At 47.3% G+C, this 286,872-nt stretch overlaps 5 protein-coding genes across 11 annotated transcripts; 2 read left to right on the top strand and 3 right to left on the bottom strand.

Moving 5' to 3' along the window:
• The first annotated feature begins 41,073 nt into the window (after positions 1–41,073).
• On the top strand, positions 41,074–98,508 carry CDCP1 (CUB domain containing protein 1). 2 transcript variants are annotated; one of them, XM_087430847.1, is made up of 9 exons: positions 41,074–41,243; positions 70,721–70,927; positions 76,402–76,764; positions 77,688–78,056; positions 87,160–87,381; positions 88,431–88,811; positions 90,224–90,589; positions 92,703–92,790; positions 95,169–98,508. In XM_087430847.1, exons 1-9 carry the CDS (start codon positions 41,162–41,164, stop codon positions 95,599–95,601), a joined length of 2,511 nt encoding a protein of 836 aa, XP_087286973.1. In that variant the 5' UTR covers positions 41,074–41,161; the 3' UTR covers positions 95,602–98,508. The 2 variants fall into 2 exon arrangements, with proteins under 2 accessions (XP_087286973.1, XP_087286972.1); XM_087430846.1 differs by having other exon boundaries at positions 41,075–41,243; positions 70,718–70,927.
• Positions 98,509–142,449: 43,941 nt separating this feature from the next.
• On the bottom strand, positions 142,450–156,953 carry CLEC3B (C-type lectin domain family 3 member B). 2 transcript variants are annotated; one of them, XM_004419595.3, is made up of 3 exons: positions 152,039–156,953; positions 147,332–147,430; positions 142,450–142,861 (listed from the first exon to the last, which is right to left on the bottom strand). In XM_004419595.3, exons 1-3 carry the CDS (start codon positions 152,376–152,378, stop codon positions 142,461–142,463), a joined length of 840 nt encoding a protein of 279 aa, XP_004419652.2. In that variant the 5' UTR covers positions 152,379–156,953; the 3' UTR covers positions 142,450–142,460. The 2 variants fall into 2 exon arrangements, with proteins under 2 accessions (XP_004419652.2, XP_087286971.1); XM_087430845.1 differs by having other exon boundaries at positions 149,441–152,086.
• Positions 156,954–163,074: 6,121 nt separating this feature from the next.
• Positions 163,075–197,675, bottom strand: EXOSC7 (exosome component 7). Of its 2 annotated transcripts, XM_004419594.3 has the most exons (8): positions 197,571–197,675; positions 187,808–187,909; positions 187,410–187,504; positions 179,512–179,677; positions 172,181–172,251; positions 168,162–168,285; positions 166,955–167,110; positions 163,075–163,317 (listed from the first exon to the last, which is right to left on the bottom strand). In XM_004419594.3, exons 1-8 carry the CDS (start codon positions 197,625–197,627, stop codon positions 163,213–163,215), a joined length of 876 nt encoding a protein of 291 aa, XP_004419651.1. In that variant the 5' UTR covers positions 197,628–197,675; the 3' UTR covers positions 163,075–163,212. The 2 variants fall into 2 exon arrangements, with proteins under 2 accessions (XP_004419651.1, XP_087286970.1); XM_087430844.1 differs by lacking the exon at positions 187,410–187,504.
• Positions 197,676–197,797: 122 nt separating this feature from the next.
• On the top strand, positions 197,798–256,420 carry ZDHHC3 (zDHHC palmitoyltransferase 3). 4 transcript variants are annotated; one of them, XM_014791234.2, is made up of 8 exons: positions 197,798–197,945; positions 213,745–214,074; positions 229,406–229,530; positions 236,562–236,658; positions 237,343–237,424; positions 237,532–237,627; positions 241,960–242,090; positions 253,687–256,420. In XM_014791234.2, exons 2-8 carry the CDS (start codon positions 213,769–213,771, stop codon positions 253,945–253,947), a joined length of 1,098 nt encoding a protein of 365 aa, XP_014646720.1. In that variant the 5' UTR covers positions 197,798–197,945; positions 213,745–213,768; the 3' UTR covers positions 253,948–256,420. The 4 variants fall into 4 exon arrangements, with proteins under 4 accessions (XP_014646720.1, XP_014646735.1, XP_014646728.1 ...); XM_014791249.2 differs by lacking the exon at positions 253,687–256,420 and adding an exon at positions 244,590–246,291; XM_014791242.2 differs by lacking the exon at positions 237,532–237,627.
• Positions 256,421–261,566: 5,146 nt separating this feature from the next.
• Positions 261,567–278,012, bottom strand: TGM4 (transglutaminase 4). The gene is given in 6 exon segments (XM_087431670.1): positions 261,567–261,716; positions 271,000–271,107; positions 272,957–273,045; positions 273,048–273,071; positions 275,254–275,386; positions 277,983–278,012. Coding segments are annotated over 6 exon segments (534 nt in total).
• Between the last annotated feature and the right edge of the window lie 8,860 nt (positions 278,013–286,872).

The raw sequence follows: 286,872 nt of genomic DNA, 5'->3' as shown, positions 1-286,872 counted from the left end.
AGTCATTGCAAATCATTTGAGGAAAGAAATAGTTTGCTGCCTTTCCTGGACTTTTCATTAAATTAAATTGATAGAATCCTCACTAGCCTAAGACTTCAAAATGATGCCATCCTTCCTTATTACAGCCAGATGTGAAGGCCCAAGCACCAGCAGCTTGACCACTGGCTATCAGGTTCAAACTGCTACTTCTAGGAGTCCCACCGGGGTGTCCTCTTGAGCCTGCTAACATGCTGCAATTTCTATCCCGCCTCTCCCCGACTTCCCGCTCCAGCTCCCACTCCTCCTGGCCAGGATCATTGCCCACAGGGCCACTGCCACTGCTCAATATCAAACACCAAGGTGCAGACCGAGGGTCTACCATCAGTGGTTCTGGGGCAGAGGCAAGGAGACCATCCTCCCCACAGCCAGCATCCCACTGTGCTCCCTGGACCCTAAGACAGTTGTGCTTGGATCCAAGGCCTCAAAAAATCTCACTTGAGCAGTTTCAGTCTCTAATCCCTTTCTCGTCATGGTTCAAAGCACAGGTGCCATAGCATCCCTCCTGTAGTCTTTTCATCTCCTCCAGCCCATCCCTCAAATATAACTCATCCCTCCTCTCCTCTTACAGATCAAAAGCTCCCATGTATCCAAAAAGATGCTGGGTGGGAGTAGAGTGTCTTTTGCACATTGAGGTCCTGCACAGCCCACCAAAGCTGCTCTCTTAACTGGAGTCATCTCAACAATGGCCTCATCTCCACAGTACGCATCGGACCTTTGAGGAGCCAGAAATGAAGAAAAGGACTATTTAAATTGCATTTCAGTGAAATGAGGGTGAGGAAATAGAGACACAAAACCTGCTGGCAATAAAACTCTTTCAGCTACGGGAATCCTTCCTGGTGAATGTTGTGGGAGCATCATTGCAAGTTTCATTCTAGCCTTGAGCAGACACCAGTGCCATTATGGGAATACATAACAACAGAGTGATTTGCAAACTACTTTGGTTTAAAAATGCATTTAAATTATGCCAAGCAGACGGAGATGACTTTGCACCATAGACTGGAAATCGGCCAAGAGCTGGTTACCCGAGTCAAGGTCTACGGGATCAGTTGGATGCATTAGTGGAAAGGTACTGAGGTCTGCAAGGACAACTTTTGTTCTACTGAATGTTTTTATAACCAGACAGAAGAGAATCTCAGCTGAAATCTGCAGCTGTTTCCCCACTTGGAGTGTCTAGAAAAGACATTAAAGGTGAGGAAACTCTTTCTTGAGACCTTATGAAAATTAAAGACATGGTGAATAAATGAAAAGCAAAGATATAGCTGTAAAGAGACAAGGAAAGACATGTTCAGTGTTCGAGAAAGTCAATGGAAAAGGCATAGGAATGGACATGTAGAAGCAGAAACAACTGTGATCACAGACTGCAAATGAGATCTCATCAGAGACTCTCCCACGGTGAGAAGCAGCATATTCAACACAGCTTATACTCATGGCCACTCAGATAATACTTTCCCCAGCTCCCACCTGCCCGGAGGTTTTTCAGGAAATAACCAAAATGTCCTCACTAAGAGCAGTACCTCACCCCCAGCAGAGAGCCCTGTCTGACCCACCATCTCTTTCTTTCCTCCCTGGCCAGGGAAATGATGCCCTTCTTTGACCTGCCCTCCTTTTCCTGTGTATTTCACTCCTCAAAGATGAATTAATTCAGTCTCACTGGAGCAGACGCATGGCTGCTTACCCAATCACTCCTCCAACAAAACCCAGTTTTACCCTGGTCTCCACCTGCCTCCGTGGCAGTTATATGATTTGTGGAGTTGAGCCCATCCTCATCCCCAGGGGTGCCCTAATTAGTCTAACCCGATGTTGGTGGTACCACGACTCTCGCCTGTGATTGGTTTAGGGAGGAACCCATGAAACAATTCTGGCCAATGAGAAATGAGTGAAAGTTTATGAGGAGCTTCTGGGAACTATTTCTTTACTGATAAAAAGACACACACAGGAAGAGATGCTGCTCCCTCTTATCACAGACGTTGTTGGGTCTGCTGATGATGCTGGATCTGTGGTGACCATCCTGGGACTAAAGATAGCTGAGGATGGAAAGAAACTGGGTCTTTGGTAATGTCATTGAGCTGCCAAATTATCGACGCTGGGGACATCCAAGCTTGGGTATTTTAATTGTTTAATCCATTTGCAGTTGGTATTTCTGTTGCTTGTATTTGAAAGTATACTAACTGACATAACCACTTAACTTTCTTCCTCCTCCATTCTTCTAACTCATGTCCAGTCGCCTTGGGGAAAGAGGGTTAGGGATGCTCTATCTCTATCTTTTTCCTTTTTCATTCCTTTTGTGCACCCAAAGATGGCTCTAATAATTGCTGATAGGTTTAGGAAACAGCTCAACCTTGTACCTGTATCATAGAAATGGAGACCCTTAAGTTTTAAAGTGAAATGAGAAATCAAGTTCCAAAGCATTGGTTCTAATTTCAGAAGTCACAGATATCTTTGAAAATCTGATAAGAACAAAGACGTAGCACCTTAGAAAAATGCACGTGCACACACAAAGTGCCCATGTGCTAAAGCTTTCAAGGAGGCTCAGAAAGCATTATTGAGAATCTCCACAGCTGAAAGCATATTCATGGTGCTGTGTGCCCAGCCTATTCTAGATTATTCTATTCAAGAAATGTGATGGAAAAAATTTCCTACACTAGAATTCAAGGGAAGGCTTTAAAACAGAGCAGTGGGTCGGGAGCAGGATGGGGACATATTGTTCTCAGGAAAGAAGAAGTCATAAAGAGATGGGAGTGTATTCTCCAAAGGTTTGTGGAATGGATGGAGGCAGGGAGAACTTTGGAAGACAACCAAGTGGAAAAGGGAAGATGATCCGGAGCCACTCAGACGGCAGATGGTCACAGTGTGTGATGAGCTCCTCTGCATAACCCCTCAAATCTTCGTTGACATTTCCAAACTCATGAGACATTGAAAAAGGTTGGGTTTCCTACAGAAAAGAATGATGGGGCTAAGGTTTACATCTGGGTTTGATGTGAGGCAACACACACAGACCTGGACTGTGGAGACAGAGAATAGTATAAAGAAAAAAGTTTAAAAAAAAAAAAATGATTCAGGGGCCAACCCGGTGGCGCAAGCAGTTAGGTGCGCGCACTCCACTGCAGTGGCCTGGGGTTCCCAGGTTCGGATCCTGGGCACACACCGACGCACTGCTTGTCTAAGCCATGCTGTGGCGGCGTCCCATATAAAGTAGAGGAAGATGGGCATGGATGTTAGCTCAGGGCCAATCTTCCTCAGCCAAAAAAAAAAAAAAGGGAGAAGGATTAGCATCAGATGTTAGCTCAGGGCTGATCTCCCTCACCAAAAAAAAAAAAAAAAAAAAAAGATTTGTATTGGAATTTGCAGAAACTATGAGGAAAGCTCTGAATTACCTAATCCACTACACAGAATGTTTAAGTCGAATGTACCAAACATCCAAGGGGCAGGAAGGCCCAAAGTGACGTTCAGATCACACACACAGCCCTGAGTTATAAGCAACGTGCCCAGGATGGTACAGTTAGTAAGTGAAGAGCTGGGATCCCAAGCTCATTCTGACTCAGATCCGCTAAGGTAAAGAAAAACATTTTCAATGTTATTTTTCTTAACTACTGGTATTGCCACAATATTGTCTTCTGTTTTTATTTTAACTGTGCAGTAATCCAGCTACTTACATTATTCTTTCACTCACATTAACCAAGAATCCATCATATGGGTAAGGTATTCAAGGTTGGGTTTTAGCTAATATATACAAGCAAGATCTAGAAGAATATACCTGGAAGAAGATCCTCACGGTGCTGCATCAATGGGGTCAGAATATAAACTGAATAAGGAAGAGTTTGTTGATATGAGCACACTCTCCCATGACACAGGATTTAGCACCCGGAGACGGTTTTAGAGGCTTGTCCTGACACGCTGCTGAGATGACTCTGGGAAGCTTGGAAAAAGCAACGCCCACATTAAATGAAGTTGAAATACCAAAACTGCCATGGAAGACTCTAGAGAAATGGATCAAAAGACTAGAAAGTGGGCAGCTAGAATGGGTCTAATCTATAAGACTGAAAGACTCCCTATCTGACTATTTTCCTTGGGAAGGCTTGGTGGTCACTTCATTTACCAAGGCAGTAAGGAATGCTCTGGTAAGGGGCACCAGATTTGTTGAGAAGCTCAGTGTTGGCTGTCTGCTGTAAGCAGATGATAAATATAAGAGTTACTATCACAGAACTGGGCTCCCTGGTAACAACGGGGCTGATGGGATCTAGGAATAGCAGAGTTGAGGTGACAGCACTCAGCCATCGGAATCAAGGTGGGAGTAATTACCAGAAGGGATGACAAATCTGAAATGGCAACCAGGGGGCCTGACCTGCACAAATCTATGGAAATGGATAATAAGATGATGTTCCTAGTGCAAGATAGATAGGCAGCTATCAAAGGGTATTGCTTTATGTATATAATCAGAAATGATCAAGGATGAGCAGAGGGGCAAGGTCAGCCACCTGAATAAACAATCACAATCCCTTGCTCTGTTTCCAGACTTGAGCCAGTTCTCAGACTCAGAACCCATCAACTGAAGGAGATGTCAGGTTCCCATGGGGAAGAATCCTGCAAAATCATGCCAACTGAATACAGTAGTGATTCCCCCAGTCCTTCCCCAAAGAAACCCATGGAAATTACTCAGGTAATTGCACAATGAGGAAAGAGAAATGCCCAGATCTCTTGGCAGCGAAGAGCCATCGTGGTCCCCCTATTAGATTGGGGCATGTAGGAGTCAGATAATAAATGAAGCCCTAGCCCAGGTTCATTTCACAGTGGGTCCGCTGGGTCCATGGACCTATCCAGTGGTCATTTCTCCACCTCCCAATTGTTTAATTGCAAGAGACTTAGTTGGTAGTTGGCAGAATCTTTTCATTGGTTCCTTGACCAGCAGAGTAAGAGCTATGTTGTAGCAAAGACTAAGTGGAAGCTTCTGAAACCATATCCACTCCTACTAAGACAGGAAATCACATATGATATCACACTTCAAGGGGATGAAGAGATTAGGCCATCCTCAAAAACCTGAAAGGTGGTTGTTCCCAATATATCCCCATTTAATTCAACAGCGTGGCCCCTGTAAAAATCGGACTGGCCGTGGCAGATAACAATAGACTACTACAAACTTAACTAAACAGTAGCCCCATTGCAGCCGCTGTGCCAGATATGGTATCTCTATCTAAGCAGATTAACACAGCCTCCGGTAAGTGGTGTGTGCCTATTGATCTCGCAAATGCTTTCTGTTCCATACAGATCAGTTTACATTCACAGGGGAACAACAGTATACACCCATGGTCTTGCCCTAGGGCTATGTTAATTCACCTCTCTGTCACAATAGAATCTAAAGAGACCTAAACCATCTAGATATTCCTCAGAATATCTCACTAATCTACCATAGAGATGACATTATGTTAATTGGACTAGATGTACCAGAGGTGGCAAGTACCTCAGATGCACAATCACTTCAAAGAATGGGTCATAAATACTACAAAGACTTGGGGCTGCAATGGCTCTGGGACACAGGGGGACATTCCATTCAAAGTAAAAGACAAATTTTTGTCTGTTGGATCTTCTACCTCTACCAAAGAAGCACAATGCTGCCTATGCCTCTTTGGGTTTTGGAGGTAGCATTTTGAGGAAAAACCTTTGATCCAATTTTGGGGTGACACTAAAAATTGATGGTTATGAGTGGGGCCCAGAACAAGAAAGGGCCATGCAGTAGATCCTGGCTATGATACTTGCAGCCTTGCTGCATGGGTCGTATGACCCAGAAGATCCCATTCTACTAGGAATATCTGTGGTAGAAAAAGATGCTCTGTGGCGCCTCTGACAAGCCTCAAAAGGAAAGGCACAGGCAGACCCATAGGGTTCTGGATCAAGATCATACAACTGCAGGAAAGAACTATATGCCACTCAAAAAGAAGCACCTAGCGTACTACTGCACCTTGGTAGGGACTGACCATATGACATGGGACATCAAATGACTCTGTGGCAGGACTGCCCATCATGAGCTGGGTAACGTCAGACCCATCAATTCACAAAGTGGGCAGGCCTAGCAGCAATCCGTCATAAGGTGGAAGTGGCACATCTAGGACGAGGCAGGAACAGGGCCAGAGGGCACAAAGAAGCTGCATGACCAGGCAGTGTGGACCCTCAAGCCACCCACCACTGTTGCACTGATGTCTCTCCCTCAGCTCACCCCTGTGGCCCCATGAGAGGTCCCTGTGACCAGCTGCAGAAGAGGAAAAGGCCTGAGCTTGGTTCCTGTGTGGGTTAGCTCAGTGTGTGGGTACCACACGAAAGGGACTGCTGTTGCACTGCAGCCCCACACAGAGGTGAAAGACAGCAGGAAAGGAGCTCTTCCTGATGGGCGGGGCTTTGGGCAAAGTGCAGCTGGTCAGCCACTTTGTGTGGAAAGAGAGTGGCCTGAGATAATATACACAGATGCATGAGCAGTGAAGAAAGGTTTAGGTGATCAAGGGCCTGGGAGGAGCAAGATTGGAAGATCAGGGACAAGGAGTTCCCAGGAAGAGGCTTATGATGGCCCTAGAGGTGTAGGCAAAAATTGTGAGGATTTCTGTGCTGCATGTTAATGCCCATCAGACTATCCGCTGCAGAAGAGGCACTAAATAATTTAGTGAACAGGGTGATTTGGCCAGTAGATGTCAGTCAGTCTCTGTCCCCGACCACCTAGTGTTCACACAGTTGGCTCCTGACAGAGCAGCCCTGTGGCAGAGATGGAGTCTGTGCATGGGCCAACAGCATGAGCTTCCACTTACCAAGGCTCATCCAGCTCTTGTACCTCTGAGGATCCTCCCTGCCAGCAACCGAGACCAACTCTGAGACCCCAATATGGTATTATCCTTCGAGGAGAGCAAGTAGCCGCTTGGTGGGAAGTTAATTACCCGAGACAGGGTGGTGATCCCTCTTGTCCAGGACTGGCACATACCCCAGGTATGCGTTTTCCTTGCCACCTGAAAGGCCTCAGCAAGCACCACAGCTACACACAGCCCTTGAAAAGGTGCACTACAGGGAGCCCAGAAAGGTTCCAACACGGTTCAAGGGATTCTTCTCAGGGGTGTAGGAGAGAGGAGATAAAAGGAAGTTGAGATCTCAGAAGATCTTGATACCGACCCAAGACTCTCTTGTAAGATGTGAACTTTGGCACAGGGTTTAGATGATTCGTTTGACCCTTCCTGGGTCTCACACCAAGACCACAGCAACCAAGCACGTGGAAGATGGTGCATATTATCAGCTCTTGTGAGGCAAGGCAGATGTTTGCCTGGCTTCTCTGAAAATGTCAAGCCCAAACATTTCATGGACATTAATTACCCCAGTGTCTGTGCCAATGCTCTGTTTCAACTCACTAGAGAAGATCTGGTCTTTGTGCAGCAAGCAATTAAGAAAGAAGGAATTTTTGGATAGATTTCAATGAGATGTAAAATAAAAATAGTGCTCAATGCACACTTACGTATACATATGTATGATGTTTGTAGTAAAAGTATAAAAACATACCTGGGAAGGATTGACACTAGCTTTGGGGTCGCGGTTACCTCTGGGCAGGAAGGGAGAGAAGGTATCTGTATCAGTTACTTCATCTTTCCAAAATGAAATACCATCTGGAGCAAATGTTAACTTGTACGAAATCTGAGTAGTTGGTACATAATTTTCTGTATGTTTGAAATGTTTTATAAATTAAAATGTCTTTTTAAAAATATATCTAAATTTGTGGATGGAAGTCACTAGAATAAAGGAGTCTTTCCCAGTGGATGGGTATAGCAAGACCCTCACTGAGGCTGTCTTTCTATATACGACCGATGGTGGGGGCTTGACCACAGCACTAGAGTGGGCTTTCTTTAATGCAATCCGACCGCGTTAATACCCCACTTAAAATCCCTCCATGGCTCCCAGTTGTCCTCAGGATAAGCTGATATGCTTTTGGCCTGGAGAACCCAGCCCTCGATGATGGCCCCTTGACCTTAGTAATGTCACCTCTCACCACTCTCCCACATGCATTGCCTGCTTCCCAGAGGCTGAAAACTCCCTGGAAGTCCCTGAGCACGCTTGCTCTCGCCTCTGAGACTCACCCTGCTGCTTCCACCATCCGGTCTCACACCCACTACCCAAATCTCTCTCGTCATCCTTCAGCTCAGATGTCACCTCCCCCAGGAACCCTTCCCAGATAGAGCTTTTTGGTTGCTTGTGTGAGCACTCAGCATGCATTCACCCGCCCTCCAGAGACAGCCCCCAACATCCACTGGAGAACCACGCACCCCCGGTTCTGGCGCGCCTGCTGGAGCAAGGCTGAGCCCAGCCCCTCTCTAGGGCCACAGTGTGGGTGTGGGTACGAGCGCTGCACTCCGCTGACCGCCGAGATGGCCTCAGGGACTGCAGACGGGGAGACTCGGGCAGCTCGGGCTGAGTCAGAAACTGCTGTCGGACTGGTAGCCGAGAGACGAGGGAGGCTGGGCCGCCTTCTCGTGATCCCAGGAGAGGGCTCACGTGAGAATGGAGCAAACGTGAAGGGGAGGAAAATACAAACACGGGTCCCGGTGGTGACCAAGGCTGAGGCAAGTGCACCTGACGGGGCCGCCCCTGGGTCCTCGTGTATCTAAGCCAGTCGTTCCCTGCACTCATGCCCACACCCACCTGCCTCCACACCAGTTTACTTGGGGTTCTGTCACTTGTAATCAAAAAGGGTTAGCCAGGTATGCCTGCCCTGCCTGCCTCCCCACAGGCTATGCTTCCCAGGGCTCTTTGTGTGGTTCTCTGGAACCAGCACCGAATTTCTGTTTTCTTAAATCAAATTAAATGTGACTCCAAGTCCCTTTACCTGGAGGACGTGCCCTATCGGTCATTTCCACACCTCCTGGGGATTCCACCAAAATTCCAGGGTGTGTGCAGTGCTGGGAAAATGGGGGAGGGCCCGTCTTGGTCCCTGGTGGACACCGACGTTACTTTGGCTCCTTCTGCTGCCCGAGGCTGCTGTCAAGTGCTTCTCGCCACCCCTGGCCTGGCACCGCAGCTCCCCGTGACCAGGGATGCCCATCATAGCAGTGTCTTCATGGGGAACCCTGCCTGGGAACCCTCGCTGTGCTCAAGCCCTACTTAATGCCCAGCCTCCAGTCACCCTGCTCCCCTCACCCAACTAGGGCTGCTCCCCATCCTCCTCGAGCTTGCACAGGCCCCTGTCCTTCAGGATGCCACCGCGCTCATTCCTTGTTGGAGAGGAAGGCCTGAGGGAGGCCCCTCGCCACCCGGGCCCCTGAAACAGAAAGAGGCTGCTAACAGCGTGTGTGTGCGTGTGTGTGTGTGTGTGTGTGTGTGTGTGTGTGACAGAGGCAGTTGGTTGTTGGGTTTTTGGTTTGGGGGTTTTTTGAGGTGAAATTCACATAACATAAAATTAACCATTTAAAAATGAACAGCTCAGTGGCATGTAGTACATTCACAATTTGTGCAACCACCACCTCCATCTAGTTCCAAAGCATTTCCATCAGCCCAAAAGAAAACCCCAGCACCCAGTAAGCATTCACTCCCCATTCCCGGATCCTCCGGCCCCTGGCAACCACCAATCTGCTTTCTGTCTCTATGGATTTGCCTATTCTGGATATTTCATATAAATGGAATCATATGATATGTGACCTTTTACATCTGGCTTCTTTCACTTGGCATCATGTTTTCGAGGTTCAACCATGTTGTAGACTGTAGCAGTACTTCATTCCTTTTTATGGCTGAGTAATAGTTCATTGTATGGATTGTACCACTTTGCTCTCCATTCATCCATTGATGGACACAGATGGGGTTTTTGTTTGGCCACAAAATGTTTATACAATTGTGTGTGTGTGTGTGTGTGTGTGTGTGTGTGTGTGTGTGTGTGTGTGAGGAAGATCAGCCCTGAGCTAACATCCAATGCCAATCCTCCTCTTTTTTTTTTTGGTTGAGGAAGATTGTCCCTGAGCTAACATCCATGCCCACCTTCTTCTACTTTATATGGGACACCGCCACAGCTTAGCTCGACAAGCAGTGCATCGATGTGTTCCCGGCATCCAAACCTGCGAACCCCGGGCCGCTGAAGCAGAGCACGCGCGTTTAACTGCTTGTGCCGCCGGGCCAGCCCAAAAATGTTTATACAATTTTTTTAACAAGTCACTAGCACTTGCATGTCCCATGATTTCATCTAGATGTCCAGCTCCTCTTGAAAAATCAGATCTTGCAACCTGGGGCCCAGCCGATACCCGGGAGGCGGGTGCTGAGCAGTGCTCTCCCAGCCCCTCTCTGCCAGTTCCCTGCTTCCTGGCTGTCATTCATAGCTCCCTGCCTGAATCCTACAGGCACTTACAACCCTGGCCTGACCCTTAGAGCACAAACCCAGGCCTTTGGGGAGAAGGCCAAGGGGAAAGGGCCTTTTCTTTCTTCTCTGCTTGCAAGGGCAAGACATAATTAACATCTCCATGGAAGATCTCCCAGCCTGGAAGCCACCAAAGCAGCCTGCAGCTGGGGACCATGGTCAAGTCGCTAGCTTCTCTTCCCCAAGACAGGGGCTCTGTGAGGGCAGGGACTGTCCTGGCTAAGCCTGGCCGGGGGTCAGCAGTGCACTCATCTGTTCTGCCAACTGTGTCTTGTCCCCACATCAGCTCATGCCCAGGCTGTGGCCGTATACCAGCTTCCACAAACAGACTCCCGCCACTCTCAGCGTGTCGTGATTTCCGCAGATCTTGCTCAGGTTGGAGGAATGAAATAGAAAGGTCACTTCACAGGGTGGGGGGCCTTGCAAACTCCAGTCCTCCCTTCCTTCATGCTCCCCATCTCTCCTCACGGCTTCTCACACCAGCCTCGCTCCCTGCACCAGGCTTGGCATCACATTTTCCCAGCAAAGGTGCATTGTTGTGTATGCTAGTGGCTGGGAAAGTAAGAATATGTTACTATTATTAAGACAAAACCTTGTTGAGTGCAGTCATTTGAGAGGAAAGAGGGGCTAGAACAATGTGGATGTCAGAGTTTTGCAGCTCAGGTCATTGTTCCAGCTGCAATCCCTCATTTTGAAGTGGGTTCATTAACCGAGGTCCCAGGAAAACCAGGCCAGCCCCAGTGGAGGGTTGGAGCCTCCCTGGGGGCTCTCTCTCCTCTTGCAAGACCCCGACAAGCCCCTTCACACTCCCCTCTCTTCCCTCCCCTAATGGTGAGGACTGCACTTAGCAGCCCCGCAGGCATTGGGCATTAGCTAATTAACGCCTTCACCAGCTAGAGATTTTACACTCAGCAGTAATTACACACTGGGAGTTATTTCCGCAGAGGCCCACTCAGGGCAGCTCACTTTTTAAATAAGGACAGGAAATTGTCTGCCCCCTGAGGGTGGACCAGTGGCTGGAAAAATGCCAACATTGTGGAATTCGGGGTCCTTTAATTCTACCGTGTTCTGAAATGGTATCTTTTGAAGAGTGCTTGTGAGTCTATGACTTAATTTCCCAAAATGAACCTAGCAGAGCCCAAAATAGCTCTTTATCCCCCCTCCAGAATGGAGTCCCAAGATCCTGATCTTCATTTTCCTGGAAGGCGGAGGGGAGCTAATCCCAGCGAGAGCCCTGTCCCTGGCACCCGGGACACTCACACTCGTGTCTCTGAACCCTTGGGACGACTCTACGGGAGAAAGAATTTTCCCTGTTACTGGGAGGACTTGAAGCCCCCAAGATAGCCAGTGACTTGCCCACAGTCTTTCAGCCACTATGGGCCAGAATTTGCCCTGTCCCTCTGCCTCCCCGACCCAGCTGTCCAGGGCTTGGTTTTGTCAGCAGTACCCTCTGGCCACCTTTGGTTTGGGCGTGAAAATCTACTTGTGGTTTCATCACTTGTGTCCCCCATTTGGAATCCTTGGGTTTGGGGTTGTTTTTTCTTTCAGCAGATGAATCCCCATTTGGGGTCCCTCTGGAAGATGGACCAAATGAACGTTCTCAGAACTGAGCCTCTGCCTCCCCAGCCCCAGCTGCTCAGACTGGCACTCCATTTAAAAGGTCAAGTCCCTGTCCCTAGGGCTGGTGAGAACACTGGCTCTGGGACTTCGTAATGAAGGGCAGGAGTGGGGGTGCCACATAGACGCTCCTGGCTCCAAGGCAGGTGGGGTCACTCTGGCCCGGCACCCACTGGTTACCCCATTCTGGGGGCCGCCCTGAGCCAGCAGCCCGGGGCTGGGCATGTGGAGAGAAGCCCAGACAGGGCTTCTGTTCCCACCAGGCTTTCATCAGCATGTCCAGCCCTCACACTGCCAGGGGAGGAGAACCTGATGCCAGCACACAGGAGGGAAGACACTGGGACCAGGGTCCCCCTGCCCTCCACCCTAACCTCATGCACCCGTTCCACAGATGCAGTGGCTCCAGTAACCCATCCCATGTCGCCCAGCTGAGGCTAAAGAAGAGGAGCCTGAAGCCCTTGGGAAAACAGGAGGAAGGAAGCCTGATTCTCAGCCTCAGATAGACATCCTCCAAGGCAGATCCAAAAACAAGAACTTGGTGGCCTAAGTCTCTGGGGTGGCAGATATCCTGATGGCCCCAAATCCAGCCCCTAGTACAGAGCTACACGTCATAGGTCATCAATAAATGGCTGGTGGTGGAATGTTGGGATAAAAGAGACCATGAACCCTTGTCACAGGCTGGGACGCCTGTTCCCACAGGCTTCATATGAGGCTTCATGGTCCATCTTTTTCTTTCCAGATTCCCCAGCCCCCAGGGGCAGCCCTCCACCCTAAGAGAAACTGAGACAAGGATGAGTCAGGACATTCCTTCCCTGCCGACTCACCCTGCCTGCTTGGGATCAGAATCAGCCAACACCCATTCCCAACACACTGGTTACACCATCCAGGCGCCACCCACGCGCCGATACCCACCCAGCTCTGCCTTTAAGGGTGACACTTGACTTGCTGCTCCTTGGAGGCCCACACCCCCTCTGTGGCTTTATCCTCTACTTTAACCCTCCCATAGAAGCACAGAACAGATTATCCCGGCCCCTGGGAAGCACCTCCAGTTCTCAGGAGTCAGGTAAGTGACTGCTGGTTTTTTACTCTGCATACTTCTGAAAGGACTGGAGGCTGCTATTTACAATAAGAAACAAAGAGACAATCTACTATGAAGGCAAGGAATGAAACAATAATAACATTGTAATGAAATCCATGTGTGTTTGCTTGGCAGGGGCCAGGAATTTCTTGTATCAGAAATCCGGATCTAGAAATAGCACTGCAACTTATACAAAATCTTGCTCTGAGCCTCCTAGCAGGCAAGGGGAAAAGTGACTTATGCTGCTCTCATTATCAAATCATAGAAGTATACCACATCTTCTCAGGAACTCAAACTCCTAGTAAATTTTTTCTAACACAGAGAGAGGCTTTAAAAAAAAAATAAGTATTGAGGGGGAAAAAAGGAAAGCAAACTTACTCCTAGTTTTGACAACTTGACTACTAAAATCTAATTAATTATCGCCTGCAGAAAGCATTGAATGAGCATGGACTGAAGCATTCGTGGAAAGTTTTACAAAACATGCAAGTTACTTTCCCTGTGCAGTTTTAAAATCAACTGTGGAGCCTGCAAAAATGCAAATTGCTGACCTCAAACCTAGACCTATAGACTTGGAATTTCTGGAGGGAGGGACCCAAGAATCTGCATTTCCCTTGTATTCCTCCATGGAATTCTTGGGCACTCTAAAATTGGTGAACTGATTTAGAACTTCCTTACACTTGGAAACTGCATGCCAAGTTGGACCCGAGGAAAGTAGCTCCCCTCCTCCCACTACTGTGGCTGTGAGCAGCAGATGGGGAGCAGCTGTACAGCACTGTGGTAGCTTTAAAACATGTCCCTAAATTCTCTGATACTTCTCACTTTAAAAGGTACTTCCCCTTCCTTTAAGTGTGGGTGTACTTTGTGACTTGCTCCTAACAAACAAGATGTGACAGAAGTGATAGTGTGTGATGCCCGAGATTGGGACATGAGAGGTATTATAACTTTCTCTTTGTTTTCTCTCTTGGGCTGCTTGCCCTGGGGGAAGCCGGCTGCCATATCCAGGGTACACCCAGGCAGCCCTATGGAAAGCCTAATGGTAAGGAGCTGAGGCCTCTAGTCACCAGCAGTGTGAGTGAGCCTGCTTGCTATTGGATTCTCCTGCCCCAGTCGAACCTTCAGATGACTTCAGCCCTGGCCAATGGCTTGAGCGCAACCTCACGAGAGACCCTGAGCCAGAACCACCCCAGCTAAGCTGCTCCCAGGTTCCTGACCCACAGAAACTGTGAGATAATAAATGTTTGTTATGTTAAGCCACTAAGTTTTGGGGTGATTTTTTTCTTTTTTCTTTGTTCTTTTTTTGCTGGGAAAGATTTGCCCTGAGCTAACATCTGTTGCCAATCTTCCTCTCTTTTTTTTTTTCCTCCCCAAAACCCCAGTACCTAGTTGTATATTCTAGTTGTAAGTCCTTCTAGTTCTTCTATGTGAGCCACTGCCACAGCGTAGCTACTGACAGATGAGTGGTGTGGTCCGTGACTGGGAACTGAACCCAGGTCACTGAAGCAGAGCATGCTGAAGTTAACCACTAGGCCATCAGGGCTGGCTCTGTGACACTGTAGTCACAGATTCAAATCCCAGCTCTACTTAGCAGCTCTGTGCCCTTGGACAAGGTACCTAACCCCCTGAGCATCAGTCCCCTCTGGCTGCCTCCAAACAGCAGAGGGGAGCCACTGCTTGATCCTCACATCCCGGAAAGATCACCAACTTGGAGTCAGATCCAGTGACTAGGATGCCCTGAGAACAGGGGGCCTGCTCAGTAGATAGCCAGGTCTCTTGAGGGAAGAAACTAGATCACATTTCCTTTCAAACATCTTCCGTCTTACGCTTCAGACAAAGGCTTTCAAACTTAAAAGTCAAGATTTTGTCAACGTTATTCTCTGCAGGACAATGGGTCCTGGTTCCAGTAGCCTGGGCTTGAGGAAGGCTCTTAGGGTACAAGTGAGGAAATTCAAGTTCATGTAGGTCTCCTCCAGTCCTGTTACCAGCTCTGGGCTTGCTTCTCCTGGCTTTGCTCCTTAGGGCTGACCCCCGCGACTCCTGCCCTTACAGAGAGCTGAAGGGCCTGGGAGCTCTACATCCCTACCCCTCTCCAGCAGCCTGTGGCCGATAACTGATGCATGTGGGGGACAAACACCAGCTCCTCTGCCTCCAGGCGAGACACGCCCAGAGCTCCCCCCGGGATCAGGCCGAGGCTGCCACCTCACCTGAAACCTCCCCCTTGGGGGGTTTCTTCCCCTTCTCTCTGCCGCTTTCCCACTCTCCTGTAGGTTCTCCTGGGAACACTCCCTTAATAAATTGCTGGCACCCAAATCCTTGGTCCAGGTTCTGCGAGAATCTGACCTGAGACTGCGGGAACACACTGATTAGTACCCCCAAGAGCCAGGCCACGAGTTACCATTATTGGACATGTGCTTATGGGTTGGGCTGTGCCCTCTCCATTTACAGCCAGATGTCAACAGGCTTCTTTTGGGTGCCAAGTTACATCTGGAGAAACTGAGCATTCTGAAGGTTAAGAGACGGGCCCAAGCCCCATGACAAAGGCAAGTGCTGGGACTCGGTCTCAGATCTCTTCCTTCAAAGGCACACTCCTCCTCGATCTAAGGAGGTGTTTCAACTTTTTTTTAACCCAGAAACACAGACCTACTTATCTGGTTGCCACTAGGACCACATACCTTCCAAAGAAGAGGCAGCCCTTGAAACTCAGCCATTAATGGCAGTGCCAGGATTCCAACCCAGCGTGGTTAGTTCCACCCTGGGCACAGCGCTAGAGAAAATACTGCTGCCTGTTCCCTTGCAATCAAGCCTGGTGTTAAAATGTAGCTGGTGGTGATGGTGGACTCTCCAACACTGTGCCCCAAAGGCCCCGGCAGGGTGGAGAAGTGCACTTTCAGATGAACCCACCAGTTCCAGCTTCAGACTCCCTAGGGAGATGGTCTCCAGTGGAGGCAGGGCCCCAAGTGGCACTGGAAATGTCTCGGGCGGGGGGTGAGCTGGGCCTCCTCGCTTTCACTGGGTTTCCCCAGGCGATCCTGGTCTGCCCCCGTTCTCATCTCCCTGAGCTTTCACTTTGTGCTCCAGCTACCCTGAACACACAGAGCTGCTTCATCCCTCTTGGCCTTCGCTTGGGCTGTTCCATTTGCCTGCGGTGCCCTCTCCATGCTTCACTCGATCATAAGATGTTTATTATGTGGCTGGCAGTGTGGTATAGTGGCTAAGGGCTTGGGATCAGGCTTGAAATCCTGTGGCCTGGGCTCTGTTCCAGGCTCTGCTGCTGAACAAATGTGTGAATGTGGGCAAGTTACTCAACATGTATACAGCTCTCGTCATAGAGTTCTATAGGCCAGCACTGATCTGGAGTAGATGCGGTGTAGACAGGGCACTTGAGACACAGAGTAGGCTCTTATTGTTTAATTTTAATTGATATGGATTGACTTACTTGTCCCCTCACCTGAACTGGTAGGATGTGCTTTGCTAGACAAAGAGACAACATAGTCAGGGCTGGCCCAGTGGCATAGTGGTTAAGTTTGCACACTCTGCTTCAGTGGCCCGGGGTTCATGGGTTTGGATCCTGGGCACGGACCTACACACCCCTTATCAAGCCATGCTGTGGCAGCATCCCATATACAATAAATAGAGGAAGATTGGCACAGATGTTAGCTCAGGGACCATCTTCCTCAAGATAAAAAAAAAAAAAAAGAGGAAGATTGGCAACAGATGTTCGCTCAGGGCCAATCTTCCTCACCAAAAAAAGAAGAAAAAAGAGACAATTTAGTGTTGGAGTTAACAACTCAGACCACTTCCAGCTGAGAACCTCTTCCCAGGGAGTGTTGGGTTCAAATCCCAGCTCCTCCCTTTCCAGCTGAGTGACTTTGGGCAAGTCTCTGATTTGCTTCCCAGAGGTGTTGGAAGGATGGGTAAGTGCTTTGGACAGCATAAAGGAAGTGTCATACAAACGGGAGATGTTAGTGCCAAACAGGGGCTTCCTGGAGATGAAAAAGAGGCAAATGTATAGCTTTCTATGGTGAAATGTCATCACATGCAGGCCAGAAGTGGTGCTGCATTTAGAAGCTGGGGACCTGCAAGTCCCAGAGGCCCCAGCTGTGACACATAAAGCTGATTTGGGGCTCAGCCAGAGCTCCATCAGTCCTAAAGGAAAGGAACCCCATAGAAGCTGGGCATTGAGAGTGAGGAGTTCTTGATAACATCAAGCTTCCATTCAGGAAGAACTGTGCATGGAACTATGCCGGGCACTCACACGTTTTATGGTGGCTCGTTTACACCGATGACAACTCTGCAAAGCAGATGTCATTATACCCGATTTGTAGATGAGGAAACTGAAGCTCATAGGCGTGGCGACCTGCCCAGGGATACGCAGTTCATTAACGGCAGTGCCAGAATGCCAACCTGGGGTGACTGGTTCCAAGGTGACAAATAACTGTCACTTATTCTATGTTACAAATCTTCCTCTCCTGTATTATGTTATTTGACCTTAATATCAACCTCTGAGGTAACAAATGAATCCCTGGCCCAGGTCCAGCTCACAGTGGCTCCATGTAGTCCAACCATGGAGCCGACCAGTGGTCATTCCTTCAGTCCCCAAATGTATAATGCGTATGGGTACACTTGGGAATAAAATCCTCATCGGATCTTTGGCCTGTGGGGTGGGAGCTACCGTGGTGGACATGGACAAATGGAAGCCCTTGAAACTGCCCCGCCCATATCACAGCCCTAGGGGAATGGCAGAGCCTAGGGCCACTCTTAACAACCTAAAAGATGCAAGGATGGTAGTCCCCTATAAAAGCCAGAAGGGTCCTGGAAGAGGACAGTGAACTACCTCAAACTTAACCAAGTAGTAGCCCCAATGGCTGTTGCCAAATGCCGTATCTTTGCCAGAGCAGATTAACAAAGCCTCATGTACACGGTATACAGCCATTAATCAGGCAAATGCATTTTTTCCCCCACCCATCCCCCAAACCTGATCCGAAAAGGGGATCAGAAACAATCTTCTTTCACTTGGGATGGACAACAGCATACATGGATGAGCCTGCCTAAGGGTTGTGTTAATTCTCCTGCCCTCTATTATAATATAGTCCAAAGGGACCTACGTCACCTGGATATCCCTCAGAACACCCTTGGTCCACTGCGTTGAGGAGATCACGTAATCAGAACAGAGGATCGAGAAGTTGCAAGTGTGTTAGAGACATTAATAAGACATATGCACTCCAGAGGGTGGGAGATAAATCCTATGAGAGCTCAGGCACCCACCAGACTGGACAATTGTTTAGGGGTCCAGTGGTGTGGGAGCATGCCAGAACATCCCCTCCGATGTAAAGAGCACATTAGAGAATTAATGGAGCAGGTGACCTGAGAGGATGGGGTGCCATCCTCTGAGAGTCTCTATGTACCCTGGCACCCTAAATCAATGGGCGCACCCTAAATCAATGGGCATCATATGGTGCTGTGTCCCCATTAGAGATGATACACAGTCTGGAAACCAAAGGAGGAGAGCCAGAGTGGCCCCACTTACTGTCACTTCTGGGAACCCAGTAGGAGAATTTCATATTCCATCCCCACACTGTAGGTTTAGAAATCCTGGTTTCCAGGAAAGGAAACACTTCTACCAGTGACACAGCAAGGCTTCCATTAAACCCCAAGCTGCAGCTGCTGCCCTGTCACTTTGGGGTCCTTGTGCCAAGAGACCAACAGGAAGGGAGAGGAGTCGCCCTCTCAGCTTAGGTAATGCACCCTGGTCATCAGGAAAGAGTCAAATTGCTGAAACACAATGGGGGCAGGAAAGAATATATTTGGCACCCAAGTGGTCCATAAGGGCGTCTCTTGGTTCTCCCCAATTTTGACAAGAAAAAAACAAGTACACAGACCAAGAAAGGCATAGTGATGAGGGGCACAGATCTTTGAGGGATGAGGGTCTTAGTCGCCCCACCATCAAGCCACCTAGACCAGTGGAGGTGCTAGCTCAGGGTGAGGGGACGTGAGAATGGGTAGTAGAGAAGAGGATGGTGGCTATCAATCACAGCCCCAAGACCAGCTGCAGGGAGGAGGGAGCTGAATGCCATCCCTCTAACCTTCCCCCTGTAAGATTCCCCGGGAGAAGAGGCCCAACAGAATCTGGAGGAGCTGCTCCCAGAACTTATCACATGAAACTAGGAAATTCAAGCAGTGCAAGAGGTGCTGTGTGCACGGCCCAGATATATCCTCCCTGCTCCAGGACTGAAGACTCATTCCCCCACATCCCGATGGCTCACAGCCGAGTTCCCCCCAGAGACTTGCCCTCAGCTGCAGACCCCATGCCCAAGGTCAAGCTCTGTCCACAAGGGCAACCTGCAGACAATGACTGGTCACTGTGGCCCCACATCCTCACTCCCATTTAGGTCAACTCAGAAGACTATGGAAGAACCCAGAGCCCTCCATAAGATGGACTGAGGCCTTTGTCACAACTGAATCATGTTCCAACTCTCCCTCTGGGGAGAGCCTCTCTCTTCACTCTCCTAGAGATCTTGATCCCAAGAGCTCTCTCCAGCAATCTTGGATTTTGCAGACAAATCTATGCCAAATCTATGCCAAATCTGTTTCCTAGGGATTGACTTGAGACAAGAACCCCCATCCAAACAGTCTCCACTGAAGGCTTTGGAATATGAATCTCACCCTAAACTCAAGACAGCAAGAAGTAAGATTTTATTTTTCTATAAATTAACCCAACTTCCACAGAAGTCCCATTCTGCTGAGGTGCTGGACTTTTGCCCTGCTGTAAAGTCCAAGTTCGGGGGCTCACACTGGACAGAGGCCCCTTGAGGACCCTCCAGACATTCTGTCCTTGACACACCCACCCACAGCTCTGCCCCAGCCACAGGAATCCTTTCGAGCCTCCAGAAGAAGCCCCATGCTCCTCGACTCCCTCCCTGCCCAAACTCTTTTTCTCTGCCCCAAATCTTTCTAGTCAAAAGTTGTGAACAGGAGTGGGACAAATATGGCCCATGGAATTAGCTAGCATTCTAAATTTTTAAATTAATTATCAACATTTACAAATTAAGAAATCCCACATAAAAATCCATATTTTTCTGCTTCTCTGGAAAGATCAGACAATCTATCCTTTAATTCCCCCTTGCAGAAGCAAGAAGAAACAGCCCCCTTCGGCTAGACCAGCTGGCTGTGGTCATTCCTGCAGTCCAGCTGGCCTCCAGCCTGCCTCGCTAAGCCACCTCGCCTGCCTGGTGCCGGGGCAACTGCTTTTGCTGCCCTCGGCTCCCTTAAGGGCTCGGTGTGGCAGCTTTGGGAATACAAGTCTGCTTGTCTCTTCTCTTCTGAGGCCATGGTGGGGAAGGGGCTGGTGGTGGTGAGAGAGAAAGCACCTCGAGCTGGGTCATGAAGGCCGGAGAGCAGTTGGGAAGCAGAAAGAAGAGGAGAGGGTATTCCAGACCAGGAGAACCATCTGAGCAAAGGCCAGGAGGTAGGACCGGACCGTCCCCGCTGTGAGACAGTGAGGGCACCTGTCTGATGGAACCGTGGGATTGAGTTTACGGAGCAGTGGGGGAAAGCATGGTAGGTAAATTGGGGGCAGAGTACAGATAGCAAACTTGACCCACCCACATCCCAAGCTGTGGGCAGCCAGAGACAAAAAGTTAATTGCTTCTCTTAGAGTTTTGTGTTTCTGAATGACGTAAATGGGAAAGAAGTGTGTTCACACCAAACTATCCTCTGGACCCAGGTCTGCACCAGTCCAAAATGCAATTCAACTCAACCTATGATTTTGGCTAATATTTGTTCATGGCTCTGTGCTATGCATAGGGAGGAGAGGGTACAATGAAGGCCAACGGTGGGGGTTGGAAAACACACGTGCAAGTTCTCTGACATTCCTCACATCAAACTGTGGAATCCAATTCCCCTTCCCTTGCATATGGGTGAACTTTGACCTTTAGCAACTCAATTCTAATCGAGAAAATACAATGGGAATGACACTGTTTGACTCCTGAGGCTACATCATAAAAGGCCATACAGCTTCCTCTTGTCTGGGGATCTCTCTCACTCTCTCTCTCTCTCTATCCTGGCTACCCTCCTCTGAGGAGGCTCAGGCCATGTAGAGGGAGGCCATGGGTGTTCCGGCCAACGGCGTCAGCTGAGGTCCTAGCCAACAACCAGTATCAACCACGCACCGTGTGAGTGAGCAACGTTTCAGACGATTCCTGCCCCAGCCTTCTGGCTGTCCCAGTTGTCACCATAAAGACAAGCAAAATAAAGATGGTGGTTGTTTTAGCCTCTAAGTGTCAGGATGGTTTGTGATAGAGTAATTGGTAACCAGACAGAAATACACAGACCCAGTCGTTGGAGGACCGACTAACCCACCTCTTGACAACACACAGCGGAGCACAGTATCTGGCAAATCCTAACACTCCTTAGCTGTCAGATGTTTATTCTGCTTGTTTTCAGATGGAATAAGTCAGTTCTGAACTGGGTTTCAGGTACGGAGCTGTGGACACCCGGACCAATGAACGTGCAGTCCAGGCAGGGGCAGTGAAGGAAGGCCTCACAGAGGTGAAGGCATGTGGGCCACACCTTGGAGGATGAGGAAGAGAATTGCAGGACAAAGGGCAGCACACGTCACAGACACCTGGAGGTGGAAGGGGCCTCGGAGCCCTCCGGTCAATCCCAGCCTCCTGGGTTAAGGATTGGCGGCGCAGCCCCCAGAACCCACGTCCTATCCTGGGTGTTCCCCCTCTTCAGGCTGCCTGGTGCTGCCCTCGGCCTGGGCACCTACAACCACAGTTCTCCTCAGCCCTGCAGGGACGAGGGACTTGCCGTGTGTCCACTGGAACTGGTCTGTTGACTGATTCCCGCTGAACTGTGTGCTCTGCACTCCTTATCTCTGTATTCCCACCTCGACCCCTGCAGGGCCCAGCAATTTCTTCTCACCTACTCACTGCTTAGTCAGCCCTGGAGTTAATTACTCAGACTTCATCAGGCCCTCATTGACGAGCACTGCCTTCCTGTTCCACTGCCAACATCGGGCTGGTTCTCGACCAGCCTTCCCTGCTGAACTGTGGCTTGGGGAGTAGATGGTTAGAACCAACTTCCCAGATGAACAGCTACCTATTATGCTTTTTAAGTTATAAAAGCAAGATAAGTACGTTACAGGAAGTGTTAGAAAATCAAGAAAAAAAGTTTTCCCACGGTCCACCACCCCACCCTGAGCTCATTCTTTTCATCTTCTTTGTGTATTTTTTCCAAAACCGACAGCATTTTTCTAAACCTGTTATAGTCATACTTGACATTTAATTGTGAATCCTGAGTTTTCCACTGAATGTTGTAGTGCGTGCCTTTGTCATAATTTTCTGTCTTAATGAATACACAGTGGCATTGAGAGGCTGAACCACATTTTCTGTAACCATTACTCCGCTGTTTGCATTCAGGTGGCTTCCAGTTTTTCCCTGCAGTAAACTTCTTCCTTCCAGGAGCTGTTTTGGAAAGCAAAATTACCTCCTCAGGACAGATTCCTGGAAGAGAGAGAACTGGGTGGGAAGGTGTAGGCATCCTTATGACTCTGGATACACACCCCTTGTCCAAGATCACAGTGACTTTTTTTACTTTGAACTGTGATTGTTGTGGTTGATGCTGTTACTGTTATGAAAATATTAGAGGATAGATGTAGAAAATCTGGAAAAGTTGAAAGAAGAGAATAAAAATCACCCATATTTCACTCACCTAAAGAGAATCATTATCAGTAACATGTTGGTGTATTTCTTTCCTGTATTTATTTTTCTTTATGTAAGTTTTAGGGTTTTTTGCTTGTTTCAGTGCCTGTGTGAATTAACATAATTGTGATGATACTCTGAATAAATTGGAGATCACAATTTTCCTAGAGCATTACAGCTAAGCATTTTCCACTCTATTGCAAATCTTCGTAAATACCGAGTTTAAGAAATGCATAATTTCTCATTGGGTAGATGTATCCTCATTTACTTGCCCATTATCCTATTCGGCGACACTTAAACTGATACCAAATTTTTGCTTTTAAAAACATTTGCCATGAATAAATTTGCAAGTTATGACTTAAAAAGCAATTTGTAAGTTGGGTAAATAGAAAAATGACGGAAATTCATAATAGAGGAGTTGACTAATTGGTCTGGATTGTGGAAAAGATTAATTTAAAACCTCTTTCCTAGACTCGTGAATAGAATTTAAATAACCAAGGATTTTTTCTTTTGGTCTTGGTTCATTTTTTGACAATCAAAACAAACCCAGCGGAAAGAATACTGACTGGGAGTCAGGACACCCAGTTCTCTGATGGCTTTGCTTCTTGCTGGGTGACCTTGGGCAAGTCGCACGGCCCCTCAGGACCTGATAAAATGAGCAAACTAGAGGCTGCTGGCCCTGGCCGCTGCTGCTCTCTGGCTGGTTCGCTTTCCTGAGCCCATACCTTTGTAAATTGAGCCTTCGTTAAGCGCTCCTCAGTCACCACATTTGAAATGCTATTTGCTTCCTGCCTCCCACCTCCAACGCACACAGCAGCCTGGGGACACAAGTTCTAGAGTCTCCGGGCTCTTGGCCGCTGGTGGCATGTGCGCTAGAGCAGAAAGTGCGTTTGATGCACAAGGCATTAAAAACGATTGATGTTGCTTCCTATGTACAGACATGGAAAGATAATCTTGTTACGCTGAAAATAAAAAAAAAAAAAACCTCCGAAGGGCAGAAGAAGGTGATAGTATGCTATCATTTGTGTAAAAGCGAAATCGAAAGCTAGATACACACATATAAAAAAACGAGCTCAGGTCTTGGAAAGCAGCAGAGGGCTACGCAGTCACCATTGGCCATCATAAAAACTGGGGGTTATTGTTCCCCAGACAACCACGTTATTTTAGACTCAGGCAAGAGTTTGCTCACTGGGGAGGTCACCTGGTAAGTGACACAGGAATGGATGGACGAAGTGAAGCCAGTTTCCCCAAATGCTTCCTCAGCCCCAGGCTGACCTGTGGCTGAGACCTCCACCCCCACCCCCTCACTCCCACCCCTGCTCAGCCCCATCAACAGGCCCAGAGGCAGAGCCCTCAGAAAAGGCAACTAAAAAGTGAGCTGGAAGGAGAGAGAGAGAGAGAGGAGAGGGATGGGGAGAGAAAGGGTGGGGATAGGGAGGGAAGGGAGTGAGGAGAGAGAAATATTGGCCATCTTCTGAACAACCAGAAAGATCTTGGCCAAGTTTTGATGATGTTTCATTTAGGATAAGCTTGTTAAATTTAGATTCCTTAAAGGCAGTCTGCCTCTCGGAATATCTTTCTGCCTCTCAGCAGGTCAGAAAGGCGAGGGACTGGTCCTGCATGGCATGGGACCTGAGGCCCAGGTTGGCCTGGCCTCCAGTCCCGGCCCTGTCCTTCCAGCACAGTAATAGGTGACCAGGCCCTGCCAGTGGCCAGCCTCGGGAGGGCTCGGCACCAGAGCCGCCTTCAGCTTACCCACTGAAATGAGCCCCTCCAACCTCTGACAAGGCTTTGGAGCAAAGCCACTGACAAAGCCCTGGGAGGGCAGAGACGAAGGAGCAGAGTCAATATTTTCCAGATGTCTTTTTCTTATCTGTCTGAACTAATCTTCTGTGACAGAGCAATTAAATTGGACAGAACCCGTGAGGAAAATTAATACGGAGCAGACATCCTGAATGATAGGGGAGGAGGTGGGAACTACGGGGAGAGCATGGATGGACAGATCCTGCCCAAGGCCACACTGATGACAGAAGCAGCCGGGACCCTGGAAGACAACCAGTCTCCTGGGGCCCCAACGCCACTGCTTTTGAATCTGCAGGATGCCATTTTGACAGGCTCCTCCAGCCAAGAGGCTGGGCTGGCCGGAGGAGAATCACTTGCTTGCTTTCTCTTCGCCTCCTTCCGGCTGGGTCAGCAACTCTGAGCAGCCCGCACAGGCCGACCTGACCACAGGCCGTGTGCTGCAGAAAATTGCTCTTCTGACCTCCTACCCACTGCATCTGCCACCATTAGGGACTGAGCTAGTCAGTGTCTCCAAGTCTTTTGTATTCCTGAGAAATGACTCAGGAAACAGACAGAGATTAAAATGTTGTCATTCTGACAATAGCTGATGCTTTAGAGTGCTCGCTCCGCGCCAGGACTGTGCTCAGTGCTCCACATGCAATAGCCCATCTGAGCCTCACAACAACCCTATCAGGTAGGTGCAATTATTTATCCTCAGTTTATAGGAGAGGAAACAGGCAGAGAGAAGTTAAGTGACCTGCCCAGGACCACACAGCAGGTTAGATTTGAAGCCAGGCAGTTTGGGAGTGTGTATCCTTAAGGACAGTAGTGCATCTCATTACTGATAAAGATGATGAGAGAACTCATCTTAGATCTGTGGCCAAGGAGCTCGTTAATACATCACTCGAGAATTAGACTGGCCTAGCCAATCAGTCATAGCTGCCGTGCCAGGAGTAGGTGGAGGTGGGCCCTGGCGCACATCTCACAGAGGAGCAGAGGACACCTGCACCTCAAAGAGAAAGGTCCCAGCCCCTGAGCAGAGCACGCTGCTGCACCTGAAGTGGGTGAGGGGCGAGAGAGTGGGACCTCACGCTCACCTGCAGCTCAGAATCGCCCCAGGAACTTTTAAATGCTTCCAATGCCTAGCCGCAACCCCCACCCCACAACTAACTCAGACTCTCAGGGGATGGGACTCAGGCACCCATATTTTTGAAACTCTCCAGGTGATTCTGACAGGCAGCCAAGGTGGAGAACCACTTCCTGCTGGGAATTTCTCCATGGGATGGTAAGACTGAGAGATCAACTGTTCCCCTTTCATGTCAATTTGATGTGGGATGTGGGGATGGAGAGAACAGCTGTAAGCCCCTGTCAGTCTCTTACACTTCATTGTGAATTAGTTTTGGTCATGATTCCTTCTGTGATGGCTAAGATCCAGGCACCAAGGAAGTGGGAGTGTTTATGACCAAGAAGGGAGGGGTGTATGTTCTTGATGAGGACTGGACCGCAGAGAAGGCCAGCTCTGGTGGCAGTCCAGGGGGCCCTGGGTGAGAACCCAGAAGGAGAACTCGGAGATGAGTAAACATCATGCACTTCCGAGCTTGCTCCAGAGTGGGCCCAAGCGGCCATCCCATTACTGAGCTTCTACAGCTCAGAGTCAGATGGTGTCCTAGAAAGCAGCCAGCACAGCCTCTGGTGACAGACACCTAGCATCTGCTGCAGACTTTTTTTTTTTTTTTCTTTTCCCCAAAGCCCCAGTAGATAGTTGTATGTCATAGCTGCACATCCTTCTAGTTGCTGTATGTGGGACGCAGCCTCAGCATGGCTGGAGAAGCGGTGCGTCGGTGCGCGCCCGGGATCCGAACCCTGGCCGCCAGTAGCGGAGTGCACGCACTTAACCGCTAAGCCACAGGGCCGGCCCTGCTGCAGACTTTCCATATCCTTGGGAGACGGCCCTCTCCACTCCTGATTACCTCTCTTGACAGGCAGCTCTTCCTTGCACCAAGCTAAAAGCCGCCTTCCTGCAACATCCACACTGTGCCCAGAGCTCTGCTCTGTAGAGCTGCAGAGATCCGCTGTTCAAGAGAACAGCCCTTCAAATGCCAAAATCCATCCACACACCCCCAGAACCTGCTCTTACCTAGACTAAATCTCCTCGTTCCCCCGAGGGCTGCCCAAGTGGCCTGTTCCAACCTCTCGTTACCATTTTTGGGTTCCTCCATGGATGGTCATTATGCCACCAGGTACCAGAGTGACAGCTGTGTGTCCACTGGCCCTGAATTCTGTCTCTACCCTGTAATTATTCACTCAAATCCTCACTACAACACTATAAAACAGACACTGTGAAGAGCATTTTATATATGAGCAAGCTAAAGCTCAGAGCTGTAAAGAAGCTTGTCCAAAGTCACACAGCATGTTGTTGGCAGAACTGGGATTCAGACGCAAAACTGCATGACACCAGGACTCATGCTCATCTCACCAAACCTCCCCTGTCAGTCCCTCCTGGGGGCTTCCCAGCACAGCAGACACTCTGAGCAGCCCAGCCTCCCTTGGCCTAGAGACTCTTCTAATCTTCTAATCAAACATGAGGTTGTCTTGATCGTTTCCCTAACGGCTTACCCGTCCCACCGAAGCTCGGGAGGCCCAGTCAGTACATAAAGGAATGTTTGTTAGGGTCATTGTGTAAAGCAGAGAAGGCTGGGGCATTCACAGGCTCTGTGAATTGGGCTTGTTACTAAACTGAAGAATACCGAAAACTGGGAGGAAGGCTGTCCACATAGGGAGACGTGGGGTTTGAGGACCTGGCAGGCTCAGTTTAATACCGTTTCCACTTTTCACTGGTTCTGAAGAAGATCTGTAGATGCACCATGAATACTGCATTTCCTCAAATCTCCAATACTATCCATATATCTGACACCATTACTGTAGGTACCTCTAAGAAAGAAAAAACATACTGTTTTCTTGCCTAGTCATCTGTAAGATGCATCACAATTTCAGAAATGTTAACATGTGAGGAAAAAAATGAGTGTCTCTGAATCAATGAAATATGGTAAAAGTCTTCAAGGTGAAAGGCATTTGGGAAACCTTTGAGTTAAACAGGCCTCCTTATCACAGGACTTGTCAGAGCTTATAATGTACTCACCTGCACTATGAAGCTCAAAGAAGGGGTAAGGAAAGAGCTGTTTCCTGCCTGCCTTGCTCCAAAGAACCCTTTCTACCAGAGCATCCCAGAGAAGGGGTGAGCTGAAGGGTTGACTCAGAAAAAACTGCTTTAACGAAAAGCAGAGCAAATGGGGACTGAGCCAAAAAGCTGGGAGTATTTAAATCTGAAGAGAAAAAATCAAATACATTTTGGAAGAAAGACCTCAGAAAGAAGACTTTTGGAGAGAACTGAGGTGAGGGCAAGAGAAGGAAGAAGAGATGGAGAGAAACACAGGAGGCTGACACTTAAAAAAAAATCCAAGCTCCGCCCCAAATGAGAGGGAGTATAACTCCATATTCCCTACGTGTGGGCTGGGCACAGTGCCTTCCTTCCAAAGAGCACTGTCTGCAAAAGGAGGGGGCAGGCAGAGACACTTGACAACACCACCTCAGCCGGGTGATCAAGATTAATACCAACAGTGATAAGTCCTATTGACAGTTTATACCCTTGATAAGATGTAGTGGACGTGTCATTTTACCTCTGTGGTCTTCCTCCCCAAAACCCATGACCCCAGTCTAATCATGAGAAAAACATCACACGAATTCCAATAGAGAGGCATCTTACTATACCCCTGACCAGCACTCCTCAAAACTGTCAAGGTCATCAAGTACAAGGAAAGTGAAACTGTCACAGCCAAGGAGCCTGAAGAGACATGACAACTAACTGTATTGTGGGATCCTGGATGGGATCCCAGAACAGAAAAAGGACACTGATACTAATCTTGATCACCTGGCTGAGGTAGTGTTGTCAGCCTGCCCCCACCTTTTCCAGACAGTGCTCTCTGGAAGGAAGTCACCGTGCCCAGCCCACCCTTAGGGAATGGTGAGTTATGCTCTCTCATTTGGGGTGAAGCTCGGATTTTTTTTTTAAGGTAAAAACTAAGGGAATCTGAATATAGATTTCAGTCAATAATAAGGTATTAATGTTGGTTCATTAATTGTAATAAATGTACCATTCCAATGTAATATGCTAATAGGGGAAAGTGGGGGGAGGGATGGGGAGGTACATGGGAATTCTCTGTACTATCTGCTCAAGTTTTCTAAAACTAAATCTAAAACTGCTCTAAAAAATAAAGTCTATTAATAAAAAGAAAGAAAGAAGAAAGGAAGGAATCCAAGGAGACAATTATTTGCCCTGTGAGAAAGAAAAGAAATGGTAGTGGTGCTTGAATATAACTGGACATCGCCCATTCTGACGTGGACCTTTTGTGGTTCAGGCAAGTCTTCTAGCTGAGTCGTCAGAAGTCCGTTGAGGAAAATGAACCAGAGGATTGTAATTAACATGACCATGTTCTCTGATCCAAAAATCCATTCAGGTGATCTGAAAATGGAAATGTTTTAAATCAGGACTCTTGTAGAAAATCTAAGATGGACAGTTGGCTGTATTTATTACTCAACTGGAAAAGAAACAAAAAGACCACTGACACAGCAACTTGGCTGAGAACAGCTGCAGAAATGTGATGAGAACGAGGAAAAGCAAATTAACATTTTAAGAAAGGAGATTGGTTTGGGTTTTCAAATATTTATTCCAACTAGATCTTGTTCCTGGTAAATGCTCAATAAATATCTATTGATTGACTGTTGGCTTCGTTCTTCCAATAAATATATTTTGAAATAGTTGTGAGCACTGAGTTAAATTCTGGGGGGAGGTCATCCAGATAAATAAAATGGGATTCTTGTCAGCCACATAACCAGAAACTCTGTATTTCATTGGATTCGTATTTTAAAAACTTTTAACGTCTCTGAAATTGGGGCACATCTCACAGTCCTTGACGACCAGTGGCAGTCCTGGCATGGTCATCATTGCTGTACACACTCACACTTGGCCATAACTGTTCACATTGCATCACTTCCAATTGAATTATATGCATGGTTAGTTCTACGCATATGGAGTTTAATTACCTTTTAAAATATCGTCAAAAAGATTACAATATAATTCAGTATGGAAATGAAAAGTTGACATGGGCACAGAAAGGCATGGAAATAGGGCAGGGGGGCATAAATTTAATAGTAGAGTAGGAAATATTTGTCATTAGAGAGATGACCACAATTTCATGTTTTCTTGCAAAGCTATAACCAAGTGTTTATGGGACTTAAGAAAGAAATTAGAATTAGATTAAGCTGTTTTGTCACTGAGAAGTGTACAAAAGGAGAGCAGACCATACACCAAGCAACACAAGGAGGGTAGAGGAAACTCTGAATCCACCCAGACAGATGAAGGTAACGTTAAAGTGACACAACAAAAGCTGGTGTGACCGATGCCCTGGCTGCAAAGGCTGCTGTGAGCATGCCAAACACCCATCTGTCAGAGGTGTCCCTCTGACTTTGACTGAACTTCTAGGAAATGTGATTCAGTTGAGGAAAGAATAAAACTATGAGTTTAGTGAAAAAGGAAAATGCTAACTCAACTTTGATATTCTTCAGGTTGGCTCAAAATTATTCTGATGATGTAGAAGTTCCAAGTGGTAAGAAAGCATTATGCCGGGGCCGGCCCGGTGGTGCAAGTGGTTAAGTGTGTGCTCCGCTGCGGCAGCCCGGGGTTCGATGGTTCCGATCCCGGGCGCGCACCAACACACCGCTTGGCAAGTCATGCTGTCACAGTGTCCCATATAAAGTGGAGGAAGATGGGCATGGATGTTAGCCCACGGCCAGTCTTCCTCAGCAAAAAAAAAGTGGAGGATTGGCAGATGTTAGCTCAGGGTGGATCTTCCTCAAAAAAAAAAAAAAAAGAAAGCGTTATGCTATAGATTAATTCACAGTGTTTTTTTCTTTCTTAGCTATACATAAAATAATGGTGTTTCTTACCATGGTAGGAAATCATGGTATCTTTGATTTGCCAAAATCTACTATGTGTAATGAGGCTGGAAAATGAACTCTCTTCATTTGGGAAAGACTTGGATAAGGTAAGTCCTGAGGAATCTAAAGGCCTTAGAACTGAGGTAGCACACTGGGTGTCAATAGATGCTAATGTCACAAAAAGGAGACAATTGGTGCCTCCTGACAGAAATCCACAACCCCACCCGTGAGGTGATCCTGCTGAAAAAATCAGAGGAATCAGATCAGGCCTCTGGATCCAACTATCAGTTTATAGGAACTGGAGGGCAAAGGAACATGTTGAATGGCGCCAGACTCAGACACGTTACAGGAAAAGTGACCTGGTTTCTTCAACAAATAAATTTTGAGAAAACAATAAGAGAGATGGGGAATCTATGGATTAAAATAGATTTAAAAGACATATTATGGACTTAGTGATTCACTTCCAAAGAACAGAGCAGGAAAAGGAGAAAATAGTACACTTATAGGGGAAGCCTAGAGACACCCTTAACCAAGTGATGGAAGCGAACACCCCCAGTGATGGCATGTGGATGTCACCCACCCCTGATAGGAGGCGATGAGAAGGGCGCTCCACCTCTGTGGCCTTCTTACCAAAACCCACATCCCCAGTCCAGTCATGAGACAGACATCAGCCAAACCCAGACCGGGGGACATTCCACAGGATGGAGCCCTGGCTAGTACTCAAGACTGTCAAGGTCATGAAAAACAAGGAAAGACTCAAAAACCGTCACAGATCAGAGAAGCCTAAGGAGACATGATGACTAAATGCAATGTGGTATGCAAGATGGAATCCTGGAACAGAAAGATGGCATCAGTGGAAAAACTGGTGAAATCCAAATAAAGTCCAGAGTTTACTTAATAGTAAAGTACCAGTGTTAATTTCTCCATTTTGACAAATATATCACGGTATGTAAGATGTTAAAATCAGAGGAACCTGGGTGAAGAGTACATGGGATTTCTCTGTACTATCTTTGCAACTTTCTGTAAATATAAAATTAGTCCAAAATAAACAGTTTGCTTTATAAAAAAAAGCATACCAAACAATTGCAATACATGACCCATGTTTTGATTTTGATTCAAACAACTAAACTATTAAAAATGGTATTGATGAGACAATTCTAACTTTGAACACTGATAGATATTTGCTGCTACTAAGGCACCATCATCCCTTTAGTTCTAGGTGTGATGATGGCATTGTTATTACCATATGATCCAGGAATTTCACTCTGGGTATAAACACAAAAGAATTGAAGCAGGAACTCGAACAGATATTTGTACACCCATGTTCACAGCAGTATTATTTATAATAGCTAAAATGTGTAAATAATTCAAATGTCTATTGATGGACGAATAGATAAACAAAATGTGGTATAACCATACAATGGAATATTATTCAGCCTTAAAAAGGAAGGAAATTCTGAGGCCTGCCCGGTGGTGTAGCGATTAAGTTCACATGCTCCGCTTCAGCTGCCCAGGGTTAGCAGATTTGGATCCCGAGCATGGACTGACGAATCGCTTGTCAAGCCATGCTGTGGCAGTGTCCCATATAAAGTAGAGGAAGATGGGCACAATGTTAGCCCAGGGCGAATCTTCCTCAGCAAAAAAAAGGAAATTCTGACACATGCTACAACATGGATGAACTGAAGACATTACACTAAGTGAAATAAGCCAGACACAAAAAAACAAATATTGTATGACTCCATTTATATGAGGTACCTAAAATAAGCAAGTTCACAGAGACAAAATGTACACTGGTGGTTGCTCAGGGGTGGGGGGAGGGAGAATGAGGAGTTGTTGTTTAGTAGCTACAGAGTTTCAGTTTGGGAAAATGAAAAGAGTTCTGGAGATGCATGGTGGTGATGGTTGCACAACAATGTGAAGGTACTTAATGTGATAGAACTGCGCACTTCAAAACGGTTAAAATGGTAAATTTTATGTTATGTATATTTTACCACAATAAAAAAAAAGACTCCCAATCTTCTGGAAATACATACTGAAATGTATTGTGGATGAAACGATATGATTTCTGAAATTTGTTTCAAATAATAGAGGAAGTGGGAAAAGCGGATTGTTGGGTGATTGGGCACGAGCTGAAAACTGTAGAAAATGAATGATGGGTACAGGTGAGTTCATAATCCTATTTTCTCTATTTCTGTGTATGTTTAAAGTTTTACGTAACACAAAAAACCAGTGACAAAGGAGATGAGGCCAGTTTGTTTCCCCACTGTCCCTGACTCAAGCAGTTCATGTGTAGGTCGGGCCAGCAAAACAAGCGTGCTCATCCCCATGTGGCCAGCGTCACAGCAGGTCAAAGAGAGACAGAGCCCACGTGTGCGTGTGCATGGAGCAGAGCAGAGCCGTCTTCCCAGAGGAGTTGCATTTGAGCTCCCTGAGGACATGGATTGGATTCTTAGCCCATTAAGTGACTGTGGGGTGGGAAGTCACTGCAAGCAAAGGCTGTGACCAATGGCTTCAGTGTTGCTTGGTTAACCCTGTCTTTGTCTGCCCCAGCTCCTAAACTAGGCAGGAGGGAAGTCTCAGAGACTCCGCCCACAATCCTTCTCCATCCCCTCCTCCTTCTGAAGCCACCTTCCCGTCACCAGACCTGGTGTGACCAAGGGGAGGGGCTTTGGCCTTTCTGGGGAGAAAAGTTGCAGCAGAGCAGTCGAGGCGGGAGCCACTCTGTGAAGGGCTGAGTGTCAGAGGCTGGTGGCCGTGTGGTGAGTGGAGGCGGGGGGCACGAGGATGCTGGCCAGCCCAACGCGCTGGCAGAACGGGACCAGGATTTTTTAGGAAGGAGAGCTCATGGGCTCCTGGATGGAACCCGGCTTCAGCTCTGAAGGTCACATGCTGTGTGACTTCACTGTGTCATGTCCCCTCTCTGCGACTCCAAACAACAGGAGGTAACAACGAGATGAGCTCTGTTGTCCCCCAGCTCAATGGTTATGTGACTCAACTCCCTCTCCAGGGGGAAGGAAATCCCTGAAAGCATTATACGGGCCGCTTTCCTCCCAAACGCCAAGTGAAAATGTAGAAAAGAAAGCAGCAGGGCTGGCAGGTACGGGCCTGGCGCGGGTATGGGTCACATCCGAGGCTGTGCTCTCTGGGGAAGGGCAGGGGCTGGCTGTCTCTGCCCTGCAGGCAAGTGACTCGCAGGGAGCCGGCCACACAGCATTAGAAGGGAGCAGAGGACAGCTCTGTCTCCAGCTCCACTTCTCCTCTCTTTTTGCCGCCTGACAATTTACCTTGACCTCCTAGGTGACACGATTTGGGAAGGCGACAGAGTGTGGATCCCTGGGTTTCAGGTAACTTTGAGGTGAGCACAGAAGGTGCTCGGCTGCCTGCTGGCAAGTTCCTGAGTCACGTAGAACCGAGCTCACTCAGCCCCTAGCCTTCCGTAGCGGCGCGACTACCCGCTCCTTGAGAATTTTCATTATTTTTCTTACTCATCCAGAACAGGAGTTGTACCACGTGGTTACCCCTCGGGCAAACTACTTGGCGAAGTAAGCCATTTCTGAGGAACACCTATCTTATCCACAGCAAACTCCTCTGTTTGAAGGCTCACAAAGGGGCCTCTGCCCAAACTGTGACTGGGTGGTTTTCTCCCTCAAACAGCAGTTGGCATTCGCAGTGACAGTAAAGGCTGTTTGTGCACTGAAAGAATCTCCACTTTGTTAACTTGGCGAATTGCCCGGAAAGCAAAATCTCAGAGAAGCTGCCTCATTCAGACAGATGTTCCTTCCACCCTCTGTGCAAGCCAGATGGAGTCCCAGGCCACCAGACACCAGCCAGTCCCACAAGGCCAGGGTCGCTGCCAAGCACCTGGAGTGGGCCACAATGGCTTCATTCTGGAAGCCAGAGGCCACATCTCTTTCTAAAAATGAACTGTGCATTCATCCTTTCAGGGTCCCAAGTTTCAAGGAGCCCCCCAGGCTCAGCTGGCTGTGTTAGCAGGGCCATCCATGCATTCAGGGACTACATGGATCCATTCACTCCCCAAGTATTTGTTGAGCACTGACTATGTGCCAAGCACCAATTTTGGCACCAGGAACATATAGATGAGTAAACCAGAGACAACTTCCTGCCTTGGGGAGCTGGTATTTTCATGATTGAATGAGATTGTGAAGAAGTTTGTCCCCAGATTTCTCTTTCTAGAACTCTCCCCTCCACCTCCACGGCTTCCACCCCCACCAAACGGACACCCACTCCCTTCATAGCAAAGGCAGTCTCAGCCAACTTTATTGTGTATCTGCTATGTGCCAAGCACCAGGCTAAATGCATTACATATATTAACTCACTGATCTTTACAACACGCTATAAAGGATGCCCTCTCAAACCCCAATTTATGGATGAGGAGACTGAAGCACATATAGGGTTGCCCAAGGTGGTAAGTTGCAGAGCCTGTATTTGAATCCAGGACATCTGACTGCAGAATCCGCATTGGCAGTCGCTGAGCCATTCCACCTCGCCCATTTAGGTCAAGTTTCTTTCTGCAGTGAATCACTTGGTCTGCTCTCCCTTAAACATTCTACAGCGCCAGAAAAATCTCCTATGCTTGCCTTAGGATGAGGTTCAGCTACAAGAGACTGGATCCCCAAATCACAGAAGCTTAAAAAAGAGAAGTTTATTCCTCTCTTGTGTAAAAATCCAGGTAGGTGTCCAGGGCTGGTGAGTCGCTCCATGATGCTGGCTCCGTATCTCTGGTTGCTCAGCTGGCTCAGGTGCACCTGGAGAGCACAGGTATGCTGAGGTGTGGGGTGTGCAAGTCTCCAACAAACACCATTATTATTTGAGGATCTCATCAATAAAAGGAACGGCTCCATTTGATCTTACTCTGTCCATCTGTTCACTCAGAAGGGACCCTCACCATCCTTGGCCATACGTTTTACAATTTGACTCAGTCTGGACTCCGGGTCGTCTAAGCCTGGTGCACGTCACTCTGGGAACTCCTTGCCTCTCCCTTGGGCTGTAGCTTGTGCTTCCTGTGTCCAGAGGCGGATACACCATGAAGCTAAGGAAGCTCCGCTGTCACTGTGCAGCCCCTTCCAAAGGCATGTGCTCACCTGGGTACATGTTTCTTGTACAATTTGCAAAGGCATGTATTTCAACTGCAAAAAAAGTTCTCCCCCCACCTCCCCTCCATCACTCTTCCCTTATGCAATGCAGCATTGAGTGGCTGTGGGCATTTTGGGATCTGGCTAAGGGGAAGCTGAATTGGAGATACATTTAATTGGGGTTTGGCGGTAGATATTTACATAATTCGCGGTCCCTTTCATGTACAGTTAAGTCATTACTTGCCTTCTTGTTGTGGTAGTGGCTTCCAGGAAGCCTTCTCTCATCCGCTGGGCTGACTCACCGGGTGAGGTGACCAAAAGGAGCAAGGCCAGAAGTGGTATCACATTATGAACTCGTTCTAGAGTGCCCAACCGGAAGTGTGTGGACAGTGGAGGAGGAGGAATCAAGTCTGATTATACAGAGCCAGAAGCTAGTCTGTAGAAAATTCTTCCAATTAGCAAAACTAAAATTTTAAGCAGAACATTCGGTTCTCTTCATGCCTTATCAAAAATGAAGCATTTTTGGGCCGGCCCCGTGGCTTAGCGGTTAAGTGCAGGCACTCCGCTACTGGCGGCCTGGGTTCGGATCCCGAGCGCGCAGTGACACACCGCTTCTCCGGCCATGCTGAGGCTGCGTCCCACATACAGCAACTAGAAGGATGTGCAGCTATCACATACAACTATCTACTGGGGCTTTGGGGGAAAATTAAATAAATTAAAAAAAAAGATTTTTTTTTAAATGAAGCATTTTTTTCTGTCAGAAATAAATGGATAACGCAGCATGTAAAATTATCAATGTACCATATTATTTTGTTCTTTGTATTTAATAGGAATCACACAAATAGAATTTGTAAGAATTCCTGTATTTGTAGGGCACGACACTACGGTGTTTCTATGAACAGCGAGTATTTCTGTGTGTGAATTCACAGTTTTATGCGTCCCAACAAATCAAGATTGCATCTCAGCGTATCTGATGCATCTTGTCATGATGAAGTCTGGCAGTTCCTGAAGAAATAGCACACACATCGATGAAGCAAAATGACCTGAAGAAATGATAAAGAGCTGCACCAGTGAGTTAATAGTAAAGATATCATGCTATTTTTCTGGATTTTGTGACATTTTTCAATTTTTTCAACTTTGTAATTTGTTGTGATTTCTTGCCCTATTCTGAATAAATAATCATTTTCATACCTGAATTTCCATCTGTAACTCTGTATTCTTTTTCTTAAGGTGATTAATTTCAGCCCCACAAACCTGTATCCACTCCTCTCTGTTTCACGCATTTCTTGTTTTAATGGAACACATCCTCCAGTATTTTCCTGAGAAAATGTGTGCAGGAATTTGTGGTTTTTTTGTTTTAGATCTTGGATGTCTAAAAGTACCCTTTTTCTACCTTATCACTTAAACGGTAGAATGGTTGGGTATAGAATTCTAAGTTGGAAGTAATTTTCCTTCAGAATTTTGAAGATATTGCTTCATTGTCTTCCAGCTTCTAGTGTTGCTATTGACAAATCCAAAGCCATTTTGATTTTTGTTCCTTTGCATGAGACCCATGTCTTGCCTCTGGATGCTAAAGAATCTTCTCTTTGTTCATAGGTTTCTGAAATTTCACATCATGTGCCTCAATGTAAGCCTATTTTATCCACCGTGCCGGACACTCCATGAGTCTTGAAATCTGGAAACTCATGTCATTTGGGCCTGGGGAATTTCCTGAATTATATCACTGATGATGTCTTTCTGTTTCATCTGCTATCTCTTCTAGGAAACCCATTATTCAGATATTGGATCTCCTGAACTGGACCCCAATTTTCTTAACTTTTCTCTCCTATTTTTCATCTCTTTGTGTTTTTGCTTTACTTTCTGGGAAGTATTCCAACCCTTCTATATATATACATATATATTTTATATCTAGAAACATTTTTTAAACTTCCAAGAACTCTTTTGTGGTTCCTTGAATATTCATTTTTTATAACATCCTTTTCCAGTTTCATAGATGTAATATTGTCTGCTATCTAAGGAAGTTAGTAATTGTTTTTTTTTTTTTTTGCTCTGTTTTGGTTTCTCCTGCTTATATTGTCTTTTTCCTCGAGGTTTCTTATTTCTGTCTAGTTAATTGGTTGATTTTGACTCTTCTCTGTTAGAAGCTTTCCTTAGATGTCTTGAAATCCTGATTGTCTGGTCATATTCAAAAGTGAGAGATTAAAAAGCTGAGTTGGGGGGGCTTACCAACTGGGAGACTCATGGTAGGGATCTGGTTAGCCTGTTGATGGGGGATAAATGTCTATATCTTTAGGTCTTTCCTCTTGGGCTGGTCAGATTCCCCAGAAGGAGATTCTTTCCAACTCCAGCACATATGGTAAAGCCTTCTCTGTTGCATTCCAAGAAGCAAGTTGGGGCAGGCAACTGAGGAGCTCAGCGTTCACAATGCCTATGTTCCCTTTATCTACTTATTTTTCAGGATGTTTCCAGGCACTTAACTGTGCCTGGCACTTCTCAGCCCAGATCCCTCGGTTTTAACCTCTCCAGAAAACAGCGCTTCAGACTTCTGCTGGAGTGAAGGAGGGGCAGTTCCCCAGCCAGGGGGAATGGAGGGAAGGTTCCAGGGATCTAACAATAGTATTTTTCAAACAGCTTTTTCCCAGGCTTCCTTGTTTTCACTTCTCCTTCACCCTCCTGTCTCAGAATATCTTGTGCTGCTAGTTCCTGAGGGTTATTTGTGTGTGTGTTGTTGTTGTTGTTGTTTTTTACAATTCCACAGTATAAATCATGCAATATCTCAATTTTCCCCACTCCTGGCTTAGGGTTCTGCTGTCTCCAGGCTCCTAAGGCAGTTACCACTTGTCCACCTGCTTTCCAGCTTCCAAGAGGATTTTGCTGTTGTCTTCTCTCTGTTCTCCCCATCTTAGTACGCTTATGCCTTTTTTTTAAATCTCTGTTTTGTAGCTTTTGTAGGGTTTCTGGAGGGGTAAAAATTAGATGGAACAGTGTGTTTTAAAACTCACCCTTCAATCTGTCATTTTTCTCTGGCAACAGACTATAGCTGCCTGGATTTTTTCCAGTTCAGAAATAACCTTTTAAAATTGACTCCTTCCATTCAGCCATGTTTGAAAGACGAAACACTTCCATACCTTGGCAATGCTTTGCTCACACTCGACTCCAAGAACCAAGACATTACCTCACGACATCTTGACTTCAACTGTGTAGCTGGGTTGTCATGCAAAGGATGCTGATATGCCTCCCTACTTTTTTCATTTCTTTCTCTTTGCTGCGTTGTCTGGGACCATCACCAATCCTTCACATTTGAGAAATTTTGACTCTCATGTCATTTACAGAAAGTTAGTTTCACAATCCCAGGGAGGCGAGTTAAGCAAACTTTGGAGAAATGAGACAGTAATAAAATAACTTGTTCCCTAGGCTTAAACCATCAAGCAGTATTTCTAATATTTTCTTTTTTTTTTTTTTTTAAAGATTTTATTTATTTTATTTTTTCCCCCCAAAGCCCCAGTGGATAGTTGTATGTCGTAGCTGCACATCCTTCTAGTTGCTGTATGCGGGACTCGGCCTCAGGATGAACGGAGAAGTGGTGCCTTGATGCGCACCCGGGATCCGAACCCGGGCCACCAGCATCGCAGCGCGCGCACTTAACCACCAAGCCACAGGGCCGGCCCAGTATTTCTAATATTTTCAATTCAACAAACTGCCACTCTATCATTATCATTATTATTATTATTATTATTATTATTATTATTATCATCATCATCATTATATGTGGGAAATAATCGTACTATGGATGCTAGGAAAAGATGCCGGCGTATATATGCCCTCTTAGAACTAAGAAAACAGATGAAATCTGCTTTCACTCTCCTGGTAAGCGTAAACATTTTTAAAGGACGTTTAGATTTTCTCAAGATTTCTTTCTCTTAATGAATTTGCCTTCAATTCTGTGGGGAGAACAAAGAACCTCTCTATTTTTCTCATTCTCTTCCTTTCCCCTAGGCCTCAGTTTCTCCATCTATCTGTCTGATGAGGGAAGTAGGCTAGAAAATAAACTCTGAGGTCCCCTACAGCTCATAGTCCAAGCTTTCCCACAGGTAGAGATGTGGGTGGGGTCATGACCCAGTATGGACATCTCTGTTTCCCTCACAGACTGTGGCCTCCCTCAGGGCAGAGTTTGCTTTATTCTCATCCTCGAAGACACACAGAAGAAAGGGGATGAACCCCCTAAGAGAGGATTCTCACCCCTGTTCATTCTGAGAGTAGGGGCAGCCTGGAGAGGCTCAGTGCTCCCAAGAATTAATCAGAAGTTGGGGCTGGACTGAAGACTGATGCCCTTGCATGTGCTCTGGTTCCTGTCCCAGTCCTCCTAGGTTGTTCTAGGTGACCCTGGCCCAGCCTCTGTCTGCGCACTGCACAGATAGCCCCAGGGGGCACGTGGAGTCATTTTGGCAGAACCCTGGTCTGCTGGCTGAGAGTCCCTGAACCGTCCACTGCCTCTCCTCGTGGCCCTGTGACCCTGGACTTGGTGTGTGGCCTACAGATGGAAGGAGAACCCACAGGACCCTGGAAGCCAGGGAAAGGCGGCACACCGCAGCTGGGAGGAGAGAAAGGAGCCTAGCGCCATTGTTTTTACAGCCCAACGATTGACGTGAATGCCTCCCGCCCATACGGCACATACTACTCCACTCACAATTCAAGAAGAGAGTCCTTGTGGACCTGTTTAGGTTTCTTCTCTTAGTCCTTTCCTGCCTTATGCATTCATTCACTCACTCATCCCTTCTTCAAAAATTTAACAAAGCAACTCCGTTTGTAGAAAACCCTTCCCGTGCTGCCAAATCCTCTCTCTCAATTACTAACTCGCCTGGCGACCTTGGGCAGGTTGCGCAACTCAGCAAGTCTGTTTACAGTCATCTGTAACGTGGAAGGATTGCTGTGAGCATTAGGACTACTGCAGGTGAAGCGCCCAGAGCAGGCTGCAGGCTCACAGTCCTGCAAAGAGTAGCTGCAGCGCCTGCTTTCAAGTCCAGTGAGCCTCCCGCCCAACTCAGGTAGCAGAGAGAGCGCAGACGAGGAAGCCAGGGCTTGGGTGATCCGCAAGTATGATTCCCGTGCAAAATGCGGCGCATAGGGGCCTCCTTTTCCTGGACGGGGAAAGGAAGGCGAATTGGCTTCCCCAGGGGCCTTCGAGCCTTTAGACAAGAAGACCGGATTACTCTCAGCCTGGAGAGGGAGGACAGGCCCAGGATGGTGTCAACAAGTCCCAGCACCCTGGCCGGGAGAGGCGGGTGCTGAAGCAGGAAGAGGAGGAGAGGGGAGGGGACAGGCCGGGCCAGCTCGTACTCCCGCGGCGCAGGGCGGAGCTCGGGCCGGTCCGCCCGCACACAGGTGAGCGAGCCGGGGAGGAGCGCAGCGCAGCCAGTGTCAGGCTTGGGCGCCCGTGGCCGCCGCTCCGTGCCACGGGCCACAGACGCTTTCCCCGCCGAGGCCGAGGCGCCCCGGAGCCATGGCCCGCCTGAACTGCGGGGTCACAATCGCACTGCTGGGGGTCCTGCTGCTGGGCGCCGCCTTCCTGCCGCTCGGAGTAGGTGAGTGCGGTGCTGCGGAAGCGGGTGGCGCCGAGTGGTCAAGATGGCCCGCGAGCCGGCGCCAGGCGGAGGGGTGGGGTAGGGACGCAGGGTGCGGAGGGTGCAGAGTTGGGGGACGGCGGCGGCGCAGTCGGGATGACGGATGGCGCGGGGTCCCCGGGACCGCCCGGCTCCCGGGCCCGCCGCGTTAGGCGCAGTGGCCTTACCCTCCAGGATTCCGAGCGACCTCGCCGTGGGCGCAGGCTGCGGCACGCGGGAGTGTCCCCGAGCCGGGAGCCCCGCGGTCGGGGGGAATGAGCGCGGCGCCCACCGACGAGGAGGAAACAGCGCGCCGCGCACTCGGGGGCTTTACTTGGATTCTTGGGGGCCCCCGGGTAGGGCGTGGAGAGGGAACTTTCCTCTCTGGCCCACCCTGTACCTCCTCGCCTGGACCAGGGAGAAGGTGCCGGAAAATAGCGGTTTGGCGCCCCGATATCCCATCCCTTTTCTCCTGTCCGCACGCTCCATTCTCGCTCTCCTGAAGTTCAGGGACATTAATTTGAAATTGAAAGCGCCAGGTAGGAGAAGGCCGCCGGGCATCTGCGCCGCGGAGCCTGTACATCCCCCCGCCCCTCGCATCTCTGTGCAGTGGACTTGGGCGGCAGAAGCGGGTTGGCAGAGGCGGACGTTCCGTAGATGTGTGTGAATTTCGAGTTGTTCCGGTTGGGGGAGGGACGGCCACATCCCAGCTGCTTGTGTCTGCAAGGAGGTGCCCTGCGGGCCCTGCAAGTAATAGAACAGAGAAATAACCTGGTTTCTTCAAATAAGAACTTGATTCGAGGCCTTTCCTGAAACTAGCACAGGTTTTGTGTTTTTTAAAGAGCTATCCAGGAAGAGATTTGGGTCTTTGATTACCCTTTGCTACACCTAAGGGGACCTGTATTTGGCAGGTAGAGAAATTAGGATAAATTAAATTAAGGAATAAAACTAAGCGGGTGAGGTGAACTCGGGCAATCCAACAACTGCCATCATTACAAATCCGAGACAGGAAAGCTTCCTGGTTCCTTTCTCCAACAGCATCAGGTGACTTCTTGCAGCACAGTAGGTGGAACATTGCAAGACCTCATTTAAAATATTGTGTGCTTGGGGGCTGGCCCAGTGTCATAGCAGTTAAGTTCACAGGTTCTGATCCCGGGCACAGACTTAACACACCACCTATCAAGCCATGCTGTGGTGGTGTCCCACATATAAAGTAGAGGAAGATGAGCATGGATGTTAGCCCAGGGCCAACCTTCCTCAGCAAAAAAAGAGGGGGATTGGCATGGAATGTTAGCTCAGGGCTAATCTTCCTCACAAAAAAAGAAAAAAATATATTGTGTGCATATTTATTGTAATTTAGGACTGAGTTTTCAAGATTCCCTTTGAAGGAAAAAATCAGTTTAAGAATAAAGAGTAATTTAGTTAATGAAAATGTGTCTAAATGTGTGTTTGAGAAAAATGTGTGCCCACCACACTTGGGAGCTATACTGGAACTCTGGGAATGTTTTCGATGTTTCCGGTTGTTTGTGATAATGGTTGAGAACTCTTCCAGTAAGAATATGGTGTAAATCAAGGCATTACGAATGACAACAATGACAGCCTGTACTGAACTGGCTTCTGTTACATGTCTGATTTCTCCCTGTGGCTTGGAGAGGCTGTCATTTTGGTCTCCAGTAGCTCCAGTGGAGTCCCTTCCTTCCAGGAAGTTCTTGACTGTCAGAGCTACGTCTCATGGTTCTGTGTATAAATAGGAGGAAGCCTAGGAATTCTCCTATTTCACGTTCTTAAATCCTTCCTATGGTCTCAGGAACTGGTCCTGTGAGGTCACATTGCCAGGCTGAACTGAGGGCTATGCCTTTGTGGTAGGAACTGTTGCCAAGTACATCTGCTTTGCCTAAAGTCGTGGGGTTGGTCTAACCAAAGGGGGCCTTTGAGAAGTTACTAGAGTCTGTCCTGAAAGGATAGAGAAAGCCAGAGAGAGCCCTGGCCCAGCGGATTTGTTTTATAATCCCTGAACTCTCTTAACAAAGACTCGGCGGAGTGGAAATGAAGTTGGTGTCCCTGCAGAGCTGAGAGTAAAGGAAAGCTCGCATCTTGGCGTGGTGTGTTCGTGTGAGTTCACAGTTCCACCAGCTCCCCACTTCCAGGGGTGAAGGACTGGTGAAACTGGAAGCAGAGACTTGCTAAAACCTCAACCTAGTGGCTTTCTAAGGACCACTCAGATACCAGAGTCTGGGTCAGTGACCCCATTCTTGCTGCCATTGTTCTTGCCAGAAATGTGAGCAGACGTCAAAGGACGCGTTCACTCACCCTGGGTGACTGTTACCTTCATCATTCTTCCGATTCAAATGAGGAGCTGCTGGCTGTTGTCTGGAATGTGTAACTGGCAGGGCTGATGATCCCTCTCCCTCCCCCACCCCCTCACAGATTTCTGACTTGGAGTCAGAGACGGCTGCTCTGCTGGTCATAGAGATGTGTTCGGGTGCCGGCTTGTCAGCCTCAGGATTCACCTCATATACTGCCGTACCATCTATGATGACTGTACAAACGCTCTTCTAGGAGTTCTCCCAGGCTTCAGTGTGGGGGAAGCAAGTTGAAAACAATAATTAAATTGTTTTAAGTAATATATAGTCGTAGAAAAATTGACAATAAATATAACCAAAATGGAAAACAGTCGCCTGTGAGCAAACCACCTTTGTCATTTTGCTGCGGAGTCTTCTCATTGTATGTGTGTGTTGTGTGTGTGTTGTGTGTGTGTGTTGTATGTGTGTATAAAGCCAAAAATGGGGCCATCCCGTTGTATGGCTTTAACCAGTCCCCTACTGTTGGACATTTAGATTGCTTTCAATTTTTCCTACTAAAAGTAGAACATGCTCAACAATAGGAGACTGCTTATATCAATTTTGGTAGGTATGTTCAATGGAAAGACATTAAAAATTATGTAGCACAGATTCTATAATGACATGAAATGATGTTATCTTTGTGTTCCCAAGGTTATAAAATAATATAAGCTGGACTATCCCATTTTGATACATCTGAGAATGTGTTCTTGTGGCTATATTGTTCTGCACATTCTTCACTTTTTGTCTGACTAAAATTCTGGAAGTAGAATTGGTGGGATGAAGAGTAGAGAAAAGGTTAGGGCTCTGGATACATACTTGCATGCTGCCCCGTGGAGCGCTTATCCTGATGTCCTGGTGTCCATTCTGGCCAGCAGCATGTGAATGCCTGTTTCTCACACTCCCCCAGGCCGTCATCATTGTTGTTCTACTAGCATCTATGGAAAAAGCATCTTCTTCCCTCTAGTCCAGTAATCAGGGTCTGAACAGTGTTGGAGGATATTCGAGAATTTTAGGAGCACCCCAGCTGGGTGGTATTAATAGTCCAGCAGTGCTTTTTTTGCCAAAAGAAAACAGAACTGAGTCTCTTGGCTTATAACACAAGCCTCACCTGAAATTTTGCCCAGCAGTGCTGACGTGGGTTCAAACAGAGAAGGGGGGCAGAGTTTGCTGGTCAGAAGGACCAGTGATTGAGGTCAAGGTGGCTGGGGGGGCAGTAGAGGATGACAAGATCCCTGATATGGGAGACCCATGGCTAAGGCTCTCCACCTGGATGACTAAGGAAAGTTCATACCCTTTAATTATCATTCTAAATTATAAAAATTATCCCACAATCAAATTATTTCAAACCACTTCCTACACCCTTGTAATTAGCCCATCACCTTCTCCTGGGCAGCTGGAAACATTGTAGACAACTGGGCAGGGAGAGCCAAGTTCCCTCCCTCACCTCTTTGTAGCTTTGGGTTTGTATTCAGTACATCAGTTTTTAAAATTACTCACTACTACTTGTAATAGCTAACATGTATTGAGAATCTGCTCCGTGCCAGCCACTCTTCTGAGTATTTTGCATGTAAGCATCTCCCACTTAGCATCAGTAATTCATTCCTAAAAACCAGACATTCTGCATGAAAACACTCACCAATGCCCTACGTCTCATTATCTCACGTGGGAAAAACTATAATATCTCATTGCACAACTACTCAAACCCCCAACAGCATAGAGAAACACAGGCAGATACCTATATATGATTAACAACCAATTCTGTGAAATGTAAAACACGTACGGCATCACTTTCAGATTGCCGTAACATTTCTATGGTTTTTCGCAAACAGCTGCTTTGTGAGTAGTAACTTACTGCACCCCCTTTGCTGACCCTCGGGGCTTCTGCACTAGATCCTGACATTCAGCCTACTGTATTTGCAATATAAGTCGAGACTTTCCATGTATCATTTTGTTTACAATGTTGTGTTGTGTTTGGAGATGTAAGTATATGTTTCCTAAATAGACATTGGCCAAAAATAACTATGATGGATGAAACATAAGTTTTGCAGTGTTTGAGTAATAAAAACTAAGCTGTTTCTCCTGAGAAAATGTCAGTCGAGGAGGTGTTCTTGAGTAGACCTGCTAGTCATTTAGCTCTCCATCCTCAAGCAAGTACTCCTTCTAAGCCCCTGTAGAGAGGGGCACAGAGAGGTGAAGTAACTTGCCCAGGGTCACCCAGGTGGTATGTAGTGATGCTGAGATGGCAGCACAGGTAGTCTGGGTTTGGAACCCAGCTCCTGTCCCCAGTTTGCCGTGCCCTCTGTGCACAGCGGGACTGAAGACAGCATTTGCCAGTAATCCTAGAGACAGCATCTGAACTGCAGACAGTTTGTATCATTTTGAAAAAATCAACCAACACTTACTGAGTGCTGTGTTCATGGTTGTTCTAGGAATGTATGTGTGTGTGTCATATTCGAACAATTTAAAAACTGTGCTTAGAAAAAGAATTACCTGTACATGATAACAAAAATTCAAATAGTACAAAATGGTGTGCAGGAAAAGTATATCCCCTTCTACCTCTGACCCCAGGCCTCCTCCCAGAGGCAGCCCTGGTTTCTTGTGCATTGTTCTTGAACTATTCTACACATGTACAGGTTTATAAATATGTGTACCTTCCTTCACACAAACAGGACCATAAATATATGGTATAGGAGGTGTCCTATATGCTCCTTGGTTTTCTTCACTTAACAATCCATCTTGGTGCTCACTCCATATCAGAACATATGGAGCTGGCACAATCTTTTTGACAGCTGCATAATAGTCCTTGTCATGGGCACACCATGCTATATTTAACCAGCCCCTTATTGATGGGTTGTCTACAGTCTTTTGTTACCGTAAACAGAGCCTCAGTGACCATCTTTGCAGTTGACTTTGTTGGGTAAATAGACAAGTTTATCTGTAGGTGAAATGCCTGGAGGAGGAATTACTGGGTCAAAAGAGTTTGTACAGAAAGAGTCAAAGAAGAAATAGAAGAAAGTGAGTAACAAAGAGGTGAGGCAACCTGCCCAAGGTCACAGCTAACAAGTGGTGGTGCTGTCTGTGAATCTGGGCAGTCTTGTTTCAGAGCACAAGCTCTTAACCACTCCACACCGTGGTTCACTACTTCCTTTATTCTTTCCTGTTGAAACTTACCATAAACTTTAGACAAACGAAATATGTTGAATTTCCTTTCAAATACTGACTTTTGGTTAAGTGATCAGAATGCCATGAGCACTATGTATAGAGAAGACTGACGACAGGCTGAAGTGGGCTCTGGTAGCCCCTCATGTTTACAGTGAGGAGTGATTAGTTCTGACTGACTTTTTACATTGACAGGTCTAATAGTTAAGGTGGAACACACTTTAAGCTGCTGTAGCACACGAAGCCAAATGTGTACAATGGCTCAAACACAATAGATGTTTATTTCTTGTTCACATAAGATCCCAAACAGGGTATCTTCCTCAAGCAATGATATGGGGACCCAGGCTCCTTTTACTTGATGGCTCCGTCATCTTCAATATGTGGCTTCTGTGTTCATCCACATCAAACCGATAGAAGAAAAAAGCACGAGGGGTCTCACAAGGAGGTCCGGGAACGGAAGTTCTTTCACATCACTCCTGCTGCCATTCAGCGGGCTAGAACTCAGTGGTGTGGCCCCATCCAACTGGAAGGGAGACTGAAATGTAGTCTAGGTGTGAGCCCAGGAAGAAGTTGGCATTGTCCAGTTGGCAAGGCAGTGGGCAGAGTGGTAAGATCACCAGACTTAAGAGTCAGGACACTGGGTCTAACTTCAAGTCTTGTCAGCAGTTAACTTTATGACTTGGGAAAAATTGCCTTGCCTCTCTGGGCCTCAGTTTTCTAATCTTTAGTGTAGGCTTTTGGACTATGCAGAGGAACCACCAGCCCTAATGTTTTATGAGGTGATTTAAATCAGAGCTGATTTGTGGACCTGCTGGAGACCCCGAGCTAGTGGAACAGCTCAGGCAGGTTCATATCCAACCCCCATGAGGTAGGTGGCTGGAACTATGCCTGGCTCACAGCAGACAATAAATATCTGTGAAATAAACAAATGTATAATTCAGGTCCGCCCCTCATGCCAAGTCTTTCCAGGAGACAGAATGAGCTTATAGAAGTGAGATGACTTCTTCAAATCTCACTGTTAGAGGGTGGCAAGGGGAAGAAGTTCTAAAGGCGAGGTCTTCTGGCTCCAAATCTGATACGAATCAGACAGAAGAGGAGGAGGAGGGAAGCGCAGTCCCATTGACTGCCTGTGTGGACTGGGAAAACTAGAAAGTAGAAAAAAGAAAATGTGGACTGACAGATGGACCACAGCTCTCTGTGTCCCTGCAGAGGGTGGAAGAGACCTCCCCGGTAGTCCAGGTTCTCTGCCTCGTCCCAGCGCCGGGGGTCTTCACTGCGTAGAACATGCCCATAAGTCTCTGCTGGTCCCTTTATTCATTTATTTTTTTCCCCAAAGCCCCAGTAGATAGTTGTATGTCATGGTTGCACATCCTTCTAGTTGCTGTATGTGGGACGCGGCCTCAGCATGGCCGGAGAAGCAGTGCATCGGTGCGCGGCCGGGATCCGAACCCAGGCGGCCAGCAGCGGAGCGCGCACACTTAACCGCTAAGCCACGGGGCCGGCCCTCTGCTGGTCCCTTTAAACATGTGTCCAGGAGAGAGTGGATGGGGGTGTGGGTGGGTTTGCAGGAATGCAGTCCACTCCTGGAAACTTCCAGGGGAATAAACAAAGAATGATGGAGAACTGCTTGTGATACAGTACAAGAAGCAGGATGCAAAGTAGTGTGTATGTACAGTGTGACTCTAGTCATGTTATCTTGCTGTCTTTCTGCCTATATCCCATGTGAGTTTAGGAAAAAAGACTGGAAGGAAGTAGTTACACCAAAAGTATCTGGCCTCACGGTGTGGTTCACTGAGTCCTCCTGCACGAAGGATGGTTTCTTAGTCGCAATGATGATCATGACAAGGACTTTGCATTGTCCTGCATGTTCTCCCTGTCTGAACCACATTGCTCCACGATACCCCAGTGCCATTGGTTTGGTTTGATTTTCTCTAAATAGTAATGCTGAATTTGTGATAAATTATAGTAGAAAATCAGAATTTGCTTTATAGACATTCACTTCACAACCTTATGAAATTAAAAGTTCTTTCTTCAATTACTATACTTGAAAAATAATCTGCACTTCTCAATTCTCTCCTGAGTGGAGCCCAAGCCGAGGGTGCCACTGGAAGCCTTGTTGGTCTGACGTTGCTGGAGGGGCTGTCTTCATGGACCAGCCGTCCATTCTGCCAGATGGAAACGCAGCTCGGGAATATGACTCCGAGGCCATTAAGTGCCTCACCTCAGGGCGTGAACATCTGTAAATAATAAATTTGGGGGCCGGCTCCGTGGCTTAGCGGTTGAGTGCGTGCGCTCTGATGCTGGCGGCCCGGGTTCGGATCCCGGGCGCGCCCCGAGGCACCACTTCTCCGTCCAACGCGAGGCCGAGTCCCACGTACAGCAACTAGAAGGATGTGAACCTACGACATACAACTATCTACTGGGGCTTTGGGGGGAAAAACATGAATAAATAAAATCTTTAAAAAAAAAAAAAAAAAAAAAAAAAATAATAATAAATTTGGAAATGTCTTGAAAAACAAATTAAAACTGTTCCATGAGCACAGATGGTGTAACTTTCTTTAAGTTTTTAATGAAGTACAAATACTCCCTACCCTCCATAGCAGAAGACCAAAGCACTCTGGGTGAAATGTGCCATTTCTGCAAAAATGTAGTAGGTGCTGATCTGCTGCCTTTGTCTAGGATAATAAAAGACAATGTCCAGAAATGAGTTTCATCAATTTTCCAAGTCCAAAAATTACATGGAGTTTCAGTCAGACTGTTGTTTTTGTTTTTGGGTCTGCCCACTTGGCCACGTGTATACAACGCTTAGAGACATGAGGAGGCTTCTGCAACACTTGACAATGTGTGGTCCAGCTGGGATCTGGGCTAGGATGGTGTATGTCCAGGCACGTGATGGATTCATTGAAACAGGTGCCTTATCTTCCATTACTGATCTGGTGGTGGGAACACCAGGCTATTTCAAACAAGGATGTTTAGCTAAAAACATCGTTTAACCTGAGAACAACTCACAGACATATGGTGAGAGATCCTGGGACATCATGCAGGATGCAGAGGTGGTGAGATGAAGCCCCTGAGTTTGAAGGGCTCAGGGTGTCTCTTGGACCCAGACAGACACTCTTGTGCAGAATCCACGCCAGCCGCAGAAGAGACGCCAAGAGCCAGCAGCACAGAGGGAGGAGTTATATGCTGCTGCTCCTGCTGGAAGTCTGCGCTACGCTGGAGGCCCCGGGCAGCCGGGGACACTCTCTCGGGAGGACTCAGCCTGTGGTGATGGGCTGTCCTCACCGCCGACCACCCTGCTGACAAGTCTTACTGGAGTTGGGCCTTGGAGCATCTCCGAGGCGTAGACCCAGCATCTCTCAGTCACTATTGGCTTCTGGGTTCTAGCTCACTGCCATGTTTCTCATTTCCTAGACTGCGCATCCCAAAGGGCTCAGATTCCTGACTGGAAACTGGTGGAGGGAGAAGGGGCAGAGAAATGGAAGGACTCGAGCCAGCTATCTCACTGGGCTCACAGTTACTTTCTAGTTTTTTGGAAGCAACCTCATTCAATGATGCTTTGGAGTTGGACAAAGCTTGGTTCACATCCTGACTCCACCACTTATTAACGAGGTGACTTGAGCAAGTTACTTAGCCTCACTAAGACTCCATGTCCTTAGTTCCAAAATGGGGGCAGCAGCACCTCGTGGTTGGGTGGAGGACTGAATGAAATAATGTCTGTAAATCGCTCAGCACAGTGTCTGGCCTAGAACAGATTCCTCAGTTAATGAGAATTGTTTTTACTTTGATTATTTGAGTTGGGCGCAAGAAGAATTGAGATTTTCAACAGCAGACAATCTGGACCAAATTGCCAGGCCGGAGTCTGTGTCACCGGTTGCTCTTTGGGGACATTTAGGTTGTTTTCAGCTTCCGCTGCTGCCCACTGTGCTTCAGTGACTGTCCCAGTGCAGTCGACTTCCGGTACTTGTGAGGACATCTGGGGGGCAGTTCCTAGAAGTGAAGCTGCTGGATTAAAACTGCAAGAAATTGTTCTCAATAACCTAGAATAAGTTTTTAAAAGTTGTTTGCAAGTGAGTGCCTGCACACACACACACACACACACATTTCCTGTTAACCAAGGGACTGACCAGACCGGTTTCATATAACTTAAATGTCATGCCCAACTACATGTGAGAAATGAACGAAAATGCCCCAAAGGGCTTCTGAGGATTACAGCTATCCTTGTGAGCAGGTGTCATAAACCGAGACTGGGCTGGAGTGTGCCAGGCCGTGAAACCAGAGCTGTATCTTCCGTGGAGCCTGCAGGGCCCCCGCCTTTAATCCCTGCTGAGAGATGGTTGAAGGATAGCTGAACTGGCCTGGAAATTGCTGACAATCTTATCAGGCACTTCAGCCTTGATCTGTCAGGAGCAAGTTCTCAACTTGTCAAAACATAGAAGGCATTTTTCAAATTGTAAACAGTGCCCGGATCATCTTGCAGAAGCACACCACAGCCCAATGCAGCCGAAACTTTGGAGTAACATCTTCCAGCCTCCCTGGTCTCTGCCTCTGTGGGGAATACAATCCTAGTTCCCAGCCAGGAACCTGGGATGCTGGAAAAGGTGTCCCCCACTGGCACCTTGAAACTCTAGATAAGCATCTTCTGTTCCTTGCCCTGGTAGCTAGAGACTGGAAACAACCCAAATGTCCATCATTAGAAGCCTGGTTAAATAAATTATGGTACATTCAAACAGTGGAATGCTATGCAGCCATTTAGAAGAATGGGATAGCTCTCTGTGTACTGATGTGGAGTGACCCCCAAGATATATTACGAGAAGAAAACACAAGGTTCAGAACAGGGAGTATGGCATGCCACCTTTTGACAAAATGAAATGAAATGAAATAAAATAGGGGTGGCAGATAGATATAGACTTACGTATTCATAGATCCGTAGAGTCCCTGTGGAAGGACACGAGGAACTGGTATCAGTGGTTGCCTCTGGCAACAGCACCAGATTCAAGGTAAGAGAAAGACTACGAGTCAAGTCTCTTTTTTTTTTTACTTTGTGCTTCATGTATTATTTATCTAAGGGTAAACATGCTTTTCAGCTTTATTGAGGAATAATGTTCATATCATAAAATTCACCAATCTCAATTGCACTCTTCCATGGGTCCTGTCAAATGCAGGAAATAACATTTCCATCACCCTGCAAAGTTCCTCCAGACCCATTTGCAGTCAAGCCCTGCCCCTTGGCCTCTGGCAACCATTGATTTGCCTTCTATCATCACAGTTTTGCCCTAAGAATAGTTTTAAATTTTAAAAAATATTCAAAGCCATGTATGAGTATAGCAATCAATAGTTTTGTTGTGTTAAAAAACAAATTTCTTGAATGTAAATCCTGTCTTCAAAAAGTCTACAGTTAGGGGCCAGCCCGGTGGCGCAAGAGGTTAAGTGCGCATGCTCCGCTGCGGTGTCCCAGGGTTCGCCGGTTCAGATCCCGGGCGCGCACCGATTCACCGCTTGGCAAGCCATGCTGTGGCAGCATCCCATATGAAGTGAAGGAAGATGGGCATGAATGTTAGCCCACGGCGAGTCTTCTGAGCAAAAAGAGGAGGATTGGCAGATGTTAGCTCAGGGCCGATCTTCCTCCCAAAAAAAAAAAAAAAGTCTACAGTTGCTTCCTGTAGGAGTTTGGCTGTGTAGAGGGGTAGAGTAGAAGAATTAAGTCACTAGGAATCGAGGAAGTAATGACCAAAGCTGCCTTCACTTGGAGCAACTTTTCTTGGAAAGAAACTTGCTATGCTTTTTGGGTTTTTTCCCCTTTTCTGTTTTTTTAGGGCCTAGCACTTTGATTTTTGCCTAGAATGTCTTGAAAAGGTCTAGCCCAGTCCTAGGTCATTTTGGTAACAAATTCCACAGATTTTGGAGGTTCCTGTTAGATGCTGGACATACAGAGGTAGAAAACCTTGGTCCTTTGCTCTCCAGGGGATCATTATCCAGAAGGGATTCAAACATGTAAACCAGGGGCTACAAATTGGTGGCCTAGGGTCCTTGGCCTAGTTCTGTTTGATGTGTCTTGAAAAAAGCTGGATTACAAAGTATTTAGCAGAACATGCACCCTCTGATTCAACAAAGCCCTCCCTCGCTCTGTTGGCTTTTCTCATTTACATTACCTGCCTGGACCCCTGAAAGCATTTCAGTTTAAGACACTTTCCAGCGTGATAAGTACAGCAAAAGATGTGTGTATAAGAACCACAATAAAGATTGTCGATGGTGAGTAGCTTCTGTAGGCAGGCAAAGAGAAGGAGAAGGACAAGGTGTTCTCCTGGTGTCTGTGTGACATCATGACGAAACCCAGGGATTGGCCCTGGAGCAGAAGCGTGGCTCTGTTACTCATTACCAATAATCCCACAGCGTTGTTTTGATATTTTAAAAGGGTTCTCCCACCATCTCTGAAAAGACAACTTGCCAACTGATCCACTATCTGGAAAAATGTAATTAGGAGTTAATCCTTCCATGTATGATTTATAACTGGAGACCAGCTTTAGGAGCAAAACAGAATGTAGTTGAATGAGGATTAAATGTCTCATTACTCTGGGATTTTAGAGTTTTGTTCCCATCCTCCTCTTCCTTCCTTGGCAATAGCACTTAACAGTAGGACCAACTCCTATAGTGAGGAAAGAATATGGTTCATGAAAAGGAAAGTGCTCTGAACCACAGTCTCTCTTCCTTTCGGGAGTAACCATCTGCTTTTTTCTTCCACCTGCCAATACGATATGCTTTGGAGCAAGGCTCCTCAAAACCCCATCTCAGCATTCTTGGCCCCTCAACTTGGTTTTTCACCTCCCTGAATTTTTGGCATAATTATCTTAAGATCCCTGCCTAGTCCCAACACTGGTACTGTCGGGGGGCCAATAATGGCCATCCTAGTTGATGTGACACCTTCCATAATGACCATCCTTGTTGATATAACTTCATCCATGGTGGCTGAACACCTATAATGTCCATTCTTATTGATTTAAGACCTTCCATGTCAATACCTTCCATAACAGCCATCCTCATGAACATAACACCTTCCTTGTTGATATAGTGACCATCCTTGTTGATATAGTACCTTCTATAATGGTCTTTCTCATTGACATGACACCTTCTGTAATGGTTGATCTTGTTGACATAACACCTTCAGTAATAATCATCCTTTCATGTATCGTATTTCATAATGATCCTCCTCATTGACATAACACCTCCTGGGGACTTTCCTCTGGGTAAGGAAAGCACGTGTCTGTCTGGCCCCAAAGATTTCCTGGAGTGTGTAGACTTCCTTTGCTGACCTGTTTCACCCCGGGCCACCTGGTTTGCCAGAGGAATCACTTTATTGACCTGGCCTGCAGTTGTTTGAGAGAGCTTCATTCAAAGACTTATTCTCCAAGTCAGGCTGTGTGCCTTGACACACCCTTTAAGATTGCTGGAAACAACAACAACAAAAGGTACTAATCCCAAGCCCTTAAAACAGAAGGTTTAAACAGGCGATGTATTCCCAGTTGGCTGCCCTGGTTTCTGGGATGATGATACACCCACACTCCCCAGTCATGTCTCCCTAAGTGATCAAGAGGTTGGGCCTTTGCAGTTAGGAAGCAGGTAGACCTAAGGCCCCCAAAAGACCAGTTTCAGCCCTCTCTCAGCTGCCCTTGGTGAGGGCTGACATCCCCTGGCTGCAGTGGGTAGATGCCGCAGTCTGTCCTTCCACTTACAGCAAGGATGGAGCAGGGGCTGAATCAGCTGGTAGTCATCCTCCAGACAGTGGTAAAGGCAGAGTGCAGACTGCTGCCAAAGTATCTGGAGTAAAGGTAATGGAGGCGGTGAAGAGGAGAATGAGAGGATGAGCAGATGCCCAGGACTTGTCTTTCATGAGGAGGAGTTGGGGTCAGGGCTCTGAGGGTCAAGATTACAGGCCAGGGGAGGGGCTCATAAGAGATGGAGAGTCTTGTTTGGGATGACTAGCTTCCTTCCTGTCCATGGAACATTTCTGTGGTCAAGGAGCCTCTGGACTAGGGCAAAGGGCAGAGTGGATATTCAGAGTGGGTGTTTGGAAAAGAAAACACCCGCACTTCTCTCTGTGTCAGTGGTGTTGAGGGGTACAAACTGAAACAAGTCTCTCTGACCACTGCCCCTCCCTAGCTGGGGTTGGGGTGAACACTGAAGTGACCTTGAGGGTGGACATCTTGGAGCAGCAGCAGTGCATGGGCTTTGGAGTCAGGCAGTCCTGGGTTTGAATCTCAGCCGTGTGTCTTCCCAGCTGTGAATTTGAACAGTTTACCCAAAGGAAATGTATAGAAAGTGCCTGGCACATGGCAGATGCTGAACAAACGGGGGCTGGTAAGTTATTGCCATCATTCCTAGATGCCACCTCCCACCAGCCCTCTGCCTTGGCCAGCCCCTACACAGCCTAACATTTCTGGACTCTTGGGGTTTTAAGGCCGGGCTTCCCGCTGAATCTCTCCTTGATTTCTGGTTTTCCTCTGAGGACCCTCCTCTTGTTTTTGCTCTGCCCTCTGGGTGAGATGACCAGCTATGAGCTCTCTTGGCCACAGCATCACCTTCTCTCTGACCCACTCATCCACCTCCGTCCCTGTCACCTTCCAGCATCTGGACACTAAAGCTTACAGTAAATACAATGTTTTTAGACATCCTCATTGATGTACACTTCCATAAAGGCTGTCCGCTTGACATAACAACTTCCGTATCGGTAACTCAGTTCAGAAGGGAAGGTTTGGTGTCCTAGGCAATGCTTTATACTTGTCAAAACCCCTTTCCTTGAGCAGCTCAGCAGGTCCTGCCTGATACCCCATCTGGTTACAAGTTCTGTATTAGTTTTCTATTGTTCATAACACATTGTCACAAACTCAGTGGCTTAAAACACCATCCATTAATTAGCTCACAGTTCCGTAGGTCAGAAATCCAGATATGATGTGAATGGGTTTTTGTTTTTTTTTTTAATTTTATTTATTTATTTATTTTCCCCCCAAAGCCCCAGTAGATAGCTGTATGTCATAGCTGCACATCCTTCTAGTTGCTGTATGTGGGACACAGTCCCAGCATGGCCGGAGAAGCGGTGTGTCAGTGCGCGCCGGGGATCCGAACCCGGGCCGCCAGCAGCGGAGCGCACGCACCCAACCGTTAAGCCACGGGGCCGGCCCATGGATGGGTTTTCTGCTCAGAGTCCCTGAAGGCTAAAATTAAGATGTTGGCTGGGCTGTGTTCTTATCTAGAGCTTGGGATCCTCTTCTAAACTCAGATGGTTATAGCAGAATTCAGTTCCTTGTGGCTGTTAAGTCTGAGGTCCCCCTTCCCTTGCTGGCTGAAGCCAAGGCTGCTCTCAGCAGTTAGAGGCCACTCATATTTCTTGCCATGTAACCCCTGCCATCTTCAAAACCAGCTACAGAGAATCTCCCTCTTGTCGAATCCCTTTCACACTTCAAATCTCTGTAGCCAGGAAAAGCCCAGTCTCTTTTAAGGGCTAAACTGACTAGGTCAGCCCCACCAGGATAAAGTTACCTGGGCCATACAACATAGCTAAATCACATGAGTGATATCCCATTTTATTCAGAGTCCCTCCCACCTCAAGGGGATGAGAATATACAAGGGTGTGGGTCATTGGGGGTCATCTTAGAATTCTGCACATCACAGGGTTCAGAGGCTCAGGGGCTTTGTCCCATCCTTGGGGATGGTAATGATGGTGCTCATCACTAGTTGAGGGCCTGCCATGTGCCCAGCCCCATTCTTTGTGCTTTACACATAAGGTCTCGTTCTAATACTTGTAGAAGCTCCATGCAGTTCGTGTTTTTAGCCAAATATTACAGATGAGAAATCTGTGGTTTAGCGAGGAAGGGTGGCTTGTCCAAAGGGGCCCAGCCAAGTGCAGGCCCAGCAAATGACTGAGTGACTTCGCTCATGAAGCAGGATGCTACTCACGTCTGGTTGAGTGATGGAGGTCAATACTCAAATGACCCCCAAAACTGGTCTCTGTCTTAATAGAACCTTCTCTCCTGCTCCCCCTCCCCCCGCTTCCTGAGTGGATTTTAAAAGCTCAGGCTGAACTAAATCAAAGGTGGATGTTTTAGTAATGAAACATTTCCCTGCCGCCCCCACCCCTGACTCTAGCATTATCCTTTGAGGGACGATGAATAATAAGGTAGAAATAGGCTGATATAACCTTCTGGAAAAGCCCATTTTAAACTAAACTTATTTTTAGTTTAACCAGCTCATGGCTTATGTTCAGACAAGAAAGTTTTCTTTTATATTGCTCCTAATTGCCAAAGAATGCAGTCCTGTCAGAACATTTCTCTCGGTAGCTATGCTCGCCTGTCCCCAAGCTGGTGTCCATTGTTCAGTCTGTAGCACAGAGACGGGAGACAGTAAAGGCCTTCGTGAGCTGGTGGGTGGCAGGCGGAGTGATGTCTTGACCACTTCACCTTTTGGAGAAATGCTCCCACTTATTTTTCATAACCTTTTGCCATCTTTTGAGTTTTCTAGTTATTGACATCATTTTTTGCTTAAAGAAAAATTTCTCCCCCTTCTTGCAAAGCAATTATTGTGTATATATATGAATTCGAGTCTGTGAAATTTTGTGCAATTTTTGGTTGTTATTCAAATCAACGATTAGCAATTAATTCTCAAGTTTAACAGTGAATCACATCTACTTTATGCTACGTGAAGTAAGCGAGACACAAAAGGACAAACACTGTATGATTCCTCTAGCATGAGGTCAAATTCATAGGGACACAAAGTAGACTGGGGGTTGCCAGGGGCTGGCGGTAGGGAGAATGGGAAGCTGTTTAATGGGTACAAAGTTTTAGTTTTGCAAGATGAAAAGAGCTCTGGAGGGCCGGTCCTGTGGCTTAGTGGTTAGGTGCGCGTGCTCCGCTGCTGGCGGCCCGGGTTTGGATCCCGGGCGCGCACCAACACACCGCTTCTCCGGCCATGCTGAGGCCGCGTCCCACATACAGCAACTAGAAGGATGTGCAGCTATGACATACAACTATCTACTGGGGCTTTGGGAGGAAAAAATAAATAAATAAATAAATATTAAAAAAAAAAAAAGAGCTCTGGAGATGGTTGGTGGCAATGGTTGCACAATGTGAATGTACTTAATGCTACTGAACTGTGAACTTAAAAATAAAGTTCAAATGTTGGGGCCGGCCCAGTGGTGTAGTGGTTAAGTTCACACACTCCACTTTGGTGGCCCAGAGTTCATGGGTTCAGATCCTGGGCGCAAGAAAAAAAAAAAATTAGTTCAAATGGTAAAGTTTATGTTATGTGTATTTTACTACAATGAAAAAAATGGGGGAAAAAGAGTTTGCAGAGCTTATTTGTGTGTAGTAGAAAGATGAATGCTCTTTTCCCTTTTCTTTTTCTTTCTTTTTTTTTTTTTGTGGTGAGGAAGATTAGACATGAGCTAACATCTGTTGCCAATCCTCCTCTTTTTGCTGAGGAAGATTGGCCTTGGGCTGACATCTGTGCCCATCTTCTTCTACTTTATATGTGGGATACCTGCCACAGCATGGCTTGATAATCGGCGTGTAGGTCTGCACCCAGGATCCAAACCTGCAGACCCTGGGCCGCCAAAGCAGAGCGCATGAACTTAACCCCTACGCCACCATGCCGACCCCTCCCTTTTCTTTTTTAATTATTTATTTTTTACCCCCACCCCCCGCAAACACACAAAAGTGAAGCACACGTTATGATTGTAAGGCTTGCTTTGTAAATGTGCACATGTATCGCATTCTAACCCTGTGCTTAGAGGAAGCCTTGACATGCTCCAGCCCCCTCCTTTCCTAAGGCCCACGGATGTGACCCTCCCACCCCCACCATAACTCCCTGCACTTGGGTTTCAGACCCCCAGTAAGGACCACTTAATCAGAAGCCAACAGGCCGGCCCCGTGGCTTAGTGGTTAAGTGCGCGCTCCACTGCTGGCGACCCAGGTTCAGATCCCGGGTGCGCACCAACGCACCGCTTCTCTGGCCATGCTGAGGCCGCGTCCCACATACAGCAACTAGAAGGATGTGCAACTATGACATACAACTATCTACTGGGGCTTTGGGGGAAAAAATAAATAAATAAATAAAATTATTAAAAAAAAAAATCGGAAGCCAACAGGCTTTTCTCCTCCATCGGCAAAGGTGGGCAAACAACAGTTTGTTGTAGTAAGAAGTGTGAGGCTCTGCAAGAACCCAGGGCCTTGAGGGCAGAGACTTTGAATCCTTTGTCCGATCAATGAGACCCCATGCCCAGCACTGTGCAAGCACAAAGGGGGACTCGGGAGGGGTTTGGTGCATGTCCAAGAGGATGGATGAGGGTTGAGCTTCTCATTAGAGAAAGTTTCAAATAGTTAGCAGTGGTTTTCTGAGTTTTAAAAACTGTTTTATTGACGCATACAATAAAGTACGCATATCTTAAGTGTACAGCTTGATAAATTTTATATATGCGTATACATATACACATACACATATAGACGTGTGTGTGTGTGTGTGTGTGTGTCATTCCAGCACCCTAGAAGTTTTCCTCTTACCCCTTCCCAGTTAATACCTGTTCCCCAGAGAGTCACTATTCTCACTTACCTGAGCATAGATTGGTTTTGTCTTCTTGAACATGATGCAAATGGAATCACACAACATGTAGTCTTCTGTGTGTGATTCTTATTTGATCATCTCCCTGCTAACTTTTTATCAGAAGAACTTGAACAATTTATTTAATCCCTGATGGCAAGGTGGGGCCGTTGGAACAAAGTACTCTAGGGCAGGAGCACTAGAAAATAGGAAATACAGGAAAACTAGGAAATACAGTAACTTCTAAACAGTTAGCAGCGGGGAACTACGGGCCCCCCGTTCTGTGTCCGTCCCTGAGCTACATGCGGATGGGTTTTTCATCTGCTCCTCTGGTTCTTCCCCATCTGTCCCTGTGATCCTTGGTGACTTTCATGGTCATCGTGACTCACACTTCAAGGCCTGACACAATGAATCTTTTGAACATTTCATAGAATGTTAATGTGATTTGAACTGGCCCTGCGGCATTTTAGCATATCCTCATGAATTATTTACCGTGGTCATAAACTGAGTTATATTTGCTGTTTAGTTCTGCAGTTTCCACATCTGAAGTCTGTTATTATGCAGCTTTCTCTACGTCTGTGGTTCCTCTTTGAGATCCTTCCCCCACCCAGTGCAGCTCGATTCAATCTGGAGTTAAAGTCCATGTCTTAGGTTGGCAAGAAGCCTTAAAATGGCCACAGTCCTAGAGAGATTTATGCACAGATGTGTCCATTTGCTCCAGACTGTGGCCCAGACAGGGCCCACAGCCCAGCTGTGGGTCTCTAACATACATCTCTAACATGGCGTGTGTCTTTGATCATGACAGGGAAAGATACCACAGAGGATCTGGGTGGTTCTGTGCAAACCCATCACCACTTTAGAAAAATAATTCAAAGCACAGGCCCTGCGGGCAGTGGATCACTAGCGTCCCCTTTGGAGGATCGTCTAGTTACTTTAGCAAATAAACAACTTACATTGTTGCATATAAATTTCTTTCCTAAGGAGTTTGGGAATTAAGAGTAGGGAGTGAATGGATGGACACACAGTCCCCTGTCTGATAAATTATTCCAGCAAGTTGGGTTGACGAGGAGTGCACACATGTTCTTTTTAACATTGCTCTTTGAACTTTATTTTACTGGCCTCTAGGATCATTCTAGGAGCTATAGAAATAGTAAACTATTTTAAGGGAACTGTGGATCTCTCACTGAGGGGGTGGGAACATGATGTCCTTTGAGCCCTGAAGTTCCCGGAAGTGACTCCAGAAGTCGGGCCCAGCCTCGGTCATCTTTGTATGCCATCCCTGGCCTGGACGGCAGCTCGTCATGACCTTGAGTGATGTGGCCAGAGATAGCTTTCATCAGAACTGCACCGTCAGGTTGTGTTTGGGCCTTCCACTTCCCCTGTGCATGCCCTGGTCCTACTCCCTGTGCCTTCCTCCCTGCCCTGACCTCCCCAGTGCAGTCCTGTGTCCCATCCTACCCTGGAGAACACTTGCTCACCCACAGGCTATTTATTTCTAACTGTGTTCGATGTCCAGTCCTTCCTAGGGTGTTAGCTGGTCATTGCAGCATTTAGTGGGCTGAAGATGTGGCCTTCTCCTCTGGGGAGCCTGTGAAGCTGTAATAGTGGGATGGCGGGTGAGTTCTTGTAGCCACCTCTGGCCCAGTATCTTCAGTCGGGAGGTGCACATGTTCCTTGGGGCTGAGGAATGGAATGGTCACCTGTCCTGTCACCCACCTCTTCCTCCAGACTTCCAACAATAGCCCGGAGCATTCCCCCCAGCATGGCCCGACCCCCACCCTTGCCCCAGCTTCTTTGTGGGGATGCCTTTGGCAGCCATCATTCCACATCCCTTTACTCCAGAGAAAGAGAATGAGAGATCTGCCCTGCTGCCTCACGGGCTGCTTTTCCCAAGCCAGCCAGGGGAGTAGGTGGGTGGAGTGGGGAGGGGCACCAGGTAGAGGTGGAGGGGGACCGTTAGTGTGTCTTATCAGGTCCTGCTGGATTTCCAAGCCAATGGACAAGTGCCTTGACAGCTTAGATATCAGAAGAACAGGTGGGAGTCTCTTTCCAGGAGGAAGCATTTCCTGTTAAGCCAAACCAGAGACCTGGGTTGAGATTCTCTCACCCCAACTAAGAGAAGGAAATCTGGCAGATGGAAATTTGGGGAATTCTCCTAAACCTAGGTCTGATTTCGCCCCTGAGTCTCACTGACGGTGGCCTTGAGAAGGGAGCCCCTCCGGCCGGAGTTCTGTAGGATGCTTTTCTGCCCAGCCCTGGCACCAGCCCTTTGCACCCAGTGCTTTGTTCCAAAGTCGTGGCTGCTTTTCTTTTGCCAGCAACTCGGCCACATGCCTCCTGTGCCCAGAACCCCCAGGCAAACCTCACGAAGCTGCAGAGCCAGCAGCGGCTAAGCATGCCAATTTCCCCTCATAAGGTCCTTGCACCGAGACGCTGCCAAAAAAATACACAAAAGAAGAAACATGCCCCAAACATTTTGAGTTCCAGGGAATTTTAAATCTTACATTTAAATTCAAACTACACTTTCAAATCATTTCAAAATAAAGAAAGATTTGTATTAATGCAGTGTGCCCGTTTAACTATTTTAAACAAGCATCTTTCCCTTTTGATACCCTGGAGAGCCAGCAGCTGGGAAATGCTTCATTCCAGCTTGATCGACTTTGTTGGTGAGAACAAACCATTCGCATCAGAGTTCCTGGCTGTGTGTGGAATTTCTTGGGCAGGGCCGGCTCTGCTGAGCGGTCATTATCATGACTGGGCTCCAGTGTCAGACTGCTCGGGCACAAAACCTGGCCCTGCCTCTTGCTAATCACATGTGCCTGGGCAAGTTACTTAACCTCTCTGAGCCCCCAGTTTCTTCATCTATAAAGTGGGGATTCATACTAGAACCTACTGTACGGGGTGGTTATGGGAATTTATAAACACTTATCAAATGCAAGCCTGGAGCCTACATGTATTAAGCACTCATTGACGTTCATGGTTGTTATCTTTTAGGCAGGCCTGGTGTCTAGATTCCCAAGGCTTTTCATCCAAGACAGACTGATTAGTTCCTGGAAGGGCAACTTGTGTTGTGGTTCTTTTTTATGTGAATGTGGGAAACTAACTATTTCCGGGTGGGCAGATGGGTGGTCTTCCTGCCGTTGGTGAGACTTGCACCTCAGTTTAGCAGTCTGTGAAGGGACCTGGCCACGTCAATGTCAAATGGATGTAGGGTGTCTAAACCAGTTGTCCCTCCGCTGCCTGCAGGCCTCGCTGCCCCAGGTCCACTGGGTTAGTAAGACTCCAGGTTTGGTGTATGACCGTCTGGCACCCCTCCCCACAGCAGGCCCCACGGAAATGGGTTATGTTGGTGGTGATGCCCAGCCCCTGGAGTCAGTCAACAACTCCAGCTGCTTCGTAAGAATGGCAGCACTTCCTCCCGTTCTGCTGGTTGACTTAACCAGCCTTGGCAGCTTCCATGATACAGCTCAGTGTGGTACCCTGGGGGAGTGGAGAGGGCAGGTGTGCTGCTGGGGTCAAACCAGGATGCCCCAGCTGCCTCCTGAGCTCAGCAAACTTGGGGAAGCGAGGTCACTTCTCTGAGCCTCCAAGGAGTGCTGGAGTCACATGAGTCAACACATGCAGACGGGCCTAATAGCCAGGGAGCAGGGCCAGGGCAGGGCAGGGAGGGCGTGGAAAATGTAAGGACGTGCTCACACTTGCATAGCTGAGAGTGGTGCCTCCTTAAAGCTGGCCCCTAAGTGCCTTCCCTGCCTCACCCTCATCCCGCCCAGCCAGCCAGGACTCTGGGCTTTAGACTGAGATCCAAGCTGCTGCTACAGTTATTCCCCTACCTAACACCCCTCAGTGGTGCCCCATCACCAGTGGTAGTAGTTGTAATATGCTGCCATTAATAGTATCAACCATAATAACAGCTATCGTGGATTGACTGCCTGGCACTGTTCTCAGCACTTTATATATATATATAATTATATATATACAGTATATATATAATTCGTTTGGTCCTTACAATTCCCATATTATCCCCATTTGTAGATAAGGAAAGTGAGACACAGAGAAGCTAGGGAATTTGCCCAAGGGGACACAGCTGGTAAGTGGTAGAGCCAGGAATAGATCCCAGGCAGTCAGATTCTAGAATCCAAGCTCTTAACCACTACACAAAGCTAGTAAGATGTGCTGGTCCCGCTGGGTGAAGCCCAAACTCCGTGGCCAACAACCAAGCCCCTTCCTGGCCTGGCCCCTGCCTCTGTCTCCAGCCTCCTCTACCCACATGTTCCTTGCCCTCTGGCTCAACCAAACTCCCTGGAGTGGCTCCAAGGAACTCATCTTCTTCACACCTTTGTGACTTTGCACCTGCTGTCCCCTCCACCTATCCTTCCTGACCCATTTCACTATCCCTGGCTGGCAAACTCCTATTCATTTTTCAAGGCCCATCTTAAGTCATGCCTCCTCTGTGAAGCCTCCCATGAGCACCCCCAGACAGTTAATAGCTGACCCTCAGTGTCTTCAGTGTACCTTGACCTACCTTGATGCCCTGAAATTGCTGACCATTTGGTGGTGTTTGGTCAGGCAGATAGACATTTTTGCCTATTCACATTCAGCTTTGTGAATTCAGCAATTACTTCCTGCAGGGAATAAAGGCAGGAGAAATCATGTAAATGGTGTGAGTGTCACCACAGGGAGGGGTGGGGAGCAGTGAGGTGGAAGGGTGAATTGCCATCCCTCTGCTGGTGTCACTTCCTCAGGCTCTGAGTAAGCATCCACAATTTAACAAAATGTATTTTGCAAACCTGGCCCCTAAAATCAAATCACTACTTTATCTGGTGCTCAACCCGATAAGCAGGGATCTGCGCCATGGATGAGCGAACACCAGCCGCAGCCCCGTGGACTTGTTAAGAGAGCAACATTGGCTTGCACTGTGGTATCTTCCTAAGAGAGGACAGGGCTATTTTGGCCAGAAGTGATTTTCTCCTTATGGGCTTGCTTTGGGATCTGACTCCCACGCAGGCCGTGATGACCAGCCACGCTGACTCAGGATTATACTGCTTGGTTCCTGCGTCCGTCTCCCTCGACATCCTGGGCACTCCTCTGGGGCACCATCCACCTTAACACGTATCTCCTGGTGCCCAGGCTGTGCCCAGTCCTGGGCTGGGAGCTGCTCAGTCCACTTTTGTTGGACAGAGAGAGTGAGTGAGAGCCGAGCCTCCCAGGAAACCACACCCAGATTTGAGGCAGCTGGTTCTGACTCATCTAAGAAATTTCAAATCACATTTGTCAGTCCTTTAAACTGTATTGACAAATCTGGGAGCAAATAACTTCCCTGCTGTTTATCTAGTGGCATCCCCTAATCCTTGCATTTGTTTCCCTTGCAAAGAAATAGGATGATGGGGAGAAGAAATAACAGCAATGTTTGTATAATATCCTGTGATACAGTGATTAATGAATGGTGAATAATGAATGGTGATTAAAACAATTGGAAATTCCTGCCGGAGAAGCTGCTGGTGAGGCAGAAACTAGCAAAGGTGTCCTAATAAGGAGAGGTTGGGAGGCAGGGGAGTGAAGAAGAGAGCTGTGAGTCATGGGCCCAAGTGTGGTGCCTGAGAGCTTTCCCGAACGCTCTGAGGCTGAGAGCCCACGCACGCCACGATGAGACCTCGACATCACGACAGAACCTGGAGCTTTGTCTGGGTTTCTGTGAACCTGGGTAATAGATCTTCTGAAATACTAGACCAGTGAAATACCAAGTTCCTGGAGAGATGAAAGAAAGAGATGTTGAAGAAGAAAACGCCCATCCATTTTATTTAAATTACAGGACATTTTTCAAGCACTGAGATGTGCCGGCCTGACTGGGGGTGGCAGTGGTGGGAGGCTGAGATTTATTCCAGTGTTGGAGTTTCCAGTTTCAAGGGATGATTAATGGTGGCGAGTGGGGAAGAGGGAAAATGTGCAAGCAAGATGTTGTTCTCAAGCTCCAAGCATTTGTGATAAAATGAATTGTAAGTTATTTCCCCCAAGCAGTGGGGTCTCTCTCCTGCTTTTATCACGGTGAAATAAGTGCCTCTAGAGTGTGGAATCAGTGGGAGGTGGGTCAGGGGAGTCCAGGTTTCAAGTGTGTACGTGTTGAATCGTTGTCTTCTCACTCCCGCTCTCCCCCTCCAGCTGATACATTTATCATTTAGGATGAGGCGGACAGTTGAAAATGACAGTCCTATGGTTGATGTGTCCTTACCTGTGACACTAGGAAACAGCCCATAATATCAGTGGTCTCCTCCTGCTGCAAAGGTGGGTAAGCCCTGGCTTTGCTGCACATGTGGCTAGCTTAGTGTGTCCTCTGGGCTATGAGCTGGAAGCCAGGTGGGGATTACACCACCCAAGTTCTCTGGTCTGGGGCACTGAAGGAGTGGTGCCAACTATGGCTGAGCAGGAGAACGTGCTGGGTTGCTCATCTCCAAGTCAGAGCAAAGAAACTCCGTAAGACGTTAAAAGTACAGCCGGAGTGAGTCATTCAACCCTTACAAGACTTCATCTTCTTTGTTTGCAAAATTAGTTTAGATGAAAATCTGGGTTATTTAGACTCAAAATAAAAAATATAAACAACAGAGGTAGCATTAGTGATTCAGGAAGGAAGAATTGGCATATTCAATTACTAGACTTGGGACTGTTGGCTTTCCATATGGAAAGAAAAATAAAAGTGAATCCCTACTTCCCACTATACAAAAAAAGTGTTTCCAATACAGAGTCCCAGGTCCCATGTTGGGCATTCTGGGACTTGGGGCTTCATCATTTTTAAAGCCCTCCACAGACCGTTTAGAAACCCCTGGTCTAGACCATTACCTCCCTGGGGGCAGGGACTCCGGCTGTTTTTGTCATTAAATCATTCGTACCAAGTATGGTCCCTGGAAAATATTATGAACCCAGAAAATGTTTGTTGAATGACCATATGATTTCAAAGATTCTAAAAGAAAAAAAATGAATTTCTAAAATAGATTATATATTTTTCTTTGGCTGTCATTAATAATAGAATAGATAGTCCTATACACAGAATTATTTGGGGTATTGACCTGGCTGAAAGCAGGAGAGAAGAACTGAGAGGAGAAATTTTAGTGAGAACAGCCTTGTTCTTCTCAAAATCTAATTTAAAGCTATTTGAAAATATTACACATTTTCAGAGAGAAACCAGGCCCACCTAAAAATATTATTATTAAGCTATATTTTAACTGTGGTTATGATTATTCTTTTTTTCATTTATTAAATGCCTACTTTGTATAGAAACACAATCTTTCTAGCACAAGTTTTTTCCTCTTTTTTGTTTATTAAGGGATAACACACATAATAAACGTCACCAATTTTAGGTGTACAGGGTGATGGATTGTGGCGTTTGTGTACAATGTGTGATCACCACATGGTCAAGACACAGATGGTTCTCTCAGCCTACAGTCTCCTCTGCCCTTTGTCCTCCATCCCCGCCCCCACCTCCAGCCTCTGGAGACCACTGATCTGCTTAGTGTCTAACACTTAATTATAATAATAATCATCATAATGGTAGAGTCAGGAATTTTAAAATGTTTTGGTCAACGGATGTAACAGCACACAAAGGAAAAATGAGACTGGGAAAGAAGTTGGTGGCCCAGCCAGCTGGGCTGCAGCCCTGAGCGTGGTGACAGCTGCATTTGACCGTGAATTAGCCTCATTGGAGCCCCAGGGTTGGAGGCCACAGGAGAGCGTGCTGAGCCCTCGGAGACCGGGTGCTCCAAGAACTTTTTACAAATAACGTGGTAAGACATCTTTATGATTACAGAAGAAGAACACAAGGGTTGACATATACAGCTCGGATATCAATTTGACAACTGGGTTTCTGAACATGGATCTGGATTCTTTTTTTTTTTTTTTAATTTTTATTTATTTATTTTTTTCCCCCAAAGCCCCAGTAGATAGTTGTATGTCATAGTTGCACAGCCTTCTAGTTGCTGTATGTGGGATGCGGCCTCAGCATGGCCAGAGAAGCGGTGCGTCGGTGCGCCCCCGGGATCCGAACCTGGGCCGCCAGCAGTGGAGCGCACGCACTTAACCGCTAAGCCACGGGGCAGGCCCTGGATTCATTTTTAACCTGATATCTTAAAGAACCCCTGGGCCTTCCAATCTATCTCAGAACAGTCTAAATGGCTATGCTGCTTGAAGATGAAGCATTCAAGTAAATAAACTTATGCTTCAGAGGATGTTTTCTCTCTCTGAGGCTATTAATTAAAAAGCTCAGAGTCCCCGGTTCCCACCAAGATATGTCAGCCCAAACTGAAATACAGGAATGTGGCATGTGTGTGAGAAACTAAACGCAGCAAAGAACGTGGAGTTTTTTTTTGTTGTGAGGAAGATCAGCCCTGAGCTAACATCTGCCAATCCTCCTCTTTTTGCTGAAGAAGACTGGCCCTGGGCTAACATCCACGCCCAGCTTCCTCTACTTTATTTGGAACACTGCCACAGCATGGCTTGCCAAGTGGTGCGTCGGTGTGCGCCTGGGATCCGAACCAGCGAACCCCGGGCCGCCGCAGCAGAGCACACGCACTTAACCACTTGCGCCACCTGGCCGGCCCCAAGAACATGGAGATTTTATATGGAGCTGTTGGGAGGCGTGTAACTTCTGCCTCTATACAGGCACCAGGCACTGTCTGGGTCCTGAGGCTCCTACTGAAAAAGACAGGCTAGTTCCTGCTGCCTTCCTGGAGGAAGGAGCTCGTGTTCTGATCACAGGAGACATGAACAAATTAACAAAAACAAATTAACGGTACTCTCAGTCAGAGAGGAGAGCAGGAATGGACGTGAAGTAGGTACAGGACAACAAGGGAGGGGGTGGGATGGGCACTGTTAGGTGGCTGGTCAGGGAAGGCCACTCGGAGGAAGTGACCCTGGAGCTGAGACCAGAATAACAAAAAGGAACTAGCTCTTGTTACAGAAAGAGCATTTTAAGAATCAGGACCAGCATGTGCAAAGGCCTTGAGATGGGAAAGAGGTTGCTGTGTTCAAGAAAGAAGGAAAAGGTGGCCAGAGCACAGTGACCAAGGTGGAGAGGGGTAGAAGCTGAGGTTGGAGCGTTATGAAGCTTTACTCCAAAAATGCAAACCTAAGCTCTCTTGAAGAAAAGTCATGGGGCCGCCCCGTGGCATAGCGGTTAAGTGCACGTGCTCTGCTGCTGGCGGCCTGGGTTCGGATCCCAGGCGTGCACAGGTGTGTGCGTGCTCTGCTGCTGGCGGCGCAGGTTCGGATCCCGGGCGTGCACAGATGCACTGCTCATCAGGCCGTGCTGTGGCGGCGTCCCATATAAAGCTGAGGAAGATGGGCACAGATGTTAGCCCAGGGCCAGTTTTCCTCAGCAAAAAAAGAGGAGGATTGACATGGATGTTAGCTCAGGGCTGATCTTCCTCACACACAGAAAATAAATAAAATAAAGTCAAGCAATCTGATTAAAAAAAGAAAAAAGAAAAATCATGAAGCCAGCTGTGTTGGTGCCCTGGTGCTCTGAGAGATGCGTCACTGCTGGGCAGTAGTTCGGAATGCTTACAGTTGCAAAATCTCTTCTTGCTTACTCAAGTACTGATCATAGACTCTGAACTGACAGGGAAGGTAGCGTTATTCTAGCCCAACCTCCTCATTTTACAAATGAAGGAACAGAGGCCCAAAGAGGGTAAAGTTCTTGCCTGATAAATGGGGGAAAATATTTGCAGTTCATTATCACAGGTTGAGGGATCAATTTCCACACTATATAAAGAGCTCCTGGGGGTCAGGGCTGGAGTGAACAAGGGGGAGAGAGGTACCAGAAGAGGTTGACAAAATCCAGACGTTTGATCACACACCGCTGGGGTGTGGGATACAGGCGCGCTTGTATACTGTGTGGGAGGGGAAGTGCTACAGCTCTTGTGCAGGCTCGCAGTCCTGGTAAAATTAAAGCTGGCTAAAAACTGGGAAGAACTCAAATACCACTCAACCGGTGAATAGATAAGTAAATCGCGGGCTCTCCAGACAATGGAATGCTACTCAGCAATAAAAAGGAACAAATACTGATCCCTGTGATACGTGGATAAATCTCACAAACATGAGAGCAAAGAAGCCAGGTACATTTATATGAAGGTCTAGATCAGGCAAAACTAATTGATAGTTTTCTGGGACCAGGAGTGGAGGTTGACTGCAAAGAGGCACCACGGGAAATTTTGGGGGTGATGCAAATTTTTGATATCTCAGTTGTGGTGGTGGTTGCGTATGTATACACATTTATCAAAATTCTTAAAATGAATAGGTCTTTTTTAATGTGTGTAAATTATATCTCAATAAAGTTGATTTTAAAAAGCAAATTTTAAAAAGGAGGGTGAAAAGCATAGCTGGAAAACAAAGCTTTTGGTTAAACTGCTGTTCATTGGCTAAACACTCACTGAGCACCTTCCACGCACAGGCGCCGTGGCAGGTACTGACCCTCTCTGTGCCAGAAGACGGTGGGACAGAGGCAGCAACTCCAGCCCTCTCTGTGAGCCCCTAGGCTCCCTCTGCGGGACCCACCTACAGATGTCCCATCATCCACTGCTCCCAGGCCATCAGCCACCCAGAGACCCACAATCAGGACCCAAGTCAGGGAAGGGGCAGTGGCTACTGAGGAGAAAAGCGGCTCTTCTTTTTAGTCCGGGAGGACTTAAAAATCAATAAAGCAAAGGGATTGGGAAGGAGTTGGGCTCATTGGTGATTCTGGGCACCATCCTGACACCTCTGTTTACTAACCAACACCATCTCCCTTGCTTGGTATTGTTTGTTCAGGCAATTTTGCTGAACCCCAGTCTGAGGTGTTAGCACTGTTTTGCTCTAACTTTCCAAGTTCGTTGCACAATATATTTATATCTAATTTCTGCAAGTTTCCCTAGTGTCCCCTACTGCGTATATGTACATACTGGGCGTATGAAGTGCCCAGGGCAGGAGACAGCAGCTCTTTGCGGGTAAACATGTCTCTCTACAGATAGATGGTTTCTGTGTGTGGACTTTCATCTGCAGTCATACTGAGAAAAGGTGTGACATTTTCTCTGATTGTTATTTAATACTGCACAGATGGGGTATCTGAAAATATACTGCTCAAGACATCTAGGATGTGGTATAGTGATTTTAATTTTTAGAAAAATTAATAAGCCAAACAAGAGATGCATGTCAGTGCCCAGCCCACAATGGCCCAGTTCTTTCCCACTGGTAAGGACAGCACCATCATTTTGCATCATCCCCCTTCTCAGACAAGGGGGGAAGGAACAAAGGTGTCAAAGAGGGCATCTTCCTGGACCAACTGAGGGGAGGACAGCAGGTTTGCAGACCTGAATCCTCCTGCTCACTTCATTTTTCTTCCTTCAGAAGCTTCTGAGATCGCTGTGCCACGTGGAAGCGGCATTACAGTTGTCATAAAGCCCGGGACCCCAACTCTGCCAGCAAAACCCTGTTACATCATCATTTCTAGAAAACCTATGACCATGTTGTCCATCAAATCTGGAGAAACAACAGTCTTTTCCTTTAGCTGCCAGAATCCAGAGAATCACTTTGTGGTAGAGATCCAGAAGAATGTTGGTAAGTATGCACTCGTGGACTGTTGGGCCTCCCAGCCTCTCTTTCCTGTACTAACAGCCTCTAATGCTAGAGAGGTAAGATCTGTTCTGAAACTGTGCGCTCTGCTTAGCTCTTATGTGGCCAGTCACGGTTCTAAGTGCTTTACATGGGTTAAATTGTTTAATCCTCAAAACAGCCCTATGAGAAGTTCACAACCAGAGTGACTTGCCTCGGGTGGCACAGCTAGTAAGTAGCAGCAGGACAGGAACCCAGGCACTCTGGCTCCAGAGTCTTTGCCTGTAACCACTATGCAACACTGCCTCTTAACGGAGCTGCGGTTCTTCAGGTCTGTGATGCTCAGTCTGATGTGCTGAAAACATCAGGCTGATGAGGAGCAAAACTCAAAGGAGCTGGAGGACAGAAGAATTGGAAGTTTGAGGAGATAAGTGGGAAGTGGGTCCACAAGGCACAGTGGAGAAAACAGCAGCTTTGGAGGCTGAGGGAGCTGGGTTTGGCTTCAAGCTCCAGGGCTACTGAACATGTGACCTGATCACGGGGCTTCATGTGAGTGACTGAACTGCTTTGTGACTTAGTTTTCTAGCCTGTACAATAAGAGTGATTGTACCAACCAATAGAGCTGTTATGTGGATGAAATAAAATAATGGATTGATAGTGTATGGCACATAAGAACTCAACAAACTATAGATATTGGGTATTACTATTATTCATAATTTGAGCTCAGGGTAGGAGAGTGATATAAGAAATAATAATCAGGCAGAAAGAATTAAATGTATAATTTCCCAATCACTTTAAGTTGGGCATGCCAACTAGGAACTAATAGATGTAGTAACAACATGGGGAGCACTATTTTGATCCAGTCGAAGCCATACTCAGAAAATTTCTTCACCTTTAACTGAAAATAAATGAATCGGGCAATAGCTCAAGAAGCAAGAAAAAGGATAAAATAAACCATAGGAAGAAGGAATTCAGAAAAATAAAAGGAGAAATTAAAGTATGTAAAAGCAATTTTTAAAACTATGTCTGATAACTAAAGCCAAGACCTGGTTCTCTATAAAGACCTATTAAACAGACAAACCTCTGACTAGTCTCCTGGAGAAAAGAAAGAGAAAATACAAATATACAGCATTGAAAGTATAAATGTGGATATAATGACATATACAATGGTGATTTCTAAAACTGTAAGAGACTATGTACAACATTATGATAATAAATGTGAAAATCTCAATGAAATAGATGATTTCCAGGGAAAACTTAATGGACTGGATTGACTCATAGAAAGATAGAAAACCTAACTAAATAAATCACCAAGGAGGAGATTGGAAAAAATGTCCAAGATGGAGGAGAGCAGGGTTTGGTTTAGTTAGAGACAGTTTCAAAGAGGATCCTATAAAACTTCAAGGAGAATATAATTTCTATGATATTTAAACCATTCTAGAGGAAGATTGGCAAACTTTTTCTGTAAAAGGCCAGATAGTAAATATCTTAGATGTAAGCCAGACGGTCCCTGTCACAACTGCTCAACTCTGCTGTTAGAACATAAAATCAGCCATAGACAACAGGTAAACAAATGGGCAATGATGTCCCACGTGTTAATTCACAATAGCAGGTGTTTGGCTGGATTTGGTCCATGAGCTGTGGTTTGCTGACTCCCATTCTAGAGCATAGAAAGAGGAAATTTCACAGTTCATTTTATAAGGCCCTTACAACCCTGTTGTCAAAATCTGCCAAAGCATAAAAAAGAAAACCATAGGCCAATCTCTTATGAATATACATGCAAAACAATCCTAAATAAAATATAAGTATATCAAATCCAAAAAATGCATTAAAAGACTAAAGAAACAAGAGGGAGGGTTTGCTGGAAGAATGTAAGGATAGTTCACCACTAGCAAATAGGGTAATGTAATGTTTGCATTATTAGGTTAGAGAGAAAAAGCTACATATGATCATCGTAATGGATGACTTTAAATGTTTTTAATAAAACACTCTTAGTAAACCAGAAATGGAGAAATATTTTCTCAATCCAGTAAAGTGTTTCTATCAAAAACTGATAGCAAATATCGTATTCAACAGTCAGACTTGGAAGCATTACTAATAAAACAGGGAACCACATAGGATTCCCATTATGCATGCATGCTCTTGGTCACCATTATTCAGAAGTTCTAATTAAATGTTAAGGGATAATCTTAATAAGTTCATCAACTGTATATGAAGCAAAATATAAAATTTTACTAAAGACAAAAGAGAAAATGTAAAGAAATGGAGAGATATACCATGTTAACTGATGAAAATCTCAGTATTTTAAAAGTGTCAATTCTCCCCCAAATTAATTTATCAGTTTAAGTTAATTACAATTAAAATCTCAATGAAGCTTTTGCAGAGCTGGGGAGAGTATGGATATACTTAAGAATCCAATAGAATGGTGTGTTGCTGTTAAAAAAATAAAGTAAATCTGTGTATCTGACATGGAAAGATGCCCCGGATAGTTTTGTTCCACTGAAAACAATACAGCTTATAGTAGGAGAATAGTTGGTATAGTTCAATCCCACTTTATTAAATATACACAAATGCACACACAATCATACAGAGCCCAAAGTCTGGAGGAATAAACCCTAACATGCTAACCTTATATTATTTCTATCGCAAGTGAGGGAGGGGAACAGGTAACATTCATTTTCTTCTTTCTGTTCTTCTATACTGTCATTTTTTTATAAGCATGCATTAGTTTTATAATCAATTAAGCCAATAAAGTACCATTTTGAAAAAAGAAAAAGGTAACCAATGACACATCTCACAAGACAAGGCTCTCAGTCCTAGGATGCCACACACAGTTTACTCTATAGTAAAAACCCATGGTTTTCAAAAAACAGTGTCATTTCTGAAGTGATTCACAACTCATATCATTTATGAAAATATTAACTTCTAAGATAATAAAGCTAGACACTGGAATCAAGTCCAGAGTTCTGCCTGCCCCTCAGTTTTTTTGTTGTTGTTGTTGTTGTTGTTGTTTTTTTTTTTAAGATTTTATTTATTTATTTTTCCCCCCAAAGCCCCAGTAGACAGTTGTATGTCACAGCTGCACATCCTTCCAGTTGCTGTATGTGGGACTCGGCCTCAGGATGGACGGAGAAGTGGTGCCTCGGTGCGCGCCTGGGATCCGAACCTGGGCCACCAGCATCAGAGCGTGTGCACTTAACCACCAAGCCACAGGGCCGGCCCTTGTTGTTGTTTTTTGATGAGGAAGATTAGGCCTGATCTAACATCTGTTGCCAATCCTCCTCTTTTTGCTGAGGAAGTCTGGCCCTGGGCTAACATCTGTGCCCATGTTCCTCTACTTTATATGTGGGACGCTGCCACAGCATGGCTTGATATGTAGTGCATAGGTCTGCGCCCGGGATCCGAAACTGCAAACCTCGGGCCACCAAAGCGGAGCTTGCAAACTTAATCACTACGCCACCGGGCCAGCCCCTGCCTGCCCCTCGTTTTTAAAACCTTTCCTGAATAGGCATTCTGAAAGTTTCCAGGTTTGACACCTCTGTCATCATCGCTTTTTGAATAGTCCCATGAAAGTCAATGGAAGTAGAAGTCTGTGCTGAGGAAAACAAGTTGTGAATCACTTCTGAAATGACTCTTCTCCATCCCCTGGCTAGGAATCATTTTAGCTATTTAACATCTTTGCACGGACAGGGAACGGCTGAAGACTTGGAGGCATGCCCATCATTGGACTCCTCTTACTATGTGTCCATCCTAAAACCAAAGCTCATAGCAACGAATTAAAAAGTGCTTGCACATTTGACTCTCCCCACGTCACATGGCTGGTAGCAGAGCCATGGCTAGGAGATGGGGCTTTTTGACTCCAGGTTCTTGGTATGGAATTAAATCAGAATCACTCAGGTACCCAGGCATGTGTATTTTTTGAGAGTTCTCTAGGTGAGTTTGGTGTGGAACCAGGGCTGAGAACCACTGCCTTAATAGAGTTAAGTGATCCCACAAGAGTGCAGGACCCAGCAGGAGCCACTCCACGTGGCCCTGGGCACACGGGAGGTGTGGGTGAAAAGCTATGAAAGCTATGTGGCTTGATATAAACAATGAAGTTTCCATGAGCTCCTAAAAATAGATACTATCTTTACTGACACACAGGATCTAATTTTAGCCACATTCATCACCTTGTTATCTAACCATTTTATCGGTTAGGCAGCGCAGCGCGTTGGCAAGAGTGCGGGTTGACCAAACACAGCCAGGGTTTTTGTCCTGGGATTGTGTGCACTGCAAGCACCACACTCGTCACCAAGACCCCAGGGCTGCTTTGCAAAAATTAGAGGTTTAGCGTGGATGACCCCAGAGGTCCTGGATAGTTCTGAAATTCTCCCATAATTCCACTTCGAGTTGGCAGTGCTTTCAAATACCCCACTGGAGCAGCAGTAAGGTTCGCAAATTATCATTAGCATGGCCAGAGCCCACAGACCTTTCGGATTCCTGGTGCTGGAGGCCACAAGAGCCTTACTGTTCGTTGCCTGCTTTCTCTTACTTCTTCCCGCTGCCTTCCTCTTATTTCCTCCTTGACAGCAACGATTCTCGCTTTGTTTTAAAAGGCTTAGGAAACAAAGTACATCAAAGGACGTCATTAGTTGTTTGCCTTAAAAAAAAAATTTAACTGCAGTGGTAATAAAGCGCCAGCATTAAAGTCACGAGGCAGGAAGACAACGGTGCCTCCGGGTCCCAGCCGTTAAGGGGGTTGTGCACTCAGAGTGTGCTCAGTATGTGGAGGAGTGTGTTGATGAGAAAACTAGTTTTGAAAGGTGGAGCTTGGCACTGTGCTCTAAGAGTTGTGAAACCGTAGCTTCCTCGGAATAGGGAAGTCGGATAGCCCAAGCACAGGCTCCACTGCAGAGGGCCACCCTTGGGCTTCCAGTGAGGCCTGGGCAGAGCCCACCACCTGGACACCAGTAACTTAATCTGGAAAACACAGTGGTCAGGAGGTGTCTTGGTCTGTTTCCCCGGAAGCAGAGACTGACACGGGGATGTTTGTTTGTCATTTGTCTTGGAAGTAACCTACGAAGAGGTGAGAAAAGCAGGATAGCGCAAGGGAAGAAGTAAGCAAAGCTATGGTTTTAGCTGAATTGTAGCCTCAGGCTGATGCTGGCATGTGAGTGGTGTCACCAGGTTGTGTCACTTGAAGGAAGGAGGGCAGGCTTTTTCATTCCTGCACTGGGCAGTGACAGCTGCAGGCTGCTGCTCCCCCTTGGGATGGGAGTGACGGGGCAGCGAAACCTCTCAGGCTTTTCTAGTCCAAGGCCGCTCCCCTAGCTGAGGCACTGCCCCAGAGAAGGATGAGCCATTGGCCACCAACACTCAGGCGACCAGGGGATGGGTGCACTGCCTGGTGGAGCCCCCAAAGAGTCTACTACAGGGCTGAGGAGGAGCTGTAGGTGGCCTGGTAGCGTTTGTGACTAAGATTGCTTTTGTGACTGTTTCAGACTGCATGTCAGGCCCGTGTCCTTTTGGGGAGGTTCGACTTCAACCCTCACCGTCGGGGCTGCCCGCTCTCAACAGGACTTTCATCTGGGACGTCACCGCTCACAAGAGCATTGGTCTAGAGCTGCAGTTCTCCAAGCCTCGCCTGAGGCAGATCGGGCCTGGGGAGAGCTGCCCAGACGGAGTCACGCACTCCATCAGCGGCCGCATCGATGCCACCGAGGTCAGGATTGGAACCTTCTGCAGCAATGGCACTGTGTCCCGGATCAAGATGCAAGAGGGAGTGAGAATGGCCTTACACCTGCCGTGGTTCCACCACAGAAACATCTCTGGCTTCAGCATCGCAAACCGGTCGTCTATAAAACGTGAGCACACCACTCCCTCCCTGCTATTGGATGAGGTTGAAACATACAAAATCACCGCTGTTCTAGGTCGGAAATGGGCAGATGTCGGCAATTTTGTATGATTCGACCTGAGTACCTTAAAGGAGGATCCCACTCTTCTGTAAGCGATGGGGGCCACTCACTCCTGTTGTGAACCCGCCCTTCTCTACTAAACACACCAGTGGTGACTCTCTTTCCTTCGTCCTCTGTGCATGTGAGGTTTGTTTTCAAGAAATGAAATGAGATTGATTCTATAGACCTACCTAAATTGCTGTTTCTGATTTCTTTGTCCTGTCTTCTATCTCTTCCACATTTTCTATCATTGTATCATTGGTGTGCTAGGGCCGGCTCACACCAGCTCATGAGAGCTGATTGTTCAGGAATGTTGTGAGCTGATGTTGAACAGAGCCATTAATAAAAATAAAGTTATATAAACTTAAAATTCAATAAACCAATTTAGAAACAAAGGTAATATACTCAAAATCTCATCATATCCAAATTATTTTACTGCATTTTACTATTATCCATGCTCTTGAAATTATTTATGTCGATTGTATCTGTAGGTGGAAGTACTGTATGATGGTGAGCTGCTGCCCAGCTCTTCCCAACTCCACATTCAGTCATCTCACGTTGGTAGCTTGAAGTCAGCCACGGTGGGAGTATTTACACCAATGAAGTGGGCAGACACTACAAGTAGGGCCTTTTGTTCTTCCCCACTGAGTTGGTTATTAAATGTTTACTTGCACACCACTGATGTCTCCTCATCATAGCATATCCAGACCCACTGCTCAGGACCTGAGACTCACCTTCACTTCTCCTCTAACCCCCTGCCCTTCAGCCATGGACCACCAGGATGGGGTCTAATTGCCTCCTATTCTTTCTTGTTTGGGTTCCACTCCCAATAGGGCTGTGCATCATCGAGTCTGTGTTTGAGGGCGAAGGCTCAGCAACCCTGATGTCTGCCAACTACCCGGATGGCTTCCCCGAGGACGAGCTCATGACATGGCAGTTTGTCATTCCCGCGCACCTGCGGGCGAGCGTCTCCTTCCTCAACTTCAACAACTCCAACTGTGAAAAGAAGGAGGAGCGGGTCGAGTACTACATCCCGGGCTCCACCACCAACCCCGAGGTGTTCAGTCTGAAGGACAAGCAGCCCGGGAACATGGCCGGGAACTTCAACCTCTCTCTGCAGGGCTGTGACCAAGATGCCCAAAACCCAGGGGTCCTCCGGCTGCAGTTTCAAGTTTTGGTCCAACACCCACAAAATGAAAGCAGTGAGTGAGCCCACCTTCCTTCCTCCTCCTCCTCCAGCACTTTCCTTCCTTCCTGGGTAGTCTGCTTAGGGTGAGGTTCCCTTCCTATTTCTCATCTGTGTCTTCTGGAACCCTTGGACTCTGCACTCTGAGAGTTTCAGGAAGTGCGTTGCTAGGCAGTGAGACAGACTCATTGGTGAACGCCTGGCATGTCGTTCTATTTCAGCACGATAAAAAGCAAACACAATCTTGCATTTAGGGTACTAAGTTGTTGTTAATGAAAGTGTTAGAAGGTTACCTTCTAGATCTCGTGTCTTGACCCTACCATGTGAATCGGGATGTCATCATCAATGATAATAACCAACACTGTTATTAGCTGAGTGCCCCATACCATGGGCACACACTCTGCGTGCAAAGCCCTGCCCTAAGTACACCACTTACATGGTGTCAGCTAATCCTTATTACAACCTTGTAAGGGAGGCGGGAATTATCTTCATTTCCTGATGAGAAACCAGAAGACTCAGAGAGGCTATGGAACTAGCCCAACATGACACAGCTTGTCAGGAGCAGAGCAAGCTCAGAACCCAGAGCTGGTGCTCTGGACCCTACTGAACCCCTGGTGGGTTGATGAGAGTTAGATTGCACATCATTCCACATACAGTTACTGAGATGCCATTGACCTAGAGAAGGGTCATCAGGGCCAGGAGTACGCTGAGGCGATGTGTCCAGGGCACAACATTTAAGGAGGCACCCACTCTGAGGTGGCAGTCTTACGGAGGCACTCACCCTCAGGTCGTGTAAGTACAAGATCAGCCCTTGAGGGCAAGCGCCTCCTTCAACATGCTCCCTGCGTGCCTCGCTTTCCTCAGCGAGGGGAGTGGTGTGGATCTTGAGATAAAAGGTCCAAGATGAGTTCAGAGTGGCTGTTCCTGGGAGTCATCTATGAGCTGGAGTCTGTGAGTTGTGACAAGTGATCTGGAACCAGAAATCTCTAATGTGTGCCGAGGATGGGTCCTGTCCAGAGGGCTGATTTTCGTCCTTGTTTTTATTATTTTTTACTTTCGGGAAGTAGGCAGAACTAGGCAGAAAAATTAAGTGGCAGTGAGAAATGATGTGCTGTTTATTTTTTTTATTTTTTTATTTTTTAAACTGTGGCTTATTTTTATGGAGTCCTTTATTTTATTTCATTTTTATTTGTGAGGAAGATCAGCCCTGAGCTAACACCCATGCCAATCCTCCTCTTTTTTTTGCTGAGGAAGACTGGCTCTGAGCTAACATCTATTGCCAATCCTCCTCCTTCTTTTCCCCAAAGCCCCAGTAGATAGCTGCATGTCATGGTTGCACAGCCTGCTAGTTGCTGTATGTGGGATGTAGCCTCAGCATGGCCGCAGAAGCGGTGCGTTGGTGCACACCCGGATCCGAACCCAGGCCTCCAGCAGCGGAGCACACGCACTTAACTGCTAAGCCACCGGGCTGGCCCCCTAAGTGCTGTTTATTTTTGAGGGCGTATAAACATCTGAGAAGTGACCGTGTGGGGTCCACTCGAGGGGTTGCCCAGCTGGAGCTCCCTCGGGAATGCCCTCTCGGTGCCCACGTGGAACCAGGCTCCTCAGGAAGCTGCAGCTCCACCCACAGTCCTTCTCATTCACAATAACCACGTAGAAGGCATAACTTTATACATATCTGTGTTTGCCTGTGTGTGTCCATTGACACATCATTATGATTCCACTGTCACAAGTTTATCATCAGAGTGTTGAAGACAGCCGTGAAAGGATTTGGAAATAGAGTAGGCTTGAGTTTGAGAAGACGGAGGGATTTATTTATCTTCTCAGTCATGGCAAAGTGCTGCTGATTAATTCTGCTTCCTGTAACATCAGCTGGGTTGATTTCTAAAACTAATCAAATTGTTCAACATGCTATAACCAGCATCAAGAAGGGTATGGCTTTAGTTCTGAGGTAAATAAAGAGTGATTAACTGCAGTTTAGAGATATTTAGCAATGTCAAGGCTGAACATAAAGTAGGGTTTGCATTTTTCTAGAGGAGTGAGTGGACTTGGCCAGCAAGAATATCTTTGGGGTAAAATTAGGCTAAACTGGACTCCCTGAGAGCTCCGATTTCTGGACAACTCCATCTCGATCCTTTGAACCCTGACATGGACCCTAAATTTCAAGGGATTACCCAAGGCAGCCAGTCCTGTGCACCCACACATTTGTCCGATCCAGTCTTAACTATCCTTCATTCGATAAATATGTGTGGGCAGCCTGTTTTGGTGGCAGCATAGCCCAGGGGTTCAGGGCACCTACTCTGGAGCTGGCCTGCGTGGATTTAACTGCTGGTTCCCCTACTTACTGTATGACCATGGGCAAGTCCCTTAACGTCTGTGTGACTCAGTTCCTCATCTTAAAATAGAGATGGTAGGACTGCCGCCGTAGGGGTGTGTGAAGATGAAATGAGGTAGTGCCTGGAAGGTGGTAAGCACTCTTTAAATGTTATCCTGCAGTGTTCTAGGTCAAGGAAGGGACACAGGGTTGAAAAGACATAGCAGTTGTCCTTAGAGATTAGATTATGGCCCAAAAGAGATAGGAGACTTGTAGGACGCAGGAGTTCACTTCTCAGGAGGATTTTCAATGGTGTGTGGTGGGGTTCGAGGCAGGGAGCGCACCTCAGGCTGGGAGGAAAACCAAGAGGAGACTCGTGGCCGAGCCTGGCCCTTCTCAAGCTACCCGGGAGGCCCCGGACAGTATGTGCCCCTCACCGCCACAGGAAGGGGTTCTAGGTGCTATTTCTGCTCTTTCTTAGCCTTGGAGATGAGAAAGAAGAAGCTGGAGGGTTGGGGGAGGCTTCAAGAGACTGAGTCCCCTGAGTGGGAACCTCTGTCCTTGCTTCTCCCAAGAATGCTGGTCCCCTCCTCCTGCTGTACCTCCCTGAGCCCAGGCCAGGGCCTCTTGCCCCTAACTTGACCTTCCTTTATCCCCAGCAGTAAGAAACACTGCTCAGACCAAAGCCACTACCCCGAGAGTGCACATATGAATGGTTTGCATTCATCACATGCCATGTTCTATTTATCCATCTGCATGCCTGTCTCACTAAACTCCTTCCAACCAGGAGCCTTGTCTTATTCCTCTATCTTCTTACACCCACCACAGTTTCTGGCACATTTCAGGCCCTCCATAAACCCTACTGCACTAATCTCAGGAGGCAGCCTCTTGTCCAAAGTGGCTCGAGAGCCAGATGCACCATCCAAAGGCATAGCCCATCAGAAGGGGCAAGGCAGCTAGGACGCAGTGGGGGCTCCCAGAGAGTGGCTGCTGCAGAAGTCAGATGAGGGGAAGCGCATCAGAAACAAGAGCAGAGGCAGAGCCAGGAGGCCTCCTCAAGCCACAGAGGGTGGCTGTCACAACAACCATGGAAAGCCAGAGCCTCAGCAAGGGCGGAGGCAGCCCTCAGAGGCACCCAGCCAGCCCAGACCCCTCATCATCCACAGCAGGATCTGACCGTAGTGGGTCCAGGCTGCAAAAAAACAATTTCTGAATGTGGGCAGCAGGCAGATGTTGCCTTGAACCTAATTGTCTGCCCAAAAAAACCCTTCTATCAACCCTCTCTCTACTTTGGTGGAAAATAGCATATAAGCTCAAACTAGACCCAGAGGACTCCTGCAGGGAATATCTTTTCATGGCTTGACCACAAGCATCCTGTGTCTTAAGATGAGTAATGTACGAGTTGCCCAGGGCCTGAGGAATGGCTGATCTGGCCGGCTGTGACCGTATGTGTGAGCACTGGTGGCTTATGCTGCCTAAAATGTGATGTTTGAGAGCTCGATTCATGTTCATCTCTACCGAACAAATCTTGTTTTTAAGTGCTCCAGAATGCACTCTCTTCTTTTTGGATAGTACAATACTACCACGTCATAAATTATTATGGGTGTTATTACCACTTCATTACCTGGAGATATAAAAAATAATTTTGGTCCTCTTGGAGTTTCATCTAATAGTCATAGCAGAGAGAGGGCTTTTCTATTGTCCTGTGCAGCCTGTTTCTCTTTCTATAATGTTGTTTCTAAAAGGTTCAAGTGGCCCTGCTGATAATGATCAGGTGAGTTAATAGTAGTCTACCTATCGACATTATTCCCTTTAGCAGGAGCAGACTGCTAGCCTGCTGCTTTATGCAGCCTCCTCCACCTTTGGAAGAGCATCGGAAATAAGAGCAGAGGCAGAGCCAGGAGGCCTCCTCAAGCCACAGAGGGTGGCTGACACAGCAACCGTGGAAAGCCAGAGCCTCGGCCAGGGTGGAGGCAGCCCTCAGAGGCACCCAGCCAGCCCAGGTGTTTACTTGTGCTGAAAATACCAAACGGCCTAGTGTATCTTCAAAACCCGTGGGTTTCTGGGTTATCATGACTCAGATAAGGTAGACGGAGTTTCCAGCGCTGCGCACCAGGTGCTTCTGTTGGCTGCTCCAGGTCACTGCTGGTTGCAGAAGCCGTCACACTGCTTCTTCCTCAGCTTTTACAACCTCCAGAAGCCACCAGAGCCCTTAACTAAATGCTGACTTTGTTTTTTGTTGTTGTTGTGTAACTCGTGATCTGTGAGTCTTAAATTTGTCCCGGTGGAATTGACATGTATTGTGGCCTCTGACTTCTTCCCGTGGAGCCCATTTTCATTTTAAAGTAAGAAATCTCTATCTATAAGTACCCCAAAAATGATTAGGGGCCTTTATGAAACTTCCATCAATAACCTAATCCCTTCAAAGGTTTCCAGGTCCGTAACTCTCAAATAGTAAGAGCTTTTCTTTTTTGTGGGAGGGGTCTTTTTAAACCTCAGGCCCAAACGTTTTTTACATGAAGGAAACATCTGAAGTGTTGTAGAAACAATACAGGACTCTTTTGCGGCAGGAAACTGGGTCCAAACCACAGATCTGCCCTCTGTTAGCTGAGTGACTGTAAGCAGTGAATTTGAACCTCCTCGTGGTCTCCTCTTTCACCTGTAAAGTGGCAACTACCACACCTGCCCCACCTCTCTGTAGTGAGGGTGGGATAAGGCAACTTGTCAAAGCACATAGAAGACACTGAGTAAAACTCTACCTTGTCTCTCTGTAGATTGACGAATTTTAATAGGGGACATTTACATTTAAAGCACCCCATCCGTGAGACGGGAAGCCTGCACATTTCCATCCTGCTTTGCCTGCAGAAGCCACCTAGGAAAACATTCCTTAGGTGGGGTCAAAACAGTGAAGATGAGTTTTAAAGGACAGTAAGAAATGGGCTGAATGGGGGGCTAGGAGATTGAAAACCTAACCATCTTCTAAATCAAATCATAGTTAAGTTAACAACATTAGGGGCCAGCCCCGTGGCTTAGCGGTTAAGTGCGCGCGCTCCGCTGCTGGCGGCCCGGGTTTGGATCCCGGGTGCGCACCGACACACCGCTTCTCCGGCCATGCTGAGGCCGCGTCCCACATACAGCAACTAGAAGGATGTGCAACTACGACTTACAACTATCTACTGGGGCTTTGGGGAAAAATAAATAAATAAATAAAATTATTAAAAAAAAAAAAAAAACAACGTTAGGATATATACTCCAGTGCTGGACATGACATCTCTCTGATTGAAGCACTATTAGCCATCATGGTAAAATTTACCTAGAAATAGACAATAAGAACTAAAGAAAGGAGTCAGCAGATAAAACAACTATTAGACATTTTCCTAATTATGCTTCTAATTTGGCACTGAGCTCCCTGGCAGCCAGTTCAAAGAGAGCAATTCCATTAATGAGATGGTTCTTGTTACCAGGAAGGAAGAAGCCTAGCAGACCCTCTTGGGAAACAGAGCTTTCCCAGCTGGCATTGAACTTACTCGCTGACGCTGCAGGCAGGGAGGCTGAGGGACCTGATGGACGCGTCGGCAACACCCTTGAACTGCAAAGGCAGCACCGCCTTGCGCAGGCTCCTTCCTAATTTGATGGCTTTCTATAAAAGCAGAATGAATGAAATTAAAAAGCAAATCAGTAAAAAGTGATCTCCAGGGATTCATAGTGTAGAGCCTTCTGGAAATGACTATAAAGTGAAAAGAGTCTTTTATAAAGTAATCTGGTAATCTATTCTAAATAATTGAAAAAATATTCCTATCTTTCACGTAACAATCAGCTCTGGGACTTTATCCTGAGGAAATAGATAAAAATTAAACATGCAAGTGTGCTTATTACAGTCTTTTATTTCTAATGGCGAAATCATAAAAATCACCTAAAAGATCAATAATTGGGCAGTTTTTCAAATTACATAAGAAATACATGAATATTTTCTTATTAAAAATTCAAACATTACAGACAAAGCTAAAATGTCCCCTCACCACCTGTAGTGTCCCCACTTCTAGGCCCCTCTTCTGAAGTAACCACAGTTTTGGATTTGTTGTACTTCTCTCCAAATCTTTTTTCTCCAGATCTTTTTTCTCCTCATTTACATACATAAGTATGTACATGTAGAAATAGCTATTTTGTTTTACATAGAGATTTTATAATCAAATGGTATCATAGTCTACATATTGTTTTACAGCTTGCTGTTTTGCTCAATACTATATTTTGGAGGCTCTTAGATCAGTATATTTAGATCTCCCTCATTCTTTTTAACTACTGCATAATATTCCATTCATGAATATTCCATAGTTTATTTAACTATTCCAGTACCAGGTGGTTTCTAGTTTTCCCCAGTAACATTGCTGTGGTGCAAACGTGGGCATATATCCCCATGTCACACTGCTGGGTTCACAGGGGTGTGGGTTTTTCATTTTTATACTATACACTCTGTTTTAATTTGATTTCCTCTGATTACAAGTGATGTTAAGAACTCTTCATATTTTGGATATTTGGACGTTTATATTTCTTCCATGAACTGCTCAATCATTCTATGTTGCAAATATTTTCTCCCAGTGTGTCCCTTGTCCTTTAATGTTATTTATTTATTTAATGTTATTTATATTAATGTTATTTATATAATTGTCAGAGTAGTGGTTTAGTGGTTAAGATTCAAGGTGCTCTCACCACCATGGCCTGGGTTTGTTTCCTGGTCAGGGAACCACACCACCTGTCTGTTGATTGTCACACTGTGGCGGCTGCATGTTGCTGTGATGCTGGAAGCTATGCCACCGGTATTTCAAATACCAGCAGGGTCACCCATGGTGGACAGGTTTCAGCGGAGCTTCCAGACTAAGACAGGCTAGGTGAAGGAACCAGATCACCCTCTTCCAAAAAATTGGCCGTGACAACCCTATGAATAACAGCACAGCGTTGTCTGATACAGCACTGGAAGGTGAGAGGATGATGCAAAAAGCCCAGGCAGGGTTCCGCTCTGCTGTACGGAGTTGCTGGGAATCAGAATCCACCCAACGGCACTAACAACAAATTATCACAGAGACATTTTCATCTTTTTTTTTTTCCTTGTATAATTTGTGTTTACTCCACATTTATAAGGCTATTCTCTTTGTTTTTATTGTGGTGACTGCTTTGAGGTATCAGTCTAAGTTTGTTCCTTTACTAATGGGAGAGACAGTTCTCCGGGCCCAGCCTATAGACTGGTTCATCTTTTTCTCACTTATTTGAAACATACCATTTATTAGAGACTAAATCATAACATCTGTGGTTCCATCCTGTCTATGAATCTTCTATCCCTGTGCTAACAACACACCATTGTTAATTACTATTCACAGTAGGAGAGTATTGAAATAAGGAATGGAAATCTCACTTGGTTGACTGTTACGCAGCCAGTAAGATTAATGAATATTGAAAAAGATTAGAGAATATGAACTCTATAGTAAAATAAGTAAAACTATATAAAATAATAAAGTAAAAGCTGAGTATAAAATTGTACATGCACTATACTTTTAAGCAGGTGAAAATATGCATGATGTTAAAGAACAAAAATTCAACCGAGTAAATTTGATGATCTAATTGTTTTTGTTTGTTTGTTTCTTTTTAAATGTTTTCTCTCTTTATTTCCAATATCAACTTTTTTTTTTTTTCCTTGAGGAAGATCAGCCCTGAGCTAACATCCATGCTAATCATCCTCTTTTTGCTGAGGAAGACCGGCTCTGAGCTAACATCTATTGCCAATCCTCCTCCTTTTTTTTTTACCCCCAAAGCCCCAGTAGATAGTTGTATGTCATAGTTGCACATCCTTCTAGTTGCTGTATGTGGGACGCCACCACAGCATGGCCGGAGAAGCGGTGCATCAGTGCGCGCCCAGGATCTGAACCCGGGCCGCCAGTATCAGACCGCGCGCCCTTAACCGCTAAGCCACAGGGCCGGCCCCTGTTTGTTTGTTTTTTGTGAGGAAGATCAGCCCTGAGCTGACATCTGATGCCAATCCTCCTTTTTTTTTTTTTTTTTTGCTGAAGAAGATTGGTCCTGGGCTAACATCTGTGCCCATCTTCCTCTACTTTATACGGCATGCTGCCACAGCATGGCTTGACAAGCGGTGCGTCGGTGCACGCCCGGGATCTGAACCTGTGAACCCCGGGCTGCCGAAGCGGAGTGCCCGCACTTAACTGCTGTGCCACCGGGCTGGCCCCTCTAATTTTTTTTTTAAGCAATTTCTGAGTGGGACAGCATCCCGTCTAGCAAGTAGAGAGATACTCAGAGGAGTTGTAAAAAATGGAAGGTTTTTATAGGCAGAAGGAGGGTGGGCAAGGATGTTATTAGCAAAAGAAAAGAAAGGATTGTTTCAGGCCAGGACATCTTCTTTGGGGGAGCACACCAGCAGGGGTTTTATGCAGATTAGCTCACTGGTGTTGGTCAGGAAATTTCAGATTGCTTGTGTAAAGATCACATTCCTCGGAAAGGTTAAAACTGCAATCAAGTCTTGGTTTGCTGTCATGGGGGCAGATCACTCCATTTTGGGCCTGTTATTTCTTTTTTAACAATACATATGAACAAAGACTAAAATGAATTTGAAGAAATGCGAGCAGTTAAATAAGGCTGGTAGAAATGCAGTCCCTTATTTTTCTTTTTAAATTTCTTTTACAGTTATTGTGACGTTGCCTTAGTAATAAAAAATCTTTCCAAGGTTTTGTGCTAATTTTTGCCATTTCACGGGCTTGCTACTGATCCATTCTTCACACCTGTCTTCTATCTGTGGTTCCAGATAAAACCTACCTGGTTGACTTGAGTAACGAGCGAGCCATGTCGGTCACCATTGAGCCGAGGCCCATCAAACTAAGCCAAAATTTTGTCCGCGGCTGTTTCGTGTGTCTGGGGCCTTGGTCCTGTAGCACCAACGTCACCCTGACATCTGGCTCCAAGCACAAGATCTCTTTCCTGTGTGATGATCTGACACGGCTGTGGATAAATGCCGAGAAAACCATAAGTACGCCCCTATAGTTAGTGCACTCCTCCCGGGCCGTGGGTAGCTCTCCCTCCCCTGCCCTGTCTCCTGAGTGGGGTCCACTGGGTAGGCTGTAAATAGTATGATCAGAAACGTCCTCCACAGTGCAGAGTGAGCAGGGGCAAGTGCAGGGTGAGCAAGGGTGAGCAAGAAGCAGACGCACTCCCTATGGGACCAGCAGCCTCAGCTGGAACGTGCGTCCTTCAGAAGTGCATTCCCCGTGTCCATGCTCATGTCTCCCTGCCCAGCCTTCTAGTCTGTCTTGTGAACTCATCTCCTCTGCGTAGCCTTCCCCAGCCTCCCCCGTCCACCTGCCCCTGCTTCCACACTCACCGCCTCCTTGTCTTCTCTTGCAGGAGACTTGAGAGTCTTGAGGTCAGGAACCATCCCTTTTTTTTTTTTTATCCCTGTGGCCTTAGCAGCGCTGGGCATGTGCTAGTCACATCATAAATGTTTGATGACTAGAGGGCAGCCAAACCAATAGTCACCTCCCGGCTGGTCCGCCAGGATCTCTGACGTGGATGCTCGTAGAGTCTCTACAGATGCAGCAGCTGAGGCCACAAGAGGCAAAGCAGCCTGCCCGTGGCCACCCCACTGGGAAGTGGCGGAGCTGGAATGAGAGTTGAGATCTCCCCAGCTCCAGTCCCTGCTCTAACCACTACACAGAATGGCCTCCCCACAGATGGGGACACTGGGCATCAGGTCTGGGAGGAAAAGTATGTGCCCTGCCCACATGGCACTTAGCATCTAAGACACAGATACACAGAGGAGAGAGCTTGAAGCAACAGGAAGCGAAAATTTCAACCCTAAAAACTCCCCAGAAGTTGGTCTGTCAGTTTGGTAGACAGTAAGAATGTGAGAGAGCAGGAGGGGAAGCTAGAAAAGGAGCGTCAAGGAGCCAGCAGTGGAGGACAGCGTGGGAGAGGAGAGACCAAGGGGAAAAGCAAGAAAGCCTTGGGCTGACTGGAGAGCTGGGGCGATGCACTTCCAGTCTCCTCCCCACCTGGGTACCATGAGCACCTCTTTTCCAGGCTGCATGGACCACCGGTACTGCCCCAGGAAGTCCTACTCACTCCAGGTGCCCGGGGACATCCTCCAACTGCCTGTGCAGCTGCACGACTTCTCCTGGAAGCTGCTGGTGCCCAAGGACAGCCTCAGCCTGGCGCTGGTGCCGGCCCAGAAGCTGCAGCAGCACACGCACGAGAGGGCCTGCAACACCAGCTTCAGCTACCTCGTGGCCAGCGCCGTCCCCGGCCAGGACCTTTACTTCGGCTCCTTCTGCCCTGGAGGCTCCATCAAGCAGATCCAGGTGAAGCAAAACATGTCGGTGACCATCCGCACCTTTGCCCCCAACTTCCAACAAGAGGTCTCCAGGCAGGGCCTGACCGTGTCCTTTATACCACATTTTAAAGGTAAGGGGGTCTTTCCCTCTCTCCCCACCTCCATGCCCCCTCGGCCTTTCTCGTTTGAGCATTCATCTTATTTTGGTTTTGTGATCGTCTTAAGTTGTCAATTTGAAGAGAAGGGACAGTTGAGTGGGCTGGTCCTCACACAAGAAGTTTGCAAGATGGTGAGTCCTGATCCTGACTTTACCATTAACCTAGTGTGGAAAATTCCAGGAGTTAGAAATAAGACTCTCTGACAGTGGGAGGTGATGGCTGGTAGGCAGCAGAACAAATAATCAGTTTCGAGTCTTTTTTGGAAGCAGGCAGGGCGTAAATGAGAACTAACCAAATATTCCTGAGTCCTGGGTTTTTAAGGTGGTAACATAAAAATCCTTATTCAGACAGGTTTATGATTCTGCTTTGACAACTCAGAATGCAGTGTGGAGAGCACAGAGGAAGGAATACCGGGAGGGGGGTGAATCAGGAGCACGAGGGTCCTGGCCTCCTGCCCGGTGGAGCAGACCCCTCCCAGCAGGCTGGTGTGTGATCGTCGGTCTTCTGAGGCAGCAAACGGAGTCTCAGTCAGTCACAACAGTGAACTCGATGTGGCTGGTTTTAGAAGTCCCGGTCACCACTACAAGTTGCTCAAATTTAGAGGCCATTTTAAAATTGACCAAGACTTTCTTTGAGGTTTACTTAGTACTTTTGTTCTCAGAGGCAGGAGTGGGAGGGAGGGAGAAAGATCTTGGGACGTAAGATGAAGGTCAGTCAGGCTGCCTGGCATCTCCAGGGCTACCAAAGAAACTCCTGCTGGGGAGTCTCTGAAAATAAGACACGCTGTCATCAGTGCGGAATGGTGGGGGTTTATCTGGCCTGAAGGTAAGTTATGGATTAGTCAACATGTTGGAGGCTCTTTCAGCTTTGCAATTCTAGAATTCTTCCCAGAACCTGAAGTTTTTTTAATTTCTGGAACAGAAATCAGTATAGACCAGTCCCACCACAGAGCAGGCCATTAGATGAACGCTAGCTATGGTGAGGGCACTTCTGAAAGGAAGCTGAGTTTGGCAAACTGGCTTGTTTTTGGTCTGTTTATTTGTTTTTTTTCCAAAAGGGCTGAGCACCTCATTTGACTGAGACTCGAATCCTGTGCTGACCAGTACAGTAGCCACTAGCCACATGTGGCAATTTAAATTAACAGTAAACAAAATTAAAAATTCAGTTCCTCAGTCACACCAAGCGCATTTCAAGTCTTCAGCAGACGCACGTGGCGGTGGCTCCTTTACTGGACAGCGCAGATACGGAACATCTCCATCGCTGCCGAAAGCTCTAGCGGACAGCGCTGGTCTAGACAGTTTAACAGCGCCTCCTCCACCACTCCCTTTTCTCTCTTTTGATTGAGTGAAACAACGTCTGTCTGGATTCTCTTCCCTTTCCTGCAGAGGAAAGTGTTTTCACGGTGACCCCGGATATGAAAAGCAAGGTCTACCTGAGGACCCCTAACTGGGACCGGGGCCTGCCGTCTCTCGCCTCGGTGTCCTGGAACATCAGCGTGCCCAGCGACCAGGAGGCCTGCCTGACCTTCTTAAAGGAGCGGACCGGCTTGGTCTGCCAGACGGGGCGCGCGTTCATGATCATCCAGGAGCAGAGGACCCGGGCCGAGGAGATCTTCAGCCTCGAGGAGGAGGTGCTCCCCAAGCCAAGCTTCCACCGTCACAGTTTCTGGGTCAACATCTCCAATTGCAGCCCTGTGAGCGGCAAGCAGCTGGACCTGCTCTTCAGGGTGTCACTTTCCCCAAGGACAACGGGTAAGGGTCTTCGATGCCTTTCAGAGATGGTGGGGGACAGCAAATTGGCAGCTGAGGGATAAGGAGCAAGCCAGGAGGCGAGTCATAAAACACAGATTTGAGTCCTGGCTGTCCATGTAGCAGTCAGCTATTGCATCATTAGTGCTGCATAAGAAACCACCCCAGAACTCAGTGGCTTAAAAACAGCCATTTATTATTGCTCACATGTTGGCTGGGCAATTCTGGTCTGAGCTGGGCTTATCAGGGTTCATTTACTCGTGCACCTGCAGGCTGCTACAGGTTGGCTGGAGGACTGTGCTGATCTTGGCAGGCACTCTTGCATATCTGGGGCCCAGCCAAGATCTGCTGGGATAACTGGGCTGCCTTGGCTTTCCTCCTCATGGTCTCTTATCCAGCCCAGACCTATTCTCATGGCAAAGGCAGAGAGATCCAAGATAGGCCCGAGGAAGCATGCAAGGTCTCTTGATGCTTACGTTAGGAACTCACACACCGTCCCTTCTACAGCATTCTTTTTGCCAGCCCAGATTCAGGGGGTAGACAATAGATTCCACCTCTTGATGGGAGGAGCTGCAGAGTCACATGGTAAAGGACATGGTTCAGGGAAGGGGGAGAATTAGGGCATTTTTGTAGTCAATGTTCCACCGTCATTTACTCTCTCTCTGACATAGAAGTCTCTTCCCTCCTCTCATCCTCCTCATCTGTAGAGAGTAGATGATAATAACGACCTCATATAAATATCACTGGGAATTCAGTGTTGATGATTAAAATGTGGAGACCTGGAAAGTGTGACACAGGTACACAGTGCTGGCATTTTTTAGTTAGTCCAATGAAACATTGGAATCCATGAAATGCCCTTGGTGGCGGGCCTCAGAGCCGAGATGAGGAGTTTGCCTTTATGCTCAAAGTTGCAGGATGCACTGAAGAGTTTCAGGCAAGGAAATACGTGTGTGGCCGGTAGTCTGTGGTGGGGCCGTGTTCGCCCTTTATTCCAAGATAGTCACAGAGCCTCACAGTGTCAGAACCAGAAGGGACCCTGGAGATTGTTTCTCCCGGCCCTTCCCTCGCTGGCGGTCAGTGAGATTGAGTATCTGCCCACAGCCACACAACTGGAGAGCAGCACGAGAACTGAAGGGAGCCAAAGCCCCAGTGAAAAGCTCTCCCGTGCTCTCAGGTCCGCTCCTGGCTTTTCTTCCTCTCTTACACTCATTTTCTGTCACTTATTTCTATTCCTCTTTTCTCTTAATCTCACCTTTCGTTTTCTTGTCGAACAAGCAAGAAATTCTACATCACTGTTCCGTGCAGGGCTCCTTCTCTGATTTTTCTTTTTCTTTTTTATTTCCTTTGTACAACTGCAGGAAAAGAACAGCACAGATGAAACCACCCTCTCCTTGACTCCTTCCCCTCTGACTTTTGACTCCCTGTTTCTCCTACACCCCTCCGCTCTCCTCTCCTCCACAACACGTTGTGGCGATGCGGGGAACACATGCGATATAGGCCAGGAGTAGCCTTGGAGTAGATCTGGTAGGTCCCCCGGTTCATTTTAGTTATCCATCGCTGCATAACAAACCACCCCAAGATTTAGTGGCTTAGACGATAACCATTTTGTTTGCTCCCAATTCTGGGGTCAGTGATTCGGACAGGGCCCAGCAGGGTGGCTTCTCTCTGCTCTAAGCTATCTGGGGCCTCAGCCAGACGCCTTGAACAGTGATAGGGCGGCTGGGATGGTTTACCTGGAGCCAGATGTCTGGAGCCTTCGTGCTCGCTTTCGGCTGGATTCCTTTGTTTGTTTTCCTCACGGAGTCTCCACATGGCTAGCTTGGGCCTCCTCACAGCCTGGTAGTCTCAGTATAGTCAGACTTCTTATATGGTGGCTGGCTTCCCCTCAGAGAGAAAGTGCAAGAAGCTGGCAGGCGTGTAAAAAGTTAAGCCCAGAACCAGCACAGCCCAGATTCAAGAGGAAGGGAAATAGGCTCCTCTGAAAGTGAGGAGCAGCACGGGTGTACGGGGGGGAAGGAAAGGATGGAGGCCCTCTGTGGAGACTGTCTACTCAAGTTCGTCATCGGCCTAACCCCTCTTGTCTCCTCATCTCTCTCCCTTGTGTCTCTGCTCACAGACCTGACTGTTATCATCATCGCGGTGGTGGTAGGTGGCGCCTTCCTGCTGTTTGCCCTCGGACTCATCATTTGCCTTGTGAAAAGGAAGTAGGTGGAATTTCTCAAACTGTCTTCAGCCGATCTGACACATCCTTAGGTCACAAAGACCAGGGCTACCATTAATTATTGACTTTTTTCTTGCTTCCCATTTTCTCCCCAAAGATCAGTTTTACATAATATTGCCAGATGTGAGTTATACTTGGAGGGGAAAAATCCCATACCTCACAGGAAAAAAAAAAATGAAAAAACAAATACATGTGTGATAGTATTTTAGCCCGTGGCTTTTATGCAGCTGCCTCAGCACAAGTCCCCTGTGAATCACTTACTGTCTGCTCATTAGACTGTGATCATTGCAGGGGTGATGATGATGGGAAAATGCTCACGTCAGCCCCGCCAGACCAGGCTTCTGAACCCGCTCCCTCTGTCACCCTGAGGAAAGAGAACACATGCTGCCCCAGCTTGTTCCCTCCTGTTTCTTAAACAAACTGTCTGTTTTATGCTTGTTTATTGGACTCCAGACAAGCACCAAAAAGCCAGCCCTGTGGGTAAGAGGAAGGAAGACCCAGTTAACTGCCTCCTTCCACCCCCTCAGGATGACAGCTTCTGTTTTATGAAAAGAGAGTGTTGACCTTTTTAAACAGAGTACACGCTGCCACTAGATTTTATCAATTCTGCTCATATTTCTGATTAAAGCCACAAGAGATGGGGCAAATCTGTTTTCTTTCGCATGATTTGACCTTCCAAAGAGCTAAAAAAAAATTTTTTTTATTAACTGGGTCCCTGAACAAACAACTGAAATTGCTAATCAACGAGGAGACTGTCTAGAAATGTCTCCACTGACAAGGAAGGACCTGCGCGTGGCAGATCCAGGGAGAGGCCTCATCTCCGTGAAACGGGATTGTACATATATTGCATGTGGGGAAAGGACTTCTTTTAACAAAACATCATTTCACTGTTTCTCTCTGGAAACTTTCTTGTCTGGGATACACAGTATGTTCCACCCAGACTGGAAAGCATGGCATTAACACTGAGCCCCAGCTTCCTCATCAGGAGGGAATTGAGTGAAGGGAGGGTCCAGCACTTGCCTCCATCCCTAAACTGCCCCAGTTCTGGCCTGAGAATCACCAGCCCCAGGCTTGCCATAGGGGAGGCCACTGGCTGCCAGGTTTGCATAAGGCCGATCCGTCCCCAAGTTGGTATAGGAGGGTGGATGGGTACTGCAGTGAGAATGAAGGAAGACAACACCATTGAACTTGTTCATTAAGCGTGTATTTGAAAGTCTCCTGGGCACTAGGAACCATGCAAGGTGCTGGGGATACAACAGTGAGCAAGACACAGTCTCTTCTCCCACTGCCCAGGGGAACAGAGGGACTAAAGAGGCAGGCACATAAAGAGACAGCTTCAGGACTGCATGAGAAGAGCTTTGGCGGGGACAAGCAAGGCAGTGTGGGAGCACAAAGGAGGGGCATCCATCACAGGGCTTCAAGCAGGAGCCTTTGGAACCCGTCATCCTGGCCAGAGACTCAATGTTACAAGCTAAATGAACTAGATTTATTTTTATCTCAGTAAAGTACAGGATGTCCACAATTAGTGAACCGCCAGCCTGTGCATTATATGGTCCATTATGTTAATTGAGCTAATGTCCTCCATTTGAATCACTGGTCAGCTGAAAAGTCAGCAACCCTGCTCTTGGCTCGTGGAGATGGAGAGTGAAGCTTTGTTTTCCATGACAGAGAGTGCTAATGCCTGTCTGCATCTAAGTACCAAAGAACGTTACAACCCAAACGTTAATGGTGTTATGGAGGAACTCTGCACCCGGCCTGCATTGTCTTCTTCTTAGCTGTTCCCCTGTTGGAGCTTACTGCTGAAGGGACTGGATCCCTCTGCTAATGCTGAGTTCTGCCGTCCCCAACTCCAGCTCAAAACTAAGAAACAGGCTTCCATCTGGAGTCTTGTATGTTATGTAGAATCTAGATGGTCAGAGCTTTGCCCCATGCAAATGAAGGATGAAGCCTTAGCTACAGGAAAGTTCTGAGAGAGTCGTAGAAGGTGGGCCTGGGCTGCCTGGGCCTGTTGTGGTTGGGCTGGGGCACCACCCCTGTCTAGTAGGAAAGGGGCTATCAGATGTCTCCACCATCAGGTACCGTGTGTCTATCGAGGCGAATTCAAGCGCAAATAGTGTTAAAAATTCCCTCCCTAAACCCCTCTCTACTCCCTGTTTCCATCTTGAAAACTGGAGACAGAAGCTGGTCTTTTCTACATGTTCACTGAGAACAGTAGTTTCAGTTTCAAATGCTAAGTCATTTGAAGGACTTGGGGGAGCTACGGTCAGAAACCTGAAGGATCTAAGTTCCAGTAGGAATATATGAGTGGTGCATATGTAAGATCTTTTTCTTCCTGACTTCTGTCTTTGTTCTTTCTCTCAGGAGGAAAAAGGAGATAAACAAGGGCCCGGCCATAGGTATCTACAATGGTAACGTCAATACCCAGATGCCAATGCAGCCAAAAAAGTTTCAGAAAAGACGAAAGGACAATGACTCCCACGTGTATGCAGTCATCGATGACACTATGGTATATGGGCATCTGCTGCAGGATTCTAATGGGTCCTTCCTCCAGCCAGAGGTGGACACCTACCGGCCCTTCCAGGGCCCCACGGGGGACTGCCCTCCCTCCCCGCCCCCCATATTCTCCAGGGCCCCGACTGCGAAGTTGACGGCAGATGAACCATCCCCTGACTTCCCTCCTGAGTCTGAGAGTGAACCGTACACCTTCTCCCACCCCAACAAAGGGAATGTAAGCAACGGGAACACGGACATTCCCTTGCTGGATGCCCACAAGCCAGCGGAGCTAGGGGAATAACTTGGACCCATCCCAAAGACTTTGCATAAAGCAGGGCACTGAGACACCCTTTAGGGTCCCCAACCAGAAATCCTAAAGAAGAGGAATTATATGGAAGGACTAACAGAAGGTTTTCCTGGATGCCACCAATTTCTGATTTCCAAGTGGACTCATTTCGATGATGAGACGTTGAAAATGATGAACTCTGATCTGGATACAATCATCACAGTTCATGTCCATCTAAACTCAGGTTGAGCTGTAAACCAGCCTGTAATGAGAGGGGAGAGTGTGAGTCACCCAGGACAGGGTTGCGATGAGCCCTGGATTTGGATTTGGATTTAGACCTCATCAGGTCGACAGTTCCAATCCCTAGGAGGCTGCCGAGGTCCCTGCTCTCACTGGGGTCCCCTGGATGAAAATGACAATGTGCCTTTTTATTATTATTATTTATTTGCGGTCTGTGTATTTAAGAAGTTGAATGTACAACCGTACAGCTCTGTTCACCTGACCTAGTGACAACTTATGCTAACTGTGTGGATGGCTGGGTTTTGACTTCTAGTGATGACGACTAGATAAACATGTGCTCATCCCCTGGGAAGTGGGAAGAATTTGCATTCTGTGCAGCCAGAAGAGTGTGTGTGTTTGAGCAGCGTTGATGCATTGACGCGTATCTGCTTTGATAAGAGACTTCTTCGTTCTCTTGCTCTGCGTGTGGTTACCCCACTACAGAAATTCATTGAGTCCCATTGTCCTTTAGTCTTGGAAATAAGAGAAATTTCCTTGAATTGCCATGTGTGGCTCTCGCAGCTGCAACAATACTTTGGCATTTAAACAGAAATTCAGAGAGTATTTTCAGCCTCTAAAAATGTTTGAAAATACACCAGAGTGGCCACCTGGATTCGTTTCCTATTACTACTGTAACAAATTACTGCAAACATGGTGGCTTAAAACCACACAAATTTCTTATCTTATGGTTCTGGAGATCAGAAGTGCAAATTGGGTTTCATTGAGCTAAAATCAAGGTGTCAGCAGAGCTATGCTCCTTCTGGAGGCTCGAGGGGAGAATCCGTTTCCTTGCCTTTTCCAGCTTTTAGAGGCTGCTCACATTCCTTGCTTCCCATGGCTGGTCATGCTGTGGCACTGTGACACTGAGCCTCCCGCTTCCCTCTTTCACTTATAAAACCCCCCTGGATAATCCAGGATAATCCCCCATCTCAAGATCCTCAATTTAATCACACTGAGAAGTCCCTTTTGCCATGTAAGGTAACATATCCACAGGCTCTGGGGATTAGGACGTGGACATCTTTGGGGGGCTGTTATTCTGCATACCACACCTTCCTGTCACTGCAGGAAAGACTACAAAATGATCCAGCCCACAGGTGTGTTTTGTTTAGCCTGCAGAATCTTTTTTAAGAATTGGTTACTAACATTTAAATTATAAATTTTTTACATAAAAATCCAGATCAGGAGATCTGGCCATGCTGGGGTTCACATTCTCACCTGACAACAACTGGCTGGAGTTGAGAAGCAACTCCACCTTTAGATGGGGCATCTGCTCACAGTCCCCACCACTCCCTGTCGCCTCCCACACTGAGGCCATGTCTGTTGCTATTGTTCAATGCCCCTGCACGGTTGCTTTTCTCATAATGAAATGGAAAGTTTGGGACCCATATCTCCTATCAAATGAGAAGATAGGCCCTGACGCTGGTGTGTGTTTCAGGAAAGCTTTTTTTTATACCCCGGCCTTATTCCTCATTTATCCTAATTACTCCTGTGGGCATTTGCCTTTGTGGCTCCTGTTCTCTCTGGGAGGAGAAGGATTGTGTTATGGCTTGTCAGCACAGGCCAAAGTTCAATATTTCTGTGGCAAAACCTCCTTTGAAAAATAAATGCACTTCATTGCCTTCAGTGAATTCACCTTGGAAACACACCACCTGGACTTGTTCACGTGCTACTTTGCTTCCATGAAAAGGAGTTGTGCAATCTCCTAAACGGTGTGTACTCAAGGCCTCTTGAACTCTTTCCAGAAGGAAGTTTGTTGTTGGTTTTTTGTTTGTTTTTTTTTAATTATGCCCTCGGTGCTGCCTGTGGCACCTTTACTTCTGCAAGGCTGGATCCTGCCCAGTTGCCCTTGGCCTCTTCACCTGAGATGCTGGCAAACTCCCTCCAAGAAGGGCCAGAGGAGGGCCGTGGCTTCCCTCCTCAGGTGAAATTGTATTGTTATTGAAAATCACCATTGGAGCCCTGGTCCTCCATTCTCTACCTTCCCCGACCTTCTGGCCTCTTCCGAGGTTCACTCAGTCCATGCTCTGCGTTCCGCCTGCAGCGTGGCTGGCCGTCTTTGGGCTGGCTGTCACCACACACGTCACTTTTACTTACAAGGGCCCCGCTGGCCATTTTCTTTTAACTGAGAGCTGAAAACTCCAGGCCAAATTGCTGTCTTCCTGAGACCTCAGGTGGATTTAATGTTTTCTGAAGATATGCTTCCTTGAAGGGGCCAGCCCAACGTACCTGTGGCTCTTTTCTTTAAAGCCTAGGCCCCACTTATGTAAAATATTTCAGGGTCACTGGAAACCAGTCAAACACGTTTGTTGAAGCCTGCTGTGTGCCAGCACAGTGCCCCTCCACAGTGGGTCTGCCGTTGCCCAGGCTGCCCTCATGCCCATCTGCTGTACCTGTGAGGAGGCCTGGCTCAGCCAGGACTGATCTCTAATGCTGGGGTCATTTTGCCTGGGAGGGGAGTGTCTCAAGGAAGAGTCAAGGGGGAAAAGCATAAGTCCGTGGGACATAACCTTGGTCAAGGTTAGAGGACTGGTTTGTGTGGATCTGCAATGCTTAACCGGAAATAATTTATTTGTTGTAGGTACTTTTTAGATAGCATTTGGTTCATTTCCTACACTTTTTTAAATAAATATACCCAAAAAATGAGCATCAGGTTGTTTAAATGCTTCAGCCGCTTGTCCCCTGGTTCAGCTGAGGTCCCAATTTCCCAGTTGTTTACTGTGGCAGGCTCGACGTGGGCTCAGCAGATGCCGTCTTCTCTCTGTGTTTATGGTACAGGAAGCCTGGCTTTGGGCTGCCAGTGGGCAACTCAGAGGCCAGAGGTTGTTCTGTTCTGTTCTTGTGGAGGGAACATGAGCCCCCTGAGTGACCACTCCCAATACCTGACCCCTGTAGAGGCCTGGGACCACCCTCACCACTGACTGCAGTGAGCTAGCTCTAAGCCCAGCATGGGGCACCAGGCACCAGAACAGAAGCAAAGGGAGGGTGTGGGAGAGGGAAGCTCAAGGTGGGCCCCCCACGATCCACCATGCACCTGGAGAGGAGACCCAAATGCATCGAGGAGACCAGATGTTGCTGCGTAACAAACCACCCCAAACCTCAGTGACTGAAAAACAACTGTTTATTTTGCTCACAAATCTAGTTTGAGTAGGGCTCAGCAGGAATGGCTTATCTCTGCTTCATGTGGCCTTTCTGGGGCAGCTCAGCTAGAATCTACTTTCAAGATACATGGTGGCTGGGTCCCAAGAGCACGTGCTTTCAGAGTCAGGGAATCAGAGCTGCCAGTCTCTCGAGACCTGGGCCTGGAACCTGGCTCGGTGTCACTTCCATTCTAGCCTATGGGTACATCAGTCACAGAGCCTGCCCGGATTAAGAGGAGGAAGCAGAGACCCCCATGTCTCAGTGGCAGAGAGGTCAAAGAATTTGCAGCCATCTTTAATATGCTAGATGGGGCTGGGGGGATCAGAGCCATGTGGCCATGCCCTTGGGCGGCACTGACCAACACCGTTTTCCTTGATCGCTGGGTCCACATCTGGGCCACATCCCACCTCTCTGACTGCCCCTGCTCCTGGATCCTGTTTGGGGAGGTTCAGTCTTCGGCCTTCTGGCCTTTTCTCCTTGCACACTGCCCCATGGGTTTCCAACCATGTCCTATATTCTATGATAATGCCCCAAATCCTAGCTGATACCCTCCTGGGCACCAGGCCCCCATTTCCAGCAGCCTGGTGGATTTATCTGCTCATATACCCCGTGTACCCCAAACATGATTACCCCAGAGGTATATTCATCCTCTCCTCATCCCCTTGCCCTAAATCTTCTCCCTCTTTAATGTGAGTTCATTTCCTGACTCCCCCCCTAACTAGCTGTGTGGCCTTGGGTTGGGTTCTTTTTCTCAAATGCCTACACAAGATTAAATCTCCTAAGGCCACTTCCATCTCTAAAATGCTTTGATTCCTCCAGTTACCCAGGCTTAGAATATTGGACCCAACTTTGGTTCATCCCTGTCACTCACCCTGATTGCTCTAGATTCTTCTCCTATCTGGCATCCCTTTTTCCATCACTCCTTTTTTATTGTGTGATACCCTTGCTCTGAAATCTGTGCCTCCAGATTTGTCCCTCAGAACGAAATCCTTGCTCTGCTGCTGGAGGTGTGACACCTCCAGTTTACCGCCTGGCCCTCCTTACCTCTCCAGACCTCTCTCCCTCCACTCAGCCCACGACCTCACAGCTCCATCCCAGCAGAGCTCAAAACCCTTGGGGGGCACCATGGGCACCCCTGCCCACATCTTGGCTCCATGCTGCCATTCCTGGACAACTCCTGGCCAAAAGCTGCCCTCCCTCCCTACCGATGAGAACATTACCAGGGTTTCAGAGTCTCCCACAGAGCCCACTTCCTCCAGGAAGCCCTCCAGCTCTACTGAGCTCTCTCTCTAAATGCCAATAGGCCTTATGATTCACAACACTCTGCCCTCAGGTTCAGCAGTGTCGTTCCTTAGAAGTTTGTGCTTGCATGTCTTTTGCCTAACAAGACGGTAGTTTTCTCAGAGGTAGGAGCCCATATTTTGTACTTGGTTCATCTGCCTCCCATTGCCCCACACAGCAGGCCCCCCAGGAATCTGTTACATGTAATTGTCAGAATAGAGACACTGTACTTCAGCAGTGACTTCAGGCAGGTGTCAGACTTGAGGCGCCAGAGGGAGGGAAGGAATTAGACGCCAGGCACAAACTCTGCGCTAGGAGCTTTGCAACCCATATCTCATGTCAGCCTCTGAGGATCCCAGCAGCGTTTCATCTCCAGTTTACTGGTGACAGAAAGAGGCCGACTAGGAAGATGGGCTCGCTTGTCCGAGGTCACAAACCTGCAAGATGCGGGGCGGCAACTACGTGGCCTTTCCACCATGCTCTGCTGCTCAGCTCAGCCTGGGAGGACCCTGTTCTCCTGGGATCCAGGATCAGGTGAGGGGCTGCCAGGGATGGCCCAGGGCTCCCACAGGATCCTTGTCTGCCCCGTCTTCCTTCCTTCCTCCAAGAGGCCACAAACTTTGGGGGAAAGGAGCCTCAGGGACACTGAGCCAGGACACAGGGCGTTCCCACTCCCACCTGTATCTACCCACATGCCCTCTCTGGACTTTGTGTTGGCAACTCCTCCCCCAGCACAAGGACCGGGATCTGGTGCTTGAGCCACAGAGCAAAGCACCTACACCCTCCAGGCCGCTGCCTAGCCGTCTCCCCCACTCTCCCCCTTGCCATCAGCCCACACTGAGGGACTCCCAAGGGAAGAGCAGGAGTTTTACACGTTTTACACCAGTGTGGGTTCCAGGATCGCTGTCAAAAAGAGCCATGTGGCCCCCTCAGCCAATGCTCCGCCGGGGCAAGCAAACAGTCCCCCACAGCAGGGCTCACTGGTCTGTGCTGGGGCCTCACAGGGCTGCTTTTTGGCTTTAAAGGTGCTTATGAGGAAATAAGAAGGCGTGGAACTCAGTCTCAGCCCCACCCATTCTCTCCTTGCCTCAGGCCTCTTAAGACCCTCTGGCCTACCCCAGGAGCTACAGGGCTGAGCCAGTGTGGCCTTTTCCCCAGCCTTTGATGAAGGTAATCGCAGGGAGCTGGACTGTGGACATTTGAGACCCAGACAACAAACAGGCCAAGAAAAGGTTTGCTGTAAGTAGTCTACAGGAGTTGGGAAGAGAGAAGACCCAAAACAGATGTAGGAAGAGCTCCCGCCCCAGCCTCCCACCCCAGGCCAGCAGCCCTGTGGCAGCAGCAGCAACAGCAGCACCAATTGCTCTGGTCTTTGCTCAGCCCTCGCACCAACTACTCTTGTCAGTGCTTTGACTCCCTGGTGCTCCTTCCCAAAACCCTGGAGGCAGCTCCAGGGCCATGCCCCCTGTGCAGTCCCACAGCCACCGCCCCCCCCACCCCCGCCCCGACCTCAGAAGGGCTCGCACTTAGTTTAACGCACCACTGTTACCAGTTTGCAATTATTAATAATCATTGAACAAGGGGCCTTGCATTTTTATTTTGCACTGGATCCCACAAGTTCTGTAGCCAGCCCTGCCTGGAGGTCAGGGCTATTAGGATCCCTCTACTTAGAGGACAAAGCAGGCTCTGAGAGGTTAAATCAAACTTGCCAGAGCCCCACAGCTAAGTGACAGAAGCCAGATTTGAGCCCTCGAGTGTCTTAAACTCCATCAACCTCTTTCTTCAAGGTCTGGCCTCGGCTTGCTAATCCAGACTTTCCTCTCCTGTGTACCCGATTTTTTAAACTCTACCAAAGGGCCCTTCTGCATTGCATAGTTATTAACTGGTTAAAACACATCATTATTAGGCTGACAATCTGAAAAGAGAACATTTATAAATAAATCACAGGATAGACTATAGAACTGTTCTGTTCTTTACAGTAGCCACAGGCCACATGTGGCTATTTAAATTTTAATATTAAATTAATTTTAGTTTAACTTGGTGCTAATTAATACATCAAAATATACTGAGGCTTCCCTTTCCAGGTTAAGTGTGCATGATGGTATACAGAAGAGATGCTAAGGTCCCAGGTGGGAGGACTAGAGAAAGGGATACAGAGTTTACACTTGACTTGAATGTGCATGTGGGGGGCTCTGTGTGAATATATTGCACACTAAAGTACCTTATTCCCTTTGAGTTGAGTTTCAATAAACTACAATTTTTCACGCCCTTCCCCCAAAAAAACTTAGTTGCACTAGCCACATGTTCAAGCGCTCAATAGCCACATGTGGCTAAGTTGCTATAGTACTGGACACCACTGATGTTTCATTTTCATCATCACAGAAAGTTCTATTGGACAGCATTAATACACTGAATATGCTTACTACGTGCCAAGAACTCTTCCAAACTGTTTACATGGACAGTTTTACCAAATCCTCATATTTAACTTTCAAGCCTTATTTGACACAGCATTGAACATCCCCTGTCACTCTCCTCCATTAAATATTTCCTTCTCTTGGCCATCATGCCTTCAAACTTGTTGGTTTTCCTCCTCCCCTCTGGCTTCTCCTTCTCAGCCTCTTTTGCTGGTTCCACCTTGTCTCCCAATCTCTAAACATCAGAGGGCCCCATAGTTCAGTCTTCAGATCCTTCTCTTTTCTCCTGCACTTACTTGGTGACCTCCTTCAGTCTCATGATGTTAAATACCATCCACAACCTAATGGCTCTCAAGCTGGACCTCTCCCCTGAATTCTGAATTATGTCTCCACCTCTACTCCACATCTCCACTTGGCGTCTAATGGGTGTCTCAAATTCAAAACACCCAAGACTGACCTGCTACTCTCCCTCAAAACCTGCTCCTCCCATTGAGGGTAAGGTGGAGGAAACAGGTTTGCTCCCACTCAGTTGATGGCAGCGCCATCCTTCCAGTTGCTCAGACCAAAACCTTTGGAGTCCTCCTCAGCTCTTTCTCACACACCCATATTCAGTCCACCAGTAGATCTTCGTAGCTCTTCCTTATATCCAGAATCCTCCATCTTCCCACCTCCACTGCTTCCGCTTGGTCCAAGCCACCATCATCTCACACCGAGCTGGTGCAGTCACCTCCTAATCGGTCTCTGTGCTTCCACCTTTGCCCTCTGCAGCCTCATCTCAAGCCAGCAACCACAGTGATTCTGTTCATCTATAAGGCAGATCTTGCAATTCCCCTGGTCAGAGCCCTCCCAACGCCCCATTTTATTCAGAGTAGAAGACAAAATCCTTCCTATGGCCCAGGAGGCCCTGCTAGACCTGGCCGTATCACCTCTCTAACAGCAGCTCCTACCAAATACTCCCTCTGTCATCCTACTCCACCCACGCCAACCCCTTGCTAATTCTTGAACATTCAGCCTCATAGCCTTTATGCGAGCTTCTCTCTCTACCTAGAAGGCTCTTCCACCAGAAATCCCCTGGGTCTCTCCCTTACTTCCTTCAGATCGTTACACAAGTGTCACCTCACTACCTCAGCGAAAGCCCATGTGGCTTCCCTAGCCACACTCTCTAAAATGTTAAGCCTTCCCCCAACCTCTATGCTTCATATCCACCTTCCTTGCTTTATTTTTACTCCTTAGTAATGATCATCATCTAACAAACTATAGGTTTTATTTATTTATCTTGCTTATTGTTGGCCTTCCAACTAAATTATATATAAGCTTCATGAGGCAGGGATTGTTGATGTGTTTTACTCCTCCCCATCCCAGTACCTGGAACAGTACCTGGCATATGGCTAGGTTCAAGTTCATGTAACAAAAACAAATAGTGGCTTAAACAAGATAGAGGCCTATTTTCTCACATACATGATGTTCAGGGGTAGGGCCTAGCCTCCCATCTTTCTTCTTCACCATCCTGGCTATGGCTTCTACCATCAAGTGTGCCTCATGGTCTCATTATGGCTGCTGGAACTTTAGCAATCACATACACATTCCAAGCAGGAAGAAGAGAGATGGAGCAAAAGGACACCTTCCTCTCAGGGGAGGCAGTCCCCATTAAAGAACTTTCTTGGGAGCTCCACTCAACAATTTTTGATTACACCTCGCCTCTATTTTCAAGGATGACTGGAAAATTAGCTGGGCACATTGGTGACTCTGACAATGTAAAGGTCTGTTATGGAGAGGAATGAGAGAATGGATACTGGTTAGGCAACTTGGCATCTTTGCTTCAGTCTTGGTTTCTTATGTATTTGTTGTAAATCTCTCAAAAACACATAGCCTTTGTTTCCAGCATAATGTGACAGTTGATTAGGTGGCTAGATTCTCTTCATTCAGACATTTATGCATCCAGCTAATTTCTTTTCTCAGTTTCTTGCCCTATCAATTTAAGAGCCTTTAAAGAGATTTTCTCCCCATCCTATCACTTTCCTTAGCTGATTAGAGACCACTCTGGAAGTCACTGAGTGTTTTAAATACTTTCATCCTGTTTTTATGTACCAGAGAAATGTCTCCATTAAGAAAATTGAGTATCATTTGGCATTTAAAATTTTTTTCAAAAGTGAAAATGAGCATGTTTTTGGCGGGCTTCAAATGAGGGCCATCGTATGATACAAATGTGCCCATTATAACACCGGGAAAAGATCCTGAGTCTAGCTGTTATATGGTGATGTTTTGTTTTGTTTTGTTTATGTAATGGGTGTTAACTAACCTCAAAGCACAATTTGTCCCTAAAGTCTATGGATGTGACAAAGAGCAGTGGTCACCAATGAGGCCAAGTGAACTCACTTGGACAATGAACAAGCTAGTTGGAACTGTTCATCCGTGTGGGAGCTTTCGTCTTCTTACAGAGTTAATCTTTATTTTCCCCATTTTTGAGCAGGGCCTGAGTCTGTTGCAACTCAAGGCCTCTTTAAGCCTTAGTTGAGGGTAATATTTGTCCTTCTGGCCTCAATGGAAAAGAACAGCTTCTAGATGTTTTCTGCCTGGCCCCGGTTGGTGTTCCATTCCACGGCCCGGAGTCTCTCAATGCGATTTCTCAAACCTGTGTCCAAACTGCCTGGAGTACTTATATCACACGCAAACTCCTGGGTCCCACACATAACTACCAAGTCAGGATCTCTGGGGCTGGAGTCCAGACATTCTCAACAAGCTTCTCAGTCTTCAGCCAATTAGCCAAGACTTGTATTCAGAAAGGGGCTTGTCTTAGTCCGTTCCGGCTGCTATAACAAAACACCACAAACTTGGTGGCTTATAAGCAACAGTAATGTATTTCCCATAGTTCTGGAGGCTGAGAAGTCCAAGATCAAGGCACCAGCAGATTTGGTGTCTGGTGAGAGCTCTCTTCTTCATAGATGGCCATATTCTCACTGTGTTCTCACATGGTAGAAGGGGCTAGAAAGCTCTGTCAGGCCTCTTTTATAAGGGCACTAATCCCATTCATGAGGGCTCCACTTTCACGACGTAATCACCTCTGAAAGGCCCCACCTCCTAATACCATCACATTGGGCATTAGGTTTTAACATATGAATTTGGGAAGGGAACAAACATTCATCTGTAGCAAAGATCTGGATGAGACTGGGGGAGACCCATCCAGGATCTCCTTCCCAGTCTGAAATTAACCAGGTACTGGTGGGTGGGGCTGCTGAGGCACAGAAAGGCTACAGATATAGATCCAGGGCCCCCCAGTGCCCATGCAGGGGCTCAATGTCACCAGCCAAAACTGCAAATACTGAATTAGGGAACACTCCTCAGAGAGCAGTGGATCAATTTCAAGTCAACCTGTCAGTTCCTCTGGCACTGGCCTAAAACAAAGCCCTGGGAAGCAGATAACCGCCAGTAGTTCAGACCTGGAACTATCACAGCCAAACTCCTGGGGCCAGTCCACACTGCATCAGACCCACCCCTGTGCAGGTGACTTGAAACTGGACTGCTGTCTCTGTGGGGGAGGAATCCTCTACTATTTGCCTGAATCCATTCACTTTTCCAAAATTTTACCACTTACAAATAACCCTGCAAGATCTTTGAAGTGCTCTTTCTATTCTTTTTTTTACTTTTCTCAACTTTAAAAAAGTTGTTTTACATTTTATTATGGAAATCTTCTAACGTGCACTAAAGTAGAGAGAAAAGTAAAATGAACACTAACACGTCCATCACCCAGATTCACCAGTTATCAGCATTTTGCCATTCTTGTTTCCTCTGAAGTTCTTTTACTCAAGACTAGCTGCCTGGACTCTCTGAAGTGGCAGGACCTTGAAGAACCTGCAGGTGGTTACCTCTACCTCCTCCAGACTCCTGCCACAGAGCTTAGTGGCCACAGCATCCCTGGGACCTCAGGAAAATAGAGAGAACACAAAGACCAACAGGCTTGCAGAATCCTGGGAACGTTTACTCACCTAGTGATGCTGGTGTAAGGGATGTCGGTGCTGTTTCTCCTCTACCCATCTCAGTTTCATCGGCTGGAACCCTGCAAATTAAACTGACAAAAGACAGATTCACAAGAGAAGAACAACAGAAGTTTGTTAAGGTGTGCACAACTCATACGCAGGGGAGAACTCAGTGATGAGTAACTCAAAAGGGTGGTTAGAACTTTGGCATAGGGGCCGGCCCCGTGGCTTAGCAGTTAAGTGCGTGCGCTCCACTACTGGCGGCCCGGGTTCAGATCCCGGGTGTGCACCGAGGCACTGCTTGTCAGGCCATGCTGAGGCAGCGTCCCACATACAGCAACTAGAAGGATGTGCAACTATAACATACAACTATCTACTGGGGCTTTGGGGAGAAAAGGGGGAAAAAAGGAGGAGGATTGGCAATAGATGTTAGCTCAGGGCCAGTCTTCCTCAGCAAAAAGAGGAGGATCGGCATGGATGTTAGCTCAGGGCTGATCTTCCTTACACACACACAAAAAAAACTTGGGCATATATAGCACCTTAAAAGAACACTAAATTTGTAGAGAGGTGACAAGACAAAGGAAAGGGACTTTGAGCTTCTAGAGGCAGCAAATTTGGAAAAGGTAAATATATGGGGGAAACTATCGAAGAGAAGTGTTGTTTTAGCAAGTGTGTTATGTAGCTTTCTCTGGTGCTGCCTTTGGGCTGAAAAGAGTCTAGAGTTGTCTCTGGTGAGTAAGAATCATCTTATCATTCCTGGTAGAGAGAGAGAGGACAGAGTTTTTCTTGTGTCTGCTTCTTCTCAATTGCCTTCAGCTCAAAATAATCCTTATGCCAGGGTAGCATATTTTGAGGTGGGATACTCTGAACCTCCCATTCTCCTATTTGAAACTTCAAGAAGTTTCATATAGTAAAAGTTGAGTTGGTAGCTGTGAAGAGAGATTTGGGTTAGAAATTGTGAGTTAGGGGCCGGCCCCGCTGCTTAGCGGTTGAGTGCGCAAGCTCTGCTACTGACGGCCCGGGTTCGGATCCCGGGCGCGCACCAATGCACCGCTTGTCCGGCCATGCTTAGGCTTCGTCCCACATGCAGCAACTAGAAGGATGTGCAACTATGACGTACAACTGTCTACTGGAGCTCTGGGGAGAAAAAAGGGAAAAAAAGGAGGAGGATTGGCAATAGATGTTAGCTCAGAGCCGGTCTTCCTCAGCAAAAAGAGGAAGATTAGCACGGATGTTAGCTCAGGGCTGATATTCCTCACACACAAAAAAAAGAAATTGCGAGTTAAGGGATCTGCAAAGGTGGAGAAAAGCATGGAAAAGAACAAATCTAAGTATTTGCCCCATGCTTTAGTGAATCAGTGTCTCAGACTCAGGAATAAGTCACTTCAGTTAAACAGTTGTGTTTCATTTAAGGAAGTGGTGGTGCAGGTAGGAGTAGGGTGTCCACCCAAGTTATGCCTCTATATTGTATGAGCAATCAGGCACTTAATGAGGGACATTTCCATAGAAGATGAAGGGAAAAAAGGTTATGGTTAGAACAAACTGCTGTGGGAGATCAAGATTTGGCCACCCTGAAATATATCTCTTTACCTTGATTGTTTTCTCTGAAGGACATTTGACCTCCCCCACTAACTGCCTAAAGAATTTGACATGGTGGCTCCTTCCTGGAACAGATCTTCTATCATGATGGCTATAAAGATAATGTAGGATAGAGGTTACAATAGCAAAGGCACCAAGCCTCTTTTATCAAAAACTCTGTCTCTCCCTGACCACATTATTTATAGATGACCCCGAAAAGAATTGTCCTCCTGCCCTCTGAAGTCCCAGGCCACTACCCACCCCCAACACGCTCCTCGCCTTTAGCTGCAATACTTAAGCAAGCAGCTTAGACAGAGGGGCGAGTTGCTCATTTCTGAGTTTCTCCCATGTATACATGTTATTAAACTTGGTATTATTTTCTCCTGCTAACCTGTCTTGTTAATTATTTGGCCAGCCAGAAGAACCTTAAGGAAAAGGGCAGAGGGAGATTCTCCCTCTTCCCCCGACAGTTTTGGCGTAGTCGCCAGGAGCCACACTGGCTGGCAAGTTGCCTTCTCTGGCTGGAAGACCTGCCTTCTCCCTGGACTACTGCAGATGATGAGATACGGGAACGCCTGATAAAAGCTGGCAAAAAGGTAAGACTTCTTACCATGTCAGCCTCCCAGAATCTCTATCTGCGGAGTCCGGCAGAAGGAAATGGTGAGAATTTTTTCTCTTTCTAAATTTAGATTGGCAGGAGAAAATATTTGGGAAACTAGTTTCTTGTGCTTTTAGTGACTCTTGGTTTAAATTTGGTAGAGTACTCTTGGTTTTGATCTTGATCCCTTTTCCTCCCAGAGTAATCTCTGTCTTGTTCTGTGTCCTGAGAAAACTTGGCTTTGTGACCAGTGAGAATATTCTCCTTGTTCTCCATCATACGGAAGGTGCATTTACCGGAGTGCCCCTTGGTGGCCAGTTGAGTAGACTGTGGTTCCGAACTGTCTCATTGTCCGGCTGTGCCAAGCTGTCAGGGTAGTTTGTCATAAAGGGCCCCGTCCATAAGGGCTTTTGTCATCTTAACCTTCGTTGCTTGTTAGTGCTGGAAAAATCTCATTTCAGTATCGCCTGCCCGGTGTCATAGATTAGCGGGTCTGTGACTGGAAGCGTCCCACACTATTGTGGGAGACCGGAGACACCATCCTGACCGCCTGTGCAATGAAGGTCTTTACTTTCTCTGAATATCTTTGGGAGTGAATTCTGTGGATCATGGGGGCTACATCATCTGCGCCCTCACCAGGGACGCCTCTTGCGTCCATGGTAGATTTATTCTAAGCGTGGAAAGTTACCTCCGGGTCTTTCCTTAAAAAGGCTTATTGTTTCGAGTCACTATTGGAATAAATATACAAATGAAGATCCTACTCGTCAATGGCCAGACGACGGATCCTTTGAATTGGAAAAACTTCTAAATTGGGGAATAAAAAAAATGTTTTGAGAGCTCTCACATAATTGCTTAATTGGTACCTAAGAATTAAGGCCAGAAAAAGGAAGGGAAAAATTTGACTAGCCTTAAGACCTTGACTCAGGTTACAAATGAATTGAGAACATGTAAAAGTGTAAGTGTTGATAAGATTATAAAGGTTGGAATGTTTGAGCTAATTTTATATAAAGAGGTTACATCAACTTTGCCTGAGTATGTTTTAAAATGTCTGACTGGGAATACTTCCCTTGTCCAAAATTAGAAGACCAAGACCTATTGATAAAAATCTTAATGATAACTATGTTTAAAGGTATAAGAAGTGATGAAAATTGCATAAAATTTTGTAGAAAAAAACTGATGTTATTTCTTTCTTTTTTTTTTTTTTTTTAAATTTGTTTGACTTTATTATCATATATTTAACAGTAATTTAATACATAGGTCTACCCATCCCTTATTTTATCTCTTCTTAATGGTCACTTGGGGGGCATGATGTTATTTCTATTACAGAACTGGTTAACAAAAATAGTAATTTAAATGATGGCTAATTTTATCTGAAGTCTTATGAAGTCTTGTAGGCAATCTAAATAATTATTGGGAATAAGTAACTAAATACTTGTGAAAAAGATAAATGTTGGATGAACTTTAAACAATAATTATGTGTTATGGTGGTTACAGCTTCCAAACTCTTTTTGGTGACTTAAACTTTAGAGTTTTGCTAAATTTTATGATAAAAATTCTCTGAGTATCATCATTTCCAAATAACATAAGATATTAGACATTGATTGCTAAATGTACGTTTGTCTACCTTTGGCTTTTCATTACAGGACAACTAAAAGCTGTTTTGCGTCTATTGGTAAGCATGTGTTTTATTAAAATATTGTACTGTAAAGTAACATATGTCTAGAAGTTATGAAGTATTTATAAATTTTCCAAGCCACAAGATACTAATGTAAAAGAAAGTTTATAATTGTTTAGTTTTTACTTACAAATTAAGGTTTCTAAAGGTTAAAATTTCTAATTCGTATATGCGATTGAAGTTACTAAAAAATTAAGAAAAATATGTCTGCGTACAAGGAAAGTAAGATGTATAAAGAAGGTACAAAGAATGGAAATGTTTTGTTTGGTCAATTAAGAAAGATAAATTTGTCCTCAAGTACTAGGAGGGAAAAGAAAGACATGGGACAAATTCTGAATGTAAAAAGAAAGTTATAGGTTTGTGAAAGAGGAATTCTGGAAAAAGAGTTTTATGCATGGTCAAGTTGGCTAAGATTAAAATGAATTTAATTAAGTAAATGAGTTTTAATAGCAAAAGTAAGCTGGTGCAAAATTAAAATTTAGTCTTCTGTCTCTTAAAAAGATAATTTTCTTAAACTTGATAAAGAGGTTACAAAAGATTTTTCTTTACCTTTGAGTAAGTCTACCTAAAAAAAAAAAACCTGTTAAAATAATTTCCTGTGTTCAAAAGACTGAAGTCTCTCTATTAAGGCTTTTTGGACTGTTAATGCTCTGTTTGCTTTGACTTTTTATATTTTTGACAAGCTCCCCATAATTCATATCTTAGATAAAGTCTTTTTTTTTACTTTTTTTCTTTGAGAATTTTCAAAGGGCCCTGAAACTTCTCAAAGAAATTTGCTCTGGGCCGGCCCTGTGGCTTGGTGGTTAAGTGCGCGCGCTGCGATGCTGGCAGCCCGGGTTCGGATCCCGGGTGCGCATTGAGGCACCACTTCTCTGTCCATCCTGGGGCCGAGTCCCACATACAGCAACTAGAAGGGTGTGCAGCTATGACATACAACTATCTACTGGGGCTTTGGGGGCAAAAAATAAAAATAAATAAAAAAAAAAAAAAAAAAAGAAATTTGCTCTCTTCCTATAAGGAGGAAGATACTCAACTTATTAGGCTTATTCAGTATGTTAAATTACATGGAAAGCATTGTCAGACAAGTGATGATAAGTCTGCTTAGGTGCTATTTTGTGGGTAAATGTTATTGACATAGGTGTTTTAAAATTGTATAACATTACTGAAATTCTGATCTGTCCTGGTTATTAGTCATAATTCTGGTTATTATTATTTTAAAGTGCTGGATGTCACAAAATTAACCAAATTTCCTTGTCAATTGCCATTTTGAGGTCTTGTTGTTTACAGACTTATTTCTTTGCTCTAATGCTTTTGCAAAATATGTTTCATCTTCAGAGAAGTTCATGGAAAGGACTTTAACACTTACTCTAGAATACAAGTTTCTGACAAACTTTCTGATCATAAAACTGAACTTGGTAAAAAAATTACAGAAATCCGATGGAGAAACTGATGACTTCATAAAGCCACTAACAAAAAGAGTGGGATCAAGAATGGATTACACAGGGCCGGCCCCGTGGCTTAGCGGTTAAGTGCGCGCGCTCTGATGCTGGCGGCCCGGGTTCGGATCCCGGGAGCGCCCCAAGGCACCACTTCTCCGTCCAACGCGAGGCCGAGTCCCACGTACAGCAACTAGAAGGATGTGAACCTATGACGTACAACTATCTACTGGGGCTTTGGGGGGAAAAACTGAATAAATAAAATCTTTAAAAAAAAAAAAAAAAAAAAAAAAAAGAATGGATTACACAGGACTGAATAAACTGATAAGGATGCTTATAATTTTTATGATTTTTCATTTGAAGTATTGCTGAGTTTTTAATGTTTTGTTTTTTCAGATTTAAGGAAAACTTTTTCTCTTTTCTCCTGAGCTAGCTATGATATATAGCAATTTGGTAAATGATACTTTTGTAAGTAAAATTAAAATATTTATTTTTTTGTCTCTACCTGATCAGTCCAGGATTTGGAAACTCTTAGTAAGTGAGTATTGTTGTTTTCATGGCAATATAGTTATTTGCATAAGTTCAATAAGAATCTGTTCTCCTTATAACAGAACACAATTGGAAACACTGGTTATATTACCAAGGCTGTGACTGGAACATCATATTTGCGATATAACCATACAGCTTTTGAGGAATGAAGATTGGACTTTATGGAATAAAGCCACGTGGAACTATTGGCCTGGTACCTTATGTTCCAAGCAGCACTTACCAGGACAATTAAAGAATGTCACTTATCTGGCAGGTACAAGGAACCTCGAAATATTTGGGGGGAACCTCGGAGGAGAGGAATTCACCCAAATCTGTAGGTATTGCAGGCAAAGTCTGATGACAAAATCCTTGGCTTGGCTTTCCTGGCCTCGAGAGGCCTTTGAAGTCCAATGTGAGATTCCTTATAAAAAGTTCCAGCAAAGCAGATTTAAAAGAGCCTATGTGATCAACTGCTATTCTTGCTGTACTTATGTAAATAATTGGGCCAACTCTATTGGAACTAGACTTATTTTGCAAACTAGTTAGTTTTAATTTGGCTATCTTAATAAAAATGAGGGTGATTTTAGAAAGAAAAATTATATTTCAGTAAAAACTATAGTATACATTTGCGGATATTAGATCCTAGTTTTGCTGTCTTTTGAGGTTTTTGTTTTATATCTGTTGACTGGACTGGATCCTGATTTCTTCTAGTCTCCTAAAATATCTGGCTACAGACGTCCAAACTAACGTTTTTGATTTTTTCCATCATTTTCATTTGAAATCACTGAAAACTAAACCTGCCCTTTTTCCTGAAGACTTACAAACTGAAGCTGATGGACTTGATATAAACTTAAGAGATGACCTAACGACACCATCAGAGACATTTTAAACTGCAAAAGATACTTTGACGCTGACATCTAAAAATCTTCTTAACTAGCTGTCCCCTATACTCAGAAACTGCTTTACAACTTTCTCCAACCCTTAACCTTGTTTTTCTTTTGTTTACATAGAAATGCTTCTTATTAAATACTTGATTGCTTGCTTCCACAGTATAGGCGTAACCTTGAGAGCCCACCTGCATCACCACCTTCCAAAAGGAACTTAATTGAACTGATCTATTATCAGGACTAAGAAATGTGTTCAGTGAGATGAAACAATCTACCAACTCAGCATCTGGACTATGAAACTTCTTTAAGTTTCAAAAGGACTGTGAAACTTTTAGTTTCAAAGGCGGGACTGTGGGAGATCAAGATTTGGCCACCCTGAAATATATCTCTTGACCTTGATTGTTTTCTCTGAAGGACATTTGACCTCCCCCACTAACTGCCTAAAGAATTTGACATGGTGGCTCCTTCCTGGAACAGATCTTCTATCATGATGGCTATAAAGATAATGTAGGATAGAGGTTACAATAGCAAAGGCACCAAGCCTCTTTTATCAAAAACTCTGTCTCTCCCTGACCACATTATCTATAGATGACCCCGAAAAGAACTGTCCTCCTGCCCTCTGAAGTCCCAGGCCACTACCCACCCCCAACACGCTCCTCGCCTTTAGCTGCAATACTTAAGCAAGCAGCTTAGACAGAGGGACGAGTTGCTCATTTCTGAGTTTCTCCCATGTATACATGTTATTAAACTTGGTATTATTTTCTCCTGCTAACCTGTCTTGTTAATTATTTGGCCAGCCAGAAGAACCTTAAGGAAAAGGGCAGAGGGAGATTCTCCCTCTTCCCCTGACACTACAAACAGTTTTTTGAGTCCAAAGGGTAGTTAGTTGAGAAGATTTCTAGGTGTTGGGCTCGAAGCATTTTTAGATGGTGGAGTAAGAACAGCAGTCCAACAAATTTCCTAGTTTGCAATTTGGGTGTCTGGTGATGACATATACATCAATGTCACAGTCGTGGATATTTCTCAGAGCAGAGCATGTAAGTGTTTAGTTTCAGTTTGCAGGACTCGCCTTCTTCTTCTTCTCTTTTTAGATAGTCCCAATAAGGATCTGGATAGTGAGGTTTTAGTGCTCTGTGCACCAAGTCGGGAGGGTAAGAGAAAAATTGGAAACGAGTTAGTTACTGACAAAATGCACAAATGGCAGGATCCAGTTTACAAAGAGGTAAAAGAGCTCAAAGACAGTGAGCACAGCTAGAATTCGACAACCCAGAAGGGGACCCATCGGTTTTTCATTGAAACATAGAATTTCTGTCTACAATCATCTCCGTTTCTATCAAAAATAATCAAAGTAAAACTATTTTGTTTGCAAAATAAGTCTAGTCTCATTAAATTTGGCCTGATTATTTACATACGTGCAGCAAGAATAGTAATTGACCATATAGGCTCCTTTAAATCAGCTTTGCTGGAACTTTTATAACGAACATAAGATGGACTATTAAAAGCTTCTCAAGGCAAGGAAGCCAAGCCAGGAACTTGCCATCAGACTTTACTTGTAATACCTATAGATTTGAGTGAATTCCTCTCCTCAAGGTTCCCAATATATTCTGAGGTTCCTGCGGCTGCCAGGAAGTGAATTCGTTACTCACCTGTAAACTGGGAACCCTGTAGCCAAGGTACTAAGACAGTATTCCAAAAGGTTTTGTAAGCATTGGCTTACAATGCTTACATAAAGTCAACATTACTTCCTTAAATCTGTCTAGTCATATCTGATTCTACTCAACATTCTTAAATACAACATTTCAGTCAAAGCCTTGGTAATATAACAAATGTATCCAATTATGTCCTGTTCTAAGGAGAACAGAGTTTTATTGAACTTATGCAAATAACTATATTACCATGAAAATAAGGATATTAAATAAGAGTTTCCAGATTTTTAAGGGATCAGATAGAGAGAAAAAGATAAATGTTTCATTTCTGTTTATAGAATCACAGACCAGATTGTTATAAGTGAATAGGAGCAGACTATGCCACCCCAAAATATTCCTCTTTGGCATAAGGATTATTTTAGGCTGATTATTTTTAAGAAACAGCAGACACAGAAGCAGCTCTGAAAACCAAGTAGAAGTTCCCCTTTTGTAAGAGCAATTTACATATATAAGGGAAATCTCCATTTGTAAGGGTGTCCCTCTCTCTACCAGGAAGAGGAGGATGACCAAATCTCTAGAAACACTTATCAATGAAGAAGACAACAACTTAAATCCTCATAACAACCATACCCTTATTTACTGTGCTTTTCCTGGTAACTTCCCATATCCAACTCTCCCCACCCCCCATCAACATCTTTCTTTTGTCTTTAGCTGGAGATGGTATTTAAGGTGGTAGCTTGGGCCATACGGGGGAGTTACTTAGATTTCCTGGGTATCGCCCATGTTACAGGAGATATACATGTTATTAAACTTCTGTTTGTTTTTCTCCTGTTAATCTGTCTTTTATTACAGGGGAGTCTCAGCCAAGAATCTAAAAGAGTAAAGGGAAAATTATTTTTCCCCACCGACATAAGGTATAGATAGTTTAAGAGAAAAGAGAAAAAGGTTTGCTTAAGTTTGGAAAACAAAACATTAAAGAACCAGTAATGTTTCAAATAAAAATTCATAAAAAATTATAATCATCCTCATCAGTTCATTCAATCTCATGTTATTATTTCTTGTTTTGCTTAATTTTCAATTAGCAGTTTCATGAAGCCATCAGCTTCTCCACTATAGTTTTGGGAGCTTTTACTCAGTCAGTGGTATGATTTTAAAGTTATCAGAAACCAGTACTCCAGAGTACTTGTAGGAGTCTTTTCTATGAATCTCTTTGAAGACGAAGTACTTTGGGATTGTAGCTGAGTGCAAAACTTTTCAGGAAAGCATCAGAGTAAAACAATAATTGTCTGTGAATGACAAAAGACTTAAAATGTCCATGGTTAAAGATCTGATGAGAGTTCATTAACATTCAATGGACAAGGAAATTTGGTTTTGGCCATTCTAATAGGTGTGCAGTAGTATCTCATTGTTGTTTTAATTTGCATTTCCCAGAGGATATATGATGTGGAGCATCTTTTCATATGATCATTTGCCATCTGTATATCTTCTTTGATGAGGTATCTGTTAAGTTCTTTGGCCCATCTTTGAATTGGGTTCGTTGGTTTCTTATTGAGGAGTTTTAGGGATAACAGTTCTGGAATAACAGTTCTTTATCAGATGTGTCTTTTGCAAATATTTTCTCCCAGTCTTTGGCATGTCTTCTCATTCCCTTGATATTGTCTTTCACAGAGCAGAAGTTTCTTACTTTAATGAAGGCCAGCTTATCAATTATTTCTTTTATGGATCATGCCTATGGTGTTGTATCTAAAAAGTCATCACCATATCCAGGGTCATCTAGGTTTTCTCTTATGTTATATTCTATGAGTTTAACAGTTTTTTTTCTTTCTTTCTTTCTTTTTTTTTTTTTTTGTGAGGAAGATCAGCCCTGAGCTAACGTCCAATGCTGATCCTCCTCTTTTTTGCCGAGGAACATTGGCCCTGAGCTAACATCTGTGCCCATCTTCCTCTACTTTATACGGGATGCCACCACAGCATGGCTTGACAAGCAGTGCATCGGTGCACGCCCAGGATCCGAACCCACGAGTCCTGGGCCGCCAAAGCGGAGCATGCGCACTTAACTACTTGCGCCACAGGGTCAGCCCCGAGTTTAACAGTTTTGCATTTTACACTTAGGTCTATGATCCATTTTGAGTTAATTTTTGTAAGGGATGTAAGGTCTATGTCTACATTGAGGGGTTTTTATCCTTATTATTCCTAGTAGTTTCATTTATATATATTTATTTAAAATGTTAATCCTTAGTAACTTTAATTTCCAGTGAAAACTAGGAAGCAGGCAGTTGTTAACTGTCATATATCAGCATTCTACAGTAGATTAGTAAATTTGTTAATACACCATTTCATAATTTCTAGAGGCATATGTTTCCTCATAGTACAATAATACAATTTTTCAATGTGGCAAAAAAGAACATGTTTACTAAGAGACCCAAATATCTTTAGTCTCTCTGCAAAAATTAAGAAGCCAAAAATAGATGAACTTAAAGTTATATTTAGCAATTAGTGTTGCAATATTTTATCTTTTTTGGAAATGATCTAGATATTCAATGAATATCCATCATTTAACTTAACTTGGCAGAAGTTTAAGGTTTCCAGTTACCAAAAAAATTTTGTAAATGATGTTTAAGCAGACATTATAAAACATAATTATTCATTGAAAAGTTCATTTGTAAATTTTTGTGTCAATTTAATTCATCAAATCAATTTAATTTACCTGTTCCTAACAATTCTGCTTGGATTGTTCATGAAAATTTCAAGAGACATCAAAAAGCTAACCATCATCTTAAGTTATTTTTCTTGTTGATAAATCAGACAAGTATCAAAAAGTCACAGAAGCAAAGAAGCTAAAAGTTAAACATACGGCTCCTTCTTTTTGTTTTTTACTGCCACGCTTGGCATACATCAAGGCATTTATTTTTATTGTACATTTTGTTCTTAGATTAAATTTATAATATTATAATTCTGAACATCTATTACAGGTAACATAAGCTTTTTGACTAGTAAACCCAGGTAGAATAAAATTGTATGGCTGCATTATATGTAATGTTGATAATTCTGAAGGCATACCTGTTTTTATTTAACCAACAATCTTAAACTAGTCTTATTTATCCAAGTGTATCCAGATCACATGAACTTGGAAAAAAAAGACATTTGGATCAATTCCTATTTTTTTAAGAATTTTAGAAATACTTAATTTATATAAGCACTTATTTTTTAAAAACCAGTTAAAACAGAACTCTTTTATGGGATTTTTATGAAGTAATTTTGGTAACATCATCTGGAAAGAAAACACCACTTTTACATAACATACATACCTAGACATAAACAAATAGAGATCTTATAGCTTTTATTTTTAAATTTTACCCATCAATCAGGCAAATATAGTAATACAAAACTCACAAGTGCATATAAGATAGATCTGAATTGTGTTTCCAGCAGATGGAGCAAATCAACGTGCAGTGAGGGCTGAAGCTTTTTACCAATATTTGTGGAGGCGACGTCAAGATTTCATTTGCCCTTAGTAAGTAATCGTATGGCGGCTGTAGACTAAATTCTGGGTGAATAACCCTTTAGAAAGGCCAAGTAGCAGCTTGTTTCCAAAAAGCCTCTTTTTTCCTTTTTTTTTTTTCCTCTTCAGTCTCAGGCTTCAGCCAAGAATTATCTCCTGAGTGCTTACATTTCAAAGACATCGTAAGATTTACATCTTAAAGGGACAGAGAAAAGACTGGGGTTTTTCCTGACAAGGAGTTTAGGGGCTTATTATCAGCAATCTAGGACAATTACTATGTAAGGTTTTTTTTTTTCTTTGCAGTGCGGGATCCAGGATACATTTGTAAAGGGCTTTGCATGGGAAGGCCTGGAGTTGATGGAGTCTGATTACAGAGTAAGGGACACTAAACCTGGGCTTGCTGTGTGTGTGTTTCCAGGGCCTTTGTTAAAGCTTTCTCCCAGCTATCAGTATTTACAGAAGTCTTACACCTGCCTGACTGCCTTTTGAAATTCTTAACTTTAGTTCTCAGTTTTATATAGCATCTTAAAAAAAGAACACTAAATTTGTAGAGCAGTGACAAGACAAAGGAAAGGGGCTCTGAGCTTCTAGGAAAGACAAATTGTGGAAAGTTAAATATATGGGCGGAATTGACGGAAAAGAGGGTTGTTATGTAGATTCCTCTGGTGAGGTCTCTGACCTGGTAAGAGGCTAGAACTGTCTCTGGTGATTAAGACTCCTCCTGCCCCTCCTGGTAGAGAGGAAGGAGAGTGGAGAGAAGTGAGATTTGTTGTGTCTACTGCTTCTTAATTGCCTTCAGCTCAAAATAATCCTTATGCCATAGTGGCATATTTTGAGGTGAGATAATCTGAACTCCTTCATAAGGCAGCATTCTGTGGAATAAATGAAATAAAAAAGACTCCTGAGAACCAGCTGGATTCTGTGTGGCTAACCAGGACCTAAAAACAAAATGGAGTCAAGCAGCCACGACGGGACCAGTATGTAGTCATAGTCTCTGTTCTCAGAAAAAACAGAATGCACTCTTAAGCTTTGACTCTGCCAAAGTTCCTGATTTTACAAAAGCCCCAGCAGCCACCTGGACCTAACCAATGAAACTGTGACCTGTGCCAACCAATCAGGACTAACCTGGCTCGCATCCCTCACTTGCATAAGTGGACCTGAGTGGGAACCTGGGCGGGAACTTTTTCTATAAAGGCAGCCCCCTTTCTTTGTTCTCCTGGAGAATAATTTTGGTTTGCTGCTGGAGGCCACCTCTCCCTGATTTGCAAACTGTATGAGCAATAAAGATTTCCTAACTAAATTCTTGTATTCCAGATACTTTCGTTGACAATTCAAACTATGTAACACTTCATCCCAGGCAACAGCATGTCCTGTGACAAAGGGTTACATACGTCAAACTCTCTTCCACAGTGCACAAACTGCGTAGTTGTCCCCCTCATCACCATAACAACCAACATCCCATAGTAAGCATCCAGTATCTGAAGAAATGGGAAAACAAGATAGCAAATGTGATCTTCACTCTAATTATGAAGCCTCGGATTCTAAGGGATCTTATATAGCAATCTCACCTTCCTCTTTTGGGGCCTTAGTACAACATCCACCCTTGAACATAGAAAAATCCCCAGACAGGTTCCGGTGCCCTTGACATCTTGCAACAAAGATACTACTCACAGCTATATGTGGCATGCCCAATAATCAGCAACAGAAGAGAAAGGGAATATGAAAATCATATAAGGCGCCCATCTTCAATAGAGGGAAGGTAAGGAACTCTAGCTCTAACTCTTGGGATCATACAAATGTTATGAATGATATAGAAAGTAACCTACGGTTTTATAGCCCTCTAGGACATTAATCAGATTTGTGTGCAACTTTTAAAAAAAATTATTTTGATGTGCCTTTCCCAGTTCCTCAAATGCTCTTAGCTTCACCAGCTTTGCCCCCTTATTGGTTCCCTCATTAATTAATGAGTTGAATAAAACCTGTGGCTCGTTTTCCTTCCATTTGGCGTGAAAGTCATGTTTATAACTTTTTTTACTTATGTTTTCACACAAGAATTGTCCACTGAGCCTGCTGTCACAGTAATGAATGCACCTTGTCTCAGCTGGCTCCCTCCAGACCCCATGTCCCACAGACAATGTCTTATTGGCTGAGTCCAGGTAACAGGGTCCACGCCTGGCTGTACCAGATGGGAGAGAGGAAGGATCCAACCCCTTCAGCATCCAGAGTGGAAGGCAGGCTCTGGGGAAATGCCCCCAAGTAGACCAAGTAGAATGCCATTGGGAAATGAGAATGGATATTAGGCAAACCAAATATGACAAATGTCACTACTCCTTCCTTAGGCCTGCTGTGACCTAGTGCAATCCTCTGATTCACGGATGAAGATGCTGGGGCTCACTTCCTAGTCCAGCTATGCCACAGTCACTTGTTTGCTGCTCCTTGAGAGGCTGCAGAGGACCACCTGGGGAGGGGGCTGGTCTTTGAGGTGTAGAAGAGGAAGACAATTCCTTTACCCTTTAGGTCCTTCTGGCTGGTCTAAGAATTAAATTGATATGAGACACAATAACAGGAGAAAATCAAACAAAGTTTAACAACACGGGTAATGGTTTGGGTCTTCAAAGGGGAGGAAGGCAATTTACATGGAGATGCAAATGCCAATGTTTGATAAGCAAGTGTTTGCTGTGCCATCTATAATGTGACCCAAGAGACAGAACTTTGATAAAAATGGGCTTACTAGTGCCTTCCTGTCTATCACTTCTAGTCTACATTATACTGTAGTTATCTTATGGTATTAGCTCCTTCCTGAAACAGGCCTTTCTATCTTAAATTCTTTTAGGCAGTTAGGGGGAAGGCCAAAGTTTCTTTCAGAGTCTTTTGTCCTTAAAAACAATCGATCCAGGGGCCAGCCCAGTGGCGCAGCAGTTAAGTTCGCGCGGCCCGGAGTTCACTGGTTCGGATCCTGGGCACGGACCTACTCACCGCTTATCAAGCCATGCTGAGGCGGCGTCCCACACAGAGCAACTAGAAGGATGTGCAACTATGACATACAACCTCCTACTGGGACTTTGGGGAGAAAAAAGGAAAAAAGGAGGAAGATTGGCAACAGCTGTTAGCTCAGGGCCAATTGTCCTCAAAAAAAATTATAAATTGAAAAAAAAAATAATCGAGCCAAAGAGACACATTTTGGGGTGGCCAATTCTGATCCCCTGGAAAGGGAAGCACTGCCACTGAGGCCCCTCATTGTGTTCCAGGAGCAAACCCACAGAGGATGCCACAGGCCCTTCACCCACCACGTGTCAAGGAGATGGTGCAGGTCTATCAATTTGTGCACAGGGGTATGTATATCAAACCCAGCCTATCTCACTTTTAGGAAACATTTGTCCTCAGACTGAAGAAAACCTCAGAATTGCTGAGAGGCAGCTGGGAAGTGCCAGCTGTGTGACCCAGGGAGGCAACTTAACCTCTCTGGGCCAAAATTTCCTCAACTGTAAAATGTGAATTCTAAATACCTACTTAACACGGTGATCGTGACGGTGGGGAGAGATGACGTATATGACAATGTCTGAATTTAGTAGCCACCCTTCGTGAAATCCACATTGAAGAGGAAAAACATCGCCACTAGGGTGCTTATTCTGGCTTGGTTTCATCTTCAGCAAGCTGGTTGTCTCCTCCTGTGAGTTGACAGTTGTCTAGCTAATGGTGTCAAATTCAAAGATGGTGTTCTCCCCGTCCTCTCCAAACTCATTTAGCTGTCAGCCCCAGCAAGCTGGCATATGATCTTACAGCACTTGTGCAGCCCTAGAAAGAGATGTTCCTGGGAGAAGCATCAGAGTGTGAGCCGCGTGGGCTTGACAGCCAGGAACAGGGAACTGCAGTCTCTCGTTTTGTAACTCTATTGCAGTGATCAGATCTTGGCTGCCCAAGTCTGAGGCAGCCCTGGGCATGTGGGCCTGTTTGACAAGGGCACCCAGCTCAGAGATGGACCCCCATGGAGACATGGGAGTGGGTGCAGCATTCCCAGCATTGTGGCTTGATGTAACCATAGCAACTGTCCAGTCTTTTCTCCCTGCTCCATCCCCATCCCCAAAGGACACCTTTCCTTGGTGACAAGGGGCAAGACAAACAGCACCACTCCTTTGAAGATGGTCAGAAACTCATTGCTTCTCCTCCAGTGCAGAGCCAAATCAGTGCCTCTAAGCATTTGAAAAGTTTAAAGAGAAGTTTGAAAAAAATGTTGTTAAATAGTAACTGTGAACAGTGTTTGCCTTCATGGAGGGAAACTGTGTGACTGGGAAACTTCTCACTGCGTACCCTTTTGTAACTTTTGAATTTGACTGCATACCCTTATGTAACTTTTGAATTTGAACCTTGAGAATGCATCTCTTATTTTTAAATAAAATGAAAACTTCTTTTTAAAACTTGTCAAAACTCAAGATTCTGTGGTTGTTGAATGTCTAAAAACAGTGTTCCAGTCTTGCCGGCTCTAGTGAGTCCAGTTTTTTTCACGGACTTTAAGCCTCCATTCTCCCCTCCCTACCCTCCCCATCCCCCAGTGCTGTGACCAGTTTGGCCAGATTTCACCCTGCTCTGGTCAGAGATCCCAGGTTACTCCCTAAGAGACTAATGTCTGGAAAAGACTGGAAGGGGTAGCAGCAGAAATGCTGCTCAGACTCTGCTGGAAGCCTCTTCCACACCACCTGTGGGGACTCTGAACTCCATCCCGACACCCACTCCTTGTCAAAAGTGGATACTCCCAGGGCAAGATGTCCTCAAGGGGCTGACAACCAGCCCTGGGAGAGGAGGTGTTGGGCTCCCTCAGTCTGGAAAGAGGAGTCCCGGCACCAGCTGGCGAAGTGATTTCAAGCCCCTTCATGCATTCCTCACTTTGTCCAGGATGTTCAGATCTGACCCCTCAAGGATCCAGGTTGGAGGGACCAGAATCTGCGCAGACCTTAAGCCCAGGGATTAGGGTTGTGAGCCGGTCTGGCTGCTCCTGGGAGTTCAGGGAGAGAAGCCCACCATGTGAGAAGGGCTACTCGGAAAATCATTCTGTGGCTGCTATGTAATTTGAGGGGAAAAAATATTGTAGACAAAATCCAAGTCCACAGCCCTGTACAAAATCCAAGTCCACAGTCCTGTGGGAGTGAGTAAAGGAGCCTCTCTGCCTCAGACTCGGATTAGGCGTGTACTTTGGACCCTGGGCTGGCTCACTGGGTCTCAGCAGGGGCCAATTCCATTCTTGATCCCTTTCTTCTCACAAGACACTAATTGCTTGGCTGCCTGCCACCCACGGCACTGCCTGAGCTGGTCTGTAGGCTGAGCAAGGGCAGGATCATTTGATATTCCTGGGTTAAGTCTCCTTCCCCTCCTTCCACCTCAGGACCACCTTCCAACCCCCCACCAAGGCTGCCACCACCACCCCATCCAGACCCCTGGTGGCTGCAGCCACTCAGGAGGCCAGCCTGCAGGCTGTCGTGGGTCTTTGATCTCGATGATTGTCAACTAATTATACTTCTCTTTTGATTGGCAAAGCACTTTCACAAGCATTTTGTTTTATCCCACAGGCAGCACTATGCCTGGCACTGAATAACTCAATAAATTCTGAATGCAATCGGTCCTTATAACCAATCTGTGAAGTACAGGGTGGACTAATCAGTACAGCAGGACTAATTATCTTCTTCCTCTTCTTTTTTTATTAATTTAAATGAGGAAATCCAAAGAATGTGTGATTTTGCCTAAAGCCTCGCAGCAAGAAAGTGGCCGACCCATGGGAGGACTCCAGCCTCCTGCTGCCCAGCCTGGGGCCCCTTCCATTACACCCCATGTCACCCCAGGGTGTGTTTATAAAGGTTTTTGGTGGCTGCTGATGTTTTAACTCAGTATTTCGGTGCTCCCGATGGCAGAGGCCCTCCAGAGCCTTAAGGCAGGCGTTCTCCTGGGCCTGTGGCCTGGGGATTCCTATGACTCAAGATCCAGCCTGTTTCCCTTCTTTTGCTTACACTTCTTTCTATGAGTAAAGTCACTAACGGGCCAAAAAGCTCAATATAAAGTTGCCAAAGGAGAATGAGTCAGTCTTTTTACTCTGAGAGCCCCCATTTCCAGGAAAGCCAAACATTCGTGAGCAATGGTCCTCTCCATTCCAGAAAGACACTGATATAGGTAATTCATATATCAAGACCCACAAAATGGAGGCTGCCCCAGTGGCCTGGGCCACATCACAAATCTAAACCTAAGCCAGCCTGCACTTAACGGGAAACACCTCACTGTCGAGGAAACCTAATACACACCAATCACAGTCCTCCAACTCAGCTTTAGCTAGCTCACCCTAGGCTAGAAAACAGGACTTACTAGCCTTATAAGGAAATCCCTGCCCTCCTATCCAATCTTCCCTGTTGCCGAGCTGCCTCTTGCCCAAAAATCCCTCGGGAAGAGTAACCACTTCCCGACGTGAAGGTGGAGAAAATGCCCCCAAGACCCGACCTTCCTTAGCCACTCACCACCACAGCTTTGGTGCAGTTGCTCCCCTCGAGCCTGCCTGCCCCTCCCCTTGGGGGTGTACTTTCGCTTTGCTAATAAATCCCCCTCTGTTAAAACTTCCGCTGTGTGTCCACTCTCAAATTCTTTTGTCTATGGACCAAGAACCTGGAACCTCACTACACCGATCCGATCCCACCGGTGCTGGTGACAGACATGCAAATGAACTCTGTCCAATAGAAAAGATAACATCAAAGGTTATGGTTTTATTGCCTTGTAGGACATTAACCAGTTTTGTATTAACTTTGCCATCTTATTCTACCATTATTTTTCCCACTGAGTATACATTTACTATATATCATGATTCTTCAGAAAAATAAATAATTCTTGTGGGCTGAGTGTTTTTCTAAAACAAGCTACCACCTTCAAGAGACAGAGAACAAAATGCATCTGAAGCACCCAGCAATTCTGCTCCGCATTGTCACTCACTCAGAGATCCGGGGTTGGCTCCCCACACTCTTGCAGGAAAAACAGAACAGAGGAAGACTCCACTGATATTCAGCTGCAGGAGACACAGAAGGAACTTCCTCATCCTGTCTAGCAGAGTGATCTGTTCCAAGGGAAAGGTTAGAAACAGGGCCGTGGTGGCCTTAAAGAGACTACCGAGAAGGGCTTGTGGAAGGGCTGCGGACGCTGAGGGAAGTAGGAAGCCCCCACATGGGGCATCCTCCGAAGGTATAAACAGTCTTGTCTCCTTATCTAGCAGCAAGAGCTGAGTTAGTTAAACTGGGGCTTGCTCTAGCTAAAGAATGGCGTACCCTCCAGCACGAGCGTGTAGGCCCCCTAAGTACGGGACTCAGCCTTAGTTCACCTCTGTATCCCTAGGAAAGTCAGAGAATGGGATGCTAAGGGAAGACCCATCTACACTGTAGACTCAGTCTGATGAGGACTGACTACAAAAAACATGACAGAACTTTCTGGGGTGATGAAAATGTTCTGTATTGTGATAGAGGTGGTGGGTTCTGTGGAGGTAAACATTTGTCAAAATCGATCAATTCTACACTTAAAACAACTACATTTTATTGCATTTAAATTACATCTCAATAAAATTGATTTAAGAAGAAAAAACACTAATCAGGATTTCCTGTATTTTTAAGATAGTTTGTGTAGGGGAGGAACTCTACCTTATAGTTCCTTCTAGCTGATTTAAGAATTAAACTGACATGAGACAGAATAACAAGAGAAAATTAAACAAAGTTTAACAACATGTATACATGGGAGAAACCCAGGAAAACTGAGTATCGCCAAAATAGCCAAAGCCACCATCTTAAATACCACCTTCGGCTAAAAACAAAGGAGGATGTTAGGGGTAGCAGTTTGGGACTTCGAAGGGAAGGAAGGCAATTTACATGGAGATGGAAATGCAAATGTTCGATAAACAAATGTTTGCTGCGCCATCTATAGATAATGTGACCCCAAGAGAGAACTTTGACAAGAATGGGCTTAGCAAGGATCCTCCCAGTCTATTACATCCAGAGTTATCTGTGGTGATGGCCTCTCCTGGGGACAGGCCTTCTATCTTAAATTCTTTTAGGCAGTTAGGGGGAAAGTCAAAGCTTCTTTTAGAGTCTTTTGTCCTTAAAAATAATCAAGCCAAAGAGACACATTTTGGGGTGGCCGATTCTGATCCCCCACATCTGTAACTCTGAGCAATGCCTGGTTTACAGAGGCCAAACTTCACTCTCCTACCATCTTCAGAGTTTCTATTTGAAATGCAAATACTTACTTATAAACACAAATACTTTGGGAGACCCAGTGGAGGCAGAAGCCTTTCCTCACATCTTTAAGAATAAAAAACTAAGATAGATTCATAATTTGGTATTAGCTGACCAATCGCTCTTCATTTCATCTGGTAAAAAGCAAAGAATTATGAAAAATTAGAATTAGACGGAATGTTAAAGATCATCTAGTCATCAACCCATTCATTTTACAGATGAGAAAGCTCAAGCCCCACTGAAGGAAGGATAATTGGGAAATGTGTTCTTCAGAGGTGATCCTTGAAGTCAGGGGTTAGATCTTTCCAGAAATCTTTCTCACTTCCTCTTGAATGGCAACCCAGTGATATTTCTGCAAACAGTCTCTTTGAGAAACACTAGCAACAGAGATACTTCCAATAATGAAGATAAAAATGCCTTATAGCTTTTAAAAAATGTCTAGTGTCAAATCACTCCAGTATATCCAGAATGAAGTTGTATTTTCAATTCTGTTTTCCTTAAATAACATGGATAACAAGCTCCTTTTGAGATAATAAAGCTTTTGTCTTCGGAGTTAAAAAAATAAAAAAATCAATCTAATTTATTTTCTCCAGGCCAAGCACATCGATTTTTAAGATGAAAATTTACACTTACTACAGAAGCTGCAAGCATAGAGACTTCTTGCACAAATAGATCAAGATGTTTCTATTTGTCTTCAGATCCTTGCCAAGGGTTGAGCAATAATTGAGCATGGCATCACGTCTGCTTCAGTCTGCAGGAAGAATTTTAGTGCGGGTAGCACTAAACTGTGTGGTATTTATTCTGCTAGATATCCAATTCAATTCAGTTTTTTCAATTCACTCTTATTGAATACCTACTATGTGCAAGACATTGTGCTGAGACTAAGTGCTGGTGGAGAAGTCACCATGTAAAATGCTATGAGGGAGAGTCCAGACACAGGGTGGGTGGGTAGGGGGAGGAGATTACAAACTTTAGGTGGTAGCATTCACTCATTCATCCCACAAGCATGGCATGCTTTCTTGAGCTGTTAAGACACCTCTAAACTACCAGGGGAATGAATGTGGGGCTGTGGCTGGAGGGGCAGTAATAAAATGTGATGAGGGCTCTTTGCCAATTTTTATTCAGTTTTCCCAATTCTGAGCTTTTGTTTCTAGCCCTGCTCCCAAGGCCACAGACTCTGTTGCAAGTTATTTACATTAGCAAACAAGCTACGATAATCTATAAACTAATTAAGACATATTGCAATAGTTTCTCAGCAACATTATTGAACTAATAACTTTCAATTTGGATACTGAAAAAGAACATCATGCACTCTATCATGGCCCTCAGGACCACTGAAGGCCGGAGCAACTAGAAGGTTAGATTCTGCACCCGTAAGAGACAGTCTCACCTCCATATTTTACCTGGATCCAAACCTCTGCAGAGAGAACTGTGGTTTCTTTAAGAACAGCAACCTAATCTTTTTCTCCCCGAAGGAGAGAGGAAAGCCATATTTGGGCCAGCCAGGAATAAAAAGAACCAAACAGGCTGAGGTGGGAGGGTGGCACTCTGGGGCGTTCTTGATCCATCTCATCATACCCAGGGTTTGGGGTGGAGACAGTGGGCACTTCTACAATACTTTAGTCCCATCTCAAGTTTCTGAAGTGATATTTTCCAGGTGCCCTTTCCCAGGTTTTTTGAGGCCCCAAAGAATCAGGAAGAGGGTTTTGAAGATAATGGCTGCGCTAGGGATGAGCTTCTGCAGAACAAACACTATCCTTGACCTCTCTCTGAACAGCCGCTCTAAGATGCTAAATGAGTGATGACGTGAGGAAAGGGGAAGGGAATCAATGAGCTTTTCTCCTAGGTTGATCAAATTCTTCCAGCAAATTCCTGTGAAAGGGCTCTTGCCACAAGGGGATCATTGAATGAAGGACTGCTGGTGCTCAGGAGACATCTCAACAAAATGACAACAACAAAAATCTCCACCCAAAGATCCTGGGTTACCTCAGTCCCTAATCCTTCCAGATCTTTCTAGTTTAAAAGGTAAAGCTCTCATCCTGGGTCTGTGAGGCAGGAGGCCGGAGGCCAGACTCATCCTGGCCCCTCCCTGCACCTCCTCTCCCAGGGGAGGATGAGGCACATCTTGAGGCATATTTTTAAACCAACTGTTCCTTGTCTCCCTCCTGCCTCCCACTTCCAAGGCAGGATTTTAAACTATGTTTAAAATGGACCCGGGTGAGGACAATTGGGGCAAAGACGCAGAGGCCTGAGGGGCCCAGAGGGTGAGAAAGACCCTCGAGCCTGGAGAAGGAGAGCCGAGAGAAAGTGAGGTCTGGGGAAGGTGGAGACCCCGCAGGCGAGGAGGCGGTGGGGGGGAGTGGGGGGGACGTACGACGACAGGGGACGGGGAGGGCACGGAGGGCGTGGCGTGGAATCTGGAGAATCGGGGGGTCGTGAGGGGCAGTTGGGGCGGTTAGTCCCGCGGCGGCGAGCCCCCACGCCCCCCTCGGGGCGCCGGCCCTGCCCCACACAGCCGACAACCGCGCAGCGCCCAGGACGGGGCGCGGAGGAGGAGGCCGGGAGCTGCCGGGCCGGCCCCCCGGGAGCCCTCCACATGGGCTCGGGGTAGAGGCGAGGAGCCCCGGGCCCTGCTCAGGGCGCAGAAGCCCTTTAACCCCAGGTTTGAGGCCAGCAGCGTGTGGTGAGGAAGCTGCTAGGACCCCACTCGAGGAGGCGGATGGAGAAGGAGCCGTTTATCCAGGTGAGTGCCGGGCCCGGTTCCCGTGTGCCCCGCTGAGGACAGAGTTGGCGTGCGCTCTCAGACCGCCCGCCTGGCGGTTTGGGCCCGCTTTTCCTTTGGGAGCCTGCATTTCCCCGTCTGGGCCCTAGTCCTCCCCCAGTTGAGGGCAGAGCTAAGAATGTTGGCGGTGAAATAGGACAGTGTGGCCTAGAGGCGAGCCCGCTGGGGCAGTCGTCAACGTGGGCAGCTGCCCGCTGCTCCAGCTGACGGGACCCAGGGAAGAGCTAGAAAACCTTTCTGTTCCCCTCGTGGAGTGCACAGTTCCCTCAGTCTCGTCCCTCCTAGAGGCACTAGTGTTCCTGCCCGGCACACTCTGTTTCCACTCCCAGTTCAAGTTGGCTGTTAACTTTGGCCTCTTAAGTCTCTGGAAGGAGACTCTCATTTGGTCTGTTGTTCTCCCAAAAGGCCCGTGCATTTCTAATTTGGTGACGGCTCCGAGAACCCAGATGGTCCCGGGGAGAGCACCGTGAGGGCTGCAGGGCGGGGCGCTGGCGCCCTGCCCTGCGGTCTTGCCCTCAGTGGCGTCCTTCTGGCACACAAAGGAAGGTCAGGGGAGCACTTGCCCATCTGGGGCTCGCGCTTCAGCCACGCTCGGAGGTGGACTGTGGACCCCATTCCCGGGGCCGGTGTCCCTCTCCCGTCCTTCCTGACCTCTCCCTCAACACTCCTCTGTCCAATCTTGCCAGTCCCCACACCTTTCTCTGGTGCTGTTCCCAGGGCCTCCCCAAACCTCTTTTCCTTTGGAGGAGGGATGTTTGTAGGCTGGGGTATGCTGCAAGGGCAGGGAATTCCCAGTTGGGATGAACTTGGTCTCCCCTCTTCTCTATCTCCTACGTTCCCATTTCCAGTTTTATTGTCCGTAAAATGATCAGATTTTCACTCTCCCTCACTTCATCTCCTCCTGTTCTCAGAACCTTTGGGCTTTCCCTCAACCTGCCAGTTCCTCCCATCCATGAGCCGGTGCTTCTTGTGTGCCAGCCATTGTGCACAGCTTGCTCTCATCCCTGACCTGATTAGGACTGATTAGAACCTGTGAAGGTTACATGTGTTTCCACTTTTATATGAATTGTTCAAGGTCACAGAGCAATAGAGGAAGAACTGGAACTCTAGTCAGGAGGTTCATCTACACCTCAGCTGTGTGTACTGGAACCTTTTTTCTGGCCAGTGTCTTGCCTTTAATTTCTTCTCTTTTTCTTTCATAGGATGGATCCAGCCCCTTGGAGATAGACTCAGGAGCTGAAGTCATAGAACGGGCCAGGACCTGACCCCCTGTGGACCACCTGTGGATGCCCTGTAGCCAGAGACCACCAAGAACAAAGTTGGATTTCTTGATTTGTTGCAATGAGAGAGACTATTCGATGAGGAGCCCTGGGGCGTCCCAGTATGAAGGTGTTACAACGGACATAAAAGAATTGGACTTGTGTTAAGTGATGTGGGGGAAGTTTCAAGGAAGTAGGGGTTTGTTCTGGATTGGGTGCTATCAGGAAGCAGGATCAATTCTATGATCAGAAATTTCAATTTTTATATAGAAAGTGAAACAAAAACAGCATAACTAAAGCTGTGGTTGGTAGAGACGGCCGTCACTTGTGTTAGCTGAGGGTGGGGGATGTTGGGTGATTTTTTGATTTGCACAGTGACCTTGTGTTTGTCTGTGCTCGGATATGATTACAGAATGGTCTTGTGTTGTCAGACCTTATCTGATGTTGGTCGTCTGTGAGATTGGCTCTGTTCGACAGGAGAACGTTGCAGCCTCGCTATGAGCACCTGGCCAGTGGGAGCCTAGAGCTAGGGACTACTTTTCTCTTTCTCACTGCAAAGGCAAAACCTGATCCTCAAGTTCCAGCCTTCTCTATATCCCAGTCTCATATCTTCCTGGTGGGATCATCACATTTGAAGAGGAAGAAGAGGAGGAATGGACAAGACTAAGGAGGGGGATTTGTTTAATGATGGGGTGAAATAGCATCTTAGCTTAGAGGAGTCATATCTCTGTCACCTGAATGGATTCAGGGTTCCATTCCTCTATCTGGATAGAATGGGATTCCAAAGCCGTGTTGGTGGTGGGGTGAGGAATTCGGATAACACTGGTATGCAGGTGTCATCTGAATTATTGGAGGAAGTTCCAGGTGGAGGGGTGGGGAAGGCAATAAGAAGTGGCCGTTCTTAGTACAGATAATCCTCATTTAGAAATACAATCCACTCTCTTGGGAAATGTATGTAGGGTGATCGTACATCCCAATTTTCTGGTACATCTCTGATTTTAAGTAATATAACTATTTAATTACCTTGGATATAGTTTTGCTACATATTATTTTATATAATTTTATTTTTTTAGTGAAGGATATCCATTACTTCTCTGGGCCTCTGAGAAGCAGACAGTACAATGGGATTAGAAGTACAAGAGATTTATTGGGGGAAACAGCTGTGAGGGATCAAGGGTTCAAGTGGGCAAGAGTAGGCAGGGAGAGCCCTCTGCAATTCAGGTCTGACCCCTGTGCAAGGAGAGAGGGGAAGAAGAACTGGGGAGGAAGAACCCTATACTGCAGTGAAGTTCTGAGAAAATCTTGGCCTGGCTGTTGAGGAGTCCCCACGCTCAACTTTCCCATTCCAGGAGTCCCCTCATTGGTGGGAGTGATTCAGCACTGATGCCCCTGCTGTGCTCAGTCGTTGCCCAGAGGCAGCCAGGGAAAGACTGGTCTCCCGTCTCTGGTGGTGGCAGCCGAGGCTGTCAGTCAACTCTGCTCCCTGCAGCAGATTCTGTTAGAGCCATCTGAGTGGCACCCTCCATGGCCATAGGTTTCTTTGGTCCCCAATACCACTTTTTTTGAGTCATTGGACCAGCTCAAGTCCTAGAAGCAGAGGCCAAGACGGGATTCGACATGCAAGAAGTTTTCCAAGGGAAATGCCTATGAAGGATAAAAGGGGGGAGAGGAGGAAAAAAACCTATACAAATGAGATTTAAGCTGTGTACTGCTGGCGAATAAGTAAATTCATAGAAGAGTTTTAAAAAGAAAAGCCTTTGTTAAATCATACGTCCTGAATTTTGGCTTGGGAAATATGGTTTCTTTGAGTCATAAGTGATGAAATTGGATTTGAAACATCAAACAACTAAGGTCTGCCTCAGCTACAGTTGAGGCTCCTTTCTGTGAGGGCTTCCCAGGTACCCTCTCTCTCACTGCTTCTCAACTTCTCAACAGGGGGTGATTTGCCCCCCATGGGACATCTGGGGCTGTCACAGCTGGAGCCGGGTACTGCTGGCATCTAGTGGGTAGAGGTCAGGGATACTGCTAAACATCCTACGATGCATGGAACAGCCTCCATAACAAAATTATCCAGCCCAAAATGTCAGTACTGCAGAGGGTGAGAAACTGCCCTACTGATCAGCTCCATCCTCTTGCAAGGAAGCCCGCAGCATGGGTGACTTAAATGGGCTTAGTGGGGAGACTCCCAGTGACTGGAACCTCCTAGATGGGGCAGCTCATCCCTGAACTAGCCCCAGAGCAACAGAGCTACATACAGCCATCTCCTCACAGTAGACCGTTCATAAAAATCAAGCATTCTGCAGAAGAGCAACCAGAGCCTCTTTCCTATTTAAATAGCAAGTTTTTGTTTAATGAATGCTCCAGACCCCCAAATAGATTTCCAAAGATGTAACTAAAACACAAAAAATCCCTTATATAAGTTACGGAAACTCTCACGTCAGAAAGTAAAATGCTTTAAAACTTGATCCCAAGCAATATGCTTTATATGCAGTAACATCTGAGAGAGATGTACCCACGCCACCCTGACATTCTGTCAGTTGTATTTAGAACGTAATTTGAAACTTTCCCAGCCCATCTTCCTTAAAATCTATGGAGTTTGGGGGACTGTCAATAGAAATTTTTCTCATAAACAGTGGCTGAAAAACATTGAGTTTCCTTTTTCTCCTCCCCATTGACCTCTAACTCTGGGTTTTGTGTCCCAGCCAACATGACAAGCAGTGCCAAGAGAGTTCTGCAGCACAGGGTTGTTAGAAGGAGCCCTACATTGAGATTCCTATCTCTGTGCACTGAGTCTTTACAAGGTAATATGTTAACACTGAGCATCGGAGGAATGGGTGACTTTGTCCTTGACTGCAGGGCGTGGACATAAAGTGACACCACAGTGGTAAGTATACTTATGCCCCATCCAGGCTCCACTCGCCTCCACTCTGTGTGTGCCCTGGTAGTCTGACCAAACTGCACTGCCTGGGCCTACTGCTCGCTGCCTTTGAGCTGGGTTCACCCAGTGGGGAGCACCTGCAGAGTCGGGAGGGTGGGCAGAGACAGGTGTTGGGATATTTGTCCCCATCCCCTCTGTGATCTGGGCTGCATTTCTGTCTGTGACTGGGTCCCTTCACAAAGAGATCTCTTCCCATGTGTACCTGCTCCACGGCTCTGGTAGCTCTATTTGCTCCCCTGCCCCTTCTGCCTTACAGGATACTCCCTGCCGTGGCAGGCCTCTGAATGCCCCGCTGTCCCTTGCCCATTTGCTGATAGTGCCTGTATCTCTGTAAATACAGGAGTCCTCACTTTGCACAGCAGTTTGGGACTGTAAAAATGATCGTGCAAGCTGAAACTGCGAAACAACCTTAATAATCAATGGGAAAAATTATGATTGTTCAGTGACCTTTCAAAATGCTTGTCAAGGCATTAAAACCCCCTTACTGTGAGTAAGAGAAAACGTAGCAAAAATTAATATTAAATACACTCATTTGAAACATCAGAAACACTGAGAATGAAAGTATTTCTTTGTAAAAGTCTTACCAAGAATAGTTTGAACAGTGCTTGCCTGCTCCTCCTTGTCAGATATCTTGATGCAGAGTGAGCATCTTTTCTATGCCTTGGCAAATTGTCATACTCCTTTCTAAGTTTGGATCAACTTTCAACATTTTATCCTTTTTACTTTCAATGTCACAAAATACCTACGAGAGTTCCTTTAATGCAAGTTTTTGCTGGCGTCACTGATGAAAGGACATCGTCCTTTTCATCATTTTCTTCACTTTCTCATTTATGTATTAAATTCACCTTCCCTAAGTTCCTCCAGCTGCATATCCAGAGTCTCAAATGGCAGCAGTGTTGACCTCCCACAGCCAGCTATTTCTTCTGTAGCTCCATCTATATTCTATTCAAATTTCACTTCCAACATTATCACTTGTCATTTCTTTGCTACATTTTCATCTTTATCGGGCAGTTCCCTTTTTCAATTATCCATTTGTGTAAAATGTCACGTGAGTTTATCACTGGGAGACAAGAAAGCAACACAACCACACACTTTGCTGTCTGTGCTTGAATTGCATAACAGATGTGCAGTGACTAGTCACCAACAGGCTTTGAAAGAGGTGACATGATTGGTCACTGATCATGCCGTGCATCTGTCATTTACATAGTGATTTGTGGACTGTAGAGCTAACAGTCCAATTATACTTCACAGTTGATGTACAAATATAACTGAAATTTTAACCATCTTGTTGGGGGACTGTTGGTGTTATATAACTAAAATAATTGAAATTATGGATAATTAAAGTTCATGCATATCAGAACTGTGCAAAATGAGGACAGCCTGTAGTCCTTCATTACAGTCTTCTGAACTCTCTGAGTTGGATTCTGCTTCATGCTGGGACCGTAACTGACACAGGGCACAACTAATTCTCCAGGGGGTTGGAAAAGAAAAAGCTTCGCAGAATTCAGCCGAGGTCTGCCAAGATACACGCTGTGGCTTTTGACTCAGGATCAGCAATCAGTGATTCTCCCATCCAAGTATAAGCAGGCAGGAAGGCACTTGGGGTTAACACCCTTCTAGGTCCAGGATCTTCAAGAGGATCCAAAACTAAGGCTGAGGCAGTCATGCTTAGGATCTAGGAATCTGCTGGAAAAAACCTAAGGTTTGACCCAGCCTCCAATTGAAAACAAGTTTCTCCTACTGAAAGACCCTCGGCAGCAAGTTTTGGGGAACCAAATGAATCAATCATCATTGCTTCCTTAAGATTTCTTGATTCTCCTGCCTCCTAGCTTCTAGTTCCCTCCCAAGTTCAGGCTTTGGGTCTACAATGACTTAATGGCACAAACTGCTAATTACCTACCATTTGCCCCTTCTTCCTTAAAGAAGTTTAATTTTATTTGGGGTATCAAGCTACCTACCTAAAGGGTTGTACTTCTCAGCCTTCCTTGCAGACAGGCATTTGACAAAGTGCTGGCCTATGAAATATAAGGAAAAGAGAAGCCTCCTCAAAGGAAGCTGACTGGACCTTTCTTGCCAGTCTCCCTTTTCTTTTACTTGACGCCTGGAATGTGGATAAAAATGGAGCTCCAGTAGCCATTATGGACCATGAGGTGACCTCAAAGATGGAAAGCCCACACTAGAATGGTAGAATGGGAAAATAAAAGGAACCTTGAATCCCCAAGACCATAGAGATGCCATAGTCAGCATTAGACTACCTGTCTTCAGACTTCTGTCTTGTCTAAGGCCCTGTTATTTTGGATTTTTCATTATATGCAACCAAATCTAATCCTGATAAACATACCTACTTCCTACTGAAATTAACTTATTATACCAAGTCCTTCAAGTCAAACCTCTACTTCCTGTCAAAATCAATATAAAACAGTAACCAAACTGATTGTAGCCAATCCTGATGAGCGTACATGGTACCACCACTCAATGCTTAGAATGGTAGGAAATTCAGACTGAGGCTGACCATGAGGGGAGAGATTCAGGGACTGATAGGTTTCCTCCAAAATCCTAACCTAGTAGGCAGCTAGCTTCACCTAAGCCAATGGTTCTTAACCACCATAGCTTGGAATCACCTGGAGAGCTTTAAACACTCCCAGTGCCTTGTCCTACTCCCCAGAGATTCTGATTTAACTGGTCTAGAGTGCAGCCTGGGTATTGAGTGTTTTAAAAGTACCTCAGGAGGGCCGGCCCCGTGGCTTGGTGGTTAAGTGCGCGCGCTCTGATGCTGGTGGCCCGGGGTTCAGATCCCGGTGCGCGCACCGAGGCACCACTCCTCCGTCTATCCTGAGGCCGAGTCCCACATACAGCAACTAGAAGGATGTGCAGCTATGACATACAACTATCTACTGGGGCTTTGGGGGGAAAAAATAAATAAAATCTTTAAAAATACCTCAGGTGATTCTAATGTCTGTCCGGGGTTGAGAACCACTGACCTAACCTTCAACTTGGCCTGGTCTGTATTAGTTCAGATCCAACTACGCTGCCAGACTATCTTCCCAAGAGAAACGTCTTAGCAGCAGGATGATAGGTCACAGCTGAGCTTGCTGTGGTTTTGTCCATGTAGCGTAGTCTTATTTCCACAGCTTTTCCATACAGTGCCATTGTCTCATGGTCTTCGTGATTGTGTGCCAAGCAGTGGGCTAGAGGCTTTGCATATATGTAGTTTTCACAACAGCGATGTGAGAGAGGCATTATGCCCTCTCCACAGATGGGAAACTGCCTCAGAGAGTAATCTTAAGCCTGGGTCACCATGGTCCCCAAGGGATGGTCTTCTGCTCTCACCTCCCAGTGCACATGCTCTCCTCACCCCCAGAAAGCTGAATTGGCTTGTGGAAGCAAGGTGGGTGAAAGCTTAACAGATGTGGATTCCAGGCCCTTCTCCGCTGCCTTCTCTCATGGCCTTGGAGACAGTAATTCAGAGGGGATTTGAAAAGACTGTGGTAAGAGATAAGCCAGCCATGGCTGACAGAAGAAGCTAAGAAATTTGCTCTGCCAGGCCTCATGCCCCAGCTCCTGGCAGAGTGCTTGGCACATGGTAGGCACTCAATACTTACTAGTTGGCTGTTTGGAGAAATGGTTTGCACAAAGCTTCTTTCTACTAAGAATGTGAAACTCTTGGCTCATTCTCCAGCAAGCTGCGTGACCTTCGCTGTTCTCTTAACCTCCCTGTGCTTCAGTGTTCTCATCTGAAGATTGCACTGGTCTTTGAGATGTCTCTCTCCTGGCTGTGCTCTTACACTGCATGAAACAGCAGTGCACTCTAGTGGAGGAAATGGTTGGTGGTTTTGTACGTTGTGCCATGATTTTTAGCTTAAAGAGTCATAAACCAGTTCATAAATGAGTCACCCATAAAAAGCAGGTGACATAGAAGCTAACATTAGGCTTCAGAATTAGCCCTAGAAAATCTGGGTGGAAAATGTGTTTTTACAGGATTCTCTACCAACAATCACAAATACACACCAATGCACATCACTGTCAGCTCCTCTTTACAAACCTTTCACAATCACATCATGAAACATCTGAAAACTTTCTTCAAGATCCAGGAAGAACTTGATGTATATAACAGATGGCAGGGCCGGCCCCGTGGCTTAGCGGTTAAGTGCGCGTGCTCCGCTGCTGGCGGCCCGGGTTCGGATCGCGGGCACGCACCGACGCACTGCTTCTCCGGCCATGCTGAGGCCGCGTCCCACATACAGCAACTAGAAGGATGTGCAACTATGACATACAACTATCTACTGGGGCTTTGGGGTAAAAATAAAATAAATAAAATTATATAACAGATGGCACGTGGGCATTGGAACTCAACAGATCTTTGCTGGAATTCCAGCGCCACCCATGGATGTTCTTGGAAAAATTATCCCCTCTATATCTCATTTTCCTCAACTATAAAATAGGTTTAGTAATACTGCTCTCTTAGGTTATTATGAATATTAAATGAGATAGTTTCTGGGTTGTTGCCAGGACATAGTAAGGGGCTTCTGGGTCAGTGCCCAGCACACATTAGGAGCATATACATTGCTCATTTTGTTTTTATTAATATCTCCATTTTCTCTTAGAGAAGCCAAAAATCAAAGGAAGAACAAGCCTGGAGGTTTAAGGCACCAGGACACACCAGTGGATTGATGTTTTTAGTTGGAGCAAATATGTGTATGTGTGCAGGAGGGAAGGTCACATTCCACAGGCCAACTCTGACCAAGGCTTGAACCAGCCTTCTCTGCTGTGCAACTAGCCATTGTGCAGTAAAGGCTATGGTTTAGGGAGGGTGGGAGAGACGTGGGGGGAGAAGGGGAACCAGGAAGGATGTTATTTGTAATGGTTCAAGCAGGAGACTTGGGCCAGTAGCAATGGAACTAGAGAGGCGGGGACAGATCGGAGACTTCTTCAGAAAGTAAAATAATGGAGTCCTGATGGTGCTTTGGATCTCAAGTGGGACAGACTGAGGTGCCCGTGATGCCTCACAGGTCTGGGGCTTCGGTGACTGGGTAGGTCTCCAAGGGACCTCCCATGGAGAAGGTGAACTCAGGAAGAGAAGCAGACTTGATTAGGAAGACGCTGAGTTCCCTTCTGAAACATGTTGACTTAGGTACCTAAGGACTTCTAAAAGGCAGTGTCCACCAGAATTTGTACCTGTTTGGGATTCAGGAGAGAGAAAGCAAGGGCCTGTGGTCACTGCAGAAAATGAAATGGCCAGTGCAAGGGATAAGCCTTGCTTGGGCAGAGGAAACAGCCACCAAACAGCTTTCTTTCCTGGAGAGGATTCTACAAAAGACGTTCCCGAGGACAGTTGGGCAGAATCTGGACTCGAGAGTCTTAAGAGATCATCTAGTCTAGATCTCATTTTGTAGATGAAGAAACTGGGGGCCGAGATGCCCCACGGGCCTTCTCCAGGATCCCACTGCAAGTGCCACCAGGACCAGCCCCCAGTCTCCCAGGGCAGCCCCTTCTCCACGCTGGGGGTCTCCATCTCTACTTCCTCCCTTGGCTGGGATGGGCTAGGCTGAGGAAGGCTGTAGGAATGGCCAAAAGTGAAAAGAGGATTAGGGACAGGAGCGGCAGCAGTGATGGGACAAGGAGGAGAGAGCAAGGCTCAGTAGGGCCCTGAGCACATGGCTCCAGCACATTAGTAAGGACCAACAAGCTAACAGGGAGGACCCTTCACAGAAACCACCTTGCCAGCTGGAGAGTCGCTCACCTTTCAAATACATTGTACTCGGAGAAAGGGTTTAGGCCAGCACTCTTCAAACCTATTTTGCTAGCATTCTCTTAACACATTTACTGTTAGTACCCAATTAATCAAAATATCACAGATATGTTACGAATTTTTATATACATGATTAAACAGGAATCTCTTAATCAGATGGATGGATTTTTCTTTAATTGGTTCATGTATCCTAGAATGAATAAGCAGGGTTCTGCATCAATATTCTGATTTTTCACTTTTAGAGTTGTAAATGTCGAGAAACCTTGATCAGATAAATAAGTTGGTGGGACTGAAAAGAATGTCATTTAATATTTGAGTTACTAAAGTACAGGTCAAAAGTGCTCTATCATTGGAAACGATTTTGCATGGTCTATGATCTGATGGCTGGATTAGGCTCTTCTCTGAGGTTGTTGAAGGCAAAGAATTGGAAACACTAACCTTGCAAAAGGAGTTTTTACCCAGTCTTGTGCTTCCTCAACACCTACACCAATATTTCAGATTGTCCCTTTGTTTGGCATCCCCCAAAGCTTTTTACACCCCAGGGCAACACACCATGGTAAAGAGGGAAAAGGGTGGTTGTGACAGAGGGCTCTGCCACCAATTCTAGTAGAGCAACACAGGAGCTGAAGATGTAGAAACCAATTCCTTATCATTGTTTATATACGCCTTGGAAAATTCTCCAAATTTTGTACCTCTGAGCCAGGGCTAGGACTAGTGAGGTGAGCAAGGCACTCACAAAATTTAAGGAAACTCAGTAATCATGATAAACACCCAAAAAACTCAGTAATCATGATAAATAACATTTTAACGTGATATTTTTAAAAATCAAAATCAATGCAAAAAAATCCATGATGAACAAAACGTCAAAATTTAAAATAAAATCAAGATCCCCGGACAGGTATAGCCCAGGTTGAAGTCCACAGGTCTCAGTGTCCCAAACGTAAGAGTATTCGTGGCTGATTAAAGATGGGTGACAATTCTCTTGCCCATACTGCCACCTGCTGCTGGAAGCAGGCAATGCTTGCTGCCTGCCCAAGGCGTGCCACGCAGTGCCTCTCCACCAGCACCCACACTCACGTACAGAGGCATGGCGCCCTCTTGCGGGCAGCCACCCACTTCTGGAACTTTGAATAACCCCTGGCCACCTACATACATCCTGCGAGAGAGCTGAGTGAGCCCAAGACTCAATGTTGCAAGACCTAGACTTGAGTCTCAGCTTTGCCTCTGGGCCATCATGAACAAACCGCATCACCCTACTGAGCCGCAGTTTCTGCACCTATGAAGGGACTCATTACCTCTTCCCGTAACTGAATTACATGAGATGCTTTCTGGGACAATGCCAAGCAGACTGTCTGTTTACAAAGTGTGCCCACAATTCACTGTAAGCTACCTCCCCCAGCCCACCCCACCGCCATGGATCAAATCAAACTATCTCAATTTATTACTGAAGGCAAGCTTGACACACTAAATGACAACCAGGAAGAAAAGGTGCTGCAGAAGTCCACACAGTGGAGAATGCCACGGCTGATGGGATAAGGAAGACTTCCCCTGGGAGATGTCGCTAGAGCCCAGCCTACGTGGTTGGATGGGCTGAGTCACACCAGGAGCTGGCCAGGAGCCTCTGGGAATCACTAGGCCACTTCTGATGTTTTATTTCAGGAAAGTTCCAGGACATGAAGCGAGCATCACAGTGGTGGTGGAAAGGCCAAGGTCCTTGGAATCAGCCCTGGGTTAAATCCTGGCTCTGCTGTGTGACCAAAGGAAGTCACTCAACTTCAAAGGAAGCCTCGACTTCCTCTTCTACAAGATGGGATAATAGCACATCTTGTCCTGGGTGGATCAGATTAATAAGACAACGTACTTAAAGTTCCTGCAATATGGGGGGCTCAATAAGTGGTAGCTGTTCTTGCTAGCAGGGAGCTTTCTGTGAGGAATGGGAAGGAAGGGGACACACCAGTCAGGGATTGTTGGAATTGTCATATTTGGCTCCTAGACCAGCCCCCAGAGTGTGCTGGGGAAAGATGAGGCGGCAAATCCCTCTGTGGGCAGCCTCTGTTCTCAGTCCCCAGCCCCACCCCCAGCAGGACTCAGCATGTCAGTGCATCACAAAATGGATCCACAACAAGCAGGGGTAGGGGGTGGGAGTGTCCCCCCTCCCCTGGAGTTGGGGAGGGGATACTGGATTCCAACACATGGAAGTGGAGTTTACAAAAGGAAGCCTGGAAATCTGAATAATGGCTGTAACAGATAACAATACCATATCAGAGTTAATTTCCCAACTTTGATAACAGTGCTGTGCTTAAGTAAGAAAATGTCCTTGCTTTCAGTAAACATACTGAAGTATTGAGGGGTCAGGGGGCATCATGTATGCAATTTACTGTCAAATCGTTCAGAAAAAATAAAAGGATGAAGCAAATATGGGAAAATGTTAATGTTCGGGAAATCTGGATGAAGGGTATACAGGAATTCTTGCAACTTTTCTAAGTAGGAAATCATATAAAAAGAAAAAAGGCAGCAGCAGTCCGGGCTTCTCTGTCTCCCCTTATTCTTTTCCTCCTCCCTCTCCTCAGGCCTCCTCTCCGTCCCCTGTTGAGAATCCATACGTGGTGTGAAAGGCGTGTGTCCAGCTCCCCTTCCTTCGCCAGCTCCCTTGTCACCTCCTTCCACACGCCCTCTCCCCGGGCTTTCCGCCAGGCTCCTGGAAATCTCCCGCCCCCGCGGACGCAGCACAGACCACAGCGACTCTCCGCCAAGCTGCACCGACTTTATTTGCAAAGAGAAGGGTACCTGCCGAGCGGGGATCCGGGGCTGGAAGGTCCCCACGGCCGCTTTTCCGGCCCCCCATGACCCCCGGCCCTCCTTCGGCCCCCGACCCTCTCGCCACTCCGACCCTCTCAGCCCTCCCCCACCCCCCACCATCCCGCTCCCTGTGCCCCGCCCGCCGACCCCGCGCCCCGCCGCCGGCTACACGATGGCGAACTGGCAGATGTAGGGCAGCTGGTCGCGGCAGCGCTTGTCGAACCACTTGCCGTTGGCCGCGCCGGACAGGGCGGCGCAGTTCTCGGCCTTGCCGCCGTCGGGCTGCGCGGTGATCTCGGTCTCCCAGTTCTTGTAGGCGATGTGGCCGCCGGTCATGTCCACCCAGGCGCCCTCGGCCGCCATGTCGTTGAGGCCCAGCCAGATCTCGGCCTCGGCGCCCACGGCCTGCCGCAGGTACTCGTACAGGGCGTCGTTCTCCGCGCCCGTCTGCGGGGTGCCCAGCGTGCCCCCGCGCGAGATGCAGTCCTCGCTCGCCTCGTGGAAGGTCTTCGTCTGGGTGAAGGCCAGAAAGCACTTCATGTGCACCTTGGTGCCCTTCAGGCAGACTGGGAGAGGGAGAAATGGCCGTCACCGCACGTCTCCGCGTTCCCGAGCCAAAGAGCCAACCGCCAGGGGCGGGCCCGTCATCCTCCATCCCATCCCCATCCAGCCCATCGGTCCTGGACGGCCCCCGGACCCAGGCAAAAGGGCCGCGCTGCGGTGGACACTGATGCAGAGCCCAGATCCCCGTTCAAGAGGTCGTGGCGCTCCCGCTGCTGGGAGTGAGGTCAGCCCTCAGCTGCAGACAGCCCCTAGCTCAAGGTCACACTCCTTTCCAGGAGGCCACGTCCAGTGCGGGAGGGATGTGGGAGTGTAAAGTCGGGTCATCTCTGCCCAAGGCAGGATAATTCTCAAGGGCCCTGTCAGCTTCGGTGCTCCGTGGGGTGGCAGAGGATGGCATTGTGTCTGCACTGCTCCCACTCCCCCCTCTCCCCCTCTGCTTCTTCCCCTCCCTTCACAGGTGGGGATCCAAGGGCTCTTCCTAATAAACCAACTCCATCTCAGAGTGGGCTTCCCAGGGAGCCCAGCCAGAGCCACCCGCTCCAGTCTTCCAGCCACACCCTCCATAAGAGTAAGCAGCTTGCAGAGCTGGGGACTTGTCCCGCCCCAGAGCCTAGACCACACTCCAGGTACCAGGACCCCACATCCCTGCCCAAGAGGCCCAAGGAAGCTCCCAGCACCTGCCGGGGTCCTCTTCCCTGGTCAGTGCTCCTGAGAGCTGGTTGGGGTGGGGGCTGGGAGGATGGAGCCAAGACTGCGAGACCCCTCAGACAGAAGAGATGGCACAGGCTGTGGGCCAGGGGCTGGCTCCTTCAGACACAGAGTCTTGAGGAGTCCAAGAATTCTAAATTTGAGTCTGGCCTTAAGGGTTGTGATGAAGGTGTATATTCGGTCATTAGGAGGCTAGAATGTGGTTTTGCTTAGTAGTTTGGTCTTGAGCTGGGTTTATAACTTACATATTTAGACAGATGGGGTGTGTGTCTCCGTTTGTCCTCTTGCAGCAGACCTTGCCGATGTTAGGGGTGAATCTGCACTTCACCCCCCATCCCGTCCACTCACTCACACACCTGCTCCTTCATTCCACTCCATTCTCTCAGAAAACATCTCCACATCCCCATGGGCATCCAACACTTGTGGAGCTCTAAACTTGGGGCCTGAAGCGTTACAGAGGTGTCTTGACTCTCAGACTCTGTCCCAAGCCAGCCGGCCCTACCTTGTGCCATCCTGCAGTTTATCCAAGCCAGCCTTCATTGCCCTTCCCAGCCTGGCCCCAGGGACGCTGTGATATGCTGTCTAGTCCCCCTTTGGGGATGAAGAACTTACTACCCCAGCTGCTGGGAGTGCTGCGGTAAGAGGCCCTTAGCTCTCAGTCCCCTTTGGGGATTGCCTCAATGGACGACAGCCACCACGCCCAAGGCGCGCCCCTCCCCAGAGCAGCCTGCACCCAGGGACTGGCCATGAGCCCTCCTGCCCCAACTCAGGACAGCTCTGAGGGGTCGTCCGTCGTCAGGACTCGCTCTGCAGTCGCCTGAGGCTCTCGTTGAGGCCACAGCGCAGCTCGGTTTCTCCCTCTGTCCACTCTTGCTTCCTCCTGTCCCTCCCCTTCCCCAGGTGCCGACCCTAAGGGTGCTCCCTAGTAGACCTCCTGCAGCCACACTCCACCTCAGGGCTGCTTCCCAGGAACCCTACCTGTAACACGCCCTCCAGCACACTGTTAGTCCTCAGGAAATGTTAGTCCTAGTACGTTATCATCGTTACTAACATTTTGTTGCTCCCATCTATTCATGATCTTGTTGATTCATGCTAGCCCTTCTCCATGTCTTTGCACCTGCTGTGCCCTCTTTATCCTCCTACACATGCTTTAAGGGGTTCAGTGAATACAGTGATCCCATGAATATATGGAGGCTCCCAGAGAGCAGGGCTCTGGCTGGGTCACTTCTGCCTCCTTTAGCCTGGCAGAGGCACTCTGGGTGGGGACCTCACATGTGTTTGCTGATTGGGAGAGGGAAGAGACAGATGGTGGGAGGGGAGAATTGCTCCCCTAACCTCTAAGTCTCTCCAATCTTTAGCTAGGTCAACAGAGCTCAGGAATGCTTTGGGTGGGGTTGCTGACAAGGTGATTTGCCGGTTGTGGTAGTAAAGGAGAGGACAAGGAGAGGAGGAAGGTCCCCAAGGAGGCCAGGAGACCGTGAACTCCCTGGGAATCAGCAGACATGGAGGGGGTGTTTGGACCTCCATATGCCATGGACTTGTGCAGGGAGGTCCCCACCACATCACCTCCCCTCAGGGGGCAAGTGGCATCTGGGTTACACGAACTTTGCACAAGCATAAAGCTGAGACGTGAGAGAGACCTTAGAACTTGCCCTGCAAATCTATCTCCATTCCTTTCACTTTATAGATGAGGAAACTGAGGCCCAGAGTGGCACTGTGCTCATTCAAAACATTCCCTCTGTGGCAGATGCTGTCGGTTGACTCAGTCAACACCCCTTCTCCCTGGTCTGCCTCCCCTGCAGAGGCTGGAAAAGCTTCATTCTCGCATTGAAGCTACAGGTGGTCATATGAAGAGTTCTGGTCAATAGGATGGAAGTGGGAGACTTTACTTTCCTTCTTGCCTTGAATGCACTAGTGATGCCTGGAGTTGAGGTCGCCGTCTTGGAACCATGAGGTGAAACTTTTGAACAAAAGCAGCTACCTCCTTCCATACTCACTTTTTGTTTAAGCCACTTTTAGGTTTTCTATTACTTGAAGCCAAAACGTCCTTGGTAGATGCTTCCTTTCTGGAGCCCCCTCCTCCCACTGCCATGTTAAGCAAATTGTCCAAAGTCACGTGTTTGTCCTCCCTTCAACAAAAATTTACTGAGTGTTGATATGTGACAGGCACTGTGCTGGGCAGCGTGGCAGGAGAGACAAGGGCAATCAAAAGCAAACATAGCCTCTGTGTTTCTGGGGCTCATAGCTTAGTGGGGGAGGCATACATAAACCGACAAATGAATCTGACATTACAAACTGCAGTAAGTGCAATCAAGCAGAGAATACCATTCTATAAGAGCCTGAGTGAGACGAGGGATTAGAGGCTCCAAGAAGGTGATGCTAGAAGCATTTATTAGGTGGATCTTGAGGAGAGCAATCCAGGCTGCCAGAACAGCATATGCAGAGGCCCTGTGGTGGGAGGGACAGAGCGTGGCACTTGAGAGGGACAGAAGGACGGCCAGTGTGAATGCTGAAAGAAAAGACCTCAGTCGGAAGGAGAATGTGAAAACTACCTAGTAGGAAGCATCTCGGAGGTTTCTGAGGAGGCAGGAGGGAGGGGGAGGGCCAAGGCCCAGGAGATGGATACACCTTGTTCAGAGAAGCAACAGGTGAGAGGGTGGTTGTGGGCACAGGGAGGTCTGTAGATTTCCTAAAAGGAGCCAAGGCGATTCCCAGATGATCACTTGAGAGGCAGCATAGCAGAGCTAAAAGCGAGGTCTGCCCCTCTCAGCTGTTGGTAAGACACTCAGCTTCCCGGTAGAAAATGGAGGTGGGTTATAGTAATAGGCCCACTGCACGGGTTTTCCGTGAAGGATGCATTCACGTACACAAAGCACTTAGAACAGTGGCAGGCACGTGGTAAGCTCCTGTTACCTCTTATTATCGGTCTATATTCTCTGTGTTCTCCAGGGCCAGGTCATGAAGGGGTAGGTGAGTCTGAGACGAGTGGAAAATGGAGACAATATGAAAGGAGCACGGTGGAGCGGGAGAGAATGGGTTGCCTAGGTGGGCTGGCCAGGCAGCACTGGGGCAGGGGGTGGTGACCTGACTGTGCCCCACCTCCACATTTATGTGACTTTGTGCCTCCTTGCTCGGCTGCTTGGTACAGGACCAGGAAGACCCAAGCCCGCCTTTCCTCACACCCAGCACACACCGGGCAGGCTGCTTCCGTAGATCCTAATCTGTACTAACCAGCATGGTGAACAGGGAACAAGGAACAGGACCTCTCTATGCCTCAGTTTCCCCATCCTTAAAACGGGGATGATAAATCCTGCCTCAGCATAATTAGGATTGAGAGTGACAGTGTCAACAAAGCTGCTGACACACAGGGAGTGAAGCTAACGTGCCCCCTAGGGCTGCAGGGGCTGACCGAGTGGAGAGTCCCCTGGAGCTCACCAGGGTGGGCCGCTGCCTCTGCCCACAGGGCACTCCAGGAGTCACGCTTCCAGTGGGCGGTAATGGGTTCTTGTGTGAAAGCTTTTTGTCCTTCTGGGACATTCCCATTTCCACACATGTCAGGGGATCTCCCCGAGAGGAAGCAGGCTGAGGAGGGGGGCTCCTGACCTGGTGCCTTGGCCTACGGGGCCCTGGCCTACAGGGCCTGGCTTAACAGAGCCAGCTGGGGCCCTGGTGCTGGCTGGAGGCTATAGGCACATTGCTGGCTGCCGGCCTGAGCCCTTCTCTCTGGTGTGCCCCTGCCCAGAGGGGCAGCCATCTGCACTCACCCGTCTGCAGGGCTTGCTGCTCCTTCAGCAGGGCCACCTCCTGGGCCAGGCTGTCCAGCTGGCTCTTGAGCTCCTCAAACATCTTGGGGGTCACGACATCTAGGATGAGTCAGAAGGAAGTAGAGACAATCACAAACACGTGAGGAAAGGACGGGGGTAGGGCAGGGACTGGGCGGGGTGGACTCTGCCTCTGTCAACCACCAGGAGACAAGGGGACAAGGGGAAATGACCCCCCTCGACCTTGCTATCTTGGCATGCCTTCTCTCTCTCTGTCCCTGCTGGTGGTAGTCTAAGTAATTGCTCGTGGTTTTCCTTCTGCTGGGAGGCCCCATCCTACACTTGCTCTTGCTAAACTGAGACCTATACTACATCTGTTTAGGAGTGTTGCTGGGGATCAGATGGGGTTAGGATTGGCAGGGGCTGGAGTGGGGGTGCAGGCAGCGCCTTCAGTGACCCCCAACCCCCCAACCTCCCTCCCAGCTCCAGAGGAGAACAGAGCACGGGAAGCAGGGCCATGGGCCCTTGAGACCTCCCAGGTTCACCTCCCCAGGCTGGAGCAACAGGACACGACCAGCAGGGCAGGCACTTCAGCCTGGGGCCGAGGGCGGCGGCACAGGGAAGCGTGTGCGTGGGCTCTGAGACTGCATGGAAGTGGGTGACCTGAAGCAAGTTGCTCAGCCCCTCTGAATTCAGTTTCCTCATCTGTAAGATGGGATAATAACACCACCTCGAGGACTCTGGAGAAGACTAGAGGCTAAGGGAAATAAAGCTTGTGACCAGTGCTGGGCTCATAATCAACCCTGTGACCTGCGCAATGTGTCTGTTCTATACCACCACTGCTTCACAGACAGGAAACTGAGGCCAGACTGAAGCAGCTCGCCTAAGATCGCAGAGCCAGCAGTTGGCAGGGCTGGCCCGAACCCAGGGCCACATGGCTCCAAGCTTGCTCTTCCCTAGCTCTGTAACAGCACACAGATTCCTAACATGAGCATCCTGAGCACAAAGGCCCTGATGGGAGCCGGTTGTGCAGTAGTCGGCAGCGGCAGGTAGAAACGTCCATGTGTGTAAGTTGAGAGCCTGTGCGTGGACCCGTCATTCTGAAATCCCAGAGGCTTCAGGAAATGCTGCGCTCAGCTTGAGTAGAGGGTGGAGAAGCACTTCCACAGTCCATTTGGCTGTACTGGCCTAAAGTCCTGTCATGACGGGTGAGGTCAGAGCCTTTGCAGGGGAATCACAGGAATCACAAACACAGGCAAGAAACATGCTTGTATGTACAGAAATCGGTGATGTAACTTATCAAATATGAGGAAAAAACACCAGATGAGCAAGACAAAAAAGGGAGGATTTGGGCTGATAAATAGCCTGACTGGGTTACATGTGCCTCACACTGGGCCTCTGCCTCAGCCAGATCACAGCCAGATCTGTACCCTGTCACATGATGCACCAGCACAGGGTGCCATGTAAGGTTATGCAAGCTGGGTACTGTACAAGGGCATTCAGCTGAGGAGACAAGTGGGGGCCCATTTCTAGCCCCTAAGCCTTGCCCTGGCTATGCTGTCTGACCAGACCAGAGAAAGGGTTGCCTTTCTATAATGTATCAGCTCGGAGGGGAAACCTTTTGTAATTTGCACCAAGGTGCCTCCAGGGACTGGCCAAGGAGCAAGGTGCTAACAGTGCTCCCCCCACAGGAAGGTGTGGGAGCAGGGGCATCTCTACAGCTCTGGGCAAGGAGTCAGGAGGCCCTTGTGCCGCCCTCTATCTCTGAGCCTCAGATTCCTGATGCAAGTTACTGAAATGGATGCCCTCCAGGTGCCCCAGTCCCTCTCTAAGGGCCTGTGACCCCCAAGGAGGCCATCCTGCCCACCTGAGCTCCTCCGCCAGATGTGGCCACGTGGCCCCTGGAGCTCCAGCTGCCCGTGCCCTCCCTGCATGCCTCACCTCTGCCTAACCCCACACTGCCGCTCAGGCCACACGCCACACCATGAGCAGATGAGCTCCCAGAAGCACCCTGGGCTCTCCCCCTCTCACCTCACCCTGGGGGCTGGGATGGGGCCTTAGTCACCCTTTCCTCCCTTTGGCAGTCTCACCAACTTGTTCTCCGCCACTCACCCCAGGCCCCAGCTGGTCTCCTGGGCACGAGTCCCTCCTCTGGACTCCCTTCCCCCTTTTGTGCACTGGCCCCTACAGCCAGATTCTTCCTGTGATCCTCAACCCTGGCTGTTCCCGGGAATCGCTGGAGACTTGTGGAAAAGGCAGATGCTGGGGCCCAACCCCTGATTCAGCATTTCTGGGACTGGGGCCCAGGTATCTGGGTTTTAGTGTGTTCCCCAGGTGACGCCGATGCCTGTGTGAGAATCACTGCCGCTCTCGCATCGATTTGCATCTTAAGAGCAGGGATGGTGATCCCCTGCTGTGGTGCTTGGCACACATATTGGCCCTTTGTGGAGAAAGAGTTCTGTAAGCATCTGTTGTGTGTGTGGCAATAGGTGGAAGGAAGAAAACCCAAGGTGAGTCGGACCACTGAAGTGGGTTTCAGTGAGAGGCCGAGCGGAACAGTACGCTCCGCTGTTGCTGGCGGCTGTTCTGTGGGTCTCTGGGATCCCGGACCTCCAGGGGCACCTCCATGGAGACCACTTGGGGCCAGGGGTCTAGTGACAGCTGGAGAGGACCAAGGCATCATGTGGTCTGATCTTCTCCTTTTTCACATGATCAAATACATGATTTACATGATGAAATAAATAAATACTATATCTTTGGTAATTGAGAAATTAGCAACTATTTTCCACATTCAAAAATTTATTATTTGCCTTTGGTACTGTGCATCCTTTACAAAGAATGTCCCTTGGTGGCAGTTTTAGCTAATGCTCGTGGGCACAACCATGCATGGTATTGAGTCTTCTCTCTCTCTCTCTCTTTTTTTTTTGTGAGGAAGATTAGCCCTGAGCTAACATCTGTTGCCAATCCTCCTCTTTTTGCTGAGGAAGACTGGCCCTGAGCTAACATCCATGCCCATCTTCCTCTACTTTACGTGGGACGCCTGCCAGAGCATGGCTTGATGAGCAGTGCATAGGTCCACACCCAGGATCCGAACCTGCGAACCCCGGGCCACCAAAGCGGAGCACGCGAACTTAACCACTGCATCACTGGCCCAGCCCCTGAGTCTTCTCTCTCTTTTTTTTTTTTTTGTGAGGAAGATCAGCCCTGAGCTAACATCCATTGCCAATCCTCCTCCTGTTTTTTCCCCAAAGCCCCGGTAGATAGTTGTATGTCATAGTTGCACATTCTTCTAGTTGCTGTATATGGGACGCGGCCTCAGCATGGCCGGAGAAGCGGTGCATTGGTACACGCCCGGGATCCGAACCTGGGCCACCAGCAGCGGAGCGCGCGCACCCAACCGCCAAGTCAGGGGGCTGGCCCTGAGTCTTCTCTTTTTAATAAACATTTTCTAGAAGGTAACATATGCATATAATTAAAAAAAAAGAAAAAACACAGTTCAAAAAGTTAAAATCTCCTTCCCAATTGAGACTGCCCCCAGCTCCCCAGTTTTTCTTCCCAGAGGTAATCACTGTTACTAACTCTTGTGGATCCTTCCAGAAAAATTCCATGCGTATACAAGTAAATACGTATTTTTATATAAATCTCTTTTTCAAAACATGTTGGCATACTATCCATTCTGTTTTAAACTTTTTTTTGTTTACCTTATAAACTGAACCTTGGAGATTATTTTCCATCAGGACCCAGATCTGCCCCATTCTTTGTGGCAGCCCTGTGGGTCTCCGTGGTCCTGATGTACCTTTCTGTACGTCACTAGTCCATGGCCAACGGGCAGCTGTGTGTTGACAGAGGAGGCTCGGAGAGGGGCCTGAGTGCGGCCCACGTCCCCTTGCCCTGCCTCTTCTGTGCTCTTGGCCCTGGCCGCCTGGTTCTTGGCCTAAATCTGCACTGTCGTCCCCTGGAGCTCTCTCTCCTGGCCTCTGAGCCCTGGGGGGTGACAGCCCGGGTCATTGCCATGGCGTTTCACTAATGTTGTCTCAACACAGCTCAGGGTGACTCACTGCAGGCAGGGCTCCTGCTTGCCGCAGCCAAGGCAACCCAAGGACACCCCAAACCCCAGAGGTGACAGAGGGAGAGAAAAGCTGCTTCCAGTGTCCAGTTTGGGTTTGAAAATTTTTATTTCCTCAAGGCTGTGATACACTATATAACCGAGAATTAACTTGTTCCGGTTTTTTTTTTCCTGTGCATCAAGTATATCCCATGCGCCAGGCACTTTACATGTTTTGTATGATTGAATCCTCATGACAAGCCTCTGAGCCAATGCCACTATCCCCATTTTACAGTTGAGAAACCCAAGGATTGGAGATTGCAAAGCAGAGCCCATCAGCACTCCCTGATGAAAGTCGAGCATCTCCAGACTGCCAAGCCAAAGGTTTGATTTCTTTAAAATATTGGGAGGTGGGAAGGGGAGGGGGGGGAGGAGTGGATGTCAGTTTAGATGATCTGGAAGGTTCTTTCTGATTCTGAAAGTCAGTGATCCTTATAGTTCTGACAACTGCCCCTGCTATTGGAGAACTCCCCCAGGCCCCAGGGGGCACTTTAAAGTTCTTTGGAGTCGTCAAGAAGGAAAGTGAAGGGAAAGGAGCCTGAGGACCAGTGAAGAGGGTGACCAGCTCCCTGGAAGATGGGGAGGGGCCCCGCCCCCTTCCTTACCTTTCTTGGCATTTGCAGCCTTCTTGACCTTGAGGCTTGGCTGCTCGGTGGTGACCTGCGTCAGGAGGGAGAAGAGGCAGAGGAGCAGGTAGGCCCCCCAAAGTGCCATGCTGCTGCACCGGCTGGGGCTGCGGCTGCTGCCTGCAGTGGGCCTGGATAGGAGAGCAGTGGCAGCTGCCGCCCAGGCTGCACGTCTTAAGGCAGCGGCCACAAGGACCTCTGTCCAGGAAACCCTCCCAGAGTTGGCTGCAAGCGTGCCAAAAAAAAAAAAAAAGCCTGCACAAGGAGGAAGGCCTGGGAGCCGCAGAGCCTCGCCTCCCGGGGAACGCCCACCCAGCATCCTGGCCCTGCCTTCTAAAACAGAGTCATTATTTTCTAGGATTCTGAAATATCCATCAGAGTCATCATAGCTCGCATCTGTTGAGCTGTCACCTTGGGCAGGTGCGGGGTCATGCCCTGCCCTGGCATTAGCTCATGGAGGCCTCACACCAGCAACATGGGGGAAGTACTGTCATTTCCCCATTTTACAGTTGAGGAAACTGAGGCTCAGTGAGGTTAAGGGACTTGCCCAACCTACCCAGCTCTTATGGGCAGTGCGGGTATTTGAACCCAAGCAGGGTGACTCCAGAACAGTTACACTACGATGCTTCTTTACAGAGTGATCTCAGGCTGACTGCCCATTTGTCTAGAATGTTTGTTATCATTATTTTGTGGTTCTGTCTCTAGGCACTAGATGCAGCTTTGGTTAAAAATACAAGGGAGTCCTCTCCTTTCTTCACCTTCCATTTCTCAACCATCCTATCCTGAAGCAGAGGTGACTATGGCGGGAGAGGGGGAGGCCATGGTGCCCCAGAGTGTGTCAGAGATGGAGCAGGGAGAAAAGAATGTCCCGGAGAGGGGCAGCCTGGTGTGGGTGTCAGGGCCCAGCAGGGTGAAGGGGGGCATCACCAGAGGGGCAGAGGCCCTACATGGAGTATTGAAGTCCAAGCAAGGAGAGGAGGGGATCTGCATGGGAAAGAGGGTGGTGGCAGACATGAGAGATTAGTTGCATACAGGGGCATCCATCGAATAAGCAAATCTATTAAAGACAATGGGAGCCAGGTTTCTCATTGTCAGACAAGGGAGGTACAAATACAGAGAGAGAGAAAACTAGAATGAATTCTATGATGTAGGACTAAAATTGGAGCCATCAGTGTGCAATTGTGGACTTCAACATATAAAGATGAATCCATAAATTTAGACGGGAATGTGCGCATCTGTTCCCCAGCTGTCACTGGGAGGGCCTGGGAGCAGCAACCCCTGCAAAGCTTCCAGCATTCCTAGCATCCACGCACGGGCTTCTAAATACAGTTTTCCACTAAAAGGAACCAGAGTACCTCAGGGAAATGATGATTTCAAGGCTGGGGCAGGGAAAGTCGAAAATGAGCCAGGAACAAGTTGTTTTGCCAGAAAGCAAGGAAGTGCTTAAAGAGTGACGGGGACATGCCAGCAGGACACAGAGCCAGCTTGAAGGAGCTTCCCAGGGACAGGGACAGTTTGAGCATGAAAATAGTGATGGGAACAATAAAACCACGAGTGCACGGAGATATAAATAAATGAGTGAATACACCGAAAGTCTGATGAGGAATGGGATATTTTCATAGTCTCAAGTTACTTGCCCACAAGACAGTTATTACTACAAGGAGAAAAAGAGTAATGTCAGAGTGGAGAAGCCAGGCAGACATCACCTCAGTCAAGTGACCAACAGCATCAACACTGGGACAATGGAAAGCCTGTAGCCCCTGAGCACCTGATGGGGTGCAGGGAGAACGCAGCATCACTTCCGTGAGATTCCTGCCAACGAAGCATCACACAAACCCAAACGAGAGGCTTTCCACAAGATGATGGCCCTGTAATCTTCCAAACTGCCCAGGTCGTGTCTGAAGAATGGTTTCAGACTGAAGGAGACTGAAGACACACGACAACAAATGCAACGTGTGATTCTGGACTGGCCCCTTCCGCTCTCAAGGACGCCATTGGAGCAACTGGAGAAACCTGAGGGGTCTGAGGAGCACGCGGCAGTGACATCTCCCGGTTAGCGTCCCGATTTGAATGGTGTGCTGTGAGTACACATGAGAGTGGCCTTGTCTGTAGGAAACACACACTGAACCACGCGGTCGTGATGGGGCATCAAGTCGACCACCTATTCACAAATGCTGCAGGGGATGAATGTGCTTTATGCTGTAGCTGCAAATTTTCTGTGAGCTTGAGATTGTTCAAAAAGAAAATGCAGTACCACGTAATTCAGGCTCTTCTTCCAGGGACCCCACCTTGCCGCATCTGATTTAGGGAGGGATCTGTCCGCAGCCTGCCTGGGCTGGCCAGGGGCACTGCGGTCACGCCAAGGGCGGGAGCCCGGGACAGGCAGTGAGCACTTGCATGGCCCTTTGATGACACTGGGCTCCATCTCTCACATTCTCAAGAGTGGGAGAGGGTTTTATATTGCAGCTGGGCCCTCAGTGAGTCAGCTGGGGCCAAAGATTACACAACCTAACAGGGGCCTTGCTTCCTGGAACTCTGGGTGGGTAGCACGTGGCAAGAGAAAATTACTATTCTTTTTTCTAACTCCTTTGCTTTCCTGGTTTTCTCACCTTGGCTCTTCGGCAATAGGGAAATGGAAGGAGTTTGTTTCCAAGTACGAGGCGGGCAGAGGCCCCACGTTTTCCAGGCTGGGCCTGATTGTTGAGGTCCTGCCCTAGATATGCTGGAGAGGAGGTCCCAGAAAAGCTCTGCTGCAGCAATTCAGAAAACTGAGAACCCCTGGGTGCTGCTCCGTGTCTCGTCACAGGAGCCATGCTGTCAGGACACCCAGGAACTGTTAGCACCCCACCAGTCCCTCATTCACCCCACAATGTGCCTGGGCCTGTGTGAGGCCCTGGGGGTTCAACGTGAGGGGCCCACTGTGCCATCCGGACTGCAGTGGGCTCTCACAGGGCTAACACAGAAGGGCGGGGCAAGGAAAGAAGGTGGCCCCAACCTGAGGAAGGGACACAGAGGGGTTGGTCAGGGGAGGGGAGAGGAGGGACGGTGGACAGTGCTCCAGGCAGAGGAAACAACACGTTCTAGATCCTGTGAGGAAGAAATCAAGCTGGAGGTGTAGAGGGGACCAGATCTCAAAGGGCTGTTCCAGCCTGTTAAAAGACTTTGGACACAAGCCTGGAGGCAGTGGAGGCCCACGAAGAACCAAGCTGGGGAGGGCAGTGATCAGACCACATACAGGAGGGAGAATTTTGGGTGCTGAGCGGGGGATGGGTAACAGAGATGTAACAGGGAGACATTAAGCATCTGTCCAACATTAGCCCCCAAGCAAGGTGGGGGCACACTTCACTGGGGGAAGGTGATTTTTACTACCTAACCTGGCAAGTGAACTCTCTGCACTTCAGGGAGAAGGCTTTCTCAGAGAGCTTTCCTTAAGCAGTGAGCAATGTCTTCGGTTTTTTCCCCCTGCAGGTTCTCACGAGCATGTGCGTGTGTGTGTATGCATGTGTGCACTACACAGAGCTCCTCTACAAGCACCTGGGAGTCACCTGCGCTTGTTAAAATGACTTATGTGAAATTACGGCAGGCAAGTGCCTTGGTTTGGGGCCTCTTCAGGTTTAGGCTTGGCATGTCTCCCAAGGAGAGTCTACCTAGCCGCAGAGATACACCAACAGCCAGCCCTGAGAGAAGACAAGTCCATCACACACTTCAAACTTGTACCCATCACCATGCGTGTAGCGCCCTCAGAATGAGGTTTTACAATAACTCTTGTCTTCTGAATAGCATGTTGCTCTGCATCATATTTGTGTGTGTTAAAAGCGCTATTTCATTAAATGTAAAGATTTAAAATATATCACCATTTTTTGTAACGCTGTTTTGGCATTCATCATTTTTTTGTTTCAGGGGGCCTCAAAAAATGCAAGTGGCCCACTGTCTCCCAACCTCTGAGTTACAGAGCAGTTGAAGAGGCTGTCTGGTATAACCACCCCTCGATAGGGGACGCCCCCTTCCACTGAGCCTGTCAAACGTCACCATGTTCTTGCTTAAACCCTTCCTGGGACGAGCAGCTCAGTGATCTGCAAAGCAGCTGGCTCCATCATTAGACACTCAGCTTGTTATCAAGTACCCCTGTGGTGAGGCAGGCAGGTCTCCGAAACATCACCCAGTGATCCCTGGCACCAGCCTCCGGAGCAATCGTGTAAGAGGCCAGCAAATATTTGAAACTGGCCATCGTGTCCTTCTTTGACTCTCTCTTCTCCATGTTCCTTTCCCCTTTTTCTCCCAACTGGCCTCTACGATATGGTTCCTGGACGTTTTTAACTTTCAGGAAAATCACCTTTGGACAGAAGTCTGCTTGTTACTGTCCTCGTTGTGGTGCAGCTCCCAGAACAAAACATGTTCTCAAGGGGCTTGCCCGTGGGCAGGAGCCTGTCTCCTGTGGTCAGACTGGACACTATTTAGAAAGCCATAGATACACGGGCTCTTTGCAGCAACCATGCCTCATTTGTTGCCAGTGTTGAGCTTATGGCCATTAGATACACAGATCCCCTTGTCCACCCCCAGCTCTCGCTGGCCAGGTGAGAACTGCCACCGTGGCCACCTGCAATGGACTCACCAACGGCCCTGGTGGAGTCTATGGATCTCATCCTTCCAGCAGGAAAGATCTGCTGGCACTGTCCACGAGGCCTCAACCAGTGGTAGGGCAGCAAGTGGCAGTGGTTTCAGCCAGGAGGACACTGGATTAATGTTCATGAGTGACCCACCCTCAAGGAAATGTCCCTTAACTAACACACCACCCTCAGGGCTCAGTCTTTTTTTTTTTGAGGTCGCATTGATTTATAACATTGTATAAATTTCAGGTGTACATCATATTTCACCTCTGTATAGGCTGCATGTGTTCCCCACCAAAAATCTAGTTGCCATCTATCACCATACACGTGCGCCCCTTTACCCCTATCACCCTTCCCCCATCCTCCCTCCCCTCTGGTAACCACCAATCTGTTCTCTGCATCTATGTGTGTGTTTATCTTCCACATGAGTGAAATAATATTGTATTTGTCTTTCTCATCTGACTTATTTCACTTAGCATAATACCCTCAAGGTCAATGAATGGATAAAGATGTGGTATACATATATACAAAGGCCCCATCTTTTCATACAAATTTCCCTGCACAAAGAATGATCTTGATAACAAAGCCCAGAGGCAGAAAAAATCAGAAGAGAGCTCTAAAAGGCACATTTCAGTTTTTCAGTCTTTTTTTTTACCTCCAAAGCTGTTGGAAGTATAAGTTATACAAAACAAGCTCTGGCCACCCCACCCAGGTCAGCCCAAACAACATGAAAACTTCTGGCCCAACATGGAGCCATCCACCACCTGCTATCCTCGCCCTGCACAGATGTTTCCTTTCAGCTCCACTGGCCCTGTGTCAACAGAAATGTGGCCCGCCTATGGAGGCAGAGAACTTTCCATGCTCTCTTCAAAGGTAAGAGCATCCACAGTGTGCCAAGGACGGCAGTCTCAGCTTTTAGTCAAAACCAAAGACAAATGGTCTGTAACCTTGGCCTCAGTGACCCTGATTAGGAAAGTCATTTGTTCCTTTTCAAACCTTGTTGGCCTGGTGCTCTGTCATTCATTCAACAAGTATTGCCTCTGCCCCTGTGTGCCAGGCCCTGGGGCACACAATACTGGGGAAGGCAATACACCACTCAGCCAAGTTCTTAGATCTCATGGGGCCCAAATTCCTTGCTGTTTTGTTCCTAAAGGTCAGCAGTGTCCTCGTGGAAAGAGAACAGGGAGAACTGGATTCCAACTCTGGTTCAGACACCTGATACTGTGTCCTGCGGGGCAGGTTATTCAAGACCCAGATTCTTTTTCTATAAAATGGGGCAATAATCTCTACCCTGCCTAAACAATGGGATTCTTCTTTTTCTTTTTTTGGTGAGGAAGTTCAGCCCTGAGCTAACATCTGATGCCAATCCTCCTCTTTTTGCTGAGGAAGACTCGCCCTGAGCTAACACCCATGCCCATACTTCCTCTACTTTATATGGGACGCCACCACAGCATGGCTTAATAAGCGGTACGTCGGTGCATGCCCGGGATCCAAACCGGCGAACCCCGGGCCGCTGCAGCAGAGCGCGCACACTTAACCGCTTGTGCCACCGGGCCGGCCCCAACAATGGGATTCTTGCAATAAGCACACAGAAATCCCAAGTGTGAGGCAGCTGGGCAATCTGCAAAGGTGTAGGAAGGAGGAGAACAGGTCTGAGAAGACACACGGCCCTCAGGGCTCACTGGCCTCTGTCCACTCCCTTTATTCCTTCCACTCCAGGGGCGAGACAGTAAATCACCTGATTTGTAAATCTGGGAAGAATAAACTGGGCATACTCAGCCCAGTTTTGTGCTTACCTTGTCTTTAGCTATAATAGCTCACACGAGAAAAAATAGAAAATCTGATTAACTCTATAGGATGCTCATGAGATTTCAATCTACTTTACATCAGAGAGAGGTAGATTTCTCTGGCCCCCATATAGCCTTAGAATTTGACAAATATAAACCCAGCTGTGCATTTAGGGATCATGAAGTTTCCAAATTATCACACTAGCCCTATACAAGCTCACCAGAAGTTTTGCTGTTTTTTCTTTTTCCCCTATAGAATCCCTCTATGTGCACCAAGTCTAATCCTTGGCCCATGTCCAGAATCTGCAAATGCCCCCCGGGAAGAAAATGGCTGGTGACAGACTTCTCACTTCTTCTTCTTCTTTTTTTTTTTTTTTTGGTGAGGAAGATTAGCCCTGAGCTAACATCTGTTGCCAGTCCGCCTCTTTTTGTTGAGGAAAACTGGCCCTGGGCCATGCCAATCTTCCTCTACTTTATATGGGACGCCACCACAGCATGGCTTGACAAGCGGTGCGTGGGTGCACGCCCGGGATCTGAACCCGCAAACCCCGGGCTGCCGCAGCAGAGCGCCCGCACTTAACCGTTACGCCACTGGACCAGCCCAGACTTCTCACTTCTGAAGATCTCTCCCTTCTCTGGAATTTTTCAAAGAACCAGCTTTTGGTTTCATCAGTTTTCTCTATTGATTTCCTGTTTTCAATTTCATTGATTATTTCTTTTCTTCTGCTTACTTTGGATTTAATTTGCTTCTTTTTCTAGTTTCCTGAGGTGGAAACTTAGATAATTGATTTTAGATCTTTCTTCTTTTCCAATATATGCATTCAATGCTGTAAATTTCCTTCTAAGCACTGCTTTTGCTACATCCCACAAATTTTGATAAGTTTTCATTTTAATTTAGTTCAAAATATTTTTAAATTTCGCTTGAGATTTCTTTGACCTATGTGTTATTTCGAGGTGTGTTGTTTCAAGTATTTCAAGATTTTCCAGCTATCTTTCTGTAACTGATTTCTAGTTTAATTGCATTGTGGTCTGAGAGCAGACCACTGTATGATTTCTATTCTTTTAAATTTGTTAAGGTGTGTTCTTTGGCCCAGAATGTGGTCTATCTTGGTGAATGTTCCATGTGAGCTTGAAAAGAATGTGTATTCAGCTGTTGAGGGATGAAACAGTCTATAGATGTCCATTATATCCAGTTGATTGATGGTGTTGTTGAGTCTAAGTATGTCTTTACTGATTTTCTGCCTGCTTGATCTGTCCATTTCTGATAGAGGGGTGTTAAAGTCTCCAACTGTGATAGTGGATTCTTGTATTTCTCCTTGCAGTTCTATCAGTTTTTACCTCCTGTATTTTGATGCTCTGATGTTAGGCACATACACATTATAACCGTTATGTCTTCCTGGAGAACTCACTCCTTTATTATTATGTAATGCTCCTCTTGATTCCTGATAACTTTCCTTGCTCTGAAGTCTGCTCTGTCTGAAATTAATATCACTATTCCAGCTTTCTTTTGATTAATCTTACCATGGCTTATCTTTCTCCCTCCATTTACTTTAATCTATATGTCTTATATTTAAAGTGAGTTTCTTATAGACAACATATAGGTGAGTCTTTTGATCCACTCTGACAATCTCTGTCTTTTAATTGGTGCATTTAGACCACTGATGTTCAAAGCAAATGTGATAGTTAATTTTATGTGTCAACTTGATTGGATCACAGGGTGCCCAGGTATTTGGCTAAACATTATTTCTGTGTCTGTGAGGGTGTTTCTAGACGAAATTAGCATTTGAATTGGTGGGCTCAGTAACGCAACTGCGCTCCCTAACATGGGTGGACATCATCCAATCTATCGAGGGCCTGACTAGAACAAAAAAGTGAAGGAAGAATTCGGTCCTTCCTGCCTGACGGCATAAGCTGGGACATCAGTCTACTCCTGTCCTCAGCACTCCTAGTTCTCAGATGTTCAGACCCAGGCTGGAATCTATACCATCAGCTCCCTGGTTCTCAGGCCTTTGGACGCTGACTGAATTACATCACCAGCCTTCCCAGGTCTCCAGCTTGCAGATAGCACAGAGTGGGACTTAGCCTCCATAATCATGTGAGCCAATTCCTTATGATAAATCTCTTCCTATCCTACTGGTTCTGTTTCTCTGGAGAACCCTAATACAGTGATTATTGATATAGCTGGATTAATATCTAGCATATTTGTTACTCTTCTATTTGTTGTCCTGTTCTTTGTTTCTATTTTTGTCTTCGACTCTATTTCTGCCTTTTGTGGTTTTAATTGAACATTTTGATTCCATTTTCTCTCCTTTCTTAGCATATCAATTATACTTCTTTTACTTTTTTTAGTGGTTGCCCTAGAGTTTACAGTATACATTTACAACTAATCCATGTCCACTTTCAAATAACTATATAACACTATACCACTTCACATACGGTGTGAATACCTTACGGTAATGAAATAATCCTAACTCCTCCCTCTCAGCCCTTGTATCATTGATGGCATTCATTTCGCTTACACATAAGCATATAGAAATACCTAAGCATACATAATCAAATACATTGTTGCTACCATTATTGTGAACAAACTGTTATGTTAGATCACTTAAGAATAAGAAAAATAAGTTTTTATTTTACCTTCACTTATTCCTTCTCCAATACTCTTCCTTTTCTTTATATAGATCCTTTCTTTATGTAGATTCTGACCTATATCATTTTCCTTCTCTCTAAAGAACTTTTAACATTTCTTGCGAGGCAGTTGAGTGGCAACAAACTCCCTCCATTTTTGTTTGTCCGAAAAAAGTCTTTATTTCTCCTTCACTTTTGAAGGATAATTTTGCAGGGTACAAAATTCTAGGTTTTGTGGGTTTTTTCTCCCAACACTTTAAATATTTCACTCCGCTCTCTTCTAGCTTGCATGGTTTCTGATGAGAAGCTGGATGCAATTCTTATCTTTGCTCCTCTATAGGTAAGGTAAAAAACTTTTTCCCTCTGGCTTCTTTTAGGACTTTTCCTTTACCCTTGATTTTCTGCAGTTTGATAATGCTATGCCCAAGTGTAGTTTTTTTGGCATTTATCCTACTTGGTGTTTTCTGAGCTTCCTAGGTCTGTGGAGAGACCTTGCTCATTTGGTGTTTTGTTTCATTTGTGATGTGTACTACCTATATGTAGTGGTGGCCTTCAAGAAAAGGTATGGGGTGGTAGAGATAGAAGCTAACATCTATTTTTCTCCTTCATTTTCACTCTAACTGCTTATCCAGCCAACCCAGTTGCATAGTTTTTGTACAAATGGCCTGGCAAAGCCTCATCTGTCTGTCTGTCTTATCTATCTCATGTCTTTAATTATCAAAACCAAAGCCTTCTAAACTTTATTCCAACTCTAGTTGCATCTTTGCACCCCCACCGTCAACGTCCCATCACGGGCAGTCAACCAGGAGCAGGAAAGAAGGAACAGGCTGACTGCTGTCTCATCAGGAACACTGTCACGGCACCTGTAGGGACAATCACTGGAAAAACATAAAAGGAAAAATGAAAACCCAGGCTATTTTCTCAACAGGGCAGCAGCTTCAAGTCCAAGTCTAGGGAGCTGCTTCTCTCCACAGGTGTGGACCTGGCCATGCTGGGAGGAGGTGCCCAAGCCAGGACCGCTGGAACCAGTCTGCAAGGGCTTCAGCTCACATTATGTTCTTTCCATTGGGTAATAAATTCCTAACTCTTTACCCTATTTGTCTAACTGAAATGCAGAGAGCAAATGCCACAGCTGAAACATTCTCCTTCACAAATCAGCTCCTTCCCCAGGGCTCTTTAAGATTGATTGGGGAGTTCCAGTTCCCCTGGAAAAAACAAAGACTCCTCAACCCATGAAGAGACTTAATTCCAACACACTGCACTGTGAGCAGAATACAGGCTTATAGGAAGAGACTTCCAGGGCCACTGAGAATGGCCTTCCCTTCTATCCCCAGAGTATAAAGGCAGGTTGAGTAATCAAATGACAACATCTCTACAACAGCCTTCTTAATGCTGATAAAACAAGGAAATCTTATGAAACACCAGGGAGTGATTATAAAACACAAACAATTTCAAAACAATTGCAAAACAAGGGTGATAAGAAAGGTTGGCTAAGGACCAAAGTGGCCGCTAAGCCCCTGACCCTAGGGAGCCCAGCCTGGATCTCCTGGAAGGCAGGAAGCAAGAACTGGGCTTCCCCAGGACTCAGCAAGGCTCACCAGCCAGGTAGAAGCCCTGGGGCAGAATGCCTCCTCCTTTCTCCTCACCCAGAAGCACGTGAATACACAAGGCGAAGTACCCTTTTCTTTTTGTGATTCTTATTGTGAAAGCGCTAGAGGGGAAAAAAACTTTCACAGAAAACATATCATAAGCATTTCCTTTAAACTATTTTTCCTTTTTAGGTAGGTCTTTATTATAGTGTGTCTGTTGTTGTTGTTTTGAACTCCTGCAGCAGGAGATAAATGAGCCTCCCTGCGGAGGCCCATGACCAGAGCCCTCTCCTGGAAGCAGAGCTCTGGACTTGGCTGCCATTCACTAGACAAGGGCCAGACTCTCCAAGTGGTCACCAAATGGTGTCTTGACTTACAGCTGAAGAACTCTAGCTATACCAAACCAGACTGGAAAGTAGACTTTAATTTTACATGTACAAATGTTGCCTTAAATTCATAACAGTTAAGAAAAATATATACAAACTTCGGCTAAAAAGGAAAAGTAAAAAACAAACACTCTGCAGTTGGGGTTGATGTGCAAATCATCCCAGGAATCCGACTTTCTGTCTCTTGGGCCCAAGGCTCTCTTCCTTGTGTAGAATGCTCTGCAGGGAGGTGTGCAGCACCTTGCCCACGCGCTTGCCAGTCTGCAGGGAAGAGAGCACACGCCCGCATGTGAGGCACACACACTCTCACCAGGAAAAGCTTCTCTTTCTGCCAGCTGGCCATTCCCAAACTACACATTCCATCTGCCTCAGAGGACTTTTATTTAACTAATCAAATCAATACAAACACAAACCCCAAGCTCCAATAGCATTATAGTTACATTCTGGAAAAACCTCCACACTAAAAACAAAAGAAAGAAAAAAGATGCCAACCTCCAGGCAGCAAGCAGGAAGCAGCAAAGGCTGCCTCGGCCATTCACTCGTGCTTAGCGCATTCCTGCTGCCATTTCAACAAGCAGCAAAATCGTCAACCAAATCTGAACTTGGTCATAGCCAAGTCCCACTGTACTGTAGTGAGAAGGCAGAGGAAGACTACCGAGAATCCAGAGTCTGTCTGATGAAGGAACAGACAGTGCTGAGGACGTGTTTTAACAAGCAGTTTCTAATTCACCTGCCACCAAATCTCTAAGCAGAACTGCTCAAATGGGATCAAAGTCAATACCTGGATAGGTCTTTGGTGTTACTGCCATACAGAGAGATGCTAAAGGCATGAAATGTTGCCATGTCAAGAGGTCAGACAACCCACAGATTTCCTAATTAGCCCCTACACAGCAGACACAAGGGGGCCCCTGAAAAAAACACTATTATACAAAAATCTTTCTTTATGAAACTGTTATTCTGTCTCTGGGCTCAAGAATCACTTTAAGAATACAATGAGGGGCCGGCTCGGTGTCACAGTGGTTAAGTTCACACGCTCTGCTTTGGCGGCCTGGGGTTCACAGGTTCGGATGCTGGGTGCGGACCTAGGCCCCGCTCATCAAGCCATGCTGTGGCAGGCGTCCAACATATAAAGTAGAGGAAGAGGGGCATGGATGTTAGCCCAGGGCCAATCTTCCTCAGCAAAAAGAGGAGGATTGGCAACAGATGTTAGCTTAGGGCTAATCTTCCTCACACACACACAAAAAAAATACAAAGAGCCAACTACAAGTCTCCATCTCAAAGTCTTCCATGTTCCTAGGGCAGTTTTAATTCAACCGTGCCACTGGTTCCATTCTCAACATCAGGGAGAAAGACACCCAGGCTCAAACCCCTGCCCCAATCCTCCGTTATAGGTATATTCTCCCCAGAGCTGTATGCCGTCTCCCCTGACCCGTAACTGTAACATGAATGAGACTCCAAGTACTACCGAAAACTCCTATGAAAGAAGATCTCGGTCTAAAGGCTGGGAAGTGATCAATTCTATGAAATCCAAAGTCAGGGTTAGGGTCTAAAGTTTTTTTTTTTAATCATAACGTTAGAGAAAGAAAAAATGTCAAAGTTAATCAAATGGCGGTTCTGATTATTCATAAAAAAGAAGGCGAGGAGAGAGGATAAGAGGTGACGAGACAGACAGGACACCAGGAGTTGAGAGGGCTGAACCTAGACTTGCAGGAAAGAGACTTCAGAGGTTGGGGCTGGCAGCTGCACAACAACCCCAAGGTTCTAAGCTTCACCATGAGAGGCATTTCCAGGTTGCTGCACCCCTGTGCAAGACAAACACTGAGACAGGGCCACAAGGCTATGGTCTCCTGAGCAGGGTCTGCAGACCTCATGCCCAAGCCCCAGGGGAGGATGAAGCTCTGCTCAGTGGACAGAGCTCTGGTTCTCCCATCCACCCACAGTAGCCAGACCAACCTCGTCTACAAGGTTAAAATAGGTCAGCGGCTGAGAAGGGTGACTGTGGAGGCACCGAGTCTGGGTCTGAATCCTAGCAGCAGCATTTATGAGCGATGAGACCTGTAGGCAACTTACTTATCCTCTATGTGCCTCAATTTCCTTGTCTGTAAAAATAAGGATGATAACAATAGTTACCTCACAGGATTGTTGAGGATTAAATGACACCATATATTTAAAGCACTAAAAACAGGGTTTTGACACATAGCAAAGCAAAGTAAATTTAGCTATTATTTATTTATTGTTTTTGTTGTTTAGATACTGGAATTCTCATCAAATTCTCCTGTGGGGTGAGTGGGTGGGGAAGAGTTCCTTTTAAAACAAGATTTGAGAGCCACTTGTCTAGAGAGTCCTTTGGTAGAACTTACAAAGCACTTGAAGTGCTTTATTAAAAAAGATTAACCAGGGGCCGACCCCGTGGCACAAGCAGTTAAGTGCGTGCGCCCCGCTGCGGCAGCCCAGGGTTCGCAGGTTCGGATCCTGGGCACGCACCAACACACTGTTTGGCAAGCCATGCTGTGGCGGCGTCCCATATAAAGTGGAGGAAGATGGGCATGGATGTTAGCCCAGGGCCAGTCTTCCTCAGCAAAAAGAGGAGGATTGGCAGATGTTAGCTCAGGGCCGATTTTCCTCACAATAAATAAATAAATAAATAAATAAATATTAACCAATTAACCAACCAACCATGAAGAATACCCGTTGCCATGCATAGCTGGACACCTGAACTCAGTGCTGAATGGAGCACACAGAATAAGAGCGACACTTACTGAGAACTCACGATGCATCAGACACTCCTGACATGCACACGACTTCTACACCCTCACTTACTCCTCACAACACCCTCAGCAGCAGGTACTACTACTGTTATTATCCCCACTTCGCACATGAGGGAACTGGGGCCCACAGCCAGGATTTACACCCTGAGCAGGATGTCTTCAGAGCCCATGCTTGGGTCCTTGACACTGTATACACTGCCCATTTTTGCTTTCAAACAAGATGCCAAAAAGAGAAAATAGACATCAAGTGCTCAGAGTCTTCAGTGAAAAGTCACTGTCGCTAGGAATGAAGGAAGAGTGTAGATGGCAACCTTGCTTGCTGTTCGGCAATTACTTCTGGGCACGTGTTGTGACATAGTGGTTATCTAACACACAAAAAACCTGGGTCCAGCTAACTCTGTTCCTGACATCCATTAGTCAGTCTCAAAGTTCTCAAAGACTTCTGGAAAGTCGAGGTGGACATGGGGGAAGGAAGGTTTGGGAAGACACAGGTGAGCAGGACCTGGTCCCTGCCACGGAGGGGATTCCAGGCCAGTGAAGGAGACAGACATGTCGACCAATCAGTACAGAGCAGCTGGAAAGTGCACTAATGGTGCTGTCAGATGGGCTGAGGAGACCAAAGGGAGCAATCCACCCCAAGGCCATCAGGAGGATTTCCCACCATTCCTATTCATCTCCATTTAAACACTTCTAGACTCATGAAGAACACGGAGACAGCCATCCTTTGGACCCCCAGCTCCATCTTTGCTCACTCCCTTCAAGGGACAGGAAGCAGTCAGCCAGGAATTCAATTCCCTTATCAAATCACAAAAGCTTGGGATTTTGGAGTTACAAGTGACTCTACATTATCAGCCCAACACTCTCATTTAGCAATGTGGAAACTTGGGATCAGAAAGGAAGAGGATAAGCAACCCTTACTGGCAGATTCCTTATCTCCCAGCCTACAACACCCCCCACCACCACTCTTGGCTAGGTCAGCAGACATTCAGCTCACACCAGCTATTCTCCAAGCTCCAAGTCTGGGCTCAGAGGTGTCGATAGGGAGAATTCCCACGGTGTGACTAAGGGGACAGGAAGCAGCAAGCATTCCCGGACAGGTCCCAGCACGTGCCTCAGAAGCAGAGCCTCACCTCCATCATTTCAAAGACGCTCTCTGGGTCCAGGCTGCCCTTCCCCACTTTCCTCATGCATGTCACGACTCCCTTACTGGTCACGGACACCAGCAAGCTGGCCAAGGAGCAGGCCTCCTCCTGAAGAGTAGCATCCACCACGTGCCGATAGCCAATCTACAAAGTCAGGGCAGCAGAGCACACACGTGAGTAACACACATCCCAGATCCCCAGCCTTGACAGCCTCTTGGAGGGAACATCTACACCAGTGAAGAATCTGCATTGCCCATTCAAGATCTTATTTCAGATACTGCTCAGATGGAAAATATCTGAAGCAATGTTCAAACACTCTATCACAGGCCACTGTGTGAGCAGTCTAACAGATGCATGAAATGGAAATATGGGGGGGGGGGGTAGAACTATAATTCAGAGACAGTCCAAGTCAGAGACCACCAAGGGTTTCCAACAGAGGGGCACAGGGAGAAATTCACATATGAGGCCACCCAGATGTTTCACTGATGACAAACATGAATCAAGAGGGTCCATGCTCAGGGACATGCTCAAGAATGAGTCAAGTGCAGGGAGCTTTGGTCAGTGCCAGTGCTTTACCATACCCCAGGTTCATGAAGTGATTTTAGTGGAATTAAACCTGACCCATTCAGTCCTATTTTTCTACAAGGAATCCTACATGGAATCAGCAACAATCTCAGCTAATACAGGCCTCTTTGCATAGCCTTGGGCAGTGCCAGTTACACATCAGCTCTGTGCTAATGTAAAAACCACACCTGATATATTAGACACCCAGGACCTGCTCCAACTCCCTCATTTCATAGATGTGGACATTGGGCCCACAGAAGGGACAGTGTTCACCTTTCAAACACCCTATTACTACCCAATCAGCCTAGACCCCACAGAGTTGAGGGAATTAAAGGAAATATGCATACAGGTAATTTCAGTGAAATGCCTGGTACATAGAAAGAAGCTTAACAAAATCTGGCTACTATTGCTATGAACACACTCGTGCCCTCCCAGGACTCCATCATATCTTCCAATTAAAAAGAAAAGAAAGAGCTGATCATGCTAGTGGTTTCTAACCAAATTACTGTATTTGAGTTAAAGCTACTTCTATATGGTTTGTGCAACTATAACTTCTCAATCTATAAAGTAACCTTAATGGGTTGGGATTGAAGGAGACCCACAGGGAAGACCATCAGGTACAAGCTCATACCTTGCACAGGGTGACGATACAGGGGACATTCTCCACACTTAGCCGGATGCAGTCATAAGGGTCATCGGACAGTTCAATGTCCTTCGACCCCTCTTCATCCTCCAGAACACGAACTCTTGGTATCCTGGAAGCCGAAGCACAATTAAAATTCCCACTTACAGAGAGGAAGAAAGATAACTTCTTTTTCTTGAGATTGAGAACAGGAGTTGGAACCCCATGTCTCACAAGATGAAGTCACACTACGCCTGGACTCCCCCTAATCCCTGTCAATGTGCACAGGCGACACTGCAGTGCAGGGAGGAAAGGAGATCTTTTAAAAAATGATGTTTGGTCAACCAAATATCCAAAACGAATCTCCATCCCTAACTCACACCATACACAAAATCCATACCAAATGGACTACAGATGTAAGGTCAAAGATAAAACAATAAAGCCTTTAGAAGAAAAACTAAGGACATCTTTATGACCTCGGAATAGACAAAGATTTCTGGAACAGGACACAAAGTGCTTACCAGAAAGGGAAAAAAATGATAGATTCAATTACATTATAGTTGAAAAAAATATATAAATATACAAAGATTATGAACTTCTGTTTGTCAAAAGACATCATTTAGAAACTAAAGATAATCCAGAGTGGAGAAAATATTTGCAAATGTGTTTGTCTGTGTATATATATAAACTGACATATTACATAAAGAATTCTTACCAAACATAAGAGAAAGACAACCCAATAGAAAAATGGGCAAAAAGACTTAAACAGGGACTTCGTGAAAGAGGCCATTCATGTAGCCCATAAACACACAGAAAGACGCTCAACTTAAATATTCATCAGGGAAATGCAAATTAAAACTACAATGTGGGGCCGGCCCCATGGCTTAGCGGTTAAGTGCGCACGCTCCGCTACTGGCGGCCCGGGTTCGGATCCCGGGTGCACATCGACGCACCGCTTCTCCGGCCATGCTGAGGCCGCGTCCCACATGCAGCAACTAGAAGGATGTGCAGCTATGACATACAACTATCTACTGGCGCTTTGGGGGAAAAAGAAATAAAATAAAATTATAAAAAAAAAACAAAACAAACTACAATGTGATACCAAGACACACTCACCAGAATGGCTAATATTAAAAAGACAAAACAATCCAAGAGCTGGCAAAGATGTGAAGCAACCCAGAACTCTTAATACAGTGCTGGTGGGAGTATCATTTGGTAAAAGCACATTGGAAAACTGTTCTGCAGTATCTACTAAAACTAAACACAGTCATACCCTATGACCCAGAACTTTCACCCTTGTCCAACAGAAATGGGTAAATATGTGCACCAAAAGACACACACAAAAATGTTGATGTCCAGCACTATTTGCAATAGCCCCAACCTAGAAACTACCCAGATGCCCATCAGCAGCAGAATGGATAAATCAACTGTGGCATATTCACACAATGGAACACCATACAGCAAAAAGCAAACTATGACCACAGGCCACAATATAGATGTCTTAAAACTTAATGCTCAGTGCACGAGGCAGACAAAGAGAAAACACGGTGTGATTCCACTTATATCAAGTACAAAACCAATCTATTGTTTTAGGACAGTGGTTATCCTCAGTGAGTGTAGTGACTGCATGGGGGTATAAGGGTGGGAGGGCTTCTGGGAGGCTGGCAATGTTCTGTTTCTTGAGCTGGGTGCTGGAAAATACATTTAACCCATAAAGTCAATTCATTCCAGCCTGGGGTGCAGGAGCCAGGAAGAAGATGAGGTCCATCCAGCTATTGTAATGGAAACAGTGTTGGTGATTTTCCTTGTTCCTCTAACATAAGCCCCCTATGATTCTGCCCTGCTGGCCGTCCCAACATAAGCCCATGTCCAGAGCAGATGAGTTTCAGCCAGAGAAGGTCCACCAGGACCAAGGAGTCCTGCTAGGGTCTGCCCTAGCTGAAGTCTCCATGTCAGGGGCCCCCAGGGTGTAAGTACTAAGTAATCTCCTATTGGAACAAATCAGGTAACCAGTTTGAATTTTGGTGTGTTAAAAAATAAGCGCGCGCACACACACGCACGCGCACACACACACACACACACACACACACCTTCCCAGCCCTTCTGCCACAACGTGGTTAGGCAGAAGGGCTAGAGAATACTGTCTAGAGAATGGCCTCCACCCTTCTAATGGGCTGCAACTGTACAAAAGGTCTCACCACATACCAGGGGGACCCAATGCCTTGCAAAGCCCCCCTCCTTGCTGGCTGCGTGGCTATTCTTGTTCTGGGGATGAGACATGGCTATGCGCATGACAGGTGTCCTCCCCAACCCGAGCAGCTGGGTTTTACCTCCTGCCGTACAGTTTGCTCAACACCTCTCCCACAGCCAAACAGCCTCATCTGGTTCTACACTCTCTTTTTGCCCTGGTGCCCATGGAAACCAGCTGGCCAATGGGGAGTAATTTCTGAGACCTGAGGTACAACAGATGGCAACTTCCCTTCTTCTCCAATAGAGCCCAAGCCCAGGCTGCTGCTGACAGCAACTGGTACTCGAGCCCCCGCAGTGGCCATGAGTACCAGGCCTGCCCCTTGACTAGTCTCAGCCAGGAGTCTAGTGGCACAGCCGGGGAGGGACTCTACAGCTTTCATCCTCAGCAAACGTTCCATCCTGCAATTTATGACCTGAATTTATTTATTTTTGCTTGTTTTGTTTTAAATTATGCAGGTAGTTTAACTTCACCATAGAAAAACTCTAAAATACAGATAAATGTTCAATTGCCCATAACATGAGCCCTGGAAAATAATCACAATGACCATTTTGGGATACATATGTATTTCCAGACATATGAAATATAAGAATTACCAAAAGTAAAATATGACAAAACAAACAAAAAACAGGATGAGGGAACTGTATTTAGTGACTGGTTTTCCATATTAACAACCTCCAAATATGCTATGTAGACTTCAATCCCTTATGTTGGGACATTCAAGTTGTTTCCAATTTCTCACCATTACAAAGAAGCTGTGATGAACATCCTAGAATAATATCTTTGCTCCCTTATCCAATTAATTCCTTAGAATATATTCCTAGAAGTTTCTAATCCTCATTTTCTAATACCCCAGGATCCCCCATTACCATAATGTAAGCTCTCTCATGGAATGAACACCCCCACCCACATATTTATTTTCAAATGCTACAAACTTTCCTCAAAGAACACGTTGCACAGAAGGGGAAAAGGCCATATAATCCAACAGTCAGAGGAAATGTCAACTCCAAAAAAGCTTAGTGCCATGTCCCCTCCTGGAAAGCCTGTCTCGGAAGCTGAACCATAGTGGCATAGCCATTTCCTGCTCTTAACGTAAACCAAAGAGCAGGTTGCTACCCTGCTTTGAGACCATTCGTGTGTCCAATCAAGGAATATGTGAGCACCTACTATGTGTCAGGCACTGTTCATGGGGCTAGGGAGATAGCAGAGCACAAAACAGACCAAACCCCTGCCCCCATGGAGCTCTCTCCAGTAACAGTATTTGGACAGTGGACCTGTGCTTGGTTTTTACTCTTTTTGATTCTCCGTAATTTTTTCTTTTTTTAATAATTTTTATTTATTTATTTTTCCACCAAAGCCCCAGTAGATAGTTGTATGTCATAGCTGCACTTCCTTCTAGTTGCTGTATGTGGGACGCGGCCTCAGCATGGCCGGAGAAGCAGTGCGTCGGTGTGCGCCCAGGATCAGAACCCAGGCCACCAGCAGCGGAGCGCACGCAATTAACCGCTAAGCCACAGGGCCGGCCCCTGTAATTTTCTAATATTATTTACATGATACATGTTTACTTATGAAAATAACAATACAAAAAATAAATACAGAAATATAGGCATATATTTAGTTTTAACTTACGGAATCTCTTTCTGAAGCTTAACATTAAATACCACCATTTTCACTGCTAAAATCTCTTGTTATCTCCACCTCTGAGTATCCTCAGTGTTTCATTATAAGTGTTTGCTCAGGTTCTCTGTAGGCCCACAGGGCTGTTTCCAGGAAGACTTACCTTGTATTGAAGAGAGCAGCCTTTACAGCGATGGAGATGGCATCAAACAAATTTCCACCACATTCCAGCAGCTAAGGGAGACAGAAAATTATTTCTTACTGTAGGTATTATCCCAATTAAAGGACACTGGTTCCTAAGAAACGCTGACCGAGGGTTTATAATGTAAAGATAAGAATGTGTGGCTGCTCTCCTGGCTCACTGACACTCACAGTGTGTTCACCCTAATTGTAAGCACTGCCTTGTCATGGCTTACATGGGCCATGCGTGTGGGGTCACAGTTCCCTGGCTGTAGTACCACCACTCAGTCCTCAGCTTGTGGTGGATCTACTCCAATAGGCCCTCCAGCCGGTTGGGCCTGCACTGAAGAAGCAATTAATTCCTTTATTTTGCCCCAAATTGCTTCCTATGGCACTGCAAGCATTAGCCTCATCTTTGCCAACATATGCCCAGCCTCCAATCAAGTAAAAAATGGTGACCATTGATGGTGCAGCTGCTACCAGGTTCACGTTTATTAGTGTGGTTACCTACTGTATGTAATTACCAATGTACGCCTGATGCTCAAACATGTGACACTCCATGTTTTACATTAAGTATGATAAAAACTAAGGTCTTCCATACAAGTTTTTGCCCATGAGCAAAAAGTGTTGACTGCACTTATGTGTGCTTATCCTTCCTGTGTGCAGGGAAGGTTAGAGCCCATTACTAAGTGGAAGGCAACATATCCTTCTATCCTCATTTGAGAAGCCTTGGCCTGAGGTTATGAATAAAGCCAACTGGGCTGCCCCAAGGAAGAAAGGAGAAGCAGTCACATGTAGAAAGAAAAGTCGTGTATTTCCATGTGTTTTCGTTTAGAGTCTGTCTCCTCCTCAACTGAACCGTGAACTCCTGAGGGCTGGACCCTGTCGGTTTTATTCACTCCTTCATCCTCAGAGCCCAGCAGAAGTCTGCCATGAAGAAGGAGCCTGGTGATTATTTATGGAAGACAGGCAGGCCCTAAGCCTGGGCCTTCCAAACTCAACTAAGAGTCAACAAATATACCTGGCACGTCTCATTCACACACTTCATTCACGCCCAGTGCAAATCTCTAATTCCCACCTTTAAGCTTTCTGAGCAAACCGTCTTTCTTGCAGCCTTGTATAATTACTGCTTATTAAAATATGACCCCCCAGCCTACATCACCACCTGGCTTTGTAACTGCTGCTCATTTGTCTAGCAACCAGACTAGCTCTTCTCTACTTTGCTTCAGATATAGACTGCCACACAGCAAAGAGCTCCAGCTAGACTCCTGAGTCAGACTGTCTGGACTCGACTCCTGTCTTCACCAGTTAGCTGCATGACCATGGTGGTACTTAACCTCTCTGTGGCTCATGGAGGATAAAAATCACACCTATCTCACAGAGTTGTTATAAAGGTTGAATGAGTCAGTATTTGTAAAGCCCTTAGAAGTACGTCTAGCACACAGTAAGCGATAGCTAAGTGTTTTTAAATAAACAGTGATTTGCTCTTTCATTTTCCAATTGTTGTCCTTACAGACTGTCTGAGGATGCATGCTGCACATTCTCCATCTTCATCGGTCACAGTCGAGGTTCCTAACCCTGGCTGTGCGTCCGAATCAGCTGGGGAGCTTATTAAAAATGCAAGGTGAGGCCCTGGAGTCTGTATTTTACTCCAATCTCTAGGTGGTCCTAATGATCAGCCAGGGCTGAAGACCACCACTTTACACTCTGCTGTTCCACAGTATCTGCTTTATACAAAGAAAGCGCTAGATAAATGCTGCTGCCTGTTCTAGCAGTTATGGGACCGCCAAGCTGGAGAGGACCCTAGAGAGCACCTCACCCAACCCTTACTAGCCAGGTGAGGATACAGAAGCTCTCTCACTCATGGCACACAGCCTGACTCCCCATGCAGTGCTCTTTCTATTGTCCTGCACCACGTCCAATTAAGGCTGGACACAATCTGATTTTCAACATTCTAGCTTATCACCAAGAGATGAGGGCAGAATGCTAAACTCTGAGTATCTGTTGAGGGGCTCCCCAAAAGGCAGACACCAATTACCTGCCTTCCTCCCCAGGGTGTAAAGGATGAGCCCATTCCAGGCCTCAGGTCTGCCTGCTCACAATGCACCACACAACAGGATGACTCAGGGTGCTCCCTAGCCGGGCGGTGTAGGTCTGACACTTGGCTCTGCCACTTGCTGACTATGTGTCCTCTGAGCTTCAGTTTTCCCCTCAGTAAAGCAAAGCCTGTCTACAGGGCAACTGAGGATTAAATGAGATCATATCCTTAACATTCTTGCCACCTAACAGGTGCTGATGGACCCTACCTTCCTCTCTTGCTGCCAGGAGAATTCTACCAAGAATCGTTCTGCTAAACATAGTGGTACAGCCAAGAAGCAGGGGGAGAGTGTGTGGGATAAGGTGGCTGGACTGGGCTGTCTGAATAGGCTCAGATGAGCTGGGAACAGAAGAGGAGGTGTGGGACATCTAGCGTTAGAGACAAACCAGGACTGTGGTTCCAGAGCAGGACATAGGTGTCCGCCCTCTCCTGGGAGAAAACCCCTCCTGTAACAGAGCGGGGGAAGGAGCAGCACTAGAGAGGGGCAAGACACATCTGGTCATAAACGCACCTCCGCCTGTCAGATGCACAAATCCTAGAATGGTTCTTTTAGAGGAACAGCACAACTTATTCTGTTATCCTTCTGGGGACGAGGGGTTGCTTTTCATAAGGCAAACTTCCAAAACATACTACTAGGAAGTACAGCCTACCAAGTAGAAAACATGCCTCCCCGCAAAAAATCTGCTCCTCCTGGATTTCCCCTTACTGTTCTCAGATAGCAGGCTCAGCACCTCCTGGCTCCACATACAGCCAGCTGCCAGGCACTGCGATGGCTCCTCCACTCTCTTTCTCCCATGCCCAATGCCACAAGCCATGCGCTGGTCCTCATTACCACTTCCAGGGCCCATCGCAAGACAGCCTTGTGACCGATCTCCCCACCAAAGGTCACCTGTACACTGTCAGCATGACAAAGTCCTAACAGTTATCCCACTTGGGGTAAGAACCAATGCCATTAAAGAGCAAAGAAGAGTGAAGTTAAATTTCTACTCTCATAACCCAATTGGGGAAAAAAAACAATGCTGGAAACAGATGGATCATCTGACTGCAATAGGTTTTAAGTAAACGTGTCTGTAGTAAAAGTATGAAAACATGGAAGGTTGCCCAGTGAGTATCTGAAAGATGGGCTCTGCCTGAGGACTGTCCAGACCAGCTGGTAAAAATAAATCATAGGAGATTCAATTTTTACAATCCCAGGGACAAGACTGGATTTCCACCAACTTGCTTCAAACATGGACTCAGTGTATTCAGTATATTTTTAGATGTAGGATAAAAACTTACTCCCCAAATAAAAGCCTATCCCCCACTTCACATGCATGAAGCACATTCCTATCAAGGCCAGAAGCAAACATTTGCTTTCTCGGAAGAGGAATCCCTCCATAGGTGTGAATTCTGTGAATGACGAAAACTAAGTTACCTCACTAACAATACAATTTTTAAAAATACTTTTCTAATTCACTAAAACTTTTTCTGAGGATGACAACATTTTATTTTTTTTGTGTGTGAGGAAGATCAGCCCTGAGCTAACATCCATGCTAATCCTCCTCTTTTTGCTGAGGAAGACCGGCTCTGAGCTAACATCTATTGCCAATCCTCCTGCTTTTTTTTTTCCCCCAAAGCCCCAGCAGATAGTTGTATGTCATAGTTACACATCCTTCTAGTTGCTGTATGTGGGACGCAGCCTCAGCACGGCCAGAGAAGCGGTGCATCGGTGTGCGCCCGGATCCGAACCCGGGCCGCCAGTAGCAGAGCGCACGCACTTCACCGCTAAACCACGGGGCCGGCCCGATGACAACATTTTAAAAGCTCATGTCTTCTTCCAAAATAAACAAAACCTTAAAAATATTTAAGTAAAATATTACAGAAAAAATCCAAATGTAAGGAATCTTAAAAAGAAAGGTCTTCAGGGGCTGGCCCCATGGCGTAGTGGTTAAGTGCGCGCACTCCGCTGCTGGCAGCCCGGGTTCGGATCCTGGGCGCGCACCCATGCACCACTCGTCAGGCCATGCTGTGGTGCCGTCCCATATAAAGTGGAGGAAAATGGGCAGAGATGTTAGCCCAGGGCCAGTCCTCCTCAGCAAAAAGAGGAGGATTGGCATGGATGTTAGCTCAGGGCTGATCTTCCTCACAAAAAAAAAAAAAAAGCTCTTCACTTTTATAAGACAAATGAAACCAGAATCAAGATGAACAGACAACCAACCAGCTGGGAGAGAATATTTGCAAAACATACATCTGACAAGGGGTTGATCTCCATAATATATAAAGAACTCACACAACTGAACAACCAAAAAACAAACAACCCGATCAAAAAATGGGCAGAGGAAATGAAGAGACACTTCTCCAAGGACGATATACAGATGGCCAATAGGCACATGAAAAGATGCTCAACATCACTAATCATCAGGGAAATGCAAATCAAAACAACACTAAGATACCACCTCACGCCCGTTAGAATGGCTATAACCACCAAGACAAAAAACAACAAATGTTGGAGAGGATGTGGAGAAACAGGAACCCTCATACACAGCTGGTGGGAATGCAAATTGGTGCAGCCTCTATGGAAAACGGTATGGAGATTCCTCAAAGAATTAAAAACAGAGATGCCCTATGATCCAGCCATCCCACTACTGGGAATCTATCCAACGAACCTGAAATCAACAATCCAAAGAGGCTTATGCACCCCTATGTTCATTGCAGCATTATTCACCATAGCCAAGAAGTGGAAGCAACCTAAGTGTCCCTTGACTGACGACTGGATTAAGAAAATGTGGTATATATATACAATGGAATACTACTCAGCCATAAAAAAAGACAAAATCGTCCCATTTGCAACAACATGGATGGGCCTGGAGCATATTACGTTAAGTGAAATAAGCCAGAAAGAGAAAGACAAACACTGTATGATCTCACTCATATGTGGACTATAAACCAACACATGGACAGAGAAAACTGGACTGTGGTTACCAGGGGCAGTGGGGGTGGGCACAAGGGGTGAAGGGAGTCATATATATGGTGATGGACAAACAAAAATGTACAACCCAAAATTTGACAATGTTAGAAACCATTAAAACATCAATAAAAAAAAAAAATATATACTATTAAAAAATAAAAAAATAATAATAATAATAAAAAGCTCTTCAGATGACAGGGACACTCTTGCTTACCACACATCCCCTGCTCACGTAAGAAGGTTCTAAGGCTGGTTCTAAGCTGAGATAATGTCCCTCTATTCATCAGTTCTGCAAAAGCCTTCATGAGAGAACAGGCTTCTTGACTGAATTAAAAGTACATCATGGGCCGGCCCTGTGGCTTGGTGGTTAAGTGCGTGCGCTGCTATGCTGGCGGCCCGGGTTCGGATCCCGGGTGCGCATTGAGGCACCACTTCTCCGTTCATCCTGAGGCCGAGTCCCACATACAGCAACTAGAAGGATGTGCAGCTACGACACACAACTATCCACTGGGGCTTTGGGGGGAAAAAATAAAATAAATAAAATCTTTAAAAAAAAAAAAAAGTACATCAGGCCCCATCACTGAGCCAGCCTCCTACAAAACCACAATTGTGCAGAAACAGTGAGAAGGAACAAAGCAAGATCACCTAAAGGAAAAATGCAATGCACCATAACACTTTTTTAGGGGGTAAGGAGGAGGATATAATGTTCTTCAGACACAGGATGGAACTTGAGAGTTCATGTAGCAGGGCTGCACCTCCCTGGGCAGCTATGAAGCTTGCCTCTTATTGATAAGGACTGTAGGCTGCCAGTCCCTCCCTCCTCAAAACCAGGACCTGCAAAATTACCTGCTTGATAGGAATCACACTATAAGGTACATCCCACTTACTAAAGATGAGAAAAAGCAAACAGACTTGTAATTTCATTCTTTTTACCCATTAGCATCAGCATTCAGAACAGCCCTAACCTGCCGGACAATGGTAACCACTTTTGACTACGACTCTTGACTATGCTCCCTCCAATATCAAATTTATTTTAAAACATCTAGAGGGCCGGCCCCGTGGCTTGGTGGTTAAGTGAGCGCGCTCCGATGCTGGTGGCCCGGGTTCGGATCCCGGGCGCGCACCGAGGCACCACTTCTCTGTCCATCCTGAGGCCGAGTCCCACATACAGCAACTAGAAGGATGTGCTGCTATGGCATACAACTATCTACTGGGGCTTTGGGGGGAAAAAATAAATAAATAAAATCTTTAAAACATCTAGAAAGCCCTACCCTGTTTCATGCAGGGCCAACATTTAGAGACAGCCAGGCTGTTCCTCTTCATGAAGTTCACTATCAGTCCACAAGATCTGCTTTATCTTTAGATTCATTAAAGAATCTGTTTGGTCAATGGCTTAGTCTTGTGTCCTCAATCTGAAGTGGAAGATGTCACTAATCTCAAGGTTGATAAAATTTAATGAAAAGGAATAAAACAGAGCCAACAAGAGCCTGTACATGAACAAGCTACCGGTAAAATTAATTACAGCTGTAGGAGAAGTTACTGTCAAGTGCCAGAAACCGGGCAGAGGAGTATTGGGGAGAGAAAGCACTAGGAAGGCAATGGAGAACTGACTAGAAAGACTCCTGTAGGAGCAGACTCCGGAGGGCCTCAGGGTCCTTACCTGGGAAAAGAGGGACTCAGAGCAGATGGGCTATAGGGTGTTTTCAAGGGAGGATGGCTTAGTGAGGTCAAGAGTAGGCACTGGCATTAAACAGACCTGGCTTTGAGGCCCAATACCACTACTCACAAGCTGAGACCTCTCAGGCTAGTTCCTTTACCTCTCTTTGTCTTAGACCCCTCACTTATAAATGGGGAAAATAACAGTGCCTACTCGCAAAACATTTGTAAGGGTTAAAGGAAATGCATGCAAAGAGCTCATGAACATTCCATGCAGAAGAATATGCCAACCTGTCTACATTCTGCCCATCAACTCTGGCACCATCCAGAGAGCATCTCTTGTTTTTTTCTTCCCTGACAATCTCTGTGGATAATTTTAGATGCTACCATGATATGATTCTTTATAACTTTATTGTAGGGTGGCATTATATGTATGCTACTATACATATATTTAATAAAAAAAATTATTACAGGAGACCAATCTTTTCCCAACTAATCTCACCCTGGAAGTTGAAAGTATCCACCTGAAGAACGAAAAAGCACTGGGAGGAAAGTAGGCCAACTGCTCTCCAACAAAGGTAGAGCATGGCCAGCACAGCAACGTGAGACTTACCAGCACATCCACATAGAGAATCCAGCAGTGCTCCCGAGGACTAACGCAGAGGGACTTGAGGTCCACGCTGCTCTTATTGTTAAATATCCGGTAGAGGGTGTTAGCAATCTCCGTGCCAAGGTCATCACCTCCTCGACCTTCAAATTCAGGGGTAGCATTGGCTGAACTAGAAAGAAGGGCAACAGAAAAGCTGGGTGAGGCTTTTCAAATGCAAAGAGAAAAAAGGTAAGGCTTTATTCCAGTTTCCCTGTGGAGTGCTGGAAGAGCCAGCACTATAAGGAAAGTCACTAAAATGAGGAAAGGATGGCATCTGCCACTTTTCCAGCCTCCAGACACACGTAATGAGCCAGACCGGCACTATGCTCCGGATTTGTCAGTGGGTGTGATGGGAGGCCCCCCTGACTTCTAACAGAAGCCATCTTTATCCAGAGAGAAACAAGAGAGCAATGGTAAAGTGAACCTTGGCCAGTAATAATTAACTCTCTTATCTTGAGAGTACAATAAATACTCTTCTCTGGCAGGCCCAGGAAGCCAGGAGGCCTAGAGGATCAAACAGTCTGGCTTACAGAGGGTTTACATTATATACGCCATCCCTAGTTTTCACAGCCTTAGAATGCACTATGATGCTCTCAAAACAAAAACCACAATGTAAGTACCATAACATTCCCAGAATGATTGAGAAGATATGTATGACAGGATGCCACAGAGTTATGTCATAAACTTTAGATTATCACTGTAATAAAAGGAAGGAAAATGAAATAAGAGAGAAAGACTGCCAGCTGATTAAATATTAGGTTATCCCTTTTACTTGATTTTCTATTTTTCAAGAGAAAAACTTTTCCATTTTGGCCTCTTGAATCTTATGCCCAATTACCTCAACAAAGAATGAACAGCCATCAACATTTGCCACTCTAAGCCCTACTCAAAAGTGTTTAACAGGAAATTTTTGAAGGTTTTGGCTTAACAAAAACAAACCCTTTATACATCTGTGAGATAAGTAAACTTTCTATTAATCATTTTACTGCAATGAGTAAGGCCCAAAAACCTAAGAAACCAGTTTTTTCAGTACGGTCTCTACAAAATCACATATTGAAGCTTTCTGGTCCCCAGCCCATCTGTCCATCCACTCATCCACCTAGAAGGTACCCAGCCCTATGCACTGGAGACTTGGAGACTGAGCAAGGTGGATGCAGGCCCTAAACCAGCAATTCCAATGAAGTAGGGGGGAGTTTCATGCTAGGGAGCAAAAAGCTGGGGTAGGGGATCAGGGAGGGTGTCAATCAGTGTTGAGGGTTATAGGAGACCTCAAATCTGAAGATGAGTACAAGACTTTCAGGCCATAGACAGCAGGGGGATTCCAGGCAAAGCAAAACCTGTGTGAAGGCTCAAGCCTGTGCTCAGCCCATTTGTGTAATGCTAAAAGAAATCTCACCTAATACATTTAAATATCCCTCCTGTCTAGTCCATTCTAATATAGGTGAAAGAATGAATCCCAAAACAATCAAGATTGTATCACTGTATAATAACTTTGCTTGTCTAAACATATAGTCTTCCCTTACCTCTCTGAGCCAGCAGAACCCCAATTCAAAATCCCCAAGAGAAACTTCATTACTGCCATAGCAACCTCACTGTTCCCTCACTGCCTTTGCTGGACTCAGGCACTGAGCCATGAAAAGAAGCTCATTTATGGTGAAATAATCAAGTCACCAGGAACCAAGTTTATTATTTTGCACAGCCAGCAAGACACAGCCTGTTTCTAATTTAAACACTAAGCAATCAATATTAAGTTCCGTCTTTTAAGTGTTTAAAAACATATCTATATAGATCTCTGTGTAGACAAACCTAATGAGAGATGAAAACGTTTACCTTTTCCTGATACAGTGGGCCACATCCTCCTGGGTGTGACTAATTACTCGGGGGACTGATGAAGTGGCTCTTCTACTGCCCTCAGGGATGCTTTACAGAACTTTCCAGGCCCAACTGGCTAAATTAATCTACCTACAAAACCAAGCCCCATTTATTTTCTGACACTGGGCTAATTTAAAGTGGAAATGTTTCCCACTTTAAAAGTTGATTTTTTAACACATCATTCTTTCAGCATAGCTGGTAGCCAGGCAGAGAGGAAGGTTTAGAGGGTCTTGAGACCACGGAAAGCTCCTGTGTCTGGATGGTGCCCTGGCCATGGAGCAACTCTGGGGAGCAGGCTGGGAAAATGAAAGGAAGTTGTTCAGGGTAGGGGATGGGGTGCACTGTTTTGGGAAACATGAGAAAAGCCAGAGACCCATATTCTGCCAAAGGATGGAGAGAAGGGCTGGAGTAGAGAAATGAGGGTTCCGCCTCATCAGCAGGGGCGCTCATAGCACAAGGACACTTTCTGATAGGGTTAGACAGAAACGTAGATCTGGAAAGGGCCTTAGATAGACCATCTCCAGAGGACAAAAAAACAAATGCCTGCAGGGGCCAGCCAGGTAACTACATGTATCTGAACCAAGGTATATATGTAATTAACAGGGAGTGACAGAGACTGTGGCCAACTTTCCAGCCCTCTCTAAAGGCATTTTAATTCACCAATTAAAAAAACCTCTATTAGAAACAAAAATCTCACAGGCAAGATCTGACCTACAGGATGACACTGTGAAACCTCAGATGGTCCAACTCTCTCATTTTACAAGAAGGGAAACTTTAACAACCTTTTTGAATGTTTACTATGTGCTAGACACCACTCTTAGCACTTTAGATGTATTAACTCTTAATTCTCACAACTCTATAAAGTAGGCACTATTATTGACTCCATTTTAGAGGAAACAAAACTGAGCCACAAAAAGATTATGTAATTTGTCCAAGGTCACACAATTAGTGACTAGGGAGCTAAGATTCCAACCCAGGCAGCCTGGCCCTTATCTGCTAGGCTTCACTGGACTCCCCCTAGATGTGTAATTCAGCACGCTTGGCTTGTAGCCTAACATCAGTCAGATTAGGTTCCTTGGGCCTGTCTTATGCCTCAAGGTAATGAATAGGTGTTCCGGTCTTGGGACTTATTACTAGACCACGAATGCTGGAGTTAAGGAATGCAGGGGCTGGCCCCGTGGCTTAGCAGTTATGTGCGCGCACTCCGCTACTGGCGGCCCCAGGTTGGATCCCAGGCACGCAGTGACACACCGCATGTCCCGCCATGCTGAGGCAGCGTCCCACATACAGCAACTAGAAGGATGTACAACTATGACATACAACTATCTACTGGGGCTTTGGGGAGAAAAAGGGAAAAAAAGGAGGAGGATTGGCAATAGATGTTAGCTCAGGGCCAGTCTTCCTCAGCAAAAAGGGAGGAGGTTGGCATGGATGTTAGCTCAGGGCTGATCTTCCTCACATTAAACAAAAAAAAAAAAAAAAAAAGGAATGCAGAGCAAGAGAGTCCTAAAGAAAAAGCTTCTCTATTACACACAGTTTAAAAAGAGAGAGAACACAGGCTGGTAATCCTAGCCCCCGCTCATAGGCAATATATATTACAATATATTCTTTCAGTATGGGAGTATACACTTGGGTTTTTTTAGCATAAAACCAAGTGCTTTCTACATTTGCAATTACCAAAACCAACTCAGATCCTTCATAAAGTATGAGCCAACCCCTCTTCCAGGGCTGTTGGGAAATCACTTACTGAGCTGAATAAACTAATAAAAATCCTGGGAACGCTGCCCCTCCCAGTTCTCCACCCCTCCTGACTCATCACCTGCACTCTGCTCCTCCTGCTAGGCACAGCTCTGGTTTAACTGCGGTAGGTTGAGACCGAGGCCATGTCCACCTGGAACGGGACTTCAGACAGTAGGCCCATTGTTGGTTCCCTTGCAATCAATCTAGCTTGCAAATCAGTGGAGTCTTACAGCCAGGTCAGGCCATGACCAGGGCAGAAAAAGTGATTCACTGGGTACCTACAGCAGGGCCACCTCAAGGCCTTACCCCTCCAGTAGCCACCTAGCCCCAAGGCAGGTCTCAATTCCTGATTCCTCTGTGTGCGCATGTGCTCATTTCTGAGCCTGCAGAAGTTTCCCTATAATTGGCTACGGGAACAACAGCACATTCTGAGCTTTTCATGGTAAGCCCTTGTCTGAAGTTTCTGGGAGTCATCTCCTCAGCTCTGGAGACTCTCAGAGTACAACCAGCTTCAAATGGCTTCTGCAGGTTACCTCTCTGCTTTGCCTGCACCCCTAGCCCTTCAGCAGAGAACAGCGGTCCCACCAAGCAGCACTAAGCAGGTAAGGAAGAGATATCAAGTGGCTCCACCCACCAATTCAGGGCTCAATGCTTCCGGTTCAATATTAGTGAAAAATACAAGTGATCACATTGAAAAGTAGTTAAGATCCCAAAGGGAAGTGACAAGTATTGGGCACACTGAAACATCTATGAATGAAACATGTTCTCCTCAACTTCCCAAGTTAAAAACCGAAGCCTCTCTGAGAGGCTAAACCACAGTTCCTAAACCCATCAACATGGTGGTCAGAGAGCTGAGAAGCGACCTGATGGACCACCATCTAGTGGTAATCCAGAGTGACATACCAACTCACTAAATTCTTACCTTTCTCTGGGCTTTAGATGGAAACCATCTTTTCCCAAATTTTCAAAATTCTTATTTAAAATGGCCTATTCTCAGACTACAACTAACAAACCAAAGACATGAGACAGGAGTTAGAAGGTCCGAGCTTGCTCCCAGTTTAGTGAAAGTACTGCCAGGCATCTCTGGAGCAGAGCTCAAGAACCCCAAATCTTGACTACTCCACTAGTATGAGGAGCAGGGTCAGTGCAGCCAGGGACCCTTCCCAAAGGGCATCGTTCCCAAGACACCGGGAAAATGATGGGGGTGGGAGGTGGTGTCTACTCCAGGCTCCACATATTATTCCAAATAGGCAAAGGGAAGCAGAATGAGTTAGCAGAAAAGCTTTTGGTTTTTGAGACCTCTCTACCACTGGGAAGCTAAATAATTAAAACCTGCAAGCTGCTCATAAGTAGTTAAGTCAAGCTGGGCTCAGACTGGCAGAAGGGACACCTTGCCCCCCATTACTTTCCTCCCTCTGGGTAATAACTCTGTTTCAGCCTATAATGGGTGAATTCCTTGAGCTCTCCAGCAGAGGCCCCATACCGGGGTTTGGGGGACAGCACCCTTATTGCAGGGCACGTCCACAGGTGCCCGGGAGCCATTGCTATTCACTGGATCGGAATAAAGCGGATTGTTTGTTTACGCAATTAAGAGTTATCAGAAGACTCAAATGAGGTTCTGATAAAGATGGCTGCCAGTGGTACCTGGTAACCTCTCCCTTCTCTGTAGGAAAGGGGTTTTGTGAATCTCTCACGGTGATTCTACTTGCTGGGCTGATCACACTAACTGTGCCATTTAGAGAAACGCAAGCGTGCCACCTTGAGACTATCCATCTTGAGAAACAGATTCAGGAGAACTCTCTGGGAACTGGAGCTTCTGGGCCTGTTGGCATTCTCCTGAGACTTACCAAGGGGGAAAAGAGACCAGCAGGAGCCACGCTCCGCCAGGAGAGAGAGACTACTCCTAGAAGTCAGAGCTTGGGAAGAGGCAGCTCCAAGGCTCTTCTCACCCTGGTGCCACCCTCCCTTTACAGCTGTGACAAGAAAGGGACAAGAGCAGTGGCTAACCTGGAGCCATGGTCAGACAGAGCCACAATAAAATGCATCCTGTACTGAGCATCTGGTGTGGTTGGGCTGACTGTCTTTGGTCTGCCTGAGATGAATGAGGTAGAAGATAATGAAGAGGAAGAAAAGGAAAGCAAATTAGTTCCTCACACATGGTGTCTGCTCCTCACTGACTGTTTAAGGCATTGAATTAGGCAGATCAAGGCCAGGAGAGGCATTTTTCTTCCTCTAAGAGCAAAGGAAAGAACAAGCTGGAGGGCTGAACAAAGTCATCATCATCCACAGCAACTTAAGGAATGGGCCAATTCTACTGCACAGCTCAAACTGGTGACAGCAGCTGGGTAGAACCAGGAGAAGACTGCTTGGGGGTCCAGTAGAGAGGGCAGGAACGGGCTGGAAGGAAAACTGGCCAGAAAGATGAATGCAGATACCTTCTGGGAACTCTAAGCACAATATCCCTCTAAAGCTGGCTTCTGTAGGCTGCATGAACTAGAAAGAGAAAAGATTCAGAGTCAGGTAGACCTGAGCTGGCATTACTAGCTATGTGATCCTAGGAAAGTCGCTTACCCTCTCTGAACTCCATTTGTCATCTCTCTCACAGGATTGTTGTGAGGATCAACTTCTGTGTTTGGAAGTGAAGATTGGCAGACTACAACTTGCTACACAACTAGCATTTGTGCAAAAAAGGGCTGACAGAGGAGGCACAAGGCTGCTATCTTTAGAGAGGCCTGCTTCCAAGGTTGGCCCTCAGCTGGCATCTGGGAACTTGACTCCCAGAGTGTTCCCAGTCAACATTAAACTATGTCCACTGTGCCTAGCTGTGCATGCAAATCATGGTTTATGCAGAACATTTGCTTTCCTTCTAGGAGTCTGGAATTTCGGTATGTGTTAAGCAGAGGGTGCTTACGTGACCAGCCCCAATAAAAATCTTGGGTGCTGAGTCTCAAATCGGCTTTCTTGGGCAGAATCGTTGCACATGTCGCTGCATTTTTTTGTGTGTGTGAGGAAGATCAGCCCTGAGTTAACATCCAATGCCAATCCTCCTCTTTTTTTTTTTGCCGAGGAAGATTGGCCCTGGGCTAACATCTGTGCCCATCTTCCTCCACTTTATATGGGACGCCGCCACAGCATGGCTTCACAAGCAGTGCGTTCGTGCGCGCACGGGATCCGAACCTGCGAACCCTCGGGCTGCCGAAACGGAACACGCGCACTTAACCACTACACCACCGGGACGGCCCCGTTGCTGCATTTTTGTTGCTGTATGAAATCTTAGCTATGGGTATAACTATATGCTAAGTCTCGTGAGTCCTTCCAGCAAATCTCTGAATGTGCGGGTGGTCTTGGGGACCCTCAATATAGTATCAGTATTATATACTTGCACCTAGCATGAGCCAATAGAGATCTTTACTCACCTCAAGAAGGCCTGCTGTCACCACCTAGCTAGAAGTGAAGTTATAGATAGAAAATGAGACTGAGCCAGCAACCCAATAAAAAGCCCCAACCCCTAGAAGGGAGAAGTAACAAGAGGGAGAGAAATAACATTTACTGAAAGCCCACTGGGAGCCAGTCATTGTGCTAGTGGCTCACTCTGTCTTCATTATCATGTCCTCATCATCACAACAATATTATTATCCCCATTTTTCAGATAAAGGAATTTAGCACAGACAGACGGAGTAACTAGCCTGAAGTCACGCAGCTGGCCAGAGAATGAAGCCAGCAACAAGGCTGGCTGGCTGCAGAGACTGCAGAGTCCTTGCTCTTCCCACACTGCCTGCCTAGCTGCCACTCCCTCAGCCGTCAGGCTGCTTGGCTGGCCCTAGTCCTTGCTCCACCAAGCAACTCATGAAAAGTTTTTTGCAAAGCTACAGCAGGAGGAGAAGCAGGATGTTTTAGACTAAACGATCCTTATCATCTACATTTGATATTTTTCAAAGCACCGTAACACCCATCATTTCACTTGACTCATAACCACCACGTGCTGGGCTGCCTGCAGATGCCCTCCTTTTTCAGACAGGGAAAATGAGGCCCAGCGAGGGCCAGGTGATTAGGACAAGGGCAGGACTTGAGCCACGACCTTCTTCCACATATCCCAGTGCCTGGCACATAGGAGGAACTCAGTAAATATCTGCTGGCTGGATGAATGACGATTAAACGCAAAATAAAAGTGGGCTCAATGGGAAACCAGAGGTTCATTCTCTGAATCTTCATCTTTAGTTTTTCTTTAAAAATATCTGCATAGTACTGACCAGTCAACAAAGAACTCCAAGTAACCTTCATTTGGTTTCTCCAGCTTCGGTGTCCCCATTTCTGCTTTCACTCCTACCAAGATGTCTGTGTGACCCTGCAGACATATGCAAGAAGGGTCCTCACTCAAGGCAGGCAGCCAGGCACCCAACCACCTCCCTCCTCTCCCAGACAGATGCCCCTGGGGTACTCTCTTAGGAGCAGTGCTGGGACTTGGAAGTGGCCCTTTGAGAAGGTGAGGGGTCCTGCAGATCTAGACAAACCCCTCCCAGAGTTTGGCCTGGATGTTGGATATCCCCCAGAATAATTTGCACTCCAAAAGCCCTGAGGGGCCTGCAGCTGGTTCCCCGGGGCCTACCCACTCCTCTACCTGGGCATGGACTGTGGCCACAGTACTCACCATCTTGACCCTGGCAGACCCACTGGTATTAGACACCACATCGGTTTCCACTTCAACACATCGGTAGTCATCACAGCCACGGCCATCCACACGGAGGTCTTCCTAAGAGCAACAATCACAATCCTAAGGCTGTGATCCCAAATCATTAAAAGACTCCTAAACTAATTCACTCCTTTTTTTCCCCCTAGAAAAATATGCAATACAACATCTCCTTTTCTCATAGTGAATCATCCAAAATTCTGTCCTCACAGCTAGTAACAATATTACTATTTTACACATGAGGAAATGGACACTTAGAGAAGGTAAGCAACTTATCTGAGGTCCACAGCTAGCGAGAGAAAGCTAGGTTTCCATCCCAGGTCAGTTCGAGTGCAAAGTCCATACTACATACCACTAACCAGAAAAGGCACACAAAACAAACAGAATCTGAACAAGAGACAAAATAAGCTGCCTCTTTCAAAATCCGCAATTCAGAAATTGCACCAAGTACGTGTTGTCAGAGCCACAGGATACGACTCTCGGCTGTGGCCCTCCTACCTCCCAAACTCAACAAGATCTACTCCGTAAACAGCTAAATAACTACCTGATATCTTCTAAAACAGGCATTCTCTAGGACAAGGTCAACAAACTTAGGCCTGCGGGCCGCCTGTATTTGTAAATCGTTTTATTAGAACACAGCCATGCCCATCCATTTAGGTATTGTGTGTCTGCTTTCAAGCTACAGTGGCAGAGCTGAGTGGCTGTGATAGCAACTACAACCTGCAAGCCCAAAATCTTTACTATCCGGCCCTTTACAGGAAAAGTTTGCCGCCCCCTGCTGCAGAAGATGGGTTTCAGGGTGGTCTACATACTGCCTGTCCCTTTTCCCCATTTACTTACATCTTCAGTTATTTACTTTATTTACTTCTATCAGTATAACTCATAAATATCTATTTTATGTTGTGGTTATAATCCAATACTATCACTATCTATTTTGTGGCTCAAAGTGTTCCAGATTTGTCCACTGGGAGCTCTTCTGTGTTGCTTCCTGCATTCTTTCAAATGCCTCCAACCTTTCCTGAGCACTTTGTTACTTCTGACAACACAAGGTGTTCCAGTCTCCTGTATTTTCCCTGCCCCAGCCCTGGGGTCAGCCTTTTCTCCAAGAAGACCTGGTTCCTTTTACTGGAGAATGATACTTAAAAACCAGAATCCGGGTGCTCCGGGTGCTAAGTCGGTTCATTGCTACTGGAGCATCACTGCTTCTAGACCTTTTCAACAGACAGAGCTAGAAAATATGTGCATGTGTACTAAGCCACGTATATATCCACACCTATATTTATTTTTGTATCTCTCCATATATCTAGTAAAAAGCCATGTGTTCATACTGATAGGTTGGTTCTAACCTTCCTCTTGTCTTATTTGTAACTTCTTTCTCAGACAAAGAGAAACCTGGCTTTCATTATCTACAATGTATTTATGTATTAGTATTCACATAAAGTAGTTACACAATTGCTAACCCACAGCCCTGTGAGAAACAAATTTACTAATAGGGCACAGTATTTGTGTAGAGCTCTTCTTGTCTTTAGCCTACAGTGCCCACTCCAAACAGTGTTTTTCTGGTGTCTTCCCCCATCCTTAGGAGTGGCTGTTACTCATTTGTACCCATTAGGTTTATTTGCAACTGTTGATGTTTCAGTTTGGGTACCCCACATCCTGGTTACTTTTTATTTCTCATTTACTTCTGGGTATGTGGACAACTACCAGGGTTCTAGGAGTCAAAGCTATCAGAAAAGGTATGCACAGAGAAACGTCACTGTCCCCTCATCCCTATTTTCATGCCTCCCCTTCTTTCTATCCCTTTCCCACCCACCCCAGGCAGGTGACCAGTCTCTTTAGTTCCTGGCTCACCTTTCTCGTACTTGCTTTGCACAAATGAGCAGACACATGCATATCTTTATATTCCCTCTTTCTTATAAGAATGGTGGCATACTACACATACTTTTACACTTTGCTTCTTCTTTTTAATACATACGCAGGAAATCACTCCACATCAGCTCATAGAGATCTTCCTCATCCTCTGTAACATTTTTTTGTGTGTGTGTGAGGAAGATCAGCCCTGAGCTAACATCCATGCCAATCCTCCTCTTTTTGCTGAGGAAGACTGGCCCTGAGCTAACATCCGTGCCCATTTTGCTCTGCTTTATGTGGGACGCTGCCACAACATGGCCTGACAAGCGGCGCGTCAGTGTGAGCCCGGGATCCGAACCCGGGCCGCCAGCAGCGGAGCGCATACACTTAACCGCTACGCCACAGGGCTGGCCCCTGTAAACATTTTTTGAAAGCACTTTCTTTTTTCCAGAAAAAGAATCATTAGCTTCATCAGATTCTCAAAGGGGTTAATGCTCCTCAAAATGTTAAAAAAAAAAAAAAAAATGCTCTGAAGTATGCAATTGTCACAAACTTGTCTTTAAACTGCCTGGCTAATTGCTTATGTGATTGACTTTTTTATTTTGAGAACTAAAATATAGAAAAGCAAAACACTGCATGCTCCCCACCACACAGTACTACTACCATCTGTCATGTTTGTTTCAGCTCTTTTACTCTCTGGACTCCCATTAAAGGAAAGAAAATAAACATCCTAAGTCAGGTTGAAGTCCCTTTGCAGCCCATCCACTCCCAACCCACTCCTTCCCTAGAGGACTATCTGGAGTCTGGGGAGGCATGTATTTGCAAAGCAACAGAATTTTAAGTCTAGGAGAATGTGCCTCTGGTAGTATTCCATAAAGTGATCCCTCTTCACTGGAGGATCCCAAAACTATGTAACTGGGTCTCTTCACAACCCCACCCACAGAACATGAAGGCTTCCTAGGCCAATCTTTGACACCGCCACCCTCACCCGTTAGCCCCATCCCCCCACCCCTGTTGTACCCTGCTAGGAAAAGGGAAAACCCGGCCCAGAAATATCATTTACAAGGAATCTTTCATAGGTTGCAGGTATGGTACAAGTGTGAGCAATCACTAGGTGCATCAGTCATGGGTACCAGGCCTGGTCCCGCCATTAACTAGCTGCTTGACCTAGGACAAGTCCCTTCCTCCTCTAGACTAATTCCGTCATTTATAAAAGATGGAGATTGAATTAGATTAGAAGCACTCAAAAGTGCTTCTCTAATTCTACAGATCTTAAACAGCCACAATTATTTGCAAAAACTACTAGTAGCTACTATTTAATGTGCATTTACTATATACTAGATAATGTACAAGAAACACTACACAGGTAACACATTCAATCCTTACAATCACCCTATCAGATAGGTATTTTTCATTTCATTTTACAAACGGGGAAACAGGTCAAAAGATGCTAAACGGCTGGCCTAAGGTCACACAGCCAGTAAGCAGCACTTAAATTCCAAGCCAGAACTCCTAACCACAATTCCACATGGCCTCTTGCATTCTAAAAGGTCTCTTCGCTGTGCAACAAGAATCAGCACAGCCTCCCTCAAAGGATAAAGTAGCTGGCTATACTAGTTGGTCCTGATGATGGTGATAATGACTCTGAAAGCAGGGAGGCCACAAGGTTACAAGGCTTCCAACTACTGCTTTAAAATACCACTCACTCTGGAAAGATCTAGTCACAACCCTTTGTAGTGACAACCCACTTGTTGCAGGATGGGGCTAGGGGAGTGTCAGAGAACTGGGCCTCACCAGATCTTGCCTTTCCAGCCTTTAAATCACCCTCTGTCCCCTGGGGAAGGCTCAGTGGGAAAGGCTCAGGTGTCAAGAAATAAACAAAAAGCTACAAATTTTCCTTTCCAAGGATGCATAAAGCGTAATTTTTTTTCACAGAAAAAAGCAGCCAAAAATGGGAGAAAAACAAACCAAAACACCAAATGAACTAGTCCATGAATCACTGCAACCAGGACAACTTTCTTTTTAATCCAGTTTTCCTCATAAAAAGCTTAGGAAATCAATCACCCAAACCTGCTTGGCCTGGCTTACAGCCTGATGCCCTCCCAGAATTTTTCTTCATCTGTAGTACTCAGGAGCAAAAGAATTAATCCACATGTGAAAACTTAAACAGACGCAGCCCTGAAGTGAAAGTTCCATTTAAAAAATCAACAGAGATGTCAACAGGTGATGGACAACCAGAGCAGAGTCTTGTTCTTCCCAGCAGAGGGGACAGAGGCACCTTTCTAAACAAAGGGCTTCTGGATGCTGGGATGGCTCCTGGTGACTTTCAAGCTGTTACTGTGTGATCACAACCCTGCCAGTTGGGTGTGGTGTGATGGCATCACCTCCAACCTATATGTAAATCTCTGCTGTCACGTACCAGCTTTCTGACCTTGAGCAAGTTAGTTCCTCAACAGCTGAGTCTGTCCTTCATCTAGAAAGCAGGAGTAACCCCGATCTCAGAGTTACAAGAGAATCCAAAAGCCATAAATCACTTAAGGGGAACCCTCAGCAGAGAGTAGCACATAGGGGTCCCCCCTCAGCAGTTCCCTTCTCCTGCTTCTGGGGGCACGTATGAGCTCACTGATCCTCAAAAACAACCCTGGAGAGAGGTTACAGATGAGGACACTGAAGCACCAAGTTTCAATCCCCTGTTAGCAACAGAGTGGAAGGACATATGACTCAACCCAGAGCTGCTTCTCCTCATTACCCAGGGAACCCAGGCCATTACTCCTCAACAGAAGCCGGCAAGTCATCTCTAAAAATCCAACACACTTGAGAGGATTGAGACTTAAAGTGGTCCTCTGAGGTGATGTCCCCCCCCCCCCATTACCTTGCTTTGACTTGTCCAATACTTCAGAGCTTGCTAGAGGAGAAGTGAGGCCAGAATGCCTCCCCTACGAGAAAGCAACCCCACCGCTTAGGAATGCGACCACACCTGGTCCAGCTTTGCAGACTCAGGCCCAAGACACAGCAGGCAAAACTACATGTTGATCCTCGTTTCACTTTCCAACCCTGTTGAGTAGCTCCACATTCCTTTGAAAGGATGTGATTCCACTCACCTTGCAAGTGCCTGGCGCAGGCTTCTTGTGCCATGGGTCTGTAAATGGAAAATGCATATGGCTCAGAATCAAGAGTCCTGGGGGCTGGCTCCAGTTTGGCGTGGCCGGATTGACCTAAGCACTGACTGCTCAATCTCACAGCTGAACACCAGGCTGGGCCCTGTTCTCCCTCCTCTGTGCTGCTCCCCCAACAATGCTTACAATTAAAGCTCGATCCACAGGCAAGAAACTGAAACCATCAGCTGAGCTACACTTCCCTTCAACAGCCAAGAAAAAATTCAATGAAATGCTTTGACAGGGCCCCAACAGGAACGCCTCTTGATGGGGCTCATCAACTGCTGTGGCCTGGTCTGAAACTATGAGGGCCAGTTTAATGCCAGGTCATGGCCATGGCACCCAATGGGCAGAATTCTGGAAAGTCTATTGTGCCTACAGTTCTACTGAGGCCACATAACCGAGTCACCATCCACCTCCTGTTGGCCAGGGCCAGCGATAGGTTCCTGACCCAAAGGCACACAATTCAGAGAGTGACCAGCTCTTTTTGGCATGAAACTGATTCTCTCCTTGGAATTCAATCTCTGATCTGGGAGATATTTGAGAGAAGAAGGGAGTTAAAGGAGCTGACAGGTCATAGTGTGGAGGGAAGCTGGAGAGGCCACACAGAAGTAAAGGTATGGACACAGTTTACCAAGGTGAAGGGAAGCTGGACAGCAAGCAGCTGCGGAGAAGGGACACACTTCAGCAGAGGGAAGTGGAGGTGTCACCAGAGACACACAGACAGGCAGACAGTCACAAAGACCACGTGATCCACGGTGGAGCCCACGAGAGGCAGGGCCCCAGAACTGCTTAGGGACTTCCTAGCCCATGCCACAAACCCCCTTTTTCTTTAGATAATGTAACAATCTCTAGCCCTCCAAATCAAAAGAGCTTACATCTCAACAACCACAGGCCGAATCCCTAATGGGTCACTATGAAGACTGGGGCAATAGTGTGGATAGTTTGGGACAAAGCCACACTTCTGATGGAAAAAAACACTTGAAAGGGAGCCAACATCTCTTCAGGGTTGGCCACATGCCACGTACTCAATACTCTCTTACCTCATCATTCCTCACAACCCCATTCTGCCCCCAGATGGACACGTTCTCATCTTACACAGGAAGAGCTAGCTCAGCCACCCAGGAAAAATCACTCTTATTGTGAATGGTGGAGCTGGGAAAGGAACCCTGTTCAGTCTCACTCCAAGTCTTCATTCAAACAGAGGTGGGAAGACCACGTGACCTCAAGCAGGAGGGAGCAGAGATTTCTGCAGCAGACTCTAGGCTGGACCAGGCCAGTGGCTTGCCCATAGGCCAGTGTCTGGAAGCTGCATCAAAATCTCCCAACACTTTCTGAAAAGGTCCATTCCCAGGCCCCAGCCCCAGAGATTCTGATTCAGAAGGTCCACGTAAAGCCTGGGAATCTGTACTTTGTGGGTGAGTAAAAGGTGCTTCAAGGCTTCAGAATCACTGGGCTAAGATGGAGGTTAGCAATATCATCTCATGGACAAAGAAAGCACATATCTAGGCAGTTAAGCAAACCTGAAAAAAGGATAAATCCTAGGTTCTGGAAATTCTGAAATCTGCCCCCAAATTCCTGAATATTGTAAAGGGAGAAAAAAATAATTTGCAATAACAGGTTACTAAAACAAAACCTGTAGAAAGAAATGCAAAATAGGGTTCTAAGGGAACTTATAACCAACATCAGAAAAATACTACCTAAAAAGATAACAATGTAGCAATATATGTCATATACTACTTAAGGTCTAGAAAAATGGTGGCAGGGGGTGGAGGCCTCAGACTTTCCCCTCCCCCTCCTGTTTCCCCACATGTTTTCAGAGGAAAGGAGAAAGCGAAGTAGAAGTGGGGATTCTCTCTAGTCTTTGCCTTTGGATCCCTATTTAAGGAAGGGAAGACAATGACTTTCAATGCAGCGGTTAAGCGGCATGAGAGTTGAGTATGGGCTCTGCAATCAGACAGACCTGGATTTATATCCCAGCTCCACGATGCACTTACTGTGTGACCTTGGACAAGTGACTGAACCTGTCTGAGCTCAGTTCCTCATCTGTAAAGCAGAGACAATAAACTTACCTTTAGGACTGTTACCTTCAAAGGCTGAGAGAGAACTTAATAGAAACCAATCAAATCATATATTAAAATATTGATTTATCAACCTTTCCATTTACCCTGCGCCACTCCCCCAGATCCATTCTCCATCCTCTCCTGCCCTAATCTGTGCACCAGGTTAACCCCCCCTAAACTGCATCACCTGGATTCCCTTTGCTGGCCTCTGGTTGGGTATGGCCAATGGAAGATACCAGAAGGAGATCAGAGAGTGCTTCCCCTTTCCCCCTAACCTGGGGCCACATTTCCAATAGAGCCTGCATCTACCCAAGCCTACAACTCCTGTTGGGCAACTCTTCCTCCACAGTTCCAGCTATCACTGGCATCTGATTATTTCCTCCCTTGCCCCTTTGGCCTACGGGTAAACTTACTCCTGTGGAGTATGTCTTCTAACATGTACTTTTTTTGCTTGAGCCAGTTTGTTGGTTACCATTACTAGGGACTGAATTCTCAACACACATTGCCACGTTAATTTCAACTGCTTCTAACTACCACCAAACCAAGATGAAATATCCCTGAAATAGTAAAGGAATCAAAGGCTGAAAGGAAAGGGATGCCAAAAGCTGAAATTGACCATGCTGGACCAAAGGTGAAAAGTAAAACAAAAAATGATTAGGTCTGTGCAGGCAAGGACAGGATTCTGGCTAGGCATTGCTTAAGGCGCACTGCTGGCACTCAAAAACCAATAAAACAAAACTTTAGGCAATTTTAGAACTGAATCAGTGGAGATCCTGTGGTAGGCTCATTCACCTGCATTCTGACCTTTATTCAGACAGTGTAAATTCTGTTTTGCTCCTCCTTAAATACAGAATTCTGCTTCCCTCCTCCATAAGTACAGCAAATTTGTGGCCAACGTTAATACCCTGATGAAGAGATTTATTTAAAGTCAATTACTCTGCATGGCTCTGCGATACATAGAGCAGAGCGTTTACCAACAACTGTGGCCCTAATATGTCCATGGTACTGGTGACAGCTTTAATTTAAAAAATGAAAACACTGTCCAACTCATCTCCCTTTTAAGGTCTACCTTACTCATTCACCATCACTGAGTATTTACGAAGTGCTGGACACTGGCTAGGCTTTAAGGGTACCATACAGACAAGTCAAGAGATTATTACCTTCCAAGATCCATGATGAAGGAGTGACTGAGCCTCTAAGACCTCTAGGATCAGGCTTCTAGCCACCTCTACAACCTGATCTTCCACCATTACCCCAAGCCCACTCTTGTGGCTCCATGCTTCCTCCACCTAAGGGCCTGTGGACTCACCATTCCTTCCTTCTGGAAGGCTCCAGCTTACTTAATTCTTAGTCATGCTGAGAGCTCAACTCAAATACTATTTCCTTAGGGAAGCCTCCCCTGACCTCCCAGACTAGATCAGATCCCCAACCGTTTTTCCTTCACAGCACTCAGTACAATTTTACATATAAACACACAAAGAGATCTGTAATTTCTGTCTCTTCCTTCTAGCATGGGAGCTATATAAGGGCAAGCTCCTTCCCACCCTTTGAGTCTAGCTCAGTCCTAGGGTGAAAGAATGAATGAATGAGTCCTGAAAATACACAGGAGGGACACTTGACATGGATTTAGGGGAGCAATTCCATCTCCTTAGGGAAGCCTTCAGAGCATTATAGCCCCCAGTATTCTTTAGCTCCTTTGACCTCCACTGACTATATCACTCTCTTGGCATATATCTTATATTCCATCGCCTTTATTTTATTCATCCTTGAAATAATAAAAGAATGAAAAGCTGACGAAAAAGGGCCGCCAGAAGCTGAAATTGACCATACTGGACCAAAGGTGAAAAGTAAACAAAATGATTAGGTCTACACGGGCAAGAACAGGACTCTGGCTAGGCTTTGGCAGACATCTGGGAGACGTCTCTAATCTGGGGAGGTTACCCACAGGAAGGACACACTTGGCTTTCCTTGGTAGCTCATTACCAGGCCCAAGGTTCTCTGACTTTCATTCTGGAGCGGTCAAAGCCAGGGACTGAAGACTAAGCACACAATATCTTAGTATAGTTATAGCTGCCTCTAGGGATCTTAGTTCTCCACTGGCAAAATGGGAAACAGCAACAATTACGCTACCGGCTGAGGAGCCGCTTTTTAAACTTTTTAAACCCTTCCCCCTTTCTTTGTGAGGAAATTTATATTTTCAAAGCGCTTTTACGTTGGATGCCTCCTCTCCCTGTGCCTCCCAACCACGAGGTGAGGAAAAGCGGGCCAGAGGCCCACCTCCAACCCCCATTTCCTGGAAGAAAAAAGAGAGGCTCAGCCCAGGGAAGCGACACAGGAAGGCCGAAGAGATGGTGCTCCCTCGCTAAGAAAAGGCCTCAGGGACTGCCCACCGCTTGCTACCGGGGTTCGGAACCTTGTGGAGCCGTAAGGCTGCAAGTACACATACAGTCCTAAATGGACGCTCACCGCCCGGTCCTAAACACGCCCGCGTTGCCGGCTTCGGGCGGCAAACGCCGGCCGCCGAGCTGTTTAATCACGAGGTAAACCCAGGCCGCCGCAGCCCGGCCGCCTCCTCCCACGCGAACCGAGGGCCGGTCGCGACCCGCAGGGCGAGAGGAACCCGGCGGCCGACGCTGACGCCGCTGCTGGAGCTACCTGAACGCCATGCACGATGTACACCTTCTCCGCCTCGCTCAGCGCCACCGACGCCATGCCGCCTAGCCGCCCGCGCGCCGCACGTCATCCGCCCGCCTCGCCCCCGCGCCGACCGCGCCCCCCCGCGCCCGTGCGTCATCAACCCGCGCGGCGGCCGCTCCTGCAGCCGCCGCCGCCGCCACTGTCGGGAGCTCGATGGGCTTCTCCTGCGCGCCGCCCCGTGTCTGCCCGAGTGCAGGGAGCCGAGGCGCCTCGTGCCGGGGAGCCATCGCTGCAGCCCGAGGCCGGGTCCCGGGTCGGGGTCTGCAGGGGGAGGCGACGGCGGCGGCAGCCCCACCGGGGGTCTGGGACTGGGAAACTGCCTCCGGCTTCACGGTCAGTTGGGAGCGGGGACTGGGGTTGGTGAAAAAGCTCGGGTGAGGCGAGAGGCGCGGGATGGGGCCGGAGCCGGAAGACTCGCAGTGGGAGAGGCGCGCGGCGCGGTTTGCACAGAGCTGGAGTTGAAGTAGCAGGTCGTGTGTGTGTGTTTGTGTGTGTCCATCCGAAAGAGAGACCGACCCCGAGCGAGGGCGAGGCGGACGTCGTGATTAGCCCGGGGGGCTGTCTCCTCGCTCTCCCTACCCCCCGACCCCCTGTCCTGCATTTCCCTGGTCCCCAGAATGGTTGACCACAAGAGGCGATGCAGCCCTCTTTAGGTGGTTCTCGATGGGAAGTGTCCGGGCCGGGAGTGAGTGCCCACTAGTCCCGAGGCGTCCTCACTCCAGCCCAGGGATTCTCCCCCCGCCCCCCTCTCTCTGAGGCTCACCGAACGCTGACCCAGGACTTTGCTGGATCCCCTTGCCCTAGGTGGTCGCCAGAGCATTGTCCCAAGGGGAGTGAGGGGGAGAATCTTCGTAACCGGCTCTGGCGAGGGGCATAGCGATGGCTAGAAGTCCTGGCTTGATGGGGTGGTCGTTGGGAGCTGTGAACAGCTGCCCGAAAAAAGGCCAGCCCCGGCCATGGCCGGGTAGGAGTATGGGCCTTGGATATCCGGAAAGGATGCCTGCAAGGTGAATATGGGGTCACTGAAGGAGCCCATTACAGCAGGGCAGACAAGGTACGATGCACATTTTAAAGGGGCCATGTGGATAAATGGGGGAAATTTAACCCCAAGTGATTGAAGAAAGAGATGATCTGATGACTTTTCCAAATGTCCCATTTTTGAGGAACCTCCCTGTTCTCAAAAGTGGAAGTAACCCTTGATGGCTTGATAATCCAAACAATGTTGGGTTTTTATCGGTAGTAGCTTCAGTAGTTTCACAGATAACTATTGGGAGCTTGCTATGGATGGGCTTTGTGCTAGCTTTGGAACACATAAGACAAGTAAAACACAACTTCTGCTCAGAGAAGCTCCCCAGGCAGAGGGGAAGGTTCCAGGGCCAACATAACCACAGAACGTGGTGGTTAAGAGCTATGGTGGTAGCATCACTGAGCACAGTGGGGTAGGGAAGTGGGTCAGAGGAGGGTACAGAGAGGAGGTACCTGCCCACATTCTTAAGCACTAAACTGGTGAGCCCCAAAATAGATGATCTCTTCTCAGTAGACTGGACATTAGTTGTTTCTTATGTCTACTCTACTACGTAGTTGTCTACAGGTGCACCTACAGGGGAAGACATGTTGCGGGGTTGGACTTTGCTCTCCAGGGAAACTGGGAGGGGTGAAGCCAGAAGGGTTTCCTCCCTAATGAAAGCACAGGTGCCCCACCTGTTGTGGCACATAGATGCCATATGTGGTTGGATGCCTGGGTTCTATGTGAGGAACTCTGTGATGAGATAACAAGGGACTGCTGATGTTAGAAATGGTATTTTGTGCTCGAGATTGCTCAGAAAGGAGAGATCTTTGGATGTGGAATTTTAGTAGCTAGGATATATAAGGGGATTGAGGCTTTAAAAAGTGGCAGCAAATGGACAGATCAGAAAAGACATGGGAAGAAAAGTCTGAGTTTGGATACCATGTAATCATCTTTGCATAAAAATCTTTTAATACATCTTTAAAAATAGAGAATATAGGGGCCGGCCCGGTGGCACAAGCCGGTAAGTGCGCGTGCTCCGCTGCGGCGGCCCGGGGTTCGCCGGCTCGGATCCCGGGCGCACACCCCCGCACCGCGTGGCAAGCCATGCTGTGGCAGCGTCCCATATAAAGTGGAGGAAGATGGGCACGGATGTTAGCCCAGGGCCAGTCTTCCTCAGCAGAAAAAGAGGAAGATTGGCAGACAGGGCTGATCTTCCTCACACACACGCAAAAAAGTAGAGAATATATATTTAAACTGTTTTCCTGACAACTGACTAAAAGTTCCTTGCTAGAGAGGAGTGGGCAGTATTTGCTAAATAATGTTATGAATGATGTCTGACATGTTAGGCTAAATAGGATGAGAGGCGTAAACAGTAGAATGTTCATTTTAAATTCTCTCCAAAAACAATTACACCTTCACTACTTCAATGCTTCCAGAACATTTTTATCACGTTTGTTGTGATAATGCATTAGACATTTTTTAAACCCATAAAATCAGAGTTCTTTTTTGGTTTAGTGAAGCAATTCAAAGAGTTTATGATAGCCAGAAAATCAAGAAGCCAAGGATGGCACGTTATTCTGTTAAACCAGTTTTTCCGTCAGGTCAGATTCTTTTGGGGGCATACTGTTTTGTAGGTCTGTCTATTCTAAATCTCTGTACTCTAGTACTTTCATTTAACAGTAACTTACATAGTTATTATGTGCCAGGCACTGTTCTAAAGCACTTTATAGAGACTAACTGATTCAGTCCTTGCCATAGCCCTATGAAGCAGGTACTGTTATCCCTATTTTACAGATAGGGAAACTGAGGTACATGGAGGTTAATTGTCTTCACCAAAGTCACAGGTCACATTACGGGTAAGTGGCAGAGCCGGGATTTGAGACCAGGCAATCTAGCTCCCATACTTGCACTCCTAACCATTCGCTTATGCAGTCTTTCGCCCGGGGCTCCATTTCATTCACCAGAGTATTTAGTGAAAGAGGCCTGTGTTGGTTATGGAATTGGTAACTGCCCTATTAGTTTTAATTCCAAAAACAAGGAGTCTGTTCAAGCATAAACTCACATCCCTTGAATCGTTTTTGTAGAGAAATGTAGACTATGGTGCTGTTGTGAAGTTCCTATATCTGTTTCAGCCAACCCTTTTAGATAAGAGGAGAGGTTACATACAGGCCAACTAGAGCTTAACTCCAAGTAGCAAAGGAGAGCCCTCAACAGCAGAGAAGGCCGATGGGTCTGGTACGGAAGGTTGACATAGGCATGGAGACCCAGATTCCAACCATGTGCCTTACTCCCAGAATAGACATCTAGAAGCTCTTCAAACAATCAGGAAGTACTGTATTTGTTTACATACCTGTGAGTCGCTAGTGTTCTCGTGGGTCTGAAGAGATAAAAAACTGAAAAGACACACCTACCTAAAAGGAGTTTAGGATTTATTATAGCTGGCCAGCCCAGGCACTTGAACTAGTGCATGAACAAGATAATAAAATAAAGTGCTCAATTGAGGCGCATGGTAATTAGCCTCAGAGGCCAGCCTATAATAAGGTGCTAATTGTGCAAGCCAGGTATCAAGGGCAAGAGGTAAAGAGCTGCTGCTAGCCACTAGCAAGCAACAATAACGTTACAGAGATGGAGTAAATCTTTCCCACCTAGCCTTGGTTAATTAAGGCAGTAAAAACCGGTTACAGAGGAGCTTCAGGGCAGTGCTGAGTCCAAGGTGCTGAAGTTGCAGAGAGCTCTTAAAAGCCCAGCAGGGGAACATTTTATTCCAAGTCTTAAATAGAGGTAGCCAAGTTTTAGGTCTTTTCCTTTGCATTTTCACGATTAGCCCAGCACCCCAGAAAAGCAAAAGTGAGCTACTGTTTTCCCTATAGATCTGTTTCCTTTAAACACTTTGCATTTGTCCTGTCTGCCTTGTCTTAAAGAATATTGGATATTAAAAAACCTGTGATAGTCTGGCCAGCAGGTCTGTGTCTGTCTTGCTGTTCTAGAAATTATAATTTGGGATTACAGTGATAGAAAAATTGATAGAAATACATGGGTAAGCTTATTCCCACTCAGAGGAAGGGTCTTCATATGTGTTTCATTTTCAAAGAGTGGCGGGGTGCTTCCTGTGTCTCATTAGGGCGTGTGTAAGAAAAGGAGATCACATATCCTCATTAGCAAATCTGGAAGTATTTAAACACACATACACACCCTGATAGCCATAGAAAGTAACAGAGTGTGAAGCAGAAATGGAGGGGTAGTGTCTTGATATTGACCTGTTGGGGGCAGGGGGAGAGGCTAATGCCATGCTGCCTCTAGTTTCTTCCTGTTTTTGCATTTTTTAATCATTTACCTTCCTGTTCAGAAGCAGATTCCAGAGGCAAACGGCTAGGTCATTCCTGGCTCTCGACTGAAGGTGAGAAGGCCTCCGTTGCATGTCACACCTAATTCAGTCTTTCATCCAGGAAATGCCAGGAAATATCAGGCAAACTCCATCTTTTCATGGTTCCTCCAAACTGTAACTTTCCTGGTATGGAGAGATTTGGATTTTCTTAGCTACCTAAGACGTGAGTGTCTCCTCTTCAGGGTCAGTGGAGATGGAATGCCTTTGGGTAGGATCAGTTTTTCACCTTAGGAAAATGAGCCTAGTGGGACAAGTATAGTTCTGGCCACAGTTCTGTTGCAATTAGTTTTAACTTTGTTATGTACAAAGTGTGCATTGCTAAACCAAGAAAGAGTAGCAGAGAATTCAGAAAGGCAGGTTGGTTAGGAAGATAATGATCTATGGTGGAAAGACTATTGGGTGTCTATTCCAAAGATCTGGGCTTTGTCGCTAACTTGCTTGGTGACTTTGAGCAAGTCAGTTAACCTCTCTAAGCCTCAATTTACCCTAAAATACATATCTTACCAGGTTGTAAAATTCAGAATAGATCCTGGATATATAAATATTTAAACATTGAAAAACGGTCATGTTTAACTTTGAATTTTAAGACTTCCCTCTTTTACCACTTCGTAATATTTGATGTATTTTGATAGTGCTTTTTCCTCTCTGAAAACAATTAAATGAATGAATGAAAGGAAATGGTAATTACATGCCATACTTGACTGAAGAAACTGAGCATGCTCAGGAAAATTGCTAAGTGGTGGGTTTCTTTTTGAATATTAACAAAGAATGGGAAAAAGAAGTTAAGGGATGCTTTTGGTTAAAATATAAAATCCAAAAAATTAACAAAGGAAATGTTTAATTTGTTCCTGAGAACAGAGGATTCAGAATCTCAGCCCTGCGAGGGATGTTAGCAGTTAGCTCAGTCTTCCCTCTTGTTTGATAGATGAGGACACTGAGGCTCAGGGAGGGTAACTGTCTGTCCGGAAATTATGAGGTTGGCGAGCGGCAGGACTGGAAGTGGAATTCTGGCCTCTTAACTCCAGGCCCAGTCTTCATTCCATTTAGTGCTAGCCTCCCGTCTATCTCCAAAGCCCTCTAACAGGTGCCAGAGAGCCCGTCACCTGGTAGGCAGGGGCTTTGGACTCGTAGAGCACACTACAGCCACGTTCCTCCCAAAGCTGTGCTCTTGCATTGCCACTTATAGTGCCTAGGATAAGTGGGATCAGCAGAGACCTGCAAGCTAAGTGGCTCCCATTCTTGAAGCCTGGTGCAGTTGCGATAGTTGTTCTCTCCTCTTCCCTGGCTCTTTCCGAGCCCTCCAAGCCCTTTTGCTTTTAGTCTCTAAAAAAGCCAGCCTCTTAGCTGGGTGATGTCACAGTGGCTACATGTCTGCACATGGCACAATGTGGGGCCAGATGCCATTTTCAACACCCTCAGGTGGCAACCTTTGCTGGTTGGTCTCTGCCTAGTGTGGGTGGGCTTTCTCTCAGAAAAAGCAGCCTGCTAGAATTTGGTGCCACAGGAAGTGTTTCCCAGCAGAAGCAGATTTTAGGGACTCAATTTTAAGGTGACTCTCCTGACTGAAGCTTCATGGCCCTCCTGCTTCCTGGGTTAAGGCAGGATCAGTCTTCTAAATGTTGGCTGGTGTTCAGCCAAGGCCCCACTTTAGAGTATAAAATGCTTAAGTTCAGGCCTGTGGCCTCTGAACACCACTGCTTGTGGCCCACCCACTATCTCTGCATAACCATGTGTGGGCAAGAGAGTCAAACTGTAAGTAACCCAGGTCACTCGTGGAAACATCAGCACCCCTCCCCTTTTTGTATTCTAGATATTGGGCAAAATGAATGGTTGTAGTGAGTAGTTCAAAGTAGGCTCTGTAATGAGAGCAGGCTTAGGAGTGTATCCTGTCTCCACTGCTTGCTAGAAATATGAATTTAGGCAAATCTCTCCTTGCCTCAGTTTCCTCATCTCAAAAAGAGGGTGAGAAAGTGAGCGTACAGCCTAGTGCCTGGCAAGTAGTAGACACTCAGTAAGGGTCAAGGCCGCCCTGTACAATCAGCATGCCCCACACTGTGGCAACCGCAGTCAATATGCCCATCTTGGAACCTGCCCTGACAGAGACCAGAAGGCAGTTCAGTGCCAAATGAGGTCGTGCACCTGGTTACAAAGGGTTCCAGATACTATGAGAGTAGTATCACACTCATTGACAAATAGTAATTGAGTAGCTAGATCAGTAATATATTGTTGCCTTTATAAAGATTTTCCTGCTGGGTTGCAGACTTTCTGGAAAGAGGAGTTAATGCAGGAAGATGGCAGCATAAGCAACTAGTAGTTACCATCCGTTAGACCTAGAAAGGAAGTTAGCCAACTCCCTAAACATTTTATGGAAGATCAGCTGACTCTTTGAGCTTCATTTCTTCACGCATGTGTAGGACAGGCTGGACTAGAGTTTGGAAGAGGTCAGCTAGGCCCTAGAGTGTCTTGCAGAAAGGCTGTGTTTTCGATGGCCAAGTGTGTGAGGTGTCATGCTAGTGGGTGTCATGCTCCATTAAAGAGACAGCCACCACAAGTAAAATGACTCACAGAAGAAAGAATGCTCTTTTTAAAAAAAGAATGGGTATTATAGGCTCCCAGGAGCTAGTGGAAGGAAAGTCTGCTTAGGGTCCATTTCTTGGGTTTTTAAAAAGAGTCGCAGAGCTTAGAGATCTAGCCCTTCCTGCTCACTTCAGAGATGAAGACGTTAAAGCTGAGTTGAAGTGACTTCTCAGGTCCATCAAATGTGTGTGAGGGAGGAGGAAGCAGAACTTGTGTTTCCTGCTTGGCTATTCCTCCCATCCCCCTCTTGCAAAAGAAAAAAAAAGCCATGTGCTGTGCTCTAAATGGGGTCTCTGGTGGCAAGCAGAGCTGGCTTTGAATCCTGGCTTTACCACTCCCTCACTTTATATGACTTTGGGAATATTACCCAAACCTCTGTGCCTCTTTCCGTCTATACAATGAATAATAAAAGCTACTGTGCCGGGTTATTGTAAGAATTAAAACGAACTACTTTATATAAGTCCTCAATCATAACAGGCATTCAGTTAATGTCAGTGCCCATCTCTATTCCTGTAGACAGCACCATATGTTTTGTCTAAAACATATGTTTTAGACACAATCTCAAGTGGGCTTTGATTTCCTCATCTGTAAAACAGAGGAGTTTGACTAAAATCTATTAGATGGTCTTTAAGGTTTCTTCCAGCTTTAAAATTCTGACTCAAGTAGTGATTTTTTTTTTTATAATTTTATTTATTTTTTCCCCAAAGCCCAAGTAGATAGTTGTATGTCATAGCTGCACATCCTTCTAGTTGCTGCATGTGGGACGCGGCCCCAGCATGGCGGGAGAAGCGGTGCGTCGGTGCGCGCCAGGGACTCGAACCCAGGCCGCCAGCAGCAGAGCGCACGCACTTAACCGCTAAGCCACGGGGCTGGGCCCCCCTTTTTTTTTTTTTTTTTTGATTTTTCTCTTTTGTTTTTTTTGCTTTCTATTTTTATTGATTTCTATCTCTTTTGTTCTATTTACTTAGGGTTTCATTTTCTTTCTCTCTTTTTTTTTTTCCGCGAGGAAGATCAGCCCTGAGATAACATCCATACCAATCCTCTTCTTTTTGCCGAGGAAGGCTGGCCCTGGGCTAACATCCATGCCATCTTCCTCTACTTTATATGGGACGCCACCACAGCATGGCTTGACAAGCGGTGCGTCAGTGCGCACCCAGGATGCGAACCTGCGAACCCTCGGGCTGCTGTAGTGGAGCGTGCACACTTAACCGCTAAGCTACCCAGCCCCAAGTAGTGATTTTTTTTACCAGTTAATCTTATGTGTGGTCTTGTTTTCAAGTTGTCTCATTAATTTTTCTCATTGTTGCAACATATGATAAAGCATACCCATAAAAAGGGAAAGTAGAATGTGTTACTCAAACGAGTAGTTTCTACTGATCCCCAACATTTGTGACCTATATTATGTCATCACATATTTGAGTGTGTATTTTTTTAATAGATCTAGAAAGCCAGGAGATGGTAAACTAGCCAGTTGTAGTACAATAGTCAGTTTTAATAAGTGGAGGAACTTTTGGCTCTCTCAGCTAAAATCCTAAACTTTTTTCTGAAATGGAGACCCATTGTTAGGAGTTTGAGTGTGTGCATGAGTGGGTTTTATAAGAAGGTGGCCAGTTATGAGGCAAGAAGGTAAATTTACCTTACTGACCACTTCCTGGTTCCTTCAGTGTACTTTGGTGTGTATAGGGTTTGGTTTGGGGGTGCAATATTTTACTTTTTTTCTTTTTTTAATTTTTTTATTGAAGGTTGAGTATGACAGAAGCAAGAGACAGGCAGAGGGAGACAGACCCTCCTGTAGAGGCAGAAACAATGTAGACTTGTTGGTAAAGATCTCATGGAACAGGCCAGGGTGCTCTGCCTGTCTGGACACCTTCCTTAGCTGGCAGGGTGTGTTGTAGAAGATAAGTCACCTTTCCTTTGGAAAGGCACACCCTTACCTTTTGGAAAAAGTTTAGTGACTCATTCTAGTTTTTCATGAAATATTTCAAACATAGTGATTCATGATTCATTCTTTGTTTTTCTGAGTTTCATCTAAAAATGGGTATAAAATTTACAATCCTTTTAAATCCTTACACAAATTAAATTAAGAAAATTGTAGCCCAGATAAATTAATTTTCTGCTTGATCAGATTCATTTCTAAAGCTTCTAGGGCATGGACCATTTATTCATCTTTGAAGTTGCAGGGCTGGCTTGTGAATACTTTTAGACTTGAAGTCTATCACTCTAAAATGTGAGAAGTTCTAAAAGAGGCAAACACCATATTCTTAAGACAGTAGGATTTAAACCATAGAAGGTATTGATATACTCATTAAGATGAATTTCAGTTGAGAATTATGATGGAAATATCAGAAAAGATGTTACCTTCTTTCAGTGGACCTTTTAAGTGATAGTTTAAGGGTAGACTGAGTTATTTAACTGTGCTAAAAATTAGGTTAGGTGAGAATTCAATGTTTAGGACAAGTTCAAGAGGATGCCAGCCCAGTCCCCAATAGCAGTCCAGCATAATACTAGATTTATTAAAATTTTAAATAGTCACCTGAAACAAATTTTGACCTAAGTTAAAAGCTTCCTATTTATGAGTTTCTACTACCTTGCTGATGTTTGTGACATCTGCTAAGGAGTTGATGAAATTGAGTTTCAACGATATAGTTCTTACTAGTAGGGACCTAGAAGGTTTAATCCTTTAATTTTTTTTATATATATATTTGGATAAACCTTATCTCTAAGCCAAGAGAAAATAATTGCAACTGATTTTGAGTTTGTTAAACCAGTCTGTGTACAGATATTTCCTACAAGCCTTAGTGTCTGGGTTCATTGTCCTTTGTAAATGCTACTTTAATCTATACAGTCCCAAGATCTGCTGTATGCTGTGCATGAATGCATGTGTGGATGTGAGGATGTGGGTGGGTGTGGTTTAGGAAAATAATCTTCACAAGGTACTTTGAGATGCCTTTAAGGATTTGGTTTTAGATCTAGCTGAACTATTCCATGACTTCAGTATAGGATCTTGTCTCATGAAAGCAGGTGAAGTAGAACTTGTTGGCAGTCTGAGAGGATCTGGTGTTCTTGGGACACTCGTTGAATTGAGAACAGTGGAGTTTTGGCACTCTGATACATCCAGTGCAGAACTTTTATGTTTTATGTGCTGGTCATGCCTTTAGCCCCTGTTCATAAAGTATAGGCTTTGGGTCAGTTTTCTTAGGCCAGGTGATGGATTTATAAGTATTTGCCCCCTATTCAACAAATGATAATTAACTACAGACACTATAGCTGGATTCTGCCCATCACTAATAGTCAACATTTGGCCAGGCATCCAGCCTTGGGGCCTGTGAGCTTGGCATTAGCATCACCATTTTCAAACCCTTTGAGTTGCCAAGCCGTGGATAGGAGCTTGGGAATTGAGTCATAAGTGGTATACCCCAAAGGCGACCCAGCACCCCAGCCCCTTGGGCTCATAGGACCCCAGACTGCATTTCACTAAATACATTTGTGTCTGGCTGTCTGGGTTAGTGGAAGGACCCACTTGTGGTCAGGCATCGTGAAGCATGTCTGTTATCCATAGATGGATCTGGAGGCAATTCTCTGGACCAGAAGCAGTGGGGTTTTTTTAGAAAATTAGCTCTAATTTGAGTCATTTCTTGGTTTTGGCTTCTGAAACTCTAAGAAGGAAGAGTAGATGATTTCCTTAGACTTATGACAGGACATACTGCCCCCCATAGAGCTCAGATTGTCATTCTGACACTGCATCTTTCTAATCAGGATCTCTAGCTCTAGGGAGCTCCAGAACTTCTCTGATGCTGTGAATCTTTTTCTCCAATGACTTCCTTAGCCCCAGGGCTTAGTCCCTTCATCTTTCTGGGCCTCAGTGCATTCCTCTGTCAAGTGGAAAGAATAATTACTTTGGACATGGATTACTAACATATGGAAAAGCCAACTCTTTTTAATGCTACAAAACCTTTGACCAAAAAAGTACAATGTAGAGTACTATAATTAAAATTGCAAAATGATCGTTGTTCTCGATCTTTCTTTGGAAAACTGGTAGCTACTTAGAGGAAGAAAAACCTCAGTTCCACCAAACTGGGACTCAGGCCTGTTGCCTTAGTGCCTCCCTGGGCTCCTTGGCCTCTGGACTGAGTCCTCTTGTCTGTCTTGCCTGTCACTGCCAGAGTGGCCTTACTGTAGCATGAATATGGTCCTCTCACAACTTTCCTCAGAAACTATAGTTGCTCACCATTACCTCCAGGGTGAAGTCCCAACACATCATGAAATTTGAGGCCTTGTAAAACATAACCTTCTCCCTACCTTTAAAGTTTCATTTCCAGTTATCCTCCCCCACCCCATTCCCAACAAAGCCCGCATATGTACACACTCATGTGCATGCACACAGCCCTGGACATCCAGCCCCCACCAGCGCCACCACTGGCCCTGGCAGGTCTACCCACCCCCTTGCCCTTATCTAAGCAATACACTTCACCTGGCTCCATGCCCTGCTCAGATCCCGCCCCTTCAGAAGTCCTTGCCATGAAAAAGTCTATTTATCTCACTTCTGGTTTTGTGGGGGGTTTTGTTTGTTTGGGGTACTGCCCCTCTGTTGTGCTGTTCATTAGTCACCTATGTGTTAGGATTATTGTGGAGTGTGTCTGTCTGGTTTATGTATCCATTCACTCAAGAACTATTGAGTTGAGCACATACTCATGTCAGATACCAAGCTACAAAACTAAACAAAATGGGACTTGCAGGTTAGTAGAAAAAAGCAAATAAGATTAGTCTTACCAGACTGGGAGCTGGGAGAGGGGAATGGCAGGGCTGAACAGGGCAGCACAGACACATTATTGTACTCATCATCCCTTATGTGTGAGCCCCCTGCACAGTTCCTTGCATTTAGTGGCTGCTCCATGAATGTCTTTGAGTTGAGTTGAATTGAAGAGAGAAGTCTTCAAGAGCAAATAGGGCAAGGGAATGGGGTGCCGGGGCGGGGGGGGCTGGAGGAGGGTATGAGGTGTCCGGCAGGGGTGGTACTGAGGGTTCTGGGACCCACCAGCCTCCTCGTGTACCTGCGCCAGACGCCCAAGCAACCAGTTCTGCCCCAACTCCTCTCAAGCAAGGACTCGAGTGGGGAGTGGGTCCTTGGCAAAGAGTCACTGCTCAACCCCAAGGATTGGAGTTTCCCTAATTCAAAATAGAAAAGGAAAAGAGGTCAGTATTTGCCAGTATTGTTGCCAGTATTGTCAGTATTGTTGTTAGGGACAGAGTGAAGGAAATGTCTACAGTTCGTTTCAGCGTGGGTTTTTCCCCATATTTCTCAGATTTTCGTTTGGCTAATTTAACGAACAAATCCTTATTGGAAAGCTACTTCCATTGTTTTGGTGGGGCTGGGGGCCAAGTAAACTTTTTATAGTAGTATGCCTCGCTTGGTTTTGATTGGGATATTTTGAAACTCTAAAGTGTGGATTGAAACGTGCTCTTCAGTTCAACACTTAGTGTCTAGCTCTGCCAGGTGCACCCTTGGCTGAGTCCTTTCCCAGATCACAGGCTCTCACTCACCAGTGAGGGGCAATGGGAAAATCTGTACACTCTTTGGTCCCTCATTGTTCGAGGATAGAACATTCTGATTACTTGAGTAAGAGTCCCAGTCCACCTTCTTCCTGGTCCTATCTGGTGCACCCTTCACCATCTAGAATATGGCCACTGAAAGTAAGCAGACAGGTCCTCCAAGAGGTGAGCCTGGGTTCACAAAGCTCATGCCTTTTACTCATGCATTCGTGTAATGAACACATGAAGTAAGTGACTACTACGTGCCAGGCACTGGGCTAATGAAAAGACAGGGCTTGCAGCCCTCAAGAGCTGTATGGTGGGAGAGCAGAGCAAGTCTTCCCTAAAGACCTATAACCTAAAATGAGTACCCTTCTTTTATAAACCAATCTAACAAGATTTAGTTTTATTTGCTTTTCTAGCCAACAGCCAATTAACAGTAGTAAATAGAAAGTATGTTGGGAGGACTGGTAACTAGAGACACAGAAATGACAGTAGCCAGGAATGGAGGAGGAAGACAAAGAACCATACAAAGGAGATGCTGGAATTACAATTATAATAGTCTGAACAGACCAGCTGGTGTGAGGCCGAGAGCCCAGTGAATCTCTGTACCCCTGAGGACATCATTACCTAACACACTCCAGTAACTGATGTTCCTAGTAATGACTCTATCTCATTCCAAAGAAATGGATAATAATTGTACTTAAGACAGGAATGGCTATAATATCTTTTTTTTTAATTTTGGTTTTGCTTTTATTTTTAAGATTTCCATCTTAACCATCCAAATCTTTAAAGTATGTTTCTGCTTAGGAGCAAGTTACAGTTACCTGGGAAATTTATTTATATGGAAGGGCTTATTCTCAGTAAAACCCCACATATGAAACATAACTCTAGTTTAGTCAAGTCATTGCCGTATGTACAATCAAGCATGAGCAATTGTCAGAGGCTAGAATACAATCAACTACTCTGAATATACTGGGGACATAATTTAATCACTGGAAGTATCTAAACAGGAGCATTGCTCTCAGACTTATTTTCAGTGATCATTCTTTTCTGAAAACCATACCATTTATGATCATTGAAGAATGGTTTGGTGGAGCCCACAGGTTGTGATGAGATGACCCTCTGCAGATGATGGAGGTTATGCTACAGCAGACAGGGGTGGGCTGGTGAGTTGTAACTGACCATCTCCGCCACCACAAGCTGTTCTTCAGGGGAAGCAGGAGTCGAGATAGATCTCAGTCATTTATTTGGTGGTTAAGAGGTGCCTAGAACTAGGGGTCAGGAAACCTCTGTAATGAGCCAGAGAGTAAGTACTTTAGGCTTGTGGGTCATACTGGATCATACTGTCTCTGTCACAGCTAGTCAACTCTGCCATTATAATGCAAAAGCAGACATAGACAATATGCAATCTAATGGTGTGACTGTGGTCCAATAAAACTTTATTGGTTAGAGCTTAAATAGTGATAGTGGGAACATAGGTGGTATACGTATATACAAATCTGTATGGCAGCAGGAAAACCCAAGAGAACACTTACATTTGGAGGTTGTCAATTGTTGAGCTTTTGAATCATTGTGGGTTTTCATCTTTTTGTTTGTTTGGTTTTAGTTGAACAGAGTTTGGAATTTTAGAATTTGCTGGGCATAGGTCAGGTCCCAGACATCCCTGATCTGCAGTCTCTTGCTATCCTTCTGGTTGGTGCTTCAGAAGGTGTCCCTATATCTTTTAATGCCTCTAGGGTGTCACTGGCAGCACTAAATGCCACTGCCTTCTGGAGAGCACAGGGTTGCTTTATTAGAAACTTCTAGTTGATAGACCATCAAGAACCACCACTTTTACGGTACTTGGGATGGGTTATTCCACATGTGCCATGCTTCTTGTTCTCTAGGTCCCAACACAGTGTGCCCAGCATGTGGTAGTCACTCAGTATTTGTTGGGTCCATGTTCCTTTGGACTAGCCCACAGCACACCTTTAACTGCCTGTCAGCCGTTAACTCTCTGCCGCCCTGGGAGGGGAGTCCCTGGTCTTATTCTTGCATTATTAGTCTGTGCAACTTTTGACTCTAGAATATGTCGTTTTGAGTAGTAGTTCCTGCTCTGCCCTCTTAGCTTTTTGGACACATCCTTACTTTTCATGACTGTACTGTATTCAGTGTAGGTGCCCTTTCTTTGTTGGGGGTGAGGGCAGTGGAAGAAGAAGGAACATTGGGCAAAAGGGTGAGGAGAACCCAACTCAGCCTTTGAAAGCTTGCCCTTGCCCTTTAGAGCCACAGTCTTCAGAAAAACATACATAGCCAGGGCTGCTTTTGAGTGATTTCCTCTATTATGAAGTGATTTGAGTTCTCGGCAGACTGAAATGTCACTTGCTGTGCTGTAGACTGTGCTATGGGTGGCTTTATCACAGCACCTACATCTAATGGTGAACTTGAACCATCAGAGTTGCTGAGAAACCTGATTGATGATGCAAAAGGCCACAGAGTTTAAGATAAAGAAATAGAGGAGGTAAATCTGAGCTCGCTGTGTCTGGCATTGCATGCTGTGGACAGATAGGCTTTAGTTATTGATTCTTAGTTATTTCATTGCTGTCTCCAAAGACTCGAGCTGCAGCTGTTGGGAAGAAAGGGTGCGTTGCTCAGCGCTTGTTTCTGAAGGAATGGATGTCTTTCCTAGAGAGAACACGTGTGTGCCGTCTGTGACGTGTACAGAGTGTTACAGTCTACAGCATTCATCAGGAGCTCCCTTGACCCTCACACCAACCTGTGAGGAGGTGGCTGGTGCTGGAATGTGGGTGTTTTCACAGGTTGGGAGCCAAAAACTCACAGAGTCGCACAGCCAGGTGTGGGGAAACATCTTTGGACTCATTGTCCAACATTTCTACAGTTTGCCCCATCACCCACAAGGAGAGCAGAACTCAGAGAGCCTCTTGTCTCTGGAAAATAAACCATTTTGGCCATAGGACTGACAAGGCTGGCTTGTTTCAGGAACTTTCCCCATCCTAGGGACTGTTTTGCCTTTATCATCAGCTCACACAGTGCAGTAAGTTATAATGTCTTAATGGTTGCAGCTTAACGCTAGTCCCAGGTAACCACTATTTTCCTCCTACTCATCCTTGTTAATCCCACAGCCTCAACATCTGTCTCTGGGTTTGTCCATGGTGCAGAGGCAGCAGTGTTACTGCTGAAGAGAGTTTTCCCAGAGGGCTTGGTACTCCGCCCCTTGCCCCTTTGTGTTTTAGGTCAAAATTTGAATGTATCTGTTGAGACACTGTCTGCCCAGTAGATCCTCTGTCAAAGAGGAATCGTAGGTTCTAGTCCCACCTCTAAGTTGGTTGCTGTGTGTGCTGCCACCACCCTGGCTGACCTTGGGCAAGGCGTTTGCCCTTTGAAGGCTGTCTTTTCATTATCTGTCATGTGAAGGCTTTGAGCAAGGTGGCCCCATTTCACAAAGGCTAAGTTAACTCTCAGGACCAGGGAAGAGAACTCACATTTTAAATGAACAGAAGGTTTAGGCAGCTTTTCTGCAAGAGGTTCACACATAGATACTCATGACTTACTTTGGAAAGGTAATTTTGTCAAGTCTCCTTGATGACAAGACAACACCAAATTTCTGGGTTCTTTCCTCTCTCTTCCAGATGCCAGTATGGACAGAATAGCTTATGATGCTTATCCCCGCCCACCACTTCCGAAACATTGAGCGGAAGCCAGAATACCTCCAGCCGGAGAAGTGCGTCCCACCTCCCCACCCCAGTGCTGTGGGAACCATGTGGTTTATCCGGGATGGTTGTGGCATTGCCTGTGCCATTGTCACCTGGTTTCTGGTCCTCTATGCGGAGTTTGTGGTCCTCTTTGTTATGCTGATTCCATCCCGAGACTACGTGTACAGCATCATCAATGGAATTGTGTTCAACCTGCTGGCCTTCTTGGCCCTGGCTTCCCACTGCCGGGCCATGCTGACGGACCCCGTGAGTATGTCTGGGCTTGTTTTGACCCGCCCACACTCTCCTCCTCTGGCCCTGGCATGGCCGCAGCCTGCATGTTCCCCCAGACCTTGGGAATGTGGAGAACAGGAGCGCCAGGGCTGGGGTGGGAAAGTGGACTTGGCCTCACTGAGGGGACACCATCTGTGCCACAGACTGCTTGTCTTGGTTGAATGATAATATGTGTACGTTGGTATATACATTAATTGAGCCTGCTATGGGAGAGGTTTGGCCTAGGGGAAACCTAGCCTCTATTTAGAAAGGTATAGTCAGGTAACATGGAGACTATGGCCAGATGATTGGAGGGAAAGCATGCTGTGGGGTTGGGTCAGGGTGGGGCTTCCCAGCAAAGACAGCACTGGAGCTAGGTGCATTTGAAATTAAAGCCTATCCAATTCCAGGAACCTGCACAGAAATGGCCTTCACTTTGTTTGGGCAAAGCTCATCTTTTCCTAAAAAGCTGGACAAGCCTGTTTCAGGCTGCAGCAAGTTCCTTTTGGTGAATATCTGTGGGTAAAGCAGTGGTATTCTGCCGATGACGTAGCTAAATATACCAAGCTGTGCAAGTGGCTATTGAATGTTGTGTACCCTGGTATTAAATCCTCTGTTCCTGTTCATTATCTTGTATGGGAAAAGCAAGACAGGTAAAGACCTCATGTGGCTTAATTGTTTCAGTATATGGGACGAGTGTGTTTAAATTAAGAAAGGGAAAGCGCTGCTAATGGCAGTGGTACTGGCCACACAGATTTCATTTCTGTGAGCCCCAGGGAAGGCGCAGTAAAGATGTGGGTCCTGCACTAGTTCCCTTCTCGAAGGGCTCCATTTCCTACTGGCTCAGATGGTGGATTGTTAGTCCGTGCCAAGGGAAAGCAGCTTTCCCAGCTCAAGTACATGTCAGCAGCCAGTCCAGACAGCGCCTCTTTTCCTGCACATGCCTGGGGAGACACACCGGCAGGCAGGGGCCTGTTGGCCTGGTGTTAGTGCCACTTGTGGGATCATTGAACAGCTGTCACCTGAAGGAAATGAAGTACATGGTTATGATTGTAAGTGCCTCAAAACATAAGGATGTGAAAGAGTTTTCCCAGTAGCATCAACTTGATCATACTAGAAACAAGTTAAGGGTTTATTCAGAAATTTTTGTGATTTTCTTACTATTGGGGATACAGAAGTAAAAGACATTATTTTGCTCAGCTTATAATTTAGTGTCTGCTAAGACCTAGGCACTATTCCTACCCTCAAGGTGCCCTCTATCTAGGGGAGAAGACAGGTGAGGCTAGCCCCGTGTGATGAAGGCTATGGCAGAAGGAAGCATGGGTTGCTGTGGAAGAACAAGGGAGGGGATGTTAACCAATCTACACAGGGTGACTACTTGGAGGAGGACTGACAAGCCAGTCCTTGTCAGCAGTGCATGTGGGCAGGGGAAGTGGAGGGTGGTAGGGCAGGAAGACATTGACGACATTCCAGGCAGAGGGAACAGCATGCACAAAGTCACAGGAATGCAGGAGTGTGGCTCCTCTAGGCAACCAGGAGTTCTTTGGAATGGTGGGAACTTAGGAGAATAGGTCTGGGTTGGTGGCGTGGGTGGGGGGCCAAAGAAGTAGGATAGGGGTTGGATGATGGGGAACGGTCTAGAGCCCCTGAGGATTTTACACAAAAGAGTGATCCAGATAATGTGATTTTTGGGAGGCGAAGGGGACTACTTTGGATCAAGGAGATCTGAGAAGGCCTCTCTGAGGCGATGCCGTTTGAGCTGAGACCTGAATGACGTGAAGCTGCAAGTCAGACAGGTGAAGATCTGAGGACAGAGCATTCCAGGCAGAGGAGAGAGTAGGTACAAAGTCCCAGAGGTAGGAGGGTGCTTGGCATGTTTGAGAAACAGGACTAAGACCAGAGTGACCGAAGCATGGTGAGTCGGGGCAAGAGGAGCTAGAAGAGGTGGAGAGGGCTGCAGAAGCCAGATCAGGCAGGGCTTTGTAGGCCTCGTGAGAACTTTGGTCTATATTCTAAATGCAGTGGGCAGCCATTAGAGAGGCGTGATGTGACCTGATTTTTAAAAAGACAATGCCTTGTGCTTGTGATGGGGGTTTGAGGTAGAGAAGTAAAAGCAGGAAGATGAGAGTTATTGCAGTGGTCCATACAAGCCATGGTGGTGGCTCAGACCACAGTGGGAGCAGTGAAGCTGGAGAGAAGCTGTTGGATTTAGAGTCTATTTTAAGCCACCAATTCTCAAGCCTGGCTGTACATTAGAATCCTTTGGGGAGCTTTCAAAAAGTGCTGATACCTGGGCCCCACCCCCAGAGATTCTACTGTAATTGGGCAAGGGGGAGCCCTGGGTACTGGGGTGCTTTAAAACTTCCAGGTGTCTCATGTTCTGCCAGATCTGAGAACCGCCATTCAGAAGAGCTGGCAGAATAGAGGAGGGAGATTCGCTGGTACCATTTTTTTTTTATAATTTTATTTATTTATTTTTTTCCCCCAAAGCCCCAGTAGATAGTTGTCTGTCATAGTTGCACCTCCTTCTAGTTGCTGTATGTGGGACGCGGCCTCAGCATGGCCGGACAAGCGGTGCGTCGGTGCGCGCCCAGAATCCAAACCCTGGGTCGCCAGCAGCGGAGCACGAGCACTTAACCGCTAAGCCATGGGGCCGGCCCTCGCTGGTACCATTTATTGAATCTGGGGAGAACAGATTTTGGAGAGAAATCAGGCTTTTGTTCTGGCCAAACTGTGTCTATATTACATGTAAGCAGAGACATCAGATGGGCAGTAGATAGCCAGGTTTGGGGCTGCTGGAGAGTCAGGATCAGAGAGTGGAGTGTGGAGGTCATTGATTTCTAGAGGGCATGTGAATCAGGGAACTGGATGTTAAGTAGGGGTGAGAGAACCTTCCATCCTGGCGTTCTTGCTGCCCTTGTGTATGTTCTGTTACCCCCACATTGACTCACATGGCCTCTCCAGAGACCCCCTCAGTCTGGAGAGAATAATTCTCACTGTGGTGTGTTGCTCAGCTTCCAGTTCCAAATAAGGGGAAGCCAGACTATATCCCAATGCCAGTCAGCTTCTCATGGGTGTCTTTTGCTGGTGGCCCCAAAGAAAACAGCAAAAAAGTGAAGCATTTGTCAAATCTCTACCATTACTTAGGGGAGCAACTCAAAGTATGTCCAACAGATGTGCCGCATCTCAGGCTCTTTATACTGCCACCTGCCTCTCTCCACTCCCAGCAAATGACACCTGATGCAAAACCCAGTGTGTAAAACAGAGAGAGGTGGAGCTGCAGAGGTGGGAGCCCCTGGGGCACCCTGGGCTTCCAAGGGGCAGAGTTGGGAGCCCAGATCTCACAGTGAAGGCAGATCAGTTAGGGTTCCTTGTTAACCCTGCAGGGAGAGTATGTTTTTAGAAGGGCATCACTGCAGGATTGCAAAGAGTTCCCTAACAGGGTGATCGTGTTTGAATCTCAAGAATTCATGTTGCATACAAATTTTTCAGAAAAACTTACATCCTAAGATTATAAATAATGTATAACAATGTATGCATTGTGTATCATTTTGGTTTGTTAGTATTATTAGAAAAGAAAAAATCTCTTATAGTCTCCCCCAAACAGTTACTGTACTACTTCCAGCTCTGAAATTGTTGTTCTCAATGTAACATCGGAACAATTGCAACCACCACAGCTTTCTGGACCATTGAGCAAACATTTACTCCAACACAGAAGTAAATGGGGCCCATGTAGAGCTTGAGCAGAAAAGGGAAGAGGGAAATGTGTAAGCAGCCCCCTCAGAGGTAAAACTCCCATTTGGGAAATGGGGTAAAAGGGATAGGGCTATAAAGAGAGGGCAGGGGACAGAGGGACAGAGGGGCAGGTGCCTCACTTGGCAGGTGGGCTGGCCTGGAGGCGGCATGGACGTGGGCAGGAGCCCAAGTCAGACTGGTGTTTGATCTCAGGATGCCCTCTCCTTGCCCGCTCTGAGGTTGCATAATGTCATCAAAGGAGCTTTCTTTGTTCCTGAAATGCTTCAGATGTTTAGAGGTCTAGAGTGGCTCCACTGCCCAGAAGAGGCAGCCTCTTGAAGAAAACCTGGACTCAAACCCTTATCTTGGTACCTCTCTCTCTCTTTTCCCCCCTCCTCCAATTTCACCACCTTTTCCAGTTACAAATACATTTTTAATTCCTCATTCTGTGAACTCCCTCAAGAATCCTGAGGGATTCCCTTTAAAATTTAGATCTACGACAATGTCTGTGTCCCAGAAGAAGCTTACAGCTGAGAGACATAGCTTGTTTCTTTTTGTCCTGGCTGCCAGGAAGCTCAAAAGCCAAGCACTGCACAGTCACAGCAATTGTGTAAACCCTCTGATCAGCATTTTTTTGCTCCTCCTTTCTTTGGACCTAATCATTTATTAACGTCATTGTAAATTATCTCAAACCTGAGATTTGCAAAAAGGAGGAATGTAAATCGATTCAGTTTAACCATTTTTAAGGAAAAGAAAATTCATCTGTCTGCCTGCCGCTGCCTCTCCCTCCCTTTGAATCCTACCCTGTGAACACCTGGCTATAAACAGACCTCGCATGACTATCTCAGACCACTGCAGGCCACCGATTTTAGTTTCAGCTGCCAAAACTCATCAGTGGAAAGAGCAGGGCTCACTTCAACGTGCAGTTAGTATTCCCTTCTGGAGCCTCTCTCAGTGACCTTATTGAGCACAACCGTGTACAGAAGCAGTAAGTATTTGCTTAGGCCGGTAGCACGGAGCATGATGTTGGGCTCACAGGAACACAGAGGAGGAATAGCACTGGGCTCTCCTGCAGTGGACCGTGTAACAGGCTACGTGCTGGGTGCAGCCAGAGAAGGGCCTCGCCCGTCTTGCCCAGAGGTCTTGGCACATTCCTAGGTCAGGACACTTGCCTCAGGGTTCACTTGAGTAGGTGTTACATCCTCCCTTGTGCCAGGCAACTTCTCATACATGCCACTCAGTAACTTATAAGTACCAACTGGAAAGTCTTTCTAGCTCCAGAGAGAGGAAGGTGACCAATTGGGGGATTACCTACCTCCTACTGTGGGTAACCCAAGTGGGTTCGCCTCCTGGCGAGTTAAATAAGGCTCTACACCAGTGGAAGTTGCTCACAGAGTAAAGTGTATTTGCATCAAATAGGAGACCATGAGGAATCATTCCAAAGTCATGATGTCCCTGAACAAAGGGAAGCAAGGACATTTTATATCAGATGGGGAATGAATGTTTGCAAGGAAGAGGTGGGTATTCTCTTGGGCAGGCTCAGTTGGAAAACATCCTTCCACATACACTGCAGGTTACGGTATTGAGACCTAAGCTCCTCCTGGAGAGATCTTAACATTAAAAATAAGGCAAAGGTCGTGGGCGTAGCTCTTGTGGTGAGGCTTGGTCTGGTTCAGGGTGGTTGGTGGTTGCATCTCCTTAACATAACAAAAGGGAAAAAACCAATTTGGGAAAACAGTTAAATGCTTCCAAACCCACCCTTGAGTTCCTTGGAGCACCTAGTCGGTGACACTACCTTTCTGTGGAGGAGACAGGTGGCCTTGTGACACAGACCTGGGCCTGGTCACCCTGTTCTCGGCAGAGCTAATAGAGGGAGAGTTTCTGCTCAGACCACTAGGTGTGCACATGCCTTGATCCCATGGCCCCTGAAACAATTTAAGCAGGTTTTCATCCTTGTTGCTTAAAATCAGTGGAATCATTGGTGCTTCTTTGGAACATGTTTCCATTGCTTTCCATTGTGTCCTTTTTACATCATCATAATTATCCTGGAAACTTAATTGAAACTGGCCTTATGGTCCTGGGCCTGTTTTGGTCTTATGTTAGCGTGGTGATACAGTTGTTGGCAGGAGAATGAATATGGCATCAAGGCAATAAAAAGAAGCCTCCTCAAGTCACTTAAATAGAAACATCTAATAAATATGTAAGTTGTCTTCTGACAGAGGCATAGGTTCTAGACTTGGCTTGCGTGGATCTGATTCCTGGTTCTGCCACTTATTAGTCATATGATCTTGGGAAGTTGCCTAACTTCTCTGCTTTAGTTACCCTCATCTATAAAATGAGGAATGGCGTAGTCTCTACCTCATAGGTTTATTGTCAGAATTAACTGACAAAATACAGTAAAGCATTTGGAACTGTGCCTGGCATGTAAGCCCTCAATAAATATCTGTTGTATCATCATTATTATTCAGCTTGGGTTTATTGAATACTTGCTGTACGCCAAGCCCTGGGCAATTCACTGGGCTACAAGTTGAAAGACATTGTCTCTGTCCTCCAGGAATTTACAGTCACGTAGGAGAGATGGGTGTGTAATTAAATGATAGGTTTTATAAGACAAATATAAGCTATCGTAGCACAAAGGCCAAGTGATGGGTTCTGCCTCGGGTGTGGCCTGGGGCCACTATGAAGAAGGCAGAGGAGGTGATCTCTGAGTGAGTTGGTTTGGGTGCAAGAGGCAAGGAGGTACCTGGCAGGCTGGAGGGGAGGTGCTAATATGGGGTCTGTAAGGGCACAAGAGGAAGACTTGAGAGCATGGTGCTTGTAGGAAACTCCAGGTAGTCCACAGGGCGGGACTGTCCAGGGAGGGAGGTGACACTGGATTGGTGGTGGCCTTGCATGAGCCCTGCCCAGGAGCTTGAACTCTGGGCCATGTGAGTTCTCTGGGGAGCCAGTGAAGCCTTTTAGACAAGGAGAATAACATGATCAGATTCACATTTTAAAAAGTTTACTCTGGGAAATAGTGGGGAGAAAGGATAGAGGTGGGGCTGTAGGATGCAGGGGAGAGACTGGAAGCAAGAAGACCAGGAGATTCTCTAGTATCTGGGGCGCATGATGATGGGGCTGAACTAAGGCCTTGAGAGTAGCACGGAAGGGAGAACATGGGATTCAAGGCACAACTTGGGACCATATTAACCTGGTGGAGTAGGTGGGGGTGCGAGACAGAGCGTTAGAAGAGTTGGGGATGACTAGTGATTTCTACCCTGGATGACAGGGTAGATGGATGTGCCATGGGCCAAGGAAGGGAGAGTAGGAGGGACAATTTGGGGAGAAAGTAATGGGTTCAGTTCTAGCATATTGAAATTTGGGGGGTTGGTTTTATTTTGTTTTAATGCCTTGTGAACAACCAGATAGAGATATCTGCAGCTCCAAAAGAGGGGTCTGAGTTGGAGCTAGCAGTTGGAGCATTACCACTGAGTGGTGATGGGGAAGACTGTCCGGGGAATGCAGTATGAGCAGAGAAGAGGGCTGGCGGTGGAACCCTGAGGAACACTGGTGTCCAGGATGGGCAGGATCACACGAGAGAGGAAGAGGCACAGCCCCAGAGGCAGAAGGAGACCTAGAGAGAGTGGAGCAGCCGTAGGAGAGAGTGATGGGGAGGAGGGACTGGTGGTCTGTGAGGAAACCTGAGGAAGATGACTGCGAAGAATAGACCTTTGGATTTGGCCTCAGTGAGTTGCTAAGTGCCTTGGTGAGAGTGATTCCCTGGTATGGAGGCACACCAGGGCGTTGACAGGTGTCAGAGAGCAGTGAACTAGAGTGAGAGGTGAGCAGAGACAGCAAGCGCACACGACTTCAAGAAACTTAGCTGTGAAGGAGAGGGAGAGTGTGAATCTGCTAAGAACACAAAGGAAAAGCTCAGAGGTAATAGTATGGGCCCCTGAGGGACCCTCGTCCTCTAAGACAGTGGGTATCCGAGGATCCAGGGGTGGGGGGAGGGACATGAGGAATATGAAGAAGCATACAGAGCAAAAGAGCAGCCTCAGTTTTCTCTGAAATAGAAAAGGAAGTGGGTAGGGGTCAAGGAAGGTACTAGAAGTTTGGGCTAGCCACTGAGGGGAATGGTTGATGGAGTCATATTAGGCCTCCCTCCCGCAGATTTAAATGGATTCCGCTACAGGGCCGAATATATATTAGAAGCATATGAGCATTTTTATGGATCTATATATTTTTATAAGTGTTTTTAGCTTACTATGTACAAAGAGAAAAGACTGTAAGAATATACTCCAAAATGTTAATAATACTTATCTTTGGGTGATAGAATCAGCAGGTAGGTTTTTCCCTTTTAATGTTCTCATCTCTATTTTTTTAAATCACGAACAAGTATTACTTTGGAAATTAGGAAAAACATCAATAAGTTTTGGTCTGCCAGGCTGTAGTAATTTGGAAGCTTCAAGGCATCCCTGTGAGATGTATAAGGGGGGGAGGGGCGTGTTTTTCAGTAATGCAAGTGTGACAGCAGTGGCAAAAATGTCCCAGCAGGCCTTCCAATTCCCTGTCCAGAATTGTACAGAACAAAATTCCTTACTATGAACTAATAACAAGAAGTTCTGAAATCTGTGGAGATAAGCCTGGAAGAGCATATTCTTTAAAAAAAGAAAAAGAAAGAAAGAAAGAAAAAGACGTCTGAGGCAGAGACTGGAAGGTGCCTGTGTCACAGAATCCTCAGTCTCGGGCTGGCCCAGCCAGTCTCTGGCTCTTAAAGATGGGCTCCCTGGGTGGGTGGGGTCTTGCCTGGATGAAAATGAGCCTTCCAGGAGACTTATGCAAATGGAGTCACACTGGACGGGCAAACTTTGAGAAAGACTGAGCTGTTAAATGATGTCTCTGGTGGTCTGAGGTGGCAGGTGATAATGAGAAGACCAAATGAGAGCTCCGATCGCCCTGTGCTGTGCACAGGTTTCCTCTTGTAGGCCTTATGTGGGGCCTGCTGAGGTTTACAGCAAATTCTGGCGGTTGGGACCTTAAAAACTGGACCTAGAAGAAAACAAATATGACCTGGGCCTTCATTTAGGAAAACTCAGCCCCATTGCTTCACCTCCTTGGGGAAATGATGTTCCTTAGTGCTTTTCCCACGTACTCGTGACACTAGTGACCTAGATGTAGTTTTGTGGCTTCAGGATCCACAAAAGGTCACACAGTTGCCCAAACTCAATTGCTTTTTACATTAAAGAGAATTAAAAATAAAGCCCTCTGGGCTTTTGTGGGACCCTCTCCTCTGCCTGGGCCAGTGCCCTTCCCAAGCCCCTTTTAAAATCCACTCGGCTGGGTGGTCTGGTCCCTGCCTTGCCTTTGTGAAGACTTCCAGACCTTCACTGCTGCCTCAAGTGGGGCCCTCAGATGTCTCAAGATGAGACAGTCATGGCATTTTGGTTACAAACTTAAGGAAAGTTGGTCATATTCCTGTTTTGGATAGCTCCTTTCTGAGGTATATTTTTTTGCTTGTATTTTTAATGAGTTTTTTTCCTCATTGTAAAAGCCACATGTTCCTACTAGAACATTTAAGAAATGTAGTGAAGAAAATAAAAATTGCCTGTGATCTTACTACATGAGATAACCGTTAATACTTTTGCTTGTATCTTTGTGTGTGTGTGTGTATAAAATCTTTACCAAAATGGGCTTCTATTCTACATACTGTTTGGAAATCTACTTTTCCCTTTAACAGTCTATCATAGATGTCATGAGCTGTGTACTTTTATGGCATATTTAATGTCAAGAACTATATCCTAAATGGCACTGTATGCCTACTAAAGTTTGTTTGCTTTTAAAATTTCTATCATAGGCTTTTCTGGCGTCAGACTGCATTTTGTAAACCAGAATATTTTTTCTACTTCTTTTTTGAACTTTTAGGAAACTTAGTAATGAAACACTTCAAACGATTGAAAAGGATATAAAGGATAATATGATGACCACTCATGTGTTCACCCCCAGCTTCAAAAATAAAGCATTACAAAGAGTTTTAGCCTCTTTATGTATACACCCTCCACCTGCCACTTCATTCCACTCCGCCCAGCCTCCCACCACCACAGATCACTGTCCTGAGTCCCATGTGATTTTCAGCATCTTGGTGCCCATAGCACCCACGTACCAGGATCCACATTTTTAGAAGTTTCTTCTTGGGACCTCGTCTCCACCATACTTGAAATCCTGAGCCTCCGCCAGTGAGATGAGCATTCATGTGGATGAGTGACCCTTTGGATTTTCTCATTCCCTCCTTGTCTCCTGCCCCTCACGAACCATCAGCGTGTCGCCCTCAGACAGACCAGTGGGGAAGTGCATCATTGCTCCTATTGATAAGTTAGCCAAGTGCTGCCCGTCTCAGGAGTGAGTAGGTTCTTACTGAGGCAGGAGAAGGAGGGCTAAAGAGCTGGTGATAACAGAGAGCTCTGTGGGAGAGAAGTTGGGGGCCCAGCAAAGAACCACATGAGAGATGGGGTAGGGGCAGGAGGAAAGGTCAGGAGATGGGGGGTGCCTATAAGTGCATGCCAGCCTGAAGACCCCAGAAGGGCATCCCAGGGCCTCTTGGAGACAAGTTGAAAATCTTTCCATAATTGAATCGTAGTACTGGATTTTTCCTCCACTGCTGGGAAGACACCCTTACACATGCCGCTGTTCCCCACCCATTATTTCCTAGACAGGCCGGCTGCAGGCCCATCTCTGGCTGGGACTGTTCCCCCCAGGTGCCCACCTCCTGCCTGCACCACCAGGCTCCTCATCGCCCTTCAGGCCCAAGTGCCTCCTGGCCTTCCTGGGGTCCCCACCCTCAGCCCTCCTGCCTCCCCCTAGCTCCTGATGCCCCAGTGGCCATGCCTTTCACCAGGTCCCCAGCCTCCTCACTGTGTCTATGCATCTGTGTGCCTGCCTGCCCCACCAGGATCCCATCACTTCTTTGTACTCCCCACAGTGCTCGGTACGATATAGACTTTTAGGAGAGAGTTGTTAGTTGATCTGCCTTTGCGGCTTCCATAGCTGGAATCTTTATCCTCTGTGAGTCACTTTCTTAGCAAAAGACCAAACCACAGTGCCCTTGCATTCTCAGCATTTAAAGCGTTTTCTGTTTCTTAAGTGGAAAGCGTTTTCTGTTTCTTAAGTGGTTCTTCCCATTCCAAAATTATTCTTTTGTAGGAAAGGTTCTGACACCCAGTCCTCATCCTTTCTGCCCTGTGAACCGCTCACTTGGCCTGTTATAGTCCCTCAGCCCCACTGTAGGGAGACCAGGGATGCTCTGTCAGCTCTGAAATCTCTACCTACCCACCCTAATAAACCACACTGTCACTCGCTCTGGGCCCCTTCAGAACTTGGGCACAGTCCCGGGTTCTGTTGTTCTGATGTTGCATTACCTTCCCTGATTGTAGTATCTTGTGGATGCCCACTGAGGAGTGGAGCCTGGTGTCACCTGGACCTGACACAGGGGTCTTGTGGGGAGAGGTGGACCCTGAGTCCCATCCCATAGCTGTGAATTGACCCAGTGTCAGGCCCAGCTCTTTTTTTTTTTTTTTAATTGAGGTCATGTTGGCTTATAACATTGTGTAAATTTCAGATGTACATTATTATATTTCAGTTTCTGTGTAGACTGCATGGTGTTCACCACCAGTAGTCTAGTTTTTATCCATCACCATACATATGTGCCCCTTTATCCCTTTTGCTCTCTGCCCACACCCTTCTCCTCTGGTAACCACTAATCTGTTCTCCTTATTTATGTGTTTATCTTCCACATATGAGTGAAATCATACGGTATTTGTCTTTCTCTGTCTGACTTATTTTGCTTAGTATAATACCCTCAAGGTCCATCCATGTTATCACAAATGGCACAATTTTGTCTTTTTTATGGCTGAGTAGTATTCCATTGGGTGTGTGTGTGTGTGTGTGTGTGCGTATATATATATATATATATACACACCACATCTTTATCCATTCATCCATTGATGGGCACTTGGGTTGCATCTACATCTTGGCTATGTGAATAATGCTGCAGTGAACATAAGGATGCATAAATCTCTTTGAATTGTTGATTTCATGTTCTTTGGATAAATACCCAATAGTGGGATAGCTAGATCATGTGGTATTTCTATTTAATTTTTTTGGAAATCTCCATACTATTTTCCATAGTGGCTGTGCCAGTTTGCATTCCCACCAGCAATGTATGCAAGTTCACTTTTCTCCACATCCTCTCCAACACTTATTTCTTGTCTTGTTAGTTATAGCTATTCTTTTTTTTTTAATAATTTTATTTTATTTATTATTTTTTGTGAGATCAGCCCTGTGCTAACATCTGCCAGTCTTCCTCTTTTTTTTGCCGAGGAAGACTGGCCCTGGGCTAACATCCGTGCCCATCTTCCTCCCCTTTATATGGGACGCTGCCACAACATGGCTTGCCAAGCAGTGCGTCGGTGCACGTCCGGGATCTGAACGGGCGAACCCCGGGCTGCCGCAGCAGAGCGCGTGCACTTAACCGCTTGCGCCACCGGGCCAGCCCCAATTATAGCTATCCTGATGGGTGTGAAGTGATATCTCATTGTAGGTTTGATTTGCATTTTCCTAATGATTAGTGATGTTGAACATCTTTTCATGTGCCTGTTGGCCGTCGGTATATCTTCTTTGGAAAAATGTCTGTTCATATGCTCTGTCCATTTTTTGATCAAGTTGTTCATTTTTTTGTTGTTGAGTTGTATGAGTTCTTTATATATTTTAAAATTAGGGCCGGCCCCATGGCTTAGCGGTTAAGTGTGCGCGTTCCGCTGCTGGTGGCCCGGGTTCGGATCCCGGGCGCGCACCCGACGCACCACTTCTCCGGCCATGCTGAGGCCGCGTCCCACATACAGCAACTAGAAGGATGTGCAGTTATGACAGACAACTATCTACTGGGGCTTTGGGGGAAAAATAAATAAATAAAATCTTTAAAATTAACCCCTTGTCGGGTATATGATTTGCAAATATTTTCTCCCAGTCAGTGGGTTGTCTTTTCATTTTGTTGATGGTTTCCTTTGCTGTGCAGAAGCTTTTTAGTCTGGTGTAGTCCCATTTGTTTATTTTGTTTGTTTGTTTCCCTTGCCTGAGTAGACATGGTATTTGAAAAGATACAGCTAAGACCGATGTCAAAGAGTGTGCTGCCTATATTTTCTACTAACAGTTTTATGATTTCGAGTCTTAATTCAAGTCTTTAATCCATTTTGAGTTACTTTTTGTGTATGGTGTAAGATAATGGTCTACTTTCATTCTTTTGCATATTGCTATCCAGTTTTCCCAGCACCATTTATTAAAGAGACTTTCCTTTCTCTGTTGTATATTCTTGGCTCCTTTGTCAAAGATTAGCTGTTCATAGATGTGTCGTTTTATTTCTGGGCTCTCGATCCTGTGTCATTGATCTGTGTGTATGTTTTTCTGCCAGTGCCATGCTGTTTTGATTACTATAGCTTTGTAGTATAATTTGAATTCAAGGAGCATGATACCTCCAACTTGATTCTTTTTTCTTAGAATTGTTTTGGCTATTCCGGGCCTTTTGTTGTTCCATATAAATTTTAGGATTCTTTGTTCTGTTTCCTTGAAGAATGGCATTGGGATTCTGATAGGAATTGCATTGAATCTGTAAACTGCTTTACATAATATGGACATTTTAACTATGTTTATTCTTCCAATCCAAGAGCATGGAATATCTTTCCATTTCTTTGTGTCGTCTTTGTTTTCTTTCAATAATGTCTTATAGTTTTCAGTGTATAGGTCTTTCACCTCCTTGGTTAAATTTGTTCCTAGGCCCGGTTCTTGTTTGGGAGCTGGGCAAAGCTGGTGGAGTCCCCCAGCGTTACATCCTTGGCTCCCTTCTTTTTTGTTCTGCTCTCTTGTACTACTTCTTTCACTTTTTGCTGGAAACGGATCAATCTTTTCCAGGCCAGGGGCTCTGGTGCTGAACGAGGTAGACTCTAATCAAGGAGCTCCTGGTCTAGCACAGTAGTTCTCAGCCCTGCTTTTTAAAAATGCAGGTGTCTGGGCCCTGCCCCTGACAGTTTTTATAAAGTAGTGTTGCATTAGAGTCTAGGCAGCTGTATTTTCACAGTAGACCGCAATGCATAACCAAGAATACACGACCACAGTATTAACTTGGTTCCCTACACTTTTTGTTTAGATCTCTGAATTTCTTCTCCACTTCTCCCCCATCCTCATAGTTCGGTTTTTCCTTACTGGAACATCAACAGTAACCTCCTAACTAGTCTCTAGGATTTTAATCTCTCCCTCTTCTTATCTGATCCACACAGCACAGGCAACTGAATTCTCATCCTAAAGCACTGATGTTACCTAGTGGCTCTGGGCTGCCTATAAAGAAAAATCCCATGCCAGCCTTTAGACCTGGCATTCAATACTCTACCCAGGCTGGCCCAGCCCATCAGTCCAGCCTGTCTGCTGACACTGCGTACCCTGGGCTCAACCACACTGATTTTCTCACCATCTCCCTATGCCAGGCTCATTCTCACCTCTTTGCCTTTGCTGTGCCCCTCCTCTGGCCAGAATCTCTTTTCTTCTTCAGGTCTGCCTAGAAAACCTCTGCATTTCTCAGGACAACTCTTAAACCTCACATCTTGAAACTTCTCTGATTTCCCTGGTTAATTGGCTGCTGCTCCCCTATGTTCCCTCATCACAACTGTCTTCTACAGCATGTAACCCCTCTACTAGGGGTCCAAAAGACCAGGAGCCACCTAAGGGAGAGACCTTGTTTGATTCCCAAATCCATAGCAATGAGTGCGGGAGCACAGACTGGTGAGGATAAGTTATTGAGACCCAGCCTGGGCCTGGGCACTGCCTGTTTTCCTTCTGTTTGGATGGGTGCACAGCCCAAGTAGACTCTGGTGGCATTTTGGCTCTGCTGTTGGCTCTACCACAAGTGTGGACAGCTAGAATAAGAATGCAAAGTATTCACACGCATCCTAAAAGGATGGGATAGCAAATCAAGGGGAAGTTCTGGTCAGAGAGCAAGTTGAGTATCTGAGGACAGTGGCTTACAGTTGCTTGTGGATTCATAAGAACTAAATATAGATTACCAATCTTTCATAACCATAGTACTGGTAAAAAAATAAAATAAAATAAAACTTGATTCCAATTTAAACAAAATTCAGTGCTGCAAATTTTGATCTGGGAAAACTGGACTGTTAGATGTGAAGCTTACCAATGAAAATTCGCAAAGGCCAAAGCTATTGGGCCTGGGAAATTTAAAAAGTAGCTGGTGAGTCAAATCCTCAACTGTAATATTTACACAGGAAAGAATGGATTCAGTGAAAACAATTTCAGTAAAATGAAAAGAGAAAATCATCAGGAACAATATAACCGTTCAGTGGAGAAAATCAATCACTTTTCCTCAGGAAAATTCTTTGTCAGTAAATATTCCTCGATGTTGGCATAATTCTGAACAGAGTCCACATGTTGTTGGGATGCAAATGTCCTATCCCTGTGTGTGTAATTGCTGATTTCAAATGACTGTCTGCAGCGTGGAGTGTCAAAATGGATGGAACCCCCAGCCCAACCCTGATGCCTTTCCTCTTTATTCCAGGGGGCAGTGCCCAAAGGAAATGCCACTAAAGAGTTCATCGAGAGTTTACAGCTGAAGCCGGGACAGGTGGTGTACAAGTGTCCCAAGTGCTGCAGCATCAAGCCCGACCGTGCCCATCACTGCAGGTACACACGCCCCCAGGGCTCGCCTCCTCACGCCCACACACTCACCCACCGCTGCAGGTACACACGCACCCGGGCCTGCCTCCTTACCCCCGCACTCACCCACCACTGCAGGTACACACGCCCCTAAGCCTCGCCTCCTCACCCCTACACTCACCCACCACTGCAGGTACACACGCCTCGAGCCTGCGTCCTTACCCCTACACTCACCCACAACTGCAGGTACACACGCCCCCAAGCCTCGCCTCCTCGCCCCCACACACTCACCCACCACTGCAGGTACACACACCCCGAGCCTGCTTCCTTACCCCTACACTCCCCCACCACTGCAGGTACACATGCCCACAGGGCTCACCTCCTCGCCCCCACACACTTACCCACTCACCTGCGGGTGCCCAACCAAGCCCACCACTGCAGGTACACACGCGACCCCAGGCTCACCTCCTCACCCTCACCTCCTCACCCACTTCCCCCATGGGTGCCATCAGCAACAGGACTTCTGAACGTCCCCTGCTCTAGGCACCAAGTGACCACTGTGTCTCCCTCCTGATTCCCATGAGCTCACTAGATTGGAAAGGGCATTTGGTTTGGGCTCAGGACACTGATCCCAAAACTTGGCTCTGCCACACCTGACGTAGGATGTTGACTGTCTCCCCTTTGTTTCCATGTCTGTAACATTGGGAGGCTTCCTGCTCTTCCTACCTTACAGCTTTATTACTTTGTTAAGGGTGCTTGAGACAAAGCTTTAGAAAATCATTCTGTGAATGTCTAGTACTTGACCCATTTAAGAGGTGGGCCCTATTCACTTAAATTTTACAGAGAAATGAAGGGATTGTCCTTGAATGAAGGCTTTTCTTTAAAACAAAACTTCTAGAGGTTGTGACCATTGTAAAATTCAGCCAAAAAAGACATTTCCCCATCTTATCTGTGATGATTTTTCCCATTTGGTTGTCAGATTTCTTTGTTGTTTTGAGTCTTCTCAACAAGAAGACATCTGGGTAAAAATTGCGCTTTATCATTACAAGGAAACTTTAAATGCTCAATTACAGAAATACCAACATGTCGCTTGGTCCCTTTTTAAGACTGGTGTGTGTGGGGTGGAGAGAGGTTGTGGAGGAATGAACAGGCTCCTAATGCCAGGAGGTCATCCTTGTCGGAAACATTTGGGTTTTGTGAGAGATCCAAGCGACTGAAAGGTGCCATTTCTGGGTGGACCTCTCTGCCCGCTCACCTCTCGGAGGAGAGCAGTCAGTCTCCAGCATTCAGATTCCACAGTCAGCTCCTAAGTATGTCCCAGGCCCCTCAGCCCACCCTGTCTCATCATTAGTCATCTTATTTTCATCCTCATGGTCGCCCCCAGAGATAGGTATTGCTATAGGAATGACTCCCTAGATGAGGGATTAAGGCTCCAAGGGGTTAAGTGACTGCTCCAAGATCACACAGCTGGTGAGTACCAGAGATAGGATTGGGTCCCAGTGGTTCTGACTCCAAGTCTGGGGCTCTTTGCACTAGAACTCCAGTTTGGGGATGACCCATGTAATTGAGGTGATTGTATGTATCTTTTTCTGTCTGTCTGAGAGAGAGAGAGATCTGAAGACCTCCCCAACTAGTTGCTACCTCTTGAGGGTGAGGGTTGAGGAGTTTGGGCAGGGGCCTGTGGTAATTGCTGTCTCCTATGGGGTTTTCTGTCTCTCGGTCAGCTTGCTTCTGAGATCTGTCTTAGAAGCTAATTCAAGGCTTGCTTCCTGTGTCTGAGATGGAGGCATCAGTCTAGTCTTTTCCCACCACCCTGACGCTCAGGAGACCAGCTGTTTTCTAAGCATCACCCTGAAGAAAAGGCGCAGCTTGCTTTTGTGATTCCTCGGGGCAGCCCAGTGTGGAGGAGCAAGCTCCAGCCTTGAATTTGAAGAAGTCAGCATTGGAGGTCCAGCACTGTCCCCACCACACTCTGGGACCTTGTGAGCCTCAGCTTTCTCCTCCATAAAAAGGGCTGTTCTTCCCTAGCTTGTTGTGAGGATGAAATATGAATGACTGAGTCACCTAGCTCGACGAGTGGAAGCTATTTGTTAGTAGGGGAACGTATGAGCGCTGGGAGCATGCTGGGTTTATACAGGCTGAACCAGAAACAGGGAGGTGTGAACTTTGTAGCAAAGAACTTTCCAGTGACCACAGTGGTTCTTTTCTCTTGCCTCCCTGCGTCCTCGGCTGCCTCCGCTGCCTGGCATTTTCCTCACCGCCTCCTCCTTGCCTCTCTCCCCAGGATAATCCGAGGGAGGTATTCTTGAGTGCTAGTAAACAAATCAGCTTGAGCAAAACAAGAGCTGCTGATTCAGATGAACTCGAGTGAAAATGCCTGTGCATTGCCTGTTCCTGCCTCAGGAAATGTGTGCTGACAACTGCTCCTTTGTGATGGCTCGTGGTGCCCCAAGCCATCTGGGGACCCATAGTTTTGGACAAGCAAAATCCCCAGCACACCAAACAGAGCTGGGTTTGTGACTGGTTGAGACGAGAGGCCTGCTGCCTGGTTAGAGGAAGTTAGTGTTGGTCTTGCCTGCTCAGACAAAGATGCACGTGCACACCCATGTGTTTGCGCCCAGCTGTTTGGCTCCTCTCCTCCCCATAGAGTCCATGGAATTTAAAACTGTCTCCATTCCCTGAGCCCTGGTGGTTACCACAGATAGATACTCCCAGACCTTGGACCTGTAGGTGTTCCTTCCAGCCTGGTGGTATGTGGGTGGGTCTTCCTTCCAGGGAGAGGTACTCTGGAACCCCAGGCTGCTGTCACCCTGGAGTTGAACCTCCTCTTCATGAAGACCAGAGCAGCATGTGGAAGTCCCGTTGGGGGAGCCGTTTATACTGATGTGGACGGGCAGGGTGTTAGGCTTGTGCGTTAGGTTCTTCTTGCACAAGGAGGTGGAGACCTCTGACCTTGGCAAAGCCCCACACCCCTCCCCACCCCCCCATACACACACACACTGAGGCTGAGACAGTCATGGACTGCTTAGTCGCCTGCCAGATTCTTATTTTATCTTTCTCTTGGTTAGGGTTACTGATAAAATTTATATAGCACTAATATTGTTTTTAAAGCATTTTATATACATTATCTCTAACCCAGAGAGATCAGGGGCTAATCCTGCAGAGGGTGGTTTAGAGAAGCTATGTTTCTTTGCCCAGAGCCCAAAGTGGGGATCTGAGAGCAGTGTTCTTCCCATTACGTTGCACTGTGGTACCCAAATCGTGTCTAACTGGCGCTAAGATGTGGTAGGTGCCTTTTTTGCTTAAAAATTTAACCACAGCCAGTGAGATGAGATGAAAACCTATATGTGGAGCATGGTCCCCTTGGTACCTTCTTGCTATTTTCTTTTCTCTTCCTTCCTGGGGCATCCCAGTCTGATGTGGTAGAGCCCGTTTCCCCAGCTTGCTCTTTCCCCCTCTGTCCCATCAGAGCCTTCACTCAGCTGACCCTTGCTAAGCGGGGCTCTGGGCTTGCCTCTGGGTTGTGGAGGTGGCTTAGACATGGCCCCAACCCAGGGGCCTCCTGCCCAGGCAGGGCAGATGCACTTGTCCACCATAACACAGTTTGGTGAGTGCTGCTATAGAGAGAGGCACAAGGCCCTTATGGACATGGCAGTTTCCATGGAGACCCATCACCCAGGGTGGGCAGGAGGGCCTCAGCCAGCTCCTCTGGGGCTGAGTACCAAGGAAGGGCCCTTGGACCTCTCTGGAGAGGGAACACATAAGTGCAAAAGAACCTGAATGCCTGTGAGCCCATGAGCTTGTCTGGCTCTACCAAGGTTTTGAAGGAAGTGCTTTAGGGCCTGAAAGATGGTAGGGAACCTGGAGGAAGAGGGGACGGGAAGCAGCCGCCCTCTTCTAAAACAATGATTTAAAAACATAGAAGGGGCCTGGGAAACCTTAAAGGCGGGGACACCAAAAAATACCTCCGTTTAAGACGTTTGGTCTTTCCAGTGGCTGTTATCGTGTGCTTAGAACATGTTGTCAGGCCCTCCGTGCCTCTGCCCCCGGAGCTCCCCAGTCTGCAGCGTCTCGCACTGGAATTGGTGCTAGAGAGGAGTGCAGGGAGAGGGCTGATGGACAGGTGAGGAAAGTGTGAGCAAGGAGGAGCCTTGGGGAAGAAGGTAGATTTCGCCAGGGAGCAAGAGTGGAGAAAGGGTCCTCTGGGGGCCTGCCTTGGCCGTTGTGTCTGGGGAGGGGACAACACTGAGCCCACCATGGAGGGGGCTGGGAAGAGGGCTGGCTCTGAGGTGACTGATTCTCAGTAGGGTGTCAGGGCTTGTGGTAGGAGGCCCACATTTTTTCTTCCTCCTCATGACAGATGGTGCCTTAGGTGAAACAGAGAGACAGGGTGTGGGCAGTCACCACCCTGGGCCTGGAGCATCCTTCACTGACCCACTCAAAGACCCACCTCCAGGCTTTGGGTCTCTCCTGGCCTCAGCCCCAGAGCCATTCAGGCTGGATGTGTTGTGAGCCGTAGATGCGTCAGCCTCTGAGCACTGCCTCCAGCCCTGTGCATGGATGGTCCTCCCCCACCCACGTGCCCACCACCTGGCCCAGGAGCCTGCATCTGAACAACTCTGTAAGCCAGAGGGAGAAGCGCCATCTTGGCATTTCCTGTCTTTGAAAATGAGAAACTGAGAAACCAGCACTCTGGACCATTCTTTGCAGCTCCCATTGGGCTGTCCTCATTCTCCCTGCTCCCTGAAGGATGAGTAGTTTTCTAATTGGGTGGCCCAGTGAGACTTAGCCCATTGTGAGCCCCAGCTTCCTGGGCTTCAGGCCTGATCTCTTCTGAGAGGCTGGGAGGAGAGCAAAGGATGGATTTGCTGTGAGACTTGTTTAAACTCTTGGGCAGCTTTCAGGAGATGTCAGGCCACTTGGTGCTTCTCTGTTGCTGAGCAAACACTGCCTCAGAGCACCCACTTGAAACCCCTTTTAGAAATAAGTGCAGATGGAAGAGAAACTGCTCAAGAGCCTGGAGCAGGGAGGTGATTACCCTCAGGAATTTGGTCCCCAGACAGGGAGGGGAGTAAGAAACCCCAGAGCTGATTGTCCTGGGAAAGACATGCAAGAAATGGACTATAGTGGGTGACTCCACGGAGGGAATGTGGGGCCTGGGGGCTGAGGCCCAGGATGCAGGGAGCAGCTCACTCTTCACTGTCTTCTTCTCTGTACTTTTATGATTGTGTACTGGGAATAAGTGTTACCAATTAAAACATATATTATATATTCATATGTGTTTTTTAAATTGGTAACACACATACAGAGAAAGAGAGAGAAACAGAGAGACAGAGCAATAGAGACAAGGTAATGGAGTTGCTAGTACCTGACTTTCTCTTCATTTCCCTCCATGTCCCTTTCATGCCTCCCTTTCTTACCTTGCCCTCCTGGCCCCCAAGCAGATTCTAGAGCTGGGCCAGCATCTCTGAGATGTGCCCATTCCCGACACATCCTGAGATGTGTTAGTGACGCCCTTTAAAGTTGTGGAGAAGAGCAAGGCTGAAGACCAGTATGGCTCCACCCTGGTCTGAGCCAGGCCCAGTATCTGTTCTCACTTTTTCCTTATGACAATACTTATTTCCTATGGATGGGGAACCCGAGGCTCAAAGCTTAGCCAGTCTGACCAAGGTAGCTCAGCAGCCCCAGGCCTGCCTCCCACCACTGAAGCTCATGCCATGCTGAGAAAAGGCCACACCTCCTCCTTGGGGTGTGGGTGAGCCCTGCAGCCCAGAGTCGGCTGTGGCCTTGCCCTGGAGCCCTCCTTCAGGGTGATCTGTGTTCCTAGCCTGGAGTCCAGGGAACAGCTCACCTCCACACCCAGAAGAGCTCCCTCCATGCTTTCCCTCCCTGTCAGTTGGTCACCCAGAGCTCAGCAAGCACCATGATGTGAACTGATGCAGCCCTTCTCCTGTCAGCAGGGCCCTGAGGCCAACCCTTCCTCCAGGGTCCACCTGCTGTAGCCCACTGTGCACCTTACTAAGAACCCGAGATCAAGTTAGTGATAGAAACTAGTGGAAAGAAAAGTTGGTTGAACTAAGGAGCTTTCAAAAAAGAAATCTAATTATATTATTTCCAAGCTTGTATTTATAGTATTTCAGACTGTTTTGAACAAATAATGCCCCTAAGATAAATGTTAAGGAGTTTATTTTAATGAATTGAACAAGGAACAATTTTTGATGAGCCCCTCTATTAGCAAATGGGTCTTTCTAAACTTGAGCTTTGGAAAGTAGTTGCTTTCAAGCCGCCATTAGCCTTGCCCTCTCATTTCAGATTATTACTTTGTATTGTCCAAAAAGGGGTGGGGAGGGTGTTTGCTATCAAGTAAGCTTGAAACAGTCTCAGTCCAAAAATGATCCCAATAACAAGTTAGTAATTTGCAAATTAATGAGATTTCTGACCAACCTTAAGCTCAAATGACTTTTCGGCTTTTTTTGGCTGAGTGGATATTATCTGAGAGCTAAAAGGTCCTTGCAGGGGGGCTTCCTGCCACCCTGAGACACCCTGCACTTGACCCGCTCTGAACTCGTCTAGCGCTCTCTTCCGTCAGCCGCACTCTCCCTGGTAGCACAAGGCAGTGCTTTGGCGGAAGTTCCACCTAGCCCCAGATTTTTGGTCTTTGGGGGAAATTAGGAGCAGCTGTTTTCTGTATCCTATCTCGTCCTGTCGAGTTTTTGAAACTGCTTCTTCATTCTGTCCTCTCGGTAAACCAGATTCGCAGCTCAGTGTTACCTCAGGAGAGCAGCCTCTTTCTCAGCCATGTTAGTTCCATCCTATTTTTATGTTAAACAAGACAAGAGGCCTTGGAGGTGAATGAGTGTCCTCCTATTTGGAATGACTGTGACCCTGGGGGTCCCGACCCTGCCTTCCAAGCCCCTTGCAACAAGCACCCAGCAAAACACTGTGTAGTGCCTGAGGGGGCCATTTCTGAAGAGTGGAGCTAGAGCGTGGGTTCTCTGTTCCCTTCCGGCCCTCCCGTGACTAATACCCCTGAAGGTCTGCCTTGTGGGCTCTTTCAGTGTTTGTAAGCGGTGCATTCGGAAGATGGACCACCACTGTCCCTGGGTCAATAACTGTGTTGGCGAGAACAACCAGAAGTACTTCGTCCTGTTTACAGTAAGTCAGTTTCCGAATTCTGCCCCACCCTCTGTGAAGCAATGGAGTGCTTTTTTCCTTTGAAAATACTCAGCACTCGGTGTTCAGAATACTGCCTGGCCATGTAGACCTCCGCCTTTCGGCCAGAGCTCACCTTGATCAACAAGTGCCTGCTCCCAAGCCCTTCACTGGAGCGTTTAGAAGTGGACTCAAGGTGATTAGCTGTAAGCAGGGGCTGTGTTCTGGGCTCCTATCCCAAGTGTCCAATCTAAGTAGCTAAAGAAGGCAGTTTTCATGATGACTGCAAACCCACCCTTAGCTGCAGGTAGGTGGAGTATGTTTAGTGTGAGGGCTGGAGGGGCCGTTGGCAGTCAGCACCCTGACTTTTCAAGTGAGGAGAAGCAGCAGGCTTGGAGCTGCCCAGGGCAGCCCAGGTCACCTAGAGCCCAGGTCACGCCTGGTGACGGGCACTTGTTTCTGTTCTTGTCCCACACACTCCCAGTGAATGGCTGCTCACCTCAGACCCAGGCCGGGGGCAGGGAAACCGGTGGGGAAACCACCAGATGCCTCTCTGGCCCCCTCCTAGTCAGCCCTCAGCCTAACTAAGTGTTCCTGAGTGGGAGGTTCTGAGCGTCCCTGTCCTGGGAGCCTGCATAGTCAGAAGGTTCTCACAACAATGGTGTCTGCACTGCTTTCCTATTTCAGATGTACATAGCTCTCATTTCCTTGCACGCGCTCATCATGGTGGGATTCCACTTCCTGCATTGCTTTGAAGAAGACTGGACAAGTGAGTATGTGCCAGGGCTTCCCTCCCTGCTCCAGCGGGGTATGACCCCAGCGGGGGCGGGCTCTTTGTTTCCATCATGGTGCCAGGGGCCAACCTCATTTTATTAGATCTCCTGCAAGCCTATGGACTGACCAGGGAAGAAACAGCAGAAGCCCGAATCTCTCTTCATGAAAAAAAGCAGCCCCTTAAAGTCAGTTCCACAGGTAAAGTAGTGAGTTGGACAGACCCCCTAGCCTGAGCGTGCCCAGGGAAAATGCAGGCCCCAGCACGGAGGCACGTTTCAGGGAGTGGGACCCACGCCAGGAGAGAACTTTTGTTTCCATGTCTCTAAACGTGGCACCTTAATTGAAGGTCGTTCCAATCTTGCAGAAATCCACGTTTAACTTTCTGGCTAGGACATGGAGGTTTTTTGTTAATTTGTTTGTTTTTTTGTGGTGGTTGTCTTTTAACTGCTTAATCACCAATTTACGTTAAGATTGCAGACAAAGTCTTTCTGCTTTAGAAGTATCCCATTTAAATGTATAAATACTGAGGAGGAAACTCCAACCAGAAGATTGCATAAATCCTGAGGGGAAAAAAATAGATGCTGAAAAAAATAAATAAATAAAATTTTAAAGCAGAATAAAAATAAGAAATAAATGTTTTTAGGGGCCGGCCCCGTGGCTTAGCGGTTAAGTGCGCATGCTCTGCTACTGGCGGCCTGGGTTCGGATCCCGGGTGCGCACCAACGCACTGCTTCTCTGGCCATGCTGAGGCCACGCCCCACATACAGCAACTAGAAGGACGTGCAGCTATAACACACAACTATCTACTGGGGCTTTGGGGGAAAAATAAATTTAAAAAAAAAAAAAATTAAAAAAATTAAAAGAAATAAATGTTTTTAAATTGATGCTGGAAGAATTAAGAGAGGCCACCTGCTGGGCTGGATCTTTCACACGTAAAATCTGTGAGACAAACACCTTAAGCAGGAACATCATATATCCACTGTTTTTCCCTTTTTCATTTCACCATCTTTTAGAAGCTTTGCTCCCCCTTTACTTACTGACTTCTTGGGCATTTCCTTGCTATTATTATTCCCCAGAACTTGTCAGGCTGTGAAAAGGACGGTGGCTTTAGCTCCTAACTGGATGTGAAGAGGCTTTCCCTGCCTCTGTTCATAGCATGCACCTGCCCCCTTCTACTCTCCCTGGCCCTGCTCCCTGCTCTGTCTGGCTTGACCCCACCTAGGGGAAGAGAACACCATGTGTATTAGTCAGCTTGGGCTGCCATAACAAAATACCATAGACTAGTAAGCTTAAATATTTATTTCTCACAGTTCTGGAGGCTGGGTAGTCCAAGAGCAAGGTGCCGGCAGATTCATTTCCTGGTGCAGACTCTCTTCCTGGCTTGCAGATGGCCACCTTCTCCTTGTGTCCTTACATGGCAGAGAGAGAAAAGCAAGCTCTCTGGTGTCTCTTCTTATAAGGGCTCTAATCTCATCATAAGGGCGCTACTCTCCCTCCTGACCTCATCCCATCCTCGTTACCTCCCAAAGGCCACATCTCCAAATACCAGCACATTGGGAGTTGGGGCTTCAACACAACTTTTGGGGGGAAACAGTTCAGTCCATAGCACCATGTCTCCCCATTTTCATGACTACCACAGTTCTGGCATAAGCCAGAGAGGGGAAGGTCAAGCTAGTAGGGAGAAGAGGGAGGGGACGAGTGGGTTTCTGGAGATCATACCATTCTACATAGCTGGGTGGGTCACCAGCAAGTTCCTTGGTGAACATTCTGAAAGGGCACACATTCTGCTAGGCCCTGGGGATCCAGTTCAACTCCAGATGTGGTCTTGGCAACTTGCTAGTGGAGTCTGACAAGGACATCTTATCATCGCAAACACCGCCCACCCATCATCAGGTTAACAGACATGGGCAGTGATGAGAGTAACACAGACTATCAATGAGGCAGAATGCCTCTGTCTTTGGAGTGGAGCTGGCAGGGGCCGTTTTCTTGATGCCCACTTAAAGCCAGGCATGGCACACAGGGCTTTTTGAGCAGTGCCGTATTTCAACCTTGTAACAAGCCTGCAGGGTAGAAGAGATGCTCCCTACTTTGCAGACAACAAAAGCTGGGGCTCACAGAGGTTGAGCAAGTTCCCAAGCTCACACAGCTGAGAAGAGGGCCTGCGATTCAAGCCTCGGTCTGGAGCGGGGTTTCCCAGCCCTGCCTGGATGGCTCCAGTGCCCAGGGTCCTCCCTGCATGCTCTTGATTGTGTTTGGTCAAGATTCCTGATGGAGGAGGCTTGAGGCACCCAGTTCCTGTGGCAGCTAGGCTGAGAAGGTGCCAGACAGTCCCCAAAGTGGACGCCTGAGAGTTGGCCATTTGTGAAGTTAAGACCATCACGGTCCAGCCCTGGATGAGCTGTTGGGCCATCCAGCTTGTGTAAGAAGGGGCAGGGGGCTGTTCCCAAGGATGAGGGCACTTGGAGTTGATATTTAAAGAAGAGTGGGGAGGTCATTCCACATTCCCTGGAGCTGGTTCCTGCCTCCCCAAACTCGATCTCTAGTTCCTGGGGCCAGCCCAGGAGGGGCCAGGTGCTGTGCGAGAATGGAAAACAGGCCACAGCACTGGGCTCTGCCTCCAGCTCCAGGGTAAGGAGGGAACAAGACACTTCCACCCAGTGAGCATCCCCGTGTGCTCGGGCTGGGCCAGGCCGAGCTGTACAGATGTTCTCATGCATTCCCAATCATCCCACTGTACAGAGGGGAAAACTAAAAGCTGAGAGATCTGACCTCTGGCCCAGATTCTTTTCTGGTCAGGCACTGCTCCAAAGTTGGTTGCACAGCAGGGAGGCAACGTCCCCACCTTCCTGGAGCTGGAGGTGCGGTAGAAGCAGCAGATATCAAGAAAGGAAAAAAGCAGGTAGTTCCACATTGCAGGGGATAGGAAACACATGGGGCCAGAACAGAATATCAGTGGGGGCATCTTAGTGAGAGCTCAAGGTCAGGAGTTGGTGCCAGGATCCAGGCCCCACCTTGTCTGCCTGACTTCAGAGCCCTCATCCTTCCCAGCAACCCACCAGAGGCCAGGCAGGCAGCTGCCACACCTGTGGCCACTGGGGGCCAGCCCATCAGGCTGCTGGGCCACCCCAACCAAGGCCTGCCCAGCAAGGAACCAAGAAGGGAAACCATCTGGAGGCAATAAGTTCCAAGGGAAACGTGAGAAGATGAAAGCATTTAGATGAGATGTTCCTTACCATACCACCCATAGAGTGCTGAGTTCCCAGATTCGGGAGCTGGTTTCCAGATCTGACCTCCCTTTCCCCTTCTGATGTTCTTGTGAGGGAGCCAGCAGGGCAGCTCACAGGGGGCACTTACTCCCTGAATTCCCAAAGCCCAGTGAAGCCCGACTCTGCCTTCTAGGATTGGCCCTCTCCAGCCAGGGAAACAGGCCTGAGCACTGGAGCAACGAGAAACATGAACCACAACCCGGGCTTGACAAGCACAGGCAGCAGCTATCAGTGAGGGCAAGAGTCTTTGGGCAGTAGTGCCAACCACAGGGCCAAGACTGCACTGCTGGTGTCATCAGCCATCTCCCAGTGGGGGCCAAGTTCCCCCAGGGGTTTCCTGAGAGGCTGCCTGGGTGGGGAGAGCCAGAACAGGGGCTCCCCTCCCTGCTCACTCCCACCGTCTCCCACAGCACCTCTGCTTTTCTCTGGTTGGGTTTCTGCTTTAGACTTTATTCAGACAAAGGATTCTGCTGCTTAAAACCACACATCTAGTCAAACCTCACCACTTTAGAGTGGAGGGAGTAGGGGTCTGGGGAGGGACAAGGCTTGCCTCAGGTCACAGTGGGCTTGTAGAGGGGCCAAGAGAGTGAAAACACTGCTCCTGTTGACTCCAGCCTTGGAGACTGACTGTCTCAGCGATGCAGATGATCCTGAGAGGGACATTTCCCGTGGGGGTTCTCACACCTGGGTCAGCACCAGAGCAGCAGTCACACTGCCCATTGGTGAGCTTCGAATCCCAAAGCCACCAAGTGGCCCTCCAGACCTGCCGTTTCCTCTCACCAGCAGATAGTGGCACAGAGGGGGCCATGCCTCATACAGGAATGCCCAGAAAACTCATGGCCAGACCAGGATTGGACTGAGGCCCCTCCACCTGTGCAACCTGTGTTGTGCTCTGAGGAGAGGAAGGTCTCCCTGTGGTGTCCTCAGGCCTTCTTGCCTCAGATCTGAGTCCCTTCTGGGTCCTTGCATGTGCCAGGCACTGTGCCTGGCACCAGGATACAGACATCACGTGCTGGCCAGGAAAGAGACAGTGAGCAAGGAGTGATGCGTGTTCGGGAGGGGAGGCCCCAGCAGGAGGGCTCCTCTGAGGAGCACTGGTGCAGCCTGGCATGGGGCAGGATGGTCCCTGCCAAGGCCTGGAGGCCAGGGACGTGTGGCCTCAGGAGGAACCAGTCCTGCTGGAGGCCGAGTTGGAGCCCTTGGGGGCTCTGGGTGGTGGGCAGCAAGCAGCGGCCATGAGCCCCATGTGCTCCTTTTCTTTCAGAGTGCAGCTCCTTCTCGCCACCCACCACCGTGATCCTCCTCATCCTGCTGTGCTTTGAGGGGCTACTCTTCCTCATTTTCACGTCAGTGATGTTTGGGACCCAAGTGCACTCCATCTGCACAGATGAGACGGTAAGCAGGCAGCCTGCCCACCACCTCTGCACCTGGGGTCGGGGAGGCCCCAGTGTGGCTGGGAGGCATGCTTGCAGGCCAGGCCCCTCTATTTGCTGTGACACTGGATCTTCACGCACACACGAGTCCTCCCCACTTGGGGCCAGCACGGCAGGTCACACCAGGAATGGGGCCCAGCAGCCTTGGTGAAGGGCTCCCTTTGCCACAAATCCTTGCATCTTCTCATGATGGTTCTGTCTGTACACAGCACTGCGTCAGGCATTCTGCTGGGCACTGGGACACCCTTCGCATCCGGGGGCCACAGGCCTGGAGACAGGGTGGTGGACAAAGAGTGCCTTAAGCCGGGTGGCATAGGCAAGGTCAGCTTCCCAGAGGAGGTGACTTCATGACTAGGTCCTGAGGGCAGAGTCAGGAGACAGCCCTGCCTTGAGCCCCGCAGAGCAGTCAGTGGGCAGCAAGCCCTCACCGGGCCTCTAGGTCACTTCTGCTTGCACCAGCTGTGGTCCTCATCCACTGCCTTCTCCCCACCCCTACCTTCCCCCCTACTCACAGCTCCTTCTCTGGGAGCTTCGAACCTGCTGGCTGGGCCAGACTGGAGTCCGCTCCCCTGGTGCCACTGCTGCTACCTCTCAACCTTCCTAAAGTGTCCAGAAACCTCAAGGTGGTCAATCCATGGCTGTGTGTGGGCATTTCTTTTTTGGCTTTGGGGTCCAGGTAAAGGGCCCCAGAAGGAAGGGGCAGAACTTAGCACTGGGGTGAGGAGCAGAGGCGTCAGGTCGTGAGTCTATCCTGGCACTACTCCTGGCTTCCCAAGGTCCCCCTCAGGTGGCAGCCGTCAACAATTGTCTAATGACCTTTTGGGGTCGGGGGCTGGGTTTGGGACCTCTTGGGTAGTCAGCCTTAGATGGAGGCTCAGAGGAAGACCGAGACATTGCCACTGCTGCTGAGGCCCCCTCCCCTGTGGGTGTGGAAAATCAGCGTTCAGGGAAGAGAAGGACGATGCTGTCTGGCTGCCAAGGCACTTTCATTTGGATCTGTGGGAATTCTCGACGGGTTTAGAAAGTTGGGGGGCTCTCACCAACTTCTCTTCTTTTATAAGAAATAATATCATTGCAAAAGAATTTCTGTAAAAATAGTGGCCAGTGGTGTAGATCCAGCTGTGTATCCAAGCATTAAATATGACCAGCCTTTCTGCATGATACCTGCAGGGAACCTAGAGGTGGCTGCCCGGTCCCGCCTGCTGTTGGGATGCTGCCAGGCTGCATAGGCCATGCTCTGGGGGAGCCAGAAGGAAAGCTCTCATGGCGCTGGCCCTAGCTGCTCTTCCCCTCAGGGCCATTCCCAAAGGGAGTTGTGTCGGAAAGGGAAGGAGAAAGGAACAGAGGGCCCTGATGCTCGTGGGAAAGGGTGTCTTCCCCCTGACCTGTATCTTCCCAGATGCCTAGGCTTTGAATAGAGACTCAGACTGGGCTGTCCCCTCAGCCCCCATCCCTACTCCCCCACCTCACCAGAGACCACAGCAGACAGACCCCTGGCCGGGCTCCTGCCAGGCTGCTTCTCTCCTGTCCCACTGGGCAGGGCCGTGTTTCAGGCCCTGCCTGCTGACTGGCTCCATCTGAAGAAGGGAAAAGGGGAGGGACCAGCTTTCTCCCCCAGCCCCCATTTTTCCTGTGAGACTTGGGGGTGGGGGGCATGGCGCTGGCTCTGCAACAAGTGCTGAGGTGGCCTTGGGTCACGCTTCTCCCCAGAGGAGCCCTAGGAAGACCTTTGCCGTGACTGAGGCTGACTGGTCTATCCCTGCAGCCCCTCTAACCTATACTAATCCTTTCTCCTTCCTCCTCTGTGGTGACCTCTCCCCTCACCACAGTCTCTCACTCCTGTTGGACCTTCTCAGTTGTGCCTCGCCAGCCCTGCAAAGCAGGGGGCTTCTTGACTCCCTGGCTGGTGAGACTGACAGCGCCAGAGCAGTCATTTGATTTGTTCCTTTTTTTTTGTCTGCAAAGTGGTCATAGTAGCTTCAAACTTCCTCTGAAGCTGTGGCAAATTAACAGCCATCATTGGTTGTCATGATCGTGAGCTCCCACCAGCTCTGAGGCTTCTCACGCCAAAGCCTTCCCAGCCCTCCACACACAGCCCAGCACCAGGCCAGAGGCGCCTCTGAGAACCCAGTAAGGACTCAGGTCTGTGTAGATGGCCTCCTTCACTTAACAAAACACACCGGATCTACTAGGAATAATGGCCTAGGGGCCTGCTGATTTGCTCATTTTTCCCTCCCTTCCTGGAGGGACTTGTAAATATGAGCCCACCCAAAAAAAAAGTATGATCTTTTTTTCTTTAACACTTTTTATGAGAGAAAGAGAAGAAACATGTAATATGTAGATAGCTTTATGGCTTTAAAAAGGAAGCATTTCCTCCATTCACCTCAAGCTAATAAACATCCCTCCCCAAAACCTCAGCAATAAAATGCTTGACTGAAAGTATGATTGTTCTTGTTTTCAGGGAATAGAACAATTGAAAAAGGAAGAGAGAAGATGGGCTAAAAAAACAAAATGGATGAACATGAAAGCCGTTTTTGGCCACCCCTTCTCTCTAGGCTGGGCCAGCCCCTTTGCCACGCCAGACCAAGGGAAGGCAGACCCGTACCAGTATGTGGTCTGAAGGACCCCTGACCAGCATTGCCACTCAGACACAAACCACATCACAGCACTACCGTCCGATCCATTCTCATGAATGTTTAAACAGAAAAAGCAAAACAACTACTCTAAAACTTTTTTTTTATGTCTCAAGTATAAAATGGCTGAGCATTGCAGAGAAAAAAAAATGTTCCCATGTTTTATTTTTAACAGATCATCCTTTCTATTTTTTGGTGACCGAAGCTGCTCTTCTTTTTTCCTTTTTAAAATCACTTCTCTGGCCTCTGGTTTCCTCTCTGCTGTCTGTCTGGCATGACTAATGTGGAGGGTGCTATCTCCGGCCATGCCCACTTCTACTAACTGAGTGAGGCGTGACGCTGGTGCGTGGATGGACCGTCTGGACGCCTGGTTGGGGATGCATAGGAGAGCCAGGAGGACCCGTGACTTCTCACTGCCCAGGAGGCAGTGGCAGGCACCCCGATGGGACTTAAAACCTCACCGAAGACGGATGCTTACCCCTTGAGGCCTGAGAGGGGCAGGATCAGGGCTGGATCCTCCAGAAGGGCCCTTGCCACAGCAGCCTCATCCCCCACGTGGATGCGATTTGCCTCCTAATTCATGAAATCAATTGCCTGCCTTGTACTTTATGGGCTCCGGTGCGTAGAATGACTTTAAGGGGTTGGGGAGACAGATGAAAGGGGTCTTATTTGTATTCTGAATCACTAATTACATTCCTTCTGATTATGTGAAAGAGTGTGAAGGGAAGAAGTTTTTCTGGTTCAAAATGCCTTACACAATCAAGAGAAGAAAATTTCAGGCGAGCTGCATTTTCCTTTGTTGCATCTGCTTACTCTCCTACCACCCCACCTCCCTCCCTCCCCAAGCAAGATGTCAGTGAAGCAGTGTTAATGCCGAGTGAAACAGCCACAGTCCCCAGCACATGCAGCCCCACCGTCAACCTGTTTTTCCTCACTTTGTAAATCTCTAAAGTGGGTTCACTTTCTGATATTTTAGACCCATAAACGGGCACATGCCCATGTCTTATCTATATTTTAACCTGGGAGACTGTTGACCTGGCCTGGGGCTGACCACGATGCGAGGGCGACATTGCAGCCCCCAAACTTCTCAAAGTTGGTAGACAGCCATCCCATTCACTGGAATCAGCAGATTCACGGAGGCTAGGGCCCTGAGACTGAAGAGCTCTTCCTTTTGGAGGCACTTCCTGTGTCAAGTCTCATTTGCAAGAGGAAGGCCTGAAGATAGTGGGGGAGGTGAGGAGACAGGGAGTGCCCGGCAAATGCAAAAATCACAGAAATTTGAATACTGACTATCTGTGAACTCTTACACATGCATTTTTTTTAAGTGATCATCACCACAAACCTCCTTTTTTAGCTTTTGCTTGGGGTGGGGGTGGGGGGGTAAGGCTTATAAAATCCAGTCCTGGATAGGGAAAAAGTTAATCTAGCCATGTGATTTTTCAGAAAAGTAAGCGAAACATGCTGCCTCTTTTCACTTCTGTCAGTGCTTCCACATGGAAACAAAATGCAATAAAATTTTTCCAAAATCTGTTCTGATTAAGCTCTGCTCTCTCTCAGCGTTACCTGCGGGGAGAGCCAATGGTCCAGTCAACACGAGTTTGCTCTGTTTGTTTCATTGCTTTTAAAGGACGTTTATTCATACTCCCTCTCTTGAGTGAGGTGTTTATTGTGTTTTTAAAGGACCTTTATGGTCCCTTCTTGAGCAAGCTTGCCCCACCAGGCCCCTCTCCTTTGGCTTTCTGCAGCCTGAATCCCTTCCCTTGTGCTCCCGGGCTCTCTGCTACTACAGGAAAGTCATCAAGTCTGCAGAGTTTGCTTGTAGGGTTGGGCATGGGGGAGAGACTCATTTTCCTCTGCCCACCCAGCAGAAAGCAAAGTCAGCCAGAGGAAATCGCTGAAAATCTCCACAAATAGTTCTGGTGCATTGCTTTGAGGAGCTCTCCATTATCCCTTTGATGTTTAACCAAAGAACTCTGCAACATTTTCTAAGTCCATTAACCTTGACTTGCTGCTACTGTCCTATTTATGCTATAGTCAAGACTGAGATCTGAAATTTTTTTTAAATGCTGTTTTTAAATCCAGTTTATAGCATGTTTTCCACATGCCTTTTTTTTTTTTTTTTTTTGGTGAGGAAGATTAGCCCTGAGCTAACATCCATTACCAGTCCTCTTTTTGCTGAGGAAGATTGGCCTGGGGCTAATATCTGTGCCCATCTTCCTCTGCTTTATATGGGACGCCGCCACAGCATGGCTTGACAAGCAGTGTGTCAGTCCGCGCCGGGGATCCCAACCTGCAAACCCCGGGCTGCCGAAGCAGAGCGCACGCACTTAACTGCTACGCCACTGGGCCGGTCCCGTTTTTTTTTTTTTGAACAGTTCACTTAGGTGTGTGAAAGAAGTGTGGCTGTTAAGTGACTCAGAGCAGTTGAGAAGGCTCTGACCCTGCTCCCACCCCTCAGGGATCCATCCCTTGGGAGGCAGTGCTGCCGTGCTGTCCTCCTGCCGAGGAGGGAGACTGGAACTCAGGGAATATTTTTAAGTATTTGGATGCCCTCACAATACTCCAACTTCAAGGGCCTTTTTCTTTAAGTGACCCAGGTTTGGTTTTCCCTCATGGAAATTCTAAGGAATGCAGTAGTTAGGGCTGAAGATATATTGAATTTTTTCTTGAGTCCTAAAAATAGAAAGTCGTCATTTAAACCTGAGCATACTGTGTATATCTCTCCCAGAGAGGAAGGCTCCTTCCGACATCCTGTATGATTCTCCCTCTGGGTTTTTACAAGCCCTTTGGCTGAAAGAATGAATGTTCCCCAGCTCTCAAGCCAGAGTGAAATGTGCACTCACTAGGAGGATAGGAATACCCCAAGATTCCCTGTGTTTTTCCTATTTCATTTTCGTTGAGTTGGAAAACATTCTGCAGAGAGCACAGTGACTGAGGAATGTGGCTGTCCTTTGCAGTATAGTAATTGGTCTCCAGCCTGGCGTCCACACAAGAAGAAACAGGGATTGCTGAGCTCTCTCAGTGTTCACAGACGGCTAATAAAAGAGGACATCTCTCTACACGAAGGCTGCCCCAGCTTTTTGCTTCGGTGCAGGATTTCGGACAGCACTGAATGGTGCACGCATGGGAAACAAGCCAGTAGTAGCCACGGGGTTTCAGAACATGGGCTCTGGAAAGTGGAAGGGAAAAATAAAGAGGAAGGTGACATGGCAAGTTGGATTCAGTGACTCCTTCCCACCTGTCAGCTTCAGTTTTGTGTTCATAGCAACCAGACGGAACATGCAAAAGTCCTAGGTCCAAACAAATCGCCTGTTTGTATGGGCTTGGTGACAGTGTGCATACACAGTGAATTTGGGTAGAAGTGCATGTGCCGAGTCTCCTCTTAGTCATACCATTTCATCTTTGTAATAGTTTTTTCTTGGAAGAACCCCAAGTGAGACACCTTGAATTACCAGCTTTTGCTTGTTCGGCTAGGCCGCTTGGAAAGTTAAAATCCAGCTTCCTGATGCAGGAATCTTTCAGAAGAGATAGATTAAGAAATGTTTATTAACTACCCACGTGAGGTCAGCATCACACAGAAACCCCAGATCTTGGGAGCCTGCATTGGGATCTCCCAGCCAGGCCAATGGGTTTTAAGTTTCTCTCATTTCAAGACTTGTAGTGCATCAGCCTGAGGGGTGAGCCAGCCAGGGGTCTCAGCCTAGAAGGGGCCCTTCAGCACCAAGGAAATGTGAAGAGGAAGATTTTGCTGGAAGCCATCTCAGGAATCGTGCTGGCAGTGCACTGAGGCAGTGCGTCGCAGAGTGTGGCCCTCAGACCAGCAGCATCAGCATCGCGTGGGAGCTTGTTAGAAAGGCACGTTCTTGGGCTCCACCCCAGACCTGCTGAATCAGAAACTCAGAGGCTGGGGCCCAGCAAGCTGGACTGTAACAGCCCTCCAGGTGATCCTGACACACGCTCAAGTCTGAGAATCCACTTGGGGTGTGCAGGGGTCGCCCAGAGGTGGTCCTGGATGCTGCTGAGCTCAGTGTGGTGCTGGTTAGAGGGTGCCTACTGTGAGTCCTCTTCCCACATAACCCGCAGCCTCCCCAACAAATGAATGCTGAGAAGACAAGGAAAGTCTGGTTTTTTGAAGGGGGTCCAAATTATTAGTCTGTCCAACAGTCTTCCTGCACATCTCATCTGTCCAACTGGTTTCTGGACCAAGGGGCCCTTTGGGTGAAGAACCGTCCAGAAGGGAGAGGGGAAAGAGTGGAGCCGGGGTCCTCCAAATGGGAATGGTGGCCGGTGAGTAATTAGAGCACATGTCCTGGCCTTTAGTGTCCATCTGTGGGCCTCAACACCCATGTGGCTTTTTCTTGTATCTTTTAAATACACATCTTACCTGAGAGTCACCTCATAGGAGATAAAGAATTCCCATTGAAAGAGAAACAAGCCACTGGCCAGCCTACTCTCCCAAACCGAAGACTTCATTTCCCAACCCTCTCCCTCAAAAAAAAAATCATTGATGACTTGAGCAGCGTGATTACCCTAGCAAAGCTGAGTGGCCCTAGGGATCCCTCTCCATCTGCGCACACTGGAGCTGATGAAACTGATCCAAGGAATTATGAAAAGCATTGCAGAGTAGTGTTTGCAAAAACCTTCTGGGGGAAGGCGCGTGCTCTGACATGGACATAAAGGACGCCCTAGGGCCGGCCCCGTGGCTTGGTGGTTAGGTGCGCGCGCTCCGATCCTGGCGGCCCGGGTTCGGATCCCGGGCGCGCACCGAGGCACCACTTCTCCGTCCATCCTGAGGCTGAGTCCCACATACAGCAACTAGAAGGATGTGCAGCTATGACATACGACTATCTACTGGGGCTTTGGGGGAAAAAATAAATAAATAAAATCTTTAAAAAAAAAGGACTCCCTGGAGTTCTGCAGCTGAGGTAACGTAGTCCGATGATGGGACATTTGGGCCCTGGCCTCAGTCCTTGGTTCACATGCCTGCTCAGCTACTTCCTTCCCGTGTGACCTTGGGCAGTAACTTACTTGAGCTTTAGTTTTCTCATCTGTAAAATCAGGGAGATAATGTAAGTCACAAGGTTGATGTGAGGATTAACTGAGAGTAATGAAGATAAATGTTAGTATGGTATCTGGCACGTGGTATGGCTTGAGTAAATGTTAGCTCTGTTAGAGCTGTGCTTTTCAAACCATGGTCACAACTGTTCATGATCTATGAGATCAATTTACTGGTTTGCAACAGCATTTTTTAAAAGAAATAAAAAATAATGCATTACACACTGGAGAATAAGTATGGTTGCATGAAACTTGGGGGGGGGCGCATCATGCTGGGTTGCAACAGAAAAGTGTTTTCTATTGTGGGTTGCAATAAAAAGATGTGTCTTCTCTCACTGTCTTCTCTCACTGACGAAGAGAGAGTGTTATCTGGCCATCTCTGAGGAGGGCAGGTTTGCGTGGGCTGCAGCATCTCTGCCTTGCTACATCTGGTGATGGAGGGAGCAGGGCGACCACCTGCTCTTGCTCTGTGGGTCTCAGCTGAGTCCTTACAGAGCGTTTGCTTGGGTCTCTGGAAGACTTAGTACTGATACGTTAATTTTGGGGCATTGGTGGATTTGTTCACAGATCACGACTTATGTGTCACCCAGGCAAACGAGGCCCGAAAGGCCCAGGCCACACACTCCCTGCAAGAGGTGCTGGCTTAGGCTGTTACCGTACCCTTACCAGGGGTCAACCATTCTTGTTCGCTTGAGCCTGAAGTCAGTATTACTGCTGCTTCTGCGAACCTCCAGCTTAAGGACTTTGCCTTCAGGACGCCTTCAAATCCACGCAAAGCTCAAAATTGAGTCCTGCCTGGAAAAAGAGACGGATTTGGCTCCTCCTGAGCCTGAGGGTCCAGACCCTCCTGCCTTTTTTATACATCAGATTCGTCTGGAATATTTTCTTCTCTCCAGACTCAGAGTTGACACTCCTTGGATGTTTGTCCATTCAGCTGCTGAGGAACTTCATCTGGTGGACACCGATTCATCGCTGTCTGGAGTACTTTTACGAGCTTGCTGAGGAGGTTGAGTATAACCCAAGAGGGCTCTTCTGGGAACACACCGTCGGAATGGAAAATAGTAATCCTGTGGTTCTTTTGCTTCATTTCTGTTTACAGCTTTTCTCTGCCTTTGAGATCAGCACAGGCAGAGTGAGAATTTGCAGTAGGACTGAAAACACGTTGGGCAGAGAGAAGACACCAATTCTGGTCCCGGTTCTCATGTGTGACCAGCAGGACAAGGCTTGGCCACTGTCATGGCCTCTCAACCTCTGTTTTCCCATCTGCCAAGTGTCAATACTTGGTTGTCATGAGGACCCACAGTCATGGCTGTGAGTGAACCCAGTCAGTGTGGATACAGCCAATCTGTCCTTCCTGGGTGTCCCCTCTAGCCTGGTCTGCCGCATGATGATGTCCCAGCTACCCTGCAATCATGGTTAAAATGCCTCTCTTGACATGCTGCAAATGATCACCCAGGAAGGAATGCAGGATCCCCAAAGCAATCACCTCGTGAGCCATCACTGCTTCTGCTAAGTGGGGAGGCCTGGCAAGGGGCCAGTCCGAGAGCAGTGCGGCATCCTGCACTCATGACCCACGTGAGGCTCCCTCGAGACTTGTGTCAGCAAGGTCCATTTTCTGAAACATCTTTTTTGTTCTGATTATAAAAGTAACACCTGCTCATTGGTGAAAACTTGGAATGTGTGGGAAGTCTACAGAAATACATACAAATCATCTAAACTCCTATCCCCCAAGGTGACCACAGGTTCCATGATGATGTCATGGTAACTTTACGTTCTTCCCTTGTCACCACGTAGACAAGATTTTCCAATGTCACGTGTAACTGTATTAACACCATTTTTTTAATAGGTGCGTAGTGTTCTGCTTTATAGAATAATTTTCTTAGCCACCATTATTGGACGTTTCAATTGTTTCCAACTTTTCGTTGTTATAATTCATTGTTTAAGACTGTTGCATAAATCTTTGTGTCTCAGATTGTTTTTCATTTTTTTAACTTTATTGTGAAATAATTTCAGACTTACAAAAAAGTGGTAAGAATAGTACAAAGAGCTCTCATATACCCTTCAATCTGTCTTTCCAAATGTAAACGTTTTATATAACCATAATACAAATATAAAAACCTGGAAATTATTGAAACAATACCATTAACTAATCTGTATGCTTTATTCACATTTCTCCAATTGTCCCACTGACGTCCTTTTCTGTTCCAGGATGCCAGGGTGCATCGTTTGTCGTGTCTCATTAGTCTCCTCCAATCCATGACAGTTCTCAGTCTTTGTCTTTCGTGAACTTGACTCTTTTTTTTTTTAATTGAAGTGAAATTCACAGAACTTAAAATTAACCATTTTAAAGTGTGCAATTCAGGGGAATTTAGTACATTTATAATGTTGCACAACCACCACTTCTACCTGGTTTCAAAACATTTTCATCAGACTTGGACTCTTGAAGATGATAGGCCAGGTATTCTGTAGACTATCCTTCGACTTGCGTTTGTCTGATGTTTTCTCATAATTAGATTGAGACGATGCATTTTGGGCAGGGGAACCACTGAGGTGACGTTGTCTCCTTCCCGGTGCACCGTATCTGAGGCACATGACGCTGATATGTCTCATTACTGGTGATGTTAACTTTGATTGGGTTAGGGTGATATCTGCAGTTTCCTTACTGTAAAGTTACTGTTTTACCCTTTGTAGTTAGTAAAGTATCTTATGAGCAGATACTTTGAGATCAGATTCTTTAAACTACAATTTTCTCAAAAGCCCAGAAACTTAAATCTCTGAGATGGTATGGGAAGAAAGAGTGCGGGAGAATTCAAGCTGGCCCAGGGTGTGGTTAGATCTCAGTCTATGTGTGTGCCTCAGTTTCTCTTTCTGCGTAACAGAAAGGATTATACCAGTTATGTGAGGATCTTGTGTGGAAAAGAAGAGAAAGCCACAACTAGGTACTCAGAGATGGTTCTGAGGCGGAGAGTCGTGTGAATGAGCAGTATCGTGCCTGGCAAACCCTCAGCCAATTCCTTTGGCTTTCAGAAGAGATGGAGAAGACAGAGGCCCCACTGGGGGGTAAAAGGCTCTGTGGAGGGTATTGTGGGCCTGGAGAGGTGGCCCAGCTGTGCTTTTAACTCCTTTGGGTTTCTGCCCTTACCCAACACCCTCTTTCTGTGGCCGGGTGGCTGAGTCGCAGCCGACACCCAGAGGCAGGTGAGTGGGCAGCTTGGGAGAGGCCACAGGTGTGTATGCTGCATGAGCAGACCTGACGCCGGCCTCTGCCTCCCCACGGTGACCCTGTGCACCTTCCAGCTGCCCGCTGCATGTTGGCACTAGCTGTACACACATCTGCTTCCTCATCTCACGTGTTTGTATCCTGTGCTCTCCGCTTAAGCCTGTCATCCTTCATGCCAAGTTTGCAGTGCCTACCATGGGGGGAGTGGCCTAGATACTTAGGGAGGGGTCATCTTTTTCACTGGTCTCGGGATGGGTGGCCCACTCATGCCCAGAGAGGCCTGGGATGTCAATTCTTGGTCCTTGGCCACTGGGCAGCCTGGCCCCTGTGCAGTAGCTAGCCTTGCTTGGTGAGGCTGGGCAAACCCTTGCACCTGTGAGAGGAAAGTGGGGGAGGCCTGGTGATGGGTGGGACCCAGGCCAGTTCCCCCGGAAAGCCCTGCTTGCTGTGCTGCTCCATGCCGCTCCCCACTCCGCCCCATCAGCCCTCGAAGGGCCTCCCAGGCCTGACCTGCCCACAACAGGCTGTGCCCCAGCAGCTGCATCCACCCATGCCCTGGGTCTCAGTGCTGGGCTGTGCCGGGCTGGGGCGTGTGCCTGAGGGGGCACAGCCCAGACCTGCTGACCCTCCCTATCCCATTGTCCCTCCAGGGCATTGAGCGCCTCAAACGGAAACAGCAGCCCAGGCAGCACACAGGCAGCTGGGAGTCGGTAAAGCAGACCTTTGGCGGGGACTTCTCCCTGAACTGGTTCAACCCCTTCTCCGGACCGTGTCACCCAGAGCCTCTGCGTGACAGGGACTGGGTGCGGCAGGTGGCATCGCTGTCAGACACCGACAACACGGAGACGACGGCGGAGGAGCAGTCGGAGGAGGGGAAGTACAAGGACTCTGTGGAGGTGATAGATGAGTAATGCTGCTGTGGGAGAGGGATGGACACTAAAAAGTCACTGTCAATCTGTACACTGGCCTGTGGCTACGGGGTTCGTGGGCGCGACGCGCTCCCCTGCACGCGCTACTTCCCTCAGGCCACTCACTTGGCGTTGCTGTCCTCTGTAACCCGCTCCCACTCCCCGTGTTGAGCCAGGTCTTGGGGTGGGGCCTGAACTAGGGTGACACAAGGTTCGAGGGACTTTTTCTGAGTTCGTCTAAGAGGAGTCCGCCAGGAGAGGGAGTGTCAGGAACCATTCTCCAGACTGGATGTCCTTCGAGTTTGCGCAGCGTCCCCCAGCAAAGGAAGCTCTGAACAGGGCAGCCCGGGGACAGAAAAGAACTTGCCTTTGGCTTTTCTTGGGATGTCTGTCTTCTCTTGGGAAGGTTGGGGCCCTGGCTCCTGGCTTTTGAGAACTAAGGCCATGACCTTATGATGGAAGGACACAGCAGGGCTGGCCTTAGGGACCTGAGGTGGGACACTGACATCAGGAGAGATCAGCCGGGAAAGGGGCCCCCTGCTGCCTGCCTGAATTCGGAGAAAGGCCTGGCTGCCGCAACTACCTTTAAGGGTCAGCTGTGGTTTGAGAGAGGACCCCAACACTAGGCTACAGACACACACGTGCGGGACGTGTCCAGGTTGGAAACAAGCCTGAGTTATGACAGCTGCGCCAAAATTTAGCTCCCGGTCCGTAGACTTTAGTCCTCATAGAGTCAGCCGGGCGCTGTCCTGCCTTGTGGCTACAAATCTGTCCATTCCCAGGTGGGAGTTGGGGGAGGACCTGTTTAGAGCTCCTGGGGACTCAGACCTCCCCCACAAGAACAGAATTTAACTCTCCCTCCTGGAGGGAGTCTAACAACCACATGGGCAGAACTGACCAGAAACCGGCCGATGTGTTTAAGGCCAGTTCTCCCAAGGTAGTGCCCATCTTGTCTCTGAAAAGACGGGTGGTGGCCAGGGCCTGTAGATTGATGAACCAAGAAGACAGACAAACAGACACACACACACCCCCCACACTCTACCAAGATGAGCCTGGACCCTGGTCACCCCATTTGAAGCCTGAAGGCCTGAGCAGGGGTTCTTGGGCTCCAAAACCCCATTCCAGCGGTTCCTGAAGCAGCATCTTCTGCACAAAGTCCAACAGAAGGATTGGTGTCCCACTTAGGTATAAGAATGGATTCCCCACCCCCCACTGCCAGCAGAGGCCTTTGTTCTTCTCTTTGGCCCATTGCCCTGGAATTGGCTGGCACCAATATTGGTGGCTCAGGCACTAAGGCAGAGCCTGCCCACGCAAGGTCTCTTTTCAGGGCCCCTTTTCCAGCTCGAGGCAGAGCGTGAGTCCTGGTCCAGGGGGGCCTGTCGTCCCAATTAAATGGGGAAGAAGGTCAGTATTTGGAGGTGCCACCTCGGACACTTAGGCAGGCTGTGGTGACCGTGAGAAAGAAAGGAGGGCCGGGCAGTGCTAGTCCTTGGACAGCATCCTTGGGCATTCCATGAAGGGCAGTGGTTCTGTCAGACCCCCTGCCTAAATTGATGACCACCAGGCTCTGGGGTTAATTGCTCAGAGGGGCAGGTGTTCACAGAGCCATCTCTGTCCTAACCCCTGCTCAGAGCTCTCTGATGATGTCCCATGAGAGGGCTGGTGGCAGGCGTCGCGTTGACAGAGCAACCAGAAAGGCTTGGGCCTTCCACAGCCAGGCCGTGAGCCAATCTTCTTGGTCCATATCAGCTTTCCTATTTATTAATAGTTAACAATGACGCCCATTAACTCGAAGTCTGGGCAGGGCGTTGCTGCTCACCCCTTTGGGAGAGAGCTGTCCTCTGACCGTGGAGGCCCGCTCTTTGTTGTCCTGACCCAGAAGGCAGCCCTGGGGTGCCAGCAGGGCGGACTGTATACCCAAGAGACTCCAGGCAGTGCCGCCTGAGTCCCTGAGGGGGCCGCAGTCAGAGGGTCGGTTAAGGGGAGACAGTTCTCTGGTCACTGTTGGCTGACGACATCAGTCTGCCAAGTTCAGGCCCGAGGTCAGAGGTATGTGCTTGAGAAACGTCCTTGCACAGTGGGGTTGAAACTGCTCTTCCTTGGGGTGTCTTGGTCTGAAAGCAGAGGTCCCCATGAGCCCTGAAGCCTGTTCTGTTTTCAGATTGGTTGGTGGGAAGGCGTTTTACCCGCACAGAGTCAGACCTGGCCCGTGCCTCCTTGCTGAGCCCATCTCCGTGCTAGACCTCAGACACCTCAGACCCTGTCCTGGGAGGGGCTGCACTGGGCCCTAGCCAGGGCTGCGTGGGTGATGACCTGTCCAACCCCCACACCAGTGACACAGTGGCCTTCCCTCTGCGGTGGCTGGTGACAGCATAACATTCTGCTTAGCCTCAAACTGACAAGACGAGGGCCAACAGGGAGGGAGGCTGGGCGCAAACTTCTGCCTCTTTCTCTGAATAAAAAGCTCTTTGCTCGACCTTAGTGACTAGAGTCTCCTGTCTTGGAGATATCTCAAGGGCACCTCTACGAAAGCCTCTTTTCTTCCATTTCCTGTGGGGGAGACCAGTGAGTGTCACACGCAGGCCAGAACTGTGCATGCAGAGTCACTAACTACACCCTTCTCTCTGAGTCACCTCCTATGTGGGATTTCCAGCAGAAGGAAAAGGCACCTTTCATGCAGGGAGCATTTATTGAGCATCTACCATATGCCAGGGAGGTGGGCATTGGGGCAAGAGTGCCCAGGATTGAGGGGTTTGACTTTACAGCCCCGCCCCCCACCCCTGAATGTCATGCACATTACACAGAAAATAACCCTCAGTCAACCCACACACGTGCCTCCGCCACAGGGTGTCCAGTTGGGGTTACAGCCTTTGGGAAAGGGGCTGGGCGTCCTGAACAGGGCCCAGAATAAAGAAGCCCAGCCCCTCGGAGAGAGAGTCCCTTGACCTGGGACGTTCAGAGGATCGGACGGCTACCAAGTGCTCACATGATCCCCAGCACAAGCTACTTTAAGAAGCTTGTTCACAGAAAGAAACAAGTGACCCAGGGGACCACAGAGTCATCTTGAAGCAGTCAGAGTTTCATTAAAAGCATATCGACCATTTGAGCAGGTCTCTGGAGGGCAGAACAAAAAGGAATGGCTTCAGTTAACAGAGATGCGCTTTCAGCTGGCACAAGGAGGCGCCTCCTCCCAAGATGACCGCCCCCACTCCCCGCAATGGACCCCTGCTCAAGGGAAGTGGGTGCTGCTGGCTGCGGGGTCTCCCTCCCTTGGGCCTGCCCGAGGCTTCTGAGAAAGAGAAAGCAGCCTCCTCCTGGGCTGGCCTGGCCTTTACCCTGAGGGGCAACCTGCCCCCTGAGAGAGCCTGTCCCCAGGCCTGGGGCCATCTTGGGGTGGGTTCCCGTGTTGCCTGCTGGCTCTGCTTCCAGGCCAGCCCTTGGGCTCAGCCGGGCCACCAGCACTGGTGAGATGTGGTGGGCAAGGCAGGAGGCTTCAAGTGGAGCACCCCTTGTGGTGTCTTCTTTACCCCAAAGATCAGGAAGGGGCACCCTTATTTAAAACCCTTTTCCTCCTTGGGCTAGTCAAAGTCAGTATGCCCTGTGGCTGGCCTGCCCTCTCTGTGCCCTGAGGTGGAGGCCCACAGGGTCACAAAGGCAGCTTTACTCCTGTGGGATGTTGGATGGGAGGGACAGAAGGGCTAGGGAAAATTGTACTTCCTTGGCCATACGCAGGCTAAAATGGAAGAGATGGAGGAATTGAAGCAATAGGCCCAGCAAATTCACAGACAGGTCTAGGATCACATGCGAGGTGGTTTCCAAGTGGAAGCCTTCCTGCAAAGGGAAGCCCAAGTCTGGTGGAGACTCCAGGGGGCGCAGGGCTGGCTGTCCTCACGCTGCCCGTGGGCTGTGAGTGCTGAGCAGGGCAAGGGCCAGGGATCAGCCTGCTACTGTGGGAGGGCGGTTCTCTGATCACTCTCTGAACACTGCCTGGAGGAGGTGGGATGTTTCAGGTGTTAGAGGTGAGAGGGATTTCCCTCTCATTTGTCTGCATGGGACCAAGGTGGAGGAGGCTGCCAGTATCCTTGGCGAAGGTTCAAGGGCTGTCTGGAGGGAGCAGGAGGTGTGCAGGGTACCCTCACCAGGAGAGGTGTGGCCATTCATCGTCTCCCTCCCCCACTGCATTGGCCCCCTTGAAGGTTCATGATTTTAACTTACCCACACCATCACTCACAGGTTGGAGGGGCCGCTGGCTCACCCACCACCACCAAGGGGCTGGGGATTCTTAAACCTGGAAGACTGGAGATTCCTACTAAACTGCAGGTGCCTCGAAGGCTCACCCGGCCCTGGGGAAGCACAGGAGCCATGGCGTTGGGCTTAAGGCACCACAGTTTCAAGCTACCCGAAGTTACAGAAAGTCAGCGGCAAGCTGACAGCAGCTGGTCTCCCAGCCCTGCTTCCGGTTGGTGGGCAGGCCCAGCCTCGGGCTCAGTGGGTGCAGATATCAGAGGGAAAGCCCCCAACCACCTGTTGTTCCTCAGATGAGGGCCCCTTCGGGGATCAAGGAGGGCTGGGAGTGCAGCACCCAGGAGAGGGAATCCTTGGATTTCAGGAGACAGCACCTCGGGAGCTTTTGACAAATACTGATGATTAGGCCCCCAGCCTGGAGAATCAGACACAGCCGGTGGGGTTGGAACATTCAGTCAGGGTGCAGGGACCACTGGCAGCATCTTGGCTGTTGGCAGCCTTGTTAATAAACTGGCAAGCTGAGGACCAAGTTTAGCCTCAGACATGCTGTATTGGTCCCCACAGTGATTTTCACAACTTGAGTTAGTTGCACCTCATAAGATCCAGGAGCTTACACTGTTGAAGACCATACACACTCCTCTAGCTTGTTCTGCAAGATCAGAAGATCCTGAAGACAGACCTCGGTCCCATTAGGCACTCAGGCCATCTTCTGTCCATTTTCCTCTTACTGCTCAGCCCATTTGGCTCTCACAATAGTCCTGTGAGCTGGACACGTCACACTAGTATCCCCATTTTATACTGAGGTGCAGAATCTCTGAGGCGTGCTCACGGTCAGTCTCCTGGCTAGTTGAGAATAAAGCTGACCCCAGTATGGCGCTCACCCAATGTGGGACCCCAGCTTTGAGGCTTTAAATGACTCGGTTTACCTCTCTGGGCCTCAGTTTCCTCAGATGTAAAGCAAGGTGGTTGAACCAGCTGATTTCCAGGGGCCCTTCCAGCTCTGACATTTCACAGACCCTCCTGGGAACCCTGCCTGGGTTGATAGAGGTTCTTGCTTCATGGGTGTTAGCAACAGTTGTCTCTTATATGAAATCCAAAAAGAGCATCTGTTTCATGATGCGTCACCTGACAGGACTCCTCTACCTCTCTCTACTCACCGTGTGGTTGGGGAGCCACCCCACTGGCAACACCGGCATCAGCTGGGAGCTTGCTAGAAACACAGACTCTGAGGCTCCACCCCGACCTGCCGAATCAGAATATGCATTTTAACAATATTCCCCAGGTAATTTGCACACTAAGGTCTGAGAAACCCTGGTCTAAGGGAAAGAGTAGTATACTGGTTTTTCCTTGGAATATTCAGATACCCTGTAAGAAATAGGCTGGCAGAAACCTTCTTTTTTTTTTTTTTTTTTTTGTGAGGAACATCAGCCCTGAGCTGACGTCCATGCCAATCCTCCTCTTTTTGCTGAGGAAGACCGGCCCTGAGCTAACATCTATTGCCAATCCTCCTCCTTTTTTTTTTTTTTCCCTTTTTCTCCCCAAAGCCCCAGTAGATAGTTGTATGTCATAGTTGCACATCCTTCTAGTTGCTGTATGTGGGACCGCCGCCTCAGCATGGCCGGAGAAGCGGTGCATCGGTGCGCGCCTGGGATCCGAACCCCGGGCCGCCAGTAGCAGAACGCGTGCACTTAACCGCTAAACCATGGGGCTGGCCCCTAGAAACCTTCTTTCAGGAACAAATCATTAGAGTTTGGTAAAGTCCTTTGCTGGATATATCAGTATATCAAAATCAATAATTTCCATATAGTCCAGCAAACGATTAGAAAATATAATGAAAAATATTTCATTCACAAAAGCAACAAAAACTATAATACACCTTATAATTAATCCAACTAGAAATGTACGAGTTATATATGAAGAAAACAATAACACTTTTCTAAACATCACAAAGAAGACCTGAATTAATGGAACAATATCCCACATACCTAGAAGGGAAGACTCAATATTGTCATTTGGCATAATTCTCCACCAAATAAATTGATAAATTCAATGCAGTACCAATCTAAATCCCAATAGTTTTTAAAAGTTCTATGGACAAGAAAAATGGGGGTGGGGGGAACACATGCCTACTACATATCAGTATGTACTGTAAAACTATAATAATTTAAGTGGCATGACATTGCATTAGAAGATAAATAAGCAAATTAAAGAGTCCAGAGACCCAGATATATCTGGGAATTAACAATATGATAAAAGTAGCATTTCAAAGCACTAGGGAAGGGTAGATTATTGGCCAAGTTGGAGCTCTACATTATTGCATCCCCCAAAATTAAATTCCAAATAAATACCTAATTGTATAAATAAAGCCAAAAATTCTAGAAAAAAAACATAGGAGAATATTTCTATATTCTTGGGGTGACATGAAACCCGGTATCCTTAAGGAAAGGATTGACAAATTTGGCTACATTAAAATCTAAAAGTTCTAATGATGAAAGGCATCTTAGAAGTTAGAAAAATACAGACTATGATAAACAATTTGCAACACATAACACGACCGTCTAAAGACTACGCACAGAGTGGTGGCAGCGGCTGCAGTGAGGAAAAGTGAAGGGTCCAGCTTTCCTCCTGACCTGAGAGGTTTTGGGGGCGGAGGGTCACAATGTCAGGGAAAAAGCAGGCGAGACTTAGGTTTTCTGAGGGAGGACGATGAGTTCAAGGAGTTCCCTGTGGAAGACTGGGCTGGTTTAGGTGACGATGAAGATGCACATGTCTGAGAGGATCATTGGGATGATGACAATGTAGAGGATGGCTTATCCAATCAGTTATGAGCTGAACTAGAGAAACATAATAAGATGGAGACATTATAGCATCCAGAAGAAATGTTGAAGTAACCTATGCTTGAACTATTTACTAAATTCTAGGACAGAGAAGCCAGGATGAGACATTTAAAACAATATGTTTATTTCATTACCTGCTTGGGTATATTTTTGTTTTTGTAACACAAAAAATAAATGTTTCGGTCTAAAAAAAAAAAGTTTACTCACAAATTAATATGAAAAAATAAATGAGAAAAAAGGATATGAACAGGCAATTCACAGGGAATAGTGAATTAACATAAGAAAAATATTCGGTCTCACAAACAGAGATGCAAATTAAAACAATGAGATTATTTAACCATTAGGCTGGCACAAATCAAAAAGATCTGTTAGTGGAGCATAAATCAATGCCATCTTTTCCGGAAGCAATTTGGCGCTAGCAAAATGTACCTACATTCTGACCCTGTAACCCCCTACTGGGAATTCACGTCTCAGAAATACTTGCACACGTGCAAAGATATACGTCCTGGAGAGGTCGTTTCTGCCGTTTGTAAGAGCAGCTTAGGCGGACTCGCGCTTGGTCAAGGTCTGCAACGGGGAGATGCCCAGGCTTTCCACAGAGAGCTTGCAGTTCACCAAAGGGATGTGCAGGGTGTGCCTGAAGATGCAAGTGCAGATAAGTAGCCGGCCAACTCTGCCTGTGGTGGGCAGCTGCGGTAGGGTGAGGATAAAGGGGGGGAGAAGCTATCTGTGAGTGAGGTGCATGTTTCCATAAGTTAAGGCAGATAAGTAAATTTCTGCAATTATGAAATCTTTGATGATTGGCTCATCATTGAATATAGGGTGCCGATGTAGGTATTGGAGTCCAAGGACAGAGTCACTTCCGATGCTGCCAAAGAGCCTGAGAGGAGGGGTGTGATCATTTATCATAGCCCCCCAGTATTCGTTTCATCATCAAGCACAGAATTAGACTACATCTCGATGGATGGAACTGGGTAACTTTGGGTAAGTCTCTTTCTCTCTTTAGAAAACAACAAGTTGGGCTGGCCCTGTGGCTTGGTGGTTAAGTGCGCGCGCTCCGATGCTGGTGGCCCGGGGTTCGGATCCCGGGCGCGCACCGAGGCACCACTTCTCCGTCCATCCTGAGGCCGAGTCCCACATACAGCAACTAGAAGGATGTGCAGCTATGACATACAACTATCTACTGGGGCTTTGGGGGGAAAAAATAAATAAAATCTTTAAAAAAAAAAAAAAAAAAAGAAAAGAAAACAACAAGTTGGGCTCGGGATGGAATCATAAGCGGCTGAGTTCAAGCTCCCGTCCTGAGTCCATGGCCAACATCACCAACCACTGTCAGGACTTCCTGCTCATTCTCAACACTATGCCCTGGGTACCCACCACTTATTGATTAGGGTGGGCATTTGAGATAAAATCTTTTTTTTTTTTGAGGACGATCAGCCCTGAGCTAACATCCGATGCCAATCCTCCCCTTTTTTTTTCTTTTTTTTTTTTTTTTTTGCTGAGGAAGGTTGGCCCTGAGCTAACATCCGTGCCCATCTTCCTCCACTTTCTGTGGGACACTGCCACAGCATGGCTTTGACAAGCAGTGCATTGGTGTGCGCCCGGGATCCGAACCTGCGAAGCCTGGGCCGCTGAAGTGGAGCGTGCACACTTAACTGCTTGTGCCACCAGGCCGGCCCTAAAAATGTTTGCCATCACAAAAGAAGACTTCTAATGACACTTTCAGCACTCCTAATTTCTGACTCTGTGATAGACGCCAGTCTCCTGGTCCAGTAGTCTCTTTGGCCCACATGTTCTCTGTGCCTGAATTCCTTGTGACTACCAAATGATAGGTGCTCAATAAATGTTTATGTTTACTCACACACAAAAGTTTTTTAGTATATGGAAATAGTCCACAGAGAAGAGGGGCATCTCAGATCCTTAGGGACCCTGATCCCTCTTAGAGTCCAAGGCGTCTCCTGCTCCTGGTTCTGGTACCTTGACTTTTGCATCTGTGTGGTCTTATGGAGGACACCCAGGCTTGTTGTGTCTTTGCCCATGTATGTCTGAAGCTGAAAGGAGCCCGAGCTGTTATTATTGAACCAGGTTCCTTTTTGCCCATCATCTAAACTATGAGATTGCAGCCTCTGCTGGGTTTTAATCACAAGGCAACCAAGTGAGAAAGTGGGAGAACAAGTCTCAACTCCACCTACTCAAAAATGGGGACTCAGGGATATTTATGGGGTAGGGGGGCAAGGTGGTCTGAAATGTGGGGATAGATGATTGGAGGTAAGGAGAAGTGAGGTAATTGATGACCTGTGCAAGCGTCGTCAGACTTCATGCCTCTTTATAGGATGCACGTTCACAAAATGGTGGCGTTAGCATGATCTAAGGGTGGAGCTTTTAGCTTCTTGACATGAAGAGGTCACTTATCGGGCACCTAGGCAGGCCCAGTTGATGGGTTGGTGGTCTCAACTGGCGTGAACTGGACAAGGGGTTCCTAATTCCTGAAAAACAGCTCACACATCTGTTACCATGGTGACCCAGGCACCAGGGAGATGTTATCTATAGGAACCTAGTGGGAGTCAGATTGTATATTGCCTATGCAGCACAGTTACCAATGAGTGAGTGAACAACCGAAAACTATAATTAGTAATCGCAAAAAAAACCTTTGGTTACTAGCCACCTAATCCTCAGTGGCTGTTTACCGGTTTCACTGTTGACAGTCTTCGGGGTAGCTGTTTTTCTTTTGAGAGTGATGGTGAACTTGACAGCGTTTCCCAGCAACACAGGATCTGCCTGAACATGCATCTGAAGAAGGTCCTCCTTTTTAGGTAGTTTGTACTCTCATAACTGAAGAGAGAGGATGTGTGGGTCATGACCACCCTCTCCTCAGGGGAGCCTGAGAAAGACACAAAAGCAGCTTCCTTAGGGGCCAGCCCGGTAGCACAGTGGTTAAGTTCACCTGCTCTGCTTCGGCGGCCCAGGGTTCAAGGGTTCGGATCCCGGGCACGGACCTACACACTGCTCATCAAGCCACGCTGTGGTGGGATCCCATATACAAAATAGAGGAAGATGGGCACAGATGTTAGTTCAGGGACAATCTTCCTCAAGCAAAAAGAAGAGGATTGGCAATGGATGTCAGCTCAGGGCCAATCCTCACCAAAAACAAAAAAGCAGCTTCCTTAGAGTGCTCCTCCAGGGGCCAAATATCCCAACCCACCCTGGAGGCAAAAGCAGCCTGCCCATCCACGGGGACTTCAGAGACATTCCAGGAGCCCAAGAGCTATGAATTCACACAGAGAGGTGTTCAAATCCCCATTCCTGAAGAATAGCACATTCTGACACCCGTGAAAATGGCAGAATAAAGACCTCCAAAAATCCACTTCTCCATAAAAGCAATGAGAACACTGGCAAAAATGATCAAAATCAACTTTTTCAGAACTCTTGAAATTAAGCAAAGGCTTGTGATAATCTGAGGGGCATTTATTCAAGAAAACTAGTTTCTGCTACAAAGACATCCCTCAAGGTCCTTCCAGCTACGAGGGGCTGTTGTCCTACCCAGGACTGGGCAACCCATGACAAAGGTGGGTAATCATCCCATTACATCCGACTCGGGCTCCAGTCCGGGTTCTGCCATGAGGAGCTGTGTGACGTCAGTCAACTCTCTTCACTTTCCTGAGCCTCAGTTTCCTCATCTGTAAAATGGGCATAAGACTGCACTTATCTCGAAAGGTTAGTTGTGAGTTAAATGGATCATGTAGGTACCGTACATGGCACACGGTAGAGACCCCTTATGCTACTATATCATTATTGTCATTAGTATTATTATTAGAATTATATTTATAAAATATCTGGCAAACTGAATTCCCTTCTCAGTGGGAATGGCAGGAGAGAATGGGTATGCTTTTTGTTTCTGGAGATTTTTATTAGAACTTTCCACACCTGCGTGGCTACATACCCAAGACCCCCAGAACATAGGGCAGGGCAGGAGAGCATCACAGACACAGAGCAACGTCCCACCTGCCCCTCCTCACCCAAGCTGAGCTCCTGCAGCCTGCTGTCCCCCGCCTGCCGGTGTCATAGCCCTCAGGCAGATCTAGTCACTTCGTCCAGACTTCTGTCCACACATGGAAATCCATGTGGCAGTTTGTGAACAGGACCCACTCCAAACCACCCCTAGAGATAAACATACCTAAATGACCAGGGACATATTCATCATCAGAAACCTACTGAGGTTGTTCTCAGGAGTTGGGGAACCTTTGTCAACACTGGCAAGGGTGGGGCCATCGCTGAGCCCCTCCTGCCCCACCTAGAAAGCCTTGTGGGGCACAAAGCAGGGTGCAAGTAGGTGGGGTGGGGGGAGTCTCATCAGACCCTAATCTGGCCTGTGGTTCCCAAAGAGCCAGGGGATCTTCACCACTAGACGCGGTGAACTCCTCAAGGCAAGGACCAAATCTTATTTGCCTTGATGTCTTTGGTGTCTGAGGCATAATAGACACCTAATAAATGTTTGCTGAATGAATTAATGAATGGATTAACAGTTTCAATCTTTTCCTGGACCGTGGACTGCCATTTGCAGGGATTCTGATTTTATGGATCAGTAATTTGTAACTGGCCAGTCTCTCAACTCTCAGATTAGTTCTTGCTATTTTTAAGTTGATTCTCTTAGTTGTCTAGGTAGACAATTATATCATCTGCAAATAATACAGTTGTAGTGCTTCCTTTCCAATAGTTTCGAGTCTTTTTTGTTTCCTTGTCTTGGTACATGAGCTAGAACTTGAGAGCAACTTCTGAATAAAAGCTGTGAGAGTAGCCATCCCTGTCTGGCTCCACCTTCAACTGGGAGACCTATAAAAATTATAAATTTCTGTTATAAATACAACAGTGCTGGACACATAAGTGCTGTATAAATAATTTAAACATAAATTAGCAAAGGGCCCTAATTTAGACTTTTGATGTAATCTCTAAAAAGGTTGTCCAGGCAGGTGGGGAGGAACCTTCTGAAAGGACTAAAGAAGATGACACTTGTCACAGATCTTTGAACTGGTGGCCTGGGCTTGGCCACACCCACCTACCCACCCCCTCCTGGCCTGCACATTAACATTCTTTGCAAACTCCATCATGCCTGGTGAAAAGCACAATTACACTCCCCCCGTCTCCCCGGATATTAAAGATAGCAGTTTGTTAAATGAAAACTTTTACAATTTGCCACAATTTCTGAAGCCTGTTTTGGAGGCTGTTCAGTTTTAATTTATAAGGAGCCTCAAAAGAACGGTGTGGCCTGGGCCTCTTGCGACCTCTTAGGTAAGGTAGCTGGACAACCCTTTCCACCTACCAAAATCAGAGGGAGAGCAAAGAGTAGCCCCCAGCCCAAGGGTGATCAGAAGGAGCACAAATACACGGAAGGGAGACAGGCAAAGGGTCCTGGGGAGGAGGGACACACATGCCATCTTAACTCTGTCACCACTCTGCTCTGGGCTGCAGGTTTTCCTCCCATCCTGTCTAGTGGCCCCAGCCTGTCAGTGCCTCCTGGACCCAAGCCAACCATAGAGCAGTGTGGGGGGAGGCGGGGGAGTGGGGGGGATGCTGAGCTCCAAGGATACTCACACTTTCAAAAGTCCTAATGGACCATGTTCTGTTTCCTGTGGAACAAAGCACATTCCTCTTCCCAGGTGTGGTAAGTAGGCAAACTCTATGATGGCCCCAGTAATACCCACCTCCTGCCGTCGTGGAAGTCCCTCTCCTAGAGTGTGGGCTGGACCTAGTGACTCACTTCTTTTTTTTTTTTTTTTTAAGATTTTATTTATTTATTTATTTTTCCCCCCAAAACCCCGGTAGATAGTTATATACCATAGCTGCACATCCTTCTAGTTGCTGTATGTGGGACGTGGCCCCAGCATGGCCGGAGAAGCGGTGCACCGGTGCGTGCCCGGGATCCGAACCCGGGCCGCCAGCAGTGGAGCACGCGCACTCAACCGCCAAGCCACAGGGCCGGCCCTAGTGACTCACTTCTAAGCGATAGAGCACAGCAAAAGTGATGGATGTCCCTTCTGAGAGAGGGTTACAAAGACACTGCAGCGCTCCCTCTCTCACTCGCTGGCTCTGATGGGAGCAGCTGTCCAGTTATGAGCTGCCCTATGGAGAGGCCCGTGGGGTGAAGAACTGATGTCCACGGCCCTGGGGCCTGCCAGCAGCCACGTGCGTGAGCCTGGAGGGGATCCTCCCCCAGTCGAGCACTGAGACACCTGCGAGCTGTGAGACCCTGAGCTGGAACACCACGCCTGGATCCCTGACCCACAGACACTGTGAGATGATAACATCTGTTGTTTTGAGGCCCTACATTTTGGGGTAATTTGTTACAGCAGCAGATAACTAATACACTAACTGCTCCGCCAAGTTTCTTTGCCTGGGGTGGGGGCCCTAGATAGGCAGCCCTGACCAGAAGCCCTGCCTGGTGGTCATAGGTCCACAGTGGATCCAGCAGGCCCATTGAGGGCTGCACATTTCTAGGGATGAAGGAGCAGTATTGACAGGGGACCCGGGAGGGGAAAAGTTGTCAGGGCCTCCTTACAGCAGAGGGCCTCCAAAGTCAGCTGGGGCTCTCAAATTCCCAAATATGTGACCTGATTTTTTGTAACCTAATCTTGGAAGGGACTCCTGCAACACCTAGGAGTCCAGGGTGCTCATGCTTCGCCCACAGCCTGAAGAGGTGGCTTGGAGGATGTCAGGAGGGAGCCCTACACTGGAGTCAGTAGAGCTGACTCAGCCTCCACCTTGCTGTGCAGCCTGGGGCCACCTGCCGCATCTCTCTGGGCTGGTGTCCTCATCTTTGAAACAAGCATTGACCTAGCCCACTGCTTCCCAAACTCCAACACTCAGAAGAATCACCTGGGAACAGGCTACTAACAGGCCCACACCGTGTCAGGTGTTGGCTGGGTACTTGTTGCGTGTTATTGAATCCTCATAATAACCCAAAAGATAAGATGATGGAAACCCAGAGAGGCTCAGAGTCTTGCCCAGGTCATAGAGCTTGCAAGGAGAGAAGCAGCCAGTTATGTACAAGTCCACTTGCACCCCTGAGAACTAGAGCCTCTTATCGCAAGCTCTGTCTGCCAGTGACTCAGTCTCTTTTACTCATCTGAAACAGCACATAAAACATTGACCAGCTTAAACTAGTTTTGCTTCCTTAAAACAGGTTGTTGATTAATCAAACCTTGCTCAATAATAGAGACAGCACTGCTCATGTGCCAGGTGGGAACCCATAGCCCCAGGGTGACCCTGAAATGAAGAATCTCCAGAAATGTTGTGAGAAGTCCTTCGATTAGGAAAATCTGGCTTCCAGTAGCCCACGTAGCTTAATTATGGACTGATTCGAGACTAGCCGATCAGTTTACATGGGCTCAGCTGCAGCTTAGAAGCCCTTAACTCCTTAAATTTTGCCCTGAACCTTGGATCGGGGAGACAGGTTTGAGAGCTTTGTCTCCTGTCTCCTTGCTGGTTGACCTTGCAGTAAAGCCTTTTCTTTTCTCAAAAGCCAGAGCCATGGTATTGGCTTCTGTGTGCATTGGGTAACAATTGTTTCTTATAGTTCAGCCCATCCACCCAGCTGACCCCCTGGACTGGAGAATGTGCCAGCATGGGGTTAAAGGGGAAGGAGTGGGCACTTTGTGGGCATGGTAGGCTCTGTGCCTGGCCCACAGAAGGTCAGTGTGAGGGCCCCATGGTAATCCCACCAGCCACTAACCTGGAACTACCAGGCAGGCCATGAGGGAACAGGAGCCCCAACCATTTATAGAGTACCCTACGTGTGCTGGGCACACACTCACAGCCACCTGGCAAAGGGGGCATTTCAGACTCACCTAGAGATGAACACACGGCTGCCTACCACCCAGATGGCAAAAACAACCACTTGGCTAAAGTCTCTGTGGGCCCTTGGAGAGCGTTCTCAGTGTGGTTGGGAGACCCCTGCGAGTCCCGAGGTCTATGATTAAAACTATTTGCACAATAATATCAAGATATTATTTGCGTTTTGCACTCTTATTCTCTCACAAGTGTACAGAAGATGAAAAGCTCATTGATGTGGTTTCAGATTCCATATTGCAATCAACTTTAAGAAACCGCCACTTGTTGTGCACAGGTGTAGAATCAAAGAAGACTATCCAACATTATCTGAAAAGGCTGTGGAAATCTTCCTGCCATTTTCATGTACATATCTGGGGAAGTCAACTAAAACAATACACCTCCATAGAGTGAATGCAGAAGCAGGTAAGAAGATCCAGCTGATTTCTATTAAGCCAGACATTAAAAAGATTTACAAAAGTGTAAAACAGTGCCACTCTTCTCCCTACATATTTTAGGCTTCCAAAAAATAGTTATTTTTCACAAAAATATGTTATGTTAACATGCGGTGAATTTATTATTCTTTCTTTTAGAATAAATTAAGTGAATTTTTTTAAACTTCCCAGTTTAAATTTCTAAAATGGTAAATATTTGCAGATAGAAACGTCATAAACACAAGCTGTTTGGGGTCCTCGATAATTTGTAAGAGTGTAAAGGGACCTAACTGGCTGAGAACTGCTGCTCTGGGCAAACGGACTTCCACGTGCCAGGTGGACTGGGGTGACCAGCCATCCTGTTTGCCCAGGACTGAGAGGTTTCCTGGGGGCCGGCCCTGTGGCTTGGTGGTTAAGTGCGCGCGCTGCGATGCTGGTGGCCCGGGTTCGGATCCCGGGTGCGCATCGATGCACCACTTCTCCGTTCATCCTGAGGCCGAGTCCCGCATACAGCAACTAGAAGGATGTGCAGCTACGACATACAACTATCCACTGGGGCTTTGGGGGGAAGAAATAAAATAAATAAAATCTTTAAAAAAAAAAAAAAAAAAAAAAGAGGTTTCCTGGGACACAGCACCACTCTCAGTCCTAAAACCAGGAACGTCCCAAGAGAACTGGAATAATTTGCCCACCTAAGCTGGAGCCCAGCTTGCAGGCAGGAAGAGAATCTTTCACCTGAACCATTTGCAGATGCAGAAGCTGAGTCTGGGAGAGGTGAAGCCATTTGCCTACAGTCACCCCCAGGTGGCAGGGCTGGGGTTCTGAACTCAGGTCTGACTTGAAAACTGGCACTCAGAATAGACCTAGGCAAGTGTGTATTTCTTGATAGTTTGGAATGGTTGATTGGGCACAGCACAGTGCTGTGGTTCAAAGAGCTTACAGCCCAGCTGAGGGGAAAAACCTAAACACTGCTGAGCAGTTGGTGAACAGCACAAGACAGCATCAAATTTGGGGCAAAATTACTCTACTGACTTCTACATTATTGGAATTTTTTACAGTGAGATTCAATGTATATATTCTTTGGGATATTAGTTGTGGTTTACTATCATTATTACTTTTATTGTTATTATTTGGTTAAGAAAACATATGAAGGACTCTCAGAGCTGTGATAGTTCAAGCAAATGGGAGCCCAGTAAGGGCCAGAGTGGGCAGGGTCCACCTGAGCCTGGCCCTGTTCCAGGGGCCCTTTGGGACCAGACCCACCTTCAAGTAGCTCATGTTCTGGTCTCGGTGGGTGGGGAGTGGGGGCTGGGGGTCAGAAAATAACACGGATCACACAAACACTTTTAGGAATGACAAGTGCCGTGAAGAAAATACAACAGGTCCCCATGAGAGCAGCAGGCTCCATTGGCCCAGGGAGCCTGGGAAGGTCTCCCTCAAGAGGGGGCATCTGAGCTGTGACCTCTGTGACCACCAGAGGCGGCCAGGCACTGACTTCATAGCCAGAGAGATCTTCCTGGCGGAAGAGAGGTTGGATCTGGAGGTCTTGTCCAAACCTATACATACTTTATGGGCAAGAGAAGGGGATTTCTCTAGGAATTAAGGGCCCCCCACTGCTTTCCCCAGAGTGCAGGCTTTAGCAGCGAAAGGGCAGGGCACTGAGGGGCATGTCCAAGCAAGGGAGATGGGGGCCAGTGGGGCAGGCCTCCCCCACCTACCAGAGCACACACTGCCATGGACACCAGCACAGAGTCCTTCAATTCCATGGTCTCGAGGGGACTCTGGCTCAGCAGGTAAATGCAGCAATTCAGGATGTTTTTCTCAAACTATTTTGGGAAATTAAAAAAGAGGTCATTAATAAGTGTTTGCTCTATGTCAGAAACTTAACACATACTATCTAATTTGCACTTCACAATCACCATGGGATAACCCATCTCCAGGCAGGGAAATCACAAAGAAGTTTACCACAGCATCAAAAATCAGAGACCCTTTAAATGTCCATTCACAGGGCAACAGTTAAATAAAGCCATAGGGTGGAATATTATGTAGCCATTAAAAAGAGGTATTAGAAGAGTTTTTTTTTTTCCTTCTCCCCAAAGTCCTACTGGACGGTTGTATAGCCTAGTTGTAAGTCCTTCTAGTTCTGTGTGAGCCGCTGCCACAGCATGGCAACTGACAGATGGGTGGTGTGGTTCTGCAACCAGGAAACAAACCTGGGCTGCTGAAGCGGTGAGAGTGCCGAACTTTAACCACTGGGCCATCTCCAGAAGAGTTTTTAATACCATGGGGAAAATTCCTTTCTGATCAAGTTAAATAAAATAGACTACAAAGGTGTGCACATATAACATTATGTCAACTTTGAAAGCATTAGTAATAGAAAAAAAAGTGAAACATTAAAATGTTATCACTGAAGGAGGAGATTAGGATTTCATTTTCTTTCCACATTTCTGTGTTTTCTAAGTCTTGTAAGTCTTTTGTGATAAGCATGTGTTACTTTTTAATTCTATTTATATATTTATTTTAAATCACTTTATTGAGATATAATTTATATCCCATAAAATCCACCCTTTAATCTGGACAATTCAATGGTTTAGTATATTTACAGAGTTGAAGTACGTGTGTTACTTTTGTACTCTGAGAGGGAACCTACCAAAATAAAAGGAATATATAATAATCTTCATTCTCCAGAAGGCATCTGGGAGAGTTCTGTGGTTATAATCCTTTAGGGTTCTTAAAGTCATCCTTGATTTTCTAAGAGGGGTAACTACCTAGGATTCGAGTGATTCCTTCTTCCCCAACCCTCCTGTGGTCTTCATTTTGGCTGTTTCTTTTCTCTGTTGACCCCCCACCCCCACCTCTCCTGCCAGTCACTTGCTCCCATTTTGTTTCCCTCCGCCTCCTCCTCTGTAAATGGCGATGGTAGGTCGGCCCTCCAGGGATGAAGTGAGGGTGAACCAAGAGGATGTACATGAAGCATCTTGCAGAGTGCACACAGCAGGCCTCACTCATGAGAGTCCCTCCTCTGTTGTCCCCACTTCCATCCTCTCCTGGGTGTCCAGACCCGGGGAGAAGAGGGAAGCCAAGCAGTTCTGTAGAGCATGACATTTTCCAGAAGGTTTTTGTTGCAAAATCTAGTGAGAGGGAAGGTTGGAAGTTTCTGGTGCCGTGAATCCTCACTCCTGGACTTGTGCCTTTAGAGTCATGGAGCCCTGCCTCTTTCCACATTGTTGCTCTGCCTCATGGCTACACAGAAACATTCATCCTTCCACTCATCAGAGGTCTCCAGAACAAAATCTTCTAAAAACTCTCCCTCAAGTTTTAGAAGTTCTTTATCTACGCCAACATTCCAATTGTAATGGGGCTTCCTTGTAAATAATTGTTAAGTGGTTCGTTCTTTGATAAATACACTGGGAGGTAGGGGGTGGCAGAAAGCAGAGGAGGATGGGAAAGGCCCCAGGCAGGGCCTGGAGAAAGGGCTTCCAGCTCTGAGTCCACCACCTGTCTACACAGTCTGGGGAGGTCACCCACTCTTTGAACACGTTTCACATGTATGAGGCTGGGGTTTGACCTGAGGCTCACAAACTTTTCTCCACAACCTTTACTGGCTACTACCTAACTAAAAAGAGGGTCCAACAAGTCAGGTCTGGTCCAGCCACAGGATGACAAATTCATTACCTGACGGAAGTTCCAGGGTTTTTCTTTGACGGAGTGAGTGAAACCTGTGTAACGGTAGCCTGTGTTGAGGATGTGCTCATTTTGCTCCCCTCAGCAGCCACGAAGACCATGTCCTCTGAAGCAAGAGCACACACACACGGGGTCATCGTCCACTCCCTGGGACACAGGAGGCTGCCTGGGCTGGGCGTCTGCAAGGTCTTCACGAGGGGTATGGGACAGTGGGTGTCAGAGGGCAGGGCATGGGAGGCGAGGGCTAAGAAGGCACCAAAAAGAACTTCCTGGGGCCGGCCCCATGGCCTAGTGGTTAAGTTCCACTTCGGCAGCCCAGGTTCAGTTTCTGGGCACAGACCTACACCACTTGTTGGCAGCCATGCTGTGGTGGAAACTCACATACAGAATAGAGGAAGATTGGTGCAGATGTTAGCTCAGCGTGAATCTTCCTCATGCAAAAGAACTTCCTAAGCCAGCTGTAAGAGAATTCCACCAGGCAAATCTGGGGCAACTTGAGCACAAACATGATTAAGAACAGGAATGAACTGTAAACCATTGTGGAAAAAATGAGATCCGTGAGTCCATACAGATGATAAATAGATTGATTGATAGATGATAGATAGATAGATAGATAGATAGATAGATAGATACATACATACATACATACATAGACAGACAGATGATAGATAGATGGGGGTGAAGGGAGGGCTCTGCGTCGAGGAGAATACTGGAGGCCAGCAGGTAAGTGTGGAGGGATAGCTGGGTCTGGAAAATCACTATGCAACCATCATAGTGAAGGTTGGTTCAGGCAGGAGCCATCGGTGGATGCTAAATCTAGGGGTGGGGAATTTTGATGAGAAGCAGGATATTTGCATGGTCTTAAAGCATCCCCACGCAGACTGCTTATTAGTTACAAAGGAAAAAATAGTAATTACAGAGCAGAGAAATTGGACGACATCTTGACCAAATGACCAAATTTAACATCCGCAATGAGGGGCGGGTGGACATCGTGTGCCTCCAGATTGGTGTCCTGAGAAGGACACAACATCACTTATGTAAATTCCAGCCAGGGATGCATAACCTGAATCTAAAGATGCTGAATCATCAGACCAACCCCAAATGAGGAATGGTCTGTTAAAAATGAAGGGAGAGATCCATTCCTCAAAAATGTCAATGTCAAAAAAGACTAAGAAAGGCTGAGGAAATGTCCCAGATTAAAGAAGGTAAAGAGACACGACAACTGAATGCAACACATGACCCTGGACCAGATCCTGTCCTGGAGGGAAAAAATGTTAAAAAGAACATGATTGTATCAACCGACCAACCTGGAACACCGATAATTAGATTAGATACAAGTGTTAAGTCAACACTGAATTTACTGAAGTTCATAACCATATTACAGTTGTATAAGAGAACGTTCTTGTTCTTAGAGAATACGCTCTAAAGTATTTAGGGGTAAAGAGCTATAATGTATGTAACTTACTCTCAAATGGTCCAAAAGTAAAGTGTGCATGTGTGTGTGTGTGTGTGTGTGTGTGTGTGTGTGTGTGTGTGTGGAGAGAGAGCGAGTGATGAAGCAAATAGTCCAAAATGTTAACAATAGGTGAATCTGGATAAAGGGTATATGAGTGTTCTTTATACCATTTTTGCCCACTTTTCTGAGCTCAAAATCGTTTCCAAACACAAAATTTTAAAAAAAGAGCCCCCTGGTTTCTAGCTTGTTCACCTGATGGCTTTTAACCCCAGGAAGCCTCGGGAGGAGGGGAAGGTGTGGAAAAAGGTTGGCATCAACAAGATGCAACATGATGTCCAGCACTGTTGGGAGAGAGGCCGTTGCTGGTGATGGCGCAAGTGACCTCGAGTCACGTTTGCATAAAGGCTCCAGTGTAGCCACAGGAAGGAATGAGTTGGGCCAATGAAAGATGGAGAAAAGAGAAGAGACCTAAAAGAGCAGAGAATTTCAGAAGGAAGGGAACACCAGTCATGACTCAGGCCCTGCCCCCGGAGGTGGTGAGTAAGAAGTTGTTGGTGACCGCTCCGCAAGGGCAGCCTCTGTACAGTGGTGGAGGCAAAAGCCAGCTGGGGTGCAGTCAGGCAGGAGAGGAGGAGAAGGGATATGGCAGAGGAGCTCGGCCACAAAGAGGATGCTCCAAAGTGTCCGTTATCAGTTCCTGGGTCAGGTCCCTTCACCTAGGTTGCAAGTGTCTCAAGAGCAAGTGAAGTTCATAGACTCTGCACGGTTGCTTCTTGTTTCCTCAAGTGAGTCTCCCCCGACACTCCCCCAGCCAGCCTGAGTTGCATATCACCTTCACACCATGTGGTGAAGAGAATGTACAAAATGTTTTCTTCATGTTTAAAGATGTGTTTGTTCCCACTTTTCACTTGCAGGTGGTACTTGCCCACGATGGTGTTGAGGGGGGTGCTGACAGCCACCTTGACCTAAGCAAAGACACAAGACATGGTGGACACGTCCCTCCTTGGCCACACCCTGAGTCCTACGAATGCCTCGCAGGATTCCTTTTTTTTTTTTTTAAAGATTTTATTTATTTATTTTTCCCCAAAGCCCCAGTACATAGTTGTCTGTCATAGCTGCACATCCTTCTAGTTGCTGTATGTGGGACGCGGCCTCAGCATGGCTGGAGGAGTGGTGCCTCGGTGCGCACCCGGGATCCGAACCCGGGCCGCCGGCAGCGGAGCACACGCACTTAACCACCAAGCCACGGGGCCGGCCCTAGCAGGATTCCTTGGTTTTAAAAAATCACCCCGTCTGGAGCCAGCCTGTGTCTCTCAGAGACTAGGAGTGGTCAGGGCGCTGGAGGGCCAGGACGGCGTGGGATGGGCAGATGCGTGAGACAGAGAAGCAGCCAAGAAAAGCAAGAGGCTCCGGCAAGTCCTGCCAATGGCCCTAGACAGACTCGGTTGAAAGCTTGATGAGAATTGTCACCTCTCTGAGATTTACTCTCTTCACTACAGCCTGGAGATGAGGCCACCTTCCAGGCTGTTGATTCCATATATAATGCAAATGTAAGGTGCCTGGCTGACCCAGCACTTCAGGGGACACCCTAGATGTCAGCTGTCTTTTGCAGCAAAAAACTCCTTTCTCTGTTGCTGGAATATAAGCAGCCTGAGCCCCAGAGGGGCATCAGTCCCAGGGTGCCCCAGGCTTTCATCCAGCCTTTTAGGATAGGTAATGGCTGGATAGATAATTAGGGTAGATGTTGCTGCAGCCACAATGGCACTAATAATAATTCTTATCATTGTCACAAAACACTTCTGTTTGTGACCCAGGATCCTCCCAAACCTTGTGAGATGCTTATTATTATAAGGTATCTTCTAGGAGCAGTGGGCTCGCAGTTCAAATCCCAGCTCTGCCTCTTACTAGCTGTAGGACCTTGGCTTGTTACTTAACCTCTTCTGTGCCTCAGTTTCCTTATTTAGATGCTTGGAATGATAATAGTGCCCCCTCCCATGTAGTACTGTGTGATAATTAAGTGAGCTAATGTATGTAAATGCTTAACTATCATTATTTTGCTGGTGGGGAAACTGAGGTTCAGAGAGGTAGCACAGGAGGTGAAACAAGGACAGAACTCCCTTGACACTACTCCAGAATCCACCGCTCTAGCTCCCCATACCCCTCTCACACACAGCAAGAGGAAGGAGGTGGAGCCCCTCTGAGGACATGAAGGCCCCTGCTCCCAATCCACACGGCGGCCAATCTACATGACTGCCACACAGGGCCTGTGCTCCATGAGGGGATTGTCTTGGGCACCAGCAGGATGACTGTGACAATGTCCTGTTCCCTAAGGCTCAGTCACCAGAGCTCAACGCCCAACAGGGCAGACCATAATTTCCTCTTCCCAGCCGTGTCCCCAGCACCGCTCGCCACACAGTAGGCCTTCGATGGTTGTTTGTTACAAAGGCGTGAAGGGGAATCTTCCAGGGTGCAGGAAATGGCATTCACCTTGACCTGGTGGTGGTTCCATGGGTGTATTTATACATAAAAATTCATTGTGTGTACACTTAGGATTTGCATCCTTTATGTATGTTATATGCTAATAAAAAATTTTAAAATAATACTTGGTTGAATGAAGAAACGCAGCTCTCTCCTCCACTCCATTTCTGCCACTGGGGTGGAACCATGAAGCCAACTTTCCTACCAGACCTCGTACAAAAATCAAGACTTCCAGATGAAAGGAAAATGAGTTCAAAGCCCTATTCCTAGAGAGATTTTCATCACACCCTGAAAAACACTCAAACGCTGCGAAACCAGGGTTGGGAGTCCGGGAACTGGACAGGAGGGAGAGGAGGAAGACCCCCTGGGCCAGCGGTTGGCCTACTTGTCTCGTTTCCAGCTGCAAATTCTGCTTCTCAAGGAACCCAACGTCACTGCCACATTTAAATCATGGAATTAACCTCACAGTAAAACTTCTGGGGATTTATCCTAAGGAAATATTACAGGCTAGTCCAAAGAGCTGGCTGAGAGACGGTTCATGACAACACTGAGAAGACGGTGGATGACTGTAAAAACCTAACGCTCAGAGGGTTGGGCCAGGCAGCTCCACGCCCTCACACTGGAGCAGGAAGCCACCAGGAAAATTTCTCTCATAGGGGACCGCTGACTGAATGGGGAACGTTCACAGTATCTTGTAAAGTGAACAAAGTGAGAGACAAAATATCCCCATTTTTGTATTTAAATATTATATAGTCATAGAAAAAAGCCTGGAAGGAAGGATTGACAACTGTTAATTGGTGGGATGATGGGTTTTTATTTACTTCTTACTCATTTCCTCCAGGGAACACTGGCCCTTTTGAAATTAAAAGGGGAAGAGGCGAAATTAGGAGGTTTAACCAGTCAGAGCTGCCGTGTGCCTCGGGCAAGCTGCACTCTGCCGTGGGCTGGTTCTCAGCACCGTAATTGACTGCAAGTCCTATAACGTCCCTGAGATGTCTAGACTTCTTGGACAGGAACTGACAGTGTCGCTGTGGGTGGGCGGCACCAGGTGGGTGGCCTCCCCCTTGAAAGTAGTTGGCCCACTGGTCTGGGGTCAGGTGCTGAAGGCACCATGGCAATGCTCAACAAGGCCAGGAAAGGGCTCCTCAAATTAGGCAAGGAGCCTGCCAGAGCCAGCCGCCACTCATCACCCAGCCAGTGGGCCCCCACCTCTACACCAGACTCAGTGGGATTGGTGGCCTGCCAGCGATGATGCTTTGCGGATGACCTTGGACAGAGCACCACCACTGTGTTTTGAAGATGCCAGGATTTGGCCCTGGAGACACCCGAAGGGCACAGAGTCTTGACGCTGGCCTCAAGAGAAGCTCCCCTGCTTCGGGGGCACCACCCCTCAGCCCAGCATTCAGTGTCCCCCCTCCTTCAAGGCTCCTCACCTGTCCTCTGGCTCCTGGGGCCCTCTGTCCAGCCCCTCCATCTGCAACCTTTCCCTTATCCAGCTGCCCTCTCCCCCAGGGCCCCAAGGCCTCCCTCCACCCGGCACGTCAAGTGTTCATTTTCTTCTCGGCTGGGAGGACTCTTCTTTGCCTCCTGCTCTCCACGCCCTCCCTGATCACCCAAGGGAACCCAGGCCTCCCTGTTGCCTCCATGTGTGTGAAACACTTAGCTGGTGCCTCTGCCGTGTTCCATGTCCCCATCTGCTTTGCGTTACTGCCTGTCTAGACCTTGCTGGGCTCTGATTGGACAGATGGACAGGCTCATTTACTCCAGGGCAACCAGCTTAACCTCTGCTTCTCTCGCTTGGAAGAGGTGAACACCACCGCCAACCTTGCCAGCTGTCAGAGGACCCTCATTAAAAACGTTGATCAGGTGATGTCATGACCTCCAGGGACTCCCCATTGCTCCTGGAATCAAATCCAGCCCCTTTCCACAGCCTGCATATGCCCTTCTCATAGCTTCTCCAGCCTGCCCACCCTCCTCCCACAATGACCTCCCTGCAATGACCAGGTCTCTGGTCCTCAGAGATCCAGTTCTTGACAATGCCAGGTGACCAGTGTTGCCTCCTTGGGGACCCTTGCACTTGCCGTGCCCCCGGCAGGGACCACTGCTCTCTTCACATGGTGGCTCCTGCGTGGGGTGTGGGTCTCCGCAGGGAGTCCTCCTCCCAGGGAAGCCCTGCTGACCCAGCTGCATCAGCCCCGCCTGACCTGCTGCTGTCTCCCCGGCCGGTGGGCCCTCTTGTTCTGATTTCTTCAGTGCCTGGGCCCCTATCTAATATCTCATACTCTTGTCACCTCACTGTTTTTCTCCCTCTACTAGACCCGGCAGGTCTAGGAGGGCAGGGACGCTTCACCGCTGGATTCCCAGAGCCCGAGATGGTTCCTGGCGCACAGTAGGTACTCGACAAATATTTGCTGAGTGAGTGAATGATCCAAGGTTATACACGTAGGTGCTCAGTACATGTTTGTGAGAGGACTGTGTGTGTCCCCAGGGACACTATACAGTCACTGAAGTCGGGGACAGTGAGGTCCTGGTCCACCAGGCAGAGCAGGTGGCCCACGGCACAGCACGGAGTAGGTGCTTATTTCATCTTGGCAGAAGGGAACGTTCCCATCGTGACTTCCAACATCTCTCCTGTTCCTCCCTCAGAGAAGGAGAGAGGGGAGCTCTCCTCTGGGAAACTGTATCGTATGTCCTCTTGTAAAGTTGATCCATTTGACCTATTTTTATTTTTATTTTATTTATTTATTTTTTTGTGAGGAGGATCAGCCCTGAGCTAACATCTGCCAATCCTCCTCTTTTTTTTGCTGAGGAAGACTGGGCCTGGGCTAACATCCGTGCCCATCTTCCTCCACTTTATATGGGATGCCGCCACAGCATGGCTTGACAAGCGGTGCATCAGTGCGCACCCGGGATCTGAACCGGCGAACCCCGGGCCGCTGCAGCGGAGCGTGCGCACTTAACGGCTTGCGCCACCAGGCCGGCCCCCATTTGACCTATTTTTAAAGCTTAAAAACTACATTAAAAAAGCAGGACACTCTGCCCCCATTATCTCACTGCCTGTCACAGATCTCATAATTTCCTGTCTGTTCCCCTAATTGTGCTTGTGCACACAGCTTTACCTAACTGTCACCAGGGGGTGAGCCATTTCCTATTATCTTTGCATCCAAAGTGTGATTTTTTTTTTTTTTTTTTTTTTAAAGATTTTATTTATTTTATTTTTTCCCCCAAAGCCCCAGTGGATAGTTGTATGTCGTAGCTGCACATCCTTCTAGTTGCTGTATGCGGGACTCGGCCTCAGGATGAACGGAGAAGTGGTGCCTCGATGCACACCCGGGATCCGAACCCGGGCCACCAGCATCGCAGCGCGCGCACTTAACCACCAAGCCACAGGGCCGGCCCCAAAGTGTGATATTTTTAATCACTATTACTGGCTTGCCTCCAGCCCACGCAGCTATGGTGTCAGCACACAGCCCTATGATTCATCTCTAGAAACGTCTCAGACCCCCTAAAACAGCTGCCCCACTGAGTCTCTGCCCTTTCTGCTCTGCTCCCTCCCCAGCCACCCTCCCCTACACCCCCCAGGTCCTGGCCAAGGAACCAGAGCATCTGAGGATGGAGAGCTCACCATCAGCCAGGCCCAGACTCAGCCTCCCATTCCCTCGTCACTGCACCCCGTATTATTCCTGAAGTACAGATGGGGAAACTGAGGATCCGGGAGGCGAAGGCACTCCTGGCTCAGACTGCTCTGGAAGGGCCCCTCAGGGTCAGAACCCTAAGCCCCCTGAGCAGGGCCCCAGGCTTTGCCATCTGAACTGCAGGTTCAGGCTGTCCCAGGACTGCAGGGCCCCAGGGAGCACCAGCCACAGGTAACACACCTGTCCTCGCCGGACCACGAGTTTGATGTCTGGAACGCCAACGTGTGGGGAGAAATAGCACTCTCTTTTCTCAGAAAGTCAGCGTGGAGGACCTTCAGATCTGTCAGCAACACAGCATGTGGAAAAAGAAAGAAAAGAGAACATTTATTTCCTGATGGTGTCTTTCTAGCTTCAAAATCTGGTGGTGGGGTGAGGTGGAGCAGGGCAGAGCTGGGTTTCCATCCTGCTCCACCTCTCCAAGGCTGTGGGCCTCTTTGAGACTCAGTTTCCTCACCTGTAAGATGGGGTGCACCTACTTTGTGGGGTCACGTGGGGGTGAGCTGAGACAAATGGACGTCAAGTGCTCGGCCCAAGCACCTCTGCGAGTACCCTGTCAGGCGCCCCCCTGCCCTAACAGTCCCCCTCTCTCTGCAGAACAAAGCCAAGGCTGGGGTCGTCTCCACAGTCAACACAGAAGCTATACAGAGCTGCCAGAGAAAAAGAGGAGTGGGCAAACCAGGACAGAAGCTGACAAGGCCTAACACTCGGGCATCAGCCCAGACTCTGACGGGCTACAAATCAGACCCCATCCAGAGGCGGGAGTTCAGCCCCTGAAGAGAAAGCAGGGGGAGAAAGTGGCGGGTTATGCCCTTTCACCCAATAGAGGAGGAGGCACAAAGGAGCTCCCGTGATCCAAGTCCAAGGCCTTTTGTATTATAAATGGGTTTTTTTTCCTTGATGCTAAAATGAAAAGCACATTCACTAAAAGAAATAACTTCCACCTGTGCAAAGGTGTGCACATGCGCGCGCGCGCGCGCGCGCACACACACACACACACCCTTCTCTTTAACACGCGTATCTCTCACCATTGTTATAATAAAACTAATTTCTGTTCTCTCACCTTGAGAACCAACCCCCTCCCTTTTATCCGGAATTCAAGCTCATGGTCACAGAAGGGAAAGGACCCCAATAAAATGCCTTGGGGTAGCTCAGCTGTTATCACCTTATAGAAGCAACAGTGAGGCCTAGAGCTATGGGTGTCAGTCTTGGCTGCACATGGGAGTCACCCAGGAGCTGTAGAACCTGCTGATGTCTACCCCAGAGATTCTGATTCCATTGGTCTCGGTGTGGCCTGAGCATCTGTATTTTTAGAGTCCGCAGGTGATTCCAGTGTGCAGCTAAGTTTAAGAACCGCTGGCTCAGAGTGATTAATATGAACCAGGCAGAGCCCCCACGTTAGAGGGACACCAGAATCACCCAGATTGCTGGGCCCACCCCCAGAGTCTCTGATTCAGTAGCTCTGGGTACGGCGGAGAATTTGCCTCTCTAGCAGGTTACCTGATGCTGCTGATGCCACTGGCCCAGGGACAACACTTTGAGAACCACTGGATTAGAAAGCTCCAGGGTGACCTGTGAGGTAAAGTGAGGTGAGATGGGTGGGGCCGTCCCCTGGAGGGCTCATCCAACAGGTGAAATCCATTCTGCAGAGTGTGGAGGCCAGCAATGAAAACCTGGGTTCCCTTGACTACAAATGGGTGGGTGATCACACCCACACGACAGGGCTGCCTTGGGAACTGAGCCAATGGTGTGTTTGGAAACAGCACAGCATGCTCACGCCTGAGCGGCTGTGGGAGGGGGGTCAGCCAGGTGTGCTCCCAGGAGCAAGCTCCCAGCGCACCACCTTCCCTCCGAGATGCTCCTCAGGGCCTAGAGGGACTGCTCCCTGCAGGCTGGGGGAGGATCCTCTGGCAGACAGACCTGGGCCCACGGCTAGGTGGGGTCAGGAGCTGCACCATCTTAAAGGACTTGATTATTTTAACAATGGCAGAGCTCCTTCTATGGGAGCCAGAGCTGACTAGGGAGAAGTCAGGGCTGGAAAAGGGATTGAACAGTCTCACCCACATTCTGACTCATTCCTGCTTCCTCATGAACCCAGCAGGTTGCTGCCCTGGGCAGCCGGCCTGCCCAGCGGGGCCCAGGGATAAAGGCACAGGCTTTGGTGCCAGGAAGCAGGGAAGAGCGGTTCAGAGGTCCAAACCCTAAACACAGTCAGTCTGGGTCTGAGTCCTGGTTCCATCATTCCCAGTCAGGTCGTGGGGTCTTGGGCAAGCTCCTTAAGCTGTGTCATCGACTGCCGGGAATGATCAGCACAGTTCCTCCCCCATCAGCTGGTGTGCACGTTGAGTGCTTGGCACAGTGACTGGCACACAGTAGGCACTCAATAAATGCTGGCTGTCTCTAATGGCAGACAGATCTTGCATGCACCGGGTTGAATGGTGGTCCCCCAAAAGATATGTCTACCCAGAACCTGTGAATGTGAACTTATTTGGAAATAGGGTCTTTGTTGATATAATTAAGGATCTCGAGATGAGATCATCCTGGATTATTAGGCTAGTCCCTAAATCCAATGACAAATATCCTTACAAGAGACACACAGAGGAGACACACAGAGAGAAGAAGGGGAGCCATGGGAAGATGGAGGCAGAGATTGGAGTGATGCAGCCACAAGCCAAGGAACTCCTGGAGCCACCACAAACTGGAAGAGGCAAGGAAGGCTTCTCCCTTAGAGCCTTCGGAGGGACCTGGCCCTGCTAACATCTTAATTTTGGGCTTCAAGCCTGCAGAACTGTGACAGAAGACGTTTCTGTTTGCTTAGCCACCCAGTTTGTGGTCATTTGTTATGACCACCCTAGGAAATAAATACAGGGCATGTAATGCATGTGCACTACTGGGGTGACCCCCCTCCCTCTGGGGCACTGCAACATGACCCACACATCCCCTCAACGGCATGTCTGGGAGGCCAGAGGGGCCCTGGGCCTACTGGAAGTCACACCAGGGCTGTCATTTTTAAAATACCTTTGTATTCTGTGGCTATTGCACCTGGATGGGGGGTAAAAGTAGATGGAAAACGTTCACTGCTTGTAATTTCATAAATGCGAAGGGACCCGATCGGGGAGGGCTGGGAAGAAGAAGTGTTGGTGGAGCACAGCCCCCTTATTTTGTGCCGCCAGTGGGCGAGTTGGAATTTAAGTTCTGAGTATTAAAAACAAGTCTCCATAACTGATGATTTTTGCTATAACTTTTGCCTATTGGAGTCTCTGGAAAAAGGAAGACACCAGGAAGAGAGGCAATTTCCAGATGGAGATCACTTTTGGAGTTTTAAAAAGTGAATTTGCTTTTAAACCAAAAGTAGCATTAGTTGCTAAGGAGCTCTTGTGACGTCACCAGCCTGAGAAGCTGATGATTTTCCAGCTGGGTGCATATTTTTGAGTGGGTCCCTTGGCACTCTAAACATGACAAGACAAAAGAGCTCAAGAGCACCTGCTTGTCACTTGGACCTGGGACACAGTGTAGCTGTCTGGCCTTGTAGTATCTCGGCTGCCGCTGGCTTTTTTTTTTTTTTCCAATCCTGAGTCCACAGATGCTAACTGCCTGGACACTGTCAGCTCTGGGCTGTCGGAGCCTCGGCCCGAGCCGTGCTGAACAAAAGCGAGGCCAAACTCGGTGGGCAGGACTTCCAGCCAGGACAGCTGCAGATTTGGGACACCCCTCTGTGGGGCCCCTAGCTATGAAACCATCAGATGCTGGCTGGACCGCATGGGTCGCATATAGATGCCCACAGGAAAGAGCTTGCTCTCCGATGGGACCACCTGAAATCCAGCTGCTGGTTGGCTCTGCATTTCTGAGGCCGAGGCTGGTCGTGTTCCTAACTGGTGATTTCTGCCAAAAGCTGCCAGGTGGGGAAGGGGCAGCACAGCGACTCCACGTGCTCCCGACAGACCGGGACCCCTGGGGATGTCTGGGTAGGATGCCGTTGCCCTGTGTTTGGCTGTCCAGATTAGCGGCAGTTTCCAGCAGTGGACAGACAGCCTGCCTCTATTTCCCTCACCATTCTCCTGGTACACACACCTGAGGAAGGCAGTTTGATTATTAAGTGCAGCTGTCCCCAGAAAGGGGTTGATCATTTCTAGGCTGCTCAGTGGATAAACGGTCAGGACAAATGGAGTGAGAGATCATGTAAACCCACTTCAAAAATGTTTGAAAGTTCAGGATTTCATCCTGACTGATTCCTGAGTTTGATGTGTCATTCTGTTTAAATCATATAAAAGTGCTTTTGTCCCTGTGCATACAACCCTTCTAGATGAAAGGTCTGGGGGAGAAGAAGGGATGACTGAAAAAATGTGAAGTTATGATTGCTGAATGGGGCACACTGAGTTCATGATCATGGAGGAAAACAGAACCCCAGCACCAAGGGAGGTACAGAGGCGGCGGGAGGGCATGAACGGTCTGATTTTCAGAACTGTTCCTGGAAGCTTTCCCCTCTTCCTGAGGAAATGCCTGTGCTGCCTTTCCCGGCTGCTGGGAGCACTTTGAATCCAGACTGCTGAGCCCAGGATCACACCCAACAGTGCCAACCGAGACAGCAGGGGCCCAGTACCTGCACTCTCCCCCGAGAACACTTCCAGGCGTGGTCCATCCTTGTGAAGCTGTGCACTGGCGCCACAGACACGCAAAACTGCCTGGAACTGACTGCCTCAGGCTGTCCCTCTGAAACCACGACTGACCTGAATTATTCGGTCTGGGCTGAGAACATGGGAGGCCACGTTGGGGCCTGGCAGCCTGTACCACCTGGTGTATGTCCTCCTTGGGGTGCCATTACACTGTAACGGGGTGCTGTTAGCTGTAAACTCTGTGTCCAGGGGACCACGTGTGCCCTCTGGGACTTTTTTGTGTGTGTGTGAGGAAGATCAGCCCTGAGCTAACATCCATGCCAATCCTCCTCTTTTTGCTGAGGAAGACCAGCCCTGAGCTAACATCCATGCCAATCCTCCTCTTTTTGCTGAGGAAGACCAGCCCTGAGCTAACATCTATTGCCAATCTCCTCCTTTTTTGTGTTCCCTTTTTCTCCCCAAAGCCCCAGTAGATAGTTGTGTGTCATAGTTGCACATCCTTCTAGTTGCTGTATGTGGGACGCCGCCTCAGCGTGGCCAGACAAGCGGTGCGTTGGTGCGCGCCCGGGATCCGAACCCGGGCCGCCAGTAGCGGAGCGCATGCACTTAACCGCTAAGCCACGGGGCTGGCCCCAGGGACTGTACTTTTTGTGTGTGCTCCTGACCCTCACGACACTGCCTCAGCCCTGGAATCTTTCAGGTCAGCTTCCATTTTCTGGCCAGAGTTGTACTATGCCTGAATTGATGCCTCGGGTTGAGTGAGAAAAGGTTCATACAGAAACTTAAGGAAGAAGGCACCTGGCTTTCTAAGGTAGATCTTTATGGCTAATGGGCTTTGTTTTAACCGGCTAAATCCAGGACCCGTAAGGGCATCACTGAGATCAATACCGCAGGTTGTTCTCACCTGTCTGTGGGGTCTTACTGATGACAATTGTGCTATAAGGTCCTTTGGCCATGGGCCAAGGGGATGGACCATGCAGAGAAGAGTTAACACAGCAGGCCTGAGGCTGCTCGCCTTAGAAAGGCCTGTTGCAAGATTAGCCCTTGGCTGGCATCTGGGAACTTGGATTTTGGAAGGGTCCCCACCACCCTAATTGATGAGTGGCTCACTGTGCCCAAACTGTTTGTATCAACAACTTAGCTTATGCTGAAATGGAGTCTGGGATTTTGATGTGCACTAGGCAGAGGGTTCCTATATGACCAGCCCCCGTAAAAACCCTGGGTACTGAGTCTCTAATGAGCTTCCCAGTAGATGACATTTCCCATGTGTTGTCACAACCCTTCACTGGAGGAGTTGAGCCTGTCCTGTGAGACTCCACTGGGAGAGGACCCTCAGAAGCTGGTGCCTGGTTTCCCTGGGCCTTCACCCCACACACCTTTTCCCTTGGCTGACTTTTCCTTGTATCCTTTCACCATAATAAATCATAGCCATGAGTACAACTATGTGCCCTCCAGTGTCCATCTGGCTGACCTAGGCTGCCACCACTGCTGCCAGCAGGCAGTCCTGGAGAGTCACCCCACAGGACTGCTCATGGGAGCTGGAGCCTCTACAGAATGTCAAAATATTTAACCAGTTGTTAAATATTCACCCCTTCTGTAGAGGTCTGGGACCCCCCAAACTGAGAAAGTAAAATAAACAGTTGTCCTTGGTTCATGACACCTTAGGGC

Source organism: Ceratotherium simum, chromosome 5, assembly GCF_057802395.1.
Source record: "Ceratotherium simum simum isolate JZ-2026a chromosome 5, ASM5780239v1, whole genome shotgun sequence".
Classification (NCBI taxonomy): Eukaryota; Metazoa; Chordata; class Mammalia; order Perissodactyla; family Rhinocerotidae; genus Ceratotherium; species Ceratotherium simum.
Note: the sequence above shows the minus strand (reverse complement) of the source record. Positions and strands in the feature narration are given on the sequence as shown.

What these genes read in the sequence shown, in the direction of transcription:
- ZDHHC3 (XM_014791234.2), top strand. Translation starts at nt 213,769, where the DNA reads ATGATGCTTATCCCCGCCCACCACTTCCGAAACATTGAGCGGAAGCCA. An exon ending in AGTACTTCGTCCTGTTTACA is followed by an intron (nt 236,659 to 237,342) that starts GTAAGTCAGTTT and finishes TTCCTATTTCAG; the next exon opens with ATGTACATAGCTCTCATTTC. An exon ending in CTTTGAAGAAGACTGGACAA is followed by an intron (nt 237,425 to 237,531) that starts GTGAGTATGTGC and finishes TCATTTTATTAG; the next exon opens with ATCTCCTGCAAGCCTATGGA.
- CLEC3B (XM_004419595.3), bottom strand. Translation starts at nt 152,378, where the DNA reads ATGCTGGGTGGGCGTTCCCCGGGAGGCGAGGCTCTGCGGCTCCCAGGC. An exon ending in GGCTGCAAATGCCAAGAAAG is followed by an intron (nt 147,431 to 152,038) that starts GTAAGGAAGGGG and finishes GACTCATCCTAG; the next exon opens with ATGTCGTGACCCCCAAGATG. An exon ending in GCAGCAAGCCCTGCAGACGG is followed by an intron (nt 142,862 to 147,331) that starts GTGAGTGCAGAT and finishes TCCCTCTCCCAG; the next exon opens with TCTGCCTGAAGGGCACCAAG.
- CDCP1 (XM_087430846.1), top strand. Translation starts at nt 41,162, where the DNA reads ATGGCCCGCCTGAACTGCGGGGTCACAATCGCACTGCTGGGGGTCCTG. An exon ending in CTTCCTGCCGCTCGGAGTAG is followed by an intron (nt 41,244 to 70,717) that starts GTGAGTGCGGTG and finishes TTCTTCCTTCAG; the next exon opens with AAGCTTCTGAGATCGCTGTG. An exon ending in AAATGCCGAGAAAACCATAA is followed by an intron (nt 87,382 to 88,430) that starts GTACGCCCCTAT and finishes CCTCTTTTCCAG; the next exon opens with GCTGCATGGACCACCGGTAC.
- EXOSC7 (XM_004419594.3), bottom strand. Translation starts at nt 197,627, where the DNA reads ATGGCGTCGGTGGCGCTGAGCGAGGCGGAGAAGGTGTACATCGTGCAT. An exon ending in TTGGAGTTCTTTGTTGACTG is followed by an intron (nt 179,678 to 187,409) that starts GTCAGTACTATG and finishes CCTTCTTTCTAG; the next exon opens with TTCAGCCAATGCTACCCCTG. An exon ending in GCGTCTTTGAAATGATGGAG is followed by an intron (nt 163,318 to 166,954) that starts GTGAGGCTCTGC and finishes TCTTCCCTGCAG; the next exon opens with ACTGGCAAGCGCGTGGGCAA.